This window comes from Pseudophryne corroboree, chromosome 6 (assembly GCF_028390025.1).
Source record: "Pseudophryne corroboree isolate aPseCor3 chromosome 6, aPseCor3.hap2, whole genome shotgun sequence".
Taxonomy (NCBI): Eukaryota; Metazoa; Chordata; class Amphibia; order Anura; family Myobatrachidae; genus Pseudophryne; species Pseudophryne corroboree.
In genome coordinates, this window is record NC_086449.1 from 520744997 (window position 1) to 521033354 (window position 288358).

The 288358-nt window shown below is 45.9% G+C and overlaps 1 protein-coding gene across 1 annotated transcript; it reads right to left on the reverse strand.

The window, feature by feature from the left end:
• Nucleotides 1-36552: 36552 nt before the first annotated feature.
• Nucleotides 36553-211494, reverse strand: RAP1B (RAP1B, member of RAS oncogene family). Its single transcript, XM_063927511.1, has 8 exons — nt 211240-211494; nt 117752-117838; nt 88829-88897; nt 62383-62439; nt 52696-52836; nt 44155-44298; nt 42481-42596; nt 36553-38607 (listed from the first exon to the last, which is right to left on the reverse strand). The coding sequence occupies exons 2-7, from the start codon at nt 117806-117808 to the stop codon at nt 42510-42512; spliced, it is 555 nt and encodes a 184-aa protein (XP_063783581.1). The 5' UTR covers nt 117809-117838; nt 211240-211494; the 3' UTR covers nt 36553-38607; nt 42481-42509.
• Nucleotides 211495-288358: the final 76864 nt, after the last annotated feature.

Here is a 288358-nt window from a genome sequence, read left to right on the forward strand (position 1 = left end):
GTAGTTCTTATCCTCAAGAGTTGGAGACAGAGAGACAGAAATAGCCGCTGATAGTGTAGTAGGCGTGTTGAGAAGTGGCGTTTTAGACTAGTAGGGAGATCTTAAAAAGAAGTAGCAACTGATGGTTGCGTACCGTACTCACGTGAGAGACGTGATGTACCCCTCGCGTAAAGGTATCTTTGGTGTTCGTGTGTTTTTCTCCTCTTCCTCCAGGCAGGATCCTATACGGTTTTTATCCTCGGGCGTGTAAAAGGAGATGGAACAGTTGATAGTGTGGTAGGTTTTTAGGTGAAGTGGATGGTTACTAAACAGCAATTCACTCTTCTAAACTTATCACTTATAGTGGGGGAGTGCGTACCGTACTCACATCCATGCAGGAAGGTGGAAAACACATAAAGGTATCTTTTCTTAGGTCGACGAGTTGTCATACATGGTCACACTCATGCAGATTAGATAGGTGAAATGAATAGTGGGCGTACCCAACTCACACTGTACGATGCGGGAACTTGTATATAATGGTATCTTTGGGATGGTCCGGCTGGTTCTAGAGTTTCCTTATTCCAGACTCTATTCCACTCCTTAGTAGATACCGTCCCAGTCAGTCCCTAGTAGTCCTGGCCCTCACACCGGTGTGAGGGCCAGGACTACTAGGGACTGACTGGGACGGTATCTACTAAGGAGTGGAATAGAGTCTGGAATAAGGAAACTCTAGAACCAGCCGGACCATCCCAAAGATACCATTATATACAAGTTCCCGCATCGTACAGTGTGAGTTGGGTACGCCCACTATTCATTTCACCTATCTAATCTGCATGAGTGTGACCATGTATGACAACTCGTCGACCTAAGAAAAGATACCTTTATGTGTTTTCCACCTTCCTGCATGGATGTGAGTACGGTACGCACTCCCCCACTATAAGTGATAAGTTTAGAAGAGTGAATTGCTGTTTAGTAACCATCCACTTCACCTAAAAACCTACTACACTATCAACTGTTCCATCTCCTTTTACACGCCCGAGGATAAAAACCGTATAGGATCCTGCCTGGAGGAAGAGGAGAAAAACACACGAACACCAAAGATACCTTTACGCGAGGGGTACATCACGTCTCTCACGTGAGTACGGTACGCAACCATCAGTTGCTACTTCTTTTTAAGATCTCCCTACTAGTCTAAAACGCCACTTCTCAACACGCCTACTACACTATCAGCGGCTATTTCTGTCTCTCTGTCTCCAACTCTTGAGGATAAGAACTACCCTGGTACCCTGGACGGAAGTACAGGAGAAAATCCGGAGAACGAATATTGAAGACAACGTACAGAAGAAACCCACTACGGTCCAACGTGACTGAGGATACGAATCCACTCAAGATCCAATTCGGAGAAGTATTAATAAAGACACACGAACAGTGGCTCAACGAGTATTAACGACATCACGGGACATTATTAAGCTAACTAACCTAATTTAGTAACTATCCTCTCATCAGAGACTGTGTATTATTTACCCATCCTCTTTTAGTTCAGCATTCGCAGACGAGCGCAGACGTGATCTCTCAATTTTTTGTGTATGTCTCACACAGGGGCCAGGGGAGCTCCATAGGGGACAGATCGCGCCCCGCCATAGGGGAACGCTCACCCCAGCAACAAGCCGCAACCCCCTTGCAGAGCTGAAGTGTGGCGAGTGAGTCACTGTGCCCCCTGACAAGCGGGGGGTTAGTGTGAAGATGGCAGCTTAAGGATAGGAGCGCAGTTTTAACTACGCTCCCGGACGGCTCAGCGGTACTTCGGTGCAGCGCTGTGAGGGGCGCCCTGAGCCAGCACCTGACCCTACACTGACCAAACAAGCCTGTCGGGGTCTGCGGATCTCTGCCAGCACAAAATCCTCAGGCCAGTATAATCTCAGAAGAGCGGGAAGACAGCGCCATTAAGGGGACGGAGCTTCTCCTCAGAGCGGACCCAGCAGCATTCAGCGCCAGTTTCCTGCCTGCAGACACGCTGCCAGTGAAGAACATTCCCTCCAGAGCACCTCCAGCTATCTGTACGGTACCAGGGGGTTGTAGAAGAGAGGGGAGGCTGTGTAAAGACTCTGTCATCTATTAAGGGACACAGTCAGCGCTGGTTTAGGGTTTCCCTATACCTATTGATAAAGATGGAAGCCATATTTGTTCATTGGACTCCATTTTATAATTGACATCTTACACGCTGTTTCAAATTGTTTTTCAGTTTAGAGCTGACACAGGAAAAGTACAGACCTGTACTTTGTTTGAACCCATATTGTGAAGCTATGACCTTTATCTAAGATATACTTGCCTTGCAGAAATATATTGTCAGCAGCTAAATTTGAAGGCTTCAAAGGTATTTGTCAGTTTGCGGTATAACAGGTGTGAAAACAGAACCAGACATATGTAGGTTATGAGTTTAACAAAAGTCCCCTGTTGCCCCACATAAAACCGCAAACTGGAATTATAGCGTTGCTAAGAAGATAGGAGTTTATTAACCAATAGGATAAGAAAAGTATGTTAACCAATAGAATTAAAGAGATCATTAACCAATAGGATTATGTTTTGTGTAAGGAAGCTACGCCATTGTATGCAAATATGTACCTCTTTATAATGTAATGTTTTCAGGAAATAAAGCAGCTCCGCACTATTATTCTTCACTGAACACACGTGACTAGTTATTACAAATGTTAATTTGTTGACTGGTCACTGGCTGCAGCCGTGTATGAACCTGATGCTGACTGACTGAATGCATGCTTGAACTTGGTTAAACAAAGGGTGCGCTCTCCTGGGCTCACCTTTATCATATGGAGGTTCCGAATCCGAGATCCCCCATCACCTGTTGAACAGCGGACGACTGAGCGGACGGTTCCTGGACTGAGACTCAAAACGCATGCATGGTACGTAGAGATATTTCTCTGTAGACTCTCATTCCTGTTAACTATCCACTATGTTCCGCTGGGAGACAGGCATCGGGATCGCACGCACAAAGTTCACTCAGTAAACAGGTCTTTCTCATTTTCATTCTATCTCTTGCTTATATGTGCTTATATATGTGTTATAAAGGCGTAACAATGAATGAATGTGGAAGTAAATTAATTCTGAGTATTTAGAGTGTGTCTGCATATAACCAACTGATGGGTTGTTACACTAAACGTTACTGCGACCACTGTCTTGTTTTGTCTTATATTGAGAATTAAAACGTAGGTTAAGTTTGTGTTACTGCAGTCTATATGTGTAGAATATTGTAGAAAGACTTTAAAAATAAGTCAGAGTTATGAAACAGACATGTCCCCTTTGTAAGTGTGTAGTACTCTTAGTAAAGGCACACCACGATCAAAAATGTTATTTACATTATATTTGTAATCCAGGAGAATCACCCTTATTCTCTGAACCGTGGGAAGAGGGGTTTAACATTTTTGTACCAATAGGTTGTAATTTTATTCTTAAAGTAAGAAATATTGGAAAGGATTGGTCAGATATACTGTCTGAATTGGAAGGTTCAGAACAATATATTGCACACAATATAAGAGTCTAAGTTGTACTCACGGTAGAATATCATTGCATCTGACTTGCATGCCTTGTTAGTACCAGAAACCACATCCTGTCGCTTTAAAAATTATAGCGTACAGAGTTAAGAAAATAAAATCAGAAACGGAAGCCGTTTAAAATTTCTTTTTTTTTCTCTCTCTTCCGTGAGCTGTAACCACAGACTGCTGCAAGAATGCAAGTTAAATGTCCTGTCAGGATTGTGTCTGCATAGCAATCATACACAAGTTAGGGGAGGGACATCCATTTGTTTTAAAAGCAGTAGTGTACTTTGCAGAAGAAGGGGTTTGGGAAAATAGAGAAAACCCAGATGATGTGTTCATATTGATGGGATGTCATTTAATTCCAAAGGATAGTGACATAGGAAAAAATTGGTTACAAATCACCTCTGTTTCAGGCAATTTTCCTCACAGTTATATCTCTGAGGATCCGTTAGATCCAGGTTACTGATATTTCCCGGATTTTATTGAATACTTACTGGCCATAAGTATTGGGAAATACAAATACTTATCCTTCGGATGAAGCACCTCGGAGTGCCATGGACATTATGAAGAAAGTACATGGTGAGCAATGCTTGAGACGATTGTTTCAATTGGCAAAAGTGACTACTAATGCCACTCTAGACCCGGATAGGTTGAAACAAATTAGAGTAACCTATGGGAGATATGTGAAGGATAATAATCTGGAACAGAGTCTTGATTTGTGGATTAAAACAGGTAAATTATTTCAGTATAAGAAAAAGTTAGAAGAGTTAGGACAAACTCAAAAACAAATGGCTCTAATTAATATGGATGATTTTAAAGATGCAGACATATCTGGACAGGAAACAATGATACATAGAGGTCCCAAGAAAACCAAAGGGTATCCTTACTGGGCATGTCCAAATTGTGGACATTGTAACCCACCAGATGACACAATATGCCCAGTTTGTCAAAAACCCTGGTTTTACAAATGTAAACCCTGTGAAGGACCAAATGTTAAAAAATCCATTAGGTTTAGGAAATCTATCAGTGAATGGCTGCCATTACTTAAAAGTAAGAAACCTACAAAATATACTTGGAGATGCGGATGCCCTAAACTTATACATTGGCATCTGCACCTCCAGCATATACTGAACCCGAGGGACCAGTCCCCTATGGATTGTATCCGGTATGTACACAAGATTCAATCACACCTGCTGTAGCAGCTGCGGATGGTAACGCAGCACAGGCAGAGCGGCGCAAAACCACAACATGGTACAAGCCATAAACAAATTCAGAACTGTTAACATAACAGTCACAGAACTCCCTGATGTTAAACAACAATTTATGAAGTTCATTAAACATGTAAAAAAATTAAAAATAATTTAAACCTAGAAATAGAATCCAAAAAGGGTTATAAGTTTTCTGGATCCTGCTTAGTGATGGACAATTGGACTCAGGTGGCATGGAAATGCAAACATAAAACCAGCTGGTGGTAATCTAGTCTTTACTTCTTTTTGCCTTCCCATGTGGGCTGGTCTGGTCCGTCATTAGGTAAAACTGGGGTCCAAAAGTCTCAGTTTCAGGCTGCTTTTGTCTCTGAAACTGCATACTTATCAAATTGTGTAAAGAGATTATTCATAAATTGTAATCGGTGTGTTTGCACTTTTCTGTCATTTTGTGCCACAGAATAGCAAAATATATAGTCTGTAAATTAGATTGGTAAATATGTATTGAATCAGTGGCTACAAATGACTTGTAAACTTCAATGGAAGTGTGTAATATAATGTATTATGTAAGTTCTAATGGTTTATCATTAAACTCCAGCTAACCCCTGTTCGGAGTTGGGAGAGTGCTGGCTCACTCTCAGTGTTTTATTTGTGTGTGTAAAATAGTATTCTCTTAATATAAAGTTTTGGATAAGTATAATGAAATGTATTGTGGCCAAATGAATATTGCCCCAGCCAATAGCAAAGGGCTGTCATAAAACTAAAAATATGACATGTATTTGTATAAAAAAAAAATCTCCACAGTAAAATTAATATCTCTGTGTCTAAAACAGTAACAGTTCATAGGTAGATAATTAGAAACATGTTACAGATGTAAGAAAATATTTTCTTTAATGTACAGCTCGTTACTGTTCCAGTTACAGTGTGTAATGAAATGTCAGAGAATCAGGAAGTGTTTGGGTAACTATTACAAGGGGTGGGGCCAAGTAATGAGGTAAACTAGGTAAGAAAAGTGGGCAGAACTGTAGTCATAGTCCATACCCCTAAAATAGAAGTCTGCCCTCATGATACAATTACATTTACATGGTATAAAATCAAGATTGTAACTGTAAACTGTAACAATGCATAAATGATACCTCTAAAAGATGTTAGGTGAACATACATTAACATTGCATCACTGTTGATGCTTGGCATATAACAGTAAAGGAGGGAGGTTTATTTTAGAAATATCTCTATAACGCACCTTACAACAGTTTAAGTCATTTCTAAAATGAATCACCTATTGTACAAAATACATTCCAAGGGCATCACTGAAAACTAAGTTTTATATGATGCCATCAAAAGAACAAGTGTAAGGTATTTTTAAATAGAACCCAAATGTCAAGCCTTATTGCTATTCATATATAAAAAAAAAAAAAAGTAAGGTACATAAAAATAAGTTACACTCAGACGATGACTCTTCCTCCACTCCCGCCACAAAGGCAGATGTCGCCCTTCTCCTATCCGAGATGCGTAATATTAAAAAATCAATACGTGCGGAAGTACAGGAGGCTATCTCAGGTCTAAAATCGGACGTGGATAGCCTGGGCGCCAGGGTGGATGCCATCGAAAGAAAACAAGAGCTTATCGCCTTCCAACAAGAATCAGAACAGGAGATGTCTCACATGCGTACGGATGTTATGCTCTTAGCGGATAAACAGGAAGATTTGGACAACAGGGGTCGTCGGAACAATCTTAGAATCCGCAACGTTCCCGAGACGGTGGAACAAAATCACCTCACGGATTATCTACTCCGCCTCTTCCGCTCACTTGCTCCCTCCGTCCCAGACGATATGCTTCTTCTAGACAGGGCTCACAGGGCTCTACGTCCTAGATCCCAAGACGCTAAAACGCCAAGGGACGTAATTCTCCGCTTTCACTATTTCGCGGTCAAAGATCAAGTCTACGCCAAAGCCAGGAGGACGTCGACTATCTCTTTCGAAGGCTCCGATCTCTTGATCTTCCAGGACCTGTCGCCGGTCACGCTGAACAGAAGGAGGGAACTAAAAGACATAACCAAAGCCCTAAGAGATCACAATGTCAGATACAGATGGGGCTTCCCTTTTGCCCTCCAAGTCAGAGCAGATGGTAAATTCCTCTCTGCTAGGTCCCCAGACGAGGCCCTTCAACTACTCCATCAACTGAACATCTCCGGCCCCCCGACCACTCCTCAAGGTTCTCTCCCAGTCAACACCTCCCCTTCTCTCACAGTCCCAGCCTCAAACTGGACCACCGTCGGATCTGCTTCTCACACCTCCCCAGATACATGAAGCACCATGTATGGATGTCCATGCTGGGACTCGATGCCCATACGAGTCCCTAACGGACTACAGGGGGTCTTTCCGCATTATGCCAAGATTCCCATAGGGTGTAGAGCCTTCTATTAAGCTAATGTTTACCATTCATTGCCTTGTTGATCCTGTTGTGGGGGAGCCTGTCCGGGCCCTCGGGGCCGGGGTTCTTCGTGGCTGGCCGCGCGGGCTCCGGCCCCGGGAGGCCCGTCTGGGCCGAGTCTTCTCTCTTTACCTCACGCAGGTTTTAATGTTATTATTGTTACTATGTGGTCAGCATACCATGTTTACCCCCAGTCCCATTAATGCTGTTTTCCTCCCTCCCCTTTAAGCTCCTCTAGTTTATTGTTCGCAATATGTACACTTAATTTGAGTCTGTTCGCACACGGGACCCGGTCTCCTCTCCGAGCAGCTGGGTCCACTCACCCCCCCTTCGACCTTTAAGGTCGACGTCGGACGACCTAGACCTGCGGGTCTGCTTCTTCCTTGGGTCCGACTAGCGAGAATGGATTTTCTCTGCCCTCTAGCCACTGATACTAATATATGCTTGTCCTTCATCTGTTCTCCTACCCTCTCTCTTCTTTTCTCTCTGATCCTCTTTCCTTTTCCTTCCCCCATCTCTTTCGGAGCCCCGCTGGTGCGCTTCCACATGAAGAGTGCTCTGCTCTCATACCATGGTTCTTAGGATAATCACATTGAACACGAAAGGTCTGAATAGCCCGCGTAAACGCTCTCTCTTATTTCAATCCCTTAAGCAACTTAAAGGCGACATCGTTTTCCTACAGGAGACCCACTTCTCGGGTAAGTCACATCCAGAACTTAAGTCCAAATACTTCCTGCATACTTTCCATGCTTGCGACCCCATACGCAAGAAGAAAGGAGTCTCTGTACTCTTTGCTAATCACTTAGATTTCATCCCCTCTGAAATACTGAGTGACCCTGAAGGTAGATACCTGTTGCTGGTGGGGTTGTTAAACGGGTCCCCCTATACATTCTTAAATGTTTATGCTCCAAACCAGATTCAGGCCCCCTTTTTCCACTCCCTAAATAGCCTCTTAGCCCTACACAGACGCGGTAACGTGGTGTTGGGGGGGGGGATTTTAATGTGACTTTAGACAGCGTTCTGGACAGATCTAAACCTCTGCCCAGATCTATGCGCCCCTCACATACGCGCAATGCAGCCACTTTGAACCTCCTGCTGTCACGTCACCTGCTCTTCGATGCATGGAGAGTGAAAGAGCCGAATGCTAAAGATTACACATACTATTCCCCCATATACGATGTTTACACAAGACTGGACATGATTTTCCTGAGTTCGGAGCCTGCGCAATGTATCCTCGACACCTCCATTCACCCCAACACGTGGTCAGACCACGGCCCGGTCACTGTAGATGTCCCGGGCCCACACCCACCCGCTCGCCATCCTGTGTGGAGATTGAATGACAGACTCCTTCTTAACCCCCAAACGAAAGCCCACATAGCCGCCGAAATCTCCCACTACTTTGAGACAAACGCATCCCCGTCTGTTCCTCCTATGTTACTATGGGACGCTCACAAAGCGGTTATACGTGGATGCCTGATCAGCGCCTCCTCTTATAACAAGAAGACCAGATCTAAACGCATCCGGGAACTCTCGGACATGCTTAATTCCCTCTCACTGAAACACAAAAAAACAAGGTCCGAAACGGATCTCTCCTCCCTATCTGCAGTCAGGGGTGAATTAAACATGCTCCTGACGGCGAAGGTGGAGACCAGCCTGAAGTGGCTCAACCAATCCTTCTACGAAAAAGGGGATAAAGCCGATCGGCTATTAGCCTCTAGGCTCCGGGCTAAACTTGCAAGGAACGTTATGTCTATCCAGCCTTCCTCTGGTGAGAAGACCAGGGATCCCAAACGTATCACTGAAACTTTCTCTCGCTTTTATGAGAAGCTGTACAACGCCCATGAGACCACTCAGTCGAAGCCAGACTTTCTTGGGGCTATCCGTACCTTCCTATCCCACTGCCATCTCCCTCGTCTGAGCTCATCGGTTTCTGCCGAATTGAACTCAGAGATATCCGATGAAGAGATTGCCACTGTTGTCAAAACCCTAAAACTTAACAAAGCTCCTGGCCCAGACGGCTTTACGGCCGCATATTACAAGACCTTTCTCCCCCAGCTTACATCTCACCTCTCAGTCCTTTTCAATGCTGTCTTACAGGGAGCATCTTTCTCCAAATCGGCACTGGAGGCTAAGATCATAGTCATTCCTAAGGAGGCTAAGGACACATCTAATTGCGCTAATTATAGGCCTATATCACTACTTAACTCAGATATCAAGATCTATGCCAAAATATTAGCCCTCCGTCTAAATAGTGTCTTACCCCACCTTATCCATAACGACCAGGTAGGATTTATTCCCGACCGCCAAGCCCGAGACAACACGAGACGAGTTGTTAGCCTGACTCACTATATCAACCTTACACACACTCCTGCTCTCTTGCTTTCTCTGGACGCGGAGAAAGCATTTGACAGAATAGGATGGCCCTTTATGTTTGAAACCCTTGCTCATTTGGGTTTTCATTGGGAATTCCTTGCAGGGATACAAGCCTTATACTCGATGCCTTCCGCTAGGGTCTCTGTGAACGGAGTACAATCTGACCCTTTGAACATTTCCAACGGTACCAGACAGGGCTGCCCACTCTCACCCCTGATCTTTGCCTTAGTGATAGAGCCATTAGCAGCCCGCATCCGAGCCTCGCCCGATATCGGAGGGCTGGAAGTGGGGGACTCTGTTTACAAGATCTCCTTGTTCGCAGACGACGTCCTCCTATCACTTTCCTCACCTCACACTTCTCTGCCGAACCTTTTTACTCTCCTGTCTGAATACGGAAATATATCGGGCTACAAAGTCAATTGGTCCAAGACAGAAGCTCTCCCCTTCCACATCTCCCCTCCCCGATTAGTCCACATGCAAAACAACTTTAAATTCTCCTGGTGCACTTCTAAAATTCGATATCTGGGGGTCTATATTACGAGCCGCTATGGAGACTTGTTTAAGGAAAACTTCTCGCCATTGCTTAAAAACCTTAAGGCCGATCTCCATAAATGGCAATCACTAATCATCTCTTGGCTAGGTCGTATTATAGCTCTGAAAATGAATATTATCCCCCGCCTCCTTTATTTGTTTCAGACGCTGCCAGTGAAAGTCCCGGATTCGGTGCTGGCACAAATCCATTCGTGGTTGCTCCGTTTTGTGTGGAGAAATAAAGCCCCTAGGATAGGGTTCTCTACCCTACGCAAACCAGTGCAAGAAGGGGGGAGAGGCTTCCCAGATATCCGTCTTTACTATCTGGCTACTCATCTCAGCCAAGCGGTGGCCTGGTTCACCCCTACGCAGTCCATACGTTGGCTTCAGTTGGAGAGGACGCTTAGCCACACTCCATCTCTATCGTCTCTACTCTTATCCCCTCCTAAAACTAGATCTCCCCATTTACAACTCCACCCGGTTCTGGAATTCACTTGCCAGATCTGGGACTATTGCACACGCCATTTCCGCATGCTGTCATTCCCCTCGGCGCTTACCCCCTTATGGGACAACCCTTCTTTCGTCCCAGGCCATTCCATGACCCGCTCGCGTCCATGGTCGACACATAACATTCGCTTTGTTCTAGACGTGTTGTCCGAAGGGACCTGTGCACCCTTACCGGAAATCATGTCAAAATATGACTTCCCGGAAGCGAATCCTTTTACCTATCTCCAGGTGAGACATTTTGTCTCATCCTTAATGAGCTCATCTCCATTCCAACCTCTCTCCACCCTGGAGTCCTATTGTTATCACAAACCGCTTGCTCGAGGAATCATCTCCCTGCTGTATTCCCTTCTCCAGGCAGGGGATAAGTCGGCGACCCCGGCTTTTATACTCAAGTGGGAACAGGACCTTGGCCCGATACCGGATGACTATGATTGGTCAGATGTCTTTACGGCGGCCGCAAAATCCTCTATCTCAACCCTAGTTAAGGAAAACGCATATAAAATCTTATATAGGTGGTATCTAGTCCCCTCTAGACTCCACAAAATGTTTCCCTCCTCTCCGCCTTTGTGCTGGAGAGGATGCGGTGGACATGGCTCTTTCCTCCACATATGGTGGACGTGCCCCAAAATTAAGCTATTCTGGGATTCAGTCGCACACCTGTTGAGCGCAGTGCTCCAGACCCGGATATACAAAGACCCTTGGTCCTTCCTGCTAGGTCTCCCCATTGCCAATGCACCTCCGAACTCCGGTAAATTACTGACACAGATCTTGAACGCGGCCAGATGCGCAATTGCCCTCCAATGGAAAAAGAGGGAGTCCCCCCCCTATGCAACAGATCAATAAAGTATGGTACTTCGCAAGCATGGAAAAAATTACTGCATACCTCCATAACAGATCTTTCCAGTTTCTTCAAACCTGGGAACTATGGTTCGACTCACAGGCTCCCGCACATGGATTACGATCCCCCGGGAGCTCGACGGCCCTCCTACTATGATCCCTGTACTCTCCTAACCTGACAAGTAGCTCGGGGGATATCCTCAACATGTCCTTTCCGTGTTTCCCGAGTAGCACTTTCCATCTTGTACTAGCGCCCTGTGCGTAGCCAGCGCAACACGGGGGCATACCAGCGGCCTCTCCCTAACCTTGTCCCCTCTCCCCTTCTACTCTATTCCCTCCCCGTCTTCCCTGTCTCTTCTTCTCGCCTTTCATGCTCTCTCTCTTTAGTCTTTATCCTCTTATTGATATAATCACGAGCTTGTTTTTTGGTTCCCATCCAATTGAATAATCTGTTTACCCCGATACATAACTCCTTGCTGTATCTTTGCATTATGGGAACCACATGTTCCTTATTTTAAGGTTATATCTCTGTTTTTGGTAATATAATGTTAGACGGAACAGCCCACCCCACGAATGGGGGGAGGCTGCTGTAATGTTTGTAACCTGTAATGTTTATAACCTGTAAATTAAAATAAACAATTAAAAAAAAAAAAAAAGTTACAATATGCACAAAACAAAGTACAATTTCTAAAACACTGCATTTCTGCTTATAGTAAGCATATCACTACAAAAAGGAGAAAAATTATTTCAAAAGTTAAACCTCCTCAAACATGTAAACTCATATCCTTTTAGAACTAATCACTTATTGCAAAAAGTGGATTGTAGGCGCATCACAAAAACTACAAGTGTTATATGATGCCCTAAAGGGACAAAATGCACAAGGTGCATTACTCATGACACAAGAACAGTTAGATGCTTTTTGTCAGCTAAAAACAGACATAATATCTGCACCAGCACTGAGACTTCCTGATTATGCAAGGCCTTTCAATTTGTTTTGTTGTGAAATTTCAGGCCATGCGCAAGGAATATTAACGCAGGTACATTGTGACAAACAGCGACCCCTAGCGCATTACTCAGTACAGTTAGACCCAGTCATACGGGCAGCACCAACACGTGTCAAGTCAGTAGCAGCAGCAGCAGCGTTACTGTTAAACAAAGCTGCTGATATTGTTCTGGGTCATCCCTTAACTGTACAGGTGCCTCACTCAGTGACTGAAATTCTGAACCAAGCGCAGACTAAACATTTATCTGCTGCTAAACTAACCAAATATGAAGTAGCATTACTTACACCATCCAATGTCACTATCAAACGTTGTACTTCTTTGTACCCAGCTACATTATTGCCGCTGGTTTCAAAAGAGGGGAATGGTGCGAATGATGATGAAATGACAGGCACAGAAAACCAATCAAATTTTTCAATTTCTATACACGATCAAGAACATGATTGTATAGAGTTAATGAATCTTGAAGCCGCAAGTACACCAGAAATACAGGAACATCCTCTACTAAATGCAGATTTACATTTATTTGTGGATGGCTCCAGGTACTATGTGGATGGGGAACCGCATACAGGTTTTGCAGTTACCACAGAAACAGACATCTTAATACAGGAACCCTTGCCATCAGGTAGTTCAGCTCAGGAGGCAGAACTTAGGTCACTGATAGCAGCCTGTATTTATGCTGAAGGTCAAATAGTTAACATTTATACAGACTCAAGGTACTGATTTGGTATTGCCCATGACTATGCAGTTATCTGGAAGAGCAGAGATTGTATAGGTTCTTCAGGAAAACCAATAAAACATGCAGACTGTATTAGGGCATTATTTGCTGCCTTTCAATTGCCAAAGAAATAAGCAGTTATAAAGGTCAAAACGCACACTAAAGAGGATACTGCAGAGGTCAGAGGAAATGCTCTAGCTGATCAGGCTGCAAAAGCTGCAGCAGTCCAGCCTCTGCCAGACACTCAGGTGATGTTAACGGTCACACCAGAGTCATTAGACTTACAGTTATTGTGCAAATTACAAGCACAGGCCTTAGGCAAGGAGAAAAAGGATTGGGAAAAATTAGGTGGGCGAATACACGGTGACAGGTGCATGGTGGAGAACCGTATCTGTTTACCACGCTCACTTTACCCAGTCTTAGCACAAATATTGCATGGAAAAACGCACCAATCCAGAGATGCAATGGTGAGGATTTTAAACCAGCATTGGGTAGCACCAGGTTTCACACAAGCAGCACAGGCTTATGTTGCAGGGTGTGTAGCTTGTGCTTTACATAACCCAGGAAAGGTTGTTAAGGTACCAGCAAAAAGTACCCCACAAACTTGCTACCCCTTTCAGAGATTACAAATAGACTTTATCCAGTTACCTAAATGTTCTGGGTATGAAAACGTACTTGTGTGCAAAGACCTATTCTCAAATTGGGTTAAAGCTTGGCCTTTTAAAGCAGCAAACGCCAAAAACAGTTGCAAAGAAGTTAATGCAAAAAGTAATATGTAGATATGGAGTACCTTAAGTTATTGAAAGCAACAGAGGTACCCATTTCACAGGAAAAGTATTAGGCAAAATTCTGTCAAATTTAGGTGTTACTCAGGCCTTTTACACTCCCTATAGGCAAAGTAGTAAACATGTAGAAAAACTTATTACCTTAAAACTAAAGCTATAAAAATAAGTTACAGAAACAGGCAAAACATGACTAGAAGGTTTACCCATTGCATTGTTCTCACAAATACTTCAAGTGAAAAGCATGGGTTAATACCATATTAAATCTTATTTTGGTATTGTTGCTAGGACAGTATGCTATATTCCACAACAACTGCAACATGAACATGGTAACTTAGCTTATTATGTAATGTATATACAACAGCAACTAACCAAATTGCATGGCAAAGTTTTTGATTCTATTCCAGATGCCAACTGTTCCCACGACTCACATGAACTAAAGCAAGGTGATTGGGTGGTCACTAAGAAAGAGAAAGTCTCTTGAACCCAGATTCAAAGGACCGTTTTAAGTTCTGTTGACTACCGCCACTTCAGTCACGTTGAGTGAGAGAGAGACTCGTAAATAGACGCATCTCATTGCAAGAAAGTGACAAAGGAAGTATTATCCAATCACGATACATAATCAAAATATACAAATACAATTTAATAGGCCCCAGGCCATATAAGGGTCTGGGGGATGTATAATGTGTTACTTAGTTCTTCTTGTTAGCATGGTTATTTTTATATAAACAGTAATGATTGATCCTTACTTATATGAGGAGTCAAGTGATAGTGCAATAATCAGTAACTATGCCAAAAATAACAGAACAAAAAGGAATATATATACACAACTAACTACCCTTACTCCACCTGAAATGTCTACACATAGGATGTCAACAATTACCCAGGTAAAGACAAATAGGCATAAAAGATGCTGGTCATTAAATGTAAAACAGGACCAATATAAACAGTTGTCACCAATTGTTTACTGTATCTGCAGGCTAGTATGTCACTTTGCAGACCATGTATAAAGTAAAATGTTGTACTTATTTAATAAATTATACTAGCCCAGAAGATATTATTGATGAAAAGATGAATGAAGTAATACAGTTGAAAAATCAGTTCGCTACTAATCATAATTATACCAGTGTATTTCCAGATTCTTTCTTTTCTTGGTTTTATAAACACTATACAACCAATTGCTTTTCAGGAATATTATCTATTGTTGCTAAGGGACTTGTTTTGCTATTAATTGCATATTTTAAGGCTTAGTATGTGGATACTGACACTAAAATGTTTTTCTACCTAAGGCATTGCTGAAACTGCAAAACTGCAACCAATTTTTTATTAAACTTATTGGAGGAGCTATAATATACAATTCCACATTCTTCTACTGTGATACCTGCCACACCAGATACACAGAAGCTTCCAGCTGTCCCTATTGCTATGATGACGTGATCTAAAGGAACATTGCTGTCACAATATGAAGTTATAAACATTTTCAAGGACTATGAACATTATAATAATTTCATCTTGAGAAACTGCTTCTCCTTTGTGAACTTTCTTTTGTGGTTAGGAATAAGAGGATAGGGAACATTGGTTCTACCCAAGCATAGGGATGTTGAATGGACTAGCCCATGCCTGGAGTGCCCTTATGGTACACCAGTCGTGAAAGTAGGTGTCCCTATAGAATCAATGACCAGGTAAAGGAAGGGTAAATTAAAATTAGAAACAAAGAGGGGAAGTTGATAAAGATGGAAGCCATATTTGTTCATAGGACTCCATTTTATAATTGACATCTTACAAGCTGTTTCAAATTGTTTTTCAGCTTAGAGCTGACACAGGAAAAGTACAGACCTGTACTTTGTTTGAACCCATATTGTGAAGCTATGACCTTTATCTAAGATATACTTTCCTTGCAGAAATATATTGTCAGCAGCTAAATGTGAAGGCTTCAAAGGTATTTGTCAGTTTGCGGTATAACAGGTGCGAAAACAGAACCAGACATATGTAGGTTATGAGTTTAACAAAAGTCCCCTGTTGCCCCACATAAAACCGCAAACTGGAATTATAGCGTTGCTAAGAAGATAGGAGTTTATTAACCAATAGGATAAGAAAAGTATGTTAACCAATAGAATTAAAGAGATCATTAACCAATAGGATTATGTTTTGTGTAAGGAAGCTACGCCATTGTATGCAAATATGTACCTCTTTATAATGTAATGTTTTCAGGAAATAAAGCAGCTCCGCACTATTATTCTTCACTGAACACACGTGACTAGTTATTACAAATGTTAATTTGTTGACTGGTCACTGGCTGCAGCCGTGTATGAACCTGATGCTGACTGACTGAATGCGTGCTTGAACTTGGTTAAGCAAAGGGTGCCCTCTCCTGGGCTCACCTTTATCACTATAATAGCGCTGTGTGTGGGTTGGCTCCAATCTCTGTCTCTCTCTGCCATTCTTGGGGGGGAAACTCTGTCTGCCCAGTACCCTTTGTGTTTGTTGGGTGATTGGTGTGTATTTGCAAACAGGTCTAGAGGCTCTGTTTCATATGCTGCAGAGGATTTATCTTCCCAGGAAGATCCCATCCCATGTAATCAGGATTGCACTGTTGTAGCGCAGATCCCAGCTAGAGAACCGCAATGGTTAGCCTCCTTTAGGGGGACTGTTTCTCAGATTTCAGATAGGATTGCAAGAACTGAGCATGCAACTCAGGTACTGCAGTTCTCTATGGTTGTATGGTCTGATACTGTTTCCTCGGGGTCCCCTGTGGTACAATCTCACAAACGTGTACTTGCCAAACTTATGCAGGATGACATGGACACTGATTCTGACACTGCAGACGGTGATGGGGATGTGTCGAGGGGGACGGCCTCACTTGCTAGGGGGGTGCAGTTGATGATTGAAGCTGTAAGGGATGTGTTACACATTAGTGACAACTCCTGAGCAGGTTGAGGAAGCCTTTTTCACGGACAGTTAAAAGCCCCCCCTCACCTTCCCAGCATCTAAGGAATTAAATGCTATCTTTGAAAAAGCCTGGGAAAATCCAGAGAAAAAAATACAGTTCCCCAAGAGGGTCTTGGCTGCTTTCCCCTTCCCAGAGGAGGATAGGAAGAGATGGGAGTCCCCGCCGATAGTCAACACCTCTATCTCCAGGCTGTCCAAACAGGTGGTACCAGTCCCGGGATCTACCGCGTTGAAGGACCCGGACGATTGCAAGGTGGATGCTACGCTAAAATCCATTTACATGGCTTCAGGGGCTATACTGCAGCCTACTATAGCCTGTGCTTGGATTTCTAAAGCTATTGCCAGGTGGTCAATCACTCTGCAGGAGGAATCGACTACGATGGATAAAGGCGACATTGATTTGTTTTTACGTAATATTCAGGATTCTGCAGGGTTCATGTTAGATTCCATGAAGGACCTGGGTTCCATGGCTGCGGGGCTCTCCTCCATGTCTGTCTCGGCTCGCAGGGGTCTCTGGCTGCGCCAATGGTCTGCGGACGCGGAATCCAGGAAGAGTGTGGAGGGCCTACCATATACAGGTCAGGTTCTCTTTGGAGAAGCGCTGGATGCGTGGATTGCCACGACTACCGCGGGTAAGTCTCCTTTTCTCCCCTCAGCTGCACTGGCTACGAAGAAGCCTTTTACACCAGCAACGTCACAGCCCTTTTGGCCCGTGAGGCCTAGACAGAACAAGCCTTCGAACACCTTCTTCATAGGTGGTCGTGCTAAAGGAAAGAAGCCTGCTCCCGCTGGCTCCCAGAACCAGAAGCCTGCTTCTGATACCCCAAAGTCCTCCACATGACGGTGGACCGCTAGGCCTGGAGGAAGGTCAGGTGGGGGCAAGACACTGGCATTTCAGCCACGTCTGGGTGTCGCCTGGCCTGGAGCCCTGGGTACTGGATATAGTGTCCAAGGGGTTCAGGGTGGAGTTTCAAGATCTCCCACCTCACAGTTTCTTCAAATCAGGCTTGCCAGCTCTGCCGGCAGACAGAACAATTCTTCTGGAGGCTATCCGAAAATTGGTGGTGTCCAAGGTCATTGTTCCACTGATGAGACGGAACTGGAACAAAGGTTACTATTCGAACCTTTTCGTGGTACCGAAGCCGGATGGTTCGGTACGGCCAATTCTGAACTTAAAATCTTTGAACCCTTATCTCAGGGAGTTCATATTCAAGATGGAGTCTCTGAGATGTCATCTCAGGACTGACGGAGGAGGAGTTCCTGGTGTCCCTGGACATCAAGGATGCGTACCTCCACATTTCCATCTGGTCGCCGCATCAGGCATATCTCAGGTTTGCACTGTTGGACGATCACTATCAGTTTCAGGCGCTGCCTATTGGCCTCTCCACAGCACCGAGGATCTTCACCAAGGTGATGGCGGAGATGATGGTCCTCCTCCACAAGCAAGGGGTGAACATAATTCCATATCTGGACGATCTCCTGATCAAGGCATCGTCCAGGGAGAAGTTGTTGCTATCCATTGCTCTCATGACACATCTGCTCAAGGAGCACAGTTGGATCCTGAACCTTCCAAAGTATCATCTGGAGCCGACAAGGAGTCTTTCCTGGGGATGATCCTAGACACGGAAGTGCAGAGGGTGTTTCTGCCGGTGGAGAAAGCATTGGTGATTCAATCAATGGTCCGGGATGTCTTAAAGCCTACCCGGGTATCGGTTCATCAGTGCATCCGCCTTCTGGGGAAGATGGTTGCCTCCTACAAGGTTCTACAGTATGGAAGGTTTCATGCTCGATCCTTTCAGCTGGATCTCTGGGACCAGTGGTCGGGATCTCACCTACACATGCACCAGAGGATACGTCTGTCACCGAAAGCCAGGATTTCGCTCCTCTGGTGGCTACAACTACCACACCTTCTGGAGCGCCGAAGGTTCGGAGTTCAGGACTGGATCCTTCTAACCACAGATGCAAGTCTAAGAGGTTGGGGAGCAGTCGATCAGGGGGAAACCTTCAAAGGAAGGTGGTCGAATCAAGAATCCCTTCTCCTAATAAACATCCTGGAGCTAAGAGCCATGTACAACGGCCTTCTCCAAGCAGCACACCTTCTACAGGATCGGACTGTTCAGGTGCAGTCGGACAACGTGACCACAGTGGCCTACATAAACTGACAAGGCGGAACGAAGAGCAGGGCTGCAATGTCAGAGGTGTCAAGAATCCTCTTCTGGGCAGAAAGACACGTGGTGGCGATTTCTGCAATCTTCATTCCGGGAGTAGACAACTGGGAAGCAGACTTCCTCAGCAAACATGATCTCAATCCAGGAGAGTGGGGCCTCCACCCAGGGGTGTTCAAGGAGGTAACTGGTTGGTGGGGGGTTCCTCACATAGACATGATGGCCTCCCGCCTCAACAAGAAGCTGCGAAGGTACTGTTCCAGGTCGAGAGACCTGCTGGCAGTGGACACACTGGTAACACCGTGGGTGTTCACGTCAGTGTATGTGTTCCCTCCACTTCCTCTGATACCAAAAGTTCTTCAACTGGTAAGAAGAACAAAGGTTCTGGCAATCCTCATTGCTCTGGACTGGCCAAGGAGGGCTTGGTACGCGGATCTGCTGAATCTTCTGCTGGAAGATCCAAGGCCCTTACCTCTTCGAGAGGATCTGCTACTGCAGGGGCCGTTCGCCTATCAAGACTTACTATGGCTACGTTTGATGGCATGGCGGTTGAACGCCAGATCTTAGCTCAGAGGGTATCCCGAGTGAGGTTATTCCTACCCTGATTCAGGCTAGGAAGGGGGTAACGTCAAAACATTACCATCAAATTTGGAAAAAATATGTTTCTTGGTGTGAATCCAAGAAATTTCCTGCGGTGGAGTTTCAACTTGGACGTTTTCTCCTTTACCTGCAAGCAGGTGTGGATATGGGCCTGAGATTGGGCTCCATCAAGGTCCAAATCTCTGCTTTGTCCATCTTCTTCCAAAGACAATTGGCTGTCCTCCCTGAGGTTCAGACCTTTATGAAAGGGGTGCTGCACGTCCAGCCTCCCTTTGTGGCGCCAACGGCATCCTGGGATCTTGATGTGGTGTTGCAGTTCCTGCAATCAGCTTGGTTTGAGCCTCTGCAGGAGGCTGACATTAAGTTTCTTACGTGGAAGGTGGTCACTTTGTTGGCCTTGGCTTCTGTCCGACGCGTGTCGGAATTGGTGGCTTTATCTTGTAAAAGACCCTATCTGATCTTCCATGGAGACAGGGCGGAACCTAGGACTCGTCCACAGTTCCTGTAACGGCTTTCCATATCAACCAACCTATTGTGCTGCCAGTGGCTACTGACTCAATTGCTTTAAAGGCCTTGGATGTTGTGAGGGCTTTGAAGATTTATGTGAAGAGGACGGCTCATCATAGAAAAAGTGACTCTCTGTTTGTCCTCTATGATCCCAAGAAAATTGGGTGTCCTGCTTCTAAGCAGTCGATTTCACGCTGGATCAAGTTCACTATCCAGCATGCTTATTCTACGGCAGGATTGCCGTGTCCAAGATCTGCAAAGGCCCACTCTACTCGTAAAGTGGGCTCTTCCTGGACGGCTGTCCGGGGTGTATCGGCTGTACAACTTTGCCGAGCAGCTACTTGGTCTGGGTTGAACATGTTTGCCAAATATTACAAGTTCAATACTTTGGCCTCTGATGACCTCAAGTTTAGCCAAGCAGTCTTGCAGGAGCCTCCGCGCTCTCCCTCCCATACTGGGAGCTTTGGTACATCCCCATGGTACTAATATGGACCCCAGCATCCTCTAGGACGTAAGAGAAAATAGGATTTTAATTACCCACTGGTAAATCCTTTTCTCGTAGTCCGTAGAGGATGCTGGGTGCCAGCCCAGCGCTTTGTTTTCCTGCTTTGGTTTTCTAGTTCAGTACTACCTAGTTCCTAGGTAAGTTCTGCGTTGTTTACTGTTTCAGTACTGTTCAGCTGTTGCTGAGTTTTCCGGCATGTTAGCCGGAGTTGCTTGTTGTGTGAGTTGGTATGAATCTCTCCACTATCTGTGTAATTCCTACTCTCGAAGTATGTCATCTCCTCGGGCACAGTTTCTAGACTGAGTCTGGTAGGAGGGGCATAGAGGGAGGAGCCAGCCCACACTATTAAACTCTTAAAGTGCCAATGGCTCCTGGTGGACCCCTCTATACCCCATGGTACTAATATGGACCCCAGCATCCTCTACGGACTACGAGAAAAAGATTTACCTGTAGGTAATTAAAATCCTATTTTTTCCTACATGTGCCAATGTGTGTGTTTTTACCTAAACTGGGGTCAGTAATGTAGTGTAGTGTATAGAGGTGTCTAATGTAGGGTGTAGAGGCGTCGGCGCTTCCGTGTAGGGTGTAGAGGCGTCGGCGCTTCCGTGTAGGGTGTAGATGCGTCGGCGCTTCCGTGTAGGGTGTAGAGGCGTCGGCGCTTCCGTGTAGGGTGTAGAGGCGTTGGCGCTTCCGTGTAGGGTGTAGAGGCGTCGGCGCTTCCGTGTAGGGTGTAGAGGCGTCGGCGCTTCCGTGTAGGGTGTAGAGGAGTCAGTGATTCAGTGTAGGGTATAGAGGCGTCAGTGATTTAGTGTAGGGTATAGAGGTGTCGGTGATTAGTGTAGGGTATAGCGGTGTCAGTGATTTAGTGTAGGGTATAGAGGTGTCGGCGCTTCCGTGTAGGGTATAGAGGTGTCGGCGCTTCCGTGTAGGGTATAGAGGCGTCGGTGATTAGTGTAGGGTATAGAGGTGTCGGTGATTAGTGTAGGGTATAGAGGTGTCGGTGATTAGTGTAGGGTATAGAGGTGTCGGTGATTAGTGTAGGGTATAGAGGGGTCGGTGACTAGTGTAGGGTATAGCGGTGTCAGTGATTTAGTGTAGGGTATAGAGGGGTCGGTGATTAGTGTAGGGTATAGAGGTGACAATGATTTAGTGTAGGGTATAGCAGTGTCAGTGATTTAGTGTAGGGTATAGAGGTGACAGTGATTTAGTGTAGGGTATAGAGGTGACAGTGATTTAGTGTAGGGTATAGCGGTGTCAGTGATTTAGTGTAGGGTATAGAGGTGTCAGTGATTAGTGTAGGGTATAGCGGTGTCAGTGATTAGTGTAGGGTATAGCGGTGTCAGTGATTAGTGTAGGGTATAGAGGGGTCGGTGATTAGTGTAGGGTATAGCGGTGTCAGTGATTTAGTGTAGGGTATAGAGGGGTCGGTGATTAGTGTAGGGTATAGAGGTGACAGTGATTTAGTGTAGGGTATAGAGGTGTCAGTGATTAGTGTAGGGTATAGAGGTGTCAGTGATTAGTGTAGGGTATAGAGGTGTCAGTGATTTAGTGTAGGGTATAGAGGTGTCAGTGATTAGTGTAGGGTAGAGAGGTGTCAGTGATTAGTGTAGGGTATAGCGGTGTCAGTGATTTAGTTTAGGGTATAGAGGTGTCAGTGATTCAGTATAGGGTATAGCGGTGTCAGTGATTCAGTATAGGGTATAGCGGTGTCAGTGATTTAGTGTAGGGTATAGAGGTGTCAATAATTTAGTGTAGGGTATAGAGGTGTCAGTGATTTAATGTAGGGTATAGAGGCGTCAGTGATTTAGTGTAGGGTATAGAAGTGTCAGTGATTAATGTAGGGTATAGAGGCGTTAGTGATTTAGTGTAGGGTATAGAGGTGTCAGTGATTAGTGTAGGGTATAGAGGTGTCAGTGATTAGTGTAGGGCATAGAGGTGTCAGTGATTTAGTGTAGGGTATAGAGGTGAGTGATATAGTGTAGGGTATAGAGGTGTCAGTGATTTAATGTAGGGTATAGAGGCGTCAGTGATTTAGTGTAGGGTATAGAGGTGTCAGTGATTAGTGTACGGTATAAAAGGTGTCTGATTCAGTATAGGGTATAGAGGTGTCAGTGATTTAATGTAGAGTATAGAGGTGTCAGTGCTTCAGTGTAGGGTATAGAGGTGTCAGTACTTCCATGTAGAGCAGTGATGGCTAACCTTGACACTCCAGCTGTTGTTGAACTACACATCCCAGCATGCCATGCATCAGTTTTAGCATGGCCAAATAACAAAACTGTAGCAGGGCATGCTGGGATGTGTAGTTCAACAACAGCTGGAGTGTCAAGGTTAGCCATCACTGGTGTAGAGTATAGAGGTGTCAGTGATTCAGTGTAGGGTATAGATGTGTCAGTGATTTAATGTAGGGTATAGAGGTGTCAGTGATTAGTGTAGGGTATAGAGGTGTCAGTGATTCAGTATAGGGTATAGAAACGTCAGTGATTTAATGTAGGGTATAGAGGTGTCAGTGATTCAGTATAGGGTATAGAGGTGTCAGTGATTCAGTATAGGGTATAGAGGAGTCAGTGACTTAATGTAGGGTATAGAGGTGTCAGTGCTTCTTTCCCCATTCTTACCAAGAGTTCCATGGCTCCAAACCCCACATCTCACACACATACAAGAATGTAAAAGGGAGGAAAAAAAGAAAAAAGGTGCATCTTACAGGATGTTTTTTTTTTTTGTTTTTTTTTAATGATAACTATTATGTCAAAACCATCCACTCGCTGGAAAAGTACAGTTAAGGCAGTTGATTTACAAAGTGCCTGTATTTTTTCAAGACAATTAAACACTGCCTCACAATTTCTGCAGTCCTAATCTCAAACCTTTGTGGCTTTTCCACAAATTCAGGTTGGCCGGTATCCTATTAGCTCTGATACTGTTTTGTCCACTCAAAGCGGCCGGATATAGAGATTAATGACTGATGGTCATTATCACGGTATCCAATTAGAGGCCATATTGATCGGCCGTAATTGGACCCTGCACGAAAGCACATGGGATTGAGGATAAGTCCCCGATCCCATGTGTAGTCGCACTCTGGCAGCTGCTTATTGGGGATTATGGGGCATATGTACGAAGCCTGGAGAAGTGATAAAGCAGTGATAAGTGCAAGGTGATAACGCACAAGCCAGTCAGCTCCTGTCATTTTTCAAATCCGTAATGATTGGCTGTGATAAAGTGGAGACAGAGTGATAAAGTACCAACAAATCAGCTCCTGTCATTTTTCAAACACAGACTGTAACATGGCAGTTAGGAAGTTGATTGGCTGGTACTTTATCACTCTTCACTTTATAACTTTTTAAGGCTTAATACATTTGGGCCTTAATCTCAACAACCAGCACTATCGCAATATATTTATGAATGGTTTTTTTTTTATTTCACAAAAAATAGGAATTTAATACCTACCGGTAATTCCTTTTATCCTAGTACGTAGTGGATACTGGGGATCTATACTTTAGTACCATGGGTTTAGTTCGGGTCCCCTGGAGCCTGCCTGGCAATTTAAAACCTTTAGTGTGTGTATGTGTGTGCTGGCTCCTCCGCTCTATGCCCCTCCTACCAGACTCAGTCTAGGAAAACTGTGCCCGAGGAGACGGACATACCATGAGAGAAGAAACAAATCCAACAGCGGTGAGGCAACAAGCCAATACACAACCAGAAGCGAAAGGAGGGCGCTAACCAGAACAGAGGATAGCAATACCAACCTAACCAGGATAGCGAACTATCCCAACAACATAAAAGGGACCGCAACGGCGGGCCAACCAAGACTTACTTAGATAAGCAGGAATCGAAGCACTGAGACGGGTGCCCAGGATCCACTACGGACTAAGAGAAAAGGAATTACCGGAAGGAATTAAATTACTATTTTCTCTTATGTCCTAGTGGATACTGGAGATCTGTACTTTAGTACCATGGGGAAGTCCCAAAGCTCCCAAACGGGTGGGAGAGTGCTGAGACCCATGTAAAACCGCCTGATCAAACTGAAGGTCATCCTTGACCAAGGTGTCGAACCGATAGAACTTAACAAAAGGTGTTCGAACCAGACCAAGTAGCAGCTCGGCACAACTATAAGGCCGAGACACCCCGGGCATCCACCCAGGAAGAGCCCATAGACCTCGTTGAGTGGGCCTGAATAGACATCGGCAAAGGCAGAGACGCCCAAGTATAGGCTTGCTGAATGGTCAACCTGAGCCAACGACCAATCTTGGTGGCATCATAAAGGACAAACAGCGAATCTGATTTCCGATGACGAGCTGTCCTCTTGACATAAATCTTCAGAGCCCTCACCCCATCCAAGGACTCTAGCCCAATGGAAGCGTCGGACAACACCGGAACCACAATGGGTTGATTGACATGAAAAGCTGAAACCACTTTTGGCAAAAACTGAGGACAGGTCCTGAGTTCTGCCCTGTCTTCATGAAAAATCAAATAAGGGCTCTTACAGGATAAGGCCCCAATTCAGAGACACATCTGGCAGATGCCAATGCTAATAACATCACCGTCTTCCAGGTTAGAAATTTTAACTCCACCCTATGTATGGGTTCAAACCAGTCCGATTGAGGAAAGGACAGAACCACATTAAGATCCCACGGAGCCATGAGAGGCACAAAGGGCAGTTGCACATGAAGAACTCCTTTTAGGAAAGTTTGTACTTCCGGCAACATGGCAAGTTGTTTCTGGAAGAAAATAGAGAGCGCCGAAATCTGGACTTTGATGGAGCCTAAACGTAGGCCCATATCCACTCCCGCTTGTAGGAAAAATAGAAAATGACCAACTCTAAATTCCACGGGAGACACCTTTCTACTTTCACACCAGGAAACATGCTTTTTCCAGATATGATGATAATGTTTTGATGTAACCATCTTCCTGGCCTGGACCATGGTGGAAATAACCTGGGAGAGTAGACCTGTTCTTGCTACAATCTCCCCCTCATCTTCCAAGCCGTCTAACGTAACCGCTGTAAGTCTGGATAGACGAACGGACCTTGTTGAAGAATATCTTGTCAGAGCGGCAGAGGCCAGGGATCCGCCAGAGCCATGGATGGGAGGTCCGAGTACCGCGCCCGTCGAGGCCAATCCGGGGCAATTAGAATTGCTTGAACGCTTTCCCTTCTTAGTCTTTTTAGAACCCTTGGGATTAGCGGTAGAGGAGGGAACAGATACACAAACTGGTACATCCACGGTGTCGTCAGTGTGTCCACTGTTACAGCCTGCGGATACCTCGTTCTGGAACAGTAACGGCCTAGCTTCTTGTTGAGACGAGAGGCCATCACATCTATCTGCGGACAGCTCCACTGGTGAATTAACTGTTGAAACACCTGGGGATGTAGATCCCATTCCCCCGGATGGAGGTCGTGTCTGCGGAGGAAATACTCTTCCCAGTTGTCCACTCCTGGAATAAATATGGCTGAGATGGCCCTTGCGATAGCCTCCGCCCAGAGGAGGATTTCTGACACTGCTCACATCGCCGCTACGCTTATTGTTACGGTTTATGTATGCCAACGCCGTGGCGTTGTCCGATTGAACCTGGATCACCCCATCCCTCAGTACATGGGAAGCTTGCAGAAGGGCACTGTAAATTGCACTGAGTTCTAGGATGTTTATCGGCATGAGGAGATTACTGACATGACCATATCGCCCCTAGAACTGGGCCCCCTGGGTCACAGCCCCCCAACCCCGGAGGCTGGCATCTGTTGTCAGTGGAATCCATGATTGGATATTGAAATGCCTGCTCACCACTAGGTGAGGAATCTGAAGCCACCATAATAGAGAAATCCGGGCTACCAGAGATAAGGTCACTTCCTGATGCACGTGACGGTGAGACCCCGACCATTTGTCCAGCAGATCCAGCTGAAATGGCTGGGCATGAAATCTGCCGTATTGGATTGCCTCGTAAGCAGCAACCATCTTGCCCAGCAAACGTATGCAAAGATGGATGGACACTTTGCGAGGACGAAGCACTGAGCGGACTAAAGCCTGAATAGCCAAGGACTTGTTCATCGGAAGAAACACCTTTTGAGACACTGTATCCAGTATCATTCCCAGGAATTGAAATGTTGGGTTGGTTCCAGGTGAGATTTCTGGAAATTTAGGATCTACCCATGATCCGTAAGCAGGTGAGTAGTCAGATTGATGCTGTGCAATAGTCGCTCCCTTTACGTAGCCTTTATCAGATCATCCAAGTAGGAAACTATGTTGACTACCATCATACGCAGCTGCTGCATCATCTCCGCCATAACTTTGGTGAAGACCCTCGGAGCTGTGGACAGGCCAAAGCCTGAAACTGGAAATTGTCGTCCAAGATGGCGAACCTAAGGTAAGCCTCATGAGGGGGCCACATGGGAATGTGCAGGTAAGCATCCTTGACATCTAGGGATACCAGAAATTCCCCCTCCTCCAGACTGGAGACCACTGCCCGCAGGGATTCCATTTTGAATTTGGGCACCTGCAAAAATAAGAATTTACTTACCGATAATTCTATTTCTCGGAGTCCGTAGTGGATGCTGGGGTTCCTGAAAGGACCATGGGGAATAGCGGCTCCGCAGGAGACAGGGCACAAAAGTAAAGCTTTTACAGGTCAGGTGGTGTGTACTGGCTCCTCCCCCCATGACCCTCCTCCAGACTCCAGTTAGGTACTGTGCCCGGACGAGCGTACACAATAAGGGAGGATTTTGAATCCCGGGTAAGACTCATACCAGCCACACCAATCACACCGTACAACTTGTGATCTAAACCCAGTTAACAGTATGATAACAGAGGAGCCTCTGAAAGATGGCTTCCTAAACAATAACCCGAATTAGTTAACAATAACTATGTACAAGTATTGCAGATAATCCGCACTTGGGATGGGCGCCCAGCATCCACTACGGACTCCGAGAAATAGAATTATCGGTAAGTAAATTCTTATTTTCTCTATCGTCCTAAGTGGATGCTGGGGTTCCTGAAAGGACCATGGGGATTATACCAAAGCTCCCAAACGGGCGGGAGAGTGCGGATGACTCTGCAGCACCGAATGAGAGAACTCCAGGTCCTCCTTTGCCAGGGTATCAAATTTGTAAAAATTTACAAACGTGTTCTCCCCTGACCACGTAGCTGCTCGGCAGAGTTGTAATGCCGAGACCCCTCGGGCAGGCGCCCAAGATGAGCCCACCTTCCTTGCGGAATGGGCCTTAACAGATTTAGGCTGTGGCAGGCCTGCCACAGAATGTACAAGTTGAATTTTGTTACAAATCCAACGAGCAATCGACTGCTTAGAAGCAGGTGCACCCAACTTGTTGGGTGCATACAGTATAAACAGCGAGTCAGATTTTCTGACTCCAGCCGTCCTTTAAATGTATATTTTTAAGGCTCTGACAACGTCCAACAACTTGGAGTCCTTCAAGTCGTCTGTAGCCGCAGGCACTACAATAGGCTGGTTCAGGTGAAACGCTGATACCACCTTAGGGAGAAAATGCGGACGCGTCCGCCGCTCTGCCCTATGTCGAATGGAAAATTAAATAAGGGCTTTTATAAAACAAAGCCGCCAGTTCAGATACTCTCCCGGCCGAAGCCAGGGCCAGTAACATAGTCACTTTCCATGTGAGATATTTCAAATCCACATTCTTTAGTGGTTCAAACCAATTGGATTTGAGGAAATCTAAAACTACATTTAGATCCCACGGTGCCACCTTAGGCACCACAGGAGGCTGTATATGCAGTACTCCTTTGATAAAAATCTGGACCTCAGGGACTGAGGCCAATTCTTTTTGGAAGAATATTGATAGGGCCGAAATTTGAACCTTAATAGATCCCAATTTGAGACCCATAGACAATCCTGATTGCAGGAAATGTAGGAAAACGACACAGTTGAAATTCCTCCATCGGAGCACTCCGCTGCTCGCACCACGCAACATATTTTCGCCAAATACGGCGATAATGCTTCGCGGTGACTTCCTTCCTTGCCTTTATCAAGGTAGGAATGACTTCTTCCGGAATGCCTTTTCCTTTTAGGATCTGGCATTCAAACGCCATGCCGTCAAACGCAGCCGCGGTAAGTCTTGAAAAAGACAAGGACCCTGCTGAAGCAGGTCCCTTCTCAGAAGTAGAGGCCACGGATCGTCCGTGACCATCTCTTGAAGTTCCGGGTACCAAGTCCTTCTTGGCCAATCCGGAGCCACTAGTCTTACTCCTCTTTGCCGTATAATCCTCAATACCTTTGGTATGAGAGGCAGAGGAGGAAACACATATACCGACTGGTACACCCAAGGTGTTACCAGCGCGTCCACAGCTATTGCCTGCGGATCTCTTGACCTGGCGCAATACCTGTCCAGTGTTTTGTTGAGGCGAGACGCCATCATGTCCACCATTGGTTTTACCCAACGGTTTAATAGCATGTGGAAAACTTCTGGATGAAGTCCCCACTCTCCCGGGTGAAGGTCGTGTCTGCTGAGGAAGTCTGCTTCCCAGTTGTCCACGCCCGGGATGAATACTGCTGACAGTGCTATCACGTGATTCTCCGCCCAGCGAAGGATCCTGGCAGCTTCTGCCATTGCCCTCCTGCTTCTTGTGCCGCCCTGTCTGTTTACATGGGCGACTGCCGTGATGTTGTCCGACTGGATCAACACCGGTCTTCCTTGAAGCAGAGGTTCCGCCTGGCTTAGAGCATTGTAGATTGCTCTTAGTTCCAGAATGCTTATGTGAAGAGACTTTTTCAGGCTCGACCACACTCCCTGGAAATTTCTTCCCTGTGTGACTGCTCCCCAGCCTCTCAGGCTGGCATCCGTGGTCACCAGGATCCAATCCTGCATGCCGAATCTGCGGCCCTCCAATAGATGAGCCTCCTGCAAACACCACAGAAGGGATACCCTTGTCCTCGGCGACAGGGTTATCCGCAGGTGCATCTGAAGATGCGACCCTGACCATTTGTCCAACAGATCCCTTTGCATGGAATCTGCCGAAAGGGATTGCTTCGTAAGAAGCTACCATTTTTTCCCAGGACTCTTGTGCATTGATGTACAGACACCTTTCCTGGTTTTAGGAGGTTCCTGACCAGGTCAGATAACTCCTTGGCTTTTTCTTCGGGAAGAAAAACCTTTTTCTGAACTGTGTCCAGAATCATCCCCAGGAACAGCAGACGAGTTGTCGGCATTAATTGGGATTTTGGAATATTCAGAATCCATCCGTGCTGCTTTAGCACCTCTTGAGATAGTGCTAAACCCATCTCTAGCTGTTCTCTGGACCTTGCCCTTATTAGGAGATCGTCCAAGTATGGGATAATTAATACGCCTTTTCTTCGAAGAAGAAATATTATCTCGGCCATTACCTTTGTAAAGACCCGAGGTGCCGTGGACAAACCAAACGGCAGCGTCTGAAACTGATAGTGACAGTTTTGTACAACGAACCTGAGGTACCCCTGGTGTGAGGGGTAATTGGAACGTGGAGATACGCATCCTTGATGTCCAAGGATACCATAAAGTCCCCTTCTTCCAGGTTCGCTATCACTGCTCTGAGTGACTCCATCTTGAACTTGAACTTCTTTATGTACAGGTTCAAGGACTTCAGATTTAGAATAGGCCTTACCGAGCCATCCGGCTTCGGTACCACAAAAAGAGTGGAATAATACCCCTTCCCTTGTTGTAGAAGAGGTACCTTGACTATCACCTGCTGAGAATACAGCTTGTGAATGGCTTCCAAAACCGTCTCCCTTTCTGAGGGGGACGTTGGTAAAGCAGACTTCAGGAAACGGCGAGGTGGCTCTGTCTCTAATTTCAACCTGTACCCCTGAGATATTATCTGCAGGATCCAGGGATTTACCTGCGAGTGAGCCCACTGCGCGCTGTAATTCTTGAGACGACCGCCTACCGCCCCCGAGTCCGCTTGCGAAGCCCCAGCGTCATGCTGAGGCTTTTGTAGAAGCCGGGGAGGGCTTCTGTTCCTGGGAAGGAGCTGCCTGTTGCTGTCTCTTCCCTCGTCCTCTGCCTCGTGGCAGATATGAATAGCCCTTTGCTCTCTTATTTTTAAAGGAACGAAAGGGCTGCGGTTGAAAGGTCGTGCCTTTTTCTGTTGGGGAGTGACTTGAGGTAGAAAGGTGGATTTCCCGGCCGTAGCCGTGGCCACCAAATCCGATAGACCGACCCCAAATAACTCCTCTACGCATCGCCTGTCCACTGTCGTGTCCATAAAGCTCTTCTGGCCGAAATGGACATAGCACTTACCCGTGATGCCAGTGTGCAGATATCTCCCTGTGCATCACGCATATAAAGAAATGCATCCTTTATTTGTTCTAACGACAGTAAAATATTGTCCCTGTCCAGGGTATCAATATTTTCGATCAGGGACTCTGACCAAACTACCCCAGCACTGCACATCCAGGCAGTCGCAATAGCTGGTCGTAGTATAACACCTGCATGTGTGTATATACCTTTTTGGATATTTTCCATCCTCCTATCTGATGGATCTTTAAGTGCGGCCGTCTCAGGAGAGGGTAACGCCACTTGTTTTGATAAGCGTGTTAGCGCTTTGTCCACCCTAGGAGGTGTTTCCCAGCGCTCCCTAACCTCTGGCGGGAAAGGGTATAAAGCCAATAACTTCTTTGAAATTAGCAGTTTTTTATCGGGGCACCCCACGCTTCATCACACACGTCATTTAATTCTTCTGATTCGGTAAAAACTACTGGTAGTTTTTTCACACCCCACATAATACCCTGTTTAGTGGTACCTGTAGTATCAGCTAAATGTAACATCTCCTTTATTGCCAAAATCATATAACGTGTGGCCCTACTGGAAAATACGGTTGATTCGTCACCTTCACCACCGGAATCAGTGCCTGTGTCTGGGTCTGTGTCGACCGACTGAGGCAAGGGGCGTTTTACAGCCCCTGACGGTGTTTGAGGCGCCTGGACAGGCACTAATTGAGTGTCCGGCCGCCTCATGTCGGCAAACGACTGCTTAAGCGAGTTGACGCTATCCCGTAATTCCACAAATAAAGGCATCCATTCTGGTGTCGACCCCCTAGGAGGTGACATCCTCATATTTGGCAATTGCTCCGCCTCCACACCAATAACGTCCTCATACATGTCGACACACACGTACCGACACACAGCAGACACACAGGGAATGCTCTATACGAAGACAGGACCCACTAGCCCTTTGGGGAGACAGAGGGAGAGTCTGCCAGCACACACCAAAAAGCGCTATATATGACAGGGATAGCCTTATGATTAAGTGCTCCCTTATAGCTGCTTTTATATTAATATATTGCCATTTATTTTGCCCCCCCTCTCTGTTATACCCTGTTTCTGTAGTGCAGTGCAGTGGAGAGACCTGGGAGCCTTCCTGACCAGCGGAGCTGTGACAGAAAATGGCGCCGTGTGCTGAGGAGATAGGCCCCGCCCCTTTTTCGGCGGGCTCGTCTCCCGCTATTTAGTACATTTAGGCAGGGGTAAATATCTCCATATAGCCTCTGGGGCTATATGTGAGGTATTTTTAGCCTTTTTAAAGGTTTTCATTTGCCTCCCAGGGCGCCCCCCCCCCAGCGCCCTGCACCCTCAGTGACTGCCGTGTGAAGTGTGCTGAGAGGAAAATGGCGCACAGCTGCAGTGCTGTGCGCTACCTTAAGAAGACTGCAGGAGTCTTCAGCCGCCGATTCTGGACCTCTTCTTGCTTCAGCATCTGTGAGTGGGCCGGCGGCGTGGCTCCGGTGACCATCCAGGCTGTACCTGTGATCGTCCCTCTGGAGCTTCATGTCCAGTAGCCAAGAAGCCAATCCATCCTGCACGCAGGTGAGTTCACTTCTTCTCCCCTCTGTCCCTCGTTGCAGTGATCCTGTTGCCAGCAGGAATCACTGTAAAATAAAAAACCTAAGCTAAACTCTCTAAGCAGCTCTTTATGAGAGCCACCTAGAATTGCACCCTTCTCGGCCGGGCACAAAAATCTAACTGGAGTCTGGAGGAGGGTCATGGGGGGAGGAGCCAGTACACACCACCTGACCTGTAAAAGCTTTACTTTTGTGCCCTGTCTCCTGCGGAGCCGCTATTCCCCATGGTCCTTTCAGGAACCCCAGCATCCACTTAGGACGATAGAGAAAACGGGTTTAGAGACTTCAGGTTTAAGATGGGTCGCACCGAACCGGCTGGTTTTGGAACGACGAAAAGACTGGAGTAAAAACCCCTTTGCGTAACGGAGGTGGTACTAGGACCACCACCCTTGTCCGCAAAAGTTTTTGAATAGCCTCTTGCAAGGTAACCCTTGCTGCGGGTAAAACTGGCAAGCCCGATTTGAAAAATCTGTGAGGAGGGGAGTGCTTGAAAATCCAGGGAAATGAGGTCCCTCGCCCAAGGATCCCGGCAGGACTCTGCCCACACGTGGGCAAAGTGTTGAAGGCGAGCACCCACCTGAAAGTCACCTTGCCGCTGGGGCCAACCGTCACGCAGAAGGCTTAGCGGCAGGGGATCCGGTGGTCTGGTCCAGGGAGGCAGCAGCTGCAGGTTTACGGGACTTACCACGAGATCCTCTTGGAGTGGTGGAGACGCACCGGCCCTTGCCTCTGAATCTTGCCACATGAAAGGACTGCAAGGAGCGTACTGTGTAAGAACGTCTAGCAGGTGGCGCAGCCGACGGCAGATAGGTAGACTTACTTGCCGTTGCCTGGGAGATCCATTTATTCAATTCATCCCCAAACAAGGCATCACCTGTAAAGGGAAGATTTTCCACACCCTTTTTAGAATCAGCGTCCGCTGACCATTGACGTAACCACAGAGCTCTGCGTGCCAAAACAGCCATAGCAGTAGTGCGGTCATTTATCTTACACAATTCCTTAATAGCCTCGCTCATAAAATTAGCAGCATCCTGTATGTGTTGCAGCAGAGTAATGACCTCATCCTGGGGCAGATTGTCTAATTCATTAATAATATGATCGGACCACTTGACCATTGCCCAAGAAACTATTGTGGGTCGTTGTGCAACGCACGTTGTCATATAAATTGCCTTGAGAGTGGTCTCAATTTTACGGTCAGCCGGCTCTTTTAGGGATATAGCCCCTGGCACCGGCAGTGCCAATTTCTTAGACAGTCTGGACACAGACGTATGGACTGACAGGGGGGGGGGGGGGGGGGGGTTCCCATACCTTTCTGTCCTTAGCTGGGAGTGGAAAGGTAGCTAAAAACCCACCACTGAGGAATTTTTAATTTCTTATCAGGGTTTAACCACGCTTCCCTGGTCAGGGAGTTGAACTCCTTAGACACAGGAAAAGTTGATGAGGTCTTTGGTCTAACATTACAGTACAACTCCTCATCTGGTCCTGCCTCCTGATCCGGTATGTGAAGAACCTCTCTTACAGCAAAAACGACGGCCTCCACCATTGGGGACAGAGAGCTGTCCTCCTCTATATCATCATCCACATCAGGCTGATCAGAATCAGACTGGAGCACCTGTGGCAGTGAGCGCTTATGTAAAGCCAACAGAGGGGCTGAGAAGCCTTTCTGGTATCTGCTGCTTTAGCCATACAATCAATAGACTGATTCAACACCTGTCTCTCCTTTTAAGCTGCAGCCAATTCTGAATTGACATTTTGAATCATGCATATAAATTATCTAACCAGTCAGGTGCCTGTGAACTGTGTCCCTGTGAAGATAAGGAACATTGTTCACACATTAGGGACCCCGCTAAGGAAGGGGTAGCGTTACAAGCAGCACACATAACCATGTCCACAGACATATTTACACAACTGAAAATACAACGCAGCTCACTGAAAACACCTCCACACAGACCCTAGAGAGCCCCTGGAGTGACACTGAGGAAACGGACACCAACAAACACACACAGCAGCCTAATGTGTGAATGTTAGTATACAACCTGTATAAGTGCAGGAGAGCTCCCCCCTTGCTATGACCCCCTGGTACCAGGACAGAAGTCTGTAACAGCGTGAGTCCCCGGAGGAGCAGCGTGCATGCAGCCTTGATGATCCGCAGCAGCAGGAAATGGTGCCTTCCCGCCTCTGGTCCCGCTTCGGGAAGCCCCACCCCTTGCAATGGCGCGCAGTCCTTGTAGTTTGTTTTTATACTGGCCATATTATACACAGTGAAACCATAACAGTACACGCACAAAGCCTTGTCTGACAGTGAGCACTGCTGAGGAGAGACAGTTTTGTCCGCAACAGGCACCGCAGCTCGTGGCCTGTGACCGCCGCGTGACAAGCCGCCAAAGCTGCACCGGGAACCCCAGTGTAACACTCAACGCATCTTGATCTTTGGCATATGGTGGCGGCTAGCTGTCAGCGTGGGCACACATACTAACGATGTGTGATCAGCGCCTCAGGAGCTCAGTGTCCTGTCAGCTGGGATTACGAACTATTAACCCTCAGGAGGTTGGTTCAGTCCCCCCTCTAAGTACCACGAAGTAGGTAGGCCTGGTTGCCAACCAGGGCTACCTGAAAATAACTAAAATAAAAAATAAAGGAAACTCTCTGGAGCTCCAGAGAAATGCCCCAGGCTCCTTGGGCACATTTTTCTAAACTGAGTCTGGTAGGAGGGGCATAGAGGTGAGGAGCCAGCACACACACACACACACACACACACACACACACACACACACACACACACACACACACACACACACACACTCTCTCTAAAGGTTTTAAAGGGCCAGGCTCCAGTGGACCCGATCTATACCCCATGGTACTGAAGTACATATCCCCTGTATCCACTAGGACAGAGGTTCCCAAACTGTGTGCCGTGGCTCCCTGGGGTGCCTCGGGACACTTGCAGGGGTGCCCTGGGTTGGTGGTCCAGGACCAATTCAAATTATTAATGGTCAATATAATAGGTAAAACCAGTGCTGGTGGCTGCCAGTCATAAAATATGTGGCCAAACAGAAGCAAATCTTGTCCCTCACCACATAACTGACCCTAAGGATGACATATAAACGCGATCTACTTAATGTAATATTTCTTTCTAAATTTCTCTAAGAAATTTTTGGCCTAGGGGTGCCGTGAAAAAATTCTGATATTCTAGGGCACCGTGATTCAAAAAAGTTTGGAAACCACTGCACTAGGACATAAGAGAAAATGTAAATAAAGAGTAGTAAACCTTTTTACAAAAGCCATCCCAGATAAGTGCATTCCTCTATTCAGTCTTGCAACCTCAGGAATAAAAGCAGTGAAGCAGGCCGCACACAGGAGTCGTCTGATAACGCTTCTCAACTAAAGCATCATTAGGGTGCTGTGTTCAGGCTAGCTGCCCAACATCAACATGGCTGGCTCAGGTTTTTTTTTTTGTTTCCAGATTCCACATCCAACTGCTTACCATTAATTGGGAGCTACATACACCATACAGGAATGGTACTTAACCACTTGCCTGGCATGGTCGCACCAGATGCGACCATACCAGCAAGTGCTTTATCTGACCTGGTCGCACAGGATGCGACCAGTCAGATAAATAGTGTTAGCAGCGGCAGGGAAGGGAAACTTCCCTCAGTTGCTGCTCTCAGAGGTGTTTGCCGTGCTGCCGATCACTGCTGATCGGTCAGCACGGCAGGACTCCCCCTAATACAGCAGCTGCTGACAATAGCAGCTGCTGGGAAAGTGTAAGCCACCACCACCCCCCTCCCCCCCCCCAGTGTACCTGGCAGCTGTCTGGAGTGTAAAAAGTAACGTTGCAATGTTACCAATCTTCCCAACCGATGTTTGAGAAAAATAAAAAATAAAAAACACCTTTTTTTTTTCTCTAACTAAAACCATTTTGGATAAGGTTAAATTCATGTCTTCACCTAATTCACTCATTAAAAAACCCCAGAAAAAACACACTACAATTTCTGAACGTTTTTTTTGGGGGGGGGGGAAATTGTCAGTTAAATGGTTAAACATATACTATTCATTTTGGTGAAGTATGAATAATCGCACATAAATTCCAAATACTTTTTTTATTTTGGTGAAAAAGACTCTTTGCTTATAACAGACACTACAGATTTAGACATATGTTGTGGCTAGATACTATAAATGGAGCTAGTAAACAGATTTGAAGAAGACATGCCACAGCCTTTCAGTTAGAGATCATGAGACAAATTTGCATACAAGAAAGAACAGTATTTTATTTATGTCTGTGTATAAGCAGAGTTCAGATTTAAATTTTCAATGGGGAGGAACAAATCTGAAAGCAATGGGGAAATGAGTTGGGTAACAGGCTGCCAGTGAGGCATTGCAAATAAAAGTTACATGAAGACTCTAGGATTAAATAGAATCTATCTTCAAACCCCTGCATCCGTTTAGTTTGCTGCCTGGACAAAATAAACAGGAGGAAAAAAATAAATGATAATTGACCTTTAATGCACAATGTGAACACAAACACCTGCAACTCATTCAATAAACCGTCGTCAAATTATGTTTTCCACCTACTGTACTTGCGATGTTTGCAAGAAGTGCCCTGTTTGTCATACTGCTACATAGATCTTTCAGAACAATGAACAGCACTGACTTCCATGAAATGCCAATATATAATTCTGCAGCATGGATTACTCTACTGGAGGGCCCAATATAATGATGTGCATGCTATGGCACAAGAGAGGGTGAGATTGCAGTGTGTATGAGGTGCACTTAAGTGACGTCAGAGTGCTTAATACACTGCAGAAAACAAGTGGCAGATAATTATAGTGTGGGCCCTTGTAAGGCAATCCAAATTTACTGAACTGATGTTACGTTATACAAAATTGCACCACTTTATTTAAGGCTTTTAAGTTTACATTTGGCCACCTCAAAGAAGCTGTAGCATTAGGTTGGTCAATTGGATTACTGTGTTTCCCTGTTGGGTTGTATATACACAATCTTTACACCCAAACGTTAATGCATACAAAGCAAGAAGGCATTGATAAATAAATCTGCAAAAAAAGGTTAATTACTGCTATGTAGGCCTGGTGACCAACAACACATGATTTAAAATTACGTCCCACATTCACATCCACTGGACTCTTCCACCATTTAACAACGCAACCAAAACATTACACATGTGAAACAACCACTGACAGGAAAAAGGTACTAAATCTGTATATTTGGTATTGCAAATACACATATGAATGACAGCAAGCGGGGAAAAGGACACTGTCTCACAGTGAGAATCTACAGCTGCAGAAGCCTGAAAATGATTTACAAAATATGAATAAATCATTATAAAAGAACTCTTAAAATATACACTTCTTGTTGTAGACCCCCACTGTATACACATCTATAAACATTATTCCCTATGTAAACAAAGAGTGGGGAAATGGAACCACTTGGTTAATAAAAGTAAAAGGAACTTAGGAATGTCCCTCCAAAGAGATATTAAAGGCAGAATGTTCAACAAAGACCGACTACAAGAAATACATTTATTGTAACGACTCCTTTTGCTTCCAGAAGGGGCGCAATAAAGTCTCCACAGGATTCCCTAGACATGAGTGAAGGAAAAGTAAGGAAAATAAATCATAGTTGTGAGAAGCACTTTGTACAACACAATAGATGTTGCTCTCGTATTTCTTTAAAGGGAGGGAAAAAATAGTTACAAGAAGCTACAAATACCAAAGATGCAAGATCATCAGGAGTAGTCTATAGCGGAGCTCTTTGGACTTTCTTGTTTAGTAAGCTAAAATAGTGGTGCTTTTCATTGTACACTCCGATAGAAAGGAAGGGCTTGTGAAAGAATACAGTACACGTTTCTGCACGTGTGAAAACATTGCTGGGTGAACAATGTCTGTTAGCAGTAATACTGGATGTGGGCTCTGTTGTTCCCAGTTGCATACGTGAAGAACATTTCGAAGCAGGCATCTTTCTTGTGACTTAGGAGGGGATCTGATGGTACACAATCTGAGCTTGCAACTTCCATCCATATTGTGTAAGGGTTACCACCACAGGAAAGTCCATTGGAGTTGTTAACAGGGTAATTTGAGTTGGAATGCTGGCACTGTTGTTGCACAACAGTTCTTCAGACCTGTAACAAGTGACAACACACAGAATGAGTATTCGCTTTCTGCACATGCAATGTGTGGTGCCTGGGTCTTTCAGACCTGTAACAAGTGACAACACACAGAATGAGTATTCCCTTTCTGCACATGCAATGTGTGGTGCCTGGGTCTTTCAGACCTGTAACAAGTGACAACACACAGAATGAGTATTCCCTTTCTGCACATGCAATGTGTGGTGCCTGGGTCTTTCAGACCTGTAACAAGTGACAACACACAGAATGAGTATTCCCTTTCTGCACATGCAATGTGTGGTGCCTGGGTCTTTCAGACCTGTAACAAGTGACAACACACAGAATGAGTATTCCCTTTCTGCACATGCAATGTGTGGTGCCTGGGTCTTTCAGACCTGTAACAAGTGACAACACACAGAATGAGTATTCGCTTTCTGCACATGCAATGTGTGGTGCCTGGGTCTTTCAGACCTGTAACAAGTGACAACACACAGAATGAGTATTCCCTTTCTGCACATGCAATGTGTGGTGCCTGGGTCTTTCAGACCTGTAACAAGTGACAACACACAGAATGAGTATTCCCTTTCTGCACATGCAATGTGTGGTGCCTGGGTCTTTCAGACCTGTAACAAGTGACAACACACAGAATGAGTATTCCCTTTCTGCACATGCAATGTGTGGTGCCTGGGTCTTTCAGACCTGTAACAAGTGACAACACACAGAATGAGTATTCCCTTTCTGCACATGCAATGTGTGGTGCCTGGGTCTTTCAGACCTGTAACAAGTGACAACACACAGAATGAGTATTCCCTTTCTGCACATGCAATGTGTGGTGCCTGGGTCTTTCAGATCTGTAACAGTTTTGTAATTAAAATTCCTTCCTATTACTGACTTTTCTACTGCAAATGCAAGATACACTTTCTCTTGGAATATCTGGACAAGGTCGACACCACTTTGGTCAACACACCCCTTAGGTCGACATGGACAAAAGATCGACATGAACAAGGTCGACATGGAAAAAGGTCAACATGAGTTTCACATTTTTTTATTCTTCAAACTTTTTCAAACAATTTACGATCCACGTGGACTACAATTGGGAATGGTAACCTGTGCCGAGCACAGTGGTAGTGGAGCGAGGCACCTTGTCCGAAGCATGGCGAGCGGAGCGAGCCATGCGAGGGGTTCCCGGTCACATTACGGAGAAGACAACACTAGAAAAACATAAAAAACTCATGTCGACCTTTTCTCATGTTGACCTTTTGTCCATGTCGACCTATTTCAGGTGTCGACCTTGAGTCCCAGACCCCAGACATACTTTTCTCCTTACATAGGAGTATGTGTGAAAAATAATAATGTAGCATGGTTGTTGTAGTGGTTAGCATTACTGCCTCACAGCACTGAGGTCATGGGCAAGATTCCCGCCATGGCCCTAAGTGTGTGGAGTTTGTATATTCTCCCCGTGCTTGGATGGGTTTCCGCTAGGTACAGCGGATTCCCACAATCTAAAAATATTCTGGTAGGTTGTCTCCCAACAAAAGTTAACCCTAGTGTGTAAGCGTGTGCATGTGACAGGGAATATAGATTCTAAACTCCACTAGGACAGGGACTGATGTGAATGGCCAAATATTACCTGTAAAGTGCTGCGGAATATGTGTGCGCTACATAGATAACTGGTAATAATAATAAAACATTGGAGTTTTTATTACATAAATAGCTAAAGTTGCTCAAATAGCTGTCCGTTTTGACTGCCAATCCAAAAAATGTTACGGCATGGTTGATAAAACAACATTTTGGTTTGCAGCCATTCACACTACTAAGCAGAGTTCAGAGTCTGTCAATTTAATTTCAAGAGGCCAGGGCAATAAAGTATACAGTGTAGGTAGTGGCTTCATTTAATGGTGAATGTGGGGGCTAATCAATTGATAGTGGGCTGGCGATAGTCAGAGAATAGTGGAGGTTTTTTACGTGATGGCAGCTGATATTTAATATTGATATAGTGATGCCTATTGATTTAAGGTTAGGATGGCTGGCCTACTTATTTAACGTGTGGGTGAGTTGAAGGCTATTAATTGATTGTGAGGCTGACTTCGGAGCTAAGGATGGCTATATATTACAGGTTGAGTATCCCATATCCAAATATTCCGAAATACGGACTTTTCTGAGTGAGAGTGAGATATTGAAACCTTTGTTTTCTGATGGCTCAATGTACACAAACTTTGTTTAATACACAAAGTTATTAAAAATATTGTATTAAATGACCTTCAGGCTGTGTATAAGTTGTATATGAAGCATAAATGAATTGTGTGAATGTACACACTTTGTTTAATGCACAAAGTTATAAAAAATATTGGCTAAAATGACCTTCAGGCTGTGTGTATAAGGTGTATATGTAACAAATGCATTCTGTGCTTAGATTTAGTTCCCATCACCATGATATCTAATTATGGTATGCAATTATTCCAAAATACGGAAAAATCCGATATCCAAAATACCTCTGGTCCCAAGCATTTTGGATAAGGGAGACTCAACCTGTACAAGTAAATACTAACTATGCGATTTGAATGAGAGGTGGATAGATGAACATATTAAATGTGAATACTACCAATATCAAGGCATGCTGGGTGATATTTATTGATTCTGGATGCTTAAAATGTAATGTCAGGGCTGGTCAAATGTGAATATCATTCATTTTCAACATTGGGGCTTGTTGCAAGTAGGTATTATTATTATTATTATTAATAAATATTTGGTGCTACTGATTTAATGGTTGGGCTGATTGGATGGTGAAGCTATTTATGTAATATGGTGTCTCAAATGTGAAGCTTGTAATGTAATTTAGGGTTGATGATGCCCATTATATATTGTAGGGCCCAATAATGCAAGGTCGGTTCTCTGCATCAATTATGGGCACTGATATTTTAATGGCAGGTATAATTGTGGGAAAGCAGGCCTATTTATTAAAAATGACCTAGGGCCAAATTTAATAGCTTGCGGGTTGCGGAAAGTGTTTTGGATATTCAGCTGCAAGATTTACAGCAGCTACTGTTTTCAGAAGCAAAGCCAACCTGGTTTTGCCTTCAAAAAAATGTGCTACTTTACACATTGCAGCTCAATTACAGAAACATCTGCATTCCCTGTAACGTACAAGATACTACATTTGGTCCCTAGAGTGTTGCCTGGTTACTCAACTTTCTAGATGGTGAATACCTGAAACCTTTTACAAACAGGGTCCTAACATTCTTAGATCTGGCAAAGTAGCAGAGATTAGGATATCAGCTTCATGCCAAAGTCTGCCATCTGTACTAATTGTGGTAGGGCAGTCCTTGCATAAAAGAACTTTGCAAGACATTTGGAATATAGTCCCACTAAGAAATGGCCTTTCAATGCTGCATGTACCAGGAGCAAGTGAAAGCAGTATTAATGAAACTTTTAGGGAAGGAAGCAGGGTTGCCAGAGCATCCCTTTCACAAGTGACACATGAATGACACAGGATCCGTGGATGGCTGACATTTAGACACCATCTCACCTGGTATTAAATCAGCCACAGAACCTGTGTCCTCTCTATTAAAAGGGATGATCTGGCAATGTTGCCATGACCCAGATCACCATGATAATGATCACAGAATCCCAATGCTCTAGTCAAAAATGTTTAGAGGAATACATATGGGAGAAATGAAGCACTAAACCTCAGGTCCACTAACTTCTTAAAACATGCCCGTATACAGTACTGTATGCATGGATATTTTGTCATCGTGAAATCCTGTTAGAAACAGATCCTTTAATTAAAGAAAGTGAACAGGTTTATTCAACCACATCTATCATAATGGTCAAGTAGAGGAGAAACACCTTCCATCAATTGATAGACATAACCATGAAACAGTGATTTACCTGGCTCAGAGCTACTGCACGTCTGTGTATTAAAGCAGCTGACATGTTGATTTTTTGCGTGCCTTGCCCGGTACAGGAGTTTTTCTGTTAATTTGTCGCACAAGATCATAAAAAATCTGTAAACACAAACATTGTTTAGAACTAAAAAAGTTAGCATAAAGCTCATCCATTCATAGCAAATGGATAGATTAAGGCAGAGGTTCCCAAACGCAGTCCTCAAGGCACCCCAACAGTCTAGGATTTAGGTATATCCATGTCTCAGCACAGATGGTTAAATCAAATTGACTAATGTGCTAACTAAGTCACCCGTGGCCAAGCATGGATACATTTAAAACCAGGACTGTTGGGGTGCCTTGAGGACCGCGTTTGGGAACCTCTGGATTAAGCCATTTTATATATAATCTGCTTGAGGAGCTCTGGATTTCAGGATGTAGCGAGCAAGGTTACTCAAATGGTAGAAAAGTGTTCCTTATCCGCTTTGCAAACTAAACCTATCATGTATATTTCAGTTTCGCCCAATTTGAGGATTTTCTGTTTTAACAATTGGTGACCAGAACAGACCTATGGGTACAACTTGGTTTTAAATGTAGGCATTAGTCTAATTGTTACAGGGTCAATGGCCTTTTTCGTCACTATGTCAAAACAGCATGATCTCAGCATGGTAGCACCTCTATTTATAGGTTAACACTCAGGGTGTGCGGTTTTAGTCCCTCCCCTGTATTTGTGTATATAATATGCACTTGAAAGTAGATAGTTCCTTCTGCTAAGTACAAGTATCCCTGCCATCTGCCCTTAGGTGATTGTAATCAGCACAGGTTCTACATAGCTGTTTACATATTAACCCCTTAACGGGACGATTTTCTCCCCCAAATACCACTCCAAAATTGTCGTGTTTATTTAAATACGTGAATTAGGTGAGGAACACGAATGTAACCTTATCCAAAATGATTTTAGTAAAAAAAAAAAATTATTTATTTTTTGGGGGATGGGATTTATTTTGTAAAATATTTTTCCTCAAACATCGGGCAGGAAGATCGGTAACAATGGTAACTGCCGTGCTGACCGATCAACAGTGATCGGCAGCACGGCAAACACTGGGTGAGGGTTTCTCTTCCCTGACACTGCTAACAGTGTTTATCTGACTGGTCGACCATGCCAGGCAAGTGGTTAAGGGGCACTATTATGGTAAGTCATTGATAAATTTACATTTAGTATTAGTAATGTTAAAGGCCCATCTGATGGGAGTTCACCTTGACGTGGTGGATTGGCTCACAAGTTTGGCCAATTATACGCCATGTTATTTGCAGAGTTTATTACATCTATTTCAGCTATTAGTGTTCTAAGTGCATACCAGCATTATCTTTTTCCTACAGGGCACTATAAGTCTCAGCATGATTGCACCTCTTATTATATTTAACAATAGGGTGCTCCATCCAAGTCCCTACCCCTTTTCACTATATCAACAAAGACCAGATATTATATTAAAAACCCAATAAAGCAAAACAGTGATTCATAAAAATAAAAGGTTAGTACCGGTACAATGGTGGACTAAAATAAAATTCTAGCATAACGCTCCTACTATGCGCTATCTTGATAATGTCATCAGAATTTCTAGCACCAATATAATTGCAACACTGTCGCAATGGACACTTGTGAAGAGTCCATTTAACTTACCTCATTGACATTAATCTTGGATTTGGCAGAAGACTCCAGGAATGCGCAGTTGTTCCACTGTCTCGCTAGGTTCTGCCCCTGTTCTTTGCCCACAACCCTTTCATCTTCCAAGTCACACTTGTTCCCAACCAGAATCATTGGCACCTAAATAGAAGAACTCTTGTAAGATATCTACAGATGCGTCCTCTTACATTCTTGTTGCAGTCACGCTAAACAGCCCTTGAAGTCGCGCAATGACCGCGGCGAGTCTCATTAGCTCTAACAGCATCTGAAGTGCACATTACAGTGTTTTCCAGGAAAACACTGTAGCATAGCATTTTGTATGCAAATACAGTCGCAGTCACACACAAAATATAGGCATGCTGTGTATCATTTTAATCAGCTGAAGCTGCTTGTGCATCCTATTGTATTACTTTACATCTAAGATGCATTTTCGCTGAAAAAAAAATGCAAGAAAGATGCTCGGTGCTACTGAGTCACGCGACACTCGTGTTCTGTGTAACGCGACTTGTATCGCACGAAGCAAAGATGTAAGAGGACACATCTGTACTCACGTTTAAAGAATTATTTAACAGCCAGGATCAGTAGAACACCCTCCACATTTAGTCGGGTTGTCTTCAGTTTGCCGGCTGTCAGGATCCTGGCGCACAGTATACCGGCGCCGGAATCCAGACAGCCGGCATACCGACACTTTATCTCCCTCTTGGGGGTCCATGAACCCCCTGGAAGGGAAATAAATAGCGTGGCGCACGTGGTGCTCATTTGCGCTCGCCACACTGTCGGTATGCCAGCGGTCGGGATTCCGGCGCCGGTATGCTGGTTGCCGGGAGCCTGGCCACCGGCATACAATACTACACACGTTTTAGTCTTGTAGGCCAACACATGAATGTGAAATCGTATTTGTAGTAGACATTGCAAAATGGATATAACAGCCTCAACAGACCCAAATCCTGACTGGTTTATAATTTGTTAGATAAACTATCACTTTTCTAAGGTCATCTGCATCATTTCTGAGATTGAGGTTTGGACTGAGAGGATGATGTTCTCTGCACAAGCCCGGTCCCCACTCCCCCCAACATTTGTGGCATTGAATTCAGCAGCACAAATAGCTTTATATGCTGGGGACATTAATACTGCTAGTGTCAAGAGATAATGCTGTAGTTGGGTAGGATGTATGCTCAAATAAAAGACCATGATCGTTCTACAGAGATTCAGGTAACAGATGTACAGATTAGACAAATCGTTTAAAGCTAACAAAAATTTAACTTGTATGAGAAAGTATTTTTATAACATTTACATGTGTTTGAAATGTCCCCACACCACAAGGAGTTTCTTTAAAAGAGAGAAGCAGTCATTTTTTGGGCCGAATCAATAAAAGACCACCTATCATTTCCCTAGTAACCAGTGCCCTTGTTTATTTACAAGAACATTATATTGCTGATGCTGTGTACATGTAACAATACTGGGAAAGGAAAACCACATTAACAAGAACTGCACTCTGTACATTCACTGCACATATTGGGAGGATGTGGTGACAATGTCATTACACTGGTCTAACTACCAATTTAAAAAGAAATACACAATTTTGCCACACAAGATTATTTTCCCTTGAGAAATGAATACATGCAATAACTATTACAGTAGTTATATGTGAACATGCACCAATGACATAAAATCTATATATCCATATGCAGTGATGTCAGTGCTATAAAGTAGGAGTGAAGAGTACATAACAAAGTCACATCTCCAGCAACACACATCCCAGCTTAGGAAATTCTCTACAAGTATACCTTCAGATGTCCAAATGTATTTGCCAATGACGGCCCTACAGACCTATGTCTCCAAAGCAACATATTTTCTGCACACAGACTGGTGTTTTTGATTACCAGGTGGAGGGGGTAGGAAGTGATGGAGGGTTATAAATGGTGTGGTTTGAAGTATATAACATGAAACACACGTGCGTTCCTTTCGTTTAACGCACAGAAAGCCACTAACTTTGGAATCTTCATGTTTATTTACTGCACATTTCAGTAATGCAGTACCACAATACAAAACTGAAAGGGCTGAAACCAGAACTGGTGCACAAAACTCTGAAGAGCTTCACTCTAGAAAACGAAGACTGAAGACAACTGTTGAAATTTGATTTTAATAAATGTGACTGTAATGGAGAAAAGTGGGGACAGCAGCCGTTTCTCACACACATTATCTCTATATAGGATTGCTGACAAGTACAATGCGGTGGGCAGTAATGTATTCAGACTCTGTCAGGCATTCCTATTCTCTTTTCTTAAAAAGGTCACAGTCCCTGAAATAGACTATAAGCTAATGTTGAACTAAACAGTCTACATGACTGCATTCACTTTACAGAAGGTACAAGTATGTACAGTTTAACAAAGCCAACAGGTGAAACAACAAAACAATGCAGTATATTTTTTCATATTTTTTTTTTTTAAAGTGCTTCCTTCACACAATCTGATTAACATGACAAAGTTCACATCTCCATCTAACCGAGACAATGCACAGAAAATAAGAATTTACTTACCGATAATTCTATTTCTCGGAGTCCGTAGTGGATGCTGGGGTTCCTGAAAGGACCATGGGGAATAGCGGCTCCGCAGGAGACAGGGCACAAAAGTAAAGCTTTTACAGGTCAGGTGGTGTGTACTGGCTCCTCCCCCTATGACCCTCCTCCAGACTCCAGTTAGGTACTGTGCCCGGACGAGCGTACACAATAAGGGAGGATTTTGAATCCCGGGTAAGACTCATACCAGCCACACCAATCACACCGTACAACTTGTGATCTAAACCCAGTTAACAGTATGATAACAGAGGAGCCTCTGAAAGATGGCTTCCTAAACAATAACCCGAATTAGTTAACAATAACTATGTACAAGTATTGCAGATAATCCGCACTTGGGATGGGCGCCCAGCATCCACTACGGACTCCGAGAAATAGAATTATCGGTAAGTAAATTCTTATTTTCTCTATCGTCCTAAGTGGATGCTGGGGTTCCTGAAAGGACCATGGGGATTATACCAAAGCTCCCAAACGGGCGGGAGAGTGCGGATGACTCTGCAGCACCGAATGAGAGAACTCCAGGTCCTCCTTTGCCAGGGTATCAAATTTGTAAAAATTTACAAACGTGTTCTCCCCTGACCACGTAGCTGCTCGGCAGAGTAGTAATGCCGAGACCCCTCGGGCAGCCGCCCAAGATGAGCCCACCTTCCTTGCGGAATGGGCCTTAACAGATTTAGGCTGTGGCAGGCCTGCCACAGAATGTACAAGTTGAATTTTGTTACAAATCCAACGAGCAATCGACTGCTTAGAAGCAGGTGCACCCAACTTGTTGGGTGCATACAGTATAAACAGCGAGTCAGATTTTCTGACTCCAGCCGTCCTTTAATGTATATTTTTAAGGCTCTGACAACGTCCAACAACTTGGAGTCCTTCAAGTCGTCTGTAGCCGCAGGCACTACAATAGGCTGGTTCAGGTGAAACGCTGATACCACCTTAGGGAGAAAATGCGGACGCGTCCGCAGCTCTGCCCTATGTCGAATGGAAAATTAAATAAGGGCTTTTATAAAACAAAGCCGCCAGTTCAGATACTCTCCCGGCCGAAGCCAGGGCCAGTAACATAGTCACTTTCCATGTGAGATATTTCAAATCCACCTTCTTTAGTGGTTCAAACCAATTTGATTTGAGGAAATCTAAAACTACATTTAGATCCCACGGTGCCACCTTAGGCACCACAGGAGGCTGTATATGCAGTACTCCTTTGATAAAAATCTGGACCTCAGGGACTGAGGCCAATTCTTTTTGGAAGAATATTGATAGGGCCGAAATTTGAACCTTAATAGATCCCAATTTGAGACCCATAGACAATCCTGATTGCAGGAAATGTAGGAAAACGACCCAGTTGAAATTCCTCCATCGGAGCACTCCGCTGCTCGCACCACGCAACATTTTCGCCAAATACGGCGATAATGCTTCGCGGTGACTTCCTTCCTTGCCTTTATCAAGGTAGGAATGACTTCTTCTGGAATGCCTTTTCCTTTTAGGATCTGGCATTCAAACGCCATGCCGTCAAACGCAGCCGCGGTAAGTCTTGAAAAAGACAAGTACCCTGCTGAAGCAGGTCCCTTCTCAGAAGTAGAGGCCACGGATCGTCCGTGACCATCTCTTGAAGTTCCGGGTACCAAGTCCTTCTTGGCCAATCCGGAGCCACTAGTCTTACTCCACTTTGCCGTATAATCCTCAATACCTTTGGTATGAGAGGCAGAGGAGGAAACACATATACCGACTGGTACACCCAAGGTGTTACCAGCGCGTCCACAGCTATTGCCTGCGGATCTCTTGACCTGGCGCAATACCTGTCCAGTGTTTTGTTGAGGCGAGACGCCATCATGTCCACCATTGGTTTTACCCAACGGTTTAATAGCATGTGGAAAACTTCTGGATGAAGTCTCCACTCTCCCGGGTGAAGGTCGTGTCTGCTGAGGAAGTCTGCTTCCCAGTTGTCCACGCCCGGGATGAATACTGCTGACAGTGCTATCACGTGATTCTCCGCCCAGCGAAGGATCCTGGCAGCTTCTGCCATTGCCCTCCTGCTTCTTGTGCCGCCCTGTCTGTTTACATGGGCGACTGCCGTGATGTTGTCCGACTGGATCAACACCGGTCTTCCTTGAAGCAGAGGTTCCGCCTGGCTTAGAGCATTGTAGATTGCTCTTAGTTCCAGAATGCTTATGTGAAGAGACTTTTTCAGGCTCGACCACACTCCCTGGAAATTTCTTCCCTGTGTGACTGCTCCCCAGCCTCTCTGGCTGGCACCCGTGGTCACCAGGATCCAATCCTGCATGCCGAATCTGCGGCCCTCCAATAGATGAGCCTCCTGCAACCACCACAGAAGGGATACCCTTGTCCTCGGCGACAGGGTTATCCGCAGGTGCATCTGAAGATGCGACCCTGACCATTTGTCCAACAGATCCCTTTGCATGGAATCTGCCGAAAGGGATTGCTTCGTAAGAAGCTACCATTTTTTCCCAGGACTCTTGTGCATTGATGTACAGACACCTTTCCTGGTTTTAGGAGGTTCCTGACCAGGTCAGATAACTCCTTGGCTTTTTCTTCGGGAAGAAAAACCTTTTCTGAACTGTGTCCAGAATCATCCCCAGGAACAGCAGACGAGTTGTCGGCATTAATTGGGATTTTGGAATATTCAGAATCCATCCGTGCTGCTTTAGCACCTCTCGAGATAGTGCTAAACCCATCTCTAGCTGTTCTCTGGACCTTGCCCTTATTAGGAGATCGTCCAAGTATGGGATAATTAATACGCCTTTTCTTCGAAGAAGAAATATTATCTCGGCCATTACCTTTGTAAAGACCCGAGGTGCCGTGGACAAACCAAACGGCAGCGTCTGAAACTGATAGTGACAGTTTTGTACAACGAACCTGAGGTACCCCTGGTGTGAGGGGTAATTGGAACGTGGAGATACGCATCCTTGATGTCCAAGGATACCATAAAGTCCCCTTCTTCCAGGTTCGCTATCACTGCTCTGAGTGACTCCATCTTGAACTTGAACTTCTTTATGTACAGGTTCAAGGACTTCAGATTTAGAATAGGCCTTACCGAGCCATCCGGCTTCGGTACCACAAAAAGAGTGGAATAATACCCCTTCCCTTGTTGTAGAAGAGGTACCTTGACTATCACCTGCTGAGAATACAGCTTGTGAATGGCTTCCAAAACCGTCTCCCTTTCTGAGGGGGACGTTGGTAAAGCAGACTTCAGGAAACGGCGAGGTGGCTCTGTCTCTAATTTCAACCTGTACCCCTGAGATATTATCTGCAGGATCCAGGGATTTACCTGCGAGTGAGCCCACTGCGCGCTGTAATTCTTGAGACGACCGCCTACCGCCCCCGAGTCCGCTTGCGAAGCCCCAGCGTCATGCTGAGGCTTTTGTAGAAGCCGGGGAGGGCTTCTGTTCCTGGGAAGGAGCTGCCTGTTGCTGTCTCTTCCCTCGTCCTCTGCCTCGTGGCAGATATGAATAGCCCTTTGCTCTCTTATTTTTAAAGGAACGAAAAGGCTGCGGTTGAAAGGTCGGTGCCTTTTTCTGTTGGGGAGTGACTTGAGGTAGAAAGGTGGATTTCCCGGCCGTAGCCGTGGCCACCAAATCCGATAGACCGACCCCAAATAACTCCTCTACGCATCGCCTGTCCACTGTCGTGTCCATAAAGCTCTTCTGGCCGAAATGGACATAGCACTTACCCGTGATGCCAGTGTGCAGATATCTCTCTGTGCATCACGCATATAAAGAAATGCATCCTTTATTTGTTCTAACGACAGTAAAATATTGTCCCTGTCCAGGGTATCAATATTTTCGATCAGGGACTCTGACCAAACTACCCCAGCACTGCACATCCAGGCAGTCGCAATAGCTGGTCGTAGTATAACACCTGCATGTGTGTATATACCTTTTTGGATATTTTCCATCCTCCTATCTGATGGATCTTTAAGTGCGGCCGTCTCAGGAGAGGGTAACGCCACTTGTTTTGATAAGCGTGTTAGCGCTTTGTCCACCCTAGGAGGTGTTTCCCAGCGCTCCCTAACCTCTGGCGGGAAAGGGTATAAAGCCAATAACTTCTTTGAAATTAGCAGTTTTTTATCGGGGCACCCCACGCTTCATCACACACGTCATTTAATACTTCTGATTCGGTAAAAACTACTGGTAGTTTTTTCACACCCCACATAATACCCTGTTTAGTGGTACCTGTAGTATCAGCTAAATGTAACATCTCCTTTATTGCCAAAATCATATAACGTGTGGCCCTTTTGGAAAATACGGTTGATTCGTCACCTTCACTACCGGAATCAGTGCCTGTGTCTGGGTCTGTGTCGACCGACTGAGGCAAGGGGCGTTTTACAGCCCCTGACGGTGTTTGAGGCGCCTGGACAGGCACTAAGTGAGTGTCCGGCCGCCTCATGTCGGCAAACGACTGCTTAAGCGAGTTGACGCTATCCCGTAATTCCACAAATAAAGGCATCCATTCTGGTGTCGACCCCCTAGAAGGTGACATCCTCATATTTGGCAATTGCTCCGCCTCCACACCAATAACGTCCTCATACATGTCGACACACACGTACCGACACACAGCAGACACACAGGGAATGCTCTATACGAAGACAGGACCCACTAGCCCTTTGGGGAGACAGAGGGAGAGTCTGCCAGCACACACCAAAAAGCGCTATATATGACAGGGATAGCCTTATGATTAAGTGCTCCCTTATAGCTGCTTTTATATTAATATATTGCCATTTATTTTGCCCCCCCTCTCTGTTATACCCTGTTTCTGTAGTGCAGTGCAGGGGAGAGACCTGGGAGCCTTCCTGACCAGCGGAGCTGTGACAGAAAATGGCGCCGTGTGCTGAGGAGATAGGCCCCGCCCCTTTTCCGGCGGGCTCGTCTCCCGCTATTTAGTACATTTAGGCAGGGGTAAATATCTCCATATAGCCTCTGGGGCTATATGTGAGGTATTTTTAGCCTTTTTAAAGGTTTACATTTGCCTCCCAGGGCGCCCCCCCCCAGCGCCCTGCACCCTCAGTGACTGCCGTGTGAAGTGTGCTGAGAGGAAAATGGCGCACAGCTGCAGTGCTGTGCGCTACCTTAAGAAGACTGCAGGAGTCTTCAGCCGCCGATTCTGGACCTCTTCTTGCTTCAGCATCTGTGAGGGGGCCGGCGGCGTGGCTCCGGTGACCATCCAGGCTGTACCTGTGATCGTCCCTCTGGAGCTTCATGTCCAGTAGCCAAGAAGCCAATCCATCCTGCACGCAGGTGAGTTCACTTCTTCTCCCCTCTGTCCCTCGTTGCAGTGATCCTGTTGCCAGCAGGAATCACTGTAAAATAAAAAACCTAAGCTAAACTCTCTAAGCAGCTCTTTATGAGAGCCACCTAGAATTGCACCCTTCTCGGCCGGGCACAAAAATCTAACTGGAGTCTGGAGGAGGGTCATAGGGGGAGGAGCCAGTACACACCACCTGACCTGTAAAAGCTTTACTTTTGTGCCCTGTCTCCTGCGGAGCCGCTATTCCCCATGGTCCTTTCAGGAACCCCAGCATCCACTTAGGACGATAGAGAAACCACGGATACAGCCACCAGCAGCTAAATTACATACACAGTAATGTAAGTGTGGCTCCTACTGGACTTCTGCCTAATGTGGAACATCCATTAGCTTCCTCACTGTGGTTTTGCTGTGGGAAGCCAAGGTTACCTATCCTCACAGTGCCTCAGAAAGCGCCACACATTTTTTGTCACGGAAAGAAATGCCTGATTGTCCTGGATCTTTCACTTCAATGCTAGGAATGCTTTATTACCCCTACATGCACTCTTCCTTCATACATGCCTCTCCCAATTTCCAGACTTTCACTATGCTCATACTGTACCTACTGGCATGGGTGCTTAATTAGACTGGCAGGTTGATAACAGTAAATTTATGGAACATTTAATTCCTAATCTCTGTGAGACTATCAGAGCTGCTAAACTGCTTACGTCATCAGTGTCTTTGACTCGGAGGATCTGTTCTCGGAGGTCCTGTAAATCATTAAACGTAGACTGTGCAGTTATGGAGTACACTAAAGCAAAGCCTTGTCCGTTCTTCATATAAAGATCCCGCATTGCTGTGAATTGTTCCTGTAGAAAAGAAAAAGTGAACAGAAATAAAAACTGGGTCATATTTGAGGAAGTGATTGACAAAAAAAAACTTGTACAACTAAAAGATTACAGGTATACATTCCATGTGTGTAAATGTACAAATACTGCAGTATAGCTGAAATAGGAAAGGTAATCACATTCACCTGACACGCAAACAGACCCACACAAAACATTTGATTATTCTCATTTTACTTCAAGAAAAATAAAAAGGCTTCTCAGGAATTACTTTGCTAAATCCTTCTAGAGCAATTTGGGGACTATCAATCCTGCAACATTTTTAAACCCTTCACAGGCCTATGCTGAGCCTATCCTGCCACTTTTTGGCCAGGGAAAAGTAAATGTATTTTTTAAACACCACCAAGAAATACTTTGTGGTCCTTGCTTTAGCATCAATCCCAATTTCCAAGATCACATAACACAGTATTTAACATAGAATTAATCAGAAAAGCTGCTCTTGATAATGTAAGAATACCACTTTGAATACAGAATACCTACCACATCAAATAATAGTACCCAATAGCTTATGTGAGCCAGGATGGGGGAGATCTGAGCAATATAAACGCCTCCCATCCTTAGCAAGCTTAACTCTTTTTTTGTAGTGCATATGAAAGAAAGACACTTCATTTGAAAGATTATACTCCTTCATATAAGAGGCCCCTCCAGTTTCTTGGGAGGTAAGGTGGAGGAGAGCTGGGCACTACAACCCCCCCCCCCCCACTTCCTATATATTACTGGGCTGCTAGGGGTAGATTTATTAAAGCTCTAAAAATGAAGCCCATAGCAACCAATCAGATTCTAGTTATAATTTCTCTACTGCACTCTAGAAAATGATAGGCCAAATCTGATTGGTTGCTATGGGAAACACCACCACCACTTGTCTGCTTTAGAAGCTATAGTAAATCTACCCTTAGAATTTTCTGTGTGTAAGGTATTACTGTCTGATGACCTGTCTCCCTCCCTTCTTGTTCATCAGTGTCGCTTTGTATGACAGTCATTCAATGGTGTTATTCTGAATATGGATATGTTGCTTGTGGTAGAAAAGGGGGAAAAAATAAGATTTTACTCACCGGTAAATCTATTTCTGGTAGTCCGTAGTGGATGCTGGGAACTCCGAAAGGACCATGGGGAATAGCGGCTCCGCAGGAGACTGGGCACAACTAAAGAAAGCTTTTAGGTCACCTGGTGTGCACTGGCTCCTCCCACTATGACCCTCCTCCAAGCCTCAGTTAGGACACTGTGCCCGGACGAGCTGACATAATAAGGAAGGATTTTGAATCCCGGGTAAGACTCATACCAGCCACACCAATCACACCGTATAACTCGTGAAACTATACCCAGTTTAACAGTATGAAAACAACTGAGCCTCTCAACAGATGGCTCAACAATAACCCTTTAGTTAACAATAACTATGTACAAGTATTGCAGACAATCCGCACTTGGGATGGGCGCCCAGCATCCACTACGGACTACGAGAAATAGATTTACCGGTGAGTAAAATCTTATTTTCTCTGACGTCCTAGTGGATGCTGGGAACTCCGAAAGGACCATGGGGATTATACCAAAGCTCCCAAACGGGCGGGAGAGTGCGGATGACTCTGCAGCACCGAATGAGAGAACTCAAGGTCCTCCTCAGCCAGGGTATCAAACTTGTAGAATTTTGCAAACGTGTTTGCCCCTGACCAAGTAGCAGCTCGGCAAAGTTGTAAAGCCGAGACCCCTTGGGCAGCCGCCCAAGATGAGCCCACCTTCCTTGTGGAATGGGCTTTTACTGATTTAGGATGCGGCAGTCCAGCCGCAGAATGCGCCAGCTGAATTGTGCTACAAATCCAGCGAGCAATAGTCTGCTTAGAAGCAGGAGCACCCAGTTTGTTGGGTGCATACAGGATAAATAGCGAGTCAGTTTTCCAGACTCTAGCCGTCCTGGAAACATAAATTTTCAAGGCCCTGACTACGTCCAGTAACTTGGAATCCTCCAAGTCCCTAGTAGCCGCAGGCACCACAATAGGTTGGTTCAAGTGAAAAGCTGATACCACCTTAGGGAGAAACTGGGGACGAGTCCTCAATTCCGCCCTATCCATATGGAAAATCAGATAAGGGCTTTTACATGACAAAGCTGCCAATTCTGACACACGCCTGGCCGAAGCCAAGGCCAATAACATGACCACTTTCCACGTGAGATATTTTAGATCCACGGTTTTAAGTGGCTCAAACCAATGTGATTTTAAGAAACTCAACACCACGTTGAGATCCCAAGGTGCCACTGGAGGCACAAACGGGGGCTGAATATGCAGCACTCCTTTCACAAACGTCTGAACTTCAGGTAGTGAAGCTAGTTCTTTCTGGAAGAAAATCGACAGAGCCGAGATCTGTACCTTAATGGAGCCTAATTTCAGGCCCATAGTCACTCCTGCTTGTAGGAAATGCAGAAATCGACCTAGTTGAAATTCCTCTGTTGGGGCCTTTTTGGCCTCACACCAAGCAACATATTTCCGCCATATGCGGTGATAATGCTTTGCAGTTACATCTTTCCTGGCTTTAATCAGCGTAGGAATGACTTCCTCCGGAATGCCCTTTTCCTTCAGGATCCGGCGTTCAACCGCCATGCCTTCAAACGCAGCCGCGGTAAGTCTTGGAACAGACAGGGCCCCTGCTGCAGCAGGTCCTGTCTGAGCGGCAGAGGCCATGGGTCCTCTGAGATCATCTCTTGAAGTTCCGGGTACCACGCTCGTCTTGGCCAATCCGGAACCACGAGTATTGTTCTTACTCCTCGTTTTCTTATTATTCTCAGTACCCTTGGTATGAGAGGCAGAGGAGGGAACACAAACTGACTGGTACACCCACGGTGTCACTAGAGCGTCCACAGCTATCGCCTGAGGGTCCCTTGACCTGGCGCAATATCTCTCTAGTTTTTTGTTTAGGCGGGACGCCATCATGTCCACCTGTGGCCGTTCCCATCGATTTACAATCAGCGTGAAGACTTCTGGATGAAGTCCCCACTCTCCCGGGTGGAGGTCGTGCCTGCTGAAAAAGTCTGCTTCCCAGTTTTCCACTCCCGGAATGAACACTGCTGACAGTGCTAGTACGTGATTTTCCGCCCATCAGGGGAATCCTTGTGGCTTCTGCCATTACCATCCTGCTTCTTGTGCCGCCCTGTCGATTTACATGGGCGACTGCCGTGATGTTGTCTGACTGGATCAGTACCGGCTGGTGTAGAAGCAGGGATTTTGCCTGACTCAGGGCATTATAAATGGCCCTTAGTTCCAGAATATTTATGTGTAGGGAAGTCTCCTGACTCGACCATAGTCCTTGGAAGTTTCTTCCCTGTGTGACTGCCCCCCAGCCTCGAAGGCTGGCATCCGTGGTCACCAGGACCCAGTCCTGTATGCCGAATCTGCGGCCCTCTAGAAGATGAGCACTCTGCAGCCACCACAGCAGAGACACCCTGGTTCTTGGAGACAGGGTTATTAGGCGATGCATCTGAAGATGCGATCCGGACCATTGGTCCAACAGGTCCCACTGAAAGATTCTGGCATGGAACCTGCCGAAAGGAATTGCTTCGTAAGAAGCCACCATCTTTCCCAGGACCCGCGTGCAGTGATGCACCGATACCTGTTTTGGTTTCAGGAGGTCTCTGACTAGAGATGACAGCTCCTTGGCTTTCTCCTCCGGGAGAAACACTTTTTTCTGGACTGTATCCAGAATCATACCCAGGAACAGTAGACGTGTCGTCGGAACCAGCTGTGATTTTGGAATATTCAGAATCCAACCGTGCTGGTGTAGCACCTCCTGAGATAGTGCTACTCCCACCAACAACTGCTCCTTGGACCTCGCCTTTATTAGGAGATCGTCCAAGTACGGGATAATTAAAACTCCCTTTTTTCGAAGGAGTATCATCATTTCCGCCATTACCTTGGTAAACACCCTCGGTGCCGTGGAGAGTCCAAACGGCAGCTTCTGGAATTGGTAATGGCAATCCTGTACCACAAATCTGAGGTACTCCTGGTGAGGATAGTAAATGGGGACATGCAGGTAAGCATCCTTGATGTCCAGGGATACCATGTAATCCCCCTCTTCCAGGCTTGCAATAACCGCCCTGAGCGATTCCATCTTGAACTTGAATTTTTTTATGTATGTGTTCAAGGATTTCAAATTTAAAATGGGTCTCACCGAACCGTCCGGTTTCGGTACCACAAACAGTGTGGAATAGTAACCCCGTTCTTGTTGAAGTAGGGGCACCTTGATTATCACCTGCTGGGTATACAGCTTGTGAATTGCCGCTAGCACAGCCTCCCTGTCTGAAGGAGTAATCGGCAAGGCAGATTTTAGGAACCGGTGGGGTGGAGACGCCTCGAATTCCAGTTTGTACCCTTGAGATACTATTTGCAGGATCCAGGGATCCACCTGTGAGCGAGCCCACTGATCGCTGAAATGTTTGAGGCGGCCCCCCACCGTACCTGGCTCCGCCTGTGGAGCCCCACCGTCATGCGGCGGACTTGGAAGAAGTGGGGGAGGACTTTTGCTCCTGGGAACCTGCTGTTTGTTGCAGCCTTTTTCCCCTACCTCTGCCTCTGGACAGAAAGGACCCGCCTTTTCCACGCCTGTTTTTCTGAATCCGAAAGGACTGTACCTGATAAAACGGCAGCTTTTTAGGCTGTGAGGGAACATGGGGTAAAAATGCTGGCTTCCCAGCAGTTGCTGTGGAAACTAGGTCCGAGAGACCATCCCCAAATAACTCCTCACCCTTATAAGGCAAAACTTCCATGTGCCTTTTTGAATCTGCATCCCCTGTCCACTGGCGAGTCCATAAGCCTCTCCTAGCAGAAATGGACAATGCACTTATTTTAGATGCCAGCCGGCAGATCTCCCTCTGTGCATCTCTCATGTATAAGACTGAGTCTTTTATATGCTCTATGGTTAGCAGAATAGTGTCCCTGTCTAGGGTGTCAATATTTTCTGACAGGGAATCTGACCACGCAGCGGCAGCACTGCACATCCATGCTGACGCAGTAGCTGGTCTAAGTATAATGCCTGAGTGTGTATATACAGACTTCAGGATCGCCTCCTGCTTTCTATCAGCAGGTTCCTTGAGGGCGGCCGTATCCGGAGACGGTAGTGCCACCTTTTTAGACAAACGTGTGAGCGCTTTATCCACCCTAGGGGGTGTCTCCCAACGTGACCTATCCTCTGGCGGGAAAGGGAACGCCATTAGTAACTTCTTAGAGATTACCAATCTTTTATCAGGGAAAGCCCACGCTTCTTCACACACTTCATTTAATTCTTCTGATGGGGGAAAAACTACGGGTAGTTTTTTCTCCCCAAACATAATACCCTTTTTAGTGGTACCTGGGTTTATATCAGAAATTTGTAACACCTCTTTCATTGCTTCAATCATGCAACGAATGGCCTTAGTGGACATTAGACTAGACTCATCGTCGTCGACACTGGTGTCAGTATCCGTGTCGACATCCGCGTCTGCCATCTGAGGTAGCGGGCGTTTTAGAGCCCCCGATGGCCTTTGAGACGCCTGGACAGGCACGAGCTGAGAAGCCGGCTGTCCCGCATTTGGCATGTCGTCAAATTTTTTGTGTAAGGAGTCGACACGTGCACGCAATTCCTTCCATAAGTCCATCCACTCAGGTGTCTGCCCCGCAGGGGGTGACATCCCTTCTATAGGCATCTGCTCCGCCTCCACATCATTATCCTCATCAAACATGTCGACACAGCCGTACCGACACACCGCACACACACAGGGAATGCTCTAACAGAGGACAGGACCCACAAAAGCCCTTTGGGGAGACAGAGTGAGAGTATGCCAGCACACACCAGAGCGCTATATAATGCAGGGACTAACTGAATTATGTCCCCTAAAGCTGCTGTTATATATACTGCGCCTAAATTTAGTGCCCCCCCTCTCTTTTTTACCCTTTTCTGTAGTGTAGACTGCAGGGGAGAGCCAGGGAGCTTCCTTCCAGCGGAGCTGTGAGGGAGAAATGGCGCCAGTGTGCTGAGGGAGATAGCTCCGCCCCTTTTTCGCGGACTTTTCTCCCGCTTTTTTATGGATTCTGGCAGGGGTAATTATCACATATATAGCCTCTGGGGCTATATATTGTGGTATTTTTGCCAGCCAAGGTGTTTTTATTGCTGCTCAGGGCGCCCCCCCCTAGCGCCCTGCACCCTCAGTGACCGGAGTGTGAAGTGTGTATGAGGAGCAATGGCGCACAGCTGCAGTGCTGTGCGCTACCTTGGTGAAGACTGATGTCTTCTGCCGCTGATTTTCCGGACCTCTTCTTGCTTCTGGCTCTGTAAGGGGGACGGCGGCGCGGCTCCGGGACCGAACACCAAGGCCAGTTCCATGCGGTCGATCCCTCTGGAGCTAATGGTGTCCAGTAGCCTAAGAAGCCCAAGCTAGCTGCAAGCAGGTAGGTTCGCTTCTTCTCCCCTTAGTCCCTCGCTGCAGTGAGCCTGTTGCCAGCAGGTCTCACTGTAAAATAAAAAACCTAATTATATACTTTCTATTTAGAAGCTCAGGAGAGCCCCTAGTGTGCATCCAACCTCGGCCGGGCACAAAATCTAACTGAGGCTTGGAGGAGGGTCATAGTGGGAGGAGCCAGCGCACACCAGGTGACCTAAAAGCTTTCTTTAGTTGTGCCCAGTCTCCTGCGGAGCCGCTATTCCCCATGGTCCTTTCGGAATTCCCAGCATCCACTAGGACGTCAGAGAAAAAAGCAGTGCACAGATATAATACTGCAATCACTCCCTATAATGGAGGTTGTATTAATGCCATTAAATACAGTTGCTAATACCTACATTATGGAGCTTACAGAACGAGGAATTTGGGGTATGGTATCCTAGCAATCCGCCAACATTTGGTTACATGTTATGAAACATACCCATTGTAGAATTGGACTAATAAAGAAGCCATCCATTAAATGATGTACTGTATTGTGCACGATGCCCCTCACTAAATTTTTTGTGAATTTATAGTGCTTGAGGCCCAGATGTTTTCAGTGCAACAGGTGTTTTGTACTACGAGTGAATGTAAAAAGTGAAATGTTTCCTGACACTGATGTACCATATAGCAATGCAGAGGTGAGAACCACAAGGACCATTTCCAACATCTCCTGATACAGGTAATGTAGCTACTATATTTGCCATGATAGGTGCAAAGCAAATGTTGTCTCACCATGAACATGATCCCCAGGAAAAAACTTTTCTAAGAGGCCATACCGTTTAAAAGATGGGTCTCCCCTCTTCATACATGGTTGCCACATGCACTCCAGCTGCCAGAATGGGGGAGAAAACTCCTTATCCATCTGGCTTGAAATAGCTTTTCTGTAGTGTATAACTGAGCACACTGCTTCTTAAGGCCCGTACACACTGGTCGATATATCGGCCGTTCTCTTGAACGGCCGATATATCGCGGGAGCGTCGGCCAGTGTGTACGGCCGATACGTCTGAACTCCGTCGTTCACAGACGTATCGCGTCAGCCGCGCAGCACAGCCGATGGCCAATATATCTACCGATAGCGTCGCTGTGTGTGTACGGAGCGGCTGGCCGACCGCCCGTACACATGCTGCGGCGGCCGGCGGTGATTGACAGCTGAACTGGGCGGGCGTGTATACACGCCCGCCCAGTTCATGACGTCAGTCCCCGACGGATCGGGCAGTGTGTATGCACAGCACACTGCCCGATCCGTCCATAGATATATCTGCAGATCAATTGATCTGCAGATATATCTATTAGTGTGTACCCACCTTTACTCAGGCTCCCAACAACAGGTACTACTATAGGGACAGTGAAGTATTATTTTTACTAAAGTGCACCTCACGGGTGACAAGATCAACTGGGTTTGCACTTTAGAGGTATTTATGCAGACTGCATCATTAGCACTGACGGGGTTAAAGATTCCCTGAGGCTCATCACCCCAGAAAGTTATATTTGGAGCCATACATTTACTTGTGCTCTCTAGGGGACATTTATAAAAACACAAATGTAAAATAAACAGTGGTGCTGCATGTAGCAACCAATCCTATTCTTACTGGTTGCTTTGGGTAACACTATTTTCCACTCTAGAATTACTGATGTGTATGACCTGTACTGCAAAGCAGTGTGCCAAATGGTTCAAAATGTTATTGTTATATTAAATAGAATATTAAAGTTTTACATGCCACTTTAAATAAAGTAATTTATATGAAATCCTGCAGAACGTTGCATACCAGATATTTATGTTTTCTCACTCAACCAGAATGTCAATTAGCAGATCATCACTTTGATTCAGACAATATTCAGTACAATAAGTTGTGGCAGTTCTTTGAGAAAACTGGGTTGATGTCAAAACAATGTGACAGCTTCATTGCAGCTAAAATGAAGCCCAGAGTGAGTTGGACTCAATCTCAGTAGGTTACGTATGTCTTTTTACCTTCAAATGACTCATTTGCTGGCAAGAATATCCTCTCCTGGAACATTAAAAGGCTTTGCTTTATGATTACCCTATTCTGTGCTTTTCAGCCATGCATGTAAAGCACTGCAGAGCTTAAGGTGTGTACACACGGTACGATATTTTCTTCCGATTCTGACTATATAGTCAGAATCGGAAGAAAAGATAGTGCAGATCGCAAGGTGACAGTCACCTTGCGATCCCGATCCGATGCCGATGCGCGGCCCCGCGCGGTCGGCATCGGCAGAAAAAATAGGCTGTGCAGGCAAGTCAATCCTGGCTATCTCTATAGAAGAGATAGTCAGGATTGACATCGCACATAGCCAGCATCGCAAGCACACTCATTATGTGCTTGCGATACTGGCTAAGTGCCGACCCGGCCCCCTGTCGCACGGTGAGAATCGGATAAGTCCGAATCTCACCGTGTGTATGCACCCTTAGACTCTAGAATGGATGTGACACAGATCTGCTTTGTCAGATAGAATTGTATCCAAAGTACAGGAAGAGTTATGATGTAGCCCAAGACAAATACAATCTACACAGTCTAGCTATATAACTAACTGAAAGTAGTGAAGGTAGCAGCTAACGTAGCACATGAATGAGATCAATTACCTAGAACACTTGTGACCTACAGTTTTGAAGAGAAAGAAGGGTTATCTTGCAACTTTGAACACCGTATCTAAAATGCATTTAATAATGGGCAATAGCTCTCAACACACTTTACGAATTTCTCTTTCATTGTATCATATAGCAGGGCTCATCACAATAACTGTAGGAAGAAATGCTTTGTCTTAAAGTCCTATCACAATCACAGGACAGCAGTAGCAATTTACTTTCTTTTGTGGATCACTGGTTTTGGGATAGAACCCCATAAATATACTTAACTCCTACATACTGTATGCCATCTGCTGCTGATCCATAATTATAACCATTAGCAAATAATATCAGGTTTGGAAGTAAAAACAAATGGTCAATAAGCAATAAAACAGATTAAACTAAACATGCTGGAAGAGGATTAGGTTTATAGAAAGCATTGTGAAACCACACTTTATTGTGCCTTAACAGCTTAAATGTACTAAGAACATACCGTTCCTGCAGTGTCTAAAATTTCAAGCATACATTGTTGACCATCAACTTCAACTTGCTGTAAAGGAAAAAACCAGAAAATACAATTATAAAGTCACCTAATAAATCAAACCTATTTAAAATTGTCAGTTTATTATGACATCCCTACCCACATACAAACATGGGAATAAACAACAATGGGGGGTATGTAAGAAGAGGTGGTAAGTGTCAAATGCAATATAATAAGCTATTTCCCTTACTTCGAACTTCAAATGAAAGTAGATATTGTATAGAGATGTGGTTCTCTATAGTATCTGTAAACATTTAATGATTTTGTTGCCATACAATGGTATGGCGACGCAAAACGCACCCTGCTCTGCCCGCATCCTAGAGGGAATACTAGATAAATGCACTTCTGTAGCTTATTGATTTTCACACATTGGCAGGATTACCTGCCGGTATGTGTCCTGTGCAGCGGTGGCGACCGTGGGGATCTGGATGTTTGCGAGATCTCGCGCATGCGCAGTGGTGATGGTCAGGAAGCAAGACGCATTGCATCAGCACTAGGATAATGTGCTGCGGGAATTACATGGATCGGTGGAGGGGAAGAGTTCTCTCTCCCACAATCAGGCGGCTGAGATGTTAATACATAGCATCATTATTGCTTCCTGGTTCGTCTTGATGAGAAGCAAAGCTGGAAGAACTACTGTATAGTGTCATTAGAGAATATAAGACATCATAAAATGCAGTGGTGTCAACTTTCAAGGGAAGGGACACACCATGTACAGTATGGTCATAGGATAGCATTAAAAATATTATAGAATCCATGTACTGTATATTCTTTAAATAATCTTAGGCATAAAAACAGTGACACTGGGAGTGCAAGAACCGGCATGCAATCAGGTCAATGTACAGTACAATACTTTTAGGATCACTTACCAACCATATTCTTACTATATAATTTTAGAGAAATAATGATCCTTAGGTCGGCCACATACTTAACACTTTCTTTTTTTTATTAACTATTAATTATATTTCGCAGAACTTTACAGAGAACATTCACATCAGTCCCTGGCCCAGTGGAGCTTACCATCTATATCCCTCACAACATGTACGCACACACATTCACACTAGTGTTTTCTTTCTTCTTTTGGGCAAGTGTCAATTTAACTTACCATTCTATTGCTGTAGCATGGGAGGAAACCCACATAAACATGGGGAAAACATACAAACTTCACACAGTCAGGGAAATGCTGAGAACCAAACCCAGGACCTCAGTGCTGTGATGTAGTAATTGCTAACCACTGTACCAACTATCATCCAACTAACCAACTTGTCTGTCCAAGGAAATTATACAGTATACTCCATATACATTACCAGCCAACTTCCATCCTCCAGCTTTTGTCACACATGTCCCATGCCCAGCAGTTCATCACTCAAACACCCCTGCACAGCAGCTTGACACATGTGCCTACCTCTACCCCCTTGTACAGCAGCTGGTCACATGTGCCTCCCACTACCCCCTTGCACAGCAGGTTGTCACATGTGCCTACCTCTACCCCCTTGTACAGCAGCTGGTCACATGTGCCTCCCACTACCCCCTTGCACAGCAGCTTGTCACATGTGCCTACCTCTACCCCCTTGCACGGCAGCTTATCAGATGTGCCTTCCTCTACCTCCTTGCACGGCAGCTTGTCACGTGTCTTCCTCTACCCCCTTGCATGGCAGCTTGACACACATGCCTCCCACTAGCCCCTTGCACAGCAGCTTGTCACACGTGCCTTCCTCTACCCCCTTGTACAGCAACTGGTCACATGTGCCTCCCACTTGCACAGCAGCTTGACACACATGCCTCCCACTAGCCCCTTGCACAGCAGCTTGTCACACGTGCCTTCCTCTACCCCCTTGCACAGCAGCTTGTTACATGTGCCTTTCTCTACCCTCTTGCACGGCAGCTGGTCACACGTGCCTATCTCTACCCCCTTGCACAGCAGCTGGTCACATGTGCCTTCCTCTACCCCCTTGGACAGCAACTTGTCACATATGCCTTCCTCTACCCCCTTGCACAGAGGCTTGTCACACGTGCCTACCTCTAACCCCTTGCACAGCAGCTTGTCACGTGCTTTCCTCTACCCCCTTCACAGCAGCTTGCCACATGTGCCTTGCTCTACCCCCTTGCACAGCAGCTTGTCACATGTGCCTTCCTCTACCCCCTTGCATGGCAGCTTGTCACACATGCCTTCCTCTACCCTCTTGCATGGCAGCTTGTCACACATGCCTTCCTCTACCCTCTTGCATGGCAGCTTGTCACACATGCCTTCCTCTACCCTCTTGCATGGCAGCTTGTCACACATGCCTTCCTCTACCCTCTTGCATGGCAGCTTGTCACACATGCCTTCCTCTACCCTCTTGCATGGCAGCTTGTCACACATGCCTTCCTCTACCCTCTTGAACAGCAGCTTGTCACACGTACCTACCTCTACCCCCTTTCACAGCTAGTAAAGTAGATACAGTCCCTCAAATTGTCATTTGATTATCTATAGTTTGTATCCATCGCACACTGACACCTGTTTCATTCATCAGATGTGCTATTGATACTGCATGTTGAGTGCACTGATCCGATGGTGTTTTACTCTATGAATGGATATGTAGCCGTGCAATGGCACAACGTATAGAGCACAAACAATGTGTGTTTCGCTGTGTGGCTGCCATTAAACAAGCTGCCGTAGCAATATATTAACATGATAGTGGTTATATATGTTATAACAGAGTGCCCTAACATAATCCAATGTTCTATAAGCATGTATATGATGCCAACAGTGTGAAGTAAATCAGTCAGGTACATTATTATATTATCTCCTGACAGTACAAATCCTTCTGCAACACTGTGGCACTAAGGGAGAGCCAGCAACCAGTCAAACAGGCTCCGATTCTGCAGATGCTGTTGTGGGGTACAGCAGCATCACAGCATCCCTGCCAGGCAAGTAAGAACAGGCAGCAACGTGTGCAAGTTACCCCAGGGGGCAAGCAGGCTGGGACCGCAGCATAGAGACGGACTCAGATAACAGACAGCAGAAGGTCAGCAAGTGGAGATAGCCCACGATTGCCACCCAATCGTAGCCAATACACAAGTACCACCTATACTGTGCTGTGAGGAGCAGAAATTCTGTTAATATAATTCAGCTGGGTGGGGAGAGTTTCTAAAATTCTGCCTATACTGGTACGATTATCATGCAAACGTTAAATAAAACATGTTTCACTTAAAGAAGTTGGAAGGACCATTTCAGGGCGCTTTCTGGCTTGTGGGAGCAAGCACAGGATTACAATTTGTTCCCACACGCTCCCCGATTATCATTCTAAATGCCCAACTAAGTGGCTGGTTGGAACGATAATCAAGTAGTATATGGCATGCTTTACTGTGGATTAAATTTACATGTCAAATCACATCAAAGTACTTAGCCAGCCATCTTAGATATGTCCTCATTTAACTATCCATCTAGCTGGATATTTGCATGGCTTGCGCCATACAGTACTGTCTCTTAACTCATGATAAGGTGTCACAAGCTTGTGTTCGAAGGAGTTCTACAGAAATCTAGCTTGTGACACACTATCAGGATTTTTTTTCCATTAGCAACTGGAATTTCTCTGACGTCCTAGTGGATGATGGGTACTCCGTAAGGACCATGGGGAATAGACGGGCTCCGCAGGAGACTGGGCACTCTAAAAGAAAGATTAGGTACTATCTGGTGTGCACTGGCTCCTCCCTCTATGCCCCTCCTCCAGACCTCAGTTAGAATCTGTGCCCGGCCCGAGCTGGTTGCACACTAGGGGCTCTCCTGAGCTTCTAGAAAAAGAAAGTATTTGTTAGGTTTTTTATTTTCAGTGAGATCTGCTGGCAACAGACTCACTGCTACGAGGGACTGAGGGGAGAGAAGCGAACCTACCTGCTTGCAGCTAGCTTGGGCTTCTAAGGCTACTGGACAACATTAGCTCCAGAGGGATCGAACACAGGGCCCGACCTCGATCGTCCGGTCCCGGAGCCGCGCCGCCGTCCCCCTTGCAGAGCCAGAAGACAGAAGAGAATCCTGAAAATCGGCGGCCGAAGACTTCGGTCTTCATTAAGGTAGCGCACAGCACTGCAGCTGTGCGCCATTGCTCCCTATGCACACCACACACTCCGGTCACTGATGGGTGCAGGGCGCTGGGGGGGAGCGCCCTGGGCAGCAATTAGAGTACCTTACATGGCTAATTGACACATAATACAGCTTTTAAGCTGTATATGTGCATAATCCCCCACCATTATACAGATAAAAAAGCGTGAGAAGTCTGCCGAGAAAGGGGCGGGGCTATCTTCCTCAGCACACCGGCGCCATTTTCTCTTCACAGCTCCGCTGGAAGACAGCTCCCCAGGCTCTCCCCTGCAGTTTCCAGGCATCAAGGGTAAAAAAAGAGAGGGGGGGCACTAAATTTAGGCGCAAACTACATATAAAAGCAGCTATAGGGAAAATCGCTTTTGTTAGTGTAAATCCCTGATTATATAGCGCTGTGGTGTGTGCTGGCATACTCTCTCTCTGTCTCCCCAAAGGACTTTGTGGGGTCCTGTCCTCAGTCAGAGCATTCCCTGTGTGTGTGTGCGGTGTGTCGGTACGGCTGTGTCGACATGTTTGATGAGGACGCTTACGTGGAGGCGGAGCAGGTGCCGATAAGTGTGATGTCGCCCCCTGCGGGGCCGACACCTGAGTGGATGGATATGTGGAAGGTATTAACCGACAGTGTCAACTCCTTGCATAAAAGGTTCGATGACGCAGCTTTGGGACAGCCGGCATCTCAGCCCGCGCCTGCCCAGGCATCTCGGAGGCCATCAGGGGCTCAAAAACGCCCGCTACCTCAGATGGCAGACACAGATGTCGACACGGAGTCTGACTCCAGTGTCAACGAGGATGAGACAAATGTACAATCCACAAGGGCCATCCGATGTATGATTACGGCAATGAAAAATGTGTTGCACATTTCTGACATTAACCCGGTTACCACAAAAAAATAAGAATTTACTTACCGATAATTCTATTTCTCGTAGTCCGTAGTGGATGCTGGGAACTCCGTAAGGACCATGGGGGATAGCGGCTCCGCAGGAGACTGGGCACAAAAGTAAAAGCTTTAGGACTACCTGGTGTGCACTGGCTCCTCCCCCTATGACCCTCCTCCAAGCCTCAGTTAGGATACTGTGCCCGGACGAGCGTACACAATAAGGAAGGATATTGAATCCCGGGTAAGACTCATACCAGCCACACCAATCACACCGTACAACCTGTGATCTGAACCCAGTTAACAGCATGATAACAGAGGAGCCTCTGAAAAGATGGCTCACAACAATAATAACCCGATTTTTGTAACAATAACTATGTACAAGTATTGCAGACAATCCGCACTTGGGATGGGCGCCCGGCATCCACTACGGACTACGAGAAATAGAATTATCGGTAAGTAAATTCTTATTTTCTCTGACGTCCTAGTGGATGCTGGGAACTCCGTAAGGACCATGGGGATTATACCAAAGCTCCCAAACGGGCGGGAGAGTGCGGATGACTCTGCAGCACCGAATGAGAGAACTCCAGGTCCTCCTCAGCCAGGGTATCAAATTTGTAGAATTTAGCAAACGTGTTTGCCCCTGACCAAGTAGCTGCTCGGCAAAGTTGTAAAGCCGAGAGCCCTCGGACAGCCGCCCAAGATGAGCCCACTTTCCTTGTGGAATGGGCTTTTACTGATTTTGGCTGTGGCAGGCCTGCCACAGACTGTGCAAGCTGAATTGTACTACAAATCCAATGAGCAATAGTCTGCTTAGAAGCAGGAGCACCCAGCTTGTTGGGTGAATAAAGGATAAACAGCGAGTCAGATTTTCTGACTCCAGCCGTCCTGGAAACATATTTTCAGGGCCCTGACTACGTCCAGCAACTTGGAGTCCTCCAAGTCCCTAGTAGCCGCAGGCACCACAATAGGCTGGTTCAAGTGAAATGCTGAAACCACCTTAGGGAGAAATTGAGGACGAGTCCTCAATTCTGCCCTGTCCGTATGAAAAATTAGGTAATGGCTTTTATAGGATAAAGCCGCCAATTCTGAGATACGCCTGGCTGAAGCCAGGGCTAACAGCATTACCACCTTCCATGTGAGATATTTTAAGTCCACAGTGGAAAGTGGATCAAACCAATGTGATTTTAGGAATCCCAAAACTACATTGAGATCCCAAGGTGCCACTGGAGGCACAAAAGGAGGTTGTATATGCAGTACCCCCTTGACAAACGTCTGTACTTCAGGAACTGAAGCCAGTTCTTTTTGGAAGAAAATCGACAGGGCCGAAATTTGAACCTTAATGGACCCTAATTTTAGGCCCATAGACAGTCCTGTTTGCAGGAAATGCAGGAAACGGCCCAGTTGAAATTCCTCTGTAGGGGCCTTCCTGGCCTCGCACCACGCAACATATTTACGCCAAATACGGTGATAATGTTGTACGGTTACATCCTTCCTGGCTTTGATCAGGGTAAGGATGACTTCATCCGGAATGCCTTTTTCCTTCAGGATCCGGCGTTCAACCGCCATGCCGTCAAACGCAGCCGCGGTAAGTCTTGGAACAGACAGGGTCCCTGCTGGAGCAGGTCCTTTCTTAGAGGTAGAGGCCACGGGTCCTCTGTGAGCATCTCTTGAAGTTCCGGGTACCAAGTCCTTCTTGGCCAATCCGGAGCCACGAGTATAGTCCTTACTCCTCTCCTTCTTATGATCCTCAGTACCTTGGGTATGAGAGGCAGAGGAGGGAACACATACACTGACTGGTACACCCATGGTGTTACCAGAGCGTCCACAGCTATTGCCTGAGGGTCCCTCGACCTGGCGCAATACCTGTCTAGTTTTTTGTTGAGGCGGGACGCCATCATGTCCACCTTTGGTTTTTCCCAACGGTTCACAATCATGTGGAAGACTTCTGGGTGAAGTCCCCACTCCCCCGGGTGGAGGTCGTGTCTGCTGAGGAAGTCTGCTTCCCAGTTGTCCACTCCCGGAATGAACACTGCTGACAGTGCTATCACATGATTTTCTGCCCAGCGAAGAATCCTTGCAACTTCTGTCATTGCCCTCCTGCTTCTTGTGCCGCCCTGTTTGTTTACGTGGGCGACTGCCGTGATGTTGTCCGACTGGATCAGCACCGGCTGACCTTGAAGCAGAGGTCTTGCTAGGCTCAGAGCATTGTAGATGGCTCTTAGCTCCAGGATATTTATGTGAAGTGATGTCTCCAGGCTTGACCACAAGCCCTGGAAATTTCTTCCCTGTGTGACTGCTCCCCAGCCTCTCAGGCTGGCATCCGTGGTCACCAGGACCCAGTCCTGAATGCCGAATCTGCGGCCCTCTAGAAGATGAGCACTCTGCAACCACCACAGGAGAGACACTCTTGTCCTTGGAGACAAGATTATCCGCTGATGCATCTAAATATGCGACCCGGACCATTTGTCTAGCAGATCCCACTGGAAGGTTCTTGCGTGGAATCTGCCGAATGGGATTGCTTCGTAAGAAGCCACCATTTTCCCCAGAACCCTTGTGCATTGATGCACTGAGACTTGGCCTGGTTTTAGGAGCTTTCTGACTAGTTCGGATAACTCCCTGGCTTTCTCCTCCGGGAGAAACACCTTTTTCTGGACTGTGTCCAGGATCATCCCTAGGAATAGAAGTCGTGTCGTCGGGATCAGCTGCGATTTTGGAATATTGAGAATCCAACCGTGCTGGCGCAGCACTATCTGAGATAGTGCTACCCCGACTTCCAACTGTTCCCTGGATCTTGCCCTTATCAGGAGATCGTCCAAGTAAGGGATAACTAAAACTCCCTTCCTTCGAAGGAGTATCATCATTTCGGCCATTACCTTGGTAAAGACCCGGGGTGCCGTGGACAATCCAAACGGCAGCGTCTGAAACGGATAGTGACAGTTCTGTACCACAAACCTGAGGTACCCTTGGTGAGAAGGGTAAATTGGGACGTGTAGGTAAGCATCTTTGATGTCCAGAGACACCATATAGTCCCCTTCTTCCAGGTTTGCAATCACTGCTCTGAGTGACTCCATCTTGAATTTGAACCTTTGTATGTAAGTGTTCAAGGATTTCAGGTTTAAAATTGGTCTCACCGAGCCGTCCGGCTTCGGTACCACAAATAGTGTGGAATAGTACCCCTTTCCCTGTTGTAGGAGGGGTACCTTGATTATCACCTGCTGGGAATACAGCTTGTGAATGGCTTCCAATACTGCCTCCCTGTCTGAGGGAGACGTCGGTAAAGCAGACTTTAGAAAACGGCGAGGGGGAGACGTCTCGAATTCCAATTTGTACCCCTGAGATACCACCTGAAGGATCCAGGGGTCCACTTGCGAGTGGGCCCACTGCGCACTGAACTTCTTGAGACGGGCCCCCACCGTGCCTGAGTCCGCTTGTAAAGCCCCAGCGTCATGCTGAGGACTTTGCGGAGGCGGGAGAGGGCTTTTGTTCCTGGGAACTGGCTGTTTGTTGCAGCCTTTTTCCTCTCCCTCTGCCACGGGGCAGAAATGAGGCGCCTTTTGCCCGCTTGCCCTTATGGGGCCGAAAGGACTGCGCCTGATAGTATGGCGTCTTCTTAGGTTGAGAAGCTACCTGGGGTAAAAATTTGGATTTTCCAGCAGTTGCCGTGGCTACCAGGTCTGATAGACCTACCCCAAATAACTCCTCCCCCTTATAAGGCAATACTTCCATGTGCCTTTTAGAATCCGCATCACCTGACCACTGCCGCGTCCATAAACCTCTTCTTGCAGAAATGGACAGCGCGCTAACTCTTGATGCCAGTCGGCAAATATCCCTCTGTGCATCACGCATATATAGAAATGCATCCTTCAAATGCTCTATAGTCAATAATATACTGTCCCTATCAAGGGTATCAATATTTTCAGTCAGGGAATCCGACCACACCAGGCCCGCACTGCACATCCAGGCTGAGGCTATTGCTGGTCGCAGTATAACACCCGTGTGAGAGTATATACATTTTAGGATATTCTCCAGCTTTCTATCGGCAGGTTCCTTTAGGGCGGCCGTATCAGGAGAGGGTAGTGCTACCGGTTTAGACAAGCGTGTGAGCGCTTTATCCACCCTAGGGGGTGTTTCCCAACGTGCCCTATCCTCTGGCGGGAAAGGGTACGATGCCAATAACCTTTTAGGAATTATCAGTTTTTTATCGGGGGAAACCCACGCCTCATCACACACTTCATTTAATTCCTCGGATACAGGAAAAACTACAGGCAGTTTTTTCTCACCAAACATAATACCCTTCTTAGTGATACTTGTATTATCAGATATATGCAATACATTTTTCATTGCTTCAATCATGTAACGTGTGGCCCTAGTGGAAGTCACGTTTGTCTCCTCATCATCGACACTGGAGTCAGTATCCGTGTCTGTGTCTGCCATTTGAGGTAACGGGCGTTTTAAAGCCCCTGATGGCGTTTGAGACCCCTGGACAGGCACAAGCTGATTAGCCGGCTGTCTCATGTCGTCAACTGTCTGTCGTAAGGACCTGACACTGTCACGCAGTTCCTTCCACAAGCTCATCCACTCAGGTGTCGACTCCCTAGGGGGTGACAACTGTATAATAGGCAATTGCTCCGCTTCCATCTCATTTTCCTCCTCAAACATGTCGACACAATCGTACCGACACACCGCACACACACAGGGAATGCTCTGATAGAGGACAGGACCCCACTAGCCCTTTGGGGAGACAGAGGGAGAGTATGCCAGCACACACCAGAGCGCTATATATATACAGGAATACCACTATCAAGTGTGCTTTTCCTTTATAGCTGCTGTTAATATAAAACTGCGCCAAATTAGTGCCCCCCCCTCTCTTTTTTACCCTTTTCTGTAGTGCAGGACTGCAGGGGAGAGTCAGGGAGACGTCCTTCCAGCGGAGCTGTGATGGAAAATGGCGCCCGTGTGCTGAGGAGATAGGCTCCGCCCCCTTCTCGGCGGCCTTTTCTCCCGCTTTTTTGGTAATTCTGGCAGGGGTTAAAATACACCCATATAGCCCTGGGGGTTATATGTGGTGTATTTATGCCAGCCAAGGTGTTTTACATTGCTGCTCAGGGCGCCCCCCCTAGCGCCCTGCACCCTCAGTGACCGGAGTGTGAAGTGTGCCTGAGTAACAATGGCGCACAGCTGCAGTGCGCTACCTTGTTGAAGACTGATGTCTTCTGCTGCCGATTTTTCCGGACCTTTTCTTGCTTCTGGCTCTGTAAGGGGGCCGGCGGCGCGGCTCCGGGACCGAGCTCCGAGGCTGGGCCTGTGTTCGGTCCCTCTGGAGCTAATGGTGTCCAGTAGCCTAAGAAGCCCAATCCACTCTGCACGCAGGTGAGTTCGCTTCTTCTCCCCTTAGTCCCTCGATGCAGTGAGCCTGTTGCCAGCAGGTCTCACTGAAAATAAAAAACCTAAAACTAAACTTTTCACTAAGAAGCTCAGGAGAGCCCCTAGTGTGCACCCTTCTCGGCCGGGCACAAAAATCTAACTGAGGCTTGGAGTAGGGTCATAGGGGGAGGAGCCAGTGCACACCAGGTAGTCCTAAAGCTTTTACTTTTGTGCCCAGTCTCCTGCGGAGCCGCTATCCCCCATGGTCCTTACGGAGTTCCCAGCATCCACTAGGACGTCAGAGAAATAAGAATTTACTCACCGGTAATTCTATTTCTCGTAGTCCGTAGTGGATGCTGGGACTCCGTAAGGACCATGGGGAATAGCAGCTCCACAGGAGACTGGGCACAACTATAAAGAAAGCTTTAGGTCTAACTGGTGTGCACTGGCTGCTCCCACTATGACCCTCCTCCAGACTTCAGTTAGGATACTGTGCCCGGAAGAGCTGACACAATAAGGAAGGATTTTGAATCCCGGGTAAGACTCATACCAGCCACACCAATCACACCGTATAACTCGTGATACAATACCCAGTTAACAGTATGATAACAACTGAGCCTCTCAACAGATGGCTCAACAATAACCCTTTAGTTAAGCAACAACTATTTACAAGTATTGCAGACAATCCGCACTTGGGATGGGCGCCCAGCATCCACTACGGACTACGAGAAATAGAATTACCGGTGAGTAAATTCTTATTTTCTCTGACGTCCTAAGTGGATGCTGGGACTACGTAAGGACCATGGGGATTATACCAAAGCTCCCAAACGGGCGGGAGAGTGCGGATGACTCTGCAGCACCGAATGGGCAAACTCTAGGTCCTCCTCAGCCAGGGTGTCAAACTTGTAGAATTTTGCAAATGTGTTTGACCCCGACCAAGTAGCTGCTCGGCAAAGTTGTAGAGCCGAGACCCCTCGGGCAGCCGCCCAAGAAGAGCCCACCTTCCTCGTGGAATGGGCTTTCACTGATTTTGGATGCGGCAGTCCAGCCGCAGAATGTACAAGCTGAATCGTACTACAGATCCAGCGAGCAATAGTCTGCTTTCAAGCAGGTGCGCCCAACTTGTTGGGTGCATACAGGATAAACAGCGAGTCAGATTTTCTGACTCCAGCCGTCCTGGAAACATATATTTTCAGGGCCCTGACTACGTCCAACAACTTGGAAGCCTCCAAGTCTTTTGTAGCTGCAGGCACCACAATAGGTTGGTTCAGATGAAACGCTGATACCACTTTAGGGAGAAACTGGGGACGAGTCCTCAATTCTGCCCTATCCATATGGAAAATCAGATAAGGGCTTTTACATGACAAAGCCGCCAATTCTGATACACGCCTGGCCGAAGCCAAGGCCAACAACATGACCACTTTCCACGTGAGATATTTTAAATCCACGGTTTTCAGTGGCTCAAACTAATGTGACTTTAGGAAATCCAACACCACATTGAGATCCCAAGGTGCCACTGGAGGCACAAACGGGGGCTGAATATGCAGCACTCCCTTAACAAAAGTCTGAACTTCAGGTAGTGAAGCCAGTTCTCTCTGGAAGAAAATCGATAGAGCCGAAATCTGGACCTTAATGGAACCCAATTTAAGGCTCATAGTCACCCCTGACTGTAGGAAGTGCAGGAAACGGCCCAGCTGAAATTCCTCCGTTGGGGCCTTCCTGGCCTCACACCACGCAACATATTTTCGCCATATGCGGTGATAATGGTTTGCGGTTACTTCTTTCCTAGCCTTAATCAGCGTAGGAATGACTTCCTCCGGAATGCCCTTTTCCTTCAGGATCCGGTGTTCAACCGCCATGCCGTCAAACGCAGCCGCGGTAAGTCTTGGAACAGACAGGGCCCCTGCAGCAGCAGATCTTGTCTGAGCGGTAGAGGCCATGGGTCCTCTGAGATCATTTCTTGAAGTTCCGGGTACCAAGCTCTTCTTGGCCAATCCGGAACGATGAGTATATTTCTTACTCCTCTTCTCCGTATTATCCTCAGTACCTTTGGTATGAGAGGAAGAGGAGGGAACACATAAACCGACCAGTACACCCACGGTGTCACTAGAGCGTCCACAGCTATCGCCTGCGGGTCTCTTGACCTGGCGCAATACTTTTCTAGCTTTTTGTTTAGGCGGGATGCCATCATGTCCACCTGTGGCCTTTCCCAGCGGTTTACAATCATTTGGAAGACTTCTGGATGAAGTCCCCACTCTCCCGGGTGGAGGTCGTGCCTGCTGAGGAAGTCTGCTTCCCAGTTGTCCACTCCCGGAATGAACACTGCTGACAGTGCTAACACGTGATTTTCCGCCCATCGGAGAATCCTTGTGGCTTCTGCCATTGCCGTCCTGCTTCTCGTGCCGCCCTGTCGGCGACCGCCGTGATGTTGTCTGACTGGATCAGTACCGGCTGGTTTTGAAGCAGGGGTTTTGCCTGACTTAGGGCATTGTAAATGGCCCTTAGTTCCAGAATATTTATGTGCAGGGAAGTCTCCTGACTTGACCAGAGTCCTCGGAAGTTTCTTCCCTGTGTGACTGCCCCCCAGTCTCGAAGGCTGGCATCCGTGGTCACCAGGACCCAAGTCCTGTATGCCGAATCTGCGGCCCTCTTGAAGATGAGCACTCTGCAGCCACCACAGCAGACACCCTTGTCCTTGGAGACAGGGTTATCAGACGATGCATCTGAAGATGCGATCCGGACCACTTGTCCAACAGATCCCACTGAAAGGTTCTTGCATGAAACCTGCCGAATGGAATCGCTTCGTAGGAAGCTACCATTTTTCCCAGGATCCGCGTGCAGTGATGCACCGACAAGTGTTTTGGTTTTAGGAGGCCTCTGACTAGAGATGACAGCTCCTTGGCCTTCTCCTCCGGGAGAAACACTTTTCTCTGTTCTGTGTCCAGAACCATCCCCAGGAACAGTAGACGTGTTGTAGGGACCAGCTGTGACTTTGGAATGTTTAGAATCCAGCCGTGCTGTTGTAGCACTTCCCGAGATAGTGCTACCCCGACCAACAACTGCTCTCTGGACCTCGCCTTTATCAGGAGATCGTCCAAGTACGGGATAATTAAAACTCCCTTCTTTCGAAGGAGTATCATCATTTCGGCCATTACCTTGGTAAAGACCCTCGGAGCCGTGGATAGACCGAACGGCAACGTCTGGAATTGGTAATGACAATCCTGTACCACAAATCTGAGGTACTCCTGGTGAGGATGGTAAATTGGGACATGCAGGTAAGCATCCTTGATGTCCAGTGATACCATGTAATCTCCCTCGTCCAGGCTTGCAATAACCGCCCTGAGCGATTCCATCTTGAACTTGAATTTTTTTATATATGTGTTCAAGGATTTCAAATTTAAAATGGGTCTCACCGAACCGTCCGGATTCGGTACCACAAACATTGTGGAATAGTATCCCCTTCCTTGTTGAAGTAGGGGCACCTTTACTATCACTTGTTGTGAATACAGCTTGTGAATTGCCTGTAACACTGCCTCCCTGCCTGAGGGAGTGGTTGGCAAGGCAGATTTGAGGAAACGGCGGGGGGGAGACGTCTCGAATTCCAGCTTATACCCCTGAGATACTACTTGAAGGATCCAGGGATCCACCCGTGAACGAGCCCACTGATTGCTGAAATATTTGAGACGGGCCCCCACCGTACCTGGCTCCGCCTGTGGAGCCCCAGCGTCATGCTGTGGACTTAGAGGAAGCGGGGGAGGACTTTTGCTCCTGGGAACTGGCTGAATGCTGCAGCTTCTTTCCCCTACCTCTGCCTCTGGGCAGAAAGGACGCGCCTTTAACCCGCTTGCCCCTATTGGGCCGAAAGGACTGTACCTGATAATACGGTGCTTTCTTTGGTTGTGAGGGAACATGGGGTAAAAATGTAGACTTCCCAGCTGTTGCTGTGGATACGAGGTCTGAGAGATCATCCCCGAACAACTCCTCACCCTTATAAGGCAGAACTTCCATGTGTCGTTTGGAATCTGCATCTCCTGTCCACTGCCGAGTCCATAACCCTCTCCTGGCAGAAATGGACATTGCACTAATTTTGGATGCCAGCCGGCAAATATCCCTCTGTGCATCCCTCAGGTATAAAAGTGCGTCTTTTATATGCTCTACGTTTAGCAATATAGTGTCCCTGTCTAGGGTATCTATATTTTCTGACAGGGAATCTGACCACGCAGCAGCAGCACTGCACATCCAGGCTGAAGCAATAGCCGGTCTCAAAATAACACCTGTGTGTGTATATATAGATTTTAGGATAGCCTCCTGCTTTCTATCAGCAGATTCCTTCAGGGCGGCCGTATCCGGAGACGGTAGTGCCACCTTCTTTGACAAGCGTGTGAGCGCTTTATCCACCCTAGGGGATGTTTCCCAGCGTGCCCTATCCTCTGGCGGGAAAGGGTACGCCATTAGTGACCTCTTAGAAATTACCAGCTTTTTATCAGGGGAAGCCCACGCTTCTTCACACACTTCATTTAACTCTTCAGATGGAGGAAAAGCTACAGGTAGTTTTTTCTCTCCAAACATAATACCCTTTTTTGTGGTACCGGGGGTAACATCAGAAATGTGCAACACATTTTTCATTGCCTCAATCATGTAACGTGTGGCCCTATTGGAAGTTACATTAGTCTCATCGTCGTCGACACTGGAGTCAGTATCCGTGTCGACATCTGTGTCTGCCATCTGAGGTAGCGGGCGTTTTAGAGCCCCTGATGACTTTTGAGACGCCTGGGCAGGCACAGGCTGAGAAGCCGGCTGTCCCACATTAGGTATGTCGTCAAACCTTTTATGCAAGGAGTCGACACTGTCGCGTAATTCCTTCCACAGCACCATCCACTCAGGTGTCGACCCCGCAGGGGGTGACATCACATTTACAGGCATCTGCTCCGCCTCCACATAAGCCTCCTCATCAAACATGTCGACACAGCCGTACCGACACACCGCAAACACACAGGGAATGCTCTGACAGAGGACAGGACCCCACAAAGCCTTTTGGGGAGACAGAGAGAGAGTATGCCAGCACACACCAGAGCGCTATATAACACCAGGATCCCACTATAAAAAAGTGTTTTCCCTTATAGCTGCTATTTTATATATCATATATATATATATATATATATATATATATATCTCTATCTATCTATCTATCTATCTATCTATCCTGCGCCTAAATTTAGTGCCCCCTCCCTCTCTTTTTTACCCTTCTGTAGTGTTCAGACTGCAGGGGAGAGCCAGGGAGCTTCCTTCCAGCGGAGCTGTGAGGGAAAAATGGCGCCAGTGTGCTGAGGGAGATGGCCCCGCCCCTTTTTCGGCGGACTTTCTCCCGCTTTTTCTGGAATACTGGCAGTGGTAATTTTACATCTATATAGCCTCTAGGACTATATATGATGTAGATTTGCCAGCCAAGGTGTCATATATTGCCCTCAGGGCGCCCCCCCCCCCCCCCCCCAGCGCCCTGCACCCATCAGTGACCGGAGTGTGAAGTGTACATGAGGAGCAATGGCGCACAGCTGCAGGGCTGTGCGCTACCTTGGTGAAGACCGAAGTCTTCTGCCGCCGATTTTCCGGACCTCTTCGTGCTTCTGGCTCTGTAAGGGGGACGGCGGCGCGGCTCCGGGAACGAACACCAAGGTCGGGTCCTGCGGTCGATCCTTCTGGAGCTAATGGTGTCCAGTAGCCTAAGAATCCCAAACTACCACCTGTTAGGTAGGTTCGCTTCTTCTCCCCTTAGTCCCTCGCTGCAGTGAGTCTGTTGCCAGCAGATCTCACTGTAAAATAAAAAACCTAAATATACTTTCTTTCTAGGAGCTCAGGAGAGCCCCTAGTGTGCATCCAGCTCAGCCGGGCACAAGATTCGAACTGAAGTCTGGAGGAGGGTCATAGTGGGAGGAGCCAGTGCACACCAGTTAGACCTAAAGCTTTCTTTATAGTTGTGCCCAGTCTCCTGCGGAGCCGCTATTCCCCATGGTCCTTACGGAGTCCCAGCATCCACTTACGACGTCAGAGAAAAGGGTATTATGTTTGGGGAGAAAAAGCAGCCAGTGACTTTTCCCCCATCTGATGAGTTAAATGAATTGTGTGAAGAAGCGTGGTGTTCCCCAGATAAGAAACTAGTGATTTCTAAACGGTTACTAATGGCGTACCCTTTCCCGCCAACGGATAGGTTACGCTAGGAGACATCCCCTAGGGTGGACAAGGCGCTCACACGCTTATCAAAAAAGGTGGCACTGCCGTCTCAGGATACGGCCGCCTTAAAGGAGCCTGCAGATAGAAAGCAGGAGGCTATCCTAAAGTCTGTGTATACACACTCAGGTACTATACTGAGACCTGCTATTTCTTCAGCATGGATGTGTAGTGCTGCAGCAGCATGGTCTGATTCCCTGTCAGATAACATTGATTCCCTTGACAGAGATACTATTTTGCTAACTATAGAGCATATTAAAGACGTAGTCTTATATATGAGAGATGCACAGAGGGACATTTGCCGGCTGGCATCCAGAATTAATGCAATGTCCATTTCTGCCAGGAGAGTATTATGGACTCGGCAGTGGACAGGTGATGCTGATTCTAAAAGGCACATGGAAGTTTTGCCTTATAAGGGTGAGGAATTGTTTGGGGACGGTCTCTCGGACCTAGTGTCCACAGCAAAAGCTGGGACGTCGACTTTTTTACCTCAGGTCCCCTCACAGCCTAAGAAAGCACCGTATTATCAAGTACAGTCCTTTTGGCCTCAGAAAGGCAAGCGGGTCAGAGGCGCGTCCTTTCTGCCCAGAGGCAGGGGTAGAGGGAAAAAGCTGCACCAGACAGCCAGTTCCCAGGAACAAATATCCTCCCCTGCTTCCACTAAGTCCACCGCATGACGCTGGGGCTCCACAGGTGGAGCCAGGTGCGGTGGGGGGGCCGTCTCCGGAACTTCAGCGACCAGTGGGTTCGCTCACAGGTGGATCTCTGGGCTCTACAGGTATCTCAGGGATACAAGCTGGAGTTCGAGACGTCTCCACCTCGCCATTACCTCAAATCAGCCTTGCCTGCTACTCCCAAGGAAAGGGAGGTAGTACTGGCGGCAATTCACAAGCTGTACCTCCAGCAGGTGATAATCAAAGTTCCTCTCCTTCAACAGGGACGAGGTTACTATTCCACAATGTTTGTGATACCGAAACCAGACGGTTCGGTGAGACCCATTCTAAAATTGAAATCCTTGAACACTTATATAAGGAAGTTCAAGTTCAAAATAGAATCGTTCAGGGCGGTTATTGCAAGCCTGGAAGAGGGGGATATTATGGTGTCACTGGACATCATGGATGCTTACCTTCATGTCCCCATTTACCCACCTCACCAGGAGTACCTCAGGGTTGTGGTACAGAACTGCCATTACCAATTCTAGACGTTGCCGTTTGGTCTGTCCACGGCACCGAGGGTGTGTTCCAAGGTGATGGCCAAAATGATGATACTCCTTCGAAAGAAGAGAGTTATAATTATCCCGTACTTGGACGATCTCCTTATAAAGGCGAGGTCCAAGGAGCAGTTGTTGATCGGAGTAGCACTATCTCAGGAAGTGCTACAACAGCACGGCTGGATTCTGAATATCCCAAAGTCGCAGCGGGTTCGTACGACGCGTCTGCTGATATTGGGCATGTTTCTGGACACAGAACAGAACAAGGTGTTTCTCCCGGAGGAGAAGGCCAAGGAGTTGTCATCTCTGGTCAGAGACCTCCTGAAACCAAAACAGGTGTCGGTGCACCATTGCACGCGAGTCCTGGAAAAGATGGTAGCTTCTTACAAAGCAATTCCCTTCGGCAGGTTCCATGCAAGGAATTTTCAGTGGGACCTGTTAGACAAGTGAGGATCGCATCTTCAGATGCATCGGCTGATCACCCTGTCCCCGAGGGCCAGGGTGTCTCTGCTGTGGTGGCTGCAGAGTGCTCATCTTCTCTAGGGCCGCAGATTCGGCATTCAGGACGGGGTCCTGGTGACCACGGATGCAAGCCTCCGAGGTTGGGGAGCAGTCACTCAGGGAAGAAACTTCCAAGGACAACGGTCGAGTCAGGAGACTTCCCTACACATAAATATTCTGGACCTAAGGGCCATTTTCAATGCCCTAAGTCAAGCAGAACCCCTGCTTCAAAACCAGCCGGTGCTGATTCAGTCAGACAACATCACGGCTGTCGCCCATGTAAACCGACAAGGCGGCACAAGAAGCAGGATGGCGTTGGCAGTAGCCACAAGGATTCTCCGATGGGCGGAGTATCACGTGCTAACACGGTCAGCAGTGTTCATTCCGGGTGTGGAAAACTAGGAAGCAGACTTCCTCAGCAGGCACGACCTCCACCCGGGAGAGTGGGGACTTCATCCAGAAGTCTTCACGCAGATTGTGAACCGTTGGGAACGGCCACAGGTGGACATGATGGCGTCCCGCCTCAACAAAAAGCTAAAAAAGTATTGCGCCAGGTCAAGAGACCCTCAGGCGATAGCTGTGGACGCACTAGTGACACCGTGGGTGTACCAGTCGGTTTATGTGTTCCCTCCTCTTCCTCTCATACCCAAGGTACGGAGGATAGTAAGTAAGAGAGGAGTAAGAACTATACTCGTAGTTCCGGATTGGCCAAGAAGAACTTGGTACCCAGAACTACAAGAAATGATCTCGGAGGACCCATGGCCTCTGTCTCTCAGAGAGGACCTGCTACTGCAGGGGCCCTGTCTGTTCCAAGACTTACCGCGGCTGCGTTTGAAGGCTTGGAGGTTGAACGCCGGATCCTAACGGAAAAGGGCGAACCAGATGAAGTGATTCCTACGCTGTTAAAGGCTAGGAAAGACGCTGCCTGAAGTTCAGACGTTGTTAAGGGAGTGCTGTATATTCAGCCCCCTTTTGTGCCTCCAGGGGCACCTTGGGATCTCAACGTGGTGTTGGATTTCCTAAAATCACATTGTTTTGAGCCACTTCAGACATTGGAGTTGAAGTATCTCACGTGGAAAGTGGTCATGTTTTTGGCCTTGGCTTCGGCTATGCGTGTGTCAGAATTAGCGGCTTTGTCATGTAAAAGCATATCCATATGGACAGGGCAGATTTGAGGATTCGTCCCCAATTTCTCCCTAAGGTGGTATCAGCGTTTCATTTGAACCAACCTATTGTGGTGCCTGCGGCTACTCGGGACTTGGAGGATTCCAAGTTGCTGGACGTAGTCGGGGCCCTATAAATCTATGTTTCCAAGACGGCTAGAGTCAGAAATACTGACTCGCTGTTTATCCTGCATGCACCCAACAAGCTGGGTGCTCCTGCTTCTAAGCAGACTATTGCTCGCTGGATCTGTAGCACGATTCAACTTGCACATTCTGTGGCTGGACTGCCGCATCCTAAATCAGTAAAAGCCATTCCACGAGGAAGGGGGCTCTTCTTGGGCGGCTGCCCAAGGGGTCTCGGCATTACAACTTTGCCGAGCTGCTACCTGGTCGGGGTCAAACACGTTTGCAAAATTCTACAAGTTTGATACCCTGGCTGAGGAGGACCTTGAGTTTGCTCATGCGGTGCTGCAGAGTCATCCGCACTCTCCCGCCCGTTTGGGAGCTTTGGTATAATCCCCATGGTCCTTACGGAGTACCCAGCATCCACTAGGACGTCAGAGAAAATAAGAATTTACTCACCGGTAATTCTATTTCTCGTAGCCCGTAGTGGATGCTGGGAGCCCGTCCCAAGTGCGGATTTTCTGCAATACTTGTATATAGTTATTGCTTAACTAAAGGGTTATTGTTATGAGCCATCTGTTCAGTGAGGCTCAGTTGTTATTCATACTGTTAACTGGGTATAGTTATCACGAGTTGTACGGTGCGATTGGTGTGGCTGGTATGAGTCTTACCCTGGATTCCAAATCCTTTCCTTGTAGTGTCAGCTCTTCCGGGCACAGTTTCCCTAACTGAGGTCTGGAGGAGGGGCATAGAGGGAGGAGCCAGTGCACACCAGATAGTACCTAATCTTTCTTTTAGAGTGCCCAGTCTCCTGCGGAGCCCGTCTATTCCCCATGGTCCTTACGGAGTACCCAGCATCCACTACGGACTACGAGAAATAGAATTACCGGTGAGTTAATTCTTATTATTATTCTGTATGATCACTGACTATTTATGTAAAACACTAAAGCCCAACATGACATTATTGTAGGACTAGCAAACCCACCCACAAACAAACAAGCAGCATGCTGAATGAAGGTAGCCAAAATATAACACGGATGGGTAGGTGGGCGAAGTAATAAGGCAAGCTTATGGCAGGTAATGTTAATTTAATGCAGAGCCATACCCAGCACAAAAACTAATGTGCACCATCATATCCGATTGCCAAACATATTTGGAAATTTGATTTTGAAATTACTCTTTAAAAAAGGAAACGTACTTCGTTAAGTAATGCTAAATTTATACTCACTCCCTTCCTGTATCTCTAAACACGACCTCGGTTAGCAACAAGCAAAGCGACTTCCTCATATGCACAACATCTCCATTCCTCTTATTCACACTCACCAACAGCATGGCGACACAGCAGTTAGCATTGCTGTTGTTTGTGTGACTATAGATTGTAAGCACCACTGAGACAGGGTCTGATGTCAATGATTAAATATTTTCTGTACAGTGCTTTGTGGAATATGTAGGTGCTTTAGTAATACAGGTTGAGAAATAAATAGCAGAAACAGCCGCACCCTCCGATAGTACAGGTCTTATCATACATCTATGCTCAACACGCATCACATTATTGGTTAATCACTTAGATGGAGCACTTTCTAGCAATAACTACAATATACGCATAGCAATATTCTATTTATGAAGTGCTCATACCGAGGTTCCCTTGCTTACTGTAGCTTCAGTCGTGCCAAATAGCCCCTCTCGGGCTATTAAAGGGGCTGACACTTTCAAGGCAAGACCATGAACTTGTGACTGCCCCTTTAAAAAAAAACTTCTGAGATCGTCCAGCATCCCACACCTCCGGCGATCTCGGACTCCATTACATCCTGCGGCCAGAGTGTCTTTTTCGCTCAAAATGAAATGTCCATCTTTTTAGCAATATAAAATACATAGAAGAGACAATACTACACTGCTAGTGTACACTGATCAATGGGGTGTGCAAGATGTGTGTGGGAGTCTAAATCTGTGCAAAAAGGCTGCTGAAGTGAGCAGCTGCTGCTTTTCCCCACGCTAAGCTCCATTGTTCTTTGTGTACAAAACCACTGACATTGTGTGTGTAAAACCAATTCCTGTACAATAAAGTCGCAGCCTAGCATCTCTAGAGCACTGTGAGCGGCTTTTTGCTGCGTCTGTGATGAGACTAAATATGGGTACACACTGATAGATATCTGCAGATCAATTGATCGGCAGATATATCTACGGACGGATCGGGCAGTGTGTGGAGCATACACACTGCCTGATCCGTCGGGGACTGACGTCATGAACTGGGCGGGCATGTACACACGCCCTTCCAGTTCAGCTGTCAATCACCGCCGGCTAGTACACACACAGCGACGCGCCAATATATTGGTAGATATATTGCCTGTTGGCTGTGCTGCAGGACCGACTCGATACGTCTGTGAACGACGGAGTTCACAGACATATCGCCCGTACACACTGGCCGAACGACCCGCAATATATCGGCCGATCAAGAGAACAGCCGATATATCGGCCAGTGTGTACCCACCTTTAGATGCACAATTTAAGAAAAATACGGTACGCTACTGGTCTCAGGGTGTGTTAGTCTTGCGCTATCTGGCTTACGGACACCCAGTAAGTGAGGACACATTTGTAACATGTTTAGAGAACATATTTATACCAATAAGCTAGTCTTCACCACTTAAGTAGTAATATCTGTTTTGGCAAATGCTGCAGCCATCACCTAATCTATACCTAGTGTTGCAAAACCAGGAAATGATGGTCCTAATGTATGAAGTACAATTTATGACTTCATGTAACTGATGCAATGCATTGTACAATTCAGTTTCTCTGGTAGTCGAGATAAAACATTTGAAGTAGCATTGATGCTGCTAGGTCACAATACAAACTTCTCATTGTTGGGAATACAACAGATCTACTAATAGTAAATTCTCCATTTGTGAGTTCGTAATATCAAGGGTGTAGATTAAAAAACAGGAACACAGATGTAAAATATCTAACGTGGAAGACAGTCACACTGTTGGCCTTGGCTTAAGCAAGACGTGTGTCGGAGCTGGGGGCGTTGTCTCACAAGAGTCCCTATTTAATTTTCCATGAAGACAGAGCTGAACTCAGAACTCGTTAGCAATTTCTTCCTTAGGTGGTGTCTGCGTATCACAACAGCCAACCTATTGTGTGTCCGGTTGTTACAGACACCTCTGCTACTTCAAAGTCTTTGGATGTTGTGAGGGCTTTGAAGTTGTATGTAAAGAGAACAGCTCGTCACAGGAAATCAGACTCGCTGTTTGTTCTTTATGATCCCAATAAAATTAGGTGTCCTGCTTCGAAGCAGTCAATTGCATGCTGCATCAGGCTCACTATTCAGCATGCTTATTCCACGGTTCCAAAATCTGTACAGGCCCACTCTACTAGGTCGGTGGGTTCTTCTTGGGCGGCTGCCCGGCGTGTCTCGTCTTTACAGCTCTGCCGAGCAGCTACTTGGCCAGGTTAGAACACGTTTGCTAAGCTCTACAGGTTCGATACTTTGGCCTCTGAGGACCTTCAGTTTTGTAAATCAGTTCTGCAGGAACCTCAGCACTCTCCCACCCAGTTTGGGAGCTTTGGTACTTCCCCATGATACTAAATGGATTCCCAGTATCCTCTAGGATGTAAGAGAAAATAGGATTTTAATTACCTATTGGTAAATCCTTTTCTCGTAGTCCGTAGAGGATACTGGGCGCCCGCCCAGTGCTTCGTACTTCCTACACTGTTACTTGGTTAAGTATTGTTGTTTGGTTCAGCTGTTGCTGTTCCTGGTTTCAAGTTTGGTTAGCATGGCTTTCCTCTTGTTTCCTGTGTGCTGGTTCGGAATCTCACCACTATCCTTTTATATCCTTCTCTCAAAGTATGTCCGTCTCCTCGGGCACAGTTTCCTAGACTGAGTCTGGTAGGAGGGGCATAAAGGGAGGACCCAACATACACTATCAAATTCTTAAAGTGCCCATTGCTCCAAGTGGACCCGTCTATACCCCATGGTACTAAATGGATTTCCAGTACCCTCTAGGATATGAGAAAGAATAGATATTTTAGACTAAATGAAACACTTTAATACTATTTGCCATTATGAGACTTTTTTTTTTTTTTTTTTTTAAACACTAGCTGGTCTTATATAAGCTACGCTCTAGCTGATGTCCAGCAACAGCTCATAAGATTTATGTGAAGAATAAATAAAATGTCACTTGCAGTTAGAATGATGTGTAAGCCATGTCCCTGCTTTTCAAAAGCTGCAGGCTATGAAGCCCATTGCTATATACTACAGGAACTGCTGACAGCTTTCTTTTACACTCTTGTGACGCTTAGATGAACAGACCAAGCACTACGCAGGAAAATGTAACCAGCTCATTTATTGTCTGAACAGAAGTACAAACCGGATATAGTATTTCTGTCAGACACCCTACAAGCCGTCAGCGATTTTTAACTGCTTTGTGCTCTAGTGTCTTAACGTGTGGTACACCTACTGTCACAAGCAAGGGGGAAGGGTAACCAGTTAAACTCACCTGCTAGAATATATTTATAGTATACTGAATACTTTTTTGCCTCATTGGAGCTTACAATCTTAGAATTTGTTCACACTCCCAGTAAGTTTTTTTCCCGTCAACAGCCAATTAACCACCATTATGTTTTTGCATATTTGGGAACTCCATGCAAATGCTTATACCAGTTCTTTTAATTAAAGGATTCAGTGGCATATGTATTAAGCCTGGAGACGGCATAAGGAAGTGATAAGTGATATGTGTAAGGTGATAAGCGCACCAGCCAGTCAGCTCCTGTCAATTTGCATATTGGAGCGGATTGGCTGGTGCGTTTATCACCTTGCACATATCACTGGTTTATCACTTCCTTATGCCTTCTCCAGGTTAATACATCTGCCCCTCAGTATGGGATGCTGGCTGTCAATACCCCAACAACAGCATCCTGCCGGCCAGAATGCCGGCAGCGGGGCACGCGCTAAGAGTCCCCTGGAGACTCACTGCGATCGCCACACTGCAAGCTCGGTGGCCCGCTGCGCTCACCACAGGATCTATTCCCACTCTATGGGTTTTGTGGACACCCACGAGTGGGAATAGTACTGGTGCGCCGGGATTCGGTAGAGCATCTGTATCCTGACCACCGGGATCCTGTCAGCCGGCAAATTAAACGCATCCCCTTTTAAAATAAACCATTGTATACTTAAGGCTGTCATGATTATACAAAAGGGGGAGATCAGTAGAAATGTCACCAGTAATGTAAATGATCGACAGACATCTTATTTGTTTTCTTAAGTTTAGCTTTTAAACTGTGATGAATAGCCGGTTAACAAGGGTTAAAGTTTTAAATGGTGTACATTGCTTCTGAAGGGATAGCCACCATATGACAAGCAACAGATTTTCACAGATAAAAATGGCAGAGAATTTTGTTAATAAACAGGGTAGTGCCAAGAACAGTTGTGCTGTGTTATGTACGTAGCACTCTGGAGTGCAGTTCCAAAGCAGTACGGATTTGAGTCAGGCTGCATACCGGATATTTAAAAGGCAATGTATTTAACTTGGTCACATAATGTGAAAAAGTAGTACCACACCCTTCATTAGCTTCCAGCAGAGATCTGGCTGCAGAAAACAGGTATGTCTAGAGAGGGTGCACACACAGAACAGTTCCTCATGGAACCACTACCCTGTCTAAAAATATATCCCAGTTTTGTCTGCTATGCAGAATACTACATAAGGTGGGTACACACTAGGCAATGTGCTCGGTGAGCAACACCGCCTAGTGTGTGTACCCCCTCCCGGAACAGGCTGCCCGACAGCGGGCATACACACTGTGCGATATCACTAGCGATATCGCACAGTGACGTGAGCAGCGACCGATCCGTGCATGCAGATTATGGACAATAGTCAAAATTGAGCTGCATGCACAGCCGAGCGAAGGTGACAATGAGCGATGCGTGGGGCCATCGTTCATCGTCCGCAGCATACACACTGGGCGATGTAGTAAACAACGCTGCTCAGGAAACTCAAAATGAGCTACGTTGTTTACTTTATCGGCAAGTGTGTATGCACCTATAGAACTCTTGAAAATGTAAAAGTTAAATTAGAACTAATATGAAGGTCTACAAATGAAGATACAAAATTAGAATTGAAAGTGGGGACAAGTGAGACTTTAAAATAATGATCATTAAACATACTGCAGAGTCCAACATGCATATTAGAGCATTACAGGTTGAGTATCCCATATCCAAATATTCCGAAGTACGGAATATTCCGAAATACGGACTTTTTTGAGTGAGAGTGAGATAGTGAAACCTTTGTTTTTTGATGGCTCAATGTACACAAACTTTGTTTAATACACAAAGTTATTAAAAAATATTGTATTAAATGACCTTCAGGCTGTGTGTATAAGGTGTATATGAAACATAAATGAATTGTGTGAATGTAGACACACTTTGTTTAATGCACAAAGTTATAAAAAATATTGGCTAAAATTACCTTCAGGCTGTATGTATAAGGTGTATATGTAACATAAATGCATTCTGTGCTTAGATTTAGGTCCCATCACCATGATATCTCATTATAGTGTGCAGTTATTCCAAAATACGGAAAAATCCCATATCCAAAATACCTCTGGTCCCAAGGATTTTGGATAAGGGATACTCAACCTGTATTATGCTTTTTCAATAACTCATCTGCCTCGCCAAGGTTAGGCTGGAGACAGACACATATATGGGAGCAAACATCTACAATCTTTGGACTTTGGTCTTCTAGAATTTACAGAACCATGTCTAAATTGCACTAACACATATGAAAATTCCCTGAACTAACAAGTTTGGCGGTGCGTTCCTCATGTAGACATTCATAGCCATAGACAGTCCAATAACCCACCTTTCTGTAGGAGTCTTCTATTGTGGGGTCATATTTTTCAACAAAAATTCCTTGGACAAACTGGACAGTCTGTAACGACGGAAAAAATAGAAGTGATATTACATGTTAGGTAGATCAAGAAACACACAGATTTATTGTTACGTAACATTTGTGGGAACCTACCCTACATTAAAGAAAACAAACCAAAAACACAAAGCATATCATAAAACTATTAAATGCGGTTACAATGAAATAATATATAAGTGTTTGCAGATCTCAGCTACACAATCAGCAACCAAATGCCAAATAACTTGTTTGTAATTCCTAATAAAGAAATAAGCTTCCTTCCAAGACTAATAGGTCAGGTCATACAATAGCAGATTACTGTCCTGCATGAAGAACGAAAGGAGTACTGTATTGTTAGGCGCACAAAAGAAGGTAAGTATTCTTACTAAAATTTAACTTTTAATATACTCTACAATTAAAATATTGTGATTATCACTCACATGTTGGTTAGATATTACAGCGAAAAAATAAGAATTTACTTACCGATAATTCTATTTCTCATAGTCCGTAGTGGATGCTGGGGACTCCGTAAGGACCATGGGGAATAGCGGCTCCGCAGGAGACTGGGCACATCTAAAGAAAGCTTTAGGACTATCTGGTGTGCACTGGCTCCTCCCCCTATGACCCTCCTCCAAGCCTCTGTTAGGATACTGTGCCCGGACGAGCGTACACAATAAGGAAGGATTTTGAATCCCGGGTAAGACTCATACCAGCCACACCAATCACACCGTATAACCTGTGATCTGAACCCAGTTAACAGCATGATAACAGAGGAGCCTCTGAAAGATGGCTCACAACAATAATAACCCGATTTTTGTAACAATAACTATGTACAAGTATTGCAGACAATCCGCACTTGGGATGGGCGCCCAGCATCCACTACGGACTATGAGAAATAGAATTATCGGTAAGTAAATTCTTATTTTCTCTAATGTCCTAAGTGGATGCTGGGGACTCCGTAAGGACCATGGGGATTATACCAAAGCTCCCAAACGGGCGGGAGAGTGCGGATGACTCTGCAGCACCAAATGAGAGAACTCCAGGTCCTCCTCAGCCAGGATATCAATTTTGTAGAATTTTACAAACGTATTTGCTCCTGACCAAGTAGCTGCTCGGCAAAGTTGTAAAGCCGAGACCCCTCGGGCAGCCGCCCAAGATGAGCCCACCTTCCTTGTGGAGTGGGCATTTACAGATTTTTGGCTGTGGCAGGCCTGCCACAGAATGTGCAAGCTGAATTGTACTACAAATCCAACGAGCAATAGTCTGCTTAGAAGCAGGAGCACCCAGCTTGTTGGGTGCATACAGGATAAACAGCGAGTCAGATTTCCTGACTCCAGCCGTCCTGGAAACATATTTTCAGGGCCCTGACAACGTCTAGCAACTTGGAGGCCTCCAAGTCCCTAGTAGCCGCAGGCACCACAAATAGGTTGGTTCAGGTGAAACGCTGAAACCACCTTGGGGAGAAACTGAGGACGAGTCCTCAATTCCGCCCTGTCCGAATGGAAAATCAGATAAGGGCTTTTTCAGGATAAAGCCGCCAATTCTGACACGCGCCTGGCCCAGGCCAGGGCCAACAGCATGACCACTTTTCATGTGAGATATTTTAACTCCACAGATTTAAGTGGTTCAAACCAATGTGACTTTTGGAACCCAAAACTACATTGAGATCCCAAAGTGCCACTGGAGGCACAAAAGGAGGCTGTATATGCAGTACCCCTTTTACAAACGTCTGAACTTCAGGGACTGAAGCTAGTTCTTTTTGGAAGAAAATTGACAGGGCCGAAATTTGAACCTTAATGGACCCCAATTTCAGGCCCATAGACACTCCTGTTTGCAGGAAATGTAGGAATCGACCAGTTGAATTTCCTCCGTCGGGCCTTACTGGCCTCGCACCACGCAACATGTAGGAATCGACCAGTTGAATTTCCTCCGTCGGGCCTTACTGGCCTCGCACCACGCAACATATTTTCACCAATTGCGGTGATAATATTTTTGCGGTTACATCCTTCCTGGCTTTGATCAGGATAGGGATGACTTCATCCGGAATGCCTTTTTTTCTTCAGGATCCGGCGTTCAACCGCTATGCCGTCAAACGCAGCCGCGGTAAGTCTTGGAACAGACAGGGTCCTTGCTGGAGCAGGTCCCTTCTTAGAGGTAGAGGCCACGGATCCTCCGTGAGCATCTCTTGAAGTTTTGGTTACCAAGTCCTTCTTGGCCAATCCGGAACCACGAATATAGTGCTTGCTCCTCTCCATCTTATCAATCTCAGTACCTTGGGTATGAGAGGCAGAGGAGGGAACACATACCCTGACTGGTACACCCACGGTGTTACCAGAGCGTCTACAGCTTATTGCCTGAGGGTCCCTGGACCTGGCGCAATACCTGTCGAGTTTTTAATCATGTGGAAGACTTCTGGGTGAAGTCCCCACTCTCCCGGGTGGAGGTCGTGCTGAGGAAGTCTGCTTCCCAGTTGTCCACTCCCGGAATGAATACTGCTGACAGTGCTATCACATGATTTTCCGCCCAGCGAAGAATCCTTGCAGCTTCTGCCATTGCCCTCCTGCTTCTTGTGCCACCCTGTCTGTTTACGTGGGTGACTGCCGTGATGTTGTCCGACTGGATCAACACCGGCTGACCTTGAAGCAGAGGTCTTGCTAAGCTTAGAGCATTGTAAATGGCCCTTAGCTTCAGGATATTTATGTGAAGTGATGTCTCCAGGCTTGACCATAAGCCCTGGATATTCCTTCCCTGTGTGACTGCTCCCCAGCCTCGCAGGCTGGCATCCGTGGTCACCAGGACCCAGTCCTGAATGCCTAATCTGCGGCCCTCTAGAAGATGAGCACTCTGCAACCACCACAGGAGGGACACCCTTGTCCTTGGTGACAGGGTTATCCGCTGATGCATCTGAAGATGCGACCCGGACCATTTGTCCAGCAGGTCCCACTGGAAAGTTCTTGCGTGGAATCTGCCGAATGGGATTGCTTCGTAGGAAGCCACCATTTTACCCAGAACCCTTGTGCATTGATGCACTGAGACTTGGCTCGGTTTTAGGAGGTTCCTGACTAGCTCGGATAACTCCCTGGCTTTCTCCTCCGGGAGAAACACCTTTTTCTGGACTGTGTCCAGGATCATCCCTAGGAACAGAAGACACGTCGTCGGAACCAGGTGCGATTTTGGAATATTGAGAATCCAATCGTGCTGCCGCAACACTACCTGAGTGCTACACCGACCTCCAACTGTTCCCTGGATCTTACCCTTATCAGGGAATTGTCCAAGTAAGGGATAACTAAAATTCCCTTCCTTCGAAGGAATATCATCATTTCGGCCATTACCTTGGTAAAGACCCGGGGTGCCGTGGACCATCCATACGGCAGCGTCTGAACTGATAGTGACAGTTCTGTACCATAAACCTGAGGTACCCTTGGTGAGAAGGGTAAATTTTTTACATGAAGGTAAGCATCCTTGATGTCCCGAGACATCATGTAGTCCCCTTCTTCCAGGTTCGCAATCACTGCTCTGAGTGACTCAATCTTGAATTTGAACCTCTGTATGTAAGTGTTCAAAGATTTTAGATTTAGAATCGGTCTCACCGAGCCGTCCGGCTTCGGTACCACAACAGTGTGGAATAATACCCCGTTCCCTGTTGCAGGAGGGGTATCTTGATTATCACCTGCTGGGAATACAGCTTGTGAATGGCTTCCAAAACTGTCTCCCTGTCAGAAGGAGACATCGGTAAAGCCGACTTTAGGAAACGGCGAGGGGGAGACGTCTCAAATTCTAATTTGTGCCCCTGAGATATCACCTGAAGGATCCAGGGGTCTACTTGCGAGTGAGCCCACTGCGCGCTGAAATTCATTGAGACGGGCCCCCCCACCGTGCCTGATTCTGCTTGTAAAGCCCCAGCGTATACTGAGGGCTTGGCAGAGGCGGGAGAGGGTTTCTGTTCCTGGGAACTGGCTGATTTCTGAAGCCTTTTTCCTCTCCCTCTGTCACGGGGCAGAAATGAGGAACCTTTTGCCCGCTTGTCCACGAAAAGACTGCGCCTGATAATACGGCGTCTTCTCATGTTGAGAGGCGACCTGGGGTACAAACGTGGAATTCCCAGCTGTTGCCGTGGCCACCAGGTCTGAAAGACCGACCCCAAATAACTCCTCCCCTTAATAAAGCAATACTTCCAAATGCCGTTTGGAATACGCATCACCTGACCACTGACGTGTCCATAACCCTCTACTGGTAGAAATGGACAACGCACTTAGACTTGATGCCAGTCGGCAAATATTCCGCTGTGCATCACGCATATATAGAAATGCATCTTTTAAATGCTCTATAGGCAAAAATATACTGTCCCTATCTAGGGTATCAATATTTTCAGTCAGGGAATCCGACCACGCCAACCCAGCACTGCACATCCAGGCTGAGGCGATTGCTGGTCGCAGTATAACACCAGTATGTGTGTAAATACCTTTTAGGATACCCTCCTGCTTTCTATCAGCAGGATCCTTAAGGGCGGCCATCTCAGGCGAAGGTAGAGCCCTTACAAGCGTGTGAGCGCTTTATCCACCCTAGGGGGTGTTTCCCAACGCACCCTAACCTCTGGCGGGAAAGGATATAATGCCAATAACATTTTAGAAATTATCAGTTGTTATCGGGGGAAACCCACGCATCATCACACACCTCATTTAATTTCTCAGATTCAGGAAAACTACAGGTAGTTTTTCCTCACCGAACATAATACCCCTTTTTGGTGGTACTCGTATTATCAGAAATGTGTAAAACATTTTTCATTGCCTCAATCATGTAACGTGTGGCCCTACTGGAAGTCACATTTGTCTCTTCACCGTCGACACTGAAGTCAGTATCCGTGTCGGCGTCTATATCTGCCATCTGAGGTAACGGGCGCTTTAGAGCCCCTGACGGCCTATGAGACGTCTGGACAGGCACAAGCTGAGTAGCCGGCTGTCTCATGTCAACCACTGTCTTTTATACAGAGCTGACACTGTCACGTAATTCCTTCCAACAGTTCATCCACTCAGGTGTCGACCCCCTAGGGGGTGACATCACTATTACAGGCAATCTGCTCCGTCTCCACATCATTTTTCTCCTCATACATGTCGACACAAAAGTACCGACATACAGCACACACACAGGGAATGCTCTGATAGAGGACAGGACCCCACTAGCCCTTTGGGGAGACAGAGGGAGAGTTTGCCAGCACACACCAGAGCGCTATATATATACAGGGATAACCTTATATAAGTGTTTTTCCCCTTATAGCTGCTGTATAGTTAATACTGCGCCTAATTAGTGCCCCCCTCTCTTTTTTAACCCTTTCTGTAGTGTAGTGACTGCAGGGGAGAGCCAGGGAGCTTCCCTACAAAGGAGCTGTGAGGGAAAATGGCGCCAGTGTGCTGAGGAGATAGGCTCCGCCCCCTTATCGGCGGCCTTATCACCCGTTTTTCTATGTATTCTGGCAGGGGTTAAATGCATCCATATAGCCAAGGAGCTATATGTGATGCATTTCTTTTGCCATCCAAGGTGTTTTTATTGCGTCTCAGGGCGCCCCCCCCCAGCGCCCTGCACCCTCAGTGACCGAAGTGTGAAGTGTGCTGAGAGCAATGGCGCACAGCTGCAGTGCTGTGCGCTACCTTGTTGAAGACAGGACGTCTTCTGCCGCCGATTTTCCGGACCTCTTCTGCCTTCTGGCTCTGTAAGGGGGCCGGTGGCGCGGCTCTGGGACCCATCCAAGCTGGGCCTGTGATCGTCCCTCTGGAGCTAATGTCCAGTAGCCTAAGAAGCCCAATCCACTCTGCACGCAGGTGAGTTCGCTTCTTCTCACCTTAGTCCCTCGATGCAGTGAGCCTGTTGCCAGCAGGTCTCACTGAAAATAAAAAACCTAAACTAAAACTTTCACTAAGAAGCTCAGGAGAGCCCCTAGTGTGCACCCTTCTCGTTCGGGCACAGAGATCTAACGGAGGCTTGGAGGAGGGTCATAGGGGGAGGAGCCAGTGCACACCAGATAGTCCTAAAGCTTTCTTTAGATGTGCCCAGTCTCCTGCGGAGCCGCTATTCCCCATGGTCCTTACGGAGTCCCCAGCATCCACTTAGGACGTTAGAGAAATAGAGGTTAAAATCACATAAACATAATACACAAGTTGGTGAAAGTGAAACAAAGGTGTAATAAAGATTAAATATCATGTCCATCTGTTATTATCCAAATGGTGTCTTATCAGTTGCTCAATATCCGTAATGATATGGAATAATCCCAAATCTTATCCGCATAAGGTAAGTTAATGTAAATGTACCATCAACCAACTTGTCCTCTGGGGTCTGAAACCCCTCTACTTTATTATATGTAGTCTGTCGTATTTTCCGTTGGATCCAATAAAAAAAATTAGAATTTACTCACCGGTAATTCTATTTCTCGTAGTCCGTAGTGGATGCTGGGAACTCCGTAAGGACCATGGGGAATAGACGGGCTCCGCAGGAGACTGGGCACTCTAAAAGAAAGATTAGGTACTATCTGGTGTGCACTGGCTCCTCCCTCTATGCCCCTCCTCCAGACCTCAGTTAAGGAAACTGTGCCCGGAAGAGCTGACACAAGGAAAGGATTTGGAATCCAGGGTAAGACTCATACCAGCCACACCAATCACACTGTACAACTTGTGATAACCATACCCAGTTAACAGTATGAACAACAACTGAGCCTTAGTAACAGATGGCTCATAACAATAACCCTTTAGTTAAGCAATAACTATATACATGTATTGCAGATAGTCCGCACTTGGGACGGGCGCCCAGCATCCACTACGGACTACGAGAAATAGAATTACCGGTGAGTAAATTCTTATTTTCTCTGACGTCCTAGTGGATGCTGGGAACTCCGTAAGGACCATGGGGATTATACCAAAGCTCCCAAACGGGCGGGAGAGTGCGGATGACTCTGCAGCACCGAATGAGCAAAGGCAAGGTCCTCCTCAGCCAGGGTATCAAACTTGTAGAACTTAGCAAATGTGTTTGAACCCGACCAAGTAGCAGCTCGGCAAAGCTGTAAAGCCGAGACCCCTCGGGCAGCCGCCCAAGAAGAGCCCACCTTCCTTGTGGAATGGGCTTTTACTGATTTAGGATGCGATAACCCTGCCGCAGAATGAGCTTGCTGAATCGTGTTACAGATCCAGCGCGCAATAGTTTGCTTTGAAGCCGGAGCACCCAGTTTGTTGGGTGCATGCAGGATAAACAGCGAGTCAGTTTTCCTGACTCCAGCCGTCCTGGCTACATAGATTTTCAAAGCCCTGACTACATCAAGCAACCAGGAGTCCTCCAAGTCCCGAGTAGCCGCAGGCACTACAATAGGCTGGTTCAAATGAAACGCTGATACCATCTTAGGGAGAAATTGGGGACGAGTCCTCAACTCTGCCCTGTCCATATGAAAGATCAGATATGGGCTTTTACATGACAAAGCCACCAATTCTGACACACGCCTAGCCGAAGCTAAGGCCAACAGCATGACCACCTTCCATGTGAGATACTTTAGCTCCACGGTCTTAAGTGGCTCAAACCAGTGTGATTTCAGGAAATCCAACACAACGTTAAGATCTCAAGGTGCCACTGGAGGCACAAAAAAGGGGGCTGAATATGCAGCACTCCCTTAACAAACGTCTGAACTTCAGGCAGTGAAGCCAGTTCTTTTTGAAAGAAAATAGATAGGGCCGAAATCTGGACCTTTATGGATCCTAATTTTAGGCCCATAGTCACTCCTGACTGTAGGAAGTGCAGGAATCGACCCAGCTGGAATTCCTCTGTAGGGGCCTTCCTGGCCTCACACCAAGCAACATATTTTCGCCATATACGGTGATAATGCTTTGCGGTCACGTCTTTCAAAGCCTTTATCAGCGTAGGAATAACTTCATCCGGAATGCCCTTTTCCACTAGGATCCGGCGTTCAACCGCCATGCCGTCAAACGCAGACGCGGTAAGTCTTGGAACAGACAGGGCCCCTACTGTAACAGGTCCTGTCTGAAAGGCAGAGGCCATGGGTCCTCTGAGATCATTTCTTGTAGTTCTGGGTACCAAGTTCTTCTTGACCAATCCGGAACGATGAGTATAGTTCTTACTCCTCTCTTTCTTACTATCCTCAGTACCATGGGTATGAGAGGAAGAGGAGGGAACACATAAACCGACTGGTATACCCACGGTGTCACTAGTGCGTCCACAGCTATCGCCTGAGGGTCCCGTGACCTGGCGCAATATTTTTTTAGCTTTTTGTTGAGGCGGGACGCCATCATGTCCACCTGTGGCAGTTCCCAACGATTTACAATCTGTGTGAAGACTTCTTGATGAAGTCCCCACTCTCCCGGGTGGAGGTCGTGCCTGCTGAGGAAGTCTGCTTCCCAGTTGTCCACTCCCGGAATGAACACTGCTGACAGTGCTAGCACGTGATTCTCCGCCCATCGAAGAATCCTTGTGGCTTCTGCCATTGCCATCCTGCTTCTTGTGCCGCCCTGGCGGTTTACATGGGCGACCGCCGTGATGTTGTCTGACTGAATCAGTACAGATTGGTTTTGAAGCAGGGGCTCTGCCTGACTCAGGGCGTTGTAGATGGCCCTTAGTTCCAATATATTTATGTGTAGAGAAGTCTCCAGACTTGACCACTGTCCTTGGAAGTTTCTTCCCTGAGTGACTGCCCCCCATCCTCGGAGGCTTGCATCCGTGGTCACCAGGATCCAGTCCTGTATGCCGAACCTGCGTCCCTCGAGAAGATGAGCACTCTGCAGCCACCACAGCAGAGACACCCTGGCCCTTGGGGACAGGGTGATCAACCGATGCATCTGAAGATGCGATCCGGACCATTTGTCCAACAGATCCCACTGAAAGATCCTTGCATGGAACCTGCCGAAGGGAATTGCTTCGTAAGAAGCCACCATCTTTCCCAGGACTCGCGTGCAGTGATGCACCGACACCTGTTTTGGTTTCAGGAGGTCCCTGACCAGAGATGACAATTCCTGGGCCTTCTCCTCCGGGAGAAACACCTTCTTCTGTTCTGTGTCCAGAATCATTCCCAGGAAAAGCAGACGCGTCGTAGGAATCAGCTGCGACTTTGGGATATTCAGAATCCAGCCGTGCTGTTGCAACACTTCCTGAGAGAGTGCTACTCTGACCAACAACTGCTCTTTGGACCTCGCCTTTATGAGGAGATCGTCCAAGTACGGGATAATTATAACTCCCTTTCTTCGAAGGAGTATCATCATTTTGGCCATTACCTTGGTAAATATTCTCGGAGCCGTGGAGAGACCAAACGGCAACGTCTGGAATTGGTAATGACAGTTCTGTACCACAAACCTGAGGTACTCCTGGTGAGGTGGGAAAATGGGGACATGCAAGTAAGCATCCTTGATGTCCAGCGACACCATAAAATCCCCCTCTTCCAGGCTTGCAATAACCGCCCTGAGCGATTCCATTTTGAACTTGAACTTCCTTATATAAGTGTTCAAGGATTTTAAATTCAGGATGGGTCTCACCGAACCATCCGGTTTCGGTACCACAAACATTGTGGAATAGTAACCCCTGCCCTGTTGAAGGAGGGGGACCTTGATTATCACCTGCTGGAGGTACAGCTTGTGAATTGCCGCCAGTACTACCTCCCTTTCCCTGGGAGCAGCTGGCAAGGCTGATTTGAGGTAACGGCGAGGGGGAGTCGCCTCGAACTCCAGCTTGTATCCCTGAGAAACAATTTGTACAGCCCAGAGATCCACTTGTGAGCGAACCCACTGGTTGCTGAAGTTTCGGAGACGCGCCCCCACCGCACCTGGCTCCGCCTGTGGAGCCCCAACGTCATGCGGTGGACTTAGTGGAAGCAGGGGAGGATTTTTGTTCCTGGGAACTGGCTGCCTGGTGCAGCTTCTTTCCTCTACCCTTGCCTCTGGCCAGAAAGGATGCTCCTCTGACCCGCTTGCCTTTCTGAGGCCGAAAGGACTGCATTTGATAATACGGTGCTTTCTTAGGCTGTGAGGGAACCTGAGGTAAAAAAGTCGACTTCCCAGCAGTTGCTGTGGATACGAGGTCCGAGAGACCGTCCCCAAACAATTCCTCACCCTTATAAGGCAAAACCTCCATGTGTATTTTAGAATCAGCATCACCTGTCCACTGCCGAGTCCATAATACTCTCCTGGCAGAAATGGACATTGCATTAATTCTAGATGCCAGCAGGCAAATGTCCCTCTGTGCATCCCGCATATATAAGACAACGTCTTTTATATGTTCGATGGTTAGCAAAATAGTATCCCTGTCGAGGGAATCAATGTTGTCTGACAGGGTATCAGTCCATGCTGCTGCAGCACTACACATCCAGGCTGAAGCAATAGCAGGTCTCAGTAGAGTACCAGAGTGTGTATACACAGACTTCAGGATAGCTTCCTGCTTTCTATCCGCAGGATCCTTTAGGGCGGCCGTATCCTGAGACGGCAGTGCCACCCTTTTAGATAAGCGTGTTAGCGCCTTGTCCACCCTAGGGGATGTTTCCCAACGTAACCTATCCGTTGGCGGGAAAGGGTACGCCATCAGTAACCTCTTAGAAATCACTAGTTTCTTATCAGGGGAACTCCACGCTTCTTCACACAAATCATTTAATTCATCAGATGGGGGAAAAGTCACTGGCTGCTTTTTCTCCCCAAACATAATACCCCTTTTGGTGGTAACCGGGTTAATATCAGAAATGTGCAATACATCTTTCATTGCAGTAATCATGCATCGGATGGCTTTTGTAGACTGTACATTTGTCTCATCCTCATCTACACTGGAGTCAGACTCCGTGTCAACATCTATGTCTACCATCAGAGCTAGCGGGCGTTTATGAGCCCCTGACGGCTTCTTAGTCGCCTGGGCAGGCGCGGGCTGAGACCCCGGCTGTCCCAAGGCTGCTGCGTCATCGAACCTTTTATGTAAGGAGTTGACACTGTCAGTTAAAATCTTCCACATATCCATCCAATCAGGTGTCGGGCCCCGTCGGGGGCGACACCACATGTATCTGCCCCTGCTCCGCCTCCACGTAACCCTCCTCATCAAACATGTCGACACAGCCGTACCGACACCACACACACACAGGGAATGCTCAGACTGAGGACAGGACCCCACAAAGTCCTTTGGGGAGACAGAGAGAGAGTATGCCAGCACACACCACAGCGCTATATAACACAGGGATTTACACTGCTAATAAGTGATTTTCCCAATAGCTGCTTGTTTGTATCGATTTGCGCCTAAATTTATGTGCCCCCCCTCTCTTTTTAACCCGTCTTGTACCTGGATACTGCAGGGGAGAGGCTGGGGAGCGTGCTTCCAGCGGAGCTGTGAAGGGAAAATGGCGCTGGTGTGCTGAGGAAGAAGGCCCCGCCCCCTCAGCAGCGGGCTTCTGTCCCGCGTTTTCTGAAACTTAATGGCGGGGTTTTTTACACATATACAGTTAACTGACTGTATTATGTGTATTTTTTGCCAAAAGGTAATATAATTGCTGCCCAGGGCGCTCCCCCCCCAGCGCCCTGCACCCTACAGTGACCGGAGTGTGTGGTGTGCTGTGGGAGCAATGGCGCACAGCTGCAGTGCTGTGCGCTACCTTAATGAAGACAGGAGTCTTCTGCCGCCGATTTCATCGTTCTTCTGTCTTCTGGCTCTGCAAGGGGGACGGCGGTGCGGCTCCGGGAACGGACGATCGAGGTCAGGCCCTGTGTTCGAACCCTCTGGAGCTAATGGTGTCCAGTAGCCTAAGAAGCACAAGCTAGCTGCAAGCAGGTAGGTTTGCTTCTCTCCCCTCAGTCCCACGTAGCAGTGAGTCTGTTGCCAGCAGATCTCACTGAAAATAAAAAACCTAACAAATACTTTCTTTCTAGCAAGCTCAGGAGAGCCCACTAGGAGCACTCAGCTCTGGCCGGGCACAGATTCTAACTGAGGTCTGGAGGAGGGGCATAGAGGGAGGAGCCAGTGCACACCAGATAGTACCTAATCTTTCTTTTAGAGTGCCCAGTCTCCTGCGGAGCCCGTCTATTCCCCATGGTCCTTACGGAGTTCCCAGCATCCACTAGGACGTCAGAGAAATAAGACAGAATAAATATAATAAAACACTATTTGGATAGTAACACATGGACATTTTTTATCTTTATTACACAATCTTTATTTTTCACTTTCACCAACTTGTGTTATGTTTATGTGCTTTTAACCGCTATTTTTCACTGTAATATCTAACCAGCATGTGAGTAATAATCACAATATTTTAATTGTGGTGTATATTAAATGTTACGTTTTAGTAACAATACTTAACTTCTTTTGTGTGCCTAAGAATGCAGTACTCCTCTTTCGTTCTTTAAACAGTTGTATTATTTACTGTAGCTAGTGGCACCCCATCAAGTAATAAAAGTATTACCAATATATAGGGGTACAATTCACAATTTGACTGGATATTAAGTGTGCAGCTACACAATTACTGTTTTGTACTGTCCTACATGCAGCAGATGTTTCTGGAAAGGCATAAAAAGCAAAAATAGCATGTAAACCACTTTTCTGATTACAAAGGGCCATATTTCATCTGTTATACAAATACCTGACTTTCCTCTTCATTAAGCACACATCAGGAAGCCTTGGAGACTTATACAAACAGATAAAGTACATAGTATCTTTCGCTTGTATGGTTAATGGCGTTACATACTGTTCTTAGCTTATCTAAATGTCTCCGGAAAAAGCAGTGCAACATATGCCTGTCCCCATCAGTAGTGCAGACGTAACTAGCAATATAATGTTAGCAATCTAAAGCGGATGCTTTGCTCACATTTCCAAAAAACATAGCACAAAATTTAACAAGGTGGCAGAATTAACTTCATTTCCTACACAGAGGCAACTTTAACACACATTTGTTGCAGTGTCTATTATATTTAATGACTAGTTCACTAACAGATGGATAGAAGTAGTATAATGTTGTTTAGGAGGTCCTGTGCCTAGAGTGAGGGTAGCACTAGACTTACTTAGTCTTAAAAACAAATAAAAAATTATTCTTCAAGGTTTGCGGCACAACCAAGATGGTAGTGTAGCTGGTATGAAGTACAGGATTGTGGAACAGAAAAAAGGATTTTAAATACCTACCGGTAAATCCTTTTCTCATAGTCAATAAGGGATATTGGGGACAGATTAGTACGATGGGGTATAGATGGGTCCAAAGGAGCCAGTGCACTTTAAATTTCTTCAACTGGGTGTGCTGGCTCCTCCCCTCTTTGCTTCCTCCTACAGGTCAGTTATAGGTATAACAGTACCCGAAGGAGAATGACATACTTGAGAGAAGGAACATAATAATAAGTGTGGTGAGATTTACACACCAGCACACCAAATCATAACCGGGCCAGAAACGGCTGGCAACATCAACAGCTGAACAGATAACACCTAACAGAGAACCTGCAGAAAGTCACCGCACAGAGGCGGGCACCCAATATTCCTAATGGACTACAAGAAAAGGATTTACCGGTAGATATTTAAAATCCTATTTCCTCTAGCATCCATAAAGGATATTGGGGACAGATTAGTACGATGGGGATGTCCCAAAGCTTCCCGAATGGGCAGGTACGTGCGGAGACGTCTGCAGTACCGCCTGCCCAAACTGGGTATCCTCTTTGGCAGGGGTATCAAATTTGTAGAACTTCACAAAGGTGTTCTTCCCAGACGACCAGGTAGCCGCTCGGCACAGTTGGAGGGCCGAGACTCCATGGGGCAGCAGCCCAGGAAGACTCCACCGATCTCGTAGAGTGGACCTTCAGAGGCTGTGGAACAGGTAAGGCTGCCGACACATAGGCCTGCTGGATAGTAAGCCGAATCCAACGAGCAATAGACTGCTTTGAAGCAGGGCAACCCTTCTTCTGTGCATCATACAGCACGAACAAGGAATCCGTCTTTCTAACCCAAGCAGACCTCTTGACATAGATTTTTAAGGCTTGCACTGCATCTAATGCTTCCGGAGGGGCAGAAGTGCCAGAACTGGACAGAATCATAATAGGTTGATTCAAGTGAAACGCGGAGACTACCTTCAGCAGGAACTGCTGTCTAGTCCTGAGCTCCACTCTGTTCTCATAAAAGACCAAGTAGGGATATTTACACAATAAGGCCCCTAATTCTGAGACCCGTCTAGCAGAAGCCAGGGCCAGTAACATCACAGTCTTCCACGTGAGGTACTTGTCTTCTACCGTCATCAGAGGTTCAAACCAGGAGGACTGTAGAAAGCGTAACATCACATCCAAATCCCGGGGGTTGTATGTAAAGCACCCCTTGCAAGAAGGTCTGAACTTCTGGCAGAAGTGCCATCTTCTTCTGGAAGATGAAGGAAAGAGCTGAAATCTGGACCTTAATGGATCCAAGACGTAAACCTTTATCCACTCCCGTCTGCAGGAAACAAAGGAATCTCCCCAAGCGGAATTCCGCAGACGGATATGTGCGTTCCTCGCACCAAGAGACATATCTCCGACAGATATGATGATAGTGGTTTGATGTCATAGGTTTTCTGGCTTGCACCATAGTGGCAATGACCTTTTTGGAAAGCCCTTTGTGAGCTAGGATGTTCTGCTCAACTTCCATGCCGTCAAACGAAGCCGCCGTAAGTCCGGGTAGACGAACGGTCCTTGCTGAAGAAAATCTCTTCTTAGCGGCAGAGGACAAGGGTCCTCTACGGACATGTCCAAAAGAGCCGCGTACCAAGCTCTTCGGGGCCAATCCGGGGCAATCAAGATTGCCTGCACTCCTTAATGCCTGTTCCTCTTGAGTAACCTGGGGATCAACGGAATCGGAGGAAATAGATAGAACAGCTGATACGGCCAAGGCGTTGTCAGCGCATCCACTGCGCTCGCCTGAGGGTCTCTGGTTGGGGAGCAATAGCAACGAAGCTTCTTGTTAAGGTGAGAGGCCATCATGTCGATCTGTGGGCAGCCCCACTTGTCGATCTGTTGAAACACCTGAGGGTGTAGTCCCCACTCCCCTGGGTGGAGATTGTGGCGACTGAGGAAGTCTGCTTCCCAGTTGTCCACCCCCGGGATGAAGATTGCGGACAATGATCTTTCTGCCCAGAAGAGTATTCTTGACACTTCTCACATGCATGCTCTGCTTTTTGTCCCTCCTTGTCGATTGACGTACGCCACAGCCATGGCGTTGTCCGACTGAACCTGGATCGCCCGATCCCTGAGAAGAGGGGAGGCCTGAATCAGAGCATTGTAGATGGCCCGAAGTTTCAGGATGTTGATCGGAAGAAGGGCCTCTTGGGCAGACCACCTGCCCTGGAACTGCGCCCCCTGGGTGACAGCTCTCTATTCTCTTAGACTCACATCCATCATGAGGAGGATCCAATCCTGAATCCCAAAGCGTCGACCTTCCTGCAGGTTGGAAGACTGTAGCCACCACAGGAGTGAAGTTCTGGCCTAGGGTGACAACCGAATCATCCGATGCATCTGAAGATGGGAGCCGGACCACTTGTTCAGGATATCCAATTGGAAGGGTCTGGCATGAAACCTTTCCAAACTGCATCACCTCGTATGAGGCCACCATCTTTCCCAGCAATTATATGCAAAGATGAATGGATACTCGAGCAGGTCGGAGTACCATGCGAACCATTTCTTGAAGTGTTCTCACTTTTTCCTATGGGAGGAACACTTTCTGTGCTACCGTATCCAGGAGCATCCCCAGAAACAGGAGCCACTGAGACGGTTCCAGGCGGGACGTCTGCAAATTGAGGTTCCACCCTTGGCGAGACAGAAGTTGTATAGTGCGATCTATATGGAGCAATAGAAGCTCCCTGGAACTCACTTTTATCAGGAGATTGTCCAGGTACGGAATTACGTTGACCGCCTGGACCCCGAGCTGAAACATAATTTCCGGCATCACCTTTGTGAACACCGTTGGAGCTGTAGACAGGCCGAAGGGCAACGCCTGAAACTGATAGTGATCGTTCAGTAGGGCGAACCACAGATAGTCCTGATAAGGAGGCCAAATTGGGATATGGCGGTAAGCGTCCTTGATATCCAGGGACACTAGGAATTCCTGTTAGTCCAGGCCTGCGATCACTGCTCTTAAAGATTCCATCTTGAATTTGAAAACCTTCAGGTCTGGTTTTAGTACTACGAACAGACTGGAGTAGTAAAACTGTCCTTGTTGTTGTAGGGGTACTGGAACAATGACCTGGGACTGGACCAACTTGTTTATGGCCAGTAGTAGCGTACCACGCATATTTTCCAAAGCAGGTAAGCCTGATTTGAAAAATCGTTGGGGAGGAGCACCGTCGAACTCCAGCTTGTAACCCTGAGAGATAATGTCCCTTACCCAAGCATCTTGACAGGAACCGTCCCAGATGTGGCTGTAGTGACATAACCGAGCTCCCACCACGAGATCCCCTCGGGGTGAGTGGGTACCATCATGCTGAAGTCTTTGTGGAAGCAGAACTGGTGCTCTGGTCCTGAGATCCGGCAACGGCTGGCCGTAGATTGAAATCTGGAGGACCGAAAGGACTGAGTAGAAGGTCTCGGGTAGGTACGTCTAGCAGACGGAGCCCCCGAAGGGAGAAACGTGGATTTCCCAGCAGTAGCTTTGGAAATCCATGCGTCCAATTCACCTCCAAAAAGCCATTCACCTGTGAAGGAAAGAGATTCCACATTACGCTTGGAGTCAGCATTAGCAATCCACTGACGCAACCATATGGCTCTGCGCGCAGACACAGCCATAACCGTGGTCCTAGCATTAATATTGCCAATCTCTTTAAGGGAGTCACAGAGGACTCTTGCAGTGTCCTGAATGTGTTTTAGGAAAGTTACAGTAGTAACTAAGGTCATATCACCCGAGAGACCCTCCTGAATCTGAGAAGCCCATGTATGAATGGCATGCGTCATCCAGCAACCAGCAATGACCGGTCTTTGAGCTACACCTGCAGCAGTGTAGATAGAGTGGTCTCAATTTTCCTATCCCCCCGGGTCCTTTACCGAAAAGGAGCCCGGAGCTGGGAGCACCGGCTTCTTAGAGAGGCGAGAGACTGAGACGTCTACTGCTGGAGATTCTTCCCAGAATTTCCTTTCTTCAGGGGCAAAGGGGAAGGTATGCAAAAACCGCTTGGACACCTGATATTTTTTATCTGGATTTTTCCAGGCTATTTAAATAAATCATCCATTTCCTTGGAATCAGGAAATGTGACTGTCATTTTGTCTTGTGGGAGGAAAAATTACTGCTGATAATTAGCATCCTCCAGGGGTGGCTTTAATATATCCCAAATAGCCAATATGAGGGGTTCAATACCCTGCGTAGGTGTGGCATCCCCACTTATGGGATTCACATCATCTTGTATATCATCATCAGTATCTGACAGTAGTACAGGTAAAGCACGTTTTTGTGCACCTGCAGTAGACAGCAGGGGGGGGGGGGATGTTTAGCAGCTAGATTTGCCACTGCTTGTTGCAGTTCCTGAGTTTTATTGGCATTTGCAGTGAGTTGAGAAGACATATCAGACATCATAGTTTTAATAGCCCCCAGCCAGGAGAGCTCTTGACTCTCACCCACATTATTATCAGCAGTTTGTGATGACTGACTACACTGCTCACATGATATGGAGCCAGATGAGATAGGGGAGAATCTAGCATTACATACACTGCATAACTTCTGTTTTACCATTGTGAAGAAGAAAAACAGGTACAATACATCCATCCACACAGCTTGAAAAACAATACAAGTCTGCCCTATTGCATGTGAGAGGAGACACGAGAGAGGACACCAGCGCACCCAACGCTGCACAGCCCCAGTGAGGCTGTCAGCGTTTTACATATAATCAACAGTGAGACTGTCTTATGAAAATTCCCTCAGAAGAATGATATTTGTGCACAATATTATTATTATTACCATCATCCTTTATTTATATGGCGCCACAAGGGTTCCGCAGTGCCCAATTACAGAGTACATATGCACATAATCAAAACAGGAAGACAGTGACTTACAGTTGAAGACAATATAGGACAAGTACAGGGTAACTAAGCATAACTACACTAGTAAACGACAGAGATAAGTTCCAAAGTGGCCACAAAACTGCAGGATTTGGGCAGTTGAGGATTAAAGTAAGAAAAGGATAAGCACATGAGGGCCCTACTCGTGAGAGCTTACCTTCTAAGGGGAGGGGTGGACAGACAGGGGTGACACAGATGGGGTACATAGAGAGTGTGGAACAGAGGGTTAGGATGAGATTTGGCTGGGTTTGGTAAAGAAGTGGGTCTTAAGAGCCCGTTTGAAGTTTTGTAGAGAGGTGGAGAGTCTGAGGGGGAGAGGTAAAGAATTCCAGAGAAAGGGAGCAGCACGTGAAAAATCTTGGAGATAGGAGTGGGAGGTAGTAATCAGAAGACAGCAGAGTCGGCGTACATTAGCAGAGCGAAGAGGATGGTTGGGAGAGTAAAGGGAGATAAGGTCAGAGATGTAAATGGGAGAGGAGCGGGTGAGGGCTTTGTAAGTGAGTGTGAGAAGTTTGAATTGGATTCTCAAAGGGAAGGGAAGCCAGTGAAGGGCTTGTAGGAGAGGGGAGGTGGACGTAGTGCGTTTGGTGAGGAAGATGAGCCGGGCAGCAGCATTGAGGATAGATTGGAGTGGAGCGAGGTAATTGTCAGGAAGGCCAGTTAGGAGGAGATTACAGTAGTCCAGTCTGGAAATAATCAGTGAGTGAATAATGATCTTAGTGGCATCCTGGGTGAGAAAAGGTCTGATTCTGAAAATGTTTTTGAGATGAAAATGACAGGTTTGTAAGAGGAGCTGAATGTGTGGTTTGAATGAGAGGGAGGAGTCAAGGATTACGCCAAGACAGCGTACCTGGGGACTAGAGGAGATAGTCGTGCCATCAATGGATAATGAGACTGTGGAAGGTGAGGTTGTGCGGGAGGGTGGGAAGATGATCAGCTCAGTCTTAGACATGTTGAGTTTAAGAAAGCGCTGGGACATCCAGGAAGAGATAGCAGAAAGACAGTTGGAGGTACGAGTGAGGAGAGCGGGGGAGAGGTAGATTTGAGTGTCATCAGCATAGAGCTGGTATTGGAAGTAATGAGTTCACCTAAAGAGGACGTATAGAGAGTGAGAAAAGGAGAGGACCAAGAACAGAGCCTTGGGGGACACCAACAGTTAGTGGAAGTGGCGGGGAGGTAGCATCATGAGGAGACAGAGAAGGAACGATCAGACAGGTAAGAGGACAGCCAGGAGAGGGCAGTATCACGCATACCAAGAGAGTGAAGGATTTGCAGAAGGAGAGGGTGATCCACAGTGTCAAAAGCAGCAGAGAGGTCAAGAAGAATAAGCAGAGAGTAGTGGCCCTCAGCTTTGGCTGCATGGAGGTCATTGCATACTTTTGTGAGGGCAGTTTCAGTGGAGTGGAGAGAACGGAAACCAGACTGGAATGGGTCAAGCAGTGAGTGAGAGGAAAGAAAGGCAGTGAGGCGATTATAGACAATACGCTCAACAAGTTTGGAGGCAAAAGGGAGGAGAGAGATGGGTCGATAGTTGGAGAGAGTGTTTGGATCAAGGGTAGGTTTTTTAAGAATAGGGGAGACAAGAGCATGCTTAAAAGCAGAGGGCACAGTGCCTGATGAGAGGGAGAGATTGAGAAGGTGAGCAAGACTGGAGCAGGCAGGAGAGGTAGCGGAGGAGGTGGGAGGGGATAGGGTCAAGTGGGGAGGTTGTGGGGGGGGGGGGGGTTGGGGATACGGATGAGGGCCATGACTTCCTCACCAGATACATGGGAGAAAGATGTCAGAGTTGGTAAGAGGGAAGGGGAGGGGTGGCAAGGGAAAGGTGGTGGCTGGTTGCTGGTCTGGTGGGATGTGATGTCCTGACGTATGGAGTCAATAATGGATGTGAAATAAGTGGCAAAGTCAAGCACAGACAGTGAGGAAGGGAGAGGAGGTGGTGGTGGGCAGAGGAGGGAGTTAACAGTGGCAAAGAGGCGCCGGGGGTTGGAGGACTGAGTAGAGATGAGGATTTTGAAGTATGATTGTTTAGCGAGGGAAAGGGCAGTACCGAAGGACGAGAGCATAAATTTGAAATGGAGGAAGTCTGCTTTAGAGCGTGATTTCCTCCACTGTCGCTCGGCAGTACGTGAGCATTTTTGAAGATATCTGGTGCATTTGGCAGCTCTCCCCCTCTACACCCGATACCAGTGATCCAGCGTGTGACCGTTATGGAGGAGCTGTATGAGGCGGCTGCTGCTTATGCAGAGGAAGGCGCCAAAATGCCGCTGAGCCTGCTCTGATGTAGCTCCGCCCCCCGCAATGGCGCCGGAGCTACTGTGTAATATTTATACTGCCCATGTCTCCTTATCTGATTGTAGCCTAACATAAATGTTTGGTAGAAGAATATTTAGCCAGTCTCACGCAGGGGCTACAGCGGGTCCCCTCCCCAGGAGGAACCCGTACGCCTCACCCGCGCAGTGAACCAGGCGACCCCCCCCTAGCGGGGTCCCCGGTGTGTACTCACCACCGATGATCACCTTAAGCCAGCTATAGGGGTATGCGGCATGCTGAGGTTGCGACAGCCAAGGCACTATGCCCCGCTGAACAAACAGCCCCTCAGGACGGTGGTCCTGCAGCGGGGAAGCGGCTCTGCACCTTAAAAGGCCGGTGACCCCCCCCCCCCCCCCCCCCACAGACCCCCACGGTGCAGGTATGCTGTTGGCCAAACAGCATTCCGAAAGAAATAAAAGTTTAAAAGAAATTGAAGAAAAAATTCTGGAGCTTGCAGAGTGTGCATCCTCTCCTGAGGGCACTTTTTTTTCTAAACTGACCTTTAGGAGGAGGCATAGAGGGGAGGAGCCAGCACACCCAGTTGAAGAAATTTAAAGTGCACCTTTGGACCCTTCTATACCCCATTGTACTAATCTGTCACCAATATCCTTTATGGTTGCTAGAGAAAGAGGAAATGTCACACCCTGTATTAAATCTAAGTGGGAGGGAGGTTATCACTTGAAGACAAACAGCATAGCTGACAACTGGGCCTAATTCAGACCTTATCGCTCCTCTGTAAATTTGCAGAGGTTTGCGTTCAGATAGTCGCCACCCAGACAGAGTGAAAACCCGCCCCATGCAAGTCTGTGTACGCCTTGCGAAAATCTCTGCAAATGTCGGTCAGCTGCAAATCCGTTCAAATGTTTCCATCAAAATATTTTTCCAGTCTGTGCGTAGCCCAGGACCTACTCCTACAGTGCGATAGAATCAGGCTGATCGGGGCCGGACCCAATGTCACACACCTTCCCTGAAAACGCTGGAGTATGCCTGCGTTTTACCTGACACTTGAGTATGCCTGCGTTTTACCACCGCTTAACGCAGGCTGTCAATCACCTTGTGTACGCCTAGTGATAAAAAAAAGACGCAGGATATTTTCAGTTTGGCCTCGCGCGTGCGCACTAGATTCGTATGCATGCGCAGTCTATCAGCAATCGTCCACCTCGTGAATTCGCACAACAGCGATCAGGTCTGAATTAGGCCCTCTGTTCTTCATTTTGATAACATTTTTACAGTTTCCTCCCAAACTCCAAAAACATACTGGTAGGTTAATTGGCTTCTGACAAAAAAAAAAAAAACCTTAGTGTGTACTGTATGTGAGTCGATGTGACCGGGAACACAGATTTGAAACTGCGCTGGGGCAGGGACTGATATAAAATGATTCAAATGTCCCGGCTAGCCCCTCCCTCCCCTTCCCCCGCTGCAGCTGTTCAAATATTGCCGGTGACGGGTGCGACGAGCTAATTTAAGCAAGCTGAAATGAGCGTAGAGAGACCCGTCGGGCGCCCAAACGTGTCTTTTCACACTCGCACCCATTACTTTATTCGGGTTTAGGTGCTTTGCGTGCCGAAACCAGAGTTTAATGGGCGCGATTAGTGTGATAAGTGGGGGCATTTGAATATCGCCCCGTGATCTCCCGTCACTTTAGAAGGGAGATCGGGGGTGCGATAATGTTTGCAATCCACCCAAAGAGGCAGATTTAACAATATTCTTGTTATCACATTTTACAAATATTAGATTCCGTACCAGCCAATAAGCTCCTGACCATCATGTGTTTAACAAAATGACAGGATTGGCTGGAGCGCCATTTAACATTCCTAACATGTGATAACAAGAACATCACTCGTTGTTTAATCTGTCCCTAAATACAAACAAAAGATCACTATTAAGTGAAATAAAGGGATTTAAGGCCAAGTTAGGAGTCCTTGGCTATAACCCGCCAATATACTTACCTCTTCCCTGGACTTGCTTCAGGAAATTTTGATCTATATCTGGCTATAAGCTGAATCTACTTATAACAGGTACATTATTCATAATATTAAGAAATTATTAGAATCAATGCCTATGTTTAAGTGGGAATTATCTCAAATCAAACTAGTACCCATTACACTCCACTAACTTCCCCCAGCCCCTTCGTAATTTAACAAAACAAAGAAATCCCTGGCAAACAGGGCACACTGACAGCTGTAAAATAATATTAAAATACAGTACACAAACACTGGGTGTGTGGACTTCAGCACCCACCCTGTAGTTTCCTGTTCGTTAGCTGTCTGGGATTTTGTCAATAGACGCTTTAACCGTACCCCATATCCACCACCTTTGAGTCAGTGTTTCATAATCCTGCTTTACCCCCGGGTTTATGTAAATCTTCCTTTACCACCTGGCTTCTGGGAAATATATAACACCTTAATGACATTACCACTAATAGTAATTTTTGTCAATTTTCAGACATACGTAATGGAACGGCAATCCCATTTACAGATTTCTTTCACTTTCTGCAAATTCGGCACTTTCACTTTAAAATTAACCAAATCTTACTAACCGGTCTCTATCCTCTTTTGACTATTTGTTGGAAACGATCTTCTACTAGGGGTCTCATTATCAATATTTATGCTTTATTGGGCGAGGATTCAGGCCCTACGCGGGATCTTCATGAATTGGAATGGGAAGCATATTTAGGACAATACATAGATACGGAGCATTGGACTGAAATCTGGGACAATGCCACTTGCAGTTCAATGTGTGTGAAAATTAAAGCAAATGTTTATAAACTACTATATCACTCGTATTATGTGCCTTCCCGAATAAAAGCCATGTTCCCCGACACTTCGGATAGGTGCTGAAGGGGTTGCATGGCTGAAGGCACCTTTTTGCACATCTGGTGGTCTTGTCCAAAACTTGCCAGTATATGGCAGGAAGATAATACCCTCCTCTTGCACCTATTTGAAACTATCCATTTTGATCCCAAATACTTCCCTTGACTCTTCCCAGCCTTACCCCGACAGCAAAATAAATTGCTCCACCACATTGTGGCCCAAATGTATTAAGCTTTAAGAAGAGATAAAGTGGAGACGGATAAAGAGTGTTAAAGTACCAGCCAATTAGCTTTCTAACTGCCATGTCACAGGCTGTGTTTGAAAAATGACAGTCAGGAGCTGGTTGGCTGGTACTTTATCACTCCTTATCCGTCTCCACTTTATCTCTTGTTAAAGCTTAATACATTTGGGCCTGTATCTGCTATGACCGGTCACATAGCTGCTAACTGGAAAACCCTTTGCCATCACCTATGCAGGCAATTCTATCCCGTATCTGGTAGGCAAAAAAGTATATGACTGTCATAATGCGTAATTCCTCCAACTGTTCATAAAATTTGGTCCTCCTTGGCTGGCTTCCCAAAATGCTCACTCCATTTGGCCCGACTCTCCAACCTGAATTTTGAGGAGCTCTGTGCCTGGAAGTCACCGCCCTCTTCACTTATCTTTATTTCCCCCCTTTCTCCACTTTGCTCCTTTTCCTCCTCTATATCCTTTTTCCTTCCCTGATGGTTCGCCACTCCGTGGCTGCAAGACTTTCATCTTGCTCTGTTATCCTCTTCAAAATTGGATCACCTTATTGTCATTTGACTCCCCGTAGCCCATATCCATTCGCTATGTGATATTTATTCTTATGAGTAATGTCTGCTGTATCTTATTGTGATTCCTTCAATAAATTGATTTTAATAAAAAAAACAAACTCTTGTGCAGGTTTACTAAACCCTTGGGAAAAGTCCTCTTCGGTCCAGCTTTAGTACTTGACAAAACAAACCCTTATTGCAGATGACAAGTCCATTAGACAGGAATGAATGGGAGCACTCATTGGTCACAGCATAGGAGATGACAATTTTTCTACTACCAGCCAAGGATGGGCTATTAATTTGAGAGGGGGGGGGGGGGGTCACCGCATAATGTTATTTTTTTGTTGAAAATTTGAAAATTCTCACTATTTGTACAAACACACCCGCTGAAACAGGTTATCTATGGCTGGTTTGCAGTGGGTTCTAAACCAGACCTAATGTTAGCTTGGCAGTGTGGGGAAAATGATCTGGGAACAATACTGCTGCTGGGGGTACATCAGGATTGAAGTTGAAAACTGGTCATTATATAAAAACTTGCATTCTAGCTGTTCAAAATTAGTGATGAGCGAGGTTCGGTTTTACTCGGTTTTACTCGGTTCTCAAAACGGCATCTTATTGGCTATCCAAAACACGTGACATCCGTGAGCCAATAAGATGCCGTTTTGAGAACCGAGTAAAACCGAGTAAAACCGAATCCGCTCATCACTATTCAAAATGACTTTTCAGCGATCTCATAATGAAAGAGCCACAGGCCCTCTATCAGTGCACAATGCCAATAACAACATTAACAGGTAGCTGTAATTCTTAGCTTGGATGCCAAATAGGAATTTGGCAGGGAGCAATCAGCAAAAAAACAACAAACACCACTGCTCTAACCCTGCCCTTCACTGGGCCTCCACACGGTAATGGATAGTTTTCTTGAACTGGGTTTCTTATTTAACATTCTACATGCTATACATTTTGGAAGCGACCCAAACACCTTCCTATCTATGTCAAATCTGCACACAAACTAATGTGACAAGAGCTTTGCCCTCTCAAACTGTGCACCTAGTCACTTGTGTTTTCCGCTAAGTTCTGATGGACATAAATTGTGTACGTCATGTCTATGGCCCATGATGTCCGTACCAATTTTAAGAACAAACTCACTTAAAATGTAAAGTAATACTAACACTGATGCTATGCTTCTCAATCCGCTTGAAAGCTTGTACCCTTTATACAAAAATTTTGGAACGTGCAGTCATTTAAACACTTGTGCATACGGATTCCAATCTTCTATGAATCATTATACAAAGCCAATAACCTGTCCCTCTAAATTAATAACATGCGCAGATCTTTAAATCACTGGAGGGAAGTGGAAATATCTTGGCTTGGTCAGATAGATGATACATTCATGTGGTGGGGACCCCAGATCATTGTGAGTATCTTCTGAAAAGAAATATATGATGGGAAAGCGAGCTAACCTCTGTTTGTAGATTTACACTGCAGTTCAGCAGATATAAAATAATCTAATACTCTTGCCCTGCAGGTGCAAACAGTTATATTATGTGGAGATAAAACTTCAGGGAGGCTATTCATTTGTGCTGGGTGCCCATAGCTCCTCCCTATTCAATTGCTTGCGTGACCAGCCCTGTGCTTGCTCGTGACCAAAATGAACGGGATTAGCCGCATGCATGTCCTCTGCTACTGGCTTTATAAAAAGCACTTCTACTCAATAGTAACAAGTACGCGGAATGACTGTTTAAGCATGATTAATGGGGAAGATATATTTGAGAAATTAGCCCATTTGAGTTATTAATTTTAATTTTTTAAATAGCTGTGGGATACAGGTCAGTAAATTATTCTAATGAAAGTCTGTAGGAAAAACCCCAAACACTAATACTACAATAGAAATTGATCCTGAATAAATAACAAAAGTCCCTTATATCATGTGGTGCCAGAACTTATTCCATATGGTGGCTGGACCTGAAAGCAGACTGTAGACTATCTGTGGGATCTTTCCATAGAGCACAATGAGGGAGATGCATCAAAGCTTGGAGAGAAAGTACCAACACACCAGCTACTAACTCATTTCTCAAACAGAGCCTGTAACATGGCAGATAGGAGCTGGTACGTTATCTCCCCCAATGTTCTCTACAAGCAGAACTATTCAGGAGAAGCTTTTGTGGCAAGTCAATACAACATCAAAGCTCTTCTAAACCATGGGTCTTTAACACGTGGCCCTCCAGCTGTTGTGGAACTATACATCCCAGCATGCCCAGCCTCAGTTTTACCATGCCTTAATAGCAAAACTGTGGCAGGGTACAATGGGATGTGTAGTTCCGCAGAGAGCTGGAGGGTCACGGGTTGAAGACCCATGCTGAAGTCTTATTAGTTTCTTGGTAAATGCATACAATAAAGAGAAGACTAAACCCCAAGTACAAGCATGTATTACTTTAACTGCTCCATTAAATGTAAATCTTTCTACAGTGCTACCTTTCTCAATACATTTGCATTTGTTAATATAAGTAGATTCCATGCAGTGTATTAAATCACGTTCAGTAGCTAATGGTATTCTATGGCCAAACTATAAATATAAAAAGTACAACATTTCAGTAGCACAGACAAGCAATACATTTCAAATTTATTTCCGTAGCTAAACTATATATTACAGGTTGAGTATCCCATATCCAAATATTCCGAAATACGGAATATTCCGAAATACGGACTTTTTTGAGTGAGACTGAGATAGTGAAACCTTTGTGTTTTGATGGCTCAGTGTACAAACTTTGTTTAATACTCAAAGTTATTAAAAATATTGTATTAAATGAACTTCAGACTGTGTGTATAAGGTGTATATGAAACATAAATGAATTCTGTGAATGTACACACACTTTGTTTAATGCACAAAGTTATAAAAAATATTGGCTAAAATGACCTTCAGGCTGTGTGTATAAGGTGTATATGAAACATAAATGCCTTCTGTGCTTAGATTTAGGTCCCATCACCTTAATATCTCGTTATGGTATGCAATTATTCCAAAATACAGAAAAATCCGATATCCAAAATTCCTCTGGTCCCAAGCATTTTGGATAAGGGATACTCAACCTGTATTTTCTTCAGTATAACAGCCCTGTACGCTTCTCTTTACAGTGTCCATTACTTTAAAAAACCTAATGTAATTGCTGTTTACAGAGGGGCATGGTGGCAAACACATTAGCAGCAGGGGGTACTCATTACGGCTGTACATAGGTAGTAAATTGCAGAAAAACAATTAGGAGAGTTTACAGCAGCTTTGAATTGCATGCTGCTAGTCTGAGTCAGTCCACACTGTATGCTCATGTGGCCCTTGTGTGAGATACAGTAAATGTTATGACCCCCATTACAGAGTCTGGTAGGGAAGTTTGTTACAATTAATGGTGTCAGATAATAATGTTGATTTGTTGTTATGGCTTTGTAAAAAAGAAAATACATCGAATGAAATGTTGTATTCCAATGGAAAACTTTGCTTTGTATAATTATAGGGCCTAATTGAGACCCGATTGAAGCAGCAAAATTGTTCTCTAATGGGCAAAACCATGTGCACTGCAGGGGGGGGGGGGGCAGATATAACATGTGCAGAGAGTTAGATTTGGGAGGGTTATTTTGTTTCTGTGCAGTGTAAATATTGGCTGCTTTATTTTGACATTGCAATTTAGATTTTCGTTTGAACACTCCCCTCCCAAATCTAACTCTCTCTGCACATGTTATATCTGCCCCCCTGCAGTTCACATGGTATTGCCCATTAGAGAACACATTTGCTGCTGCGATCAGGTCTGAATTAGGCCCATAGTGCATTAAAACACAACACTAATCTACAGCGGATAAGCCAAATTCATGTGTCAATATTTTACTATTACAGCTATGAACGTTTTTTTTTTGTTTTTTTTAGACGCCAAACAAAAATGCTGACATTCACATATATATGCAAACTGCAAATAGATATAAATCAAGACAAATAGTCATCCAGCTATTATTTTCCAATAGCTGCAAGAGTCGAAGCAGCCCTTACTAACATTCATCTCAATGCGTTTTTCAGACTGTCATTTCTTACTGTGTTCTAGTTTAGTAGCTTGATATGAGTGTAGTAGAGTATGCCAGCAGCCGGGCTCCCAGCGACCAACATACCGGCACCGGAATCCCGACCGCCGACAGCTGGCCGAGCACAAATGAGCCCCTTGCAGGCTCGCTGCGCTCGCCACGCTGCGGGCACGGTGGCGCGCTACGCTATTTATTCTCCCTCCAGGGGGGTCGTGGAACCCAGAGAGGGAGAAAAAGTGTCGGTATGCAGGGTGTCGGATATGAGCTATTCCACTAAGCAGATAGAAGAGAAATTAGTACAGAAGTGCAAAATGTAAATCTAATATGTACAAGCACAAGTCAGCATCATTTTTGCAGATTTTACGAATGTTATAGCAGCCAAACAATCTACTAATATTTTGTCTTTTAAGATATCACCTACTTAGTCTACAGCTTGCCTCTAACATTGACTGAAAGTCAGTATCATCACCTTCGGCAGCGTTTAACCTACAACACACCATGTAATAAGGAAACATTGGGCTTGATTAAATTCAAAGAGTTGAATAGTGCCGGGAATTAGCACTGGGGGATATTTAATACAGCGCAATCATAAGATGGAGAATGCCCGTTCTCCCGGACTAAACAGGGTGTTTTTTTGGAAGAACAGTCATTTTCCAACTTAAGTGCTCGGCATGACGCGGTTTTCACCGCGCTAAGGGCAAAAATCAGCATCGCACCGGCACTTTTGTCGGATTTCTGCTCGCACCCATCCGGGGGTGCGAGAAGAAATCCCGTCGTCTGGTGTCACTGGGAGCTGTATTGAATAGCCCCGGGAGCTAATTCCCAGCAATATTCAACTCGCATTGTACTGAATCAAGCCCATTAAGTATTATCACAAACTGTAAGTACAAATGGAGGAGGAGCATGAAAACTTACCAGAGCAGACTTCCCGACACCACCTGACCCCAGGACAACCAGCTTGTATTCACGCATAGTGCAGGCTTTGACTCAACAACTCCACACCTAAAATACAAAGAGATCACATTAAAAATGATTGGTAACCATGAAGTGCAACACAAACTGAACATACATATTTTATCAATATATTGTGAACGGGTGACCATGCTCTGATAGAACAGAGTGGTTACACGTTGCTGAGTAACCAGAGTGGGCTTACTAAACCACTCCTAGGGATTGTGTCTCACGGTCAATAACTGCCTGTTACTGACTCCTCCCACTGTGTATTGGGTAGATAACAATTTCCATCTCCTAGAACAGCACCTGGAACAGACTGTTCCACACAGGCTCCTACCACTGGCACCTGGTACCACCTACTTCTGGGCATGTGTGAAAACATGGTTGCTACACTTCCTGGGCATTGTCTGCTAATTCCCACTGTTCCCTAACTGTAAAGTAGGCTCCAGGTTCCCATTATTTGGCATAAGGCCCTGAACTATGTCCTGGCTGCAGTGGCTCTTTATGTAGTCCAGTGGCAAATGCAGGATTTGCATGGGGGGGGGGGGTTTCCAGAACTGGGTGGAGCCAATCACGGGGGTGGGTACTGAGGTGACCCAGTATATGCTGGGTCTGTAAAACTAGTGTGTCTGTGTGTGTGTATTTATATACACACATACATACATATATATATATATATATACACTTGTATATATATCATATGTGTGTGTGTGTGTGTGTGTGTGTGTGTGTGTGTGTGTGTGTGTTTATATGTATGTATGTATATACATGTGTATATATGTATGCACATGGATATATATGTACTATAATTAAAATAAAGTAAACTTTTATTGCACTTCCAAGTGCCACCAGGAAGACAGCAAGCTGCAGATGACGCTAGACAGCCATTAATAATACTCATGCAGCTAAAAAAAAAAATAATAATAATAATAATTTTTTATTTTTTTTTAGTGGAGGGGGGTTTCTGGGTGCTCGGAAACCCCCCCTGGGTGCGCCACTGTAGTCTGTTGCCTCGCGGCGCAAAGCACTCCCACCATAAACATGATAGAATGGAGGTTGGAAATTGGGTTATGATACATTAGCATTTTGTTAGAGAAGGTAATTTGTAGCAGTTAAAACAGAAATGTACCCCTTTTACACCTAAATCCAGAGTCTTTTTGAACACTGTTCCAACCAGGGAAAGACCCCGTTTACACACATGCTACAACCTGCCTTATTCTTGGGTCAGTGCAGTTTACATTGCACACGGGTGCAGTGCATCTGTTTTTGCGGACACTTGGAGATGACATCCCCAAGTGCCAGTTAGCTGGCTCTCACTATGCATGTAACTGGACCTGGGTCACCCATTTATTCTGCCCGGTTACCTGGGTTCAACCCTGCACACTACCTAGGTTGGATTCCAAGGTCACTGGACCAGGGTTATTTTTTGGGGACCCTTTTACACTGATCCACAATCCGGAAATAACCTGGGTTATTGCAGTGGTGTAAAATGGGAATATAAGAGGTGAAAAAAGTGAAAGGAGTCTTTATATGTAATAAATTTTAAAACATATTAAAAAGGTATATTTACTATGGAAATACAAATAATTACGGTGGATTAGTAGAAATAAATAATGGATTAAATAAAGACAGTGAGAATGATAGTTATGTTTCCTACTTCTCCAACAACTGGTTACCATACGGATGTCCACATAGAAATTTTCATACCTCAGATAATATTCAATGCTACACCTAGGAGCTCTAACGAGGACAAAACATGCTGCCTGCACGTGGATAACCTGTGTAACTACGATGAAAACCAATACCAAGGAAAACACACTGACGAGAGTTGTCATATTAAATCCTATTACCCAGTATATAGTTGTGAATTAGATGTGCATAATTGTCTATTTTTTCGGGGGTGTTAAGAACCAGCACAAAGATTTTAATCACTTGTATTCCTGCAATCTCCACCCTTGCAGCATATATTCATACACACACTTATATGCGTGTGTGTGAGTGAATATATATATATATATATATACACACACACACACACACACACACACACACACACATATATACACACACACATACATATATACAGTCAGGTCCAAAAAGATTGGGACACCGCCACAATGGATTTGAAATGAAACAGACAAGATGTGCTTTAACTGCAGACTTTCTGCTTTAATTTAAGGGTATTTACATCCAAATCAGGTGAACAGTGTAGGAATTACAACGGTCTCTAAATGTGCCTCACACTTTGTAGGGGACCAAAAGTAATGGGACAAACTAAACAATCCTAAATCAAACTTTCATTTTTTTTTTTTTAAATACTTTGTTGCAAATCCTTTGCAGTCAATTACAGCCTGAAGTCTGGAACGCATAGACATCACCACACGCTGGATCTCATCCTTGGTGATGCTCTGCCAGGACTCTACTGCAAATATATTCAGTTCCTGCTTGTTCTTGGGGCATTTTCCCTTCAGTTTTGTCTTCGTCAAGTGAAATGCATGCTAAATCGGATTCAGGTCAGGTGATTGACTTGGCCATTGCATAAGTCAACTTATTTGCCTTAAAAAACTCTTTAGTTGCTTTTGCAGTATGCTTCGGGTCATTGTCCATCTGCACTGTGAAGCGCCATCCAATGAGTTCTAAAGCATTTGACTGAATATGAGCAGATAATATTGCCCGAAACACTTCAGAATTCATCCTGCTGCTTTTGTCAGCAGTCACATTATCAATAAATACAAGGGAACAAGTTCCATTGGCAGCCACACATGCCCACGCCATGACACTACCACCACCATGCTTCACTGATGAGGTGGTATGTTTTGGATCATGAGCAGTTAGTTCCTTTCCTTCTCCATACTCTTCTCTTCCCATCACTCTGGTACAAGTTGATCTTTGTCTCATCTGTCCATAGGATATTTGTTCCAGAACTGTAAAGGCTTTTTAAGATGTTCTTTGGCAAACTCTAATCTGGTCTTCCTGTTTTTGTGGCTCACCAATGGTTACATCTTGTGGTGAACCCTCTATATTCACTCTTACACATATACAGTGGGGCAAAAAAGTATTTGGACAGCCAGAATATTACAAGTAAATTGTTTAAAAATCATACAATGTGATTTCCTGTTTATTTTTTTCAGATTCTGTTACTCACAGTTGAAGTGTACCTATGATGGAAATTACAGACCTCTCTCCTCTTTTTAAGTGGGTCAACTTGCACAATCAGTGGCTGTCCAAATACTTTTGCCCCACTGTACACTTACTTCCTGGAGAGTGTTCTTGATCTGGACAATTGTTGTCAAGGGGTTTTTCTTAACCAGGGAAATAATTATTCTGTCATCCACCACAGTTGTTTTCCGTGGTCTTCCGGGTCTTTTGGTGTTGTTGAGCTCTCCGGTGCGTTCTTTCTTTTTAAGAATGTTCCAAACAGTTGATTTGGCCACACCTAATGTTTTTGCGATCTCTCTGATGGGTTTGTTTTGATTTTTCAGCCTAATGATGGCTTGCTTCACTGATAGCGGCAGCTCTTTGGATCTCATATTGAGAGTCGACACAATAGAATCCAAATGCAAATGTCACACCTGGAATCTACTCCAGACCTTTTACCTGCTTAATTGATGATGAAATAACGAGGGAATAGCCCACTCCTGTCCATGAAATAACTTTTAAGTCAATTGACCCATTACTTTTGGTCCCTTAAAAAGTGGGAGGCACATATATAGAAACTGTTGTAATTCCTACACCGTTCACCTGATTTGGATGTAAATACCCTCAAATTAACGTGGAAAGTCTGCAGTTAAATCACATCTTGTTTGTTTCATTTCAAATCCATTGTGGTGGTGTATAGAGCCCAAAATATGAGAATTGTGTTGATGTCCCAATATTTATGTGCCTGTCTGTCTGTATAATAAATAAATGAATAAGTATATATATATATATATATATATATATATATGTATGGTGTGGGCTGGTATGTATCTCACCCTTAGATTAACAAAAATCCTTTCCTCGTACTATCCGTCTCCTCTGGGCACAGTTCTTTAACTGAGGTCTGGAGGAGGGGCATAGAGGGAGGAGCCAGTTCACACCCATCTAAAGTCTTAGAGTGCCCATGTCTCCTGCGGAGCCCGTCTATACCCCGTTACGTCCTTACGGAGTCCCCAGCATCCTCTACAGACTAGGAGAAAAAGATTTACGGGTAGGTTTAAAATCTTATTATGTGTGTGTGTGTGTGTGTGTGTGTGTGTGTGTATATATATATATACATATATATATATATATATATATATATATATATATATATATATATATATATATATATAAGATTTTACTTACCGATAAATCTATTTCTCGGAGTCCGTAGTGGATGCTGGGGTTCCTGAAAGGACCATGGGGAATAGCGGCTCCGCAGGAGACAGGGCACAAAAAGTAAAGCTTTTTCAGATCAGGTGGTGTGCACTGGCTCCTCCCCCCATGACCCTCCTCCAGACTCCAGTTAGGTACTGTGCCCGGACGAGCGTACACAATAAGGGAGGATTTTGAATCCCGGGTAAGACTCATACCAGCCACACCAATCACACCGTACAACCTGTGATCTAAACCCAGTTAACAGTATGATAACAGCGGAACCTCTGAAAGATGGCTTCCTTCAACAATAACCCGAATTAGTTAACAATAACTATGTACAATATATGCAGATAATCCGCACTTGGGATGGGCGCCCAGCATCCACTACGGACTCCGAGAAATAGATTTATCGGTAAGTAAAATCTTATTTTCTCTATCGTCCTAGTGGATGCTGGGGTTCCTGAAAGGACCATGGGGATTATACCAAAGCTCCCAAACGGGCGGGAGAGTGCGGATGACTCTGCAGCACCGAATGAGAGAACTCCAGGTCCTCCTTAGCCAGAGTATCAAATTTGTAAAATTTTACAAACGTGTTCTCCCCTGACCACGTAGCTGCTCGGCAAAATTGTAATGCCGAGACCCCTCGGGCAGCCGCCCAAGATGAGCCCACCTTCCTTGTGGAGTGGGCCTTTACAGATTTAGACTGTGGCAGGCCTGCCACAGAATGTGCAAGTTGGATTGTGCTACAGATCCAACGAGCAATCGTCTGCTTAGACGCAGGAGCACCCATCTTGTTGGGTGCATACAATATAAACAACGAGTCAGATTTTCTGACTCCAGCTGTCCTTGCAATATATATTTTTAATGCTCTGACAACGTCCAGTAACTTGGAGTCCTCCAAGTCACTTGTAGCCGCAGGCACTACAATAGGCTGGTTCAGATGAAATGCTGACACCACCTTAGGGAGAAATTGCGGACGAGTCCGCAGTTCTGCCCTGTCCGAATGGAAAATCAGATATGGGCTTTTGTAAGATAAAGCTGCCAATTCTGATACTCTCCTGGCAGAAGCCAGGGCTAGAAGCATGGTCACTTTCCAAGTGAGATATTTCAAATCCACCTTATTTAGTGGTTCAAACCAATGAGATTTTAGAAAGTCCAAAACCACATTGAGATCCCACGGTGCCACTGGAGGCACCACAGGAGGCTGTATATGCAGCACTCCCTTAACAAAGGTCTGGACTTCAGGGACTGAAGCCAATTCTTTTTGAAAGAAAATCGACAGGGCCGAAATTTGAACCTTAATAGATCCCAATTTGAGACCCATAGACAATCCTGATTGCAGGAAATGTAGGAATCGACCCAGTTGAAATTCCTCCGTCGGAGCACTCCGATCTTCGCACCACGCAACATATTTTCGCCAAATTCGGTGATAATGTTGCACGGTTACTTCCTTCCTTGCTTTAATCAAAGTAGGAATGACTTCTTCCGGCATGCCTTTTTCCTTTAGGATCCGGCGTTCAACCGCCATGCCGTCAAACGCAGCCGCGGTAAGTCTTGAAACAGACAGGGACCCTGCTGAAGCAAGTCCCTCCTTAGAGGTAGAGGCCACGGATCTTCCGTGATCATCTCTTGAAGTTCCGGGTACCAAGTCCTTCTTGGCCAATCCGGAACCACTAGTATCGTTCTTACGCCTCTTTGCCGTATAATTCTCAATACTTTTGGTATGAGAGGCAGAGGAGGAAACACATACACCGACTGGTACACCCAAGGCGTTACCAGCGCGTCCACAGCTATTGCCTGCGGATCTCTTGACCTGGCGCAATACCTGTCCAGTTTTTTGTTGAGGCGAGACGCCATCATGTCCACCATTGGTCTTTCCCAACGGGTTACCAGCATGTGGAAGACTTCTGGATGAAGTCCCCACTCTCCCGGGTGAAGATCGTGTCTGCTGAGGAAGTCTGCTTCCCAGTTGTCCACTCCCGGGATGAACACTGCTGACAGTGCTATCACATGATTCTCTGCCCAGCGAAGAATCCTTGCAGCTTCTGCCATTGCACTCCTGCTTCTTGTGCCGCCCTGTCTGTTCACATGGGCGACTGCCGTGATGTTGTCCGACTGGATCAACACCGGTTTTCCCTGAAGCAGAGGTTCTGCCAGGCTTAGAGCATTGTATATTGCTCTTAGTTCCAGAATGTTTATGTGAAGAGACGTTTCCAGGCTCGTCCATACTCCCTGGAAGTTTCATCCTTGTGTGACTGCTCCCCAGCCTCTCAGGCTGGCGTCCGTGGTCACCAGGATCCAATCCTGTATGCCGAATCTGCGGCCCTCCAATAGATGAGGACTCTGCAACCACCACAGAAGAGACACCCTTGTCCTTGGAGACAGGGTTATCCGTAGGTGCATCTGAAGATGCGACCCTGACCATTTGTCCAACAGATCCCTTTGGAAAATTCTTGCGTGGAATCTGCCGAATGGAATTGCTTCGTAAGAAGCCACCATTTTTCCCAGGACTCTTGTGCATTGATGTACAGACACCTTTCCTGGTTTTAGGAGGTTCCTGACAAGCTCGGATAACTCCTTGGCTTTTTCCTCCGGGAGAAAAACCTTTTTCTGAACCGTGTCCAGAATCATCCCTAGGAACAGCAGACGAGTTGTCGGCATTAACTGGGATTTTGGAACATTCAGAATCCACCCGTGCTGTTTTAGCACTTCTTGAGACAGTGCTAATCCCATCTCTAGCTGTTCTCTGGACCTCGCCCTTATTAGGAGATCGTCCAAGTATGGGATAATTAATATGCCTTTTCTTCGAAGAAGAATCATCATCTCGGCCATTACCTTTGTAAAGATCCGAGGTGCCGTGGACAATCCGAACGGCAGCGTCTGAAACTGATAGTGACAGTTTTGTACAACGAACCTGAGGTACCCCTGGTGTGAGGGGTAAATTGGAACGTGGAGATACGCATCCTTGATGTCCAAGGATACCATAAAGTCCCCCTCTTCCAGGTTCGCTATCACTGCTCTGAGTGACTCCATCTTGAACTTGAACTTCTTTATGTACAGGTTCAAGGACTTCAGATTTAGAATAGGCCTTACCGAGCCATCCGGCTTCTGTACCACAAAAAGAGTGGAATAATACCCCTTCCCTTGTTGTAGAAGAGGTACCTTGACTATCACCTGCTGAGAGTACAGCTTGTGAATGGCTTCCAAAACCGTCTCCCTTTCGGAGGGGGACGTTGGTAAAGCAGACTTCAGGAAACGGCGAGGTGGATCTGTCTCTAATTCCAACCTGTACCCTTGAGATATTATCTGCAGGATCCAGGGATCTACCTGCGAGTGAGCCCACTGCGCGCTGTAATTTTTGAGACGACCGCCCACCGTCCCCGAGTCCGCTTGAGAAGCCCCAGCGTCATGCTGAGGCTTTTGTAGAAGCCGGGGAGGGCTTCTGTTCCTGGGAAGGAGCTGCGTGTTGCTGTCTCTTCCCTCGACCTCTGCCTCGTGGCAGATATGAATAGCCCTTTGCTCTCTTATTTTTAAAGGAACGAAAGGGCTGCGGTTGAAAAGTCGGTGCCTTTTTCTGTTGGGGAGTGACTTGAGGTAGAAAGGTGGATTTCCCGGCTGTAGCCGTGGCCACCAAATCTGATAGACCGACTCCAAATAACTCCTCCCCTTTATACGGCAAAACTTCCATATGCCGTTTTGAATCCGCATCGCCTGTCCACTGTCGCGTCCATAAAGCTCTTCTGGCCGAAATGGACATAGCACTTACCCGTGATGCCAGTGTGCAGATATCCCTCTGTGCATCACGCATATAAAGAAATGCATCCTTTATTTGTTCTAACGACAGTAAAATATTGTCCCTGTCCAGGGTATCAATATTTTCAATCAGGGACTCTGACCAAACTACCCCAGCACTGCACATCCAGGCAGTCGCTACAGCTGGTCGTAGTATAACACCTGCATGTGTGTATATACTTTTTTGGATATTTTCCATCCTCCTATCTGATGGATCTTTAAGTGCGGCCGTCTCAGGAGAGGGTAACGCCACTTGTTTAGATAAGCGTGTTAGCGCCTTGTCCACCCTAGGAGGTGTTTCCCAGCGCTCCCTAACCTCTGGCGGGAAAGGGTATAATGCCAATAATTTCTTTGAAATTATCAGCTTTTTATCAGGGGCAACCCACGCTTCATTACACACGTCATTTAATTCTTCTGATTCAGGAAAAACTATAGGTAGTTTTTTCATACCCCACATAATACCCTGTTTAGTGGTACCTGTAGTATCAGCTAAATGTAACGCCTCCTTCATTGCCAAAATCATATAACGTGTGGCCCTACTGGAAAATACGGTTGAATCGTCACCGTCACCACTGGAGTCAGTGCCTGCGTCTGGGTCTGTGTCGACCGACTGAGGCAAAGGGCGTTTCACAGCCCCTGACGGTGTTTGAGTCGCCTGGACAGGCACTAATTGATTGTCCGGCCGCCTCATGTCGTCAAACGACTGCTTTAGCGTGTTGACACTATCCCGTAGTTCCATAAATAAAGGCATCCATTCTGGTGTCGACTCCCTAGGGGGTGACATCCTCATATTTGGCAATTGCTCCGCCTCCACACCAATATCGTCCTCATACATGTCGACACACACGTACCGACACACAGCAGACACACAGGGAATGCTCCTAACGAAGACAGGACCCACTAGCCCTTTGGGGAGACAGAGGGAGAGTTTGCCAGCACACACCAAAAGCGCTATATATATATCAGGGATAGCCTTATAATAAGTGCTCCCTTATAGCTGCTTTGTTATATCAAAATATCGCCATAAATTTGCCCCCCCCCCTCTCTGTTTTACCCTGTTTCTGTAGTGCAGTGCAGGGGAGAGACTTGGGAGCCGTCCTGACCAGCGGAGCTGTGAGAGGAAATGGCGCCGTGTGCTGAGGAGATAGGCCCCGCCCCTTTTCTGGCGGGCTCGTCTCCCGCTATTTAGAAAAATCAGGCAGGGGTTAAATATCTCCATATAGCCTCTAGGGGCTATATGTGAGGTATTTTTAGCCTTTATAGGTATTCATTTGCCTCCCAGGGCGCCCCCCTCCCAGCGCCCTGCACCCTCAGTGACTGCCGTGTGAAGTGTGCTGAGAGGAAAATGGCGCACAGCTGCAGTGCTGTGCGCTACCTTTAGAAGACTGCAGGAGTCTTCAGCCGCCGATTCTGGACCTCTTCTGACTTCAGCATCTGCAAGGGGGCCGGCGGCGCGGCTCCGGTGACCATCCAGGCTGTACCTGTGATCGTCCCTCTGGAGCTTGATGTCCAGTAGCCAAGAAGCCAATCCATCCTGCACGCAGGTGAGTTGACTCCTTCTCCCCTCAGTCCCTCGCTGCAGTGATCCTGTTGCCAGCAGGAATCACTGTAAAATAAAAAACCTAGCTAAACTTTTTCTAAGCAGCTCTTTAGGAGAGCCACCTAGATTGCACCCTTCTCGGCCGGGCACAAAAATCTAACTGGAGTCTGGAGGAGGGTCATGGGGGGAGGAGCCAGTGCACACCACCTGATCTGAAAAAGCTTTACTTTTTGTGCCCTGTCTCCTGCGGAGCCGCTATTCCCCATGGTCCTTTCAGGAACCCCAGCATCCACTAGGACGATAGAGAAATATATATATACACACACACACACACATATAATAAGATTTTAAACCTACCCGTAAATCTTTTTCTCCTAGTCTGTAGAGGATGCTGGGGACTCCGTAAGGACGTAACGGGGTATAGACGGGCTCCGCAGGAGACATGGGCACTCTAAGACTTTAGATGGGTGTGAACTGGCTCCTCCCTCTATGCCCCTCCTCCAGACCTCAGTTAAAGAACTGTGCCCAGAGGAGACGGATAGTACGAGGAAAGGATTTTTGTTAATCTAAGGGTGAGATACATACCAGCCCACACCATACACACCGTACAGCATGGTATACACTAAACCAGTTAACAGCATGAACAAAACAGCATCAGCCAGAGACTGATCGCAACTGTAACATAACCCTTATGTAAGCAACAACTATATACAAGCCTTGCAGAATTTGCCCGCACTGGGACGGGCGCCCAGCATCCTCTACGGACTAGGAGATTTACCAGTAGGTTTAACATCTTATTTTCTCTTACGTCCTAGAGGATGCTGGGGACTCCGTAAGGACCATGGGGATAATACCAAAGCTCCAAACCGGGCGGGAGAGTGCGGATGACTCTGCAGCACCGATTGAGCAAACATGAGGTCCTCATCAGCCAGGGTATCAAACTTGTAGAATTTTGCATAAGTGTTTGAACCCGACCAAGTAGTTGCTCGGCAGCCGCCCAAGAAAAGCCCACCTTCCTAGTGGAATGGGCCTTTACTGAATTTGGTAATGGCAATCCAGCCGTAGAATGAGCCTCCTGAATCATGTTACAGATCCAGCGAGCAATAGTCTGCTTAGAAGCAGGAGCGCCAACCTTGTTGGCTGCATACAGGACAAACAGTGCCTCTGTTTTCTTAACTCGAGCCGTCCTGGCTACATAAATTTTTAAGGTCCTGACTACATCAAGAGACTTGTAATCCTCCAAGTCACCCATAGCCACAGGCACTACAATAGGTTGGTTCATATGGAACGACGAAACCACCTTAGGCAGAAATTGAGGACGAGTTCTCAACTCTGCTCGAACAACATGGAAAATCAGATAGGGTCTCTTGTGAGACAAAGCCGCCAATTCGGACACCCGCCTCGCAGATGCCAAGGCCAACAACATGACCACTTTCCAAGTGAGAAATTTTAACTCCACCGTATGAAGAGGTTCAAAACAATGTGATTGAAGGAACCGTAACTCCACGTTAAGGTCCCACGGTGCCACTGGGGGCACAAAAGGAGGTTGGATGTGCAGCACTCCCTTTACAAAAGTCTGGACTTCTGGGAGAGAAGCCAATTCCTTCTGAAAGAATATAGATAAGGCCGAAATCTGCACCTTAATGCAGCCTAACTTTAGGCCCATATCCACTCCTGTCTGTAGAAAGTGGAGAAAACGACCCAGCTGAAAATCTTCCGTAGGTGCATTCTTGGCTTCACACCAAGAAACATATTTCCTCCAGATACGGTGATAATGCTTTGCAGTTACCTCCTTCGTAGCTTTGATAAGAGTAGGGATGACTTTCCCCGGAATACCTTTCCTAGCTAGGATTTGGTGTTCAACCGCCATGCCGTCAAACGTAACCGCGGTAAGTCTTGGAACACACAGGGCCCCTGTTGCAACAGGTCCTCCCTGGGAGGAAGAGGCCACGGATCTTCTGTGATCATTTCCTGAAGATCTGAATACCAGGCCCTTCGAGGCCAATCTGGAACAATTAGAATTGTCCGCACTCTTGTTCGTCTTATGATTCTCAATATTTTTTGAGATGAGTGGAAGTGCAGGGAACACGTAGACCGACAAACACCCACGGTGTCACCAGGGCGTCCACCGCTACTGCCTGAGGGTCCCTCGACCTGGAACAATACAAGCAAATCCTTTTGTTGAGGCGTGACGCCATCATGTCTATTTGAGGAAGTCCCCAACGACTTGTTACTTCTGTAGACTTCTTGATGAAGCCCCCACTCTCCTGGATGGAGATCGTGTCCGCTGAGGAAGTCTGCTTCCCAGTTGTCTACTCCCGGGATGAAGACTGCTGACAGAACGCTTACATGATTTTCCGCCCAACGAAGAATCCTGGTGGCTTCTGCCATTGCTGCTCTGCTCTTTGTCCCGCCTTGGCGGTTTACATGCGCCACAGTCGTGACATTGTCTGACTGAATCAGAACGGGTAGGTTGCGAAGAAGATTCTCCGCTTGCTGTAGGCCGTGGTATATGGCCCTTAATTGCAGCACATTGATGTGTAGACAAGCCTCCTGGCTTGACCATATTCCCTGAAAATTTCTTCCTTGTGTGACTGCTCCCCATCCTCGGAGGCTCGCGTCCGTGGTCACAAGAACCCAATCTTGAATGCCGAACCTGCGACCCTCTAGAAGGTGAGCACTCTGCAGCCACCACAGGAGAGATACCCTGGCCCTGGGGGACAGGCTTATCCTCTGATGCATTTGTAGATGGGACAACTGACCACTTGTCCAGAAGGTCACACTGAAAAGTTCTCCCATGGAGCCTGCCGAACGGAATTGCCTCGTAGACCGCCACCATCTTTCCCAATACTCGAGTGCATTGATGAACTGACACTCTTTTTGGTTTTAGCAGGTCCTTGACCATGTTCTGGAGCTCCTGGGCTTTTTCCATTGGGAGATAAACCCTCTTTTTTTCGTGTCCAGAATCATGCCCAAAAATGCCAGCCGAGTTGTCGGAACCAGCTGCAACTTTGGTAGATTTAGAATCCAGCCGTGTTGTTGTAGTACTCTCAAAGAGAGAGAGACGCTCTTTAGTAACTGATCTCTCGATCTTGCCTTTATTAGGAGATCGTCCAAGTATGGGATAATTGTGACGCCTGCTTGCGCAGGAGCACCATCATTTCCGCCATCACCTTGGTGAAAATCTTCGGGGCCGTGGAAAGCCCAAACAGCAACGTCTGAAACTGGTAATGACAATCCTGTACAGCGAATCTCAGGTACGCCTGATGAGGAGGATATATGGGGACATGAAGGTATGCATTCTTTATGTCCAGAGACACCATAAAATCCCCCCCTTCCAGGCTGGAGATCACTGCCCGGAGAGATTCCATCTTGAATTTGAACCTCTTCAAATATAGGTTTAGGGATTTTAGATTTAGAATTGGTCTGACCGAGCCGTCCAGCTTCAGGACCACAAACAGGGTTGAATAAAACCCCTTTCTCTGTTGTTCTAGGGGAACCCTGATAATCACCTGTTGTTGACACAGTTTCTGTATGGCAGCTGAAACTGTTTCCCTCTCTGGGGGAGAAGCTGGCAAGGCCGATTTGAAAAATCGGTGTGGAGGCACATCTTCGAACTCCAGTTTGTAGCCTTGGGATACAATTTCGATCACCCAAGGATCCATATCTGACTGAACCCAGACCTGGCTGAAGAGACGAAGACGTGCCCCCACCTGTGCGGACTCCCGCAGCGGAGCCCCAGCGTCATGCGGTGGATTTTGTAGAAGCCGGGGAGGATTTTTGTTCCTGGGAACTAGCCGTAGCTGGTGCTCTTTTCCCTCTACCCTTACCTCTGGCGAGGAAGGAAGAGCCCTGACCCTTTCTGAACTTATGCGACCGAAAGGACTGCATCTGGTATAGAGGCGTTTTCTTTTGCTGTGGGGAAACATAAGGCAAAAAAGAAGACTTACCCGCGGTAGCTGTGGAAACCAGGTCCGCGAGGCCCTCCCCAAATAAAACTTCACCCTTGTAAGGCAAAGCCTCCATATGTCTCTTTGAATCAGCATCACCTGTCCATTGACGGGTCCACAGGGACCTTCTAGCAGAAACTGCCATAGCATTGGCTCTTGAACCCAACAGCCCAATATCTCTTGCAGCCTCTCTCATATATAACGCTGCGTCCTTAATGTGACCCAAGGTCAACAAAATACTATCCTTATCTAAGGTGTCAATGTCCGAAGACAAGTAATCTACCCACGCTGCAATTGCGCTACCCACCCATGCCGACGCTACTGCGGGCCTAAGCAGGGCTCCAGTATGTGCGTAAATTGATTTCAAGGTAGTTTCCTGCCTGCGATCCGCAGGATCTTTTAGGGCCGCTGTGTCCGGAGACGGCAGCGCCACCTTTTTGGACAAGTGCGTCAAAGCTATGTCCACCGTGGGCGAGGATTCCCACCATAACCTGTCCGTTGAGGGGAAAGGATACGCCATAATAATTCTCTTGGGAACCTGCAGTCTCCTGTCTGGAGTTTCCCAAGCCTTTTCAAATAAAGCGTTCAGCTCATGAGATGGGGGAAACGTTACCTCAGGTTTCTTCCCCTTAAACATGCAGACCCTCGTGTCAGGGACAGAAGGGTCCTCTGTGATATGTAAAACATCTTTTATTGCAATAATCATATTGAATACTCTTGGCCACCCTTGGGTGTAACCTTGCATCATCATAGTCGACACTGGAGTCAGAATCCGTGTCGGTATCAGTGTCTGCTACCTGGGAAAAGGGACGTTTATAGGACCCTGAAGGGTCTTGTGACACCGCCAAAGCCATGGATTGACTCCCTGCTTTGTCCTTGGACTCTGCTTTGTCCAATCTCTTATGCAATAAAGTCACACTAGCATTTAACACATTCCACATGTCCAACCAATCCGGTGTCAGCTGTGCCAACGGAGACACCACCACCATCTGCTCTGCATCCTCCCTAGACGAGCCTTCCGCTTCAGACATGTCGACACACATGTACTGACACCCCCACACACACTGGGATCTATGAATATGGGGACAGCACCCCAATAAGGCCCTTTGGAGAGACAGAGAGCGAGTTTGCCAGCACACACCCAGCGCCACTAGACACTGAAACCACAATCTCAGCCTATACAGCGCTTTATTGTATATGTGATTTGCGCCAAATAAATGTGCCCCCCCCCCCCCCGTTTTTTATCCCGTTACTTGGTTCAGCAGGGGAGAGTCCGGGAGCAGCTTCTCTGCAGCGTGCTGTGGAGAAAATGGCGCTGGTTAGTGCTGGAGGATCAAGCCCCGCCCCCTCGACGGCAGGCTTCGGTCCCGCTCAATTTTTTAATACTGGCCGGGGTTTTATAATATACTGCCTCCGCAGTACCTAAGCCTGGTGCCAGTCTAATTTGAGGTAATTATTGCTGCCCAGGGCGCCCCCCCTGCGCCCTACACCCTTGCTGTGCCTGTGTGTGTGAGCAGTGACCGCTGCGCGTTACCTCACTGAAGATCTGAAGTCTTCTGCCGCCTATGAAGTCTTCTTTGTTCATATACTCACCCGGCTTCTATCTTCCGGCTCTGTGAGGAGGGCGGCGGCGCGGCTCCGGGACGAAGAGCGAGGACGACACCTGTGTTCCGACCCTCTGGAGCTAATGGTGTCCAGTAGCCTAAGACGCAGAGCCTATCAGTAAAGTAGGTCTGCGTCTCTCCCCTCGGTCCCACGAAGCAGGGAGCCTGTTGCCAGCAGTGCTCCCTGAAAATAAAAAACCTAACAAAAGTCTTTTCAGAGAAACTCAGTAGAGCTCCCCTGCAGTGCATCCAGTCTCCTCTGGGCACAGGATCTAACTTAGGTCTGGAGGAGGGGCATACAGGGAAGAGCCAGTTCACACCCATCTAAAGTCTTAAGAGTGCCCATGTCTCCTGCGGAGCCCGTCTATACCCCCATGGTCCTTACGGAGTCCCCAGCATTCTCTAGGACGTAAGAGAAATATATATATATTTATTTTATACATACACAGTGTTTAGATACGTAAAGTGACTAAACACGTTCAAAATATTGGGGGTGCTGCCATAACAGGATTTCCGCTTGCAACCCAGGAGGTGACTAGCAGAAATAATGGGCGCCTGATGGCTAAACAATTGAAGAGCTCTCGTCTGACGCCCGAAAACAACTGAATTCCACCCAAGAAAGAACTCTGCAGACAGCAAGTGCTAGTTGCTGTGTCACCCAAGCTTCCCTAATGCAATTATTATACACTGCACACAAACAGCCTTGCTTAGTTTTTCATTAGCACAAAGATTTAACCGGTTAACCTCATTTAGCAATTTTGTGGTAGGCAAAATTATAGGGTGTTCCCTTGAAACCAAAAAACAAAAGTGTGTCACCACTTACCACATCTAATGACACCGTTACACTGGCAGCTCGGGAATAATATTCTCAGCACCAGAAATGAAGGATCTGTGAGATCAAAAGATGCAATTGCTCTCCATATTGCCAGCTAGAATTTATATATGTGGATGTCAAAACCCAATGCAAAAGATAAAAAAACGTTTCTTTTGTGATAAGAAAGGGCATTAGAATAAGAGAACAAAAGTGAGTGCTCAGCAAGAGGCCTAGGTGATGGAAAAGACAGGCTGTGTGATGACTCAGCTCAGTGACAGGTCACCTCCCCATACACAAGATACATCAAGGATTTTATATAGAATCTTCCTTTACTATGCTGCTAAGTGATAAATCAAATGTTACTCCACAACAGACCAAGCAGATGAGTGAAAGCCATTATCTCTATGATAAATGAAAGCAGAGAAATGACTGAATATGACCTGGGCTGCCCTAAAACAGATAGTGACTTTACACTACCATGAACAAAACTCCCATGATGACATCCCTAGTAAACAAGGATTGCAGTACAAATCAGGGATCTATAAAATGGACGTACAAATATTGTAACTGCAAATGCATACTTGCAAATCACACATGACAACATATCTACAAACATTTTTACATTTGCAGTGTATTTAAATCCTTAATCCCAAACGCTAAAGTAACTTTCAATTATAAATATCACTAGTGTTAAACCCAACAGACTCCACAAAGCTAGCGGTCTTTCAACAGGCAGCCTAATATTCCATAAAGTTCATCAGCAACAAAGAAAATAGGAATCAAATGTTAATTCTATCCGGAATTATCCCATGGTTCTAGGCAGCTCCTTTCCTCAGATCCACCCTGTCTGTATAGAAGGGCTTTGTGCAAGGTTGATGACATTTATGAAATGCTTTCAAGCCAAGCAAGGTGTTCACTTCCGCACCAAAAAATGGCATCTACATATTTGTATTTAAGCAACCAAGTATTAAGTGTCCCCTTAAGGTCCATACACACTAGACCATGTTGCTCTGTGAGCGACGTCATCTAGTGTTTCCCCTCCCTGGGTGGGCGGTTGGCACCCGCCCGTACACACAGAGCGATATGACCACTCATGTCGCTCAGTGACGTCATGCAGCCCCGTGCGGTGCATGCAGCTCCTGGACAATAGTCCAGATAGAGCATGCATGCACTGCCAACAGCGTCGTTAGTTGCCGACCCGCGGGGCTTTCATTGGCGGCATACACACTTGCCGATAAAATGAGCGGCGTAGCTCAGGAATGGGGAAAATGAGCGACGTCGCTCATTTTATCGGCAAGTGTGTATGGGCCTTCACTGTGAGTGCTGCAAATACTTCACACACAAACAATACTGTACAGGATCCATTAAGGCCACTGGCATCCATTCTACAAACCCAGAGAGACATTAAATCCAGTAAATCCAATTGCTCTAGGTATGTTACCGGAGATGACAAATTATATTGTATCAGCACACTGCAAGGAATACACACCAATAAAACAACACACAGTATGAGCAATTTAAGAATTGTAGGATGATGGTACCCTCAGGAGGCTGCAAGCTGAAATGTCTCTCCTCGGCTGCATGCGCGCCTGAACGGAGCAAGTATTGAATTGCTCCGTTAAGCGCTATCGAGTTGCAGCAGTCAGTCTGAGTAACCTGAAGAGCCCGCAGAGTGATTCAGTGTTGCGTGTTGGGCACCCAAACAGGTCTCTTTATGCGCATTTCAGCTTGCTACACACCCATGGGTTGAGAGTGGTGTACATTGATGGAATGCATTTTCTAAATTAATTAAAAGTCTGGAAAGCTATCAAAATCGGACAGGCAACATCTGCTATTCACATCATCAGTGGGCCCTCTCTGCTCCGTTCCACCTCATTTTCACTGAGCCACCTCCTTAACTGGCCCTGACTTAAATTAACAGTTAGAAAAGCAGGTTCTGTCTAATACTGATTGTCTTGAGGAATATTGTCATGTACTGCACAGTATATGACCACCAGTTTTAGTAATGCTTCTGTTCTCTATTTTGTAGGTTAAATATAGGATCTGTATGAGGAACTGGTTAATATTGCTAAACACAATTATTAATCACATTATTTTTGATTTATCATGGTCATTAGGACCGCCCCTACACTACATCTTAGCCTCTATAATGGTCCCAATATAGTATATCAGTCACTAGAATGTTCCTCATATTGAATATGGTCCCTGTCGTATATTGGTCACCGTAATGCTCTGTGCATTGTGTAGCGGTCTCGGTCTTTCATATAGGTCATTACAATAGACTGTCAGATGGGGGTTTACAGGTGCTATTATTGTTTATTGCTCTTTGATAGAAAAGTTATCCATACATTACCTTTCCATTTAAACCACATACCCTCATTAGAGAAACCACGCCTAAAGGGTTTTGTCATACCCAATTCTCCGCTATAATGTGATGGTAGAAAGCACAGCCACTTGTTTGTGTCTGCCCCCCAGGTTGAAAGTTGCCAGCCATGCCCTATGCTGCCTACACATGGATGATCTCTGCCATTTCTTCTCATGGGTATTTATAACTTCCCTAAATACAAAATTACTATGCAAATAGGTCAAAAGAAAAATATATTTGATGTTTAATATATGTTGTATGTTTTGGTATGGGTTTAATATTTAGTTGGCAGGTCCACTCAAGGTTGGAACACATTTTTTGCAGATCTTTAAAAAGAGACACAACTTGTTTCTGACAGGCTAACTTTGTTTTGAATGCAACCAACACCCAATGCCACAGGAAATAGCACTGTAGATAAAGAAAATAAGTTATATTTAACTGTGTGTTTGGCTTTCTAGTTCTAGGTTTCTAGATTTCATGATTGAAAATAAACAGGTCAAAGATGACGTAAAGCTACTGCTTTAGTGCATTCAAAACATGCTCTCGTGATTAAGGAAACAAGTAGAATTTTTGTCTGTAAGAACAATTTGGTAGAAGGTGGTCACTAGAGCGGTATAAGGCTAACTATCAATGAACCACTTCTAGCAACAACATGTTGCTCTAAATCCATAATTTCAGATTTTGCAGCAGCAAGTGGCGTACTGTCTTAATATTATAAAAAATAATTTTGAAAATGCATACAGCAAAATACTAATCCTAAACCAGATGAACATACTGATTACTTTTTAATGTCAGGACTGATAAATCCATCTTGCACTGTTAACCTTTCCATGCCATACATACAGTTTTATCCAGTCTCTTGTGCTTTTTTTCTTGTATTTTTTTTTAATTTAGAAAAGTATACGGTTATGTTACAATGAGCTATATGGATAACAGTATAAATATGTCCAATTTACATGCAAATAATTATTGAATAAACAGCAATGAATAAGACAGATGTAGATATAGGTGTCCTCATACACCTACCCTTTTTGGCGCCATGTGATGCAAGACGCCTGGCACAGTATTGCATCTTACTTTGCTTATAGTGTATTATGGATTTAGGATTAGTATTTCTGTAGAAAAGTAATTGGTATAAAGGCGCAAATTAAGCATAATTATGCATGACATGGGTCACTTGTATCGGACCTACTTTTTTTTCCCCTTTAACCCGAAGCTTTGTACTTTTTCCTCAATTTTGCATCTCCGTTCACTTATAGTGCACTAGGTACTTAGGATCTGCATTCTTGCATACACTAGAACGATAATGCCCGATTTCATCCAATTTCGGCCCGATATATCGAATGAAATCGGGCATTTTGGAGGCGTTCCGATCCGATGCACGTTCCCGTGAGCATCGGATCGGATCCTCCAGATTGAATGTGATGCACTCGTGATATGTCGGACCACGCATGCATGGTTGGGATCACCCAAGATATATCATATGCAAAAGGACAGCATACGATGTATCTTGGGCGATCCTGCCGTGGTGATCGCCTGCGACATGTCAGACGGACATGTCGCAGTAGTGTATGGGGCCCTCAAGTCGCAAACTTTGTGGTGCACTAAACAGGTTCGACAATAGATGTATATAGACACATCTGTATTACAATTACACAACCTCTGGAGAACTATATTATGCTACTTTTTAGCATACCACATGTTTCATGTTGGAAATTATTTCCCAGTTTACCGAACTCCAGTAGGTCCACAGTTGTGTGTAACTCTGGTGATATCAGTCACTATATCGATGGGGCAGAATCAATTGTTTGGGCGTCTAAATATCCTGTTTAGGCACCCATGTACATCGCGCCCAAACAGACAAGGTTTAGCCATCTAAAACAACTAAAACCGTCTAAACTCCCTGCTTTGGTCACTCAAGCTGTGTCCTCCACAGCTGCTGGGTGCCCAAACAGAAGAACAATTGGAGGCCACGGCAATAACAGTTGAACTGGTCCCAATGAATACATACAACACCAGACATTCAATGGTCTTTAAACTGGTTGTCCTGCCTCACTACAATTTTTTATTTTTTTAAATAAGAGCTTGGTACAGCACAAAAAATTAGTCCCACAAGAAGTCCCTAAAGTGTTCAAGTTAACTGGGATAACTCTTGGGCTTGTGGCACAGAAGATGCTGGAGTATGTTGTTTCTGACGGCAGAGATTGTACCATGGAAGTGTCAAAAACTTGCCCAGTCTTTTTTACTTTTTCCTTGTAAATGATTTCCCGGGAGAGTTCTAACTTATTACAACTAGGAGCACAATGTAGATCAGTTCATCTAGATTTTGCTCACAGCTAATCAATACCAAGTAATGACTTTATTCAATTAAGCCCATGGTTTAAAATAAGACTGGTCAAGGAACCTGCATAACCCATAAATATAACTGCATGTGACATGCTACCGTGACACATCATTCGATAAAAATTGTAAAAACTTTGGGGGGGGGGGGAAACAATTGTTTTGTGGGCACCTAAACGTAATGGGCACTCATCGGATCAATGCAATTTCCCCCCCTCCTTGGGCACACATGCGTGCCCATTAGAACTGGCTGTGCGGTGCAAAGCAGCTAAACCCATCTAAAGTCCTGGTTAGGGTGCGTCCAATCTACAGAGTTTTCACACATTGCAGCTAGCCACCTCAGGAGGCTGCGAGCTGACATGTAAATGCGAACACCTCAGCCTGTCAACTCAGCAGAGGGGTTTCCGGGGCGGGTGGGGGGCGGCAACTCAGTTTCCTAGGCGGAGAAGGAGCGTTGTGGCGCAATGAAAACGGGGGCAGAGGTAGTCAAACGACGAGAGTAATCGGGGCGGCTGCGTGGCGTCAATGCGCAGCCGCTGCAATCACAAAAATGGCGACGGCCCTTCTGTGGTCGCAGCCAGGTTGCGCCGGCAGGAGGCTACCCTATTTTTAGCAATCACGCTGAAATTGCGGTGGGTGGTCTCGGGGGGGAAGGGGTGGGGGCCTGACAGAATGCTGGGGGCGATTTCCCTGCAATGGGTGGCCCCCGGCATTTAATCAAAAGGATTGCAGATTATGCTACTTAGCAGAATTTGCCATCCTTACTAAATCAGGTCCAATGTTAAGCTGCGGAGAAAGCATGTAACAAACACTTCTTTGCCAAAACGGTTTCCCAGAAGCTACCAGACACAGTGATTACCAGAGTAATGGCCACTGAGCATACAGCATGTGCACAGAAATTAAACTGACTGAAGAGCTGTGCGAGAGTAATTCCAATACGTAGACATTATGGAACTGTACATGCTAATAATCTGATGTCCCACTCGTAAAAGCCATTTAGTACCTTTAGGCTAACACCAAGTAATGTGTAACTGTGTACAAAAGCTGTATCTGTTTCATACAGCTGTGTTTCAACGAGACTTACTGTATGTATTAAATAATAAAGGATGAAAAGCGTCAGCTCATCACTACACAAAACCGTCAACCATTTTGGTTATTGGTGTGTAAAGCATAGAAACTAAAATAAACACTTGGCCAAGTGTTTCTCTGTAATTGCAAATTTGTGTGTTTTTTATTGGGCATTTTAAGTGAAAACAAAACAAGAAATTGTCTTTATGTACCGTATATACTCGAGTATAAGTCGACCCGAATATAAGCCGAGGCACCTAATTTTACCACAAAAACCTGGGAAAACTTATTGACTCGAGTATAAGCCTAGGGTGGGAAATGCAGCTCTAGCCGTACACAGCCCTCATACTGCCAGATATGCCCTCATGCTGCCAGATATGCCCCACAGTGCCAGATATGCCCTCATGCTGCCAGATATGCCCCACAGTGCCAGATATGCCCTCATGCTGCCAGATATGCCCCACAATGCCAGATATGCCCTCACGCTGCCAGAAATGCCCCACAATGCCAGATGTGCCAGATATGCCCTCATGCTGCCAGATATGCCCTCATGCTGCCAGATATGCCCTCATGCTGCCAGATATGCCCTCATGCTGCCAGATATGCCCTCATGCTGACAGATATGCCCCACAGTACCAGATGTGACATATGCCCTCATGCTGCCAGATATGCCCCACAATGCCAGATGTGCCAGATATGCCCTCATGCTGCCAGGTATGCCCCACAATGCCAGATATGCCCTCATGCTGGCAGATATGCCCCACAATGCCAGATGTGCCAGATATGCCCTCATGCTGCCAGATGTGCCCCACAATGCCAGATGTGCCAGATATGCCCTCATGCTGCCAGATATGCCCCACAGTGCCAGATGTGCCAGATATGCCCCACAGTGCCAATTTGGTTACTTACCCTCCATCGCTCCCGCGCTGTCTTCTGAAGGAGGGACACGGAGGGCACAGGGTGCGGCTCTCCTGTGTCCCTCCTGCGTCTCCGGCGGCAGCGGCGTGTGTGTGTTAAAGGAAGTGCCGGTTCGACCCCCCTGGAATTCCTCTGTAGGGCCTTCCCGGCCACACACCAAGCAACCTATTTTCGCCATATACAGTGAAAAAAGTCTTGCTGTCACGTCTTTCCTAGCCTTTATCAGCGTAGGAATAACTGCATCCGGAATGCCCTTTTCCGCTAGGATCCGGCGTTCAACCGCCATGCCGTCCAACGCAGCCGCGGTAAGTCTTGGATCAGACAGGGTCCCTGTTGCAACATGTCCTGACTGAGAGGCAGAGGCCATGGGTCCTCTGAGAGCATTTCTTGCAGTTCCGGGTACCGAGTCCTTCTTGGCCAATCCGGAGCAAAGAATATTGTTCACACGCCTCCGTTTATTACAATTCTCAGCCCTTGGGTCTGAGAGGAAGAGGAGGGAATATATAGACCGACTGGAACACCCACGGTGTTACTAGTGCGACCACAGCTATCGCCTGAGAGTCCCTTGACCCAGCGTAAAACCTTTTTTATCTTTTTATTGAGGTGGGACGCCATGTAGTCCACCTGAGGCAGTTTCCATCAATTTGCAAAACTGCGTGAAGACTTCCTGATGAAGTCACCACTTTCCCGGGTGGAGGTCGTGTCCACTCCCGGAATGAACACTGCTGACAGTGCGCTTACTTGATTCTCCGCCCAGCGAAGAATTCTGGTGGCTTCTACCCTCGCCACCCTGCTCCTTGTGCCGCCCTGGCGGTTTACATGAGCCCCTGCGGTCTGACTGGATCAGAACCGGTTGGTCGCGAAGCAGGAACTCCGCTTGACTTAGGGCGTTGTATATGGCCCTTAGTTCCAGGATATTGATGCGAAGGCAAGTCTGTTGGCTTGACCACAAACCTTGGAATTTTCTTCCCCGTGTAACTGCCCCCCACCCTCGGAGGCTTGCATCCGTGGTCACCAGGACCCAGTCCTGAATGCCGAATCTGCGGCCCTCGAGAAGGTGAGCACTCCGCAGCCACCACAGGAGAGACACCCTGGCCCTGGGGGATATGGTGATTAACCGATACATCTGAAGATGTGATCCGGACCACTTGTCCAGTAAGTTCCATTGTCCTTGCATAGAACCAGCCGAAGGGGATGGCCTCGTATGATGCCATCATCCTTCCCAGGACTCGAGTGCAGTGATGCACTGACACCTGTTTTGGTTTTCAATGGATTCCTGACCAGTGTCATGAGCTCCTGAGCTCTCTCTATCGGGAGATAAACCCTCTTCTGGTCTATGTCTAGGATCATGCCTAGGCGAGGCAGATGAGCTGTAGGAACCAACTGCGACTTTGGAATATATAGAATCCAGTCGTGTTGCCGTTTCACTTCCAGAGAAGGTGCTACGCTGTCCAGCAACTGCTCTCTTGATCTCGCTTTTATGAGGAGATCATCCAAGTATGTGATAATAGTGACACCTTGCTTCCGCAGGAGCACCATCATATCCGCCATTACCTTGGTGAAATTGGTAATGACAATCCCGTACCGCAATTCTGAGGTACGCCTGATGAGGTGGATAAAACGAAGGTATGCATCCCTTATGTCCCGATTCATTTCAGGCATGCAATGACCGCTCTTAGCGATTCCATCTTGAACCTGAACCTTTTCAGGTATATGTTCAGGGATTTGAATTCAATGTGGGTCTAACCGAACCGTCTGGTTTCGGGATTATAACATGGTCGAATAATAACACCCTCTTGTTGAAGGAGGGGACCCTTGACCACCACCTGTTGAAGATACAATTTACGAATTGCAGTTAACACTGGCTCCCTCTCTTGGGGGGAAGCCCGCCGGGTCCTCGGTGAGGGGGCATCTTCTCACAGTCCAGCCTGTATCCCTGCGATACAATTTCTATTGCCCAGGGATCTAACAGGGAGTGAACCCACTTGTGGCTGAACTTACGAAGGCGTGTCCCCACCGGGCCTAGCTCCGCCTGTGGAGCCCCAGCGACATGCGGTGGATTTTTGTAGAGGCCGGGGAGGACTTCTGTTCCTGGGGACTAGCTGTGTTGTACAGCTTCTTTCCTCTGCCCCCGGCTCTGACAAGAAAGGACGCACCTCAGACTTTCTTGTTTCTTTATTCGAAAAGCTGCATTTAATAATGTTGTGCTTTCCTAGGCTGTGCAGGAATATAAGGCAAAATATCAGAATTACCAGCTATAACTGTGGAGACCAGGCCCGAGAACCTTTCTCCACACAATCCTCAGCCTTCCATATGCCTCTTAAGTCGGCATCATCTGTCCAATGTATATTCTACAGGACACGTCAAGCAGAAATCGACATAGCTTTTGTCTCTAGGACCCAGTATACTCATGTCCCTTTGGGCATGCTTTATAATTATATATCTATCACTTAAGACAGCATCTTAAAATAATTATATGCATACTAGGGTCTCAATCTCTGCTGATAAGGTACCTGTCCACGCTGCCACAGCGCTATAAACCCATGCCGACACAATCGCCGGTCTGGGTAGTATACTAGAATGTGCACGCTATCTGCAGGATCCCTGAGGATAGCTAGTGCAAACAGGACACCCAAGGGGAAGATTCGCAACACATCCTGGCCCTAGTGGGGAAAGGATACAGCCTGAGAATTCTCTTGTGGGAAGCTGCCGTCTCTTGTCTGGAGATTCCCGCTCTTTTTCCTCATGAGAGGAGGGAAATTTACCTCAGCATTCTTCCCCTTAACATGTGTACTCTCGTGTCAGGGACAGATGAGTCATCAGTGATATGCAAATCATCTTTTATTCCAATAATCATATATTGAATATCTTTTAGCCCTCTTGGCTGTAACTTTGCATTATCGTAGTCGACAGTGGAGTTAAACTCCGTGTCGATACTTTGTTATTTTGGATAGTGAACATAGAGAGACTCTGAAGGACTCTGTGACATAGGGACAGACCAGGGTAGATTTCCTTTCTGTTCCCTAACCTTTTGTGCAATAATTTTACCTCAGCACTTACACATATCCAAACAGGTGTCGGCGTTGTTGACGGAGACACCCTCCCACACACTTATCCGCTCTATCACCTCCTTAGAGGAGCCTTTTACCTCAGACATGTCGACACACGCGTACCGACACACCACACACACAGGGGATGCTCTATTTGAAGACAGTTCCCCCACCAGGCCCTTTGGAGAGACAGAGAGAGAGTATGCCAGCACACACCACAGCGCTATATAATACAGGGATGTACACTATACCGAGTGATTTTTCCCCTATAGCAGCTTATATACACAGTTTTGCGCCTAAATTTATGTGCCCCCCCCCCTCTCTTTTTTACCCTTTGTGTACCAGGATACTGCAGGGGAGAGCCTGGGGAGCTTCCTTCCAGCTGAGCTGTGAAGAGAAAATGGCGCCGGTGTGCTGAGGAAGAAGGCCCGGCCCCCTCAGCGGCGGGCTTCTGTCCTTTTATGTACTTTAATGGCGGGGGTTAATGCACATATACAGTTTATCAGACTGTATTATGTGCTTTTCGCCAAGTAAGGTAATCTAATTGCTGCCCAGGGCGCCCCCCCAGCGCCCTGCACCAATCAGTGACCGGAGTGTGTGGTGTGCTAAGGGAGCAATGGCGCACAGCTGCAGTGCTGTGCGCTACCTTAATGAAGACCGGAGTCTTCAGCAGCCGATTTTCAACTTCTCTTCGTTCTTCTGGCTCTGCAAGGGGGACGGGGGCGCGGCTCCGGGACCGGACGACCGTGGACTGGGCCTGTGTTCGATCCCTCTGGAGCTAATGGTGTCCAGTAGCCTTAGAAGCCCAAGCTAGCTGCAAGCAGGTAGGTTCGCTTCTCTCCCCTCAGTCCCACGTAGCAGTGAGTCTGTTGCCAGCAGATCTCACTGAAAATAAAAAACCTAACAAATACTTTCTTTTCTAGGAAGCTCAGGAGAGCCCCTAGGGTGCATCCAGCTCTGGCCGGGCACAGATACTAACTGAGGTCTGGAGGAGGGGCATAGAGGGAGGAGCCAGTGCACACCAGATATAGTACCTAATCTTTCTTTTAAGAGTGCCCAGTCTCCTGCGGAGCCCGTCTATACCCCATGGTCCTTACGGAGTACCCAGCATCCACTAGGACGTCAGAGAAATATAACTGCATGTGACATGCTACCGTGACACATCAGTCGATAAAAATTGTAAAAACATTGGGGGGGGGGGGGGGAAACAATTGTTTTGTGGGCACCTAAACGTAATGGGCACTCATCGGATCAATGCAATTTCCCCCCCTCCTTGGGCACACATGCGTGCCCATTAGAACTGGCTGTGCGGTGCAAAGCAGCTAAACCCATCTAAAGTCCTGGTTAGGGCACGTCCAATCTACAGAGTTTTCACACATTGCAGCTAGCCACCTCAGGAGGCTGCGAGCTGACATGTAAATGCGAACACCTCAGCCTGTCAACTCAGCAGAGGGGTTTCCGGGGCGGGTGGGGGGCGGCAACTCTCAGTTTCCTAGGCGGAGAAGGAGCGTTGTGGCGCAATGAAAACAGGGGCAGAGGTAGTCAAACGACGAGAGTAATCGGGGCGGCTGCGTGACGTCACACGCAGCCGCTGCAATCACAAAAATGGCGACGGCCCTTCTGTGGTCGCAGCCAGGTTACGCCGGCAGGAGGCTACCCTATTTTTAGCAATCACGCTGAAATTGCGGTGGGTGGTCTCGGGGGGGAAGGGGTGGGGGCCTGACAGAATGCTGGGGGCGATTTCCCTGCAATGGGTGGCCCCCGGCATTTAATCAAAAGGATTGCAGATTATGCTACTTAGCAGAATTTGCCATCCTTACTAAATCAGGTCCAATGTTAAGCTGCGGAGAAAGCATGTAACAAACACTTCTTTGCCAAAACGGTTTCCCAGAAGCTACCAGACACAGTGATTACCAGAGTAATGGCCACTGAGCATACAGCATGTGCACAGAAATTAAACTGACTGAAGAGCTGTGCGAGAGTAATTCCAATACGTAGACATTATGGAACTGTACATGCTAATAATCTGATGTCCCACTCGTAAAAGCACCAAGTAATGTGTAACTGTGTACAAAAGCTGTATCTGTTTCATACAGCTGTGTTTCAACGAGACTTACTGTATGTATTAAATAATAAGGGATGAAAAGTGTCAGCTCATCACTACACAAAACTGTCAACCATTTTGGTTATTGGTGTGTAAAGCATAGAAACCAAAATAAACACTTGGCCAAGTGTTTCTCTGTAATTGCAAATTTTTGTGTGTTTTTTATTGGGCATTTTAAGTGAAAACAAAACAAGAAATTGTCTTTATGTACCGTATATACTCGAGTATAAGTCGACCCGAATATAAGCCGAGGCACCTAATTTTACCACAAAAACCTGGGAAAACTTATTGACTCGAGTATAAGCCTAGGGTGGGAAATGCAGCTCTAGCCGTACACAGCCCTCATACTGCCAGATATGCCCTCATGCTGCCAGATATGCCCCACAGTGCCAGATATGCCCTCATGCTGCCAGATATGCCCCACAATGCCAGATGTGCCAGATATGCCCTCACGCTGCCAGATATGCCCCACAATGCCAGATGTGCCAGATATGCCCTCATGCTGCCAGATGTGCCAGATATGCCCTCATGCTGCCAGATGTGCCAGATATGCCCTCATGCTGCCAGATATGCCCTCATGCTGCCAGATATGCCCCACAATGCCAGATATGCCCTCATGCTGCCAGATATGCCCCACAGTACCAGATGTGACAGATATGCCCTCATGCTGCCAGATGTGCCAGATATGCCCTCATGCTGCCAGATATGCCCTCATGCTGCCAGATATGCCCCACAATGCCAGATATGCCCTCATGCTGGCAGATATGCCCCACAATGCCAGATGTGCCAGATATGCCCTCATGCTGCCAGATATGCCCTCATGCTGCCAGATGTGCCAGATATGCCCTCATGCTGCCAGATATGCCCCACAGTGCCAGATGTGCCCCACAGTGCCAATTTGGTTACTTACCCTCCATCGCTCCCGCGCTGTCTTCTGAAGGAGGGACACGGAGGGCACAGCGCGCGGCTCTCCTGTGTCCCTCCTGCATCTCCGGCGTGCGTGTGTTAAAGGAAGTGCCGGTTCGTGCACTTCCATTAACACACACGCCGCTGCCGCCGGAGGTACACAGGAGAGCCGCGCGCTGTGCCCTCCGTGTCCCTCCTAAATCCTGACTCGAGTATAAGCCGAAGTGGCTTTTTCAGCACAAAAAAAAAAGTGCTGAAAAAGTCGGCTTATACTCGAGTATATACGGTACTTATGTACTGGTTACTTAAAGCACTGTTATGTATATTATAACCATAGAAACATGTTAAGGGAAAAGAATCCCCCAGCAGTGATATCCTTAGGAGACTAGAGCAATAACAACATTGCCTCCATTTGCTCAACATATGCTGCCGTCAGGATGAACTGCGCAGCTGAAACATTTCTACGCCCAGCAACAGAACCTTTTTGGTACTAGGCTGATTCAAATTCGACAAAATATGTGGATCGGCGGCTAATCTGTCGATCCACCTGTTTTCCGACAAGTCAGAAAAACGCCAACTCCATTGAATAGTTGGAAACTGCCGTCTTTTCAACTTGACGGCAATTCTAACAGGCACTGAATAGACCCCTTACTTGGTGTGGTCACAACTGCGCTTAGCTGGGCTGCAACTGACACGTCACATCCCCTGGCAGTTAAAGAGGAAATCCATTCTGCACATGTGCAAGACAGATTTCCTCCTGCTTGCCCTCCCATTGGCGGTGATGTACTGGTCTCGGACCACTAACATCACTGCCAACTATGCCCCCAAGCATGGCATTCTAGAGCGCATGCGCTGTAGATAAATGTAAGTGTGAAGAGGGGAAATGAAGTTCCGCTATTAATACTATTGATGATCTACAGTCAGGTCCATAAATATTGGGACATCAACTTAATTCCCATATTTTGGGCTCTATACACTACCACAATGGATTTTAAATGAAACTAACAAGATGAGCTTTAACTGCAGACTTTCCACTTTAATTTGAGGGTATTTACATCCAAATCAGGTTAACGGTTGGACCAAAGTAATGGGACAATTGACTCAAAAGTTATTTCATGGACAGGAACGGGCTATTCCCTCGTTATTTCATCATCAATTAAGCAGGTAATAGGTCTGGAGTAGATTCCAGGTGTGACATTTGCATTTGGAATCTGTTGCTGTCGACTCTCAATATGAGATCCAAAGAGCTGCCACTGTCAGTGAAGCAAGCCATCATTAGGCTGAAAAATCAAAACAAACCCATCAGAGAGATCGCAAAAAATAAGAATTTACTTACCGATAATTCTATTTCTCGTAGTCCGTAGTGGATGCTGGGAACTCCGTAAGGACCATGGGGAATAGCGGCTCCGCAGGAGACTGGGCACAAAAGTAAAGCTTTAGGACTACCTGGTGTGCACTGGCTCCTCCCCCTATGACCCTCCTCCAAGCCTCAGTTAGGATACTGTGCCCGGACGAGCGTACACAATAAGGAAGGATTTTGAATCCCGGGTAAGACTCATACCAGCCACACCAATCACACCGTACAACCTGTGATCTGAACCCAGTTAACAGCATGATAACAGAGGAGCCTCTGAAAAGATGGCTCACAACAATAATAACCCGATTTTTGTAACAATAACTATGTACAAGTATTGCAGACAATCCGCACTTGGGATGGGCGCCCAGCATCCACTACGGACTACGAGAAATAGAATTATCGGTAAGTAAATTCTTATTTTCTCTGACGTCCTAGTGGATGCTGGGAACTCCGTAAGGACCATGGGGATTATACCAAAGCTCCCAAACGGGCGGGAGAGTGCGGATGACTCTGCAGCACCGAATGAGAGAACTCCAGGTCCTCCTCAGCCAGGGTATCAAATTTGTAGAATTTAGCAAACGTGTTTGCCCCTGACCAAGTAGCTGCTCGGCAAAGTTGTAAAGCCGAGACCCCTCGGGCAGCCGCCCAAGATGAGCCCACCTTCCTTGTGGAATGGGCTTTTACAGATTTTGGCTGTGGCAGGCCTGCCACAGAATGTGCAAGCTGAATTGTACTACAAATCCAACGAGCAATAGTCTGCTTAGAAGCAGGAGCACCCAGCTTGTTGGGTGCATACAGGATAAACAGCGAGTCAGATTTTCTCACTCCAGCTGTCCTGGAAACATATTTTCAGGGCCCTGACTACGTCCAGCAACTTGGAGTCCTCCAAGTCCCTAGTAGCCGCAGGTACCACAATAGGCTGGTTCAAGTGAAACGCTGAAACCACCTTAGGGAGAAATTGAGGACGAGTCCTCAATTCTGCCCTGTCCGTATGAAAAATTAGGTAAGGGCTTTTATTGGATAAAGCCGCCAATTCTGAGACGCGCCTGGCTGAAGCCAGGGCCAACAGCATTACCACTTTCCATGTGAGATATTTTAAGTCCACAGTGGTGAGTGGTTCAAACCAATGTGATTTTAGGAACCCCAAAACTACATTGAGATCCCAAGGTGCCACTGGAGGCACAAAAGGAGGCTGTATATGCAGTACCCCCTTGACAAACGTCTGAACTTCAGGAACTGAAGCCAGTTCTTTCTGGAAAAAAATCGACAGGGCCGAAATTTGAACCTTAATGGACCCTAATTTTAGGCCCATAGACAGTCCTGTTTGCAGGAAATGCAGGAAACGACCCAGTTGAAATTCCTCTGTAGGGGCCTTCCTGGCCTCGCACCACGCAACATATTTACGCCAAATACGGTGATAATGCTGTACGGTTACATCCTTCCTGGCTTTGATCAGGGTAGGGATGACTTCATCCGGAATGCCTTTTTCCTTCAGGATCCGGCGTTCAACCGCCATGCCGTCAAACGCAGCCGCGGTAAGTCTTGGAACAGACAGGGTCCCTGCTGGAGCAGGTCCCTTCTTAGAGGTAGAGGCCACGGGTCCTCTGTGAGCATCTCTTGAAGTTCCGGGTACCAAGTCCTTCTTGGCCAATCCGGAGCCACGAGTATAGTCCTTACTCCTCTCCTTCTTATGATTCTCAGTACCTTGGGTATGAGAGGCAGAGGAGGGAACACATACACTGACTGGTACACCCACGGTGTTACCAGAGCGTCCACAGCTATTGCCTGAGGGTCCCTTGACCTGGCGCAATACCTGTCTAGTTTTTTGTTGAGGCGGGACGCCATCATGTCCACCTTTGGTTTTTCCCAACGGTTCACAATCATGGAGTGGAGGTCGTGTCTGCTGAGGAAGTCTGCTTCCCAGTTGTCCACTCCCGGAATGAACACTGCTGACAGTGCTATCACATGATTTTCCGCCCAGCGAAGAATCCTTGCAGCTTCTGCCATTGCCCTCCTGCTTCTTGTGCCGCCCTGTCTGTTTACGTGGGCGACTGCCGTGATGTTGTCTGACTGGATCAGCACCGGCTGACCTTGAAGCAGAGGTCTGGCTAGGCTTAGAGCATTGTAGATGGCCCTTAGCTCCAGGATATTTATGTGAAGTGATGTCTCCAGGCTTGACCACAAGCCCTGGAAATTTCTTCCCTGTGTGACTGCTCCCCAGCCTCTCAGGCTGGCATCCGTGGTCACCAGGACCCAGTCCTGAATGCCGAATCTGCGGCCCTCTAGAAGATGAGCACTCTGCAACCACCACAGGAGAGACACCCTTGTCCTTGGTGACAAGATTATCCGCTGATGCATCTGAAGATGCGACCCGGACCATTTGTCTAGCAGATCCCACTGGAAGGTTCTTGCGTGGAATCTGCCGAATGGGATTGCTTCGTAAGAAGCCACCATCTTTCCCAGGACCCTTGTGCATTGATGCACTGAGACTTGGCCTGGTTTTAGGATATTTCTGACTAGTTCGGATAACTCCCTGGCTTTCTCCTCCGGGAGAAACACCTTTTTCTGGACTGTGTACAGGATCATCCCTAGGAATAGAAGTCGTGTCGTCGGGATCAGCTGCGATTTTGGAATATTGAGAATCCAATCGTGCTGGCGCAGCACTATCTGAGATAGTGCTACCCCGACTTCCAACTGTTCCCTGGATCTTGCCCTTATCAGGAGATCGTCCAAGTAAGGGATAACTAAAACTCCCTTTCTTCGAAGGAGTATCATCATTTCGGCCATTACCTTGGTAAAGACCCGGGGTGCCGTGGACAATCCAAACGGCAGCGTCTGAAACTGATAGTGACAGTTCTGTACCACAAACCTGAGGTACCCTTGGTGAGAAGGGTAGATTGGGACATGTAGGTAAGCATCTTTGATGTCCAGAGACACCATATAGTCCCCTTCTTCCAGGTTTGCAATCACTGCTCTGAGTGACTCCATCTTGAATTTGAACCTTTGTATGTAAGTGTTCAAGGATTTTAGATTTAAAATTGGTCTCACCGAGCTGTCCGGCTTCGGTACCACAAATAGTGTGGAATAGTACCCCTTTCCCTGTTGTAGGAGGGGTACCTTGATTATCACCTGCTGGGAATACAGCTTGTGAATGGCTTCCAATACTGCCTCCCTGTCTGAGGGAGACGTCGGTAAAGCAGACTTTAGAAAACGGCGAGGGGGAGACGTCTCGAATTCCAATTTGTACCCCTGAGATACCACCTGAAGGATCCAGGGGTCCACTTGCGAGTGGGCCCACTGCGCACTGAACTTCTTGAGACGGGCCCCCACCGTGCCTGAGTCCGCTTGTAAAGCCCCAGCGTCATGCTGAGGACTTTGCGGAGGCGGGAGAGGGCTTTTGTTCCTGGGAACTGGCTGTTTGCTGCAGCCTTTTTCCTCTCCCTCTGCCACGGGGCAGAAATGAGGCGCCTTTTGCCCGCTTGCCCTTATGGGGCCGAAAGGACTGCGCCTGATAATACGGCGTCTTCTTAGGTTGAGAAGCTACCTGGGGTAAAAATGTGGATTTTCCAGCAGTTGCCGTGGCTACCAGGTCTGATAGACCTACCCCAAATAACTCCTCCCCCTTATAAGGCAATACTTCCATGTGCCTTTTAGAATCCGCATCACCTGACCACTGCCGCGTCCATAAACCTCTTCTTGAAGAAATGGACAGCGCGCTAACTCTTGATGCCAGTCGGCAAATATCCCTCTGTGCATCACGCATATATAGAAATGCATCCTTCAAATGCTCTATAGTCAGTAATATACTGTCCCTATCTAGGGTATCAATATTTTCAGTCAGGGAATCCGACCACGCCATGCCCGCACTGCACATCCAGGCTGAGGCGATTGCTGGTCGCAGTATAACACCCGTGTGAGTGTATATACATTTTAGGATATTCTCCAGCTTTCTATCGGCAGGTTCCTTTAGGGCGGCCGTATCAGGAGAGGGTAGTGCTACCTGTTTAGACAAGCGTGTGAGCGCTTTATCCACCCTAGGGGGTGTTTCCCAACGTGCCCTATCCTCTGGCGGGAAAGGGTACGATGCCAATAACCTTTTAGGAATTATCAGTTTTTTATCGGGGGAAACCCACGCCTCATCACACACTTCATTTAATTCCTCGGATACAGGAAAAACTACAGGCAGTTTTTTCTCACCAAACATAATACCCTTTTTAGTGGTACTTGTATTATCAGAGATATGCAATACATTTTTCATTGCTTCAATCATGTAACGTGTGGCCCTACTGGAAGTCACGTTTGTCTCCTCATCATCGACACTGGAGTCAGTATCCGTGTCTGTGTCTGCCATTTGAGGTAACGGGCGTTTTAAAGCCCCTGATGGCGTTTGAGACCCCTGGACAGGCACAAGCTGAGTAGCCGGCTGTCTCATGTCGTCAACTGTCTTTCGTAAAGAGCTGACACTGTCACGCAATTCCTTCCATAAGTTCATCCACTCAGGTGTCGACTCCCTAGGGGGTGACAACTCTATAATAGGCAATTGCTCCGCCTCCATCTCATTTTCCTCCTCAAACATGTCGACACAATCGTACCGACACCGCACACACACAGGGAATGCTCTGATAGAGGACAGGACCCCACAAGCCCTTTGGGGAGACAGAGGGAGAGTATGCCAGCACACACCAGAGCGCTATATATAGACAGGAATACCACTATAAAAATGTGCTTTTCCCTTTATAGCTGCTGTTAATATTAAAACTGCGCCAATTAGTGCCCCCCTCTCTTTTTTACCCTTTTCTGTAGTGCAGGACTGCAGGGGAGAGTCAGGGAGACGTCCTTCCAGCGGAGCGGTGATGGAAAATGGCGCCCGTGTGCTGAGGAGATAGGCTCCGCCCCCTTCTCGGCGGCCTTTTCTCCCGCTTTTTGGTGAGTTCTGGCAGGGGTTAAAATACATCCATATAGCTTTGGGGGTTATATGTGGTGTATTTTTGCCAGCCAAGGTGTTTACATTGCTGCTCAGGGCGCCCCCCCAGCCCCTGCACCCTCAGTGACCGAAGTGTGAAGTGTGCCTGAGTAACAATGGCGCACAGCTGCAGTGCTGTGCGCTACCTTGTTGAAGACTGATGTCTTCTGCCGCCGATTTTTCCGGACCTCTTCTTGCTTCTGGCTCTGTAAGGGGGCCGGCGGCGCGGCTCTGGGACCGAGCTCCGAGGCTGGGCCTGTGTTCGGTCCCTCTGGAGCTAATGGTGTCCAGTAGCCTAAGAAGACCAAGCTGGCTGCAAGCAGGCAGGTTCGCTTCTTCTCCCCTTAGTCCCTCGATGCAGTGAGCCTGTTGCCAGCAGGTCTCACTGAAAATAAAAAACCTAAAACTAAACTTTCACTAAGAGCTTTACTTTTGTACCCAGTCTCCTGCGGAGCCGCTATTCCCCATGGTCCTTACGGAGTTCCCAGCATCCACTAGGACGTCAGAGAAACATTAGGTGTGGCCAAATCAACTGTTTGGAACATTCTTAAAAAGAAAGAACGTACCGGAGAGCTCAGCAACACCAAAAGACCTGGAAGACCACAGAAAACAACTGTGGTGGATGACAGAAGAATTATTTCCCTGGTGAAGAAAAACCCCTTCACAACAGTTGCCCAGATCAAGAACACTCTCCAGGAGGTAGGTGTATATGTGTCAAAGTCAGCAATCAAGAGAAGACTTCACAAGAGTGAATATAGAGGGTTCACCACAAGATGTAAACCATTGGTGAGCCACAAAAACAGTCACAAGTCCAGATTAGAGTTTGACAAACAACATCTAAAAAAAGCCTTTACAGTTCAGGAACAACATCCTATGGACAGATGAGAAAAAGATCAACTTGTAACAGAGTGATGGGAAGAGAAGAGTATGGAGAAGGAAAGGAAATAACTGCTAATGTCCCAAAACATACCACCTCATCAGTGAAGCATGGTGGTGGTAGTGTCATGGCGTGGACATGTGTGGCTGCCAATGGAATTGGTTCCCTTGTATTTATTGATAATGTGACTGCTGACAAAAGCAGCAGGATGAATTCTGAAGTGTTTCGGGCAATATTATCTGCTCATATTCAGTCAAATTCTTCAGAACTCATTGGACGGCGCTTCACAGTGCAGATGGACAATGACCCGAAGCATACTGCAAAAGCAACTAAAGAGTTTTTTAAGGCAAATAAGTGGAATGTTATGCAATGGCCAAGTCAATTACCTGACCTGAATCAGATTGAGCATGCATTTCACTTGATGAAGACAAAACTGAAGGGAAAATGCCTCAAGAACAAGCATGAACTAAAGACATTTGCAGTAGAGGCCTGGCAGAGCATCACCAGGGATGAAACCCAGCATCTGGTGATGTCTACACGTTCCAGACTTCAGGCTGTAATTGACTGCAAAGGATTTGCAACAAAGTATTCAAAAGTGAAAGTTTGATTTAGGATTGTTTAGTTTGTCCCATTACTTTTGGTCCCTTAAAAAGTGGGAGGCACATATAGAATCCGTTGTAATTCCTACACCGTTCACCTGATTTGGATGTAAATACCCTCAAATTAAAGCGGAAAGTCTGCAGTTAGAGCATATCTTGTTTGTTTCATTTCAAATCCATTGTGGTGGTGTATAGAGCCCAAAATATGAGAATTAAGTCGATGTCCCAATATTTATGGGCCTGACTGTATGCACTCAAAGATCAGAGAACAGCAAGAGGACTGTTGATCAGTCCCAGTGATCCAATTTGCAGCCCTCTGCGTGTGGAAGGGGAGCGGGTGATTCATGGCCACTAAAGATGATATCCAGCCGCTGGTAGGGTGGGGGTTAATGACACAAAGGAATATTTTTGGGAGTGGGGTGTATTTCTCAATGGGGACCTGTGGACACAAGAGTGGGGGTAAAGGCACAGGGGTGCGAGGTGCAAATCCACTGCTGCATCAAGTGTCACTAGAGAATTATTGCCACTTGGGGGTGGGGTAATATTACAATGGTGACCTGCAGATAGTAACCATTTTCCCACAATATTTTAAAAAAAATTAAAATACGATTTAGACAAAAAAAAGAAAAAGGAAAAGAAAAGATGAAAAATAATAGTTATATTATTAATAGTTAATAGGTAAATGAAAATATTAGGAGATATCTTACTCAATGGGACAAATTCAAATAGAAAATCTATTCAGTTTACCTCAAAAACATGTCTGTAAATACATTCAAGTGAATCTCACTTTTATATTACATCTTACCATCCATCTGTGTGATACCACAGCAACAAAATTAATGATTACCATGTTGTTTCTATATTAATAACAACAATACAACTGCTCTGACTTCTCTTCATGATCAGAAAAATTATTTAATACCCTAAATTGATGTTAGGAAACAGTGTCTAGAAATCAGGCAAGAAAAAAAAAAAGTGTGTTTCTTTAATCCCAATATGACAAGGCACTGGCTGCCAAATATCTAGCAGATACACAAGAAACACAGAGTCCCATAGCGCATATCTTGTGCCTTCTCAGCCAGGTAGAATCTGCAATACTGACAGTCAGGGCACTGAATTAGTTTGTTCACCTCCCAGCCTCTCTAGCCTAAAGCATATTACCTTTTAAACCTTCTATACATAGAACCACTTACTCAGGGAAATAAATGAACCCTTAGACTGCTTTGAGGGCATATTTACATCCTCATGAAGACTGATATATCTAGAGATGTACAGTTCTGCCATTAGAATTTCCCGAAACTTAACATAATGAAAGTGATATTAGCACCAAAACAAATGGTCTGACATTCTGTCATTGCCATGTTCCGTAGCAGAACCACTGCCCTAAGCATATTTGTACACCAATATCCAGAATATCCAGCAGCTCTTCTTATAGTAGGCGTTAGACGGAGTTACTTCAGGGGAATGCGTAAGCCCCATGTGACTGTCATCGTGACCAATAAAACTGCTGTGAGTACAGACTTTCATTTAGAGAAGTGTTAAGGTGCATACACACTGGGCGATATTTTATATGATATCGCTCATTTTAACCCTTCTGATCAATATTGTTTGTAATATCGTCCAATGCACTATATCGTTAACGATGTGCGCTCCTGCGGGTCGTAACAATATAGCCGTCTGTGCATACATCTTAATTTGGACTATATCGTCCAAAACGGCATGTTCGGGCTGGCCACAGCATGCCGAACTAAACGATATCGTTAGTGATATTGTTCAGTGTGTATGCACGATATCGGCCGCCCGGGAGTAAAGGGAAAACACTGACAATATATCTCACAGAGTGAATCGTGCAGTGTGTACCCACCTTTGCTCCAAAGAAAATGGCTCCAAATCACATAAGATAACAGCTAAATTGTATTGTAATACTGCTCAGAACAAGGCTGGTAACACAAGCTATACATATATTAACAGAAGACCATAACATCAAAATGTAGTCATATGCCACACGTCAATCAAGGTGACAATCTAAACAGAGGTTTTAAATGGTCATGTCTTGCTCTAATACTCCCATATAATCTATACTGTAAAATAGAACCTTCTGTAAGACGGGAATGAAATTAGCAACCCTGGTCATTCTGCACTATACAATATATAACACCGAACATCGAAGGTCTGAATGGTACAATTTTGTATATTTGATTTAGTCTTCAATGAAATGAAACACTTTGCACTTCACCAACACATTTTATAGTGAGTTAGGACAGGGATTTCCCCCCCTCCTCATTTCAAAATAAAACAAACACCACAGCAAAAGCATACCTATTGAAATACCTCATAGGTCTGTATTGGACTACATTTAGGAGCATATACTGTATAGAGAAGTGGTTTTTGCAAAGCCGACGATTTTTGGCAGCTTTACCAGTATGATTTAAAATGGTAATACATTTTAAATGCAAACCAAGACGTGTTTTGTATTTAATATTATTGCTCTTTTAAATCCAGTGGTCAAAATCGCAGACATGTGGCTTTGGAAACTTGCTTCACAATATTTCTACAAATGAAACTGCCCGAAGCAACATGACAAGACTGAAGCAAGAAACATGTAACATACTATAGGCTGTATTAGTATAGTGATAAGAATCCCTGCCAATGAGCCCTGGGTTTTGTACATGCAATGCATACCCTCCAACATTTTACACATGAAAACCGGTTCAGATTAGGAAAGGGGGTGTGGCCACGCCCCCTTTCCTATATTTTCAATGTTAATTTGGAGAGTCAAAAATCGGTACAAAGTCCTTTATGGCAGGCGTTTGTTTTCCAGAATGCATTTTTCTCTTACGTCCTAGAGGATGCTGGGGACTCCGTAAGGACAATGGGGATAGCCTGGCTCCGCAGGAGACCTGGGCACTTTAAGAAAGACTTTAGGTATGGGTGTGCACTGGCTCCTCCCTCTATGCCCCTCCTCCAGACCTCAGTTAGAGAAACTGTGCCCAGAGGAGACGGACAGTACGAGGAAAGGATATTTGTTAAACCAAGGGCAAGATTCATACCAGCCTCACCAATCACACCGTATAACTTGTGATAAACTAACCAGTTAACAGTATGAAAAAACAACATAGTATCAGTCGGAGACCGATGAAGACTATAACATAACCCTTATGTAAGCAAAACTATATACAAGTCTTGCAGAAGTAGTCCGCACTTGGGACGGGCGCCCAGCATCCTCTACAGACTACGAGATAAAGATTTACCGGTAGGTTTAAAATCTTATTTTCTCTTACATCCTAGAGGATGCTGGGGACTCCGTAAGGACCATGGGGATTATACCAAAGCTCCCAAACGGGCGGGAGAGTGCGGATGACTGCAGCACCGATTGAGCAAACAGGAGGTCCTCCTCTGCCAGGGTATCAAACTTATAGAACTTTGCAAAGGTGTTTGAACCCGACCAAGTAGCAGCTCGGCACAGCTGTAGTGCTGAGACCCCTCGGGCAGCCGCCCAAGATGAACCCACCTTCCTAGTGGAATGGGCCTTGACCGATTTTGGTAACGGCAATCCAGCCGTCGCATGTGCATGCTGAATCGTGTTACAGATCCAGCGAGCAATAGTCTGCTTTGAAGCAGGAGCGCCAACCTTGTTGGCTGCATACAGGACAAACAATGCTTCTGTTTTTCTGACTCTAGCCGTTCTGGCCACGTAAATTTTCAAAGCCCTGACCACATCAAGGGACTCGGAATCCTCCAAGTCTCGTGTAGCCACAGGCACCACAATAGGTTGGTTCATATGAAAAGATAACACCACCTTAGGCAAAAATTGAGGACGGGTCCGCAATTCCACTCTAACCATATGGAAAACTAGATAGGGGCTTTTATGAGACAAAGCCGCCAATTCCGACACTCGCCTAGCCGAAGCCAAGGCTAACAACATGACCACTTTCCAAGTGAGATATTTTAACTCCACCGTTTTAAGTGGTTCAAACCAGTGCGACTTAAGGAAACTCAACACCACGTTAAGGTCCCAAGGCGCCATCGGAGGTACAAAAGGAGGCTGAATATGCAGCACTCCCTTCACAAAAGTCTGTACTTCTGGGAGAGAAGCCAATTCTTTTTGAAAGAAAATGGATAAGGCCGAAATATGAACCTTAATGGAGCCTAATTTTAGGCCCAAATTTACTCCAGTCAGTAGTGAAGGAAACGGCCCAGATGGTACTCTTCCGTAGGAGCATTCCTGGCCTCACACCAAGAAACATATTTTCGCCATATACGGTGATAATGTTTAGGTGTCACGTACTTCCTAGCCTTTATCAGAGTAGGAATGACCTCATCCGGAATGCCCTTTTCCGCTAGGATCCGGCGTTCAACCGCCATGCCGTCAAACGCAGCCGCGGTAAGTCTTGGAACAGACAGGGCCCCTGTTGCAACAGGTCCTGTCTTAGAGGAAGAGGCCACAGATCTTCTGTGAGCATCTCCTGCAGATCCGGATACCAGGCCCTTCGTGGCCAATCTGGAACAATGAGAATTGTCTGTACTCCTCTTTTTCTTATTATTCTCAACACCTTTGGGATGAGAGGAAGAGGAGGAAACACATAGACCGACTGGAACACCCACGGTGTCACTAGGGCGTCCACAGCTACCGCCTGAGGGTCTCTTGACCTGGCGCAATACCTCTGCAGCTTTTTGTTGAGGCGGGACGCCATCATGTCTATCTGGGGCAGTCCCCACTGACTTGCAATCTGTGCTAAGACTTCCTGATGAAGTCCCCACTCTAATGGATGCAGGTCGTGTCTGCTGAGGAAGTCTGCTTCCCAGTTGTCCACTCCCGGAATGAACACTGCTGACAGTGCCCTTACATGATTTTCCGCCCAGCGAAGAATCCTGGTGGCTTCCGCCATTGCCACTCTGCTCCTTGTGCCGCCCTGGCGGTTTACATGAGCCACTGCGGTGATGTTGTCTGACTGGATCAGAACTGGTAAATCGCGAAGCAAGGTCTCCGCTTGACGAAGGGCGTTGTATATGGCCCTCAGCTCCAGGACGTTGATGTGAAGACAATTTTCTTGACTTGACCAAACACCCTGGAAGTTTCTTCCTTGTGTGACTGCTCCCCAACCTCGGAGGCTCGCGTCCGTGGTCACCAGAACCCAGTCCTGAATGCCAAACCTGCAGCCCTCTAGAAGGTGAGCACTCTGCAGCCACCACAGGAGAGATACCTTGGCCCTGGGGGACAGTGTGATCAACCGATGAATCTGTAGATGTGACCCGGACCACTTGTCCAGTAGGTCCCATTGGAAGGTCCTCGCATGGAACCTGCCAAACGGAATGGCCTCGTAAGATGCCACCATTTTTCCCAGGACTCGAGTGCAGTGATGCACTGCCACCTGTTTTGGTTTCAATAGGTTCCTGACCAGAGTCATGAGTTCTTGAGCCTTTTCCGTTGGAAGATGCACCCTTTTCTGGTCCGTATCCAGAATCATGCCCAAGGAGGTCAAACGAGTCGTAGGAACCAGCTGCGACTTCGGGATATTGAGAATCCAGCCGTGTTGCTGTAACACTCTTAGTGAAAGTGACACGCTGCTCAGCAACTGCTCTCTTGATCTCGCTTTTATGAGGAGATCGTCCAAGTACGGGATAATTGTGACCCCCTGCTTGCGCAGGAGCACCATCATTTCCGCCATTACCTTGGTGAAAATCCTCGGGGCTGTGGAAAGCCCAAACGGCAACGTCTGAAATTGGTAATGACAATCCTGTACCGCAAATCTCAGGTACGCCTGATGAGGTGGATATATTGGAACATGAAGGTATGCATCCTTTATGTCTAGGGATACCATAAAATCCCCCCCTTCCAGGCTGGCGATCACCGCTCTGAGTGATTCCATCTTGAACTTGAACCTTTTCAAGTATAGGTTCAGGGATTATAAATTTAAAATGGGTCTGACCGAACCGTCCGGTTTCGGGACTACAAACAGGGTTGAGTAATATTGCCTCCATTGTTGCAGTAGGGGAACCTTGACCACCACCTGTTGAAGATAAAATTTGTGAATTGCATTTAACACTAACTCCCTTTCTGAGGGAGAAGCTGGCAGGGACGATTTGAAAAACCGGCGAGGAGTCACCTCTTTGAATTCCAGCTTGTAACCCTGAGAAACAATTTCTACTGCCCAGGGATCCACCTGTGAGTGAACCCAGATGTGGCTGAAAAGTCGAAGACGTGCCCCCACTGGGGCGGACTCCCGTAGCGGAGCCCCGGCGTCATGCGGTGGATTTTGTAGAGGTCGGGGAGGACTTCTGTTCCTGGGAACTAGCTGTGTTGTGCAGCTTCTTTCCTCTGCCTTTACCTCTGGCAAGAAAGGACGCACCTCGTACTTTCTTGTTTCTCTGTGACCGAAAGGACTGCATCTGATAATGTGGCACTTTCTTAGGCTGTGAGGGAATATAAGGCAAAAAAATTAAGAATTTACTCACCGGTAATTCTATTTCTCGTAGTCCGTAGTGGATGCTGGGAACTCCGTAAGGACCATGGGGAATAGACGGGCTCCGCAGGAGACTGGGCACTCTAAAAGAAAGATTAGGTACTATCTGGTGTGCACTGGCTCCTCCCTCTATGCCCCTCCTCCAGACCTCAGTTAGGGAAACTGTGCCCGGAAGAGCTCACATTACAAGGAAAGGATTTTTGGAATCCAGGGTAAGACTCATACCAGCCACACCGTACAACTTGTGATAACCTTACCCAGTTAACAGTATGAACAACAACTGAGCCTCACTCAACGGATGGCTCATAACAATAATCCTTATTGAAGCAATAACTATATACAAGTATTGCAGAAAGTCCGCACTTTTGCACGGGCGCCCAGCATCCACTACGGACTACGAGAAATAGAATTACCGGTGAGTAAATTCTTATTTTCTCTGACGTCCTAGTGGATGCTGGGAACTCTGTAAGGACCATGGGGATTATACCAAAGCTCCCAAACGGGCGGGAGAGTGCGTATGACTCTGCAGCACCGAATGAGCAAACACAAGGTCCTCCTCAGCCAGGGTATCAAACTTGTAGAACTTTGCAAAGGTGTTTGAACCCGACCAAGTAGCCGCTCGGCAAAGCTGTAAAGCCGAGACCCCTCGGGCAGCCGCCCAAGAAGAGCCCACCTTCCTTGTGGAATGGGCATTTACTGATTTTGGATGCGGCAATCCAGCCGCAGAATGAGCCAGCTGAATCGTGCTACTGATCCAGCGAGCAATAGTTTGCTTTGAAGCAGGAGCACCCAGCTTGTTGGGTGCATGCAGGATAAACAGCGAGTCAGTCTTCCTGACTCCAGCCGTTCTGGAAACATATTTTCAAAGCCCTGACTACGTCCAGCAACTTGGAGTCCTCCAAGTCCCGAGTAGCCGCAGGCACCACAATAGGTTGGTTCAAATGAAACGATGATACCACCTTTGGGAGAAATTGGGGACGAGTCCTCAATTCTGCCCTGTCCATATGGAAGATCAGATATGGGCTTTTACATGACAAAGCCGCCAATTCCGACACACGCCTAGCCGATGCTAAGGCCAACAGCATGACCACTTTCCACGTGAGATACTTTAGTTCCACGGTCTTAAGTGGCTCAAACCAGTGGGATTTCAGGAAATCCAACACAACGTTAAGATCCCAGGGTGCCACTGGTGGCACAAAAGGGGGCTGAATATGCAGCACTCCCTTAACAAACGTCTGTACCTCAGGCAGTGAAGCCAGTTCTTTTTGAAAGAAAATGGATAGGGCCGAAATCTGGACCTTTATGGACCCCAATTTTAGACCCATAGTCACTCCTGACTGTAGGAAGTGCAGGAATCGACCCAGCTGGAATTCCTCTGTAGGGGCCGTCCTGGCCTCACACCAAGCAACATATTTTCGCCATATACGGTGATAATGCTTTGCTGTCACGTCCTTCCTAGCCTTTATCAGCGTAGGAATAACTTCATCCAGAATGCCTTTTTCCGCTAGGATCCGGCGTTCAACCGCCATGCCGTCAAACGCAGCCGCGGTAAGTCTTGGAACAAACAGGGCCCTTGTTGCAGCAGGTCCTGTCTGAGAGGCAGAGGCCATGGGTCCTCTGTGCGCATTTCTTGCAGTTCCGGGTACCAAGTCCTTCTTGGCCAATCCGGAACAATGAGTATTGTTCTTATTCCTCTCTTTCTTACTATTCTCAGTACCTTGGGTATGAGAGGAAGAGGAGGAAACACATATACCGACTGGTACACCCACGGTGTCACTAGGGCGTCCACAGCTATCGCCTGAGGGTCCCCTGACCTGGCGCAATATCTTTTTAGCTTTTTGTTGAGGCGGGACACCATCATGTCCACCTGTGGCAGTTCCCATCGCTTTGCAATCTGTGTGAAGACTTCTTGATGAAGTCCCCACTCTCCCGGGTGGAGGTCGTGTCTGCTGAGGAAGTCTGCTTCCCAGTTGTCCACTCCCGGAATGAACACTGCCGACAGTGCTTGCACGTGATTCTCCGCCCACCGAAGAATCTTTGTGGCTTCCGCCATTGCCATCCTGCTTCTTGTGCCGCCCTGGCGGTTTACATGGGCGACCGCCGTGATGTTGTCTGACTGAATCAGCACTGGCCGGTTTCGAAGCAGGGGCTCTGCTTGACTCAGGGCGTTGTAAATGGCCCTTAGTTCCAGTATATTTATGTGTAGAGAAGTCTCCAGACTTGACCACAGCCCTTGGAAGTTTCTTCCCTGAGTGACTGCCCCCCATCCTCGGAGGCTTGCATCCGTGGTCACCAGGACCCAGTCTTGCATGCCGAACCTGCGTCCCTCGAGAAGGTGAGCACTCTGCAGCCACCACAGAAGAGACACCCTGGCACTTGGGGACAGGGTGATCAGCCGATGCATCTGAAGATGCGATCCGGACCACTTGTCCAACAGATCCCACTGAAAGATCCTTGCATGGAACCTGCCGAAGGGAATGGCTTCGTATGAAGCCACCATCTTTCCCAGGACTCGCGTGCAGTGATGCACCGATACCTGTTTTGGTTTCAGGAGGTCCCTGACCAGAGATGCTAATTCCTGGGCCTTCTCCACCGGGAGAAACACCTTCTTCTGTTCTGTGTCCAGAATCATGCCCAGGAAAAGCAGACGCGTCGTAGGAATCAGCTGCGACTTTGGAACATTCAGAATCCAGCCGTGCTGTTGCAACACTTCCTGAGAGAGTGCTACGCTGATCAACAACTGCTCTCTGGACCTCGCCTTCATGAGGAGATCGTCCAAGTACGGATAACTATAACTCCTTTCTTCCGAAGGAGTATCATCATTTCGGCCATTACCTTTGTAAATATCCTCGGTGCCGTGGACAGGCCAAACGGCAACGTCTGGAACTGGTAATGACAGTCCTGTACCACAAACCTGAGGTACTCCTGGTGAAGTGGGTAAATGGGGACATGCAAGTAAGCATCCTTGATGTCCAGCGACACCATAAAATCCCCTTCTTCCAGGCTAGCAATAACCGCTCTGAGCGATTCCATTTTGAACTTGAATTTCTTTATATAAGTGTTCAAGGATTTTAAATTCAGAATGGGTCTCACCGAACCGTCCGGTTTCGGTACCACAAACATTGTAGAATAGTAACCCCTTCCCTGTTGAAGGAGGGGGACCCTGATAATCACTTGCTGGAGGTACAGCTTGTGAATTGCCACCAGTACTACCTCCCTTTCCATGGGGGAAGCTGGCAAGGCTGATTTGAGGTAACGGCGGGGGGGAGTCGCTTCGAATTCCAGCTTGTATCCCTGAGAAACAATTTGTACAGCCCAGAGATCCACCTGTGAGCGAACCCACTGGTTGCTGAAGTTTCGGAGACGCGCCCCCACCGCACCTGGCTCCGCCTGTGGAGCCCCAACGTCATGCGGTGGACTTAGTGGAAGCAGGGGAGGATTTTTGTTCCTGGGAACTGGCTGCATGGTGCAGCTTCTTACCTCTACCCCTGCCTCTGGCAAGAAAGGATGCGCCCCTGACCCTCTTGCCTTTCTGAGAACGAAAGGACTGCATTTGATAATACGGTGCTTTCTTAGGCTGTGAGGAAACCTGAGGCAAGAAAGTCGACTTTCCAGCTGTCGCTGTGGACACGAGGTCCGATAGACCATCCCCAAACAATTCCTCACCCTTATAAGGCAAAACCTCCATGTGTTTTTTAGAATCAGCATCTCCTGTCCATTGCCGAGTCCATAAGACCCTCCTGGCAGAAATGGACATAGCATTAATTCTAGAGCCCAGCAGGCAAATGTCCCTCTGAGCATCCCGCATATATAAGACGACGTCTTTTATATGGCCCAGGGTTAGCAAAACAGTATCCCTGTCGAGGGAATCTATGTCGTCTGACAGAGTATCTGTCCATGCTGCTACAGCACTACACATCCAGGCTGAAGCAATAGCAGGTCTCAGTAGAGTACCAGAGTGTGTATACACTGACTTCAGGATAGCTTCCTGCTTTCTATCCGCAGGCTCCTTTAGGGCGGCCGTATCCTGAGACGGCAGGGCCACCTTTTTAGATAAGCGTGTCAGCGCCTTGTCCACCCTAGGGGATGTTTCCCAACGTAACCTGTCCGTTGACGGGAAAGGGTACGCCATCAGTAACCTCTTAGAAATCACTAGTTTCTTATCAGGGGAACTCCACGCTTCTTCACATAATTCATTTAATTCATCAGATGGGGGAAAAGTCACTGGCTGCTTTTTCTCCCCAAACATATAAACCCTCTTGGTATTAACAGGGTTAATCTCAGAAATGTGTAATACATCTTTCATTGCAATAATCATGTATCAGATGGCCTTGGTCATTTTAGACTGTAAATGTGCCTCATCATCGTTGACACTTGAGTCGGACTCCGTGTCGACATCTGTGTCAACCATCTGAGATAGAGGGCGTTTATGAGCCCCTGACGGTTTCTGAGTCGCCTGGGCAGGCGCAGGCTGAGACCCCGGCTGTCCCAAGGCTGCAGCGTCATCAAACCTTTTATGTAAGGAGCTTACATTGTCGTTTAAGACCTTCCACATATCCATCCAATCAGGTGTCGGCCCGACGGGGTCGACACCACACTTATCTGCCCTTGCTCCGCCTCCACGTAACCCTCCTCATCAAACATGTCGACACAGCCGTACCGACACCGCACACACACAGGGAATGCTCAGACTGAGGACAGGACCCCACAAAGTCCTTTGGGGAGACAGAGTATGCCAGCACACACCACAGCGCTATATAACACAGGGATTTTCACTTATAATAAGTGATTACCCAATAGCTGCCTTACGTGTTTTATTTTGTGCCTAAATTTATGTGCCCCCCCCTCTCTTTTTTACCTTTCTTGTACCTGGATACTGCAGGGGAGAGCCTGGGGAGCTGCTTCCAGCGGAGCTGTGAAGAGAAAATGGAGCTGGTGTGCTGAGGAAGAAGGCCCCGCCCCCTCAGTGGCGGGCTTCTGTCCCGCTTTCTGTGTAAAAAAATGGCGGGGTTTTTTACATATATACAGTGCCAGACTGTATATATGTATTTTTATTGCCAAAAGGTACTTCAATTGCTGCCCAGGGCGCCCCGCCCCCCCCCCCCCCCCCAGCGCCCTGCACCCTACAGTGACCGGAGTGTGTAAGTGTGCTGGGAGAAATGGCGCACAGCTGCGGTGCTGTGCGCTACCTTAAATGAAGACAGGAGTCTTCTGCCGCCGATTTCGTCGTCTTCAAGCTTCTGTTCTTCTGGCTCTGCGAGGGGGACGGCGGCGCGGCTCCGGGAACAGACGATCGAGGACAGGTGCCTGTGTTCGAACCCTCTGGAGCTAATGGTGTCCAGTAGCCTAAGAAGCACAAGCTAGCTGCAAGCAGGTAGGTTTGCTTCTCTCCCCTTAGTCCCACATAGCAGTGAGTCTGTTGCCAGCAGAAGCTCACTGAAAATAAAAAACCTAATAAATACTTTCTTTACTAGTAAGCTCAGGAGAGCCCACTAGGAGCACCCAGCTCTGGCCGGGCACAGATTCTAACTGAGGTCTGGTGGAGGGGCATAGAGGGAGGAGCCAGTGCACACCAGATAGTACCTAATCTTTTCTTTAGAGTGCCCAGTCTCCTGCGGAGTCTGTCTATTCCCCATGGTCCTTACGGAGTTCCCAGCATCCACTAGGACGTCAGAGAAATTGGATTTACCAGCTGTAGCTGTGGAGACCAGGTCCGAGAGACCTTCTCCAAACAATTCCTGACCCTTGTAAGGTAAAACCTCCATATGCCTTTTTGAGTCGGCATCACCTGTCCATTGCCGGGTCCATAGGATTCGTCTAGCAGAAATCGACATAGCGTTGATTCTAGAACCCAATAGACCAATGTCTCTTTGAGCATCCCTCATATATAAGACAGCATCTTTTATATGTCCTAGGGTCAATAAGATGGTATCCTTATCCCGGATTTCAATTTCCGCTGATAAGGTATCCGTCCATGCTGCTACAGCGCTACACACCCAGACCGACTCAATAGCCGGTCTGAGTAAGGTACCCGAAAGCGTGTAAATGGACTTCAAGGTAACCTCCTGCTTGCGATCAGCAGGATCCCTGAGGGTAGCCGTATCCTGGGATGGCAGCGCTACCTTCTTGGATAAGCGTGTCAACGCTTTGTCCACCCTAGGGGAGGATTCCCACCGTATCCTGTCCTTTGGCGGGAAAGGATAAGCCATAAGAATCCTTTTGGGAATCTGCAGTTTTTTGTCTGGAGATTCCCAAGCTTTTTCACATAACTCGTTCAGCTCATGTGAGGGAGGAAAGGTTTCTTTTCCTTATACATGTGTACCCTCGTGTCAGGGACAGTTCCTCTGTGATATGCAAAACATCTTTTATTGCAATAATCATATATCGAATACATTTAGCCAGTTTTGGCTGTAACTTTGCATCATCGTAGTCGACACTGGAGTCAGAATCCGTGTCGGTATCTGTGTCTACTATTTGGGATAGTGGGCGCTTTTGAGACCCCGAAGGTCCCTGCGACAGAGACAGACATGGGTTGATTCCCTGGCTGTTCCCTAGCTTCCGCTTTGTCTAATCTTTTGTGCAATAAATTTACATTAGCACTTAAAACATTCCACATATCCATCCAGTCAGGTGTCGGCGTTGTCGACGGAGACACCACATTCATTTTCTCCTCCTCCTCCCCCGGAAAGCCTTCTACCTCAGACATGTCGACACACGCGTACCGACACACCACACACTCAGGGAATCCTCTTATCTGAAGGCAGTTCCCCCACAAGGCCCTTTGGAGAGACAGAGAGAGAGTATGCCAGCACACACCCAGCGCTATATGACCCAGGAAAAAACACAATATGTTTACCTAGATAGCGCTGTAATCTGTATATTGCGCCAAATATGTCCCCTCCCCCCCTTCTTTAAAACCCTCTTTCACTGTGGATAAGCAGGGGAGAGTCCGGGGAGCTTCCTCTCAGCGCTGTGCTGTGGAGAAAATGGCGCTGGTGAGTGCTGAGGAAGAAGCCCCACCCCCTCAGCGGCGGGCTTCTGTCCCGCTCAAATATGTAAAAAACCTGGCTGGGGCTCTTTATATATACAGTGCCCAGCTGTATATATATACTTTTGCCAGAAAACGAGGTTTATTGCTGCCCAGGGCGCCCCCCCTGCGCCCTGCACCCTTACAGTGTCTGCCTGTGTGTGCTGTGTGGGAGCAATGGCGCACAGCTTTACTGCTGTGCGTTACCTCAGTGAAGATCTGAAGTCTTCTGCCGCCTCTGAAGTCTTCTTACTTCTCATACTCACCCGGCTTCTATCTTCCGGCTCTGCGAGGAGGACGGCGGCGCGGCTCTGGGACGGTCGGCGAGGGTGAGACCTGCGTACCGATCCCTCTGGAGCTAATGGTGTCCAGTAGCCTAAGAAGCAGAGCCTTGAAACTCACAGAAGTAGGTCTGCTTCTCTCTCCTCAGTCCCACGATGCAGGGAGTCTGTTGCCAGCAGGCTCCCTGAAAATAAAAAAACCTAACAATATACTTTCTTTCAGGAAACTCAGGAGAGCTCCCTGTAATGCACCCAGTCTCCTCTGGGCACAGTAGTAAACTGAGGTCTGGAGGAGGGGCATGGAGGGAGGAGCCAGTGCACACCCATACCTAAAGTCTTTCTTAAAGTGCCCATGTCTCCTGCGGAGCCAGTCTATCCCCATGGTCCTTACGGAGTCCCCAGCATCCTCTAGGACGTAAGAGAAAAACGCATTCTGGAAAACAAACGCACAGAACACTAGAAAAAGCCCAAATGGGTATGGTGACATTAGAAAACTATAGCTTCTAGGGGGGGAATACAATTGTTATTACCCACAGCCACCACTAGATGGTGCCTAACGGAGCAATTCAATTGTTGAGCCGCTTGGGTGTGCTGAGCGGGGAGACACACTTCAGCTCGCATCCCCCTGAGTGGGCGAGTTGAAATGTGAAATTGTTACCCGTTTGGGTGCCTAAAGAGCACTTATGTCGCACCCAGCACTTTGGTTGGCTTTAGCCTTTTACGTGGCTAAACCTATCCTTTCTGGGTGTAATCAGAAGAAAAATTTGAATATCACTCCGAATCTCCCATAATGTTAGTTGGGAGATCGGTCTCAAACAATTGAATCACGCGCCCCAATGTGAGACCCATTTTACATGAAATTTAGCAGAGTTAAAATATGAACTAGTTTAATTAGTTGGTCCCCCCCCCCAAAAAAAAAAAAAACAATTTAAAAGTTTATTGGCAGAATAAAATTTAACAGACATGTGACATATGTAGTATGGCAAGGCAAAGTGGTTATATCAATTAAAAATGCAGACAATACTTTGTCTAATCAAAGAGAGAGCGAGAGAGTCATCAGTAAACAGACACACAATGTGTTAACCGAACAGCTGTTACTGAATAAAGCTAGGTATACACTTGTTTGATCCCAGCTGATCAGGTAAAACGCTCCTGCATTGGTGCTGCATACACACCTATACAATCAACGGGCGTTCACCCGATATCGGGAGAACGGGCCGACAATTGTATAGGTGTGTACCTAGCTTAACACTGCTAACAGTAATACAAATAAGATAAAGCAGAAAATAATAAAACCGTAAAACAGCTAAAAAAAAACCAATCCCCTCCCTTCCCCACAGTCTTAGTGCAGCTAGGGAAATTACTTCACTGAACGAAGAAGAAACCAGGTAGTGGTCTCAAATATAGAACATTGCGTTACAGTTAAACTAGTTTAAAAAAAAAAAATCTAGCGAGCATGAGACCTTTAGGACTGGGAACAGACAATTTTGCATTCATTAATGCACTTCCTGTAAGTTATTGATGCACTAAATGCATACTGGAAACAGAACAAATAAATTCCATTTCAAAAACCTTACTCCTTTGAACGCAGCATTGTATTTTCTCCATGGGCTAAAACACAACCCCCCAACAACATAGCATAGTGCCTGTGATTGCCAGTGGCCTACAGCTATAAACAAGCATATTGCTTGCAACTGCCGGAGGCTCAGAGTCAGCAACCAAGCTCAGTGCCTGCGATTGGCAGCAGCCCAGAGCCAGCAGAGTGCCTGCAATTGCCAGGAACTAGCACAGTGTCTATGACCACCCATCTAAAGCAGAAACTAGCACAGTACCTAGAATCACCAACTTCCTGGAGCAAACAATTTGTATAGTGGCTGAATCCATGAGCTTGTCCACCAGCTACACTTGCTATTCTGCTTCCTTACGTGCCATGTGTGCCTACTACTGTGGGGTACACATTGGGGTGACAAATCTATTTGGTATGGGGATATGCACAAACGTTATTGTGCACACTCACTTAACAATTGGCTGCACAATATGTCTGTGCAGAAGAACATGTTGTGATGTTATTTTTACTGGTTCCTGTAGCCAGCGTATGCGCCAGTCATTTTGTCGTATGTACACACAAGCAGAACGATACATATTGCATCTACCATGCAACACGGACAATGCTATATATCTGTGAAAGATGTTGATCACACACATATATATATATATATATATATATATATATATATATATATATATATATATAGTGGGTACACACTGCCAGATGGGTGAACTATACATTACCCAGTGTGCCTAGCATTTGATTTTAAGTTCTTTTAGGAAGGGCCATCTTTACGCAATGATTTACAAAAATATATGTTTATTGTTTGCAGCAACAGCCCCTCAGATGTACAGCTATGAGTATTATTTTGGCACTTTATAAACAAAGGATGATGATAATTAACAGGAGTTCTTTAAGTGCAAATAAGCTCATACTTGCACATCTGCCAATTAACTGAAAATGGTCTGCAGGATTTGGAAAATTACAAAGCCGATTATAGTTGAATTACCCACCAACCATGTGCCCCCTGTACCTACTGTATATAGTATTAACAAAAACTGATCCGGTATGAAAATGCCGGACATGATGCACAATTGGGCCAGGGCTCATATTAAAATTGTTGCATAACTAGTGCAGCATACTGTCAACTTCAAAAGCAGCTCTCTCTACAAGGAACAGCTATTTGTGCGTACATCCTAATAAGGATCTCCATGGATATAGAATGTGACAGCCATGAATTTGTCTTCTTCCTGGGGTTCTCTGCTCTGTTAAATGTGGAATTGTTCACGTTTCTGTGCCTTGGTAAAACAGAGCTGCAACAGAACCACTGTGGTAAACAGCTCAACTAGTTATGGTAACAGGATAATTTTAAAACAAATATGCCCAATAGAAAAGAGCAGTTTTCTATTAATTAGCAATATCTTCATTTTAATTTCCCTAAGAGGTAAGCACTTTTTAGTTGTTTAGCACAAAGCCATACAGTATGAAAACTACTTGGATTCTGTCTGTAATAAGATTTCCCAACCAATGAGAAAACCGAATACTTGCTATCACTGGGTTAGGAATAGACTGGCCCTGCCATATACGGTCATGTACAACCAAATCCCGAATTCATGGGGCTTCAGAGTACTCCTTAACTGTTCACCTCAAGCACAGACACTTGCTAAAAACTACACACTTATTTCTAACAAATTCTAAGCATTTTTCTGCTTAATGTCCTAATAATATAATTTGTGATGCCGATTATCCATTACAATAATGTCAGAAATAAAAAAACTATGGGGGAGATGTATCAAAACTTGAAGACAAAGTACCTACCAATCAAATCCTGTCATTTTAAAGGCAGTTTTAAAAATGGCAGTAAGAAGCCGATTGCCTGGTACTTTAGCTCTCACTGAGACGTCTCCCCCATATTAGATCTGTACGTGCTGTAATTTACTCAGCAGTATTTCTAAACACGTCTAATATATAGCATTACTATTTGAAAGGTAATATAATACAGTTAATCAGAACAGTAACCACGAGTGTTTTTATGTTTAGTGTAAGTAATGAGACACAGAAATAGAGGGCGGTAATCAATTGTTATATTGCGCTCGCTCTCCAGTCTAAAGTGACCGGGAGATTGCGGGACAATTGTCAATTTTTCTCACTTTTAACGCGCACATAAGTGTACCCAACCAAACTAATGGGCAAGATACAAAAAGTCCTGTTTAAGCACTCAAGTGAGTCACTCTTCGCTCATTTCAGCTCGCCACCTCTGGGGGTGCGTGCTGATATGCCAGCGCAGCAGCTGATCGTGCCCAAAAGGAGCAAAAAATTTATAGCTCCGACTGGCTGCCAGCAATAAAACAATTGAATACCGACCTGAATACCGACCATAGAATGTGGTGGCAGATAAGAAGTAATTGGTCATCTAGTCTGCCCATGTACATACACACTGGGGTCGATTCAATTCACAGAATAGTTGAATAGCGCCAGGAGTTTGCTCCCGGCGCTATTCAATACAGCGACGAGTGACCTCCAATTGTCGGGAAGGAACCCGACAAAAGTGCTGCCGCGCAGCCGGCGCGAGGCTGATTCTGTCGGGAATCAGCCTCGCGCCGGGGAGTAAAGTCGGAGAATGCCCGTTCTCCCGACAAAACAACCTGTTTAGTCGGCGAGAATGGGCCATCACCGACTTAACTGGAGCTGAATTGAATAGCGTCGGGAGCTAATTCCCGGCGCTATTCAACTGTCGCTGAATAGAATTGACCCCACTGGGGTTAAAAAAAAATTGTAGTTGTTGAGAGTCAGTTAACCTACCAGTATATTTTTAGACTGTTGGAGGAAACCCACACAAGCATGGGGAGACTATACAAACTCAAAACAGGGCCATGGTGGAAGTCAAACCCATGACCTAAGTAATGCGAGGCTTTAATGCAAACCATTACACCATCTGTACTGCCCCTAAACATACATGATATAATATACAAACATAATGGTACTGTTGCTTTGCCTAATCAGTATTAGATCTGTAGAACAGCAGATCTGGAAATATAGCTATAGACAAGTGAAAAAGCCACCGATTCCCCTACTGTTTACTAACGAACTCTTTGAAGCACTTTCTGTAACATTTTGCCAACAGATTGGAACATTTAGGGCGAGATTTAATCAGCCGCGCGCTGTACTCCTAAGCACAATTATGGTGCTGTGAGCAGAAATCAGCCAGAGATACAAATCCCACAAAACCAATGGAATCCATTCAGGCAGCAGCTCGTGCGGAATTGATTACAACCCTTAAGGTGGGGACACACAAACTATATTGGCCCAATTCGTCATTTCTGGGCAAATCGGAAGGACAAATTGGGCATATCGTTAAGTGTGTCTGCTCCATTGCACGCTCCCGCATGTCGCATGTGATATCTTCCGGCCAACCAGAAGATATAGTGTATGATGTCATATTGCTGAATGCAGCATGACATCCAACATCGCGCCGTCGTCCCCTGCAACATGGAAATGTTTACACACTGCATGATGCAGTGCGTACCCGGATCGGCCGGGTACACATCGTTCTGATGTGTACCCGGTCTTAGTACCACTGAACACTTCATAATAGAGCTGTAACAGAAAAAAAATACACAATAATGCCAATGATTCTTCTCACATTTAAAAGAAAGACAATATACCAAAAATATATAGGACATTTTAAATTGAATAATGTATATAACACAAATATATAGTAGCCATGTTTAATATACTATAAATGTGTACTCTGAAATTAAACTAACGTGATTTAATGAATGTGTAAAGTAAAATACATTTTTCAATAAATTAATTTTTTCTGCTTATTATTCCTATTACATGTGTAGGTAGATAGACTAGACATATTAAAAGCCTACAAAGTACACTCCGATGTAGATGAAATTGAAAATAAATAAGATTTTACTTACCGATAAATCTATTTCTCGTAGTCCGTAGTGGATGCTGGGGACTCCGTCAGGACCATGGGGAATAGCGGCTCCGCAGGAGACAGGGCACAAAAGCAAGCTTTTAGGATCACATGGTGTGTACTGGCTCCTCCCCCTATGACCCTCCTCCAAGCCTCAGTTAGGTACTGTGCCCGGACGAGCGTACACAATAAGGAAGGATCTTGAATCCCGGGTAAGACCCAAACCAGCCACACCAATCACACCGTACAACTTGTGATCTGAACCCAGTTAACAGTATGATAACAATGAAGTAGCCTCTAAAAAAGATGGCTCACAACAATAATAACCCGATTTTTGTAACAATAACTATGTACAAGTAATGCAGACAATCCGCACTTGGGATGGGCGCCCAGCATCCACTACGGACTACGAGAAATAGATTTATCGGTAAGTAAAATCTTATTTTCTCTAACGTCCTAGTGGATGCTGGGGACTCCGTCAGGACCATGGGGATTATACCAAAGCTCCCAAACGGGCGGGAGAGTGCGGGTGACTCTGCAGCACCGAATGAGAGAACTCCAGGTCCTCCTCAGCCAGGGTATCAAATTTGTAGAATTTTACAAACGTGTTCCCCCCTGACCACGTAGCTGCTCGGCAAAATTTTAAAGCCGAGACCCCCTCGGGCATCCGCCCAAGATGAGCCCACCTTCCTTGTGGAATGGGCATTGACAGATTTTGGCTGTGGCAGGCCTGCCACAGACTGTGCAAGCTGAATTGTACTACAAATCCAACAAGCAATAGTCTGCTTAGAAGCAGGAGCACCCATCTTTTGGGGTGCATACAATATAAACAGCAAGTCAGACTTTCTGACTCCAGCCGTCCTGGAAATATATATATATATCTATTTTTAGGGCCCCGACAACGTCTAGCAACTTGGAGTCCTCCAAGTCCCTAGTAGCCGCAGGCACCACAATATGTTGTTTCAGGCGAAACGCTGACACCACCTTAGGAAGAAACTGGGGACGAGTCCGCAGTTCTGCCCTGTCCGAATGGAAAAACAAATATGAGCTTTTTTTTTTTTAAGACAAAGCCCCCAATTCTGACAATCGCCTGGCCGAGGCCAGGGCCACAACATGGTCCTTTCCATGTGAGATATTTCAAATCCACAGATTTGATCGGTTCAAACCAATATGATTTGAGGAATCCCAACACTACGTTGAGATCCCACGGTGCCACTGGAGGCACACAAGGGGCTGTATATGCAATACTCCCTTAACAAACGTCTGGACTTCAGGAATTGAAGCCAATTTTTTCTGGAAGAAAATCTACAGGGCCGAAACTTGAACCTTAATGGACCCCAATTTGAGGCTCATAGACACTCCTGTTTTCAGGAAGTGCAGAAATCGACCTAGTTGAAATTTTTTTCGTAGGGCCTTCCTGGCCTCACCCACGCAACATATTTTCACCACATGTGGTGATAACGTTGTGCGGTCACCTCCTTCCTGGCTTTGACCAGGGTAGGTATGACCTCTTCCGGAATGCCTTTTCCCTTAGGATCCGGCGTTCAACCGCCATGCCGTCAAACGCAGTCGCGGTAAGTCTTGGAACAGACAAGGTCCCTGCTGGAGCAGGTCCTTTCTTAGAGGCAGATGCCACGGTTCCTCTTGGAACAGACATGGTTCTTGCTGAAAGCAAATCCCATCTTAGCTCCCGAGGCCATTAGTCCTCTGTGAGCATCTCTTGAAGTTCCGGGTACCAAGTCCCTCTTGGCCAATCCGGAGCCACGAGTATAGTTCTGACTCCTCTACGTCTTATAATTCTCAATACCTTGGTTATGAGAAGCAGAAGAGGGAACACATACACCGACTGTTACACCCACGGTGTTACCAGGACGTCCACAGCTATCGCCTGAAGGTCTCGTAACCTGGCGCAATACCTGTCCCGTTTTTTGTTCGGGCGGGACGCCATCATTTCCACCTTTGGTCTTTCCCAACGGTTCACAATCATGCGGAAAACTTCCCGATGAAGTTCCCACTCTCCCGGGTGGAGGTCGTGCCTGCTGAGGAAGTCTGCTTCCCAGTCGTCCACTCCCGGAATGAACACTGCTGACAGTGCTATCACATGATTTTCCGTCTAGCGAAAAATCCTTGCAGTTTTGACCACTGCCCTCCTGCTTCTTGTGCCGCCCTATCTGTTTACGTGGGCGACTGCCGTGATGTTATCCCACTGGATCAATACCGGCTGACCTTGAAGCAGAGGCCTTGCTAAGCTTATAGCATTACAAATTTGCTCTTAGCTCCAGTATATTTATGTGGAGAGAATTCTCCAGACTTGATCACACTCCCTGGAAATTTTTTCCCTGTGTGACTGCTCCCCAACCTCTCAGGCTGGCCTCCGTGGATACCAGCATCCAATCCTGAATGCCGAATCTGCGGCCCTCTAGAAGATGAGCACTCTGTAATCACCACAGGAGAGACACCCTTGTCCTTGGATATAGGGTTATCCGCTGATGCATCTGAAGATGCGATCCGGACCATTTGTCCAGCAGATCCCACTGAAGAGTTCTTGCGTGAAATCTGCCGAATGGAAGCGCTTCGTAATAAGCCACCATTTTTTACCAGGACTCTTGTGCAATGATGCACTGACACTTTTCCTGGTTTTAGGAGGATCCCGATTAGCTCGGATAACTCCCTGGCTTTCTCCTCTGGGAGAAACACCCTTTTCCTGGACTGTGTCCAGAATCATCCCTAGGACCAGCAGACGTGTCGTCGGAACAACTGCGGTTTTGGAATATTTAGGATCCACCCGTGCTGTCGTAGAACTACTTGAGATAGTGCTACTCCGACCTCAACTGTTCTCTGGACCTTGTTCTTATCAGGAGGTCGTCCATTTTCTTTGAAGACGAATCCTCATTTCGGTTATTACCTTGGTAAAGACCCGGGGTGCCTTGGACACTCCAACGGCATCGTCTGAAACTGATAGTGACAGTTCTGTACCACGAACCTGAGGTACCCTTGGTGAGAAAAGCAAATTTTGGGACATGGAGGTAAGCATCCCTGATGTCCCGGGACACCATATAGTCCCCTTGTTCCCAGTTCGCTATCACTGCTCTGAGTGACTCCATCTGGATTTGAACCCTTGTAAGTGTTCAAATTTTTCAGATTTAGAATCGGTCTCACCTAGCCTTCTGGCTTCAGTACCACCCTATAGTGTGGAACAATACCCCTTTCCTTGTTGTAGGAGGGGTAATTTTATTATCACCTGCTGGGAATACAGCTTGTGAATTGTTTTCAATACTGCCTCCCTGTCGGAGGGGGACATTGGTACAGCAGACTACAGGAACCTGCGAGGGGGGAAACGCCTCGACATTCCAATCTGTGCCCCTTTGATACTACTTGTAGGATCCAGGGGTCCTGTACGGTCCCAGCGTCATGCTGAGAACTTAGTAGAAGCGGTGGAGGGCTTCTGTTACTGGGAATGGGCTGCCTGCTGCAGTCTTCTTCCCTTTCCTCTATCCCTGGGCAGATATCTTATAGGGACGAAAAGACTGAGGCTGAAAAGACGGTGTCTTTTTCTGCAGAGATGTGACTTAGGGTAAAAAACGGTGGATCTTCCAGCAGTTGCCGTGGCCACCAGGTCCCATGGACCGACCCCAAATAACTCCTCCCCTTTTATACGGCAATACATCTTTGTGCCGTTTGGAATCTGCATCCCCTGACCACTGTCGTGTCCATAAACATCTTCTTGCAGATATGGACATCGCATTTACTCTTGATGCCAGAGTGCAAATATCCCTCTGCGCATCTCGTATATATAGAAATGCATCCTTTAAATGCTCTATATTCAATAAAATACTGTCCCTGTCAAGGGTATCAATATTTTTAGTCAGGGAATCCGACCAAGCCACCTCAGCTCTGCACATCCAGGCTGAGGCGATCGCTGGTCACAGTATAACACCAGCATGTGTGTGTATACTTTTTAGGATATTTTTCTGATAAGCATGTGAGCGCCTTATCCACCCTGAGGGGTGTTTCCCAATGCGCCTTAACTTCTGGCGGGAAAGGGTATACCGCCAATAATTTTCTATCGGGGGAAACCCACGCATCATCACACACTTCATTTAATTTATCTGATTCAGGAAAAACTACAGGTAGTTTTTTCACCTCACACACAATACCCTTCTTTGTGGTACTTGGAGTATCAGAAATATGTAACACCTCCTTCATTGCCCTTAACGTGTGGCCCTAAAGGAAAATACGTTTGTTTCTTCACCGTCGACACTGAAATCAGTGTCCGTGTCTGGGTCTATGTCGACCGACTGAGGTAAATGGGCGTTTTTACAAGCCCCTGACGGTGTCTGAGACGCCTGGACCGGTACTAATTTGTTCGCCGGCCGTCTCATGTCGTCAACCCACTTGCAGCGTGTTGACATTATCACGTAATTCCATAAGTAAGCCATCCATTCCGGTGTCGACTCCCTAGAGAGTGACATCACCATTACAGGCAATTTGCTCCGCCTCCTCACCAACATTTTCCTCATACATGTCGACACACACGTACCGACATACAGCACACACATAGGGAATGCTCTGATAGAGGACAGGACCCACTAGCCCTTTGGGGAGACAGAGGGAGAGTTTGCCAGCACACACCAAAATGCTATAATTATACAGGGACAACCCTTATATAAGTGTTCCTCCCATATAGCATTTAATATATATGTATATCGCCAAATCAGTGCCCCCCCTCTCTGTTTTAACCCTGTTTCTGTAGTGCAGTGCAGGGGAGAGCCTGGGAGCCTTCCCCTCAGCCTTTCTGTGAGGGAAAATGGCGCTGTGTGCTGAGGAGAATAGGCCCCGCCCCCTTTTCGGCGGGCTTCTTCTCCGGAGATTGTGAAGTCTGGCAGGGGTTAAATACATCCATATAGCCTCAAGGGCTATATGTGATGTATTTTTCGCCATACAGGTATTCTACATTGCTGCCAGGGCGCCCCCCCCCGCGCCCTGCACCCTCCGTGATCGCTGTGGGAAGTGTGCTGACAGACAATGGCGCACAGCTGCAGTGCTGTGCGCTACCTGAGGAAGACTGAAAAGTCTTCTGCCGCCTGGTTCCGGACCTCTTCAATCTTCAGCATCTGCAAGGGGGTCGGCGGCGCGGCTCCGGGACGAACCCCAGGGCGAGACCTGTGTTCCGACTCCCTCTGAAGCTAATGGTGTCCAGTAGCCTAAGAATCCAATCCATCCTGCACGCAGGTGAGTTGAAATTCTCTCCCCTAAGTCCCTCGATGCAGTGAGCCTGTTGCCAGCAGGACTCACTGAAAATAAAGAACCTAAAAACTTTTTCTAAGCAACTCTTTAAGAGAGCCACCTAGATTGCACCCTTCTCGGACGGGCACAAAAACCTAACTGAGGCTTGGAGGAGGGTCATAGGGGGAGGAGCCAGTACACACCATGTGATCCTAAAAGCTTGCTTTTGTGCCCTGTCTCCTGCGGAGCCGCTATTCCCCATGGTCCTGACGGAGTCCCCAGCATCCACTAGGACGTTAGAGAAATAATGTTAGTTGTGGTTTTCTCCTGTTCTATAGGATTGTTAGGGGAGGAGTTTGTGGAGTTATTTTATAAGCACTCCTTGTTTGAGTCTATACAAACATTACGCTATTAGCTGATGCTAGGCAGATTTAGTACCTCTCTGACCTGGTTCACTCTCCCGACCTCCCTGTTTCTCTGTAGTGTGTGTGAAGTAACTGCACTGGTTCAGCTCACTCCAATGAAGACCACTAGCAATAATAATGTGGAATACCAGCCAGATTCCCTAATAAAAGCTTTTTTTTTTTTCTTTTTTTTTAAAGAAGTAGCGGCACCGTGCCTGTAGTCACAGCATAATTTAAAAAAAAAAGTTTTTATTTTTTATTTTTTTATTTAAACGTCTTAAACCAAGGTTGTTTAAACTAGTCAACCCTGCTTTAAGGTAAGATGTAAAACATAATGGAAGGAATTCAATTGTTTTTCCTATGACCAACACTAAATAGTGCCCAATGGACCAATTCAACTGTTGTTCCGCTCGGGTGCAATTAGCTGCGGGGAGACATCTTTCCTCGCAGCCCCCCATGCTGACGAGAAGATAGGTGAGAAAAGTGACCAGTTTGGGTGCCTAAACTGCACTTTTCGCATTGCGCTCAGAACTTAACTTTAGTCAGGTGTAGTCGCTTCACGCAGCTAAACCTGGCACCTCTGGGCGCAAATGGCTCAACAGAAAACACAATTGAATAGTGCCCTGCGATATCCTGCAACTTTAGACAGGAGATTGTGCGCCTCTGGGTGCACATAAAAATTTTTTAAATACCCCCAATTATTTAAAAAACACACAAGGGGGCAAAACACACACACTAACACCTAAAATTAGCATTTTATGTAGATTAATTGATCTGGACATTTAAAACTACAATGTGACATTCTAGTAAAGAGCCAAGTGAAATTTAATGCCCAGTGGAACTATTCATCATAACTAAAAATTATGAGTTAATTAAGTTTAGAACTCACATTGAATTTACTTAAGTAATGGAGGCATGAACATAAGTATCTCTTCTAATAACCTGTCAGTCTTGTGGAGACTTTTCAGAAGAGAGATATTGCTCTCTGCTTTCTCTAACTTAACGCATCTATAATTAGTGCTGCGCATAAGCAACACTGATTACAAGTGCGTTAAGTGTATACAATATATAAATAAATACAAATATTTTACAATGCACTTTTCTAGGCTCTCCCAGCCACTGCAAGCTGCTGCTGACAGGAAGCATCTCCCCTGTCTGTTGCCCATGGCACTTGTAAGCGCTTCTTCAGTTGTGTCATTTTATTAATTTACTGTTTACAGTAAATAGTTAACTTGCAAATGCCACTGGGGAAGACAGAGGGGTGATGCTTCCGGTCAGCAGCAGCATGCAGTGGGAAGATCAACCAAGGGCTGGACAACCATGTGTACAGACGTGTGGTGGGGGAGCTCCTGCTGATCGGTGGCTTTAAGGGACACTAATATAGGCTGCTGGACGGTCCAGAACTCCCGGACAGCCCCATCTCGTGCACCCAATTGCCCTGAACTGGGTAGTGCAGACTGCGGAGCCGGGGGACGTTCCTAGCGTCCGCGGGTTATAGCCTGCACTGCACCCTTGGAGCAGTCACATCAAGTTCGGGTGACTGCCCGGAGGACTAGGAGCTGAGGCGCCCGCTCGGCTCACCGCTGAAGTCCCACAGCCGGAGTACAATAGAGCTCACCTGCACCCGGTTCTCCCCGCTGCCTTACTACCGGCTGCGGAGCTACATTGAAGAGTATCGGGAGTGGAGACACGTCTTTAGCTTACCGCCGAAGTCCCATAGCGCTTTCCTGTGCCCTGATCTCCCTGCTGCATTACCGTCGGCTACAGCGATCCTTAGAAGACCGGGAGCTGAGACGCTCGGTCGGCTTACCGCCAGAGTCCCACAGCGCTCACCTGCACCTGGATCTCCCCGCTGCCTGCTGAAGCGCTACACAGGAGGAGGCTGGGACCCGCTGGAGCGCTACTCTTAGGTGCCGCATGTGGCGGCCATCTTACTCACAGTTTCCCAGCGCCCTCTCTGGTGTTCTACCCTGCTAGTGTGGCCGGAGGAGCTGTGCAAGTTGGCTGGACAATTGCCGCAGCTCTCCTCTGTCAGGATACTGCCTGCAACAACTTGTGAATGCCGGATGGCGAGTCCCTGTTAAGGGAAAGCCCTATCTCTTCTTTTCCCCTCCCCCCCCCCCCCCCCCCCTTCCTCCCTGTCCTTGGCAGGCTGTTCTTTGGAGCTAGGGGACTGACAACCTGCTATATGTACGCAATCCCCACTAACTGGCACAGGTTTTGATCCCTCTGAAGGGAGACTACATATATGTTAAAGTAATTTGGCGCTGCGGAACCCTTGTGGCGCCATATAAAGGATAATAATAATAATAATAATAATAATAATAATAAAGCTGCTCCACTTCTATTTGCTTAAAACAGGAACATTCTTGGGCATTGACTCTCTATTTTGTTATTTTCAAAATACTGTCTCCCTCCACTGGATGAAAGCGTTTATTTCACTACCTTAAAAGTTTTACACCTCAAGAGTATAATTGCCTATTTGATTGTCATCCTTACCATTTAAAAGTGATCCTGTATATATTAGCAGCAATTGCTACATATATTCTTCTTGTGAGTTCTCCCTTGTGACCAAGATTCTGCATGTTACCTCAACACATCTTGGCTCCAACTGTGAACCTGTACTACTATTGTCACCCACATAGAAGTGCCACTGTACAGTTACTTCTGCTTCTATACACTGTCGGCTCCTCCCCAGGATGTGATACTCACACTGACTCGCGGGGACCCTTACACTCTTCTAATTCATCACGTCGATCTGTGGCTCAGTTATTGCTATTACTTGTTCTCCTGACACCACTAGCATGTCTGGCAAAAATCGGAAGGCCTCGGCCACAACCACTCCTATGTTTACTCCCAGAGCTAGGTCATCGCTGCAAAGTTCGTGCCGGGCAGGGTCTTCCTCCCCTGAATCTCCCCCGGAGACGGACGTTGACTCGTCTATACAAGCTGTTCTAATCACCTTAGTAGACGGGATTAAATTGATATTTCAACAGGAGTTTAAGAAAGCGGTAGAAGACTTCAAATCTGAACTGACCTACATAGGAACAAGAACGGATGCGTTGGAGTCAAAAGCAGATGAGCTGTGCAGTTATCAGGGGGTGGTTGATAGAACTCTATCTCCTGCGGTCTGAAGTCAATGACCTCAATGATAACCAAGAGGACTTGGAAAATAGATAGCGCAGGAACAACCTCAGGATAAGGAATGTTCCTGAATCAGTCTCTCCTGCTACCCTAGCTGATTTTCTTAGAAGCCTCTTCAAACATATTCTTCCCGAACTTCAAGACAGGGAGCTTCTTTTGGACAGAGCCCACCGGGCACTAAGAACTAAACCTCCTTCTGGGCAACAACCCAGAGATATAGTTATCAGACTTCATTATTATCGAACAAAGTAGAAACTCATGATGGCAACTAGAGACACTCCTATCATTACGTCTAAGGATATGCACATCCAATTATTTAAAGATTTGGAACCATCAACTATACAGAAAAGAAGGGATCTTCAGCCTATCACAAAGATTCTTGAACAGAATAATGTGAAATACCGCTGGAACTTTCCGTTTCAGTTGTAGGTCCTAGCAGATAGTACTGTCCGCACAGCTAACACTCTAGAACAAGGTCCAAAAATTCTTGAAGATCTGGACATCTTTCCGGAATCGGCTTTACCCGCTCCACCGATGAGTTCTCCTAAAACTCAATGTACTCGTAAGCGTACTGGACATAGGTACGCCAAAGCCAGAAGGATGACTCTGTCCCGCCATGTATGGACTATGACATTTATCGGTGTTCTCCATTTATTTGTTGTTGGAGTGGATGGTTTATCTTTCTTCTAAATAAATTATGGACAGTTTTACATCTGTTTGGACAGTTCTCCCAGAGTTAACTACTTCCCTCAAAACGCACACTACGTGTGGTTATCCTCGCTTCATACGACTTTCGCATTCAAATATTCTTGCTTTTTTTTAGTTTACAAGTTATAATGTTTAATAATTTGACTTGTCAATCACAATATTGTTCTTTGGGATTTTGCAAATTGTATGTTTTTCTGACATGCTTCCTCTCCTTTACTCTTAGCATATATAACATATAGATCAAGACTATAGCGCTATGTGCACCAAATTATTGTCTTTTTGAATTTTTTGCAACAGATCCATCTCCACCTTATCCCCCGATATGGGTGATATATAATTTTGACTAAAGGCCCCAGGCATATTGCCAACCCCAGTTTTATATCCACTTACACCCGTAATTGCTCCAAGAGACGCATCTGACTGGAGATCACTCTCAATTAAGCGTTTCCCCCAAACTTACTTTGCATCTGCTCTTTGTAAAAAAAAAAAAAAAAGGGAGGTAGCGATTTTAATATCAAACAAGGTCCCCTGTGTACTTTCTAAGTCCGCTGCTGACTCAGATGGTAGATACCTTATGTTGGCGAGCACTATTGGGACGGACACGGTTACCTTGGTTAATTTATATGCGCCCAAGACAAGTCAGGGTCCTTTCTTCTTAGATATTTTTAAACAAACTGAAAAATGTCATCAAGGCTATTTGGTTATAGGTGGGAACTTTAATGTCGTTTTGGATCCTACCCTTGAAAAAAATCGCCCCAACACTGCTAAACATTCACCAGAGACTCTGCGAACCTCTGTAATTCTTGGTAACTGTCTGAACAAACTAAACTTTCTGTTCTAGACTCCTGGCACTTAAAAAAATTCTACAGCCAGAGACTACACTCTCTACTCCGGTCCATACCAAATTTACTCTATAATTAACCGGATCTTGATTTCTTGCTCCCTAGCCCAGATAATCACTTATGCGGGCATCACGCCTTTCTCATGGACTGACCACGCAGGTACTGTTATTGTAGTTGATCTGTTTAACCTCCCGCAAAGGTCTAAAACTTTGCGTCTTGATGACACTCTGTTAGACCCGTTCACCCTCTGAGATATTAAACTCAAAATAATCTAAGATGGCTGAGCTAACTCTTCTGATGAAATTGCTAAAAGTACACTCTGGGAAGCTCACAAAGCTAAAATCAGGGGCAGATTTTTTAGTCAACTTCTAGATGAATACAAACAACACCCTAATCTTACACTACTCTCCCAGATTAACACCCTTAGAGGGCGGCTTAATACTATCCTCTCTCGTAGATCGGCTAAAATTTTGAGGAAACTCCAGCAGAAATACTATGATAAGGCGGATTCTGTCTTGGCAAGTAAGCTTAGACAAAACAGGGCCTCAGGAATGATTAATAAAATTAGACTGCAACAATCGGGGATACTTTCCAATGATCCCGAAAAGATAGTCGCTGAATTTCAGGCCTATTACAAAAGCCTTTACAACGTGTCGGTATCTCCGTTCCACCAGGGATCCCGAGATTCACCTTCCTTGTCTGCCTTTTTCTCCGATAGCTTACTCCCTCGTCTCTCAGAGCAGCTGCACTTAGAGCTAAATGCAGACATTACAGAAGGAGAAATATGTGCTGCCATCAAGGGACTTAAAGCGTTAATATTAAAAAAAAAACTTTGCTACCACCCTCACCCCCTTTTTAAAAGACTTTTTAATGACATGTTAGATGGAGCATCTTTTAAAAGGATGACCTCCTTGGCCAACATAGTTCTCATTCCAAAGCCGGATCGTGACCTTGAATCAGTAACTAACTACAGACCCATCTCGCTATTAAATGTTGACATTAAAATCTAGCAAAACTGTTAGCAAATAGACAGGGTCTTCTACTCCCTAGGGGGTCCATCCAGATCAGGTCAGCTTCATACCGGGGTGACAAACGCTTGACATCACACGTCGGACGATTGATCTGATCCATGAAATAGACAGACAGAACCTACCGGCCTTGACATTAGGGTTGGACTCTGAAAAAGTGTTCGACCAGATCCACTGGCGCTTCATGTTTCATACTCTTAAATCTATGGGTTTTAATGATCGTTTTTTTCATGGAGTAGCTGCCGTATACAAATAGCCTAGAGCAGTGTTTTTCAACCACTGTGCCATGGCACACTAGTGTGCCCTGAGCAGTCTCCAGGTGTGCCGCCATAGAAGCAGAGCAGGGCCCATCAGTGTTTTGCCGCTACTGAGGCCCTGGAACGATCCAGTACTGGTGGGTTTAGTGGTTGCAGGGCCAGTTCTAATTTTGGGCCCGGGCAGTGTGGGCTCTTCTGGCTTTCTCAGATGTGGCTCAGGCGTTACCTATGGAGAAGCTGCGACATGACAACCTAGTACACGCAACTGCACCATGCATCACCATTATATTTGAATGTGCCCTGGCAATATTCACATCTTGTTCAGTGTGCCGCGAGTTGTAAAAGGTTGAAGATCTCTGGCCTAGAGTGACTGTGCTGGCCAACGGGGTTATGTCTGCTCCTTTTCAGATATCCAACGGGACCCGACAAGGTTGCCCCCTATCCCCTCTCATATTTGTCTTATCAATAGAACCTCTTGCGTTGCAAATACATGCTAACCCGCATATAAAGGGCGTAAAGATTGGATCTACTGAACATAAAATAGCTTTCTATGCGGACGATGTCCTTCTTACGATAACTGATCCATTCCATTCTCTGCACCACCTTTTTCGGGAAATAGAGGAACAATCTTTTCACTTTCAGTGGAATAGGCGCCAACTAAAATATTTGGGAGTCTCTATTATCCAAAATTATTGACAACTCTTTCAGGCTAATTATCCTAAATTGCTCGCACAGTTTCAGAAAGATATTGACAACTAGGGAAGTCATCATGGATCGGCCGTATTAATGCCGTTAAAATGAATTTATTGACCAGGTTGTTATATTTATTTCAAAACATTACCAATTCTGGTCCCTCCCTATGTTTTCAAACACCTACAATGCATTACGGCACAATTTATCTGGTCTAACAAACGACCTTGAGCGAGGCGTGAAAACACACCTCAACTGGTGGTCTTGGGGTCCCGAACTTGAAATCTTATTACTTAGCTTCTAGATTAGCACAAAGTATACTGTGGAATGGGCCCCTTTCTGAGAGGATGTGGGCGCTAATAGAAACTATTGCTCTTAAATTACACACGATATCTTCCTTACTTTGGCACCCTCGATCTGCTCGCCCTCGGGCTACCCTTTCTCACCCTGTTATTGCTCATTCTCTTGATGTCTGGGGCACGGATAATCGCTTATACAATATAGCCCCACACCCCAGCCCCTTAATCCCTCGGATAACCCAGCTTTCCACCCAGGATGTCACCTAACCTCCTTCACACATTGGCAAAATAATGGCATAAGACTTCTGAATGATATTACTCAGAACTCATCCTTCCCCGCTTTTCCTGATATTCAAACCACTTTTTCCATTCCTCCCAAAAAAAAAAAATCAGTATTTACAAATCCGACCCTTCCATTCCACGATAACATCCCAACTCAACCATAGATCTCTGACTACAGTAGAAGACTTGGCTCTTCATAAGGTTTCAACTAAAGGGCTGATCTCTATTTTATATTTCTCACTTCTGCCCCCTTCCCTGATAGACAGAGTCTCATGAAAGAGCTTGGGAAACAGACTTGGAGGAAACATTAGATAATGATGATTGGACTTATATCTACTCTAATATAGCCTCAATCTCTATCTGCGTGCGAACAAAAGAAAACGCATACAAGTTATTCTATAGATGGTACCACGTCCCTACTCAACTTAATAAAATGCACCCTGAACTATCTCCATCGTGTTGGCAATGTAACATGACTGACGGAACATTTCTCCACATCTGGTGGAATTGTTCAAGACTAACCCCTCTAAGGAAGGAGTTCAGTGCTCTGGCCAACTCCATTTTGGATATCCAGATCCCGTATAATCCTAAATATTTCCTTCTCACTGTAAAGTATCCCTGAAGGCTCCCAACACCAGAGTAAGTTATTTGCTCACAGGACTTTAGCAGCCAGATGTGTCATAGCTTCTGCCTGGAAATCAACTGAACCTCCTACTTTGGAGGAAATTATAGCTAAGGTTTGGCATATCCATTCCATGGAATATATCACTCGCATCTTGAAGGGGTCTTCCAAAAAAATGTATCAAAGTTTGGGAACCTTGAACCTTCTACTTCCAAGCTCCCCCTGCTTTTAGCTGACCACTTCTCAATCACCAGTCTATGGGGTCGATTCTATTCGGCAACTTAAGAATAGCGCCGGGAATTAGCTCCCGACGCTATTCAATTCAGCTCCAGTTAAGTCGGCGATGTCCCGTTCTCGCCGACTTAACAGGTAGTTTTGTCGGGAGAACGGGCATTCTCCGACTTAACTACCCGCGGCGATGCTGATTCCCAACAGAATCAGCCTCGCGCCGGCCGCGAGGCAGCACTTTTGTCGGGTTTCTTCTCTCATCCCCCGGGGATGAGAGAAGAATTTCCGACAATTGCGGGTCACTAGCAGCTGAATTGAATAGCGTCGGGAGCTAATTCCCGGCGCTATTCTTAAGTTGCTGAATAGAATCGACCCCTATGATTGATGTAACCAGCTCAACTTTAGACTATATCGTTGTCAGGCCATGGACTTGACCAGTCAAGGTACTTCCGTCTTCTTTCTCTTGTCTTTCCTCTACACCTGTATCTTTCTTCTTGTACTTTCTATATCTCCCCCCCCCCTTTTTTTTTTTGCTCCAATTTTCTTCTTATAAAATAAAAAAAATGGATGAGACTGTTTCAAGATTTTTTTATTTTATCTTTATTGGTGTTCAAATAGGAATCTAGGGAACACTCCCATATGTTCTTTCGTATGCTAATGTACAACATGTTTCTTGTTTTTGTCTTATCTTTATATTCCTTATCGGAAATGTTTTTACTTTGTAACACCTCTGTTTTGTATCTCATCTCAAAACTTATTTGCAAAAAAAAAAAAAGTGACATAGGTCATATATCACAGTAATCGCAAAGAACGCTCCGTTCCCCAGGTTGTTTTACTTGTACCCAGAAGTCTCCCAAGCCTTGTTTTTGAGCACGTCACCACTTCCTGATCTCTGCAAATCCTCCCAAAATGCATTTTGTCCTGATTGGACTTCGATAGTGTGTGTCCAATCAGGACAAATGAAATGTAATTTCGGGATGGTTGTGATGAAATATGGCTATTTATTGAATGTGAATACTATTACAGGTTAAGTATCCCATATCCAAATATTCAGAAATACGGAATATTCCGAAATACTGAATTTTTTGAGCGAGACAGATAGTAAAACCTTTGTTTTCTGATGGCTCCGTGTACACAAACTTTGTTTAATACACAAATTTATTAAAAATATTGTATTAAATGACCTTCAGGCTGTGTGTATAAGGTGTATATGAAACATAAATGAATTGTGTGAATGTACACACACTTGGTTTAATGCACAAAGTTATAAAAAATATTGGCTAAAATTACCTTCAGGCTGTGTGTATAAGGTGTATATGAAACATAAATGCATTCTGTGCTTAGATTTAGGTCCCATCACCATGATATCTCATTATGGTATGCAATTATTCCAAAATACGGAAAAATCCGATATCCAAAATACCTCTGGTCCCAAGCATTTTGGATAAGGGATACTCAACCTGTAATATATGGGCTGGCTGGGGGGAAATAAGACTATTCATTACATGTGAACACCAGCTTATGATGCGGCTGATTGCGGGGATGGAGTGCCTAGATATTAAATGTGTTTTTTGTTAATGTATGACAGGTTTTAGGATAAGATGGTTAATCTAATTATTTTTATTTTGGAGATATAGCCTTGTGACTACTGCTATTTTCTAGTTATATCTAACTCAATTATTTAATTTAGAAAACTTGCAGGACGAACTAGTAACTAGTGAGAGCCATTGTATTATGGGATAAGCATTACAGAAGCTACCACTTATTAAATTCAAAAATGCAAAAACCATGATCTACATACAGAAAACCTATATGGAAATTTATCAAAAACAGAAAATGAATGTAGTTACATTATTTTTTGCAATAAAGGCCATGCAATAAAGGCCACATATGTTATGTTAAACATGTATGCAGCTTTACATAAAAGCTTGTACATGCTGCATTAAATGAAAACCAGTAATAGGAATGAAATCTTATGGGAAGACCCCCCCTCATTTCCTGTTCTCAGTCAAGATATATATTTCTACTGATGTGGCCAAAAGAACAGAGGATGGAAAGATCATTTTGAATGCACTTGTCTATCAACTATTTAGTAAATTCAGTAAAGTGACAAAAAAGTACTTCTAAAAATTCAAAAGACCAATTGCAATATTTTCACATCACGTGCTTGAAGGGGGCCATAGTTTTGTAAGTAACTTAGTAAATGCACAGTTAATACATTTTAAAAAGCATTACTAATTATTCCCAATACTGAATGGAACATTTGACACCATTAACTTAATGCCAATCCAATCTCCACTAATTAGCAGTGTTGTTACTGTGGACTCACAGAGCTATAGTAATGCACTAGAGAGGCAGCTATAAAAGACATCTAAACAGCACTGAAGTGAATTTAGATTTCATATTGTGTGACAAGTGTAAAACCTCTACCCATAAAAAGTTACTTTACAGAGTTATGTTTGCCAAGATGAAATACGAAATCTGTTGTAGTCTTAAGCACCAATTGTGCCAGGTCTATTAGTGTGACTTCTACAGGCCACACAGAAAATGACTTGGTAATAGTGTTTTTATGGGTAGAATTCTACATTTCCTGTTATCACTACACCTCAATAAACATTTTTCATAAAACCATGTAATGTAACAAAACACAAAAGGGATCCAAGTTATAAAGTCTCTGGAATAGTAAGAGTGAATTGAAAAATGCAATTTCCTAAAAATGAAAGTAAAAAAATCTGAAAGGAAATAAGGAAAAGTATTTATAAACAATAATGATATCTAGTACAGGTTGAGTATCCCTTATCCAAAATGCTTGGGACCAGAGGTATTTTGGATATCGGATTTTTCCGTATTTTGGAATAATTGCATACCATAATGAGATATCATGGCGATGGGACCTAAATCTAAGCACAGAATGCATTTATGTTTCATATACACCTTATACATACAGCCTGAAAGTCATTTTAGCCAATATTTTTTATAACTTTGTGCATTAAACAAAGTGTATCTACATTCACACAATTAATTTATGTTTCATATACACCTTATACACACAGCCTGAAGGTCATTTAATACAATATTTTTAATAACTGTGTGTATTAAACAAAGTTTGTGTACATTGATCCATCAAAAAACAAAAGTTTCACTATCTCACTCTCACTCAAAAAAGTCCGTATTTCGGAATATTCCGTTTTTCGGATATTTGGATATGGGATACTCAACCTGTATAAGGAAATTCACAGCAAAAAAAACACAAGTGAAAATAAATGGGACTATTCCAATATGTGCTACTGAAAGCAACATTCAGCAATTTTGGTAGATATCTAGCAAACGTAACAGAAGTTTTCACAAGAGTCGCACAATAAAACCTAGAAACATACGTACTGGTCACTGTTGCAGGAGGAGACCTCATGACTAAAAAAGTTCATCTTGTTAATGTTTCATGAGCAGTGTCTAAAGCCGGGCACGCAGAATCCAATTATCGAGCCTATCAGCCAATAATTGGATAGTGTCATGTAACGGCTTCAAACGTTCCTGCAATGGTAAGATCAGGCTGCACACGCTATATCACTCCTGACCTCCCAATCCCATTGTACAGATCAAAAGAAAGTACAAACTAAGCAAGAAATTGCTCAGTGTGTACTGGTGTCCATTAATGCAATAAACACTCCCGTCTGCCACAGTGATTATCGAATCAGCGACATTTATCAGATAGTGTGTTCCCAGCTTAAGGTGACATATATCAGCAATGGTCTTGGAGGGAAAGCCATCTCCAAGATCATGATATATGTACGATTTGAAGGTCAAGGTAAAACAGGATATGCGGGCATGAGGTCAATACTAACTAGGTCTACCCATGAGTAAATCGGCCTCACAATGCCAGCACCATGAGGCAGACATGGGTGAAATGCGACTTATAACAATTGTAAAGTGCAACAGAATTTGCTGCGCTATATAAGAAATATAATAAAATAATTTTACCCATGCAGGCGTTATAAACATGCCAGTTTACAGTACCCTAGGAGTTAAACCTTAACTGCTATTGCCATCTCTGTTCCTCCTTTGGTTACTATACAGGGCTCACTTGCTGACAACTTCTGCAAATATGAGGAAGACCTGGCACTGTGTCCTGCAGTGAGCATGACGCCGAGGAAAATTACCAGGCACAAAGTCACTAAACTGTCAGACAACCAAGAGTACCAAAGAGACACAAAAGCAAAATTATCTTAAAAAACCAGAAGCAAAAGGCTATACAGTGAGTGGTGAAAGACGGTCACAACGGCCAGCATCTGACTGACTTACATTTCTACAGTGACTTTTATTTCATGTTTCTAACAGGCAATGGTTGCTAATACTGGTGTCTGATAATGCTTTAACCCTACAGTAGCCACACTCCCGTTCACCACCAGCAGATAGTCATGAATCCATTACTTTATATATCAATTGTTCCCTTTAGCTCATAAATGTAAGATCAAATGGCCATCTTTACTTTTTGTTTCGTGTTGTATGATCATCCGATCAACATAAAGTGCTTAATAAATATACTCATATGCCAGAAAAGCTGAGGCAGCCGCTTCCATTCACAGCACATGCCATCACACTACCTCATTATGTCTTCCACAATTGAAGCATCATATCTAGGCAGATTCTCTCTGCAATTCACACACTGAATTTCTACCTTTGAACAAGGCTTGATAATAGGTTCCAGGGAGATGGATCACTCCATCCTGGAAACCAACACAAAATGTAAACTTTCACATGCAACAAATTTCAAGGGTGTACAGCAACTACACAACAGCAGGGAAGACATCCAACATGCAACACCACTGTGCAGATAAACTCTGGACGATTGTGGACAGCATCTCCAGGAGGGTTGGGTATGGGTGACTATACAGACGCCGGTATCAGGGTGTTTAAATTGCAGGCAAAGAAGGGGGGGGGGGGGGGGGAGGAGGAGTGGGGAGCCCACATCCCTCTCAGAAAAGCACTGTACAACCCACCAGTGTGCGACACTGCCACAGATAATAACATGATGGGGCCACAAGTAACATCAGCATTTATAGGGCAATATTCGATTCATTATCGTGCCCGATCTCCCATCTAAAGTGACAGGAATCACTGGGGCGATATTCAATTGTGTCTCTCTTTCGCGACCATAGAGGTCAGGTTTAGCCGTGAAAAGCATCTAAACTCGACCAAAGTGCTGGGTGCGATCGCGATAAAGGGCCGTTTGGCCAACCAGCTGAAATGCAGACGCCGGCAGCTATCATGCCCAAATGGAGCTACAATTGAAAAGCACTGTTTGGGCATCAAGTAGTGGCTGCCGGCGCAAAAACATTTGAATTTTGCACATATTGTGCAATGTTCCCGAATAGGCACTAATGGGGGGCGTTCAATGCATTATCGCGTCAACCGCCACTAGATGGCACCAGCTGCCAAGCACCTGCATTTCAGCTCTTAGTCCCCAAAGGCAAAGTGTCCCATCTGGTCCCCTTAATGACAGCAGCTAAACCCAGGGAGTCTGGGCGTAAATGAGCAAAAAAAAACAACTAAATTTAATATAGCCCTTCCAATCTCCTGCCACTTTAGATGGGGGATCAGGCATGATAAACAGCTGAACTCCCCCTAAAATGTCCCAATATAGATAAATGGAGAGGCTGAATGTATCCAACTAATGCCACTCCCAAGAATTCTTTGTAACTCCAGACATGCAAAACAATCGTGAAAAACACAATAGTAAAACGGATTCAGTATGATAATAAGAATTTACTTACCGATAATTCTATTTCTCGGAGTCCGTAGTGGATGCTGGGGTTCCTGAAAGGACCATGGGGAATAGCGGCTCCGCAGGAGACAGGGCACAAAAAAGTAAAGCTTTTACCAGATCAGGTGGTGTGCACTGGCTCCTCCCCCTATGACCCTCCTCCAGACTCCAGTTAGGTACTGTGCCCGGACGAGCGTACACAATAAGGGAGGCAATTTGAATCCCGGGTAAGACTCATACCAGCCACACCAATCACACCGTACAACTTGTGATCTAAACCCAGTTAACAGTATGATAACAGAAAGAGCCTCTTAAAGATGGCTCCTTAACAATATAACCCGAATTTGTTAACAATAACTATGTACAGTATTGCAGATAATCCGCACTTGGGATGGGCGCCCAGCATCCACTACGGACTCCGAGAAATAGAATTATCGGTAAGTAAATTCTTATTTTCTCTATCGTCCTAAGTGGATGCTGGGGTTCCTGAAAGGACCATGGGGATTATACCAAAGCTCCCAAACGGGCGGGAGAGTGCGGATGACTCTGCAGCACCGAATGAGAGAATTCCAAGTCCTCTTTTGCCAGGGTATCAAATTTGTAGAATTTTACAAACGTGTTTTCCCCCGACCACGTAGCTGCTCGGCAGAATTGTAATGCCGAGACCCCTCGGGCAGCCGCCCAAGATGAGCCCACCTTCCCTGTGGAATGGGCCCCAACAGATTTAGGCTGTGGCAGGCCTGCCACAGAATGAGCAAGTTGAATTGTGTTACAAATCCAACGAGCAATCGTCTGCTTAGAAGCAGGGGCACCCAACTTGTTGGGTGCATATAATATCAACAGCGAGTCAGATTTTCTGACTTCAGCCGTCCTTGAAATGTATATTTTTAAGGCTCTGACAACGTCCAACAACTTGGAGTCCTCCAAGTCGCCAGTGGCCGCAGGCACCACAATAGGTTGGTTCAGGTGAAACGCTGATACCACCTTAGGGAGAAAATGCGGACGAGTCCTCAGTTCTGCCCTATCCGAATGGAAGATTAGATAAGGGCTTTTATAAGATAAAGCCGCCAATTCAGATACTCTCCTGGCGGAAGCCAGGGCCAGTAACATAGTCACTTTCCATGTGAGATATTTAAAATCCACCTTTTTCAATGGTTCAAACCAATGGGATTTGAGGAAATCTAAAACTACATTTAGATCCCACGGTGCCACCGGAGGCACCACAGGAGGCTGTATATGCAGTACTCCTTTAACAAAAGTCTGTACCTCAGGAACTGAGGCCAATTCTTTTTGGAAGAATATTGACAGGGCCGAAATTTGAACCTTAATAGATCTCAATTTGAGACCCATAGACAATCCTGATTGTAGGAAATGTAGGAAACGACCCAGTTGAAATTCCTCCGTCGGAACACTCCGATCCTCGCACCACGCGACATATTTTCGCCAAATGCGGTGATAATGTTTCGCGGTGACTTCCTTCCTTGCCTTAATCAAGGTAGGAATGACTTCTTCTGGAATGCCTTTCCCTTTTAGGATCTGGCGTTCAACCGCCATGCCGTCAAACGCAGCCGCGGTAAGTCTTGAAAGAGACAGGGACCCTGTTGTAGCAGGTCCCTTCTCAGAAGTAGAGGGCACGGGTCGTCCGTGACCAACTCTTGAAGTTCCGGGTACCAAGTCCTTCTTGGCCAATCCGGAGCCACTAGTATTGTTCTTACTCCTCTTCACCGTATAATCTTCAATACCCTTGGTATGAGAGGCAGAGGAGGAAACACATATACTGATTTGTACACCCAAGGTGTTACCAGTGCGTCCACAGCTATTGCCTGTGGATCTCTTGACCTGGCGCAATACTTGTCCAGTTTCTTGTTGAGGCGAGACGCCATCATGTCTACCATTGGTCTTTCCCAACAGTTTATTAGCATGTGGAAGACTTCTGGATGAAGACCCCACTCTCCCGGGTGAATATCGTGTCTGCTGAGGAAGTCTGCTTCCCAGTTGTCCACGCCCGGGAAGAACACTGCTGACAGTGCTATTACGTGATTCTCCGCCCAGCGAAGAATCTTGGCAGCTTCTGCCATTGCACTCCTGCTTCTTGTGCCGCCCTGTCTGTTTACATGGGCGACCGCCGTGATGTTGTCCGACTGAATCAACACCGGTTTTCCTTGCAGGAGTGGTTCCGCCTGGCTTAGAGCATTTTAGATTGCTCTTAGTACCAGAATGTTTATGTGAAGAGACTTTTCCAGGTTCGTCCATACCCCCTGGAAGTTTCTTCCTTGTGTGACTGCTCCCCAACCTCTCAGGCTGGCGTCCGTGGTCACCAGGATCAAATCCTGTATGCCGAATCTGCGGCCCTCCAATAGATGAGCCTTTTGCAACCACCACAGAAGATATACCCTTGTCCTTGGCGACAGGGTTATTCGCAGGTGCATCTGAGGATGCGACCCTGACCATTTGTCCAACAGATCCCTTTGGAAAATTCTTGCATGGAATCTGCCGAATGGAATTGCTTCGTAAAAAGCCACCATTTTTCCCAGGACTCTTGTGCATTGATGTACAGACACCTTTCCTGGTTTTAGGAGGTTCCTGACAGGTCGGATAACTCCTTGGCTTTTTCCTCGGGAAGAAAAACCTTTTTCTGAACCGTGTCCAGAATCATCCCTAGGAACAGCAGACGTATCGTCGGAAAAAAGCTGCGATTCTTGGAATATTTAGAATCCAGTCGTGCCGTCGAAGAACTACTTTAGATAGTGCTCTTCCGACCTCCAACTGTTCTCTGGAACTTGCCCTTTTTAGGTCGTGCAAGTAAGGGATAATTTAGATGCCTTTTTTCTTTGAAGAAACATCTTTTCGGCCATTACCTTGGTAAAAAGGCCCGGGGTGCCGTGGATAATTCAAACGGCATCGTCTGAAACTGATATTGACAGTTCTGTACCACGAACCAGAGGTACCCTTGATGAGAAGGACAAAATTTGGACATGGAGGTAATCCTTGATGTCCAGGGACACCATATAGTCCCCTTTTTTCCGGTTCGCTATCACTGCTCTGAGTGACTTTATCTCGATTTGAACCTTTTATGTAAGTGTTCAAAACATTTTAGATTTAGACTATGTGTCACCAAGCCGTCTGGCTTCAGTACCACAATATAGTGTGGAAAAATAATACCCTTTTCCTTGTCGTAGGAGGGGTACTTTGATTATCACCTGCTGGATATACAGCTTGTGAATTGTTTCCAATGCTGCCTCCCTGTCGGAGGGAGCCGTTGGTAAAGCAGACTTCAGGAACCTGCGAGGAGAAGATGTCTCGACTCTCCAATCTTTACCCCTGGGATAATACTCGTACGATCTAGGGGTCAACTTGCGAGTGATCCCACTGCGCCCTGAGACTCTTGAGACTACCCCCCCACCTTGAGTCCGCTTGCACGGCCCCAGCGTCATGCTGAGGACTTGGCAGACGCGGTGGAGGGCTTCTTTTCCTGGGAAAGGGCTGCCTGCTGCAGTCTACTTCCCTTACCTCTATGTCTGGGCAGATATGACTGGCCTTTTGCCTGCATGCCCTCATGGGAAAGGAAAGATTGAGGCTGAAAAGACGGTGTCTTTTTTAGCTGAGATGTAACTTGGGGTAAAAAAGGTTGGATTTCCCAGCTGTTGCTGTGGTCCCCAGGTCCGATGGACCGACCCCCAAATAACTCCTTCCCTTTATACAGCAATACTTCCATCTGCCGTATGGGATCTGTATCACCTGACCACTGTCGTGTCCCTGACATCTTCTGGGAGATATGGACAACGCACTTATCTTGATGCCAGAGAGCAAATATCCCTCTGTGCATCTCACATACATATATATAGAATGCATCCTATTAAATGCTCTACATGAATAAAATATTTTCAGTCAGGGAATCCGACCAAGCCAACCCAGCACTGCATCTCCAGGCTGATGGCGATCGCTGGTCGCAGTATAACCACCGTATGTGTGTATATACTTTTTAGGATATTTTTCCAGCTTCCTATCAGCTGGCTCCTTGAGGGCGGCCGTATCTGGAGACGGTAACGCCACTTGATAAGCGTGTGAGCGCCTTATCACCCTAAGGGGTGTTTCCCAACGTACCCTAATTTCTGGCGGGAAAAGGTATAACGCCAATATTTGCTATCGGGGTAACCCTACGCATCATCACACACTTCATTTTATTTTATCTGATTCAGGAAAAACTACAGGTAGTTTTTTCACTCCCACATAATACCCTTTCTTGTGGTACTTGTAGTATCAGAAACACGTAACACCTCCTTCATTGCCCTTAACGTGTGGCCCTAATGAGAAATATGTTTGTTTATTCACCGTCGACACTGTATTCAGTGTCCGTGTCTGTGTCTGTGTCGACCGACTGAGGTAAATGGGCGTTTTTAAAACCCCTGACGGTGTTTCTGAGACGCCTGGACCGGTCCTAATAGATTGTCGGCCGTCTCATGTCGTCAACCGACCTTGCAGCGTGTTGACATTCTCACGTAATTCTCTAAATAAGCCATCCATTCCGGTGTCGACTCCCTAGAGAGTGACATCACCATTACAGGCAATTTCTCCGCCTCCTCACCAACATCGTCCTCATACATGTCGACACACACGTACCGACACACAGCACACACACCGGGAATGCTCTGACAGAGGACAGGACCCACTAGCCCTTTGGGGAGACAGAGGGAGAGTCTGCCAGCACACACCAAAAACGCTATAATTATATAGGGACAACCTTATATAAGTGTTTCTCCCTTATAGCATCTTTTATATATATACAATATCGCCAAAATCAGTGCCCCCCCTCTCTGTTTTAACCCTGTTTCTGTAGTGCAGTGCAGGGGAGAGCCTGGGAGCCTTCTCTCCAGCTTTTCTGTGAGAGAAAATGGCGCTGTGTGCTGAGGAGATAGGCCCCGCCCCTTTTTCGGCGGGCTCGTCTCCCGCTATTTTTGAAGTTAGGCAGGGGTTAAATATCTCCATATAGCCTCTGTGGGCTATATGTGAGGTATTTTTTGCCTCTAATAAGGTTTTTATTTGCCTCTCAGAGCGCCCCCCCCAGCGCTCTGCACCCTCAGTGACTGTTGTGTGAAGTGTGCTGAGAGGAAAATGGCGCACAGCTGCAGTGCTGTGCGCTACCTTAAGAAGACTGAGGAGTCTTCAGCCGCCGATTTTGGACCTCTTCTCTCTTCAGCGTCTGCAAGGGGGCCGGCGGCGCGGCTCCGGTGACCATCCAGGCTGTACCTGTGATCGTCCCTCTGGAGCTAGTGTCCAGTAGCCAAGCAGCAAATCCACTCTGCACGCAGGTGAGTTCACTACTTCTCCCCTAAGTCCCTCGTTGCAGTGATCCTGTTGCCAGCAGGACTCACTGTAAAGTAAAAAACCTAAGCTAAACTTTCTCTAAGCAGCTCTTTAGGAGAGCCACCTAGATTGCACCCTTCTCGTTCGGGCACAAAATCTAACTGGAGTCTGGAGGAGGGTCATAGGGGGAGGAGCCAGTGCACACCACCTGATCTGGTAAAAGCTTTACTTTTTTGTGCCCTGTCTCCTGCGGAGCCGCTATTCCCCATGGTCCTTTCAGGAACCCCAGCATCCACTTAGGACGATAGAGAAATACTGATGAACAGGATGCCGGGGCGGCCAGAAGACCAACAGCTACATCACGACCATCAGAATCCAGACAGCCCCACAGAAAGTACCCTAACCCTCCCTTCCCCGCTGCCTAAACCTAACCCTTCCTGCTTGGTGCTTAACCCTAATCTCCCCTTGTAAGTGCATAACCCTAACAGACCCTCCCCGGTACATAAATATACCCATCCGTCCCTGCACGCTAACACTAATCCCCCATCTAATGACTAAACTTAATCTCCCAGCCCCCCCCCTTTCCCCCCCGCAGCAGGACGCGGGCGCGTTCCGCTAAAAGAACGTTTGGGATTCTCCAGGTGTCGCTATTTTGATGCCAGGATCCTGAGCTTCGTCGGGATTTCGATGCCGGGATTATGCAGTCGTTTGGGATTCTGGCGTCACTATTTCGACCGCTGGGATCCCGTCCTGCGGCATCGTAACTACATACCTAGTAAACATCTGTAGGAGTTAAATTCCACCTAGCGTGTGAAAGAGTACTGACTGGAATCCCAAATGTGAATAAAGTAATGAAACAAAGTGTTTAAAATACCCGCTTTGCAAGGATAGGGGAGACTGAAAGGGGAGAACGTAGCAGGTCCTTTGCATATCCAGCAACTGGATACTTTCAGAGTGGCTGACAGTATCATATAATATAAAACATATGACTGGATAAAAGTCAGTTGGTAAAAACAAGGATTAAAAGCAAATTCACAGTGGGAATCACTTATCACCAAATAAAAGATATTAAATAGTATTTCATCAATACCTCCAATGCCACAGATGGAACCCAGGCACTTCATCCATAAGCGACATGAAATATTCATTAAAAGCAATGTTGCAATATTTAATATAAACATATCATGATATAACATACATTAGTGACAGTCACCATAAAATAATAACTAAAAAAAAGAGCCTTGAGCCAATCTCTAGACCTCAATCAGTTCTTTTTAGGGCAGTCTATAAATAAAGCCGGCATAAGCAATGTGTGCTGATGAGCGATAGAAATCTTTCTACAGGACAATGTTATTGTAGCATCCAGTCTAGAGATGAATAGTTACCCAATCCCTTGTGGTGTGAGGCCGGGTATTCCACCTAGCGAGGGTCCAGAGTATCCTCTTTATCCAGCGCAATAAAAATGGTGGTTCTCACTCTATCAGCAAAGCCCTAGTCAGACCTTTGATAAAGCTGCCAAGTGACAGCGAAACGTGTTAGGGAAACCAATCTCTGACCAGGGCTTTGCTGATAATCGACCAGGACCTGTTTATAGGCATCTTTGCATTGGGAGTTTCCAGTCCCCTGGATTGTGGACATTAATAGAGGGAGAACCACTTTTTCAACTATCGCCCTTTCCAACAGCAGCTAAGAGAACCAGCCCAGTTACAGTGCCTGATTGTTTTATAATTTCTTGATAAAAGGTTTTTTTCTGGCTACTTCATCCATAAGGTCTAGATGGGATATACTCTGGAGGGAATGTCTCTCACCACTACTTTTCCATCAATAATCATGTAAGCCATATCACACTGCAATAGCCTAGTGCCCTACACTGGTGTTCTAGGAATTTGTTGGCATGTACTATTGAACAAGGAACGGAGCTAGGTGGATACTGCCTACTTTTTAGAAAGGGTGTCCCATTTCAGTTATGATTGGGGGGGGATTCAATTGTTTTGGGTGTCTAAATCTTGTCTAAGTGGGACTTTTTAGACGCCCTTAACAATTGCCTCAATTCAATTGTTGACTGGACACACATGCATGTCGTGCCAAAGAGACAAGGTTGAGCTGCGTAAAATGGCTAAACCCGTCTAAAGTGCTGTGTACATTTCTTCTGGCACCTTAGCGAGGCTACAAAAAAAAAAAAGGCCATCCCCGTAACCGGTCAGCTAAACATTTTGCGCCCCCTAGTGGTACCCGCAGGTAAACCCAATTGAATCGGCCCCACGTGTCATCACTTATTAGGTAAATTCAGAAGACTATAAATGAAAATATATACATATTGCTGGATTTACACACAGGTCAGGATTGCTGATGTAACAGAAACCAAAATGGACCTTGCTATCAATTGAGAGTTTTGTAATTCATTACCATGAATACAGCTACTGAATTTAAAATGTGTCTTTTACGGTTTGTGGTGGTGAAGTCCAGAATATATCCTATAACATTTAACTTCTTGCAGGGCTAGGTGTGACTGAAAAAATCTATTTTCTGTACTATTTGATGTCCTTTAGCGTAGATGTTTGCTTTTATCTTTTTTCCCTGGCCAAAGTAAAATTAAAGTCATCAAATTATGAAATATTGTTTTATTATGGCTTTAAGCATCTAGTTTGTCTAAAGGGCCCCATAAATCAGGCATCAAATTCTCAAATCCAACCTACTGATCAAAAAACACAGATCAGCAGCCATCGATTATCGGCGATTCATTGGTGTATCGGGAAATCTCAACATGTTAAAATTCACCAATTTGCCAATACTGATCATATTTGGTTGGGCCAAGCAAATCAGTAAAGTTCAGTAAGTTCAGTCCTCTCGATTCTCCGACTCTGTCTTGGGATCGGGAAATTGTACAATTCGTCGCAGATGCATGGTGGCCTTCACCCAAAATAGAGATAAGCATTACGTAACAATTTCCAAATAAGTGCTCTCTCTTTTATACCACCGCATAAACCTGGATAACTGCAGTGTTGACCCGGGTTTTGGCTTGGTGTAAAAGGGTTAACCTGGGAATCCAACCCGGCAAGCTACCCAGGTTGTTTAAGAAAGACCTGGGTTACAGAACAGTGTAAATGGGTAATCCATTCACTGCATAGGGAAAGCCGCATTCCCTGTGCTTGGAGATGATGTTATATCTAAGCAAAGGCAGGGGTAAGCCCCCGCTCCCGGGTACTGCCTGTGGTGTACACAGCTTGAAACTCATGTTCAGTGTACCAGGCTGGACTCAGGATTTAGATGGTTAGAAGTAATTTGATACTTCTATCCTGAAATGTTCATGGATAGATATGTCAGGAATAACAAAATCTGTTCTGGGGAGCTGCAGGTGACCCCCTCTCCTCATGAAAATGCAGCCATTGTTCTATAAGAATGTTTTTAGAGTGAATGGTACAGACCAGTTTTCAGAATGTTTTACGGGAAGGGCTTCAAAAATATAGACTTGTAGCCTTCTCATTAAAGCAGAATGTATGGAGATATCTGTTAGTGCCTGATATGCAGCATAATCTATAGCATGGAGTGTATGCAGCCTTCTCAAAGGATATTTTTTTTTATATGCATTCCCAAAAACTTCTATCTACTCACTGACAGGAACCTTTTTAAAACATACCATTTAACAAGAATACTGCAATATCATTAACCTTCTTGTTCTTCTTGATTAGCCATCCTTTCAAAGCATGACTACTATATGTAGCTTTCTTTTACAGCATTTTATTACATTACGTTCACATAGGTTCAACTAGAAAACATATGACCATAGACTATAAGCGCACTCCTATAATGAAAGGTAATGTGTGGATTCGAACAGACAGACTATGGGGAATATTCAATTTCAGCTGGAAATTCCGACAGGGTGAAAAGACGGCACTTTCCGCTGATAATCGGAACTTTCCGACACTTCAATATTCAATTGAAGTGCCGTTCTTCCGCCCTGTTGGAAATTCCAACAAGTCGAAAAACACATGGATGAGCAGAGACTCCATGTGTTTTCAACCCCGCCACGGTCGAGAACGGTCCATTTTCGACCATTCATTTTCACCCATAAGAGGGCGGAAATGAATGGTTGGAATGGGAGAGGAAACGACAGGATCCGACTGTAATTGAATATACCCCTATAGCTTAGTTATTAGAGTTATAATATGAAACATTTAAACTGTGTCTTAAATTTCCTTCTGGACTAGAAGACAATAAATATCAGTTTGTATTTTCTAGATAATAAATAAGTGATACTGAGCAAATATAGATTGCAGTTTTGTAGCCAGTAAGATACAACAAAAACAAATGGAATCTTGACCATATTCCACCCACGTCTCCGCTAGCATAACTTAGACTTTAGAATTTTTGGAGGCGATTCAATTATTATTGATGCCACTATAATTAATGGATGCACGACAGAGCAATTCAATTGTTTACGGCACCCATTAATTATAGAACATGTCGCCTGCAATTAGACAGTTTAGCCACGGATATCGGCTTAACTCATCCAAACTCCTGGTTAGGGCACCCAAAGCACAGAGTTTTTGCACATTTACCCATGCCACCACAGGAGGCTGCGAGAAGAAATGTGTCCCCCCGCGGCACTTGCGCCCAAAGTAAACAATAATTGAATTCCTCTGTCAGGCGCCATCTAGTGTCAGTCGCAGGGGAAACAATTGAATATCCCCGCTTAAGTCCTGCAAGAACACACAGAAGAATGAAGAGCCCTTATGGTCCAAGCTGCAATCATACAATAAATTCCGCTAAATGCAAATTTACAAATACAGTGCAGCTTAGTGAAAACAAAAGAGGAAGTTTCTGCAAAACTGTATTTATGCAAAACATCAACACAATTTAATACATATCTAGTCAACATTAAGTGGCAATCACATGCAGCCACACCTTGTTCTGTTCCAGGTCGAATTTACTTTTACTATCAAATACAGATCTACTCTTAAGCTTAGTATTGCTATTACCTTGCTGCAGAGCAGCTTGTTACACTCCAACTCCACCTTTCACAGCAGCTTATCAAGCTATTCCCCCATCTGAGGAACAGCTTGCAACACTCCCACTGGGTGTGGTATGGAGGGTCGACAAGTTAGGTCGACAGTGTCTAGGTTGACCACTATTGGTTGACAGTAAGTAGGTTGAAAGGGACTCTAGGTCGACATGAGTTTTTTCACTGTTTTTGGCATCATATTCTTCGTAAAGTGGCCGGGAACCCCAATTAGTGCACCGGGCAAGGTGCCTCGCTGCGCTCAACACAGGTTCCCAATTCTAGTCCATGTGGATCGTAAAGTATGAAAAAGTTTAAAAAAATTAACAAATGTTGAAAAACTCATGTTGACCTTTTGTCATGTCAACCTAGAGTCCCTGATGACCTAGAAACCATGTCGACCTACTCACTGTCGACGAATAGTGGTCGACCTAGACACTGTCAACCTAGAGGCGGATATCTTCCCACCACCCTTGCACAACTTATAACATTCCCACCACCCCTGCAAAGCAGCGCTGATCAGACTCAACTCTTACACAGCAGCACTTGTTCAACTTCCTCTGCACAGCAGCGCTTCTTACACAAATCATCAGTAGAGAGGCAACCTCATTTTCAATCCAAGATGGTGGATATGAAACAAGTCCTCCAACTCCTGCCCAGAAGAGTCTGCCTGAACCAGCAGTCAAAGTAAGCAAAAAGAGATGGCTAGTCAATTGTTTTCTATTCGCCCGCCACTAGCAATTCAATTGTTGTGCCATTTGGGTGCAATCTCCACTGGTGACATTTCTGCTCACAGCCTCCTGAGGTTGAAAGCAGAAATGTGCGAAAAGTGGACTTTTCAAAGTTGCGGGCACTATTTTAGTCAGGTTTAGCCGCTCCGCATGGCTAAACACAATGCTTTTGGCACGCTTAAAAAGCAATGGTGTCTGCCTACTCCTGTCAAAATATAAAACAGTAGTTGGGGGGTGTTAAAAAATTTGTTTAGCAGGCCGAAATCAAATATGTTGGACCAAACATTTTCGTTTTTCAGTGTGTGGGAATAGACAGACGATGATCATTCACTCCACCACACGGAACAATTATCATTGTAACTGTAGTTGGCTGGTTGGAAAGATAATTATTCATGTATATCCAGATGTCGCGTTTAGTTACTGCAGGCCACTCCAGCATATAAACGGTGCTGTATGGACATTCTTTTACCCAGAATCCCTTTATCTTCTCCAAAAGCTCTCCTGACAATCTAATTGAGGTGGGATAATCCTCTGAATACAACAGATTAGGCCAAAATAGAGTTTGACATCATTACTGAAATGTCCAGACCTAAAAGTGCAAAAATATAACAGAGAACAGGTAAAGAGGTAATAGGAAAATTAAAAGTTTGTTTACAGCCTAGCCAAAGGGTCAGCATAAAACTGTGTTTTCCAAACACATTCTCCTGTACTAGGCACAATTAAAACTTTTACACACGAGCGATGTAACATAAGCATGTTTAAAAGTCTATTAAACGTGATTAGACATTGATAGTGCAAAAACTAAAATAAGAAAATGTACCTGTACTCTCACCTTAAAGACAAGCATTCATATTGCTCCTATTACATATATAGCACCCAGAGGTGTCAATGCTCAGTAACAATAGTGTGTTCTTTGTTACCATAGGGGTCATTCACACCCTGCCGCTGCCCTACCGTGGGTGGCAAACTGCGTGAAGGATGCGGCCACAATGTGATTGAAAGCCTCGGGCGTCCGTGGGGCGGCGACGTGGTGTTGGGGGGGGGGGGGGGGGGCGGGGCAGGGTGAACAGGGGCGTTCCTAGAGAGATGGCCGCTAACCGTCAGGCTGAACTACCAGGGGTCAACCTTAGAGCCGATGCCTCCGCAATTAGATTGCAGACGCATCAGAGGGCGACCTTACAAATGCTGGGTGGCCCCCAGCATGTCCGAAGATGAACACGGATATGGATGCGTATGCAGCCATCTGCGTTCATCTCCGAATAAGGCCCATAGTACACTATGTTGTTTTGAGATGCTTTCATTAATATGCTTGTAAATTTATTAAATCAGGCATAACCAGATTTCGGGAGGTCCAATTAAATGGCCTGCCGGAGCAGAGATAGTACTTGGGTTCAGGTACTTATCCCTGATCTCATGTGTTTTCGAATGATCGTGGGTCCAATTACGGCGGATCAAAGCGGCCTCTAATTGGATACCGCAATAATGAACATCAGTCATTAATCGCGATGTCCGGCCGTTTTGATCAGTCAAAACAGTATCAGGGCTAATTGGACACCCCCCACTGTTAACTAATATTGTTTTTCCAAATAGAGATGACTGAAGTTAGTGGTCTCTGAAAGGCCATTTGAAGCTAAATATTAGCATTTTCATGTACAATGCATGATGGTAAAATACCTTCTAGTCCTTCCTTGACTTTCCAACTCAACTTTGGTAAACAGTAAAACTTAATTATTTTCTCTAATAAAAGGAATCGGATATATGTCAAAGGCAAATGTTGACATATTGTATATTAGCTACAGTATACTTTACAAGGACACCAGAGGACTTTTTCAATCAAAGACGCTGGGAAATCAATTACACTTCATCCTGAACAATTACAAAAGTTATACAACATAGAGATTCACCAACAACAAAGAAATGTCATGCCTAGCACAGCTGACACTATATTTGTACATTACTTTTTGTCACCCCTCTGTGTACACAATGAGCTAACTTAGGGAACTGTGTCCGACAATACTTTTCCTGCTCGGCATATTTTCCACAAATGTCATGTACCAAGTTACACAAATCCCCACCTCCAATGAGGTGACATTTCTTGCTATGGGCCACACCCCAAGCCTCTCTATTGGTGGGGGAATATCAAACCTAAGAGGAGGGGAATAAGGGAGCCAAAGAAGATGATTAATAGATTATAGGGAACAGAAGACAAACAAGGCTAGCTGAAATAAAGACGTGTAAGCTAACTTGCTAGCATCATTTAGTATTTACTAGCACTGTCAGAGAAACTAGGTATAGTGCTGCAATTATTTTTATAAAAGTATACCTTAATATCTAATAAATACAAAAAGAAACAAAAAAAGGGGGCTTTGCCAAAACTGGTTATAGGATAATTTACAGGAGGGTATTATAATCAACCCACAATGACCTAATAAAGGGCTCGATTAAATTCAATGTGAAGTTAATAGCGCCAGGAAGGTGGTCCCGGAGCTGTTCAATTGTCCTCATCACTAATCGGAAGATGCGAGTTCTCATGCCTTAAGCTGGATGTTTAGTCACGAAAATGGGATTCTCCAGTGTAAGTGCCTGCTGCGATGCTGTTTGTGGCGCGCTGAAGGCAAAAAACAGCATTGTGGCACTGGTTTAGTCGGATTTCTGCTCGCACCTCAGGAAGGGTGCAAGCAGAAATACTCTGGTTGGGCTTAACATTGCGGCCGATTAAATATCTCCGGGAGCTCCTTCCCGGCACTATTAATTGACAGTTGAATGGAGCTCAAACAGGGTATCCAATTAGTTTAGATAATTTTATCACCGGTATACAATTACATCTTGCGAGAATAAAATGTATTGCAAAAACACATAGGGTAAGCAAAAAGCCAAGGACCTATGTATTTTCATGGCACTTATGGCATAAAAAGTCACTTATCAGCGATTTGGCTTCACCTTCCGGCAATTGGGGATAATAGGATAGCCCCCGGCAAACCAATTTACTGCAGCTAATTGGATATCACCCAAATAGTTTATTTAAAGTGGTTGCAGATCTTCTTAATTGAACTGCTAAAAATAAGCAATTGCTGTAGATAAGCTGGATACCCATGGCAAAAGGATGAGGCTCTATATTGTGCCAGTGGTCACTATATAGTAAGAAAAATGAAATAGATATGGAGCTATCAGGTCTGTTATTGTGATTTTATTTTTATTCTTTTTGCTCTACCCTTCACACTTCTACAGTACATCTGGTTTCGCAGTAAATGTCTTTTCATGGTGGCAACCAACATGCCTAGAGACTGATATATAGGGCCGATTCAATTTGTTTTTGTGTGGCCGCCACTAGAAGGCAACAACGGCAGCAATCAATTGTTCTGCGCCCAGCGGCCGCGGAGGGCACATTTTTTCTTGCAGCCTCCTGAAGTGCGAGAAAAATGTGTGGAAACTCAGCACTTTGGGCATCCAAACAGGAGTCTGGTCGGGTTTAGCCATTTTAGGCTGCTAAACCCGGTCTGTTTGGGCACGTCATGCGCGGTTTCCATGGGTGTCCAAACAAAATTGATTTATGACAATTGTTTGGGCATCTAAAAAGGCCCGTTTAGACTGGATTTTTAGACGCCCAAAACAACTGAATCGGCACCATAGTGTTCTAGCCAATTTTTCATTTGGGGTCTAGGGATACAAACTCAAGTTAAAATCCACTGCTAATACAAAGCATTTAACATACTTTTATCATTTCCATTTAGCTAAAGGAAGGTAAAACAAAAACTTCAGTGTTCATTGACCAATTTGGCTTCACAGGGAAGAATTCCTTCATGCCAATCAGATAAATAATATAACGAACACATTTAAAGGAATTTCACTTTTACAATCAAATATAAAATATGTAGTTTATTATGATTGAGTATAGCATACCAAAGTGTCGGAATTCAGAAGTTAAAATGGTACATGTTGCAGCCATGGCTGAATCTCTAGTCCCCTGCACCAGAGGCCACATAGATCACCAGTGCACCACTAAGCTTTCCCTTGTGCTAACATTGCCATTAGGGTTTGGTGAACTTGTAAAAAAGTGTTTGGCTGTCCCTCAGATCTTGTTTGTTTGTGGATATCTGGCTATGTAAAGAAGTTTAGAAAACTCCTCACATATACCCTATTAATAATACATTAAAGCAAAATTTCCAGCTGCCAACATCAGCTTTTTGAAATCGAGACAAAACTTTTGCATTAATTATAGGATTCTACAAAAGGTACAAACATGATCTAAAGAACTACACAAACTCCCTCAGATAAGAAACCTCACCGACACATGTCTAGTAAGATACATCATGCAATATGGCATTAATCCGCATCCCAGACTCATTATCTGCAAGCTGGGTGTGGTATTTTAGATAGAATAAACTTAGGTTGACAGTGTCTAGGTCAGTGGCCAGGGAACAGGGGTAAATTACCCCAAATGGGGTAAAAATAAAATTCCCGGGGGTAATGGACGGTCGCGCTGCCGAGACACAGCAACGCCCGGCTCACAATGTGACGTGCTGATGTCACACCGCGCTCCTTCCTGCCCGCGGTGTGATGTGCTGACGTCACACTGTGCTCCCTCACGCCCACCCTGTGCTGTGTTCCTGGCCACGGTGTGATGTGCTGACGTCACACCGCACTGCCTAACGCCTGCCCTGCACTGTCCTGACCTGACCTCCTAACCGCGGCCCGCCAACCGACACACAGAACTTAGAGGGGTCGATTCTATTCGGCAACTGATGAATAGCGCCGGGAATTAGCTCCCGACGCTATTCAATTCAGCAACTAGTTACGTCGGCGATGGCCCGTTCTCGCCGACAAAATAGGTTGAATTGTCGGGAGAACGGGCATTCTCCGACTTAACTCTACGGCGCGAGGCAGATTCCCGACAGAATCAGCCTCGCGCCGGCCGCGAGGCAGCACTTTTGTCGGGTTTTTTCTCTCATCCCCCGGGGATGAGAGAAGAATTCCCGACAATTGCAGGTAATTAGTTGCTGAATTGAATAGCGTCGGGAGCTAATTCCCGGCGCTATTCATTAGTTGCCGAATAGAATCGACCCAAAAGTGTTCTGTAGCTGACGGAGTTCCGCAGGATCAGACAGTGGCCCACATAGCAGTGGGAAATTCCCACTGACATTATTGAGGTGAGGATGTGACTATCTGTCTCCTAAAAGTCGTGTTCCCTTCCCCCCTCATCCATCTTTCTTACATTCATTCTGGTGTTCGTATGATGAGAGAGAGAAAGAGAAAGAGAGAGAGAGAGAGAGAGAGAGAGAGAGAGAGAGAGAGAGAGAGAGAGAGATTTTGAGATATATAGATTTATATACACACACACACACAGAGTATCTCAGAAATGCCATATAAACAGTGATAACCAGTATATATGCACAATAATATATGATTTCCTTCCTTTCAATTCAAGTTGGTAACGTCGGCGTATCTAAATAAATTTTGGGGTAAAAGGCAAAAAAGTTCCCTGACCCCTGGTCTAGGTGGACCACTATTGGTCGACATGGTTTCCAGGTCGACAGGGACTCTAGGTAGACATGGAAAAAAAGTCGACATGAGTTTTTTTACAGTTTGTTGGTGTCGTTTTCTTCGTAGTGTGACCGGGAACCCCAATTAGTGCACGTGTTCGCTTGCCATGCTTCGGGTTACCGTTCCCAATTGTAGTCCACGTGGATCATAAAGTATGAAAAAGTTCAAAAAAATGAAAAGAATGTGAAAAACTCATATCGACTTTTTGTCATGTCGACCTAGTACATATCGACCTAGAGTCCATCGATCTAGAAACCATGTCGACCTACTTACTGTCAACCTAAGTCTTGTCGACCTAGAGACCAGATCCCCTGCAAGCTACCCTATTGCGCCATTTCCTGTAATTTCATTATTCTCAGATAAAAAGTTTAATGTAGACATCCAAATGTATTTGTTTGCACTGTTATAGGGAGATTGAAAAAGGTGAAATTTTTCAATTACTTAAACAGTCGCTAAAAAGCAAACTGAATTTTGTTCCAAGGCACTGAACGTCCTTCCCTTTACAGGCCACAGACGGGGAGGAAATATTCTGCACAGTAACATCTTAGCTGGGGCTCATTTTTAGCAGAGTACTTTGCAGGTTCACTAAACAAAATACATCGTCCCTCAGACAGAACAATCATTATTACTGTGATAACACATATTTGGCAGTCTCTTATAAGTATAGATCTTCAGCTATTCTGCTCTATAGCAATTAGACAAATTTACCTGATCTCAACTGCTCTCCAGTAAATAAAATTATATATATATATATATATATATATATATATATATATATATATATATATATATAGCCTTCGTTCCTGATTTCATGGCAGTGGATCGGTTAAGTATAATGTCAAGCAACCTCTGCATAAGCCAATCACTGCCTAGGGGGTCACCCACTGCCTGCATCGCCAATTTTCTGCAGCAGGAGACATCTTACGTTATTTTAACTTTAAAAGAAAAGCTTCATGTAAAAGAAACAGATGAAAAGAGACGTATTAGGACATCCGTGGGCCTGTACTCTGCTACAGTTACCATTAGAAGATACAATAAACTAGTGACTCATCTTTCTTCTCTGAAAAAGACACTATATATGTATATTGCTTCCTCTGGTCTCAGCAGATGTGAAACAGATAATAAAGGGGAAAGAGCAGCATTATTAGCAGCAGCTACACAGCAGTGCAGCATCCCAGTAGAGATGCTATTTGGTCCCTGCCACAAAGGCTGGCACCATGCATGCACACATAAAGGAGTGCCATGACAAACATTGCAAGTATGCAGAGAATGGAAAGCACTGCTATCACTTCCAGGAGTGCCCATCCCCTGCACACCATGTCTCCCTACACCAGGCTATTGTCTGACCACAGAGCAGAGCTGTCCACACCCATAGGCACAGTTGCCCCGGAAGCCCATGATCCCGGCATCCCAGCAGTACCGGCAGCCAGCCGATGTAGAGCAGTGCCTGGGCCCGGCCCTCACTCTACTAACCCGGTTATCGGGGGCTAGACCGGCCGGTGCTGTACTCATTGTCTGCGTTTGAAAAGTGGACTCCGGAAGCACTCACCCCGCTGTCCTCCCACTCTTGGATGGGCCCGGGCACTGCCTGGGATCCCCGCCGCCTCCCGCTTAGCCTCCTCCGCTCGGGACACACAGCGCCACCAGCCCAGCCTGGGTGAGGCTCCAGCTCTCCCCCCTGTAACGTCACCGCGCCTTCCTCACTCAGTCCGTGCGCGCTCCCGCCACCCTTCCTTTACACTGCGCGCGTCCCCGCGTCCGTATGGGAGGCAGAGCGCCGTGCACGCGCAACGACGGCGAAGTGTAGCGCGCCTCTTGCGAAGGGTGGGTGGGGTAGATTGCTGCTGCTGCTGGCCGGGGTATATATATCTGCTGCTGTTACTGCTGCAGCTAGCGTTGGTTTCTCTTTCTTTATAATAAAGTTGTCAGCGGCATCAGCGTCATATAATAAATAGGCTACTGTACATAGTGCTTGTCTACAGCAAAATAACTTACATAGTGCACGAAGCGGTAACTGCGGACTCTGGATTGCTGGAGGAGGGGTTTCCGAATGCTGCTGCAGTTTGCATAGGGGAGTTCGTCTGTGGGTACTAGTACTGCAGCAGTATTGTCCCCTTGGCAGTACCAGATTGATGATGTTAAAATGCTCCCCCATCTTTTGGATTACTTTTTTTTTTTTTTTTTTATTGCTGGAAGGAAGAGTTATCTAGATCAAACTAAAAATATCTATGTTATTGGAACTGAAGTCATCATCTGGACTTTCAGGTTTTAGGCCCCCATCCACTAGGGAGTTTATCTCAGCAATGAGTTGGATCCATTTTTCATGCAATCTGCCTGGGAGCTTCCCGGGAGCCCTGCGATTGCGATTTGCTACTTGAGTGTATTTTTTATGCTGTCCATACACTTATGCGATGCCCCGCAACGCGACATCGCGGGGCTTCGCACCGGCAGTTCAGATGTGATGAAATCGCACCTGAACTGCCAAAGTGCTTACCATGCGATAGATTGCATGGTAATCATGTGATGGGCACGTTACCGCCAAGGCCGCTCCCAGCGGGTGCCCATCGCACATCGCAGTGCGATACATCATGTGGGTTTAAAACCACATGCGATCGCACTGCGATGCGAGAAATATTAAGTGCAACACATAATATCTTGAGATGCGATATTCGACCGGCGTGCCCGCGCATCGCGTCGAAAGGTACCTTAAATGTGCATACAATCCCCCGATTTCTCTCACAGATGTGGTCGAAATCGAAGGCTAGTACCGATAATCTCACAAGTGTATGGGCATCATAATGTGATTTATCTCATGCAATCTAATGTTATTAAACCTGTTTCTGTGCAACTGAGATAAATATAACGATCAGCCTGTGTGAGTTGCGATGCCAGACACACGGAAGCGCACCTCAAATCGCAATCGCACAAAAAGGACATGCAATGTGACACTTTTCATGCAATCCGTCTCATCAATTCGTCTCAATCGCATAAAAACAAGCCACATCGCACTAGTGGATGGGGGCCTTTACTGTGCATGCACTCTATTGAATACATTTAATTATTTTTAAATAATGAAAACTAAGGGCTATGAACGAAGCCTTGGACAGAGATAATGTGGACGGAGATAAAGTACCAGCCAACAGGGCCTGATTAAGGGTTCCAGCCACCCTAGGCCAATACGGAAGTGGCCGCCCACCCCCTCTCACCACCATTTTTCTCCGCTCATATTCAGCTAAAAATCTGCAGCCCCTTTCACATTATGGGATATTCATGAAACAGTGAAAAGTGTGGAGAAGTGATACTGTGGAAAAGTTGCCCATAGCAACCAAACAGCTGCTCCGTACAATTGTATAGTTTGCAAATTATACATGTTACGTCAGTGCTGATTGGTTGCCATTCTCCACTGGCTCACTTCTCAACACTTTTCACTGCTTCATAATTAGACCCCTATGTCACAAACCATAATGCCCCTTACACATTATGCACCACACATACATATATACTTAAACATACACAAGCACACACACACATATATAATAAGATTTTACTCACCGGTAAATCTATTTCTCGTAGTCCGTAGTGGATGCTGGGAACTCCGTAAGGTCCATGGGGAATAGCGGCTCCGCAGGAGACTGGGCACAATTAAAGAAAGCTTTAGGTCACCTGGTGTGCACTGGCTCCTCCCACCATGACCCTCCTCCAAGCCTCAGGACACTGTGCCCGGACGAGCTGACATAATAAGGAAGGATTTTGAATCCCGGGTAAGACTCTTACCAGCCACACCAATCACACTGTACAACTCGTGATACAATACCCAGTTTAACAGTATGAAAACAACTGAGCCTCTCAACAGATAACTCAACAATAACCCTTTAGTTAATAGTAACTATGTACAAGTATTGCAGACAATCCGCACTTGGGACGGGCGCCCAGCATCCACTACGGACTACGAGAAATAGATTTACCGGTGAGTAAAATCTTATTTTCTCTGACGTCCTAGTGGATGCTGGGAACTCCGTAAGGACCATGGGGATTATACCAAAGCTCCCAAACGGGCGGGAGAGTGCGGATGACTCTGCAGCACCGAATGAGAGAACTCCAGGTCCTCCTCAGCCAGGGTATCAAATTTGTAGAATTTTGCAAACGTGTTTGCCCCTGACCAAGTAGCAGCTCGGCAAAGTTGTAAAGCCGAGACCCCTCGGGCAGCCGCCCAAGATGAGCCCACCTTCCTTGTGGAATGGGCTTTTACTGATTTAGGATGCGGCAGTCCAGCCGCAGAATGCGCCTGCTGAATTGTGCTACAAATCCAGCGAGCAATAGTCTGCTTAGAAGCAGGAGCACCCAGCTTGTTGGGAGCATACAGGATAAATAGCGAGTCAGTTTTCCTGACTCCAGCCGTCCTGGAAACATAAATTTTCAAGGCCCTGACTACGTCCAGTAACTTGGAGTCCTCCAAGTCCCTAGTAGCCGCAGGCACCACGATAGGTTGGTTCAAGTGAAAAGCTGATACCACCTTAGGAAGAAACTGGGGACGAGTCCTCAATTCTGCCCTATCCATATGGAAAATCAGATAAGGGCTTTTACATGACAAAGCCGCCAATTCTGACACACGCCTGGCCGAAGCCAAGGCCAATAACATGACCACTTTCCACGTGAGATATTTTAGATCCACGGTCTTAAGTGGCTCAAACCAATGTGATTTTAAGAAACTCAACACCACGTTGAGATCCCAAGGTGCCACTGGAGGCACAAACGGGGGCTGAATATGCAGCACTCCCTTCACAAACGTCTGAACTTCAGGCAATGAAGCCAGTTCTTTCTGGAAGAAAATCGACAGAGCCGAGATCTGTACCTTAATGGAGCCTAATTTCAGGCCCATAGTCACTCCTGTTTGTAGGAAATGCAGAAATCGACCTAGTTGAAATTCCTCTGTTGGGGCCTTTTCGGCCTCACACCAAGCAACATATTTCCGCCATATGCGGTGATAATGCTTTGCAGTTACATCTTTCCTGGCTTTAATCAGCGTAGGAATGACTTCCTCCGGAATGCCCTTTTCCTTCAGGATCCGGCGTTCAACCGCCATGCCGCAAACGCAGCCGCGGTAAGTCTTGGAACAGACAGGGCCCCTGCTGCAGCAGGTCCTGTCTGAGCGGCAGAGGCCATGGGTCCTCTGAGATCATCTCTTGAAGTTCTGGGTACCACGCTCGCCTTGGCCAGTCCGGAACCACGAGTATTGTTCTTACTCCTCGTTTTCTTATTATTCTCAGTACCCTTGGTATTAGAGGCAGAGGAGGGAACACATAAACTGACTGGTACACCCACGGTGTCACCAGAGCGTCCACAGCTATCGCCTGAGGGTCCCTTGACCTGGCGCAATATCTCTCTAGTTTTTTGTTTAGGCGGGACGCCATCATGTCCACTTGTGGACGTTCCCATCGATTTACAATCAGCGTGAAGACTTCTGGATGAAGTCCCCACTCTCCCGGGTGGAGGTCGTGCCTGCTGAGAAAGTCTGCTTCCCAGTTGTCCACTCCCGGAATGAACACTGCTGACAGTGCTAGTACGTGATTTTCCGCCCATCGGAGAATCCTTGTGGCTTCTGCCATTGCCATCCTGCTTCTCGTGCCGCCCTGTCGATTTACATGGGCGACTGCCGTGATGTTGTCTGACTGGATCAGTACCGGCTGGTTTTGAAGCAGAGGCCTTGCCTGACTTAGGGCGTTGTAAATGGCCCTTAGTTCCAGAATATTTATGTGTAGGGAAGTCTCCTGACTCGACCATAGTCCTTGGAAGTTTCTTCCCTGTGTGACTGCCCCCCAGCCCCGAAGGCTGGCATCCGTGGTCACCAGGACCCAGTCCTGTATGCCGAATCTGCGGCCCTCTAGAAGATGGGCCCTCTGCAGCCACCACAGCAGAGACATCCTGGTTCTTGGAGACAGGGTTATCAGGCGATGCATCTGAAGATGCAATCCGGACCACTGGTCCAACAGGTCCCACTGAAAGATTCTGGCATGGAACCTGCCGAAAGGAATTGCTTCGTAAGAAGCCACCATCTTTCCCAGGACCCGCGTGCAGTGATGCACCGATACCTGTTTCGGTTTCAGGAGGTCTCTGACTAGAGATGACAGCTCCTTGGCTTTCTCCTCCGGGAGAAACACTTTTTTCTGGACTGTGTCCAGGATCATACCCAGGAACAGTAGACGTGTTGTAGGAACCAGCTGTGATTTTGGAATATTCAGAATCCAACCGTGCTGGTGTAGCACCTCCTGAGATAGTGCTACTCCCACCAACAACTGCTCCTTGGACCTCGCCTTTATTAGGAGATCGTCCAAGTACGGGATAATTAAAACTCCCTGTCTTCGAAGGAGTATCATCATTTCCGCCATTACTTTGGTAAACACCCTCGGTGCCGTGGAGAGTCCGAACGGCAGCGTCTGGAATTGGTAATGGCAATCCTGTACCACAAATCTGAGGTACTCCTGGTGAGGATAGTAAATGGGGACATGCAGGTAAGCATCCTTGATGTCCAGGGATACCATGTAATCCCCCTCGTCCAGGCTTGCAATAACCGCCCTGAGCGATTCCATCTTGAACTTGAATTTTTTTATGTATGTGTTCAAGGATTTCAAATTTAAAATGGGTCTCACCGAACCGTCCGGTTTCGGTACCACAAACAGTGTGGAATAGTAACCCCGTCCTTGTTGAAGTAGGGGCACCTTGACTATCACCTGCTGGGAATACAGCTTGTGAATTGCCTCTAGCACAGCCTCCCTGCCTGAGGGAGTTGTCGGTAAGGCAGATTTTAGGAACCGGTCGGGTGGAGACGCCTCGAATTCCAGTTTGTACCCTTGAGATACTATTTGCAGGATCCAGGGATCCACCTGTGAGCGAGCCCACTGATCGCTGAAATTTTTGAGGCGGCCCCCCACCGTACCTGGCTCCGTCTGTGGAGCCCCACCGTCATGCGGCGGACTTGGAAGAAGCGGGGGAGGACTTTTGCTCCTGGGAACCTGCTGTTTGTTGCAGCCTTTTTCCCCTACCTCTGCCTCTGGACAGAAAGGACCCGCCTTTTCCACGCCTGTTTTTCTGAGTCCGAAAGGACTGTACTTGATAAAACGGCGTCATTTTAGGCTGTGAGGGAATATGGGGTAAAAATGCTGACTTCCCAGCAGTTGCTGTGGAAACTAGGTCCGAGAGACCATCCCCGAATAACTCCTCACCCTTATAAGGCAAAACTTCCATGTGCCTTTTTGAATCTGCATCCCCTGTCCACTGGCGAGTCCATAAGCCTCTCCTAGCAGAAATGGACAGTGCACTTATTTTAGATGCCAGCCGGCAGATCTCCCTCTGTGCATCTCTCATGTATAAGACTGAGTCTTTAATATGCTCTATGGTTAGCAGAATAGTGTCCCTGTCTAGGGTGTCAATATTTTCTGACAGGGAATCTGACCACGCAGCGGCAGCACTGCACATCCACGCTGACGCAATAGCAGGTCTAAGTATAATGCCTGAGTGTGTATATACAGACTTCAGGATAGCCTCCTGCTTTCTATCAGCAGGCTCCTTGAGGGCGGCCGTATCCGGAGACGGTAGTGCCACCTTTTTAGACAAACGTGTGAGCGCTTTATCCACCCTAGGTGGTGTTTCCCAACGTGACCTATCCTCTGGCGGGAAAGGGAACGCCATAAGTAACTTCTTAGAGATTACCAATCTTTTATCAGGGAAAGCCCACGCTTCTTCACACACTTCATTTAATTCTTCTGATGGGGGAAAGACTACGGGTAGTTTTTTCTCCCCAAACATAATACCCTTTTTAGTGGTACCTGGGTTTATATCAGAAATGTGTAACACCTCTTTCATTGCTTCAATCATGCAACAAATGGCCTTAGTGGACATTAGACTAGACTCATCGTCATCGACACTGGTGTCAGTATCCGTGTCGACATCCGCGTCTGCCATCTGAGGTAGCGGGCGTTTTAGAGCCCCCGATGGCCTTTGAGAGGCCTGGACAGGCACGAGCTGAGAAGCCGGCTGTCCCGCATTTGGCATGTCGTCAAATTTTTTGTGTAAGGAGTCGACGCGTGCACGCAATTCCTTCCATAAGTCCATCCACTCAGGTGTCTGCCCCGCAGGGGGTGACATCCCTTCTATCTGCAACTGCTCCGCCTCCACCTCATTATCCTCATCAAACATGTCGACACAGCCGTACCGACACACCGCACACACACAGGGAATGCTCTAACAGAGGACAGGACCCACAAAAGCCCTTTGGGGAGACAGAGTGAGAGTATGCCAGCACACACCAGAGCGCTATATAATGCAGGGACTAACTGAATTATGTCCCCTATAGCTGCTGTTATATATACTGCGCCCAAATTGAGTGCCCCCCCTCTCTTTTTTACCCTTTTCTGTAGTGTAGACTGCAGGGGAGAGCCAGGGAGCTTCCTTCCAGCGGAGCTGTGAGGGAGAAATGGCGCCAGTGTGCTGAAGGAGATAGCTCCGCCCCTTTTTCGCGGACTATTCTCCCACTTTTTTCTGGATTTTGGCAGGGGTAATTATCACATATATAGCCTCTGGGGCTATATATTGTGGTATTTTTGCCAGCCAAGGTCTTTTTATTGCTGCTCAGGGCGCCCCCCCCCCCTAGCGCCCTGCACCCTCAGTGACCGGAGTGTGAAGTGTGTATGAGAAGCAATGGCGCACAGCTGCAGTGCTGTGCGCTACCTTGGTGAAGACTGATGTCTTCTGCCGCCGATTTTCCGGACCTCTTCTTGCTTCTGGCTCTGTAAGGGGGACGGCGGCGCGACTCCGGGACCGAACACCAAGGCCAGTTCCATGCGGTCGGTCCCTCTGGAGCTAATGGTGTCCAGTAGCCTAAGAAGCCCAAGCTAGCTGCAAGCAGGTAGGTTCGCTTCTTCTCCCCTTAGTCCCTCGCTGCAGTGAGCCTGTTGCCAGCAGGTCTCACTGTAAAATAAAAAACCTAAATATATACTTTCTTTCTAGAAGCTCAGGAGAGCCCCTAGTGTGCATCCAACCTCGGCCGGGCACAAAATCTAACTGAGGCTTGGAGGATGGTCATGGTGGGAGGAGCCAGTGCACACCAGGTGACCTAAAGCTTTCTTTAATTGTGCCCAGTCTCCTGCGGAGCCGCTATTCCCCATGGACCTTACGGAGTTCCCAGCATCCACTAGGACGTCAGAGAAATATATATATATATATATATATATATATATAAAATGAGTTTTATGGTAAGAACTTACCTTTGTTAAAACTCTTTCTGCGAGGTACACTGGGCTCTACAAGGAATGGACAATGGGGTGTAGAGTAGGATCTTGATCCGAGGCAGCAACAGGCTCAAAGCTTTGACTGTTCCCAGGATACATAGCGCTGCCTCCTATATCACCCCGCCTCCCTGCACAGGATCTCAGTTTTTAGTTAACCAGTCCAATGCAGTAGCAGGAAAAGAGACGACAACGGTTAGTAGCCACAACACCGCATTCTCACGACAGGAGACGTGTCAGCGGCTAATGCCATACCAACCCAAAGAAGCTAAGTGCATCAGGGTGGGTGCCTTGTGGAACCCAGTATACTTCGCAGAAAGAGTTTTAACAAAGGTAAGTTCTTACCATAAAACTCGTTTTCTGCTGCGGGGTACACTGGGCTCCACAAGGAATGGACAATGGGGATGTCCTAAAGCAGTTCCTTATGGGAGGGGACGCACTGTAGCGGGCACAAGAACCCGGCGTCCAAAGGAAGCATCCTGGGAAGCGGCAGTATCGAAGGCATAGAACCTTATGAACGTGTTCACAAAGGACCACGTAGCCGCCTTGCACAATTGTTCAAGGGTCGCACCACGTTGGGCCGCCCAAGAAGGTCCAACAGACCGAGTAGAATGGGCCTTAATGTGATCAGGAGCAGAGAGACCAGCCTTCACATAAGCATGTACAATCACCATTCTAATCCATCTGGCCAGAGTTTGCTTGTGAGCAGGCCAGCCACATTTGTGAAACCCAAACACAACAAAAAAGAGAATCAGATTTCCTAATAGGAGCATTTCTCTCCACATAGATACGGAGAGCCCGTACCACATCCAAAGACCGCTCTTTGGGAGACAGATCAGGAGAAACAAGTGCCGGAACTACAATCTCCTGATTAAGGTGGATTGAAGAAACCACCTTAGGTAGATAGCCGGGACGAGTCCTAAGAACCACCCGGTCACGGTGAAACATCAGATATGGGGAACTACAGGACAAGGCACCCAAATCCGACACTCTTCCAGCCGAAGCAATAGCCAGCAGAAACACCACCTTAAGGGAAAGCCACTTAAGGTCAGCAGAACCAAGAGGTTCAAACGGAGACTCTTGTAACGCCTCCAAAACCACCGACAAGTCCCAAGGAGCCACAGGCGGGACATAGGGAGGTTGGATATGCAACACGCCCTGAGTAAAGGTATGCACATCAGGTAAGGTCGCAATTTTTCTCTGAAACCACACCGACAAGGCAGATATTTGAACCTTGAGGGAGGCCAGACGCAGGCCTAAGTCCAGGCCCTGCTGAAGTAAAGCCAACAACATGGCTATACTAAACTTGGAAGCGTCATAATCGTTAGATGCGCACCAAACAAAGTAAGAATGCCAGACCCTATAGTAAATCCGAGCCGAAGCCGGTTTCCGGGCCCGCAACATAGTTTGAATGACCGCCTCAGAAAACCCTTTAGCCCTTAAGACAGAAGCTTCAAGAGCCACGCCGTCAAAGACAGCCAGGCTAGGTCCTGGTAGACACAGGGGCCCTGAACGAGGAGGTCTGGGTGTTGTGGAAGTAGAATTGGACGCTCTGACGATAGGCCTTGCAGGTCTGAGAACCAGTGCCGTCTGGGCCACGCTGGAGCTATGAGAAGCAGAATTCCTTTTTCTTGCTTGAACTTCCGAATTACCCTGGGCAGGAGTGACACCGGAGGGAACACGTACGGCAGACGAAACCTCCACGGTACCGCCAGCGCATCCACAAATGCTGCTTGCACCGAAGACCGGAACCTTGTGATTGTGTCGAGACGCCATCAGATCTACGTCTGGAAGGCCCCACCTTTCCACTAGGAGTTGAAACACTTCTGGATGGAGGCCCCACTCGCCGGCATGCATGTCCTGACGACTGAGAAAGTCCGCTTCCCAATTCAGGACTCCCGGAATGAATATTGCCGATATGGCCGGTAGATGGTGTTCTGCCCACTGTAGAATCCGTGAGACTTCCTTCATTGCTAGGCAGCTTCGAGTGCCCCCTTGATGATTTATGTAAGCCACTGTGGCGGCGTTGTCCTACTGTACTTGAACAGGACGGTTCTGAATTAAATGCTGGGATAGGTTCAAGGCATTGAAGACCACCAGCAACTCCAGAATATTGATCGAGAGGGGGGACTCCTCCTTGGTCCACCGCCCCTGAGGGGTGTGTTGCTCCAGCACCGCACCCCAAACTCTTAGACTGGCATCTGTCATCAACAGGACCCAGTCGGATATCCAGAACGGACGGCCCCTGCACAGTTGTTGGTCCCGGAGCCACCAGAGCAGCGACAGACGGACCTCCGGAGTCAATGAGATCATTTGAGACCTGATTCGGTGAGGCAGGCCAACCCATTTGGCTAGAATCAGCCTCTGGAGAGGGTGAGAGTGAAATTGAGCATACTCCACCATGTCGAATGCTGACACCATGAGGCCCAGCACCTGCATCGCCGAATGTATCGACACTTGCGGACGAGATAGGAAGCAACGAATCCTGTCCTGAAGTTTCAGGACTTTCTCCTGAGACAGGAACAACCGCTGGTTGTGAGTGTCCAATAGTGCTCCCAGATGCACCATGCTCTGAGCAGGGATCAGGGATGACTTCTTCCAGTTGATGAGCCACCCGTGGGCTTGCAGAAACCGGACCGTCAAATCTAGATGACGCAGGAGAAGTTCTGGGGAATTTGCCAGGAATAACAAGTCGTCCAAATACAGAGACTTGGCTGTCAGCACTGCACCACTGGAGGGTCTACCACGTGTTCTAAATTGGTTAGACATTATTCCCATTTGAATTGCCTTCACTCCTGAGTCTCTGAGTGTCAGGTTCAAGCTGCTGACCGACGAGGTTCCTTATGCTTGCGAACCAGTTAGATTCTATACACATATGAATCTTCCCCATATTCGAATATCTGAATGTCAGACTCAAGCTGATGATATATGAGGTATGGTCCCCGCTGTATCAATCAAGTCCCATTGAAATATTAAAACGTTGTTCATACATCTTTGAATGACCTTTTATGTGCTGACAATATGTTCTGAAATGAAGAGATTTTACCCCTGATGAAGTCTTGGAACAAGACGAAACGCGTTGGGTTATTTATCTATCTATTATCTGATGTTACCTCCGAATCTACAATAAGGAGAAGGAGGAAATCGTAGTGATATATCTACGCTTTTTCCTCATCACTACAAACTGATTGTTCAAATTGTGCGACAAATGTAAATGTATCAACTCTGTATACTTATGAACATTTGTGTCGGGTTTATATGTTGTTTTAATAAATTTTTATGTTAGTATTTGTTATCTGATGTAATTTATCCGGAGAGTACTGTAAGGGTCCGTTTTTAGGTAGGGCGTTGATATAACTCCCTTGGCGCCATCTCCTCTATTTCGTTTCATATTTCCACATTTAGTTCCTCCTAACAGGGAACTTAGAGGATACAGGCAGCCATATAATTAATTAATTTTAGTGTTTTATTTGAAATAGCGCAGTGGGAGAGTAATTCTTGTCATATATATATATATATATATACACACATATACAAACATCATAGCTGCATTTATCTTTGTGCTGCAGTAGTGGCACTGGGTTCGCTGTCACTCCCTGGCCTACCCCCTCGGTGTCTGCAGGTTCTAGAAGTGCGGGTGGGTATGTCGCGTGGCGTCTTGAAGCATGTGACTAGCTTACTAGCAGTGCTCCACTGGGAACGGAACCAGGGCGAGAATTTTTGGGGTGAGTCCGCGGGTGAGGTTGCCTTTCAGGAAATCCAGCCTGCCTCCATCAGGACCCAGTGCTCCAGACTGCAGCCTGATCAGCATATTGGTTGATCAGGCCCTGCCAGCCAATCAGCTCCTAACTGTCATGTTACAGGCTGTGTATATAATACCCAGGTAGCGCTTAATAATACATATGAAAACAGTGAGTATAGATGAATAATATTTAATAAATGTATATGGGTGTGTGTATATATATATATATATATATATATATATATATATACAGTATATACAGTATATATATATATATATATATATACATATATATATATATATATATATTGTATATTGTACATTCGATATTTAGAACACCATGATATATAGAATGGATGCTCCTTATACGTGTCATATAGGTAATACGGTAGGGCGCGAATTACCGTAACGGTGAATTACCACACATTGGGTGCATTACGGTCAAAGAAGCATTTTTGTTTATAAATATCATACTGTAACACATGGCAAACATTCCTATATTTCACATAAAATACACATATCCACCATCAACCCAAAACACAGATTTAAAATATAGTAACATGTTTAACAGCAACAAAGATGCAATAAAGATTGTATTCGCACAGGGACGCATTATCTCACCATGTCTGGTATCCGAATGATCGTCATTTCATTAGCTAATATCCAGTAGTAGCGAAGAGATTATAGCATGATGTATTCGCAAGATATTAGCAGATATAAGATATGTGGATATAATGTGCATAATAATGAAGCAAGCAGCAGCCAGTTTCTCGGCAGGATCTTGAGGGCACTAACAGTCGCATTCCTGAGAACAATACTTTTGAATGGACCAATGGATCGCTGAGTTACGAAATTGTTTACATCACGGACCAATCAGAACAGCGTGTTTATTATTGTATTGTGTGTGTTAGAAGCTACTGTATAAATACAGTTGCTTGGATCCATTCCAGAGATCACCTATCTCAGAACTATCACGGTTATCTGCTGACGACTGTTGCCTGGATCCAGGATGGCGCTTGCGTATGTATTGGTCAGTTACCTGAATATGCTTTTTTGGGGACTAGCCCCATAGAGAATTCCTTTTTGGAGCACTCTTTTAAATAAATTTAAGAAAATATAATGTAAAGATATGGTGTATATGATTAAAACGTAACCTTTATTTCTTGTTAGTATAAAATATATAAGGAGGAAAAAGGAATTATTTGTACACTACAGAAATATATTTTTTTCTCTTTCTCTCCTTACTGGGGTCAAATGCTTTCAAAGATTCTAGACCCTAACAACAACATAAAAATAAAACCATATATATCCTCCTAAGAAGGGGGGGCAACAAAAGAGGGCTAATGGCTTGATGTTTAATGGGGTTCACAAAAGCATAGATATTAATGGTCGCTGATTATAATAATTATTATAATAGATGTTATCACATTTTTCCTTGTTGTATAAAAATGAGTCCTACAGCTAGAGCAAATGCAATAGGAAATATCAAGCAATCACTTCTCTTATGCATGTAGTGCTCCTTCAAAGTTGCTACATTGAACACAATTGTACATTTGCAGCAGTATGTAATGAAATTGTCATTTTTAAATTTATGTCTCTGTAAAGTAGCAGTATTGTTAAGCATCCGACCATAACCCATGAATTCAATTACCACTTCATTGTTAATTAATAACCCAAACTTAAACCTCTCATTAGGTATGAATTCAGCTTATAAGAGAGATAATCTTTTTATAGCCCTCAGCAGGGCCGTTTCTAGACAATTTGGCTCCCAGTGCGAGATTTCAAAATGCGCCCCCCCCCCCCATATAGCCGTAAAAAGAAAAAGCATGCGCGCGCCGAAGGCGCGCGCGCTCCCGACAAGGGTGTGTGGCCTGATTAAAATGGGTGTGGTCTCATTAAAGTGCGCGCAGCCTCGTCTGATATCATCACACCCACCACAGGGGAAAAAAAAATAAAAATAAAAAAAGTCCCCTTTTTACACATTACAGCAGGCAAGTGTCCCCATATTACACAGCGCGACAGGCAGGTGTCCCCATTTTACACAGCGCGGCAGGCAGGTGTCCCCATTTTACCCAGCGCGGCAGGCAGGTGTCCCCATTTTACAAAGTGCGGTAGGCAGGTATCCCCATTTTACACAGTACGGTAGGCAGGTATCCCCATTTTACACAGTGCGGCAGGCAGATATCACCATTTTACACAGTACGCAGGAAGGTGCCCCCATTTTACACAGTGCGGCAGGCAGGTATCCCCATTTTACACAGTGCGGCAGGCAGGTATCCCCATTTTACACAGTGCGGCAGGCAGGTATCCCCATTTTACACAGTGCGGCAGGCAGGTGTCCCCATTTTACACAGTCCGGCAGGCAGGTGTCCCCATTTTACACAGTCCGGCAGGCAGGTGTCCCCATTTTACACAGTCCGGCAGGCAGGTGTCCCCATTTTACACAGTGCGGCAGGCAGGTGTCCCCATTTTACACAGTGCGGCAGGCAACCCCATAGGCAGGTGTCCCCATTTTATACAGTGCAGCAGGCAACCCCATATGCAGGTGTCCCCATTTTATACAGTGCGGCAGGCAACCCCATATGCAGGTGTCCCCATTTTATACAGTGCAGCAGGCAACCCCATATGCAGGTGTCCCCATTTTATACAGTGCGGCAGGCAGGTATCCCCATAGGCGGGTGTCCCCATTTTACACAGTGCGGCAGGCAGGTTTCAAGTGGGGGGGAAGGAAGAGGGAGAAAGAGAGAGAGGATACTTACATCTTCCCGCTCTTCGGTCCCGCCGCCTCACGTCCATCGCGCCGGCCGCCTCCTCCTTCCATGCGTATCTCCTTATCTCCTCTCCCCGAGCGCTCCTGCTCGGGGGCGGAGTTTTGCGGAATGACGCGTATGCGTCGTGACGTCACGACGCAAACGCGTCATTCCGCGAAACTCCGCCCCCCGAGCAGGAGCACTCGGCGAGAGGAGATAAGGAGTCACAAAGTACCGCGGCGGGCGCCCCGTGCGGTTGCACGGCTCGCCCGCCGCTAGAAACGGCACTGGCCATCAGGACAATTCTAAACAATTATAAAAGTATGCAGGTGTCTCTTATGCTGCAATACAATGTATCCGCATCCTCTTAAAAGAGCATCAAATTTTTTTCTTGCAGAAGTATACAAAGTATCAATTCCATATCCACAGTTAAACACATCTTATTTGTAGAGTCTGTGCACAAGCATTGGCAGCATCAATGTTTCTATTATTCAAAAAAGGCATATAATTAGACATCAATATTAGTGCATACAAGAATTAGTCTCAAATTCAAAGTGAACCTTTACAGCTAATAAAGCCTATTAATCAATGGAGTGTATAGAGAAAAAAGAAAAGAGAAAATCATAAAATTAGTACAGCATATATGGCAGATCTTCCCATCTGCTGCCCTCCCTCATCATATGAGCGGAGGAAGAGTGAGAGTGGAAATACTGCAATGCTGATAGAAAAAAAGACCCCAGAGTCCCCCGTGTCTCCGTGTTCGGTGTTAGAGAGGCCCTGTTACCAGGTGCATTGCAAGGCTTCAATGCGCCGCGGAGATCGAAGGGACACTTGTGAAGAAACGAGGAAAAGAAAAAGAAAAAGGCAAAAGAAAAAGAAGAGTGTGATATGTGGTCAGATTCCCGATCACAGCTGTTGTAATCAAGCTGTAGAGTTCAAATTCTCTTCAATTTGAATGGTTATGCTAATATAAATACGTTGAGTACCAAGACACACTCTCTTATAGAAATTAGTACAGCATATGTAGCAGGTATTCCCATCTGCTGCCCTCCCTCATCATATGAGCGGAGGAAGAGTGAGAGTAGGAGTACTGCTATGCTGATAGAAAGACAGACCCCAGTATCCCCCGTGTCTCCGTATTCGGTGTTAGAGAGGCCTTGTTACTAGTGCATTGCAAGGCTTCAATACGCCGCGGGGACCGGAGGGACACTTGTGAAATTACGGAGACACGGGGGATACTGGGGTCTGTCTTTCTATCAGCATAGCAGTACTCCTACTCTCACTCTTCCTCCGCTCATATGATGAGGGAGGGCAGCAGATGGGAATACCTGCTACATATGCTGTACTAATTTCTATAAGAGAGTGTGTCTTGGTACTCAACGTATTTATATTAGCATAACGATTCAAATTGAAGAGAATTTGAACTCTACAGCTTGATTACAACAGCTGTGATCGAGAATCTGACCACATATCACACTCTTCTTTTTCTTTTGCCATTTTCTTTTTATTTTCCTCGTTTCTTCACAAGTGTCCCTTCGATCTCCGCGGCGCATTGAAGCCTTGCAATGCACCTGGTAACAGGGCCTCTCTAACACCGAACACGGAGACACGGGGGACTCTGGGGTCTTTTTTTCTATCAGCATTGCAGTATTTCCACTCTCACTCTTCCTCCGCTCATATGACGAGGGAGGGCAGCAGATGGGAAGATCTGCCATATATGCTGTACTAATTTTATGATTTTCTCTTTTCTTTTTTCTCTATACACTCCATTGATTAATAGGCTTTATTAGCTGTAAAGGTTCACTTTGAATTTGAGACTAATTCTTGTATGCACTAATATTGATGTCTAATTATATGCCTTTTTTGAATAATAGAAACATTGATGCTGCCAATGCTTGTGCACAGACTCTACAAATAAGATGTGTTTAACTGTGGATATGGAATTGATACTTTGTATACTTCTGCAAGAAAAAAATTTGATGCTCTTTTAAGAGGATGCGGATACATTGTATTGCAGCATAAGAGACACCTGCATACTTTTATAATTGTTTAGAATTGTCCTGAGGGCTATAAAAAGATTATCTCTCTTATAAGCTGAATTCATACCTAATGAGAGGTTTAAGTTTGGGTTATTAATTAACAATGAAGTGGTAATTGAATTCATGGGTTATGGTCGGATGCTTAACAATACTGCTACTTTACAGAGACATAAATTTAAAAATGACAATTTCATTACATACTGCTGCAAATGTACAATTGTGTTCAATGTAGCAACTTTGAAGGAGCACTACATGCATAAGAGAAGTGATTGCTTGATATTTCCTATTGCATTTGCTCTAGCTGTAGGACTCATTTTTATACAACAAGGAAAAATGTGATAACATCTATTATAATAATTATTATAATCAGCGACCATTAATATCTATGCTTTTGTGAACCCCATTAAACATCAAGCCATTAGCCCTCTTTTGTTGCCCCCCCTTCTTAGGAGGATATATATGGTTTTATTTTTATGTTGTTGTTAGGGTCTAGAATCTTTGAAAGCATTTGACCCCAGTAAGGAGAGAAAGAGAAAAAAATATATTTCTGTAGTGTACAAATAATTCCTTTTTCCTCCTTATATATTTTATACTAACAAGAAATAAAGGTTACGTTTTAATCATATACACCATATCTTTACATTATATTTTCTTAAATTTATTTAAAAGAGTGCTCCAAAAAGGAATTCTCTATGGGGCTAGTCCCCAAAAAAGCATATTCATGTGAAGTTTTTTCATAATTCCAGGAGCACCTCCAGCCTAAACAAATTATATACAGGATTTTCCTGTAGAACCCTTTTTTAGCTGGTTATAACTTGATATTTTCAATACTCATAGTCTGGTGCAGGAATCAACCTTAGCTTTGGTCAGTTACCTGTAAGTTTTTATGGTGTATTGTTTAATACTTGCTGTCATGATTGGACGCCATTCCGATGCCAAAATGTGCATAACTGCAAATAATATTGTATTGATCAATCTCTGCAAATCCCTTTGTGTGGTTATGTATAAATACTGTTTGAAAAGGTTATTCTAACAGCCCCTTCACAGCAGGAACCCTGCTATGTGTCAAGGTAGCAAGCCCGGGGATAAGTCAAGCAGAAAAGCTTCAGGGACGCATATTGTATCCCCTTCCTCTCTGTATCCATAAAAACTATATTAAGTAGTACTGTATTTGATCTACAGTATTGTATTGTGTTGTAAATGTCTTCTCAGGACAAATAGAAGAATAGTACTGGCCTGATGTGCCACTGCTCCCATGCTGATCTTAAAGGGGAGGTGTCATGATCCAGGCTATTTCAAGTAGAAACAGGCCTGTTAAAATCAATGTATGTTATATCAATATTCTGATCGATGATCTTAAATTAAGAGAAAAGTCCAGAAGCAGAGCATTGTGTCCCTCCTGGAGAGGGTCATGTTGGGAGGTATGTAATGATGACATCTGCATGTACAATAAACACAGATGTGAACAGAGGTTTCAATATCAAAATTACACGTCTAACACCCCAATTAATGACTGCTTCTCAAACCAGTCCCATCTTAGATCTAATATCCTCAGACTTTGGCCTTACACTTCACTTTCTCAAAACACTTGACATCATTTTTCAGTCTCACAATATGTAAGCAGAATAACATCTTGCTCCATTAGATATTGAAGATAATGACGTTTCACATCACCATGTACTGTATCGTTTTTTTCTTTTTATCGTTTTACCTTTTCACTGTTGCAAGCTTTATACATACTTGATTGTCCTCAATCATTACTGTTGATTGAGCTAGACTCTCCAAAATTCTGTAGTAGCTGATGTAAACAAAAACAACTTATTGAATGGCATAAGCCACAGAAATGTATTCTGCTTCTGTTGATGATAAATTAACTGACATTAGCTTTACACTGGACCATGATATTGGACAGTTCCCAAGTTTAAACAAGTAGTAGCCACTGTTTGACTTGCAATTCCTGTAACCACCTGCCCAATCTGCATCTACATATCCTTGTAATTCAAGATTACTTTCTGCTCACAATATCAGTTTCAAGTCCTTCAGGTGTGTAAGGTACTGCATAACTCTCTTAATTGCATTCAAATCTCTTTGACGAGATTTACTAACATGTCTGCAAAGATGAGCTAGCTACTGAAATATCAGGCCTTAGTAGTTGCCACATCTAACACTGCCCCCACCGCTTGTCTTTACTGTTCATTATTTGGTAAGACATCATCCTTATCTAATTTCAGATATGATGCATCCTTTGGTGTTGTCAGAGGTGGAACTGCCAGAGGCAATAGAATCACCTGCCTCTGGGCTCCAAACCCTGAAGGGGCACCTGCATGTGCAGCAGCACTTGTGTGGTTCACAGCGGGATCCAAGTATGACTGCTGCTCTTGCAACAGAGCTCTGCGGCACACCCTCTGCTGCTGTTGAGTTAATCAGCTCTGTCCCAGGAACCCTACTAACACCTGCAATAGGGGACAGAATGGCTCCCACCTGTTACAGCTGAGCCTACACTGCAGCAATCAACGGTGCACTCGCCGCTGCCAGTGGTGTCACAAGGGGGGGGGGGGGGGCCGCAACCGGGTGCCACCCGCCAAGGGGTGACACCAAAATGCCGGCTCCTGCTCAGTGATAGGAGCCGAGTGCTGCACTGTTACATTATGTGCAGCACTCGGCTACTGTCACTGAGCAGGAGCCGGCACTGCACAAAAAGCACTCCGCGGGAGGCAGCACGCACCTCCCGATCCCCCCAAGTGATGAAAAACGGGGGTCGGGAAGCGAAACCACGCCCCCTCTGCAAAGCCACGCCCCCTCCGTGAAGCCACGTCCCTTTTTCTGGCTGCGCCGCACCAGGTGCACAAGGTGTAAGTGACGCCTCTGGCCGCTGCTGCTGGACTGTGAGATGGGACCCATCTGTGAACACTGATTCTGCTTGCTACAGATGACTGAATCTCCAGACCCACCAGCTATTATCACACAGTGTAGCTAATGCCAGGCCAATTCACTGTAGGCTCAGTCCCTGTGGACCAGCTGAGAGTGCTATCTATATAATTCTGTAAGTCGTGTATATAAACACACACACATTCACACACATCATATTTGTTTTCTCTTTTTTTAAGGGATGGGGGGACCAAACTCCAACTTGCCTCCAGACAACTGGGGTGAACGTACATCCCTGGGTGTTGTCACATCTTCTAACATCCCAAATAGAGAATATTACTAATTTTAAAAGACTGAATAGAAAACTTACATCTACTTCTTGCTTAATGTGGATTCCTAGGTAGTCTGTCACTGTTGAGCCCACTCTGTGATTTTAAGGGGTCTTCTGCTTCGTAGCTGAGTTGCTGTTGTTCCTAAACGCTTCCACTTTCTCATAATATCCCTTACAGGTGACCATGGAATATCCAGCAGGGATGAAATTTTATGAACCGTCTTATCGCAAAGGTGGCATCCTATCACAGTACCTCGCTTGAGGTCACTGTGCTCTTCAGAATGACATACCTCCCAACATGACCCTCTCCAGGAGGGACACAATGCTCTGCTCCTGGACTTCCCTCTTAATGTATGATTGCCATCACCTGTGATGAAACACCTTTCTTATCCATTAACTGTTCAAAACAGGTGACGGCAATCATAAATTAAGAGAAAAGTCCAGAAGCAGAGCATTTTCTCCCTCCAGGAGAGGGTTATGTTGGGAGGTATGCATTGACCATTCATTTTGTATAAAAAAAATGTTTGCAAATGAAGACTGCATGGCTAGGTGCTTGATTTTATACACCTGTGGCATCGGGTCTGATTGAAACATCCGAATTCAATAATTAACAGGTGTAGGTTATTTTGTTTCTGTGCAGGGAAAATGTTGGCTGCTTTATTTATACACTACAATTTAGATTTCAGTTTTAACACACCCCACCCAAATCTAACTCTCTCTGCACATGTTATATCTGCTGCCCTGCAGTGCACATGGTTTTGCCCATTAGAGAAAAACATTGTTGCTGAGATCAGGTCTGAATTAGGCCCCTTGTTGGTAACATGGGTGTGATGCAGCTTACATATAGGGGGTAATTCCAAGTTGATCGCAGCAGGATTTTTTTTAGCAGTTGGGCAAAACCATGTGCACTGCAGGGGAGGCAGATATAACATGTGCAGAGAGAGTTAGATTTGGGTGTGGTGTGTTCAATCTGCAATCTAATTTGCAGTGTAAAAATAAAGCAGCCAGTATTTACCCTGCACAGAAATAAAATAACCCACCCAAATCTAACTCTATCTGCACATGTTACATCTGCCTCCCCTGCAGTGCACATGGTTTTGCCCAACTGCTAAAAAAAATCCTGCTGCGATCAACTTGGAATTACCCCCATTGATGGGTGCATTTGCAGTTTATTAGATATAAAACCTATGATGTGCATACACGCTACAATTATCTGTCCGAACCATCCATAGGCAGATTGGCCAGATAATTGTACAAAGTAAGCACATCATAAGTTGTATATCGGGGGCATGGCCTGACTGGCTAATGGAGTGGATCGGCCTTTGACCAGCTCCTGTTGCTATCTGCCCTAACTGCCCCTTTGCAGTACCGGAGGTGCTGCTCCCCCATTCGTCTGCTGGGGACCCTGCTGCCGCTGCCTGAGCCTTTCACGGAGCTCGGGGACCTGTTTACTGTGCCCCGCCGGTTGCGGCCTACACCACCCGACGAAGCCGCGGCCTCGAGTAGCTGGCCGATCCCGGAAGTGGCGCGTGGCCGGTGCGGAGCTCTGGAGACCCGGCCGATTCCTCCTGCGGACCGCGGATTGTGTCCTGCCCCTCTGCCCTACCTGGTTCACTGGTGCCTGAGCCCCCCCTGCCTGCTCTGGGCTCCGGTTGTGAGGCCCCTTTTAAGTCTGGCCTACACTTCATCTACAGCAGGGGGCTAAATTTTGGAGAGGGGAACGTGGCCTAGACATCACTCTCAGTTGTAGCACGATGTGCTGGGCTCTCAGATTTCAGTTTGTCCACCTTGGAGCCTCCCCCCCCCCCCCCCCCGGATCACCAACCTCCTCCCTAGCTCCATCAGCAAGAGTACAGCGGTGGTGGAGCACATCCGCGGAATCGGGGAGTGCGATATCGCGCTCCTGCGGTTTGCTGCCTGCTTCCGGCCTCCAAGCCAGGGACTGGATTTTGCTGGACGGCCGGCGGTGAGCTCCAGGACAAATGGTCAGATACCCGACGGCTCGGACACATCTGGAGGCACCCTGCGATTCCTCACAGTGTCGGCTGCGCAGGAGAGATCCGGTCGGGCAGATTGAAGAAGCCCCACTAAGTTGCCTTGCTCTCCCTGTCCTCCCCCAGCTGGAATACATCTGTCTCTGGCCAGAAATATTTATTTCCCTTGCTTCTTATTGCGGAGGTAAATAATTTCTCCTACTTCTCTCCGACACATATTTTGCATCTATTATCTGAAGTGGGCTATTGGCTCCGGCCGCGGGATCATCCGTAGCAATGTGAAGACCCCTACCTATTCCTCGGATAATGCTGGTACTTACCTGATGTTCACTTAAGGCCACGTGGGGGGCTACTGAACAGTGACGATCCACGCATCTTTATAATTCCAAGGATATGTGAAAGCAGAACACAGTACCGTCTTTCCTTACAGACCGATCTCATGGTGAGAGGCACAAAGAAAAAAAATGCCAAGACCAGGCCGGACGAGACTCCAAAATCTGCGGTCCGCCATTCGTCAGACCTGCGTCAGTTCTTAACTCCACCAACCGCAGACCTGTACTCTACTTTAGCAATTCCCGACTCCCCGATTTTGCATACTCAGGCAGGCGACATGTCCGTTCCCAGGAACACGCAACCTCCGTTGGCCTCTTCTTCGACCGCAGAAATCAGCGAGATTCTATCTCACGTCAAATCACTTCCCACAAAACAAGATTTTTTGGGCTTAGAGACTCGCTTGCAATCCACCATCAAGTAGGAAGTGACAGCAATCCAACAAGACATGTCTCAAATTGCGGCTCGTGTTGATACATTGGAATGGCATGAGACATCTACCGTTGACACTCTAAATTTCAGGAGGTGATTTCTCACCAGAGGAGTGATATTTCCTTTCTCAAATCACGTATTGAAGATATGGATAATCGTGGGAGACGGAATAATATTAGAGTCAGAGGCCTCCCTGAAAGCATCCAACAGGCTGACCTGATGAACGCGCTAACAAAAATATTTGGGGAGCTTCTTGATCTGGATCCAAACAGGGATATCATGTCCGACAGGGCGCACCGTGCTCTCCGCCCTCGTGGCATACCATCAGACAGGCCGCGAGACGTGATCTGTAGGCTCCACTATTATGCTCAAAAGGAGGAGATAATGAGAAAGGCCCGCCAACTGGATGGTATTGATTTCCAAGGCGACAGGATTCAATTATTTCCAGATCACACATGGTCGCCCCTACAACAGCGCCAAGCTTTGAAGCCCCTTACTGATTCCCTTCGGAAACTTGAACTGAAATACAGGTGGGGCTTCCCTTTTTCTCTTCAGGTTTCCCACAATGGTAAAGTAGCTACTCTCTTCAAACCATCGGATTTACCGGCCTTTTTCACAACCCTCGGCATTCAGCCACTACTGTTACCAGACTGGGACTTTTTCCACCACCAACCTGAACTGCCGGCCGTGGTCCCTCCCGATGACATGTAGCAACAAGTACGATCCCCGCGGACGCAAGGGACACATCGAACAAGTTCACAATCTTCCGAGCCTCCTTGATTGAGATGTTTTGCCTTATATTGGTGAGATAGTTCCTGCCATTACTGACGCATGCTTGGTTTTTCCCCTTTGTGCTAAATTATGTTACTAATGTATGAGGTCTGTTTTGTTATGGTTTCTATTATATGAAGTATGTTATCGTTAGAATGTACCTCGAACATGTTTATGCTGAATCTTGGCCACTGATGATAACAGTTTTTCTCTGTATTTTGACTTCTTTTTGTACATTTTACAGTGTGCTCATTTTCATTCCTTGGTAATTTTTGAATTAAGTAAGTTTTTGTACTGTGGGTGGTCGCTGTCCTTGGCCCCCCGTAGGACCCCCATTATGCTACATCCTCTGTCTCTTCGGGTTGGGAGTCGGCAGGTTTCCGCTCCTTACCCTTTTGCAGCAGTCCTTTCCCTCATATTGCTGTTAGCTTTATTTGGTACTTATGTATTTTGCAGTGTATCTCTCCACACGGCAATTTCTTCTTTCACTTTTCTTGGTTTCCTTTCATCTCTATTACTTTTCCTTTGTGCCTTTTTTACCCCTCTCCATCTAGTTGTTGATGTGATGATTGATGTGAATCCATTGTGGCTTGATTTATAATGGGTCTAGACGATTTACATGTAACTACCCTTAATGTAAAAGGCCTGAATATTCCTGAGAAAAGATCTAAACTCCTTAAATGGCTTAGAGATGAAAAGTTGATGTTGCTCTTATTCAGGAAACACATTTTAAGATTGGTAGTGTGCCGTCGCTTAAATGTCACTATTACCCCCATATTTTTACAGCAAATACCCTTCTGGTAAGACATTGGGAGTGGCTATTTTATTAGCTCGACACCTGCCTATCCTTAATGTCACTTCTCACAGACTAATTGAAGGTAGGGGTTTATTAGTTAAATGTGATATCCATACTCAACGTTTCTCCCTTTTGAATGTTTATGCTCCCAACACTAAGCAGCCTTCCTTTCTGTCCTCGGTTTTGGAAAAAGTTGAACCTCTCCTTGAAGGAGTAGTGGTGATGGGAAGCGATTTAAAATAGACTCTCGATCCCCTCCACGACACCTCTAAAAAACATTTCCTATAGACCGGAGAAGGAGTATATGAGGGTGAGACACACCCTGCTTGACCACCAGCTGATCGACACATGGAGACTGAAACACCCTACTGATGTAGATTATTCCTTTTTTTCACACCCCCATCAGACATACTCCAGAATTGACTACTTGTTTCTAAGTCACCGGCACCTCCATCTAATTTCTGACGCTTCAATAGGGCAAATTATATGGTCTGATCATGCCCCTGTTAATCTTACAATACGTCTTCCGACGCCTACACGAAGTCAATGGTCCTGGCGTTTTAATGATACATTTTTACAGGACGCATCATGCCGCTCTCAAATTGATTCTGACATAGACTCCTATATCAGTACTAATGATCTTGATAATGTTTCTAAAATTTCGGTTTGGGAGGCGCATAAATGCGTCTTGCAAGGGGTGTGTATCCAGATAGGCTCACTTCGTAAAAAACAAAGGGAGAAGCTTAGAGAAGACTTATTAGCTAGGATAAAATCTCTTGAAATTATGCATAAGAAATCTCAAACCCCTCAACATTATTCTGACCTTGAAGCTGCCCGGGCCGATCTTAATAAATTACTTTCCGATAGAGTTAAATTAACATATCAGAAGTACCGGAGCAGATACTATCAATGGGGTAATAAACCTGGAAAACTGTTGGTCAAGGCTCTCCGAGAACAACGTGTACTTACTTTTATTCATACTATTAAAGATGGTCAAGGTCAGCCTCACCACGAAACATTACACATTGCTAGGGCCTTTCAGGCCTATTATTCCACCTTATATAACCTTTCAGGGCCGAATGGGAGGGCAGATATAATGTCCCACCAGGCAGCTATATCTGACTACTTAAAATCCTTAGACTTCCCTACCTTGCCCAAAGAAGATGCTGATGGTTTAGATGCCCCCTTCTCTACTGAGGAGGTTATGAAAGTCATCGACTCCTTGCCCAACGGCAAAAGCCCAGGCCCTGACGGGTTTTCTATTGCCTATTATAAAGCTTTCAAGGAGAAATTAACCTCTCTTCTTACAAGGGCCTTTAACACAATTTCTGATAAATCACATTTCTCTACACAATCTCTTGAGGCTCATGTCACAGTTTTACCCAAATAAGGTAAGGATCCCAGTCTATGTTCCAGTTATCGACCGATTTCGTTGCTGAACAGACATAAAACTTTTTGCCAAATTGATTGCAAATTGCCTTAAATTATTATTACCGGATTTGATTCATGGAGACCAGGCCGGTTTTGTCTTGGGTCGAGAGGCCAGGGACAATACCTCTAAAGTGCTCAATATGATTCACTATGCTAACCAAGCTACATGCCCCCTCTATTGTGTTATCAACCGATGCAGAAAAAGCATTTGATAGGGTGGACTGGGGCTTTTTGTCTGGTATCTTGAGACACCTAGGGCTTGGTAACGCCTGTCTCCATAGAATTTTATCTCTCTATACTACCCTTTCCGCCAGAATTAAAATTAATGGCTTACTATTTCTAACGGCACACAACAGGGATGCCCTCTGTCCCTCCTACTATTTGTTCTATGTATGGAAGCTTTAGCTAGAAGCATTAAAGCCAACCAAAATATCTCTAGTCTGCTAGTGAAGGGGAACGAATGCAAATTGGCTCTTTATGCTGACGATTTGCTCGCTCTAATTTCGAACCCGGTAACTTCACTTCCAAACCTAATGTTGGAATTTGATAGGTTTGGAGCCCTTTCTAACTTTAAGATAAACTATTCCAAATCCATCGCTATGAACCTAACTACTTCTTCTAATGTGGTTGCGGGTTTGAAATGCTCCTTCCCTTTCACTTGGCAGGACCACAAATTGAAGTACTTGGGGGTGGTGCTCTCCAATGACTTATCCAAACTGTTTTCCTTGAATTTTAGCCCTTTATTGAAAACACTTTGCCTGGACTTCCAGAGGTGGAGGAGATTACGATTATCTTCGTTTGGTAGAATAAATGTAGTCAAAATGAATTCCCTCCCTAGGATATTATTTTTTCTGCAAACTCTTCCCATACACATCCCTCTCCTATGGTTCCGAGATATTCAGAATCTCATTTGAGCGTTTGTTTGGGGTAGTAATACACCTAGATTTACACATGAAATTCTATTTAGGAGAAAACATCATGGAGGTCAACAGCTCCCACATATCCCCAGCTATTACCATGCAGTGCAGCTAAATAGAATTTTAGAATGGACGCGGGCCAAAGACTGCACACAATGGGTACTTCTAGAGGAGGGATGTCTCCCACATTATATTGAAATTGAACCCTGGCTGCCCACCCTTCCGAAGGTTACTCATCCCACGGTCTCCCCCATACTTAAATTGAGGAATACGCTTAAATAAAAAAGCCACATATCCACCAAATTGTCCCCTTTAACTTCCTTTATCTTTAATCCCAAATTTATTCCAGGTCTCCAAGGAATAGCTTTTGCTCAGTGGGCTGAGACTGGGATTTTTAGGGTTGGTCAGTTGGTGAGTTCTGGCAGGGTGCGGTCATTTTCAGATATTCAATCTCTTTGGAATATATCAAGTTCTGATTTTTGGAAATTTCTTCAGGTTCACCATTTCCTAACATCTACCAAGAATCTCTCTGACATAACTAGAGATCTTACCACTTTTGAAAAAATGTGCGTCTCCCCCCGATCTCCCACACACACTATTTCCCAGATCTATGCATTTATTATTGAAGATCTATTTACTCAACCCTCTGCTTTTATGATTTCCTGGGAGAAAGAGATGCCAGGATTAGCCACACAAACTAATTGGGACTCTATATTCCGTAACACCCAGGTGAGCTCCTTATGTTTATCAACGATGGAAACTCTTTATAAAATTATATACAGATGGTACAGAACTCCCCTTGTTCTCAATAAGATGTTTCCCACTCTCTCGAATCTTTGCTGGAGATGTAAGGGAGCCCCAGGGAGCTTTTTACATATATGACTGCCCCCTCATAACTCCCTTTTGGACGGAAGTTTTTAAATGCTCCGAATTGATATTGGGAGATGTAGTCCCCAGGGACCCAGAGTTTTTGCTCCTTTACCTGATCTCGGCAGATACTCATTTCTACAAATGCTCATTACTTAGACATCTTAATAACGCAGCTAAGGCCATTATACCGACTCTTTGGAGATCCCCCTCACCGCCATCGATCAAACAATGGTTTAAAAGGATTGATTATTTTTTAGAAATGGAGAACCTTATCTCCTTTTCAGTAGGAAGATCCATTAACTTTACAGCCATTTGGTCTCCCTGGTGTGACTTCAAAGAGTCACCTGTATATCAGTCTTATGTAGTTATTTAGACTTTCTCCCACTATTCACCCTGATATCTCTTATACACATTATAGATTATCAAACAGAAATACCTTTCCTTTTTTTATCTAATGGGCCCATTCTCTCACTGAGGATACTCTCGCATATCCCTGATTTTTATATCTCTTTTTTTCCCTTTTCCTCTTTTCTTTCCTCCCTTTCTCTTCTTTTCTAATTTTCCTTTAGCTGTCTTATTAAAATGTTTATCTCTGAATGTATATTTTACGCTGAAAAGTAGACAAGTTTCCTTTTTTATTTTTGGAGACCAAAATATAGGTACTTGACATGTATGGCCTGCAACGATATTGTCTCCAATTGTCGGAAATATGCTGTTATATTTGTTTGTCTACTGCCTTAATAAAAACAGTTTGAGTAAAAAAAAAAGTTGTATATCTAATAAACTGCAAATGAACCTATCAATATGTAGGCTGCACCACAAGCATGTTACCAAAAGCATCCACAAGCGGGCTGGATCATCCGGCATGTCCATCCGATGCAATATTTTGTAAGATGAAAGCTGGACGCATTGGGAAGTGTCTGCTCTACTTCAGTTAACTGATGGACATTTTGCCTGTCCCATCAAATGGAAAGGAACGAGAAAATGTCTCCTCCTCAGGGAAGTAGCACAGATATTGTGGCCAATACACTATAAGAGATATCACAGTGTATGTCCACAATATCTGCAGGGTCTTAGGCTGTTAGATAAAATAGACAAAAAAATAATAATATTTGTACATGGTACCTGGAATTATAGACCTTGATATTAGGTATTTGTGTGCCGCTGATTCCGAAAATACCATCCATTTCGTTTTAGGAGCTCTAGTTTTTGAGATATTGCTGTTGTCATTACCTATTGTTCTTATGATTACTTTATATGTACTTATGATTTTGCTGATGTTCTGTTGAAGTTTGCAAGTGTACTATACATGTTCAGACTTTTCCTGGGAACTATAAGGCTGCTAACTACACTGAACATTGAATATGCTCACTTCTTTCCGTACACTTGGTTATAACATGAGAATCAAAGTGCACAGTCATTTGGATTGATTTCCACATTGTCTTGGTGATGTACTGTGTGTGCGACGAACAGAGTGAGCGATTTCACCAGGAAATAAGGACCATGGAAGAACGGTACCATGGACGATGGGATACACATATGATGGCGGACTACTGTTGGAGCATCCACCTCAAATATCCAGGAACATCTAATTGCAGGAAATCACAGAAACACAGTTTCAGCGAAATGTCTAAATTTTGTTGTTCTTGGGATTAATCTTCGTACCTTCATTTAAAAAGCATTCCTTACGTGTACTGTATCATACAATATATCTAAATGTATACATTTGTAAGGATATATGTCTTGTCTTGTTAAGCAGACCTGATGGACAAAAACTAATGTCATTTTCAGAATCTATGACCCCAAAATACCCCAAAAAGTGTCTGACATCTGTGTCTCCTGTGTCGTCTTTGAAAACTCTATGGGCCTGAATTAGAGTCACATACAATGCAGATATTAAAGGAGTTGAGCAAGTTTTTGCTAATGCATGTGCACACAGTGGTGCATTTGTGATTGAGACATACACTATCAGATATGATTTATAAAAGTGCTGTCCATTCCTGGGAGGTGGCAAAACACACAGAGAAATGCGTCTTATGTAAGAGCCTGTGAGATGCAGTCGGGTATGGGTCAATAGGTCAACAAGATTTAGGTCGACAGTCATTAGGTCGACCACTATTGGTGGACATGCACTAGGTCGACAGGGTCATCAGGTCGACATGGTCATTAGGTCAACATGGAAAAAGGTCGACATAAGTTTTTTACTTTTTTTGGTGCCGTTCTCTTTGTAATTTGATGAGGAACCTCAATTAGTGCACCGTGTCCCCTCGCATGGTTCGCTTCGCTCACCATGCTTCGGGCAAGGTGCCTCGCTGTGCTCGGCACAGGTTACCGTTCCCAATTGTAGTCCCCGCGGATCGTAAAATATGAAAAAGTTTTTTTTTTTAAATTTGAAAAACTCATGTCGCCCTTTTTCCATGTCACCCTTGTTCATGTCAACCTTATGACAATGTTGCCCTAATGACCCCCTCACAGGATTGGAATATATTTGCATAGGAGACAGGACTAAAATATCGCAATTAGCATAGAATAGAGTAATTAGGCCCTGTCCCATGGATTCACTGTATTTATCTCCCCATTTTGCCCACTTCACTAGGTAGTGGGTGGAATGCGGGAGGGGTACCCAGTCTTCCGGGGTGCGGTGGATTACCCAGAAAATTGTGTGTCTGCCGCAGTAACGGGGAGAGTAGGCAAGTATGTATATCAGAGAAAAATGGCAGATCTTGTTAAATCTGCACCATAATCTGTTTTAGACATTCCATAACTTATTCAAGTAATATGACGTTAGATTATGTTTTATTATAACAACAGACAACAAAACTAAGTTTGGGTCTACATAGGACTGACAGGAGAGAAATAAAACTAAATAAAGCAAATGTGATTAATAGGTTTTCAAATACTATTAAGAAAAGTGCTTCACAAATAATAAACACATTCGCCAAGCACTCATTAGCTAAACAGGGTAATAAAAATGATTTATCCTGCAAGGTCACAAAGCTATGACATCACTAAAAAATCAAAGAGAGCAAAAGCTTCAAATGCTGGTCATGATTGGTAAACCCAATCTAATAAATATACACACAAAAATAATATACACAGTATACAACTCTACTGGGACCAATTTAATTGCATATATTTTAGGAACGTTTGCTGTGACATGCAGAGACAAGTTCACATTGTGGATTCCCCGCAACCTCTTACCAAGAATTACAGAGATCACTTGACTGAATAGTACATGTCAGTTTGATGATCTAAAGAAGGAAAGCAAGGATTTATTATCTTTTAAAAATTAAAGAAAGTAATCCGAGCAGGGATTGGAGGGACATTTAAATGATGTAATTTCTGTAGCCCTGGTTGCTTTATTATATGTATTTTGTAGGTGATTGTTCAGAGTCATATGTGTACTTTTTTAAAGTTTCCCAGCTGCCACTGATCGTCACAGGGTTGAATTCATTTTAGTTGTTTAAGCGCAACCTCCTATAGTCATTACTAAAGTTCAGAACATGGACATGACCAAATGTTATAGTTGACTTTAGTGATTTAGTACATTTATATGTGATTTCATTTGTACTGTAAATTTAAACGTTATTCCCCCTTGTTTGTTTTTCTTTCAGTTTGAGGACTCTTATCTCTGATCAACACAACATACTTTGTAATGTCATTAATCTCCCAAGTTGTAGGTCCCTTTAAAGGCCAGTACTCACGGCCTGATTTGGGAGAGATGTGTGTTGAGCGAACCGCTCAGCACACATCTCTCCCGGTGCTCAGCACAGCGCGATCTGTGCTGAGCGTGCGGGGGGAGACGGGGGGGGGGGGGGGCGCTCATTTCACCCAGCGGGTGAAGTGAGCGACCCGCTAGATTGGCCTGCATGCAGACCAATCTAGCAGCAGCGATAGCGATGTGCGGGGCCGCGCATCGCTATCGCTGAGGGGGCTACACACGGAGCGATGTTGCTGAAAATCTAAGATATCTAGTCAGATTGCTTAGATTATCGCTCCGTGTGTACCCCCCTTAAGACTCCAGCAAGTTCTCCTTCATATGTTTTCACAAACAGAGGCCATCACTGCCCCCTCCCCTCCCCCCCATATGGCAGCAGACTGTCAATCACTGACAATCTTCTGCCATGCACTATCGTTAAACAGTCATTAAAAGTTAAAAAAATTATCATAGTGGGTTTAATATTAGGCATGACGCTATATTGGAGAAACTTTCTCTATCAAACATGATTTTCCATGGTTGCAGTCTCTATTGTTTTGGGGGCACACATGTTTATAAACCTGTACGTCTTTGGTAAGTGCAAACTCTGCACAGTCTGGGCTTGCTTTTTGGTAAGTGACTCTATGCAGAGGTGTAGCCATAAAGCTTATTCATATTGGAATGGGCATAATTAAGAATGGTATTGGTAACAGTATGTGTTATGATCTCCTGTATATTCTGTATGGTAATATCATTGGTAAAGCTGTGGGCGGGCTTCACAGGCGGCTGGGCAGCGGTGGAGGTGGGCTGTCACGCCGGGTCCGAGGGCAGCAGTAGCGGCGGTGAGGGGGTGTGCTCGTGGCGGTGGGACGCCGCTGCAGCGGGTCTCTCTTGCTGAGCTGTTGCTAGGAGACCAGGCGCAGTGAGCTGTGTGGCTATGCAAAAGGTCTGCAGTACTGGGCGCCACCATGTTGGAGACCAAGTTTGAGGCATAGTTCTTGCTTCCTGTTCCTTCCAGCCAATCCAGGGAAACTGCTTCCTATAAAAGGGGGCTGGTTTAGGACAGGGACGCCAGTGCTCCAAGTTACAACCCTGTTGTAGGTGCTTTAGCCCTGTGCTCCCAGGATTCTTTCCATATTCTGGTTACTCCTGACCCCCCTGCTTGGTCGGTTCTCAGTTGCTGCTGCAGCCCTGCCGTTCCTATCCTGCTGCTGCCTGTGGAATCGCTCCTGGAAAACCCGGTCCAGTAAGACCCTTTGGGCACGGTCGGCCCCGGATCTCCTGCCTCGTCCTTCAAGCCACAAGCCGCAGATCTTTGTCTCCAGCCACGTCTTTGAACCATCGTCCACAGTCCGCAGCTCATTATCTCCAGCCTCGTCTTTCAAACCACAGTCCACATTTCTTTGTCTCCAGCCACGTCTTTAACCATCATTCACAGTTCCGCAGTTCATTATCTACAGCCTCGTCTTTCAAATCACAGTCCACAGTTCTTTGTCTACAACTACGTGTTTTAAGTCACCGTTCACCAGCCACAGTTATCTACCTCAGCCCTGTCCACAAGAACTACAATCCACTGACTCTTAGCCCCGCCTACGTTCTTCAATGCCCCATGTCCCATGAGAAGGAACTATATCCAACCCCCTCGTCTTGTTCATCCACAGCAACCACCTCCTTGGGCATGTCTCAGCTGCCGGATCCTCAAACCTTGCTAGACATGACACTGTAAGACTCGTGTTACCTGTTTCGTGAAATATTAATAATTGTGTTTGCAGGTAGCAGCAAAGGACTACTTGGTGTCAGTACATTGATTCTTTCCTTTGCTGGTGGCAGTTACCATGTCAGAAGTAACCCATAAGTCACTGGAGGCTACTCTCAGATTGACGTATTTGGAGAATAGGTTGGCCAATCACAACAAGCTCCTTCTCCTCTAAGATAGACATGGGAGCAGTGTCCCTTCATGCCACAGTCTCCCATGCCATATTCTGACAACTATCCAGTACCCTTCCTGGACAGGCTGACCTAACGATTCATCCATCCTGGGCATAGGATAGGCATCAACCGCTGTGGAACGACTTAATTTCCTATGGTCCACATAGAACCTGGTGACCCCCACACATCTTGGGGACCAGTATGATAAAAGCAGCCCATGAACTTTAGAGCCTTTGTATCACACCCAACCACAGCACCTTATCTAACTCTTGCTTCCTGGCATTTAACACCTCCAATGGGGCCCTGTATGCTGACTGACCAATGGGTGTGTGATTGCCCATGTCTACATGGTGGGTGACTAAGGGTGTCTTCTCTGGCTTTCCTGTGAAATGTGCCTGGTAGGGGTGCAGGGCATCTGTTAACTGCCCCCCTTTGCAACTCAGGTAACTCTTCACTATAGTGGGCTTCTCTCTTGCCATATAAATTATTGAAGAGTTTAACATGTTCCTTTCCTGGCTCAGCCTCAAGGAAAGGTTGTCAGGATTTCCCCATTTTAAGGCATCTGCCTTTTGCTCTCTCTGAAGGACTCCACCTTTTCCTAGCTGCTAAGTGTCAGGTCAGAGAGGGATTTGCAGGGCATCACTTGCATCAGTTTCATTTTCAAACCTTTTGGTCAAATTACACCCTAGTACTTGCCACTAGTATGGTGGCATAATTAGCTGCAACACGAATCAGAGAAATTTAATTATAAATACATACAGTGGAACACACGGCTATGTCATTTTGCCAAACGCTCATATCTTGATCCCCTTCCTGCCATGGTTGACTGACTCTCATCCACACTGATTCTGAGTCATTCCTTTGTGCAGCTTAGAAAGTTTCACCTCTCATCACTGGGTCTCCCTCAACCCCTAGCACATGTATATTGTCATGATCACCATTCATTTATCCAAAAGTTTTTAATCCTGATGAGACACAACCCCACACTGTCACAAACTGATCACTCACTGCTGTGGGTTCTGAGGTCCGTCCGTTGCCGGCGCGGTTGCTCGCGGTGCTGTGCGGCCATGTGGGGACGCGGCATGGTCGGTGGCAGAGGTGATGCAGGTTCTGGGAGCTGGGAGTGTGGGGACCGAATGGCCAGAAGCACCTCTGTGTGTCTGCAGTACAGGAGGTGGCCATGTTGGAGACCAAATGCAGCACCTGTGAGCTTCTGTGCTTGTGCTGCCTATAAATAGGCTGGGATTATTTCACTCTTGGCCAGTGCTTTGTTGTAGCTACTCTGTACCCTAGCTCTGTGCTCTCTCTGTGGATTTCTGTGTGATTCCAGTGGTCCTGATATCGCCTCTGCTCCCAGAGGTCTGCCTGCAGCCTTCACTGCAAGAGATCGACCAATTTCCTGCTGTGCTGTTAGTCAATCACTCTCCAAGTGGCAACAAGTGGACTTCCGGAGTCCTGTGAGAAGTTACCCTGTGGTTCAGGGACTGCCTGCTTCAATCACACAGCCTGTGGAAGTTTCTAATAAATCCTGGTCCTCATTTAATCAGCTCTCAGCTTAACCCATTCTTCTCCATTGTCGTCTGCTGCAGCTTTTCACAGTGCTACAAGTATTATCTTTGCAACCTGCAAGTATTCCTTTCAGTATTGTATCTTCATTTTTTGCATCATTTAAAGACAGCTCTACACAGTTCTTCAGTTCAGCCTTTAAGCATCGGTAACAAGTCTTCACAGTTATTCATCTATGTCTACAATATCCAGTTAACACTTCTTACAGTTTGGCACAAATCATTGCTTTAAATTGGACAATTCTTCATTAATTTTCAGGCACGTTTTATCTTATTCATATGAACATTTCTTCAATGCATCTTCATACTGATCCTGCTTATCTTTATGCCATTCATTGCAATCCGTCAGTTTATATATGGTGACTAATGATTGTCATTTAACTCCTTATTGGAACTATTGTCTATTAATAAATATATGAAACGGAACTATCTTCATCCTTCCTGTTTCCACCTTACGCCAGCAACTACACCTTTGGTTGGTCCAAGGTTTACAGATCCACAAATTCAATCGGTCCTGACACACACCTTTTACCTGGCTCAGGCTTGGCACCTTGCGGATTCACAGGGTCATGTTTCATCACAGACAACCATTTCACATACTTTGGTGCTTATAGCATTCCCACCAATTCTTGACTCTTGTACATTTGCCAGATTGTTTGCTAAACTGACAGCAGACAGTTCATCATTACGGCATGTACTGGAAAGGATAGGGTTAGCAAGTATCATCGCACCAGCATCCATCACCAGCCTTTCCCACTAACTGGCAGACTTGGCATGACTGACAGTATTTAGTTATGTCAGCCTTCATGCTGTTACAGTAAAAGTTGTGCTCCATGTGTGCTGTGGTTTTGTTTATGCCCCAGTGTACTGCTAGGGGTACCTCATGTGCTGCCTTCAGCAAACCTTCCCAATAAGTTCTGGGCACCACCGACTGCGACTCAGGAATCTGCCCTGGCACAGCATCTGGGACAGACCTGTCCCTGTTCAATCGATCCTCCCCCCCAATACACCTTGTACTGGTCAGCTGCACTGGGAAGCTGATCATCTTGTATTCTCAGGGCATCCAGTGAGTGGTTTGTCCTTAGCTCTACCCAGAAAGCCATGCTTTTTACAGAGGATTCAAGGTGTGGGCAGGGATCTTCTTGAGTGTCTGTGTTTGAACTGGCAGCAGGGGGGTGGAGGAGGAGGGGATGAATTTGCAGATTTGACCATGTCTCCCTCCCCAGCTCTCTGACTCCCACCCTGACTGCCTGTCTCTGTCACCTTCTGCCCCTGTACATGCATTACTACATATTCAGGGGGCTTCACAGATATAGGAGGTATGGTGCATTCTCATTGCATGGATGTCCCCAAAGTGTGCACACTGGATCCACCTAAAACAGGCTTATTTATCTCAGCAGCAACTAGTCATGACAAGCCCCTCCACCACCACCATTGGGGGATTTTAACCATTCCAAAACCAGAATGAATGCTTTGTCCTGAGGTATCCTGGGGGTTTCTTTGCCAGACCTGAGGGGCATTTAATTACTTGCTTCAGTCTGTTTGAAGTGTAATATCTGGGATCTACCAATATACAGTACTGTGCAGGTTTTATGGACTTAATCAGGAAGGATAAACCAAATGCTTGCTTTTAATAAGCACTTTCTATTTCCATACTTCAAACAGGTTCGACACCTCTTGTGGACATCCAGGAGACAATACCTGTTACACAGGCCCCCCTGCTGGTTAGAATACACATACATTTCCCTTAATTCCAATGTCTCCAGCCTCAGTCTATCACCTGGAGTTAATTACAGAATGGTACTTTAGGCCTACAGCTTTACAAATGACACTTCCATACAGAATATACAGGAGACCATAACACATACTGTTACCAATACCATTTTTACTTATGCCCATTCCGATATGAAATGTGCATTATTGCTAAAGTGTGAACATTTTTTACTTTCAAATCATGTTTTTGTGTTTTTTAATGAAAATGTTAGGCTTACTAAATTGCAATACAAATATATAGTCAATAACAGCTAACACCTCTGAATATGTTGCAATTTTTCTGGTCAAGTGTGTAAAAAAAATCGAATATTTCATACACAAGATATAACAGCAAGTCTATTGGTGACACTTTATATACAATTGTTACAAGTCTATTGCGCAAGAGAAAAGCATAGCCTCTTGTAGAGAATTTTTAACAGGAGACTCAGAACTTGAAATAGAACACAATAATTGTATCTCTACATTGATTGGTTTTATCAATTTACACAATTTTTTTCAGTACTTTTAGAATTGTTTTCTGCACATTTATGGAACTGCTATGGGGGCTGTCCTTGCACCCAGCTTTGCAAACCTTCATATGAGTAGCTGGGAGCTGAAGTGCATAAATAACTCCTTTAAAGACAACATAATTTTATGCAAGAGATATATAGATTATATAATTATGCTATAGAAGGGAGATAAAAATAGTTTTTATAAGTTTAATAAAGCACATTGATGAAAATGATTATAATTCATCCTTAACATATAAATTAAAAAGAACTTGAATATCTAAATCTGGTTTTAGTGGTATAATATAAATTAGAAACAAAGAACTTAATATAAAATGTAGTCACAAATATTTATTTACATATAAAAGTGGGCATTTGAATAGTTGGAACTCGAATATATCTTATTTGAAATTTTGTAAACTAAAGAGAAATTGTAACAAGGCTGAAATGTTATATAACAATCATTTTAGAGTTTTTTGGAGAGGCTAATAAAAAAACAATGAATACTGATCGTTCTGAACTTTTGGATTATGAGAATAAAAAGGAGAACAGAGATCATTTAAATCACACCATACAACAATTTTGAAAGAAATATTAAAAAGGTGTTGCACAAACATGAAAACATACTTCAAATGAACCCTATTTTAAGTAATACTATATATTAATTCTATAAGGTTTTGTTAGGGTCTCCTGCTCTGTGCTGCCACGTCGTCATGGCAACCGGGAGACAAGTGCTAGCGGAGTAACCTGAGCGTAGCTGATACTCCGGTTCGGGTCTTTTGCTGTGCAGTGGTTACAGGCTCTGTGCACGGCAGGGGATCCGGTGCTGGTTTTTGTGCTCACAGTCTGTGAGGTCTGAGTGGGGCGTGGACAGCACCTGCTATATAAACCCTCTTCTCAGGTTAGGCAGATGCTGCTGAATCTTTGTTGGTTAGTCAGTTCCTGAAAGCTAGCTAGTACTGTGTAAACTTTGTATTTGTTTGTTGCTTACTGCAAATAGGCCTTGGGATTTGGTATTACACTCTGCCAATCCAGACCTAGCAGTAAGACTGGAGTCAGTCATTTAACCTGCTGGGGTTCTTTTGCTACTCTGTGAACCTAGCAAGTTTGCGGCTGTATTCTCAGACTTGCCTGCCAAAATCCTCTCTCACTGTGCAAGGTGTTCAGGTGTCAGTTTAGTGGCAGTAAGCTGAACCAGTGCACTGCAAGTGAGGACTAGGATTGTGGAGACTCTCCTTGTGTCTATTATTCCATCTCTGACCAAGGAGTTTACTGCCACACCCGTTGGTAACCCTTTAGGGTTTTGCTGTTGCCCTTAGCAACAGCATTTCGGGTTCTCTACGTATTAAATCACAACATCTCGCTTCTTTCCATCTGAGCATTCCTAATACTAGGGAGACACCCAGTTTCTTAGCCTTTGGGCTTCTCTGTTCACTTTGTGTTTATTTTGTTACCCTATCACCTTCTATGTATGTAATGTCATATTCCCCAGTCTGTCTGTGAGTTCATTTGTTTTGCATCCCTCTCCGTTCAGACACCAGTACATTCCTGCTGGCACTGGTGTGCATAACATATTCAGCAGCCAAATACTCCTGTTGAAATTTTGTGGGAATATGGAGCATACCCCTCAAAATACTTTGCAACAGGTGGTCGATCAGGTGCAGGTACTGACTCGACAATTTAATGATTTGTCCATTAAAATGCACACCTCGCAGGCCGCTGGCGGAGCTCCCGCAGCAGCAGTGCCTTCAGGGGTTAAGGAGCCGAAAGTAAATCTCCCGGATCGTTTTTCTGGAGATCGCTCGCAGTTCTTTTGTTTCAAGGAGAGCTGCAAGCTATATTTCCAGCTTAGGCCTCAGTCTTCTGGGTCGGAGATTCAGCGGGTGGGCATAGTGATTTCCTTGCTACAAGGAGACCCACAGGTCTGGGCATATGGGTTGCAGCCTGACTGTCCGTCGCTTAAAAGTGTTGATGCTTTTTTTACGGCACTGGGCATGTTGTATGATGACCCTGACAAGACGGCCTCAGCCGAGGCTCAGATTTCGATCCTTAAGCAAGGGCGAAGGCCAGTTGAGGTTTATTGTACGGAGTTTCGGAGGTTGGCCCATGATACCCAGTGGAATGACCCAGCCCTGAGACACCAGTACCGAAGAGGTCTTTCTAACCAGTTAAAAGACCAACTGGTACAATATCCCTTGCCTGATAGCTTGGATCAGCTCATGCAGTTATCCATTCGGGTGGATAGACGGCTGAGAGAGCGCAGGCTTGAAAGGGAGACAGAGGTTTCCTTCTTTCCCAAGGGAACCTCAGACTCTGAGGAATTTTCCGAGGAGCCTATGCAGATTGGGGCTACCCGCCTCTCCTCGCGTGAGAAGACGCGGAGGAGACAGCAGGGGTTATGTTTGTACTGTGGGAATAAAGGTCATGTGGTAGTATCATGCCCAGAAAAGCCGGAAAACTTCAGGGCCTGAGGGTGATGGGAAATATCCTGTCAGGCCAGAAGTCAGAATTTCCCAAGAAGACTTTTATCATTCCGGTGACCTTGAAGATCCTCGGTCAAACTATCAAGACTGAGGCCTTTGTGGACAGTGGGGCCGACGGGGTTTTTATGGACCGCCAATTCGCCCTGAAACACTCTGTTCCCTTAGTACCCTTGGCATCGGAAATTGAGATTTGTGGGTTAAACGGGGAACCATTATCCCAGGGTAAAATTACCTCTTACTCTAGCCAGATTTCTTTGTTTATTGGAGCCACACACTCTGAAAAATTGTCCTTTTATGTGACTGTCTGTACTTTTGCCCCATTGGTGTTGGGGTTACCCTGGTTAAGGGCCCACAATCCTCAATTTGACTGGGTCTCTGGGGAGATTCTTAGTTGGGGTACTGATTGTTTCAGGAGTTGCTTGAGCCTTCCAGTCAGGCTTTCGCAGCTAAGTTTGCCAGGATTGCCAGGATGTTATGCAGTTTTTGCGGACGTGTTCTCCAAAAGAGTTGCAGAGGTACTACCTCCCCATCGCCCCTATGACTGTGCCATTGATTTGTTGCCGAATGCTAAGCTTCCCAAGAGCAGGTTGTACTCCCTGTCACGTCCTGAGACTCAGGCTATGGCAGAGTACATTCAGGAGAACTTGGCTAAGGGATTTATCAGACCTTCACAGTCTCCAGTTGGGTCGGGGTTCTTCTTCGTGGGTAAAAAGGACGGTTCGTTGCGACCCTGCATTGACTTCAGGGAATTGAACCGTATCACGATTAAAAACTCATACCCACTGCCTCTCATTTCGGTCTTGTTTGACCAGCTTCGTACTGCCACCATTTTTTCTAAGATTGACCTACGCGGTGCGTACAATCTAATCCGAATAAGAGAGGGGGATGAATGGAAGACTGCCTTTAATACCCACTCAGGGCATTATGAATATTTGGTGATGCCTTTTGGGCTCTGTAATGCCCCGGCAGTCTTCCAGGACTTCATGAACGATGTGCTCAGGGAATATTTGGATAGATTCTTAGTTGTATACTTAGATGACATCCTAATCTTCTCCCATTCCCTGGAGGAACATCGGAAGCATGTAAGCTTAGTCCTCCAGAAACTCAGAGACCACCGGCTTGGGGCAAAGCTGGAGAAGTGCGAATTTGAAGTTCAGCAAATCGCATTTCTAGGATATATTATCTCCCCAGAAGGTTTCCAAATGGAGGGTTCCAAGGTACAGGCAGTCCTGGATTGGGTGCAGCCCACTAGTTTGAAGGTGCTTCAGCGTTTTCTGGGCTTTGCGAATTTTTATAGACGATTTATCGCTGGATTTTCGTCTATAGTGGCGCCCTTGGTGGCACTCACTAAGAAAGGGGCGGATGTTGCTCACTGGTCTTGTGAGGCCAAAGCGGCTTTTGCCCGTCTCAAAAGGGCATTTGTCTCGGCCAAGGTGCTGCGACACCCAGATCCAGAGCGTCCTTTTGTGGTGGAGGTGGATGCCTCTGAGATGGGTATTGGGGCAGTGCTCTCTCAGATGGGGGTGTCTGATAATCGCCTTCATCCCTGTGCTTACTTTTCCCGTAAATTTTCGCCTGCCGAGATGAATTATGACGTGGGTAACTGGGAATTGTTGGCTATTAAGGATGCACTCGAGGAGTGGAGACACTGGCTTGAGGGGGCTAAGTTTGTGGTCTCAATTCTCACCGACCATAAGAATTTGGCATATTTAGAGTCAGCGAAGCGCCTCAATGCCAGGCAGGCACGATGGGCTTTGTTTTTTGCTCGCTTTAATTTTTTGATAACATATCGCCCTGGGTCAAAAAACATCAAGGCTGATGCGCTCTCGCAGAGTTTTGCTCCAATCCAGGAGACCACCGAGGAGCCATTGCCCATTGTGTCCCCATCATGTATTAAAGTGGGCATTACCCAGGACCTCTTGTCATTAGTCCTAAGAGCACAGGAGCAGGCTCCTCCAGACCTTCCGGTAGGTCTTTTGTTTGTGCCTCCTAGGTTAAGACAGCGAGTGTTCCTGGAATTCCATGCCAAGAAGTCGGCAGGTCACCCGGGTATTGCCAGAACTCGGGAGTTGCTATCTAGGGCGGTGTGGTGGCCCTCGGTGGCTAGGGATGTGGATCAGTGGGTTCGGGCATGTGACATCTGTGCCCGAAATAAGACTCCTAGAGGGGTTCCTGTTGGCCCATTACATCCACTCTCTATTCCATCTAAGCCATGGACCCACATTTCAATGGATTTTGTGGTGGACTTGCCCAAATCCTTGGGGATGACAGCCATCTGGGTTGTCGTTGACAGGTTTTCGAAGATGGCGCACTTCGTTCCATTGGTTGGGCTGCCATCGGCCAGACGCCTGTCTGAATTATTTATGCTGCATGTTGTGCGCCTCCACGGGTTGCCACTTGATGTGGTCTCTGACCGCGGATCCCAGTTTGTGGCCAAATTCTGGAGGGCATTTTGTTCCGATCTCCAGATTTCTGTCAGCTTGTCGTCAGGCTACCATCCGCAGTCTAATGGGCAGACTGAAAGGGTGAACCAGTCCTTGGAGCAGTTCCTCAGGTGTTATGTCTCCAAGTGTCAGACTGACTGGGTTGCTCATCTGTCCATGGCGGAGTTTGCCTATAACAACGCGGCTCACTCTGCTACAGGGAACTCTTCCTTCCTTTGTGTGTATGGGCATCATCCTAAGGCCAATTCTTTTGACCCCCAGGACTCCACGCCTGGTGGTTCCTCTGTGGTTTCGGTCCTTAGAGATATTTGGAGGAAAGTGAAGAAAGCCCTTGTGTCTGTGTCATTAGTGACCAAAAGGGTTTTTGATAAGCGGAAAAGACCCTGCAGCTTAAAATTAGGAGACTTCGTCTGGTTGTCTACCAAGAATTTGAAGTTGAGACAGCCATCTCATAAGTTAGGCCCCCGGTTCATCGGTCCTTATAAGATCACTAGGGTGGCATTTCAGTTAGATCTACCCCGTTCTTTGGGTATCAATAAAACATTTAATTGTTCCCTTTTAAAACGGGCGATTAGTAATCCTTCTTCCAGTGGAAGACCTTCCCCTCTTCTGATACGTGGCCAGAGGGAGTTTGTTGTTGAAAGGATTCTTGACTCCAAGATGGTTCGGGGTCGGCTGTCATTTTTGGTGCACTGGAAGGGGTATGGCCGGAGGAGCAGTCGTGGGTGCGCAGTTGTGATCTTCATGCCCCCAGACTGTTACGCTCTTTCTTCTCGCAGTTCCCCGATAAACCCGGTGGTAGGGGTTCTTTGACCCCTCGTCAGAGGGGGGGTACTGTTAGGGTCTCCTGCTCTGTGCTGCCACGTCGTCATGGCAACCGGGAGACAAGTGCTAGCGGAGTAACCTGAGCGTAGCTGATACTCCGGTTCGGGGTCTTTTGCTGTGCAGTGGTTACAGGCTCTGTGCACGGCAGGGGATCCGGTGCTGGTTTTTGTGCTCACAGTCTGTGAGGTCTGAGTGGGGCGTGGACAGCACCTGCTATATAAACCCTCTTCTCAGGTTAGGCAGATGCTGCTGAATCTTTGTTGGTTAGTCAGTTCCTGAAAGCTAGCTAGTACTGTGTAAACTTTGTATTTGTTTGTTGCTTACTGCAAATAGGCCTTGGGATTTGGTATTACACTCTGCCAATCCAGACCTAGCAGTAAGACTGGAGTCAGTCGTTTAACCTGCTGGGGTTCTTTTGCTACTCTGTGAACCTAGCAAGTTTGCGGCTGTATTCTCAGACTTGCCTGCCAAAATCCTCTCTCACTGTGCAAGGTGTTCAGGTGTCAGTTTAGTGGCAGTAAGCTGAACCAGTGCACTGCAAGTGAGGACTAGGATTGTGGAGACTCTCCTTGTGTCTATTATTCCATCTCTGACCAAGGAGTTTACTGCCACACCCGTTGGTAACCCTTTAGGATTTTGCTGTTGCCCTTAGCAACAGCATTTCGGGTTCTCTACGTATTAAATCACAACATCTCGCTTCTTTCCATCTGAGCATTCCTAATACTAGGGAGACACCCAGTTTCTTAGCCTTTGGGCTTCTCTGTTCACTTTGTGTTTATTTTGTTACCCTATCACCTTCTATGTATGTAATGTCATATTCTCCAGTCTGTCTGTGAGTTCATTTGTTTTGCATCCCTCTCCGTTCAGACACCAGTACATTCCTGCTGGCACTGGTGTGCATAACAGGTTTTTACTGTGAGACCTATTATGAGAGAACGGCTGAACATAAAAATATGGTTGAAGTATGAAAATAAATGTCTTACCATGTAGATGTGCCAGTTGACAACAAAAATGAGATTGGGGCAAAGGTTCGGGCATTGCAGAGTGGCAACATTTCCATGTAAAGTCTATGGAAGCATGAGCAAGCAATGTAAACATTTGCTCTTCTGATAGAGGTATCAAAATAAAGGTCTTGCCATGTAGATGTGCCAGTTAAAGAGAAAAATTAGATTGGAGCAACTGTTCAGGCATTGCAGAGCGGCAGTGTTCCCATGTAAAGTCTAAGGGGTCTATTCATTAATGAGTAAAAATAGTGGAGAAGTGAGCCAGTGGAGAAGTGTCCCATGGCAATCAATCAGTGTTGAGGTAACATCTATAAATAGCATTTTATAAAAATATATGTAGCAGCTGATTGGTTGCCATGAACAACTTCTCCACTGGCTCACTTCTGCTTCATGAATATACCCATAAAGAGAAAAGTTTTGCTCAAGCAGTGTAAACATTTGCTCTACTGCTGGAGCCAAAATATCTACTTTATTTGTTTATCTTGCAAAGGGGATCATTGGGGGTCATTCCGAGTTGTTCGCTCGCAAGCTGCTTTTAGCAGCTTTGCACACGCTAAGCCGCCGCCTACTGGGAGTGAATCTTAGCTTATCAAAATTGCGAGCGAAAGATTAGCAGAATTGCGAATAGACACTTCTTAGCAGTTTCTGAGTAGCTCCAAACTTACTCGGCATCTGCGATCAGTTCAGTGCTTGTCGTTCCTGGTTTGACGTCACAAACACACCCAGCGTTCGCCCAGACACTCCTCCGTTTCTCCAGCCACTCCCGCGTTTTTCCCAGAAACGGTAGCGTTTTTTCACACACTCCCATAAAACGTCCAGTTTCCGCCCAGAAACATCCACTTCCTGTCAATCACATTACGATCACCAGAACGAAGAAAAAACCTCGTAATGCCATGAGTAAAATTCCTAACTGCAAAGCAAATTTACTTGGCGCAGTCGCAGTGCGGACATTGCGCATGCGCAGTAGCGACTAATCGCTCCGTTGCGAGAAAAAAATAACGAGCGAACAACTCGGAATGACCCCCATTGCCCTTTATCTACATAAAGTGCTCAGTTCAGTGTCAGACTTGGTGTGTGCATGGTGTTCTATGATCAGTTCAAAAGTAAGTAAATACTTTATTGTATACTAATCCTTAAAAGAATGTCTCCCCTAAAAAAAAAAAAAAGCCTTTCTGGAACATATGAGCCTTTTAAAAATAAAACTAACAGACGATTTTGACGGGTTTCCACTAGTGTTGTCTAATAAATACAGTTATCTTCAAGACGAGCAGGAACATTGAAAGAAATTTTATCACCAAGCATGTTGAAAAACACATCTTCTGATTGTAAAGTCTTATGGGGGAATAAAAGGTGTATTTTGTAAGTGTGGCCATTGTTGCACCTGCAAACATCACATTTGGACAGATGTACTTTATTGATTTAAACTATTTAAAATCCTTTCTGCCAAGAAAGGGAATTAATTGGATCTACAGGGTTTAAGCCTGTATATATGAAATAGAGACCTTTCGTGGGTTGATTTGATTTGTTATCTTTCTTATCTGGTATTTATGGCTTTAGCAGTTTTTCATTTGTTAGTAACCAGGTCAAAACGAAATTGCAATATGCATGAAACCAAATACCAGAGTTGTCATAATCATATCAGAATTGCAACAAAAGTTTCTAGTTTTATTTTATGGACAGGACACAACCGGCATGAAATAATGTATGGAAACAATAACTCACTGTTCTGTAGTAATGCTGAGACAAAATTCAATTAATTTGTCTGTAACAAGGAGCTGTGCAGTCCAAGGCAAGGCAGTTTATACTTGTAGCAATGAAAATTTAGCAGTCCAGATTTCAGACAAGAGTCCATGGCTCAGAGCTGGTTGTTAATGAAGGCTAGGAATTTATAGACATGACTTGAAACAGAAATCTGTGAACAAGATAGGAATCTGTGGCTGTGAGCAATGTTAAATCAGACAAGACTGTGAACAAGATCCAAAGTCTCTTGGTAAAGCTTTGTCACAACGGGATGTTTCTGTGGATCCGTTGGACTTTGACCAACCAAAGGAGCAGATGCCCCAGAGTGCTGGAAGCAAGGAGCACGAAGATAATTCCTTCTCATATATTTATTAAAGATCACAGATAAGAATGAGACTTGTCGGAAAACTGAGACTAAAGAGTTCTGGATTGGTAAACTGTCGGAAAGGAAGTCACTGAATGATGCAGGGCCGCGACTGAAGAAGAATGAGGAATATCCTTAGTTGGTACAAAACGTGGCTGAAGAATCGTGGTGTTGAGTTGTTGAGTGATACGAAGGGGAAGCTGAAGAACTGAGAAGATTATGTGCCAAATAATATAAAGACGTGGATGTGGAACTTGCGAAGACTGGTTGCTGGGTGGTGCGAGGACGTGAATGAAGAACTGTGAGAGCTGGTTGCTGGATGATGCGAAGACGTGAATGATGGACTTTGAGGGCTGGATGATGCGAAGACGTGGATGAAGGACTGAGAGAACTGGTAGTTGGATGATGCGAAGGCGTGAAGGACTGAGAGAACTGGTTGTTGGATGATGCAAAGGCGTGGATGAAGAGCACCGGCTGAAGCAAGAGAACCACCGCGGGAATCCTACGGTATCCGAAGGCACCTGGTGGGAGAGCGGATGACCGTGTTGCACTCTGGAGACCCGGCGAGATCCTTGCAGCGGTAGACAACGGGCAATCACTGAGAGCGGAGATAGGACCAAACAACTGGAAATGCACAGATATAATCTGCAGGAGCACAGAGCTAGGGTACAGAGTATCTACAACAAAGCACTGGCACAGAATGCAAAATTCCCAGCCTATTTATAGGCCACAAGGACACTGGATTGGCTGACACTCATCCATACATGCTCATTGATGCACACTTGGTCTCCAACATGGCCGTCCCCATGCCGCAGACACACAGGAGCACTGCAGGCCACTAGATCCCCACACTCTCGGCTCCCAGGGGCCGCGTCCTCCCTGCCGACGATCACGCTGCATCCACCCACGGGCGCACAGGACTCCAAGCAGGCGCACCGGTAGCGGCCGGACCAGGGGACTGACAGCGGTAAGCAACCACTTCATGACAAGCTTCCAGGAAAGAGGTCATCAGAGAAGATCAGAATTTCAGACTTCCTCAGCATATATCAGAATGTCCTCAAAATATCACCAACTCAGAGCAATGAGTGAAGCCAGGCTTTATAGGGCTTTATTGCCCACCTGCCTCACTCCCATGATTCACATAATCAGTTCACCACTCACTGGCCTTTAATAAAAGTTCCTGGTAACCTTGGTATTAGGATACACTGCACACAGGGTCTGCATAGCATGTACAATCTTGATATTCACTGGGCCGCAGTGTCATGAATAATGCATCCCTGCCCAAAGATTCTAAGAACATTTTTTTTAAATAACTGTGTACACATTTTACTGTTGATATTTTTCTGCTTGTTCCAATATATAAAAATGGTAATACAGGTTGAGTAATCCATATCCAAAATGCTTGGGACCAGAAGTATTTTCGATATCGGATTTTTCCGTATTTTGGAATAATTGCATACCATAATGAGATATCATGGCGATGGGACCCAAGTCTAAGCACAGAATGCATTTATGTTTCATATACACCTTATACACACAGCTGGAAGGTCATATTAGCCAATATTTTTAACAACTTTGTGCATCAAACAAAGTCTGTGTACATTCACACAATTAATTTATGTTTCATATACACCTTATACACACAGCCTGAAGGTCATTTAATACAATATTTTTAATAACTTTGTGTATTAAACAAAGTTTGTTTACATTGAGCCATCAGAAAACAAAGGTTTCACTATCTCAGTCTCACTTAAAAAAATTCTGTATTTCGGAATATTTGGATATGGGATACTCAACGGGTATCCATGCATCACAGCACTATATATGGAAGCTACTAGTGATTTGCAATTTAATATACAGATTGAGTCTCCCATATCTGAAAAGCTTGGGATCAGAAGTATTTTGGTTTTCCGATTTTTCTGTATTTTGGAATATTTGCTACCACATTTATAGACATATCCTGAAGATAATTGAATACAATATTTTTAATAACTTTGTGCATGAAACAAAGTTTATGTACACTGAACCATCAGAAAACAAATGTGTCACTACTGTATTTCAGTAATGCTAAATTAAAAAATAGCATTTTGGAGTATTTCAATATCAGATTTTGGATATGGGAGATTCAACCTGTATTATATTCCAGTACTTTATCTATAAGCATGTTACTATGTTCTAACTCAGAAACCATGAGATAAATTAAAATTAAAAGAGTAAATGCTTCATGGAATTTGACAATGGCAGCACACTGGGACCACATAAAGTCTTCTAGAAAATTGCTCATGATGTCAACATATAGACAACTATAGAATCCTTCAAAAGTAGACTCAAGACTTTCCTGTTTACGCAAGCATTTCCATAATGTCCCTTTTAGTATCTTGATGCTTCTGTATTTTATGAAAATGTACTTCATTATTTTCTGTACTATATTATGATATGTATCTGTTAAGCGCCTTGAGTCCTATTGGAGAAAGAGCGCTATATAAATAAAATTATTATATTATTATTATTATTTCATTAAAAATTATGTATTCTACAGCAATCAATGATCCCACAATTTCCCATGGTGCACAGTGGTGTGAAAATCAATAAGATGCTGGTATTCAGTGGATACATGGTAGATATTGAAAGACACTAATCTTTATTGAGGTACCTATTTAAACTGCATGGGTACATACTGAATATTCTCCCAAGGGAATCCCAGATAGAATAGGAGGGACACAATACATTGGAATTCACTTTGACATTATTTCTTGATTACTCATATCCAGATAATCAGAGAATCAGGAGCAATCCTTGTGTATAATTCCTATTTCCCTTTAGATTGTAAGCTTGCAAGCAGGGCCTTCCTACCGCTATGTCTGTCTGTTATTACCCAGTTTGTCTTATCACTGTTGTTTCCAATTGTAAAACGCAACAAAATATGCTGCACTATATAAGAAACTCTAAATAAATAATAAATTAATGAATACATTTTAAACCCCACAGGGATGAAAATAGGCTCCCAACCAAGAATAAATTCCAGATTTTTGAGGAACAGTCAGGCCCCAGTTCCTCTTTTTTATATTACAATCAAAGAAGCAGGAGGAGGTTTTAAAGAAACAGGGCAATAAAAAGATTATATGAGGACAATGAGGAAGGAAATTAATACATAAGAATAAAGGCCATCAGGAGGTGGCCCCTTTGGAGATAAAATCTGACACAAAAATATTTAATTTAAGTAGAAGGTGTTACGATCCTGATGCTCAGGACAGGGGAGATCTTATGTAGTGAGTCCTGAGCACCAAGACGGAATGCTGGGATTGGGAAATGGGAAGGAAATAGCCCCTAGCACCCTACCTCCGTTGTCTTACCCGTGTTATCAATTCACGCCTGAACGACTATGGTTTCTTGGGCCCATGGCAGCCGCGTTTGAAGGGCGGATTAGGTCTGCCCAACTCCGATGCCCCCTCAGGTCTTAAAGAGAGACAAGGCGTGAACTGAGACAGGGTAATAACAAGGGGACCTCTAACTGAAACAACCACGCTAGGGGCTATAAACTACCTAAAAACTAAACGTATGTGCGGCACGCCGCCAAAGGAAAAGAACTACAAAGAAACCACTGTCCACTCCCCTACACGGCACCGCCGAGTTCCGGGGAGGACAGTGAAAGCGGAAACCTCCGCAAATGCACCAATTCACAGTAAAGTAAACACTAAGCGGCATAGGCCGCAACACGCGGCAGAAGCCGCTACTCACGAAACCGGGCGAGAACCCCAGATGACAAACAGGTTCGCAAGGACTAGAAGGATTCCCAGGACCGGCTTCGGACCTCCAAAGTACCAAAGGGCAGGGAGCAAGATCCACCAAACACGGCTGACAGGAACAGCATACAAGAAGCTATCACCGGTGGGGCTGCAGTGTGCTGGCTCACATAAAAAGGCCCTGCTGGCCAATAACAGGAGGGCCAGCAGGACCAGCCCCCAGACCCTAATACTAGTTGCCGTGCAGCTGCCCTGCTGCACGAGCAACCTAATTAACTATTCTTAGCAACGGGGAACGCGGTCCACCTGCGGCGTCCCCGTTGCTATGCACCCGGCGGCCCTGCACGCACGGCGTCCTGCGTTGCCAGGGACCCGGCGGCTATCGTGCGCATGGCGTCCTGGCGTTGCTAGGTGCCGTGCGGGGGACAGGGAAGGAGAGAGGCGCGGCGGCCGTGACCGCTGCTCAGTCAGGGCACGTCCGAAGACCGCAGCGCCTAACAGTACCCCCCCCTTGAGGGGGGGGTTAAAGAACCCCTAGAGCCAGGTTTCTGAGGAAACTCCTGAAAGAAAATCCTCTTCAGCTTGGGAGCATGTAAATCTTTATCCAACACCCAAGATATTTCTTCAGGGCCATAACCTTTCCAGTGGACCAAAAAATAGAGCCGACCCCGAGAAAGCTTAGAATCTAAAACCTTCTCCACCAAGAACTCTTGTTGCCCCTGAACATCCACCGGAGATCTACCCTGGGAAGTCCTCCGAGGAAATCTCCTGGAAGAAAAATACTGTTTCAAAAGAGAACAGTGAAAAGTATTGCCAATTTTGAGAGATCTCGGCAAGCGTAGCCGAAAAGCAACTGGGTTGACCTTCTTAATGATAAGGAATGGTCCAATAAATTTGGGTCCCAATCTAGCCGAAGGTTGTCGGAGCTTGATGTTGCGAGTTGACAACCATACCTTATCTCCCACCTTAAAAGTGCAAGGACGTCGGATCCTATCAGAAAATTTCTTTTCTCGGAAGGCAGCTTTTCTCAAGGCAAGGTGCACCTTTCTCCAAATTGTTCTGAGATGGGAGGTTAAGGTCAACGAGGAGACTGGAGAATGAGGAAAAAAAGAGTTGGCTCTAGGATGAAAGCCAAAGACTGAAAAGAATGGGGACTCCTTGGTGGAAGAATGACAAGAGTTATTATAAGCAAATTCGGCTAACGGAAGAAATTCAGACCAATCATTCTGGAGTTTGGCCGAATACAACCGTAAATACTGTTTTAATGACTGGTTAACTTGTTCGGTTTGTCCGTTAGATTGATAGAGAGTTTCATATTTAATGAGGCACAAAAACGTTTCCAGAAACGAGCAATGAATTGCGGACCCCGATCAGAGACAATATCCCTGGGCAACCCATGGAGCCTGAACACATGACGGAGAAACAAGACTGCCAACCCTTGAGCAGAGGGTAATCGGGGAAGAGCAATGAAATGAGCCATCTTACTAAAACGATCTACTACCACCCAAATGACTCGAAATCCGGCTGAAAGAGGAAGGTCCACCACGAAATCCATGGATATATGTGACCATGGCCTGAGAGGAACGGCTAAAGGTACGAGTTGCCCGATCGGCAATGAACGAGGAACCTTATGCCGTGCACAAACCTGACAGGAATGGACGAATTCCCTTACATCTTAAGAAAGACTAGGCCACCACACCGAGCGAGACACTAACTCCAAGGTCTTAGTGATACCTGGATGACCAGAGACTTTGTTGTCATGAAACTCAGCTAAAATAGTGCCTCTCAGAAATTCAGGGACAAAGAGACGATCAGCAGGAGTCGGTTTAGGAGCCTGCTGTTGAAGCTGGACTAACTGAGTAAATAAATCCTGTGTGAGGCCTGCCCGGATGACAGATGATGGAACTATGGGGGTAGTAGCAGGATGGTTATTGTGAACCGGAAGAAAACAACGTGACAGGGCATCAGCTTTAGTATTTTTGGAACCGGGCCTAAAAGTGATAATAAACCTGAAACGAGTAAAAAACAATGCCCAACGTGCCTGCCGAGCATTAAGCCGTTTAGCTGACTCAATATATTGCAGGTTCTTATGGTCAGTAAACACTGTAATAGTATGCCTAGCTCCCTCCAGCCAATGCCTCCACTCCTCGAAAGCCCATTTAACTGCCAGCAATTCTCGATTACCAACGTCATAGTTGGATTCTGCGGAGGAGAATTTCCTGGACATGAAGGCACAAGGGTGTAATTCCTGAGACTCCGGATCTTCCTGAGATAGGATAGCCCCCACTCCAACCTCTGAGGCATCTACCTCGACTATAAAGGGGAGCTCCGGGTTAGGGTGCCTGAGAGCAGGAGCCGAGACAAAGGCCTGCTTTAAGGCCCGAAAGGCAGACTCGGCTGCAGGCGACCAATTGGAAGGGTCCGCTCCTTTTGTAGTCAATGCTACTATAGGAGCGACCAAATCAGAAAAGGTATGAATGAACCGCCTATAATAGTTTGCAAACCCTAAAAAGCGCTGAATTGCTTTTAAATTTGTGGGTTGCGCCCAATTAAGGATGGCCTGGAGTTTTTTCAGTTCCATGAAAAATCCCTGGGGAGAAATAATATACCCCAAGAAGGATGTGAAAATCACATTTCTCTAGTTTTGCGTATAAATGATTCTCCCGTAGTTTTTGAAGAACCAGACGCACATGGGTAATATGTTGTTCCATAGACTCAGAATAAATCAAAATGTCGTCTAAATAAACGACAACGAACTTTCCAAGAAAGTCACGAAGAACATCATTGATGAGGTCTTGAAATACCTCAGGAGCATTTGACAGCCCAAAGGGCACCAGGTATTTATAATGACCCGACTGTGTGCTGAAAGCCGTCTTCCACTCATCCACAGATCTTATTCGGATGAGATTGTAAGCTCCTCTAAGATCGATTTTTGAGAAGATAACGGCAGAGCGTAACTGATCAAAAAGTACTGAAATCAAAGGCAAAGAGTAGGTGTTTTTAACAGAAATTTTATTCAGAGCCCAAAAATCAATACATGGTCTGAGCATCAAAAAAGAATCCTGCACTCAAAGGAGATTTCGAAGGCCTAATGACGCCTTTTTTCAGGCTTTCCTGGATATAATTATCCATAGCCGTGGTTTCTGGCCCGGAGAGGGCATATAATCGCCCTTTAGGTAAAGTGGCCCCGGGAACTAAATCTATAGCGCAGTCATAGGACCGATGGGGAGGCAGAACGTCCGCATTTCCCTTGGAGAACACATCAGCAAAATCCTGATATTCCAGAGGAATAAGTTCTGGGGTAACTGCCGCAACCCGGACAGGATGGGAAATACACTCCTTAACACAAAAAGGACCCCATTGGGAAATCTCCCCAGACCGCCAATCTATGATGGGATTATGAAAGGCAAGCCAGGGGTGACCCAAAACTACTGGAACTGCCGGACAATGTGTAAGGTAAAATTCTATTTCTTCTGAATGTAGGGCCCCCACTGTCAGCAATACTGGAGGTGTGCGGTGAGTAATAACCCCATTGGAAAGCGGACCCCCATCCAAGCCGTGCATGGTGATACGTCTATCTAAGGGTATCAGTGGAACGCCTAAAGCCTTAGCCCAAGCTAAATCCATAAAATTTCCTGCAGCTCCACTGTCGACGAAGGCCGACACCAACGAACTGAGGCTGCCAAAGGAAATCTTTACCGGAACTAATAGAGAATTATTAGAGGAGATTAACTGCAGACCCAAGTGAACCCCCTCACAATTCACTTGGTCAGAGCGTTTCCCGGCTTGTTCGGGCAGTTACGTGCGATATGTCCCTTACCACCACAATACAAACAAAGACCAGAACTTAACCTTCTGGTTCTTTCCTCTGGGGACAGCCGGGAGAGACCCATTTGCATGGGCTCCTCGACGTCCTCAGGAAAAGTATATACACATGGATTAGGCCTAAAAGTTGTTCCTCTTTCAGCCCTCCGCTCTCGGAGACGACGATCAATTTTAATAGCGAGCTCCATGAGTTTGTCTAGAGTCTCAGGAGCGGGGTACTGAAGGAGACTGTCTTTAATCACTTCCGACAGACCGAGGCGAAACTGACTGCGCAGGGCCGGGTCATTCCAGCCACAGTCGTTCGACCAACGGTACAATACACCTCTGCTGGATTTTTGCCTTGCTTAAGGGCATGTAGGTGACTCTCAGCTGATGCTTCTCTATCTGGGTCGTCATATAAGAGATACAGAAATGGGTTCTCTGCGCACTGAGGTGTTAATCTGAGGCGGGGTGTGCTGCTGGTAATGAGGGGTGTCCCACCCCCCCTTAAATGGTAAGTATACAGATGTGGATAAATCCACAGGGAACCAGCGCTCAAACCCTATTTGTAGTGGTGAATGATACGGTTATAAAGTGAAACTAAAATCAATAATGAAAAAGCAGGTAATATACTTAAGGTTGTTTATTCTAAGATGCTGAGATACTTTCTTTCCCAACAGGTATAAATTCGGTTTAAAAGTCAATCAGTGATTGGGGCACGCTCCTGGTTTGAGCTTAAATTCTGAAGTGCAAGGTTCAATTGAAAGAACAAATGCTATAATCTTTGTAAAGTCGAAAAAAAGAGGGGAAGGGAGAAGGTAAGTCCCTGTAGGAGGAGGAGAGGCGCGGCCAGCCGCTCGGAGAGCTCCGGCCGGGTCCACTTCGCCTCTGTGACAGGCACACACCCCAGGTCAGCGGCCCCACAGAGCGGGCCTGATTCGGGCGCTCTACTGTGGGACGTGCTGCAGGAGGAATAGCGCCAGTCCAGGGTCCTTATTCTCCACTCTAACCAAAGCATACACTACCGCTGTCAACTGTTCATCACTTCACAAGAGAATCCTTCACTTCAGAGCACAGATTAGCGGGACGCCGCTGTCTGTATAGACTTGTAAACCGTTTGGACTTTAGTACATATTATCATTAATATTTTTTTGTGGCATTTTTCTTTTTCTTTTTCTTTTTTTCGACTTTACAAAGATTATAAAAAAGACTTTACAAAGATTTAAAAAAGGCGTCTACTGATAACAAAGCAGCATCATCCGCTCTTAGCCCAGGTCTGTGGATCACCCTGAAGTAGAGACATCACAATGCCGACCCGCTGAGACTCAGTACCAGAGGAACGGGGCCTTAAACGAAAATAAAGCTTACAAGCTTCCTTAAAATTAAAAAAATCTTTTCGGTTACCCGAAATACGGTCAGGTAAATGCATCTTTGGTTCTGGGGAGGCTCGCAAAAGATCTTCCTGCAATCTCACCCGAAGAGTAAGGTCCTGAACCATCTGAGTTAATTCCTGTATTTGGTTAACCAAAAGCTGACTGGGGTTTGGCCCTAAACCTGCCGGATTCATGAGGCCGAATTTCTAGGCCCACCAATACAACGGAAAAAAATTAAACCCCCTTTTTTTTTTTTTTGTGGGCCGGTGATAATGTTACGATCCTGATGCTCAGGACAGGGGAGATCTTATGTAGTGAGTCCTGAGCACCAAGACGGAATGCTGGGATTGGGAAATGGGAAGGAAATAGCCCCTAGCACCCTACCTCCGTTGTCTTACCCGTGTTATCAATTCACGCCTGAACGACTATGGTTTCTTGGGCCCATGGCAGCCGCGTTTGAAGGGCGGATTAGGTCTGCCCAACTCCGATGCCCCCTCAGGTCTTAAAGAGAGACAAGGCGTGAACTGAGACAGGGTAATAACAAGGGGACCTCTAACTGAAACAACCACGCTAGGGGCTATAAGCTACCTAAAAACTAAACGTATGTGCGGCACGCCGCCAAAGGAAAAGAACTACAAAGAAACCACTGTCCACTCCCCTACACGGCACCGCCGAGTTCCGGGGAGGACAGTGAAAGCGGAAACCTCCGCAAATGCACCAATTCACAGTAAAGTAAACACTAAGCGGCATAGGCCGCAACACGCGGCAGAAGCCGCTACTCACGAAACCGGGCGAGAACCCCAGATGACAAACAGGTTCGCAAGGACTAGAAGGATTCCCAGGACCGGCTTCGGACCTCCAAAGTACCAAAGGGCAGGGAGCAAGATCCACCAAACACGGCTGACAGGAACAGCATACAAGAAGCTATCACCGGCGGGGCTGCAGTGTGCTGGCTCACATAAAAAGGCCCTGCTAGCCAATAACAGGAGGGCCAGCAGGACCAGCCCCCAGACCCTAATACTAGTTGCCGTGCAGCTGCCCTGCTGCACGAGCAACCTAATTAACTATTCTTAGCAACGGGGAACGCGGTCCACCTGCGGCGTCCCCGTTGCTATGCACCCGGCGGCCCTGCACGCACGGCGTCCTGCATTGCCAGGGACTCGGCGGCTATCGTGCGCACGGCGTCCTGGCGTTGCTAGGCGCCGTGCGGGGGACAGGGAAGGAGAGAGGCGCGGCGGCCGTGACCGCTGCTCAGTCAGGGCACGGCCGAAGACCGCCGCGCCTAACAGAAGGTTAACAATAGAATAGTAAAAAATCCTCAAAAAAATGTCTAAAATTTGCCCCAACTAGCCAAATGGACCCGAGTCCCCCCCTTCCCAATCCACCTATAACCTAAATCCTCCTTCTAACTTGTCCAACAGAGAGTCAATTTTTTGGACAGCTTCAAGAAAATAGTGAGTGATGAGACTGAAAAGGCACTGCAGAAAAAGAACAGTAAATTTAAACTTAGAAAGCTGTCAAATCCCTAACAGAGGATAAAGATTTAGATAAAGACTTCCGCTGACAGAAGTTTGATGACTTCCGGTTCCAGATGGCAGTCGCACGTGGATATTGCTGCTCCCGCCATCCAAGTGAATAACATCTGGAAATGTCCCGTTTTTAGGTGGGGGAAAAAATTGATCCAGAACATGTATAAATGAGGAATATGAATGAAGGAAATTGTACTGCAATTTATTTATACATTTTACAGGGCTAAATTAAATATTTTGATTGGATATTTGCTAATCATATGTGGTGTAAGTATGGAATTAGAGTCAGAGTCCCCTCACAGCTTGAAATAGATCCCAAAAAGGATCAAAACACGTTTGTGAGAACTTCTAACTTTTTGTGGTGGACTTACATGGAATTTTGGGAAAGACCTTCTATATGCTGGATCCATTGTAACATCTGTTGAATGACTTCCATTATCTTGGTATGAAATGCACCTCATTGTTGTGTTTAAAGTTTTGGGAAAAAATTTCTGTGTAATAAACCGTCTGTGATTTCTATAACTGCTAGTTGAATATGTCAATAAATGGCATACACATTTGGATGACTAAGGAAGTGGTCCTGGATTCTTATGTTATACGCAGAGATACAAGTGGATTGCAGTGAGTGAGCTGTGTGGGGGGCAACCCCACCCAATTATCCTGTTTGATGTTAGTGTATACTTGAAGATTCTGATATATATATAAATATACATTGCTCAAAAAAAATAAAGGGAACACTTAAATAACACATCCAAGATCTGAATGAATGAAATATTCTTATTAAATACTTTGGGGCAGATGTATTAACCTGGGGAAGGCATAAGGAAGTGATAAACCAGTGATAAGTACAAGGTGATAAAGGCACCAGCCAATCAGCTCCTAACTGTTAATTTACATATTGGAATTGATTGGCTGGTGCCTTTATCACCTTGCACATATCACTGGTTTATCACTTCCTTATGTCTTCTACAGGTTAATACATCTGCCCCAGTGTTCTTTACATAGTTGAAAGTGCTAACAACAAAATCACACAAAAATTATCAATGGAAATCAAATTTATTAACCCATGGAGGTCTGGATTTGGAGTCATACTCAAAATTAAAGTGGAAAAACACACTACAGGCTGATCCAACTTTGATGTAATGTCCTTAAAACAAGTCAAAATGAGGCTCAGTAGTGTGTGTGGCCTCCATGTGCCTGTATACCTCCCTACAATTCCTGGGCATGCTCCTGATGAGGTGGCGGATGGTCTCCTGAGGGATCTCCTCCCAGACCGGGACTAAAGCATCCGCCAACTCCTGGACAGTCTGTGGTGCAACGTGGCATTGGTGGATGGAGCGAGACATGATGTCCCTGATGTGCTCAATTGGATTCAGGTCTGGGGAATGGGCGGGCCAGTCCATAGCATCAATGCCCTTGTCTTGCAGGAACTGCTGACACACTCCAGCCACATGAGGTCTAGCATTGTCTTGCATTAGGAGGAACCCAGGGCCAACCGCACCAGCATATGGTCTCACAAGGGGTCTGAGGATCTCATCTCGGTACCTAATGGCAGTCAGGCTACCTCTGGCAAGCACATGGAGGGCTGTGCGGCCCCCCAAAGAAATGCCACCCCACACCATTACTGACCCACTGCCAAACCGGTCATGCTGGAGGATGTTGCAGACAGCAGAACATTCTCCTTGGCGTCTCCAGACTCTGTCACGTCTGTCACATGTGCTCAGTGAGGACCTGCTTTCATCTGTGAAGAGCACAGGGCGCCAGTGGCAAATTTGCCAATCTTGGTGTTCTCTGGCAAATGCCAAACGTCCTGCACGGTGTTGGGCTGTAAGCACAACCCCCACCTGTGGACGTCGGGCCCTCATACCACCCTCATGGAGTCTGTTTCTGATTGTTTGAGTAGACACATGAACATTTGTGGCTTGCTGGAGGTCATTTTGCAGGGCTCTGGCAGTGCTCCTCCTGTTCCTCCTTGCACAAAGGCGGAGGTAGCGGTCCTGCTACTGGGTTGTTGCCCTCCTACGGCCTCCTCCACATCTCCTGATGTACTGGCCTGTCTCCTGGTAGCGCCTCCCTGCTCTGGACACTACGCTGACAGACACAGCAAACCTTCTTGCCACAGCTCGCATTGATGTGCCATCTTGGATGAGCTGCACTACCTGAGCCACTTGTGTGGGTTGTAGACTCCGTCTCATGCTACCACTAGAGTGAAAGCACCACCAGCTTTCAAAAGTGACCAAAACATCAGCCAGAAAGCATAGGAGCTGAGAAGTGGTCTGTGGTCACCACCTGCAGAACAACTCCTTTTTTGGGGGTGTCTTGCTAATTGCCTATAATTTCCACCTGTTGTCTATTCCATTTGCACAACAGCATGTGAAATTGATTGTCAATTAGTGTTGCTTCCTAAGTGGACAGTTTGATTTCACAGAAGTGTGATTGACTTGTGTTGTTTAAGTGTTCTCTTTATTTTTTTGAGCAGTGTATGTGAGATCAAATCAGCTGAAGGCTGTGAGTGTAATGTGTGTGGGGCAACCCAATAACTTCATACCAATAGGGTGGTGGATAACTGTACCACTTTCCAACAATTTTCCTATGGTGTGATATATCACAATAATTATATCATCATTGAACCAAACAGTATTACACAATTGTGTGTTCATGTTATCGCACCCTTTTCAGAAGTCTTGATTTACAAGGGAGTAGAGTTATCTTACCATAGTGTCAATTACCCAATATTTTGTATACATATCTATTTTGGAGTGTTGGTGCTAACTAATACATTGGCTGTATTGGCTGCGTTGATTTGCACACAGAGAGATACCAAAACTTACTGTTATAATTGATTATTAAACTGGCCGATAAGGGTGGAGGTGTTGTCTTTATACAGAAAGATGACTATGTGGCTGGAATAAATGAACAATTAACTGATGGAAAACTTACAAAAAGCTAAAGAGTGATCCTACAACAAAAATATCTAAAGAGTTGTTGGAGTAAACAATTAATGTCTTACAAAAGGGAGTCATCACTAAGGCTGAAAATGACTTCATTAATATAAAACAACCATCAGTACCCATAATGTATGTCTTCCCAAAAATACATATGAAACCGCTCCACCCTCCAGGTAGACCAATAATATCTGGTAAGAACAGTATTACCTTGAATCTTTTGGTAGTTGTGAATTTCTATCTACAACCCAGTGTGAAATCAACTAAGGCAGTGATGGCTAACCTTGACACTCCAGCTGTTGTTGAACTACACATCCCAGCATGCCCTGCATCAGTTTTAGCAAGGCCAAATTGCAAAACTGTAGCAGGACATGCTGGGATGTGTAGTTCAACAACAGCTGGAGTGTCAAGGTTAGCCATCACTGAACTAAGGCATATTTAAAAGACACTAGAGATGTACTAAGTAAAAAAAAATAGCAAATGAGTTGGGATAGTGACTGCATTTTGGTTAGCACAGATGTAGCTACCTTGTACACCATCATAGAACCAGATAAAGGGCTTAGAGCTGTACAATACTTTTTAGACGAATCAGATCTATTGAGATGTTAAAGAGTTTATCTTAGAAATTATTACCACCACTCACTAACAACTATTTTTACTTTCAATGGGGTATACTACCTAGAGCAAGTTGGAGCTGTGATGGGTACCAGGCTTGCTCCCAGCTATGCCAATTTAAATTTATTCATAGCCTTCTGGGAAGACCATGTTGTGTGGCAGAAAGTTCAATTGGGTGCAGACCTGGTATCCCGGCAGTGTTTTATTGTTGACATTTTATTTGTATGGAGAGGCACAGAGGGAGACTTACCCTACATACCTTCTGCAAGAAACTAAATGAGAATGTACTGAATATTAAGCTGTCCTCCATCAGTAAAACTGAAATTGTGTTTTTAGATTTAACTATTTATATTAAAGAAGGTACTATAAACACAAGGAACCAAAGGAAGATGACTGATTCAAATGGATACATTGAAAGGAGTAGCCAACACCATCTTAATTGGATCAGACAATTTTTAAGAGTAAAAAGAAACTGTACAGTAAAAGATGTAGGCGATTCTCAAATTATAGAGATGTCAGATTGTTTACTACAAAAAGACTTTAGCCAGCAAAGTATAAATATGGCTAAAGAGAGTTGGTAAATCAGAAGATTGATAGATCAGAACTTTTAACCAAGAAGGTTGCCCCAGACAAAAAGTATAACAAATTCGAATGGGCTTTTATCTGTCATTTTAATTCTCAATTTAAAGAGATCTAGTCTATTTTTAGGAAAAATGTGAATATTTTAAAAAGTGATCAGATCTTTGGGAAAATATTACTAGATCATCCATCTTATATCTACAGAAAGCCACCCTCTTTTAAGGATACACATATGAGAAGTAGGAGGAGGAAAAAAGGAGGAACAAAGAACCAGTGCAAAAGCCAAGCTTTCCATAGATGTGGCCTCTGTAGAGGTGTAGGACTACTAAGGGTGACAGTAAGATTAAAGAATTTGAGGAGAATTGGATGTCTTACCCTATTAGAGAATTTATCACCTGCAATTCGAAGAACGTAATATACAATTTGGAATGCAATTGCAGGAAAATGAGAAGTGAACACATATACTGTATGCAGGGGTGTATCTACCCATTGGCCAGGATGGCAATCGCCAGGGGTGCCGCCCGACGGTCCCACCCTCGGCCAATGGGTGGAACCCCTTAAGCCGTGGTGTCTGGCAATACCTGCTGTGCCAAGCTGCCTGTGCATTGCCTGGGATGGAGGGCGGAAGATCGCTCTGCAGGCAGGAGCTGTTGCCGGTGTCCAGCACCGCAATGCACTACAGGGAAGAAACTGAAAATAAACAACAACTCCCAGCAACCCTTGCAGTTGGGAGCTCCTGGTGGCAATGGTTGCTGGGAGCTGTAGTTTATTTTCAGTTTCTTCACGTAGTTTGGTGCTGTGCCAGACACTGGCGCCAGCTCCTGCCAGCAGAGTGATCCTCCGCCCTCCATCCCAAGCAACTCAGCACAGCAGGTATTGCTGGACGCTACATCTATCTGCTGGGATGTTGTGGGGTGGGGACTAGGGCTATGTGCTATGTGGGGAGGCTATGTATGTGCTGGGAGTGGCGGAGACTGCTACTATGTGCTAAGGGCGGACTACAGCTATGTGCTGGGAGGGGGATGGGGACTATGGCTATGTGCTGGGGGGACTACGGCTATTGCTTGAGGAGGTGGGGGCTATGGCTATTTACTGGGGGGGGACTATGGCTATGTGCTGGAAGGGGGATGGGGACTATGACTGTGGGGGCATATGTATATCTGCACTGTGGGGGCATATCTAATACAGTGGGGGCATATCTGGCACTATGAGGGCATATCTGGCACCATGGAGGCCTGTGTATCTGGCAATGTGAGGACATATCTGACAACGTGGGGGCATATCTGCACTGTGGGGGCATATGTATGTCTGGCACTGTGGGGGCATGTGTGTATCTGGCACTGTGGGGGCATATGTGTATCTGGCACTGTGGGGGCATATGTATATCTGGCACTGTGCGGGCATGTGTGTATCTGGCATTGTGGTGGCATGTATGTATCTGGAACTGTGGGGGCATGTGTGTATCTGGCACTGTGGGGGCATGTGTGTATCTGGCACTATTGGGGGCACGTTTGTATCTGGCACTGCACTATTGGGGTCCTATGTGTATCATTCCCCCATTTCATTGTCCACACCCCATGTGGCCACACCCATTTTTGGCATGCGCACACAGAACCGCATCCCAGCATTCACAGCAGCGCCGGGCAGCCTATACGGAAGGAGAGGGGAGTGCTGCAGCGGCGCTTACTACCAATGACATAGCGCTGCTGCTGCTCCAGTCCCCCTCCCTCCTCCTCCTTCTCCGCTGCTCGGCGCGGCTGCTGCTCTCTCCTCTCCAGCGCAGAGCACGGCACACAGCAGAGGCGGCATGTAATGAGTCAATTTGACTCATTACATGCCGCTGGCCATTGCGCCCTCAGGGCATCTGCGCTGTGTGCCAGGCACACCTGGCACACACGTAGTTATGGCCCTGACCTTTATACAGATATTAGTTCACTTATAAGATACATGTACCTTTAAACAGAGTTTGGAAATCAGCAGACTCATTGTGTGTAATGGAATTGGCATTAGCACCAAATAAGGCTGACCGGCTTCTAGCTGGTACCCTGTCCTAATATAAGCATAAAACTGAAGAACGATTCTACCAAGATGGGAGTGTGTTAAGAGAATTAGGTGTAACCGAATGTGAGATGAGATGGATTTACAAATTAAAAACACTAGTCCCTGATGGCCTCAATGTAGACATCGAGCTCAATTTTTTTTATGAAAAATATTTTTTATCATCTTTTATCCTGTTTTGAATCTTGATTTTAGATATAATCTTTTGCTGCGTCTATATTCATTATTAATTTGTTTGTTCTACTTTATGTAATTATTTATTTATTTTTATATCTTCAGCTACTTTGAACAGTATGGACGTCAATATACCTTTATTGACCACCCTTATGGGATTTATAAGCTTGGAGGATGAACCACAGCATGATTGGAAGACCGTTTTTTCCATAGGGATTCATGGTGGAACGCAATTGGAACGCATTTTAACCGTATTTGGAATGCATAACAGGAAGTATGCTAACTGGAGATTGTCACTTCTGGTTATTTGACAGCGCGGTAACATGGGAAACCACATCCGCAGCTGTCTTCAGTTTATTAATATTGGAATAGGTCTATTAAGAGGGTCCAGGGGATTTTATCACTGTGCCTCTGATGAAGGTCCGGGTGGACTGAAATGCATTAGGCTAGTGGCACCTAACTCCGGGGAGGACTACTGAAGGGACCTGTTTACACTTACCTGGGTGTGTGAAAGCTTGCTCTCTGTGCCTGTTCCATGCTTTCCACTGTCCTTAAAAGGAAGTGAAACCCAGGAGGATCCCACTATGGGGTATACTCAATTAGTCGGAATCCAATTTGTCAGGGTATATTCCAACAGTCGGAAAATTGGCACTAATTCCACCTCAGTGTTTTCAATACAGGGCGTTTGAGCCCATTTTTTATTCCATTTTCGCCCATGCCTTTTTTTTTTTTGGAATCGGCATGGGGGAAATGGACCAGAAATTACATATTTGCACGACATTGTGCCAGTGTGTACCCAGTTTAAGATTTTTTTTGTGGTGGTTTGGACTTTGGAGTGTGTGTATGTAATCCACATTAGCGCCACCATGATACAATTTTGTTTAATACTCCATGATCACTTATCCAAAAAAGGATTTAGATAAGAGTTACCATTTACTGTTTATAGTATGAGTATATGATTTTTTTTTTTTTGTGTATAACATCTAACCAAAATGTGTGTATAAAAGTTTCAGACTATTGGTGCCAAATTTTGTATTTTCTCGAGATAAATGAGAATTAAAACAGAACTCTTCATAAGGCAACACATATGTGGAAATCTCTTGTATTTCTGGAATGCAGATATTATACATTACATGTGGTAAACACATTTCGGGCACTTTTTGATGTGATTTCTTAACACTGATTGCAGTGCTTAACAACAGTTTCAAGCAATATTTCACTCCATTTTTCTTGCATGGGAGCACTTTGTTAAGACAGGTGGTGTTTGTGGATCCGTTGGACTCAGTCCAACCGAAAGAGAAGATGCCCCTGAGTGCTGGAAACAAGGAGGACGAAGGTAATTCCTTTTCATATATTTATTGAAGACAACAGATAAGAATGAGACTGTAAGAAGCTGGGGCTAATTAGTTCTGGATTGGGAAACTGCTGGTAATGAAAGATATGGGGCTGAGGTCGGATAACTGTGAAGAATGTACGTAAGTCGATATAAGGACGAGACTGAAGCACTGTGAAGTCGAGTTGTAAAATGATGCGGAGGCAAGGCTGAAGAACTGTGAAGACTGGTTGCTGAATGATATGAAGACGAGGATGAAGAACTGCGAAGACTGGTTGCTGGATGATATGAAGACATGGATGAAGAACTGTGAAAACTGGATGCTGGATGATATGAAGGCATGGATGAAGAACTGTGAGAACTGGATGCTGGATGATATGAAGACGTGGACGAAGAACTGTGGGAACTGGATGCTGGATGATATGAATACGTGGGCGAAGAACTGTGAAAGCTGGAGCTGGATGATATGAAGATGTGGACAAAGAACTGTGAGAACTGGATGCTGGATGATATGAAGACGTGGATGAAGAACTGTGAAAACTGGAACTGGATGATATGAAGACGTGGATGAAGAACTGTGAAAACTGGATGCTGGATGATATGAAGATGCGGACGAAGAACTGTGTAAACTGGAGCTGGATGATATGAAGACGTGGATGAAGAACTGTGAGAACTGGATGCTGGATGATATGAAGATGTGGATGAAGAACTGTTAAAACTGGAGCTGGCGAACCACCATGGGAATCCTGCGGAATCCGAAGGCACCAGCGGGAAAGCGGGCAAATGTGACTGCACACTCGGGCGGTGGCGGGCCTTGTACAGCGAGAATTGGCAGAGAACTCTGAGAGCCTGACGGGACCAATAACAGGAGATGCACAGAACAAGCTGCGGGAGCACAGAGCTGAGGCACAGAGTAACTACAACAAAGCACTGGCAAAGAATGCAAAAATCCCAGCCTACTTATAAGCAGCAGGGAATCAGGATTGGCTGTCACTCACCCATCGCGCTCATTGGTGCTGCACTTTGGTCTCCAACATGGCCGCCCCCATACTGCAGACACACAGGGAAGCTGCGGCCACTAGGTCCTCCCTCCTGCCTCCCTCCTGCCGTCACTCCCGCCGCCAACCACGCCGCATTCCCCTGCAGCCCAGAGCGCCACAGAGCCGCACCGAGCACGGATGGACCCCAGGACCCGCCGCAGCAGCGGTAAGTGCAGCTGCCTGACACACTTTTAATTTAATAAATCAGAATTATGCTCTATACCCCTTTTCCCATTGCATAAATCCATGGAAGTGTGGAAAGAACGAGAAGTCAAGAAAATACACTATTTTTATCTGTGGTAAGCTTGCACTCTATAAGAATTCTTCCCACAAAATATTCACTGATTTTCTTTGATGGTGCTATATCTTACTGTATGTAATATAATTAAAATTGACACTGTTGATGAAAGTGTTGGCACTCGGCTCTGGATGGTGAATTACCTCATTATATGTGTTGAAGTTTAGTTCTTCAGCAGACCCTTTTGGTCATCCACCTGCTTTATGGTCTTTTGGATCTCAGTCATTTCATTAATAAATTACTTTGACAATAATTGGGAGACAGTAAGCTGTAATAACTAGCTGTAATAACTAACTGTCCATTCTATTTGTAGTATAAGTTTGGTACTGTTGTGTTAGCTGGTAGCACTTGGTATGCTCATATGTCATTCTCCAGTCCTGGAGGGAAATAAAATGATGTTTTAAGGCTGCATTAGGTGTTATCGTTTCATGAATGTCCCAGGTCAGCATCGCCGTGATGAGTTGCACCATGCAGCCATGCTGGTCAGAAATTTGTATCTAGCAGGTACCTCTTCATATGGTAAATGTAATGTTTAATTGCATTCACTGTCACTATCCGGTCCAGTGAAAGAAAACATTTCCTATTGTCTAGAGCAGTGATTTTCAACCTTTTTCAATTCGCGGCACACTGAACAAGATCTGAAAATTGCCAAGGCACACCATCCGTACCCCACGGAAAAACAACACACACAAGGGGAAATAAAACAAACATATATTGGTCCCCAAAGGGAAAAACACACACCCATTGTCCCCAACAGTAATTAAAATAATGCACTGGCCCCCACAGTAATTCCACACATTGCCACCCATAGTAGTGCCAACACACACACTGTCCCCCTGTAGTAATGCCACACACACACACACACACACACGCACGCACGCACGCACGCACGCACGCACGCACGCACCACACACACACACACACACACACACACACACACACACACACACACACTGTCCCCTTGTAGTAATGCCACCACACACACACTGTCTGCCATATTGAAAAAGCACTGGCTGGTAAAAAAAAAAAAAAAACACTGGTCAAAAGCTTTTAATGTTCTTTTTTCCCCTCAGCGGTGGGAGCGGCGGGAGCAGTGAGGAGCGGATTCAGCGGAGCAGCACGGGCGGGATGGCAGAACGATGTATGTGACCTATGAGTCACACCACGTTGTAGGGGTCACTGGCCGGGCCACGGAAGAGCTGCATGCGCTGCCTGACAGTGATACTGTAAGTGTATAGTATCACTATTGGGCAGCTCAGGCAGCTCTTCCGCAGGCACATCACAGTGTATATAGTGCAGACGGCAGCAGTCGGGTCCGGGCAGAAGGCATCTTTGGCGGCGGCGGCACATCTGATAACCGCTGGCGGCACACCAGTGTGCCGCGGCACACCAGTGTGCCGCGGCACAGCGGTTGAAAAACACTGGTCTAGAGGTTTTACTTTCATTTCCAACTTGTATTCCTCCATAGTTTTGATACATGTAATGTCTATATTACACTTAAATAAAAAGTGGTAATTACTAGCTGTTTTCAACAAGTAGTTCTTGGGCACAGAGCCGGCCATAGGCATAGGCAAACTAGGCAATTGCCTAGGGCATTTGATATGCCTAGGGGCATCAGCAGCTTCTGCTGATTAAAATGAGATGCAGCATGCCTATATTCTGTGTGTAGCACTTCATATGCAGATCCAGCCACAGTCTCACACAGTATATAGGCATACTGCATATCATTTTAATCAGCAGAAGCTGCGTGTGCATCCTAGCTACATAGCAATGCAAATAAGATGCATTTTCATAAAAAAAAGATGTGCCCGACGTTATCATTGAGGCAAGATTTATGAGTACACATCTGTATCCAAGCAGAGGCAGAGGTCACAGTGTTAGTGGCAGTGTGAGTGCTGTGTGCATGTGAGTGGGTTGGTTGTGCAGTAGTGTTTGGAATATGTGTAAGGAGCATTATGTGTGTCATGTAAAAATGCATTAATAATGTGCAACATATGTGTAAAGGGGCACTATGTGTGTCATTATGTGTATAATGGCATTAATAATGTGCAGCAAATGTGTAGGGGGCACTATGTGTGTCATTATGTGTATAAGGGCATTAATAATGTGTGGCATATGTGTAAGGGACATTATGTGTAAAAGGGCATTAATAAAGGTTGTCATAATGTGTAAGGCACATTATGTTTATAAGGACTTTAATAATGTGTCTCATATGTGTAAGGGGCATTACTGTGTGGAATTAGGTGTATAAATGCATTACTAATGTGTGGCATTATGTGTATAAGGTGCTCTACTATGTGGCGTTGCCTATAGAAAGGGCACTACTGTGTCATCTACTGTGAATAAAGAGCAATAGGGTGTGGTGTAATGTGAATAAGGAGCAATTCAGTGTGATGTAATGTGAATAAGGGGCTCTACTATGAGGAGTAACGTTTATAAGGTAAAGTGATACTACTGTGGGATGTAATATGAATTATGGACACTATCGCATGATCAAATGTGAATAAAGTTGAAGTACTGTGTGGTGTAATTGGAATTGGGGTTACTATTTTGTGGCCATGCCCCTTGCCAGCAAAAACACACCCCTTTTTGGGCTGTGCACCAAATGTGCGAACTGTTCCTATTTAAAATATAGGGGGTACAAACACCAAAATAAGGACTGCTATAGGTGAGGGGTGATGGTGCTGGGAAAGAGGTGCAAGGTCAGAGGCAGAACCAGCGGTGGTGCTAGGGGGCACCAGCCAAAATTTTGCCTAGGGCATCAAATTGGTTAGGGCCGGCTCTGCTTGGGCATACCTTGTACCTCACATATGTGTCTGATTTTATTATGCTCATTGTTTCCAGGAAAAACTGGCCAGCCAAGATGGAGCTCAGGAATAGTGCTGTTGCGGTACAGCATGTCCCCTTTAAAAAAAAAGCCATCCTGAGAAAAATATCAGAAGTTTTGTAGAAATGGTTCTGGATATAAGGTTCTTTCACATGTTTAACATCACTGAAAATACTAGCATAACCAAAATCAATTCCTAAATGGTGTATTATATGGTCAACTAGCATTATATTCCCTACTTGTAAGTCTGTATAGCTAACAAAGAATTATTTTAACTTGTAAAGGGTGTGATGACATGGGGTAATTAGCTCAGTAGATGGTGAATTTCTGCAGTGTCTAGGTACTGAAACAGGCTCCAACACAGCTTATTAGGTAAATGAACGGAATGAATGGTGCTTTACTTCAGCATAAATGGAACAACACAAGTGAACAGAAGATAACAAATGCCTAGCCCCCATTTAGGGCACTGACTCACTTCTTCACCACCTGACTAACCTTGGTAAACTAATCTGCAAACATACAGTAAAGTCTCTTCAATGAAAAGTCTCAGTCCTGTCACTCACTGTTGTCATGCATAGTGTCAGCCCTGTCTCCTGCAGGGTAATTCATGCTTTGCTTCCACCGTTTCACAAGGACAGTGTCAGAGAATTAGGGCTCTACCTGTATCCGCCAGGTCTGACTCTGGCCACCCGGCCTGTTCCACTCTGACTGTATCACTTCCACCTGGGCTTTGTCTCACAAGGGTAGCACAGACAATCCCACTTCGACTGGATACACAGGCAGCAATCTCACTTGACTGTCTCCTCTCTGCAGCAATTAGGTATTCTCACACCTTCCTTTTTCCCCTGTGTGGACAGATCCTTCCTGTTCCACACAGAATACATGTGTCAGTGTAAGAGGGGTGCTGTGCAGTGCCTGCTGCAGTGCCGGTGTAGACTTGTTTCTCACCTGGCATCGCACCCTCTCACCTTCAGGCCGCATGGTCCTGGTACACCGATTGAACATGGACACAATGATCTAGGAGGAGGGAGATGAAGCAGGAAGACCGAACCGTTACGGGTTCTCGAATAGGGATTTCGAATCTAAGTGATTGTCATCATTGGCACTCTTGGCCTCAGATGCTGAATTTTCACCTACCAGTACTCCAGGTGAAGATTCAACCTTGCACCAGAGTGCAATGTCCACTGTCTGCTGAGAAGGAAGGTAGATAGGAACTAACAAACAAAGATGGTTCTCACCATTGTCAATCATGTACTCCGGCTGCTTCTCCACTTACAGATCCCTGTAAGGAGACAAAGATACCACCGCCAAACAGGGCCTAACTCTAACTTAGTGTGGCAAACAACTACTCTGACTACAATAGTATGGCCCTCAACCGATCACTGTGTGTGTAGTACGGCACAACCTTTAACAAAACAATACTAACTGACTTTGCCCTGCACCAAAATGACAAACAACACAGTACAAGAATACACAACAGTTCTGTCTCTGCCTACCTACAGCTGTTCTGTAAACCCCTACCTACTATGAGCTGGCCAGCCCTTCCCTATTCATGACTGTTATGGCCACTGCTGGTGTTTTTGGTGTGGGCATGACAGCCTTCCACGTGAGGAAAACAGCTTACTACTAAGTGTGTGGAGCTGGGTCTCCCCTTCACACAACGGAATTACTTTGTTTACTGGAGAGTGGGATCAGCACAGCTTGCCCACCTCCCCATACACTTCTTAATTGGACCTACTTCCCAAACATCCTTTAGGCGTACACAAAAAGTAAATAGCTTGATCTGGGCCTAGAACCCAGATCCACCTCTTGATACAAGGCTCAGGCCTATGAGCCTGCTTAATTGGGGTTCAGAGTGATTTGGGCCTAATGTCCATAGCACTTCATTTATATAAATAGGCTTGGGCCCTTTTGGCCTGCCTAGCTGATTGGCACACTGTTGATATGGGCCTATTACTCAAATAACCTTATTAATTGTGGGCATGGGCACACTGCCCACCTAATATGGGGCAGGTTGGAGTGACCTGGGACTAATGCCTAGATCACCCTTATTTAGGGAACTTTAAAATTGTGCCTAGTGCTCCCTAATATCCCCACAGGCCTAAGCCTGACTTTTGGCCATGGGCCTAGTGCCCACCTACTGCACCCCGGGCTGAGGGGCCTGCCTATTGTGCCATGCCTAGTGCAGGCCCAGTGCCTGACTGTCCCCATGGGCCTATTGCCCAATCCCTGGTGGTCTAGGGGGTTAGGTGAAAGGTGGCCTCACAGAGGGCCTGCCTGTACATTGGGAGAGGCTTTAATGTGGAGCTTTGTTAGCTCTTTCACTTTCCACCCATGTAAACCTCTCTGGTTTTCAGCTTCTTTCTTCTGCCACTAGCGACTAGCCAGCGTCGTCTCTTCTTCTTTTCTTCATCCACCTAGCAGTGCCTGTCTTCACTCTTGAGCCAGGCATCTTCTGGCCTCTTCCGCAGCCAATGGAGCTTCTGACCTTTCCGCCCTGTGGTGACTGATGTCACGCGCTGATGGCGGACCGTAGTCTGACACAGCGAGTCCTGATTGGCTTGCCATGGCCACTTCCCATTGGCTGCCACTCCATGAGACGTGATTGGCGCACCAATGGGGCAACATTCAAACAGTCACAGCAGGCGTTTCCTATTGGCTGCCTGTTTGGCGCCAAATTTGAAGTGCTTCTTTCGCTGCGCTGCCCGATGCCATTGTAGGTCCAGTGCTGGGAGCCAGCAGGTGGACCTGGCACTGGACACCCGCCACTCCTGCACTGCTGGTGCAGGGATCGGACATTTGATCCCAGTGCTGTCCTGCTGGAGACACAACTCACCCGCAGCCTGTTGCACTTCCGGTGCTAGGAACAGACATGCTGTCCCAGCACTGGTCTCTGATGTGCTCGATGTGGGACATATCTTCACATCAGTATTGTAAATTACCCTCATACTGCCATAAGGGCTTCCAAAGTTTGAGAAGTGATTGTCTATATATGTCTTTGGATTGAATTAGAGCAAATTCAGTCTCCTTTTGGTATTCATACAAGTTTTGTGAAGAAGCTCAAAAATAGATTTTTTACTTCATAATGGAAATATTCAATAAGGTTTATAACATACAATTTGTCCGAGTCATCGTACAAAGGGGGTAATTCCAAGTTGATCGCAGCAGGAATTTTGTTAGCAGTTGGGCAAAACCATGTGCACTGCAGGGGAGGCAGCTATAACATTTGCAGAGAGAGTTAGATTTGGGTGTGGTGTGTTCAATCTGCAATCTAATTTGCAGTGTAAAAATAAAGCATCCAGATATAACATGTGCAGAAAGAGTTAGATTTTGGTGGGTTATTTTATTTCTGTGCAGGGTAAATACTGGCTGCTTTATTTTTACACTGCAAATTAGATTGCAGATTCAACACACCACACCCAAATCTAACTCTCTCTGCACATGTTAAATCTGCCTCCCCTGCAGTGCACATGGGCCCTCATTCCGAGTTGATCGGTCGCAAGGCGAATTTAGCAGAGTTACACACGCTAAGCCTACGCCTACTGGGAGTGTATCTTAGCTTCTTAAAATTGCGACCGATGTATTCGCAATATTGCGATTACAAACTACTTTGCAGTTTCTGAGTAACTTCAACCTTACTCTGCCTGTGCGATCAGTTCAGTGCTTGTCGTTCCTGGTTTGACGTCACAAACACACCCAGCGTTCGCCCAGCCACTCCTCCGTTTCTCCAGCCACTCCTGCGTTTTTTCCGGAAACGGTAGCGTTTTCATCCACACGCCCATAAAACGCTGTGTTTCCGCCCAGTAACACCCATTTCCTGTCAATCACATTACGATCGCCGGAGCGATGAAAAAGCCGTGAGTAAAAATACTATCTTCATTGTTAAATTACTTGGCGCAGTCGCAGTGCGAATATTGCGCATGCGTACTAAGCGGATTTTCATTGCGATGCGATGAAAAATACCGACCGATCAACTCGGAATGAGGGCCATGGTTTTGCCCAACTGCTAACAAAATTCCTGCTGCGATCAACTTGGAATTACCCCCAAAATTACATTCACTGGAGACAATTCAATTGTTATTGCGCTCACCTGCTGCCACTGACAGCTATTCAATTGTTTCTGCTTATCTGCGTGCTAGCATCATTTCTGCTCACAACCTCCTGAGGTGGCGTTAAGTAAGTTGGAAGATGCCCATTAGCTTAAAAGGAAAAAAGGGGAGGTAAGATTACTTAGACAAATGTCAAATACCTCAGTAAGCCATGCGACATCTATGTCAGAAATAATAAAATAAAGTACTTAAATTCACAGGGGTGGTCATTCCGAGTTGATCGCTCGTTATTTTTTTCCGCAACGGAGCGATTAGTCGCTAATGCGCATGCGCAATGTCCGCAGTGCGACTGCGCCAAGTAAATTTGCTATGCAGTTAGGTATTTTACTCACGGCATTACGAGGTTTTTTCTTCGTTCTGGTGATCGTAATGTGATTGACAGGAAGTGGGTGTTTCTGGGCGGAAACTGGGCGTTTTATGGGTGTGTGTGAAAAAACGCTGCAGTTTCTGGGAAAAACGCGTGAGTGTCTGAAGAAACGGGGGAGTGTCTGGGCGAACGCTGGGAGTGTTTGTGACGTCAAACCAGTAACGAAACTGACTGAACTGATCGCAGTTGCTGAGTAAGTCTGGAGCTACTCAGAAACTGCTAAGAAGTGTCTATTCGCAATTCTGCTAATCTTTCGTTCGCAATTTTACTATGCTAAGATACACTCCCAGAGGGCGGCGGCTTAGCGTGTGCAAAGCTGCTAAAAGCAGCTTGCGAGCGAACAACTCGGAATGAGGGCCAGTATACACATTTATGTTTACTTATAACTGTTGACTTGTTACTTATAACTGTTGACTTGTTTTAAGCTTTTATCATCCTCCCGACATTCTCCACAGGACCTGGTAGGAAGGGCCACAGCAAAAGAGATGCCACTGCAGGCTGCAGGAGGCAAATGAACTGCTATTCCCAGCATGCTTGTTCTCTGCTGATGACATAGCGCTAACATCAGGAGAGTGTGCATTTCATGGTATTTGTGTATGTACATGCACCACGGTATATTGTTTGACCAAAAGTGCATCAAATGTGTTTATTCTATTGTATGTCACCCTCTTATAATGACACTGGTGTTGGCCTGTTTGTAAGCAATATAATATACTGTACAGCTGCATTTGTGGCAGATGCCAGATCCGAAACTGAGGAAAGGCACCCAGCAATCGACCCAAGGGAGGAAGACACTTACAGGGAGGAGGAGGTAATTGTGTGATCCCATAGTTGTTGTCCTGGAGGAGGTCTTTATTGGAACGCAAATCCCCGAGTACACTCTCGCAGTGTGCCAGAATCCACTGCACCTGCACAGATCTCCAGGAACATGAGCCATTTTTACTGTCATATTTGTACTGTGCATGAGCAAATCTCAATAAAATAGCAGAGACTTCTGTGGCGCTGTTGGAGAGGTAAGTATCATGAATTAGTGCAGGGTCTGTGGTGTGGGCACCCACCACTGTGAGTCTCATTTAGAGGTGGACACATCCATAGGTAGGAAAAGCAGATGGTGCTCAACAATTGTGTAGAGGTATACAAATGTAGCTTGAAAGTGATTATAATAAATGCAATAGACGCATTACCCTTTTTGTACATAAAGGTCATTTTACACAAGAGAGAATATTGTCTTGGCAGTGATTAATGTAATGTATTTAAATACAATACATAAATATAAATTATATTAAATACAATATAAATCAAATCGTAATTTTGTACTGTACCTGCTGTAGGTCCACTTGAAAATGTCAATTTAATAATGCATATAGATAATTGTGACTTGAAATAATATAGCTATAATTCTAGTACAATTAGCTGAAGAGGCCAATCAGTAGCAGCTGTCATCGTCATCATCATCATCATCATCATCATCATTGAAAATTGTTGCACGAAACTGTGAAGAGTGGTCCGTGTGGGTGCCCTGCTGGGGACAGAGTGGAGGGTACTTGCCTCCGCTCCCCTCCGGCGGGCGGTGTCTCATGGCAGGCTTCGGCGCAGCGGCAGGTTTCAGCGTGGCGACGGGCTTCCAGCATGGAGGGACTTGCATCCGTTAGTATTCAAGTCCCTCCAATTGGATTGTGGCAATTTGAATGGTGTGCCAAACGTGAGCCAATCAGGGCTTGCGCATTGGCAGCCAATGGGGATTGGCCACGGCGAGCCAATCGGGGCTCGCCGCATCATAGCTCCGCCCTCTCCCAGCATCATATAAGAGACGCTGTGGAGCAGAAGAGCTCAGTCGGGCACCGGGCGCTGAAGCAAGAAGAGCTCCAGAAGAAGAAGAAAGAAGAAGCGGTGATGGCGGAAGAGGCAGCGGAGAAGAAGATAGAGGAAAAAGTGTCGGGAGAAGCGGCGGCAGAGAAGACCAAGGAAGCGTAGCAAGAAGCCCAGCGGCAGAGGACCGGCGGAGAGTGCTGCTGCGTGTGGGAAGCAAAAGAGCTGACGAAGCTCCCTGCTGCAGCCTCTCCCACGAGTCGGGCAGGTGGCCTTGGGCCACCAGTACATATCTGTAATCCTCCCTAGAGAACAAGGGTTCAGGCGTTAGGCCTACAGACATAGTCAGGCCCCACCGGCCTGTGCCATTATGGTCAGGCCCCTCCGGCCTGTGCCCACCTTCAGGCCCCTCCGGCCTGTGCCCTCAACCAGGCCTCCGGCCTATGCCCTCAACCAGGCCTCCGGCCTGTGCCCTTAACCAGGCCTCTGGCCTGTGCCCTCAACCAGGACTCCGGCCTGTGCCCGCATATAGGCTTAAGCCTGAATCTCTACAAGTACAACTCCATCTTGAATGTGTGTAAATCATTGCCCAGTGAGTGAGATTATCCATTGAAAGGTCAGGATAAAGGGTTGCAGTGCACAGGGCCTGGCCCAGACGAGGCTCCACAGGGAGTGTGTTTGTGCAGTAGCTTACTGGAGATCTGTGTCTGGCTGGGTGTGAGGGACCGACTGGTTTCCACACTGTGCATACTGCAAGGGATTGGAGGGGCGGTGGAGTCTCACACGCCTCAGCTTCCCGGTAATCTGGCTGTCCACAACAGAGAACCCTATTCGTGTGCGCGCAAAGGGGAGAGCACCCACAGCGTCTGTTAACCTGTGAGCGAGGCCGGCTATACGTGGTCATCATATGTCATCTCGCAGGGGTATTACTCAGTCTGATTCATTGCATTGTGGTTGTATATTGATGGTGTGATCTCTATCAGTTAAAGTTAGAAAGAGTAGTCCCAGTTGTATTTGTTGTATTGTTTGGCAGGTGAAGTTAGGCAGAAGTTAGTTGTTAGCCGTTAGTTAGATAAGTCTGCAGTTAAGGAGGCTGCTCTTCTTCCTTCTACAGAAGCAGAGATCCACTACAATCAAGGTGACCAGTAAGTCGGAAGTGAGTATTGCTTTGTGTCTGTTTGTTACCCCTCCCCGTGCACCCGTCTAAGGGGTTTGCTCACGGACATGAGAACCCCATTGTCACAATACGCGCAAGAGTGTGAGTGTGTGAAAATTGGGTAGCTGAGGCTTCTAGCCAGTGATGACCTTTCACCCAACCGGTGAAGGTCACCGCTACCCCTGACGTATCACCTTCTCCACTGAGAAAAAGGGTCAATACTTCTTAAACAGCTCACTCTCTTTCCTAGATTGACCGACGATCACTTTTGGGAGGTGGTATCTGTGCTCTGGGTTTGTCCAGAGGTCCTGTTCATTAAAAGTTCTGCGTCCTGCCAGTGAGAGGGTGCGGCCACAGGTAAGCAGTGAGACTACCCCTGCATGGCAGCAGGCACTGCATCTTGGGTCACCCCATTACAATTTGGCGTAGTCAGCAGGATGTCGGAAGACGAGCGATGTGGACCGGCCCGGAAGAGCTCAGGTGAGGACTCCAATCAAGTGGTCCGGCGGAAGACGGATGATGAACGGCGTAGATCATCCTGTTGACTCAACATCGGCACTGCTCTTGCTCACCTACCTCGTTATGACAGGTGCAATAGGACCTTAGAGGATTGGAAGGCCCGATTGGAGGGGACCTTTATCGTCTACCGGGTGCCCCTCGCCCTAAACTCCCTGGAGGGCGAGGCTCGTCAGACGATCCTCCTACGACCCGAGGATGAACGTTAAGAACTAGAAGAGATTTACAGCATATTAGGGGATATCTATGGAGACACCTCCTCCGCTGGAACCCCCCATCAGTGACTGTTTGGCTGGTTTCAGAGGGAGGATGAGTCCATACCACAGTATGCTAATGCGCTTCAGGAAATTATGGGGGAGGTATGTCGGAAAGATCCCGATGGGTTTGGGGTGCTCACAAATGCCAATCAGATATTATGGGACCAATTCGCCATGGGACTCAGGAATGTGCCTTTGAGGCAGGCCATTCTGGATAAAATCTCTCAAGATGACACACTGACCTTTCATCAAGTAGAAATTGACGCAGTGGCCAGGGATCAAAATGTTAATTACGGGCCCCAAGCCATCATCCCCCAATGGGTGCAGCCAATGTCTGCGCCAGTGTCTAGCAAGGAAGCCAATCCCTTAGAAACCTGTGTCCGAGACCTGAAGGAGGCCTTCCTTCAGGTGAACAAGGAAATGAGGGATGAGGTTGCCCAACTACCAGATCGCCAAGGCACGTAGTCCAGATCCTGGGAGAGAGACGGCAGGGACGGAGCACTGGAGAAAGCCGTTCTGGAGACAACAGAGGACCTCGTTGTTACCGATGTCATCGGTATGGACATATCGCCCGGACTTGTACCGAGGTGATCTCAGAGGCTCAGTTAAACTAACATCCCTCGTGGTAACGGGACCACCCGCGGGGGGAAGTGACGAGGGGGATTCAGCCGTCAACAAACAGGCTGAATTGGTAGGAGAGTGTGCCATTATAGTCGGCTGCCTTGGGAGAAAGGATCAGTCCTGCCTGTTGGATACCGGCTCTCAGGTAACCACTATGTCTGAGGCGTGTTTCTTGGAGCACTATGCCCATCTAAAGTTGGATCAGATGCTCTGGGACCGACAGAAAGTTTTTTCCCATTTCAGGTACACTGATGACCTGCAACATGAGATTCGCACAGGAGATGCCTTACCTGTCCGAGAACGGTACTGGCCGATACCTCCCCGGTTATACCAGGAAGTGAAGACAATGCTGCGTCAGATGTTGGACAACCACGTGATACAGGAAAGCAAGAGTCCATGGGCTGCACCCATTGTCCTTGTCAGGAAGAAAGATGGGACGATACGTTTTTGTGTGGACTATCGGAAGTTGAATAGCTGTACTGTCCGTGATGCTTATCCCCTCCCCAGGATTGAGGAGTCCTTAGCCGCACTGGGTGAGCAAGATTATTTTCCACCTTGGAATACTGGCAAGTGCCGTGGCCCCACAGGATCAGGAGAAAACCGCGTTTGTTACGCTCATGTGGTTGTTTGAGTTCTGTCGCATGCCATTTG

Coding starts and splice junctions, on each gene's coding strand:
- RAP1B (XM_063927511.1), bottom strand. CDS start 117,808: ATGCGTGAATACAAGCTGGTTGTCCTGGGGTCAGGTGGTGTCGGGAAG. Junction 88,898..117,751: donor GTGTCGGGAAGTCTGCTCTG/GTAAGTTTTCAT, acceptor CCGTCGTTACAG/ACTGTCCAGTTTGTCCAAGG. Junction 62,440..88,828: donor TAGAAGACTCCTACAGAAAG/GTGGGTTATTGG, acceptor TTTCCTTTACAG/CAAGTTGAAGTTGATGGTCA.